General features: G+C 38.0%; 3 protein-coding genes across 4 annotated transcripts in view; all 3 read left to right on the top strand.

The window, feature by feature from the left end:
* TRIP12 (thyroid hormone receptor interactor 12) overlaps nt 1–3,436 on the top strand; it is an 88,320-nt gene extending 84,884 nt beyond the window's left edge. The window contains exons 37-39 of the mRNA XM_083363356.1: nt 67–161; nt 296–399; nt 1,358–3,436. Coding sequence (XP_083219482.1) covers nt 67–161; nt 296–399; nt 1,358–1,554 — 396 coding nt within the window. The 3' untranslated portion in view covers nt 1,555–3,436. The remainder of the gene's footprint in view (nt 1–66; nt 162–295; nt 400–1,357) is intronic.
* Nucleotides 3,437–19,685: 16,249 nt separating this feature from the next.
* Nucleotides 19,686–140,403, top strand: DNER (delta/notch like EGF repeat containing; the record flags this gene model as incomplete). Of its 2 annotated transcripts, none has more annotated exons than XM_083363165.1 (13): nt 19,686–19,943; nt 75,396–75,767; nt 84,085–84,179; nt 88,947–89,113; nt 91,989–92,134; nt 102,417–102,570; nt 107,164–107,277; nt 112,882–113,106; nt 129,208–129,330; nt 130,502–130,615; nt 134,887–135,018; nt 138,677–138,923; nt 140,292–140,403. In XM_083363165.1, 13 exons carry the CDS (start codon nt 19,686–19,688, stop codon nt 140,401–140,403), a joined length of 2,259 nt encoding a protein of 752 aa, XP_083219291.1. The 2 variants fall into 2 exon arrangements, with proteins under 2 accessions (XP_083219291.1, XP_083219292.1); XM_083363166.1 differs by having other exon boundaries at nt 75,471–75,767.
* A 17,424-nt stretch (nt 140,404–157,827) lies between these two features.
* Nucleotides 157,828–243,383, top strand: PID1 (phosphotyrosine interaction domain containing 1). The gene is made up of 3 exons (XM_083364951.1): nt 157,828–158,034; nt 196,124–196,270; nt 241,492–243,383. Exons 1-3 carry the CDS (start codon nt 158,005–158,007, stop codon nt 241,966–241,968), a joined length of 654 nt encoding a protein of 217 aa, XP_083221077.1. The 5' UTR covers nt 157,828–158,004; the 3' UTR covers nt 241,969–243,383.
* The last annotated feature ends 44,975 nt before the right edge of the window (nt 243,384–288,358 follow it).

Below are 288,358 nucleotides of genomic sequence, written 5' to 3' on the forward strand. Positions count from 1 at the left end.
TTGGCTTTTCTACTTTTCTCTCTTTGCATTTCTCATATTGCATCCTGGTCTAAAACACTGTTATAGCTGGATCAGTTGCTGTGTGGTAGCAAAACAGATACTTGGGATGCAAAGACACTAATGGAATGTTGCAGGCCAGATCATGGATATACACATGACAGGTAACATGAATTTCTTGATAAGTGGCAATAATTCATTTATGTATCAAATGGCTTTTTATATTGTATCTATATAAGGATAATAACTGTATTCTATAAGGCTATTAACTGAAGTATTCCTCTTTTTATTATTTTAGTCGTGCTGTGAAATTCCTGTTTGAAATTCTTAGTGGTTTTGATAGTGAACAGCAGAGATTATTTCTTCAGTTTGTGACTGGTAGCCCTAGACTGCCAGTAGGAGGTAGGTGTTTGGTTTGGTATCTTAATAAAAAAAGATAATGATTTATTTGTGTTGAAAGCCATCTTTGTTCCACATAACACAGCTTCAGCTCCAAAGGGTGTATTTATGAAATCATTTATGGCCTGACCCTGCTTGGATCATACCAGTAAATAAAGTCTGTCAAGTATAATAAACTTCTAGATAAGTATATATTGACTGCAACATTATCCTAGTACATAAGAAGTTATAATGAAAGTAGATCTGGCCTCTGGTTTGTTTAATTGTATGGGCGTACTCTTTATATCTTTGGACCACTCACTGTCTCTCAGGTAGGTTATTGTGGGGAAAGATGCTTCTTGAGTTCCTGAAAGGAGAAAACTGGATTTAACAAATACACATGATCAAAAAATGTATAATTTCATCACAGCACCATTTACTTGCCTTGAATAAGGAGTCAATATTTAACAAGCTTATCTTGTTCCGGTGGAGGGAGGGGGAAATGCATATAGAAAGCTCTAAATAACTAGGCTTTTTGTGGCAGTCACTCATTTAAAACTCTTACCTGCTGAGGAAGGAAAAAGTTGGCAAGAGATTTTTGAAGAAACATCATAGCTTCAAATGCTCTATTTTCCCTTCCTATTTTTTTTAAATAAATTTACTATCTGAGGCAGCTTCCAGGGAAAATATAAAGACTTGCATTTTAAATATTGCAATTCTTTGTTAGGAAAAGAGCATCATACCATCCATACAACAAAACGTTGTGGAAAACTACAAACATGTATCTTTTGTAATGGTGAATCTTATAATGGAAGAAAAGACATGAGACTTTGCTTTGGCAAATGTGAGCTGAAAGATGGTTTGATTTCATATGGATCCACTTCAATGATACAATGACAATGTAAAGCATGCTGTATTCTAGCCTGATAGCTTTATATATAATTTGTAGTGAAGATTGCTTTTTACCTCCCTTTCTTCTTAGGCTTTCGAAGTTTGAATCCTCCTCTTACGATTGTACGGAAGACATTTGAATCCACAGAAAATCCAGATGACTTCTTACCCTCAGTAATGACCTGTGTAAACTATCTCAAGTTGCCAGACTATTCAAGTATTGAGATAATGCGTGAAAAACTTTTGATAGCTGCAAAAGAAGGGCAGCAGTCATTCCACCTTTCCTGATCACAAAGAATAATGCAATGTCTGCCTGTTACAGCAAAAAGAGAATCATGATTCTTTTCTAAATGTATCATCTGAGTCGAGGAAACGTAACGCCTTGTTTAGAAAACGGCTTGCAGATTATAAGCAAAGACACTAGGTTGATATTCATTAAAGGCCCCTTGGACTTTAAAGTGATCAGGCCCTAAAGTTGTTGTGACAAAGTTTCTTTAGCAAGTTCTTGTTTTAAATTATCATTTATCAATGAGTGAAGTTTAACTTGCTTTGCTGTGTGAAATTTAAAAAGGGATGTTTTTTCAGGCTGGAACAATAAATGTTGCTGTGCAGTTTAATACTGGGCTGTGTGTATCCATCTAGCCAAGTCTGCAGTTTTTTCCTCCCAAAGACAACTTTGTACATAAGTACAGAAATTGAAAGAAGTATTGGACCCTCCAGCTAAGTAGACTAGTTCTGTATACCATGATTTGCTTCCCTTACCCTCCCTCATGTATTGTCTGATATGCAATCCACATGGCTCTATTTGTGCATCACTCGCAATTGTTACATTTTTGGACATGGACATTTACTGCTCCATGTTTTCTCAAATTAAAACATAATTTAATTTTATTAAATATATTGTCAATAATTCCACCTTTGTAAGTAGGTAGGATGTTTCCTATAGCTTAGTTTTAATGTAGTAGAGTATATTGGCTACTTACAGAAGAAACTCTAGAGCTGTTTACACACTGATTTAGGCAAATCAACTCTTACCAGGGGCTAGGAGGGATTAATGCTTTTTGTGTAGTTGAAAAACTCAACAATTGATTGGTCTGGCCAATATTTATGATGTGGCCAGAACATTTTGAATTGATGTAAAGTTTTTTATAAAGTCAAATTAATATTTTTTCTTCCCTATTCAGTCCTGTTCCCTTTAAGTTCACAGTTTTTTCTATATTACTTGCCCCTGCTGTCAGCTAGCATCTCCTCCCCCCATTTGCCCATAATACTGGTATGAATCAAGACAATTCATCCATTTTTGACACAGATAATGCACCTGTAAGAAATGCTGTCCTACTGTTTTATGTGCTGATTTCTCAAATCTGCAATAATTTACTTCATCAGGTTAATGTTTTTACCTGAATATAAATAAAGTTTGCTTCATCTTTTTGTTCATAGTTCTGTACTGTATGCATAAGTTCAAACCTGTAAATTATTCCAATGCAAGTAAATCATCTTAAATTTCGTTGGCTAAGTTGCCATCTTGTCATGGATGATTTACCATTAAACAAGAGTTTGCAAGATCTAGTTTTCTTTTATTTTCATGAGTTCAAAAATAGAATATTCCAAAACATTCCTGAGATGTACATGCTATGTAGTTCATCTCTTAATGAAAAACTGACATATGACTTTATTCAACTTTGAGAAATCAAAATAAACATTGGAGTGCTGTTAAATTTGGTTGGATGATCAGGGTAGAGTATCTATTAAACCTCAGCAAGATTGCTTTTCAGATGAAGAACTTGTAACTACATAATGTACTCAAGTACATGTAACTGATATTCTTTTAAGATAATGGGACTGGCCATATTGTGCACCACTGAACTGTGATGAGAAGCTGAACGTGAAAATCATTATGCAAAGACATTGAGCAGTCTGTCAGATTAGAACTGAATGGAAGTACTTCACAGTGGACATAACAGACATGGCTAGTATTTCTTAAAAACCGAAAGGCAGTGTTAAAATATGGACTGGTATTTAAAATTGTTCAGATAATGCTATCAAACATGGCACAAAGACTCGTGTTTATAGTATATTGATAGCAATTTGTTCTTTTTTTAAGGTTCTATATTTTAAAAAAATGACTTATGTAAAAATATTTTGTATTAAAATATCATCTGTATTGATATTTTTTTTACCCATGTTGTCTCCCTACAGAATCTGGGTTTCGTTGAATGGCAGTTCTTAAATTCAAATAGTCCTCTTGAATTCTGAAAGCCCACGTAGCTGTGGGGTGGGGTGGGATTGGAAGAGTACTGTTTGAGAAAAACTGAGCTATTGCCCCATTGGATCCATGCTACAGGGAAGTTTTATGGCTAATCTGGAAATGAGAAAGGTTTAAACAGAATAGTGCTCATTCAGCAAGCACAAGAATCATATAGAATGACACATGAGGAAGCCTGACTATTTTACCATAGCAAACTTTGGTATGCCAAAATGAAGTGAAATATAGAAAACTGCATCGTGGTTTCCTGAATAATATAAGTCTTTTGTTAATTAAAAATTGACCAATAAGATCTGTTACTTTGAAAAAATTGGTGATACTGACAAAATTCATCACTATTGTCATACCACTAATTTTGGATATATATTTGCTGCTGCTAGCAGAAACAGTGACATTGTAATCTAGTTTAACATATGAAGTATAGTGCTTTAAAGCAGCTAACAAAATGTAGATCAATTGTTTGTCTTCAGTAGTTTAGTAGACTGTCGGATGCCTCCAGCTGTGTACTTTGTAAGATGGTCTTCGAATTCTGTTCAAGCAAAATGAATTACTGAGCAAATTAAGCAGATAAACATTTTGTTAGTTTTCCTTGCTTAATGCATGCAGTTTATATGCATTGCTAAATTTTAAGAATTAGGTTGAATATATAATTATAGTTCTATTCACAGTAAGAAATGACAACATAAAATACTGCTTCCTGAAGACTTTACAATAATCTTATTTGTTTTGCTGAATAACACTCTTCAAACCAGAATGGGAAACAATCCTTTAGCAAGCATAATAAAAGATTGTGGGAATTGTAGTCCAACAACTTAGCATGGGTAAAGTGTGCCAAGAATAGCGTGGACAAAGCTATTCTTTCTTAAGTTACCCTTTCAGGACTCCTAATAGTAGTCTGAAACTCTTTTATTGCAGTACATTATGTTGCCCATAGCTATCATGGCCCAACTTACTTCCAAACTGAAAATTTCTAGTTAGTATTGTGCCATATTATTATCATATGAGGTAGTCTAAAGAGGTGGAAACTGAATAAAAGTCCTAACAAAGGACCTAAGAATTGTGGGGGTGTCCAAGGATATAGGTAGTTCCAAATAGGGTGGGTTTTTGTAAAGTGTTGGGGTCTAATAAATTCTGATATTTCATATATCAAGGGTAACCTTTAGGTATTGCTGTGGGGGCTCCAATCACAATTGGAACAAGATTTTTTTCTCCATAAGCATTGAACTTCGATCTGCCATTTCTGGGATTTTGTAATTTTTTCTAGTTGTTTTTACTCTATTATTAACTTCATTCACTGAAAACCTAGCACACCAGCTTTACAGACACATCACTATTGGAAACACTATATAACCCTGTAGTTTTAATATCTATGAAGGTGCAACAAATTTTCATTTGTACTTTCCTGTCTTTGGTCTACTGCTGCTTTCCAATACTTGGTCCTTAATTTAGCCTAAATACACATTTCTAGATATTACTTGCTGCTATTTTAATTTTTATAATAGTTCATAAGAGCACTATTTTTCATTCCATTTTTTCTGTTTATTCATTCGTGCCTTTTCATAATTACTTAAAAATCAGACAAAGTAGAAAGTGAAAATGAACCATTACTTTAATACACAATTATCACAATGAGTGACATCTTTCTGTGACTCTTCTCAAAAGAACTTCACTTAGTTTTCCTAAATGTATTCATGTTTAAGTGTCTTAAAATTGCTTTTACATCTCTGAATTTTATTCCTAATATAGGAACAGTTCTTAGCTCTATCATAAGGCACAGTTTTGACTGCATTAAAGCAATTATGGAGGAAAACAGCTGCTTAATTTTCAGATACTAAAGTGGTGTCAATGCCACTTCCTGCAATGTTATTGCCTTTGATTTATGCTATGGAAACATATTCCATGTACAAAAAGAATTGCAATATTTTCTTTTAAAACGATCTTCAGGCAAAGTTACATTGATTTGTAGTATCCTTAGAATAAGCTAGTATCTTGAGCATCTCTTCGGTACCTTAGAATTCTAAATTCTAAAGATGTATTGGTTAGAATTGATGAGAAGTTGGTAGAAAGATACAAAATCCAGATAGATAATTGAGCTAGATAGATAAATTAGTGCCATGAGTATTTCTTCCTAAATTAGGTGGCAGAGCACTTGGAAAATGTCACTGACTGGATGCATGCATTGTACATAGCTTTACCTAACCATGGTTTATTGAATAAATCACCGTCGATGGAGACAGACAGCATACTAGGCTGTTATTGTGTAAACCATATTTTAAACACTGTTGCAGAAATACGCAGTCACAAGAGGATGTTTGTTCCAATTTGACTTTAAAATCCAAAAAACCAAGCTAAAACCATTAAGCATAAAGCTCATAAAGCCTGGATTTATAAATATAAAATATAAAGATATATAATTGGCTTGTTTGAACTGAATTTATATTAATTTATTCAGTGTGATAAGCAGTCTGAGAAAATGACTTAAATCAGTAAACTATGGTTAGCCAACCATGGGTATTATGTTGTGCAAACACAGTGAAAGTGTTGCATGCAATTTCACTTTCTTTAAGATGAGCCTTAGATGAATGGGAATTTTATAAATGTCACTGACATTTATCCTTTTGAAGATAAAATTTAGGCGTCGTTTTTGTCATCTGCTTTCTAATGCTTTTAAAGCCCCACTTTGACAATTTTTACAAAGATAACATTTTAAGACAAGACGGATAAATCTCTTTTCTGCTAGTTGCTTTAGCTACTTCGGAATGGATCTAACATCTATACATATGTTTTATGTACATATAAAAATCACAATTAGTAAAGTGCTTTTGTTTATTCTTAGTGTAATCTGATTAATTGAAATGTTTTTGGCTAATACGTCTTAGAAGCTGAGTTAAATTTTCTAAAGATGAGATGTGGACCTTCCATCTACAACAGCACCTTCAGCAGTGCTTTTTCTCTGGTAGTGTTTGTTCATTAAATTTAGAGGCCTGCTGGCTCCAGAATGACACTTGTCAGTTTACACTTAAAAAGAAAAATGTGTCTGAAAAAACCACATTCTATAGTATGTACCACAACTGATAGGGGCTCCACAAATACTCTTTATCGCAAGGCCTGGGAATACTGCCAGGTTTTTAAAGACTTCCAGAACATTATCAGGGTGGGAACAACATGGATTTTGGGGGATGTCATTCCAGAGGGTAGATGTTGCAGCAAAGAAAGTACGCTTTCTGTGTTCTGATATATGGTATTTGATCGAATGGGTCCAAAGTACACTAACTTTGCCAGAGGAACAATATTGGGTTAGATACAGGTAGTCTTTGACTTACAACCATTTGAAGTTATAATGGCACTGACTAGATTTATGACTAGTCTTCACCATCATGATTGGGGCAGCATCCCCATGGTGACAGGATCAAAAATCAGCCACTTGGCAACTGGCATGTATTTAAGACAATTACAGCATACTGGAGTTACATGATTAACATTTTTGTCCTTCCGGCTTCTGACAAGTAGCTGGATTTGCTTAACAACCACCTGATTCATTTAATAACTGGAGTGATTTGTTTTAATAACTGGCAAAAAGCTCATAAAATCAGGTGTGACTCACCCAACTGCTTTGCTTAGCAATGGAAATTCTGTTTGTAAGTCAAGGACTACTGTATACAAATAGATTCCATTAAGGCATCTTCTACTGTTCAAGGGTCAGCAAAAGCGTGAGCTAATGTGTGGTCCTCCAAAACGTTTTACACCATGGTATGAAAATTCAGGAGTTGTCCTATTTTCCCTTCTAAGTTAAAAAAAACTTCATTTAATTATACAGCAGTTTTTTTCATTCTCTTAATTTTAAATCCCATTCAAAATAATAATCAGAATAGAGCTGGAAAGGACTTTGGAGGTCTTCTAATCCAATCTCTGCTCAAGCAGGAGAACCTATACCATTTCAGACAGATGGCTGTCCAGCTTTTTCTTAAAAACCACCAGTGATGAAACACCTACAACCTCTGAAGGCAAACTGTTCCATTGGTTAATTGTTCTCACTGTTAGGAAGTTGCTCCTTATTTCCATGTTGCTTCTGTCCTTGATTAGTTTCCATCCACTGATTCTTGTTTACACGTTTATTGCTATAGGCTTTTCAACAATAATTAAGTTTCTTCAGTAATATAGCTGCATATTTAAATCCTAAAATATGAGGATGTATTAACCACTTTTCCTTGAACATGGGCCAAATAATCTTACCCGTAAGATTGATATATGAATATTATTTAGGTTCTGAATTACTATTTCCTATGATAAAATGGAAAGGAAAAGCAAACAGTTATTTTGCTATATTCACAAAACATGCTAAATGTGCCTGGCAATAACATGACTGTCTAGGTTTTATTTATTAAAACAAATGTATATGACTAACCATATGTACAAAAGAACTGTAACAATCCAGTTTCTGGATTGTAGGTATCAGCTGAACTGTCTGGGGATGATGGAGTATCTGGTGAAGGACAAATCCCCTTCCATCTCTTGCTAAGAACTGGACACCTGCAATGAAAGACAAATTCTATACATTTTATATACTACATAACTTTATACATACCTGAGAGAACAATCTTAGGTAGTTTTCTGGGGAAGTAAATTCCATTTGAACCAAGCCTTCATAGTTCTGAGCAGACATGAATCAAAGGATCTGGCTGGACTGGAGAGTCTGATATTGCAGAATTCCAGTAGCAGCTGAGTTGTGACAGCTGAACCACTCTAAAACGTTTGTGGAGGTTAATGTGTTGGAGAATTAAATTGAACTGGACTTTAGAGCATGAGGATAGCGTGATCTCATTACTCTTGCTTCTGACTATAACTCAGCAAGACCTCTGCTGGAATTCAGACTGTAAAAGCATCAGAGTGTGTTATCAGTCAACTGTGGTCAGAATTGGATCAACTGTAACAAAGAATTACCAGGTCTAGGATAGATGACTGGACAATCGCTGTTGGAGGGTGAATTCAGATGAAGACCTTCCATACTAACCTACTAAGATGGAAGGCAAAGGTCTATGGACCCTGAATATTTGGAGGGAAACATTTAGACACACCCCAGCCCTATTAATTTGATCTGACTTTCTTCTGTTAAATTTAAAGACTGCCTCAAGCATAATATGTGGCAGGGATTAGAAGGCCTTGCTTGAAGTAAGAAGCTGTGGGGTTTTGGAATTATTGAGAAAGTGCTTGGGAAGGACCTGAATGCTTGCATTCTGATGATTGAACAGGTTGATTATAATCTACCTCTCTCTGGATAGGTACATAAGAATGATTGAATGTGCTTCCCAAGATGTCTAATCAACCTAAGGCAAGATGTTGAGACTCTTAAAAAAGGTGCAGAGAAGAACAACAAAGACGATTAGGAAACTGGAGGCTCAAACATATAAAGAACGGTTGCTGGAATTAGGTATGTCTCATTTAATGAAAAGAAGGACTAGGGGTGACATGATAGCAATATTCCAATATTTTAGGGGTTGCCACAAAAAAAAAGGAATCAAGATATTCTCCACAGCACCTGAAGGCAGGACAAGAAGCAATGGATGGAAAATAATCAAGGAGGGAAGCAACCTAGAACTAAGGAGAAATTTCCTGACAGAAGAAATAATCAGTGGAACAACTTGCCTTCAGAAGTTGTGAATGCTCCAGTACTGGAAATTTTTAAGAAGAGAGTAGACAACTGTGTCTGAAATGGTATAGGGTTTCCTGCCTGAGCAGGGGGTTTGGACTAAAAGACCTCCAAGGTCCCTTTCAACTCTGTTGTTCTCTTATTCTGTTGTTCTGCAAATAATTTCCCAACCATTCAGCAAGGAATTCTGTGCAATACTGTGGAGTAACTGGCAATGGGAGACAAATCAGGCCATGAACAGTATTGCTTCCTGAGTAGCCTCTTTGGGGAGCCATCCCCAGCCTGGATCTTGATTTAATGGGGATCTTCAGGACAGGATGCTGAGAAACAGTGTTTAGAGAGCCAGTGGAAAAAGATGAAAAACAAATCTAACCGAGCAATTAGGTGGCACTAAAGTTGAATTAGGGACACGGTGGCTCAGTGGGTTAGGATGCTGAGCTTGTCGATCAGATGGTTGGCAGTTTGGTGGGTTGAATCCCGAGTGCTGCATAACAGAGTGAGTGCCTGTTACTCGTCCCAGCTTCTGCCAACCTAGCAGTTCGAAAGCACGTAAAAATGCAAGTAGAAAAATAGGGACCACTACGGTGGGAAGGTAACAGCGTTCCGTGCGCCTTTGGCGTCTAGTCATGCCGGCCACATGACCACGGAGATGTCCTTGGACAAACGCTGGCTCTTCGGCTTTGAAACGGAGATAAGCACCGGCCCCTAGAATCGGAAATGACTAGCACACATGTGCGGGGGGAACCTTTACCTTTTTAAAGTTGAATTAACTGAATAAATATATGTCCATGTTTGGGCCTACTTTGTGGCAATAAGGAAGACAAAACATGTCTGTTTTTTCTCCCTTATTGTATTAGCAGCAGTCTTGTTTACAACAACCAATTTCCTAATAGGGAGATATTAACATACAGACCTCACTGGGTCAAATTGCTCAGATTTAACATAGTTTAAGCCCATATGGGCTGTCTTCATAGAGATTGGCGCACTTTCTTGCACTATTACTGTATCTGGGATTCCTTTCAGCCTGGGAACTCTGAAGAAATAGAGGGAATACTGTTTAGGTTGTTTCCTATCACCTGTTCTTTAGAACCTGGCCTTCCTGACTATTGGAGCAGGGGGAAAGTTAATTGTTTGGAGATTGTAAAAACCTCCTTGCAGGAAAGTAGTTACTACCAGCCTTGAACGAGACTGAATTGCCCCTTTTTGAAAAGGCAGCCTCAAATTCGTTGCAAGGGCCTATCAACAGATACAGAATGCCACCTGAGGGGTAAGTGGTACATGGAATATCTTGGGGATCATACTTATGATTGGACTGTATTTTTTAAAAAATAAATGAATATGTAAAGAATTGTTTCTTGTTTGCTTAGGAGTTAGGGGTGTAATACCCCATCAGAATCATGTTAGGCATTTTCCTAATTTTTAACATGCTGAACCCAACATTTGCCATCTCTGACCTATGCCAAGACCTGGATGAGGGGCAGTCTGCCCTTCATGGATCTGTTAGATCTCTCTATGGAATTTGATACCACTGTTATTTATTTCAGAGGACAGTCTCCTACTCTAGTTAAGAACTGCTTCATTAAAAAACATTATCTTTGTTTTTGTTTCCAGGGCTTTATGATGTTCTCTTTTAGCCCTATCATGGATCTTTTTTTGTTTCATATATTGATACTAGGGAAGTTGCTTAGTGTTGTTGGACTGTAGTACAGTATAAGATAAATAAACAATGTTAATCTGTATTTTTTCATTAAACATTAGACAAATTGTGTAGAACAAATATTATACTGGCAATGCACCGATAAAAGACATGCTAGTTATTCTGTTTATCAGAATTCTCTTAATATGTTTGGAAATGGTGAACAAAATGCCATTTTGTTAATGATAAAAGAAATTATTGCTAAATGGTAAAGGAAGAAATGATAAAGGAAATAGTAAAAATAAAAGAAAGGAAAAGCAATAGTAAATGAAATTATTTTGTAAGCAAATTGCAAAACAGAGATATAAGAATACCCTTCTTGGATCAGGCCAAGGCTCATCTTAGACTAACATTTTGGCTGTAAACATGAAAAAGAAACATTAAATGTCACTCTTGTTCTGCTCAAATTCGTATTTGGAAGCATATTGTCCCCAATCTGGAAATAACACTTTGCAAGATCCATAATCTTTGATATACCTGTCAGCCATGAATTTAATCAATCCCTTCTTAAAAATCCAGTTGCTCTTTAAAACTGTCCATGTAAATGCCTATCATCATGTTTTTAGGTTAATGAATCCCATGGATTAATAATTGGGTAGGTGAAGAAGTGCCTTATTTTCTTTCTTTTACATGTCCTAATCAGTTTCTGACTGATGTTTTTACAAATAGGGGGAAAGAAAATATTTCCTGCTCACTTTCTGCATACCAAGTATGATTTTATAAATTCCAATCATATCTCTTTTTAAAAAATCTAAAGAGTCCCAAACTTCAAAGCCTTTCCTCATAAATAATATGTTTGATCCTGTAATCATCTTATTTGCCATCATCTGCCTTTTTTGTAGCCTTATTATGTCTTTTTTTAAAGTGTAGCAACCAGAATTATAAACAGTATTCAAACAATGTTTTGGCACTTTTATTTTTCAATCCCTTTCTTAATTATCTCTGGCATGACATTTACTCTTTTCAGATTTGTTGAATGCTGAGCCAACATTCTCCGTGAGATACCCACCATGACCTCTTTTTCCTGGTTTTACAGACAGCTCAGAATCCATCCACCTACAAATAAAGTCACATTTTTAGAAATCAACATCTTACTAGATCTACTTGCTTAATGTCTCTTACCTGCAAATGCATTCAGTGTGAGAAAAAAGCCAACACATAGATTATATAACTTTTCTAATACTTTAATGCTATTTCTTTATTTCATTGAAGCTACTTGCTTAGGGCTCAGCTGGCCAGGATCCCACATGTTTACCCTGTTAGCTGGGAAGGTCAGAGTAGTTGAGAATCTGGGTGGGCAGATATGGGGAGTACAAGGGCTGCAGGATAGACTGGTGAATAAAAAAAATCAGCCTGGAATACCATGTTGTCAGAGACACCAGGAATCAAGTTCATGGAGACTTTACTTTTTTAAAATGAAGTTAGGCAGCATCACATTTATTAAGGATGCAGTTGACTCTTTTAATTAGGTATGGAACAATCTAATTTGTACATGTTAAAATAGGGCTTGCTTAACTGTGGTTTAGTGAATCAATTTGTAATTGGGTGGTCTTACAATAGAACATGAATAGAATGTAATCCAAAGCTAATCAAACCACATGATTTAGGCAGCGATTTGTACCTTATTTCAGCTTGAATGCTGTACTAGGGTGCATAGCACAACAAGGTCTGTACACTTTTTAAATTTATTTTTTCTTAAATATTGTCAGTGAAAAAAGTAATATTTTTATTTTATTATTTTAAAATACAACTTTATTTTGGGTAACAAATTCCCTCCTCTTGAATCCCCATGCACTGTTTTTTATTCTTTACCACTAGAGGGGGCTATGACACCAAAATGGGTGCTTTTTAAAGTCTTTTTATTTTAAGTTTTTTTTCTCCCTTTACTGATAAAGGAAAAAAAATACTGCAGTCTTCATATATTGGCTAGGAAAATTCTGGAAATTTAAGCCCACACATCTTAAAGTTGCCAAGTTTGAAAAATACTGCTTTAGAGACTTTTCATTTTCTGCTCTTAGTTTAGGATGACATGGCAGCCAAGTCACCATGCTTATGTGGACTGAGGCCACCATAACTAGATGGTGGGAAAAAATAATTTTCTCCCAGATGCTTAAAATTGCAAAATTAATTCAAGCCTCATGTAATGTCAGTTCCCTTCACAGTCGAAAGGTGCATTCTGCCAAAGAAAGCTCTTTATGCAAAAACCCAACTAGACAGGCCCTTTGCTTGCTGGGAACCATCTTCCTGTGAGCCCAGGGTGAGAGAAGAATACTCTCCCTCCCACCTTTCCCCCATGCATTCCTTTCTGCTCCTGTAGTTCTACCCAGCTTACAAGGTCATAAGTGACACAGCAGGGCATCAAGGCAACAAAGTTTAGGCATTGGGTAGTGAAACAATTGTACCTAATTTGAAGCAGAGGGTTTATGTTTTATGCAAAGCTCTCAATAGTTGAGCAAAATACATGTACATTCAATACATGTATATATGACTCCTTCCCTTAGGGAAAAGTTTGAAGGAATTTTCTCCTGTTGTTTTCATAGACTCACAAACATTTTGCCTCAGCACATTCTGCTCAAATAAAGAGCTGGACGCAAATGAGATTTTAAATATTTTAGATGCAATTGACCAAACGGTTAACATGCATGGCCTAATAATAGTGGCCTTAACTGAAAGTAAGCACTTTCCCTACCAAAGATAATTGTTCCATTTGCACTATAAATGTCTATATGATATATATTTCTGAAAAGAATTAATATTGAAATGATTTACAAATGGTGCTATTTATAATTTATAGTTATTTAGAGTTATAACTTTTTGGAGATAACAGTCTACTCTGGTTCATTACCTACCCAATTTTCTGCTATTTAAAATCCATGTTTAAGCTACAGAAGTCTAACTGCACAGTCCTAACATAAGAGTTATTGAAATACACTAAGCAACATATGATGTGTACATATGAAGAAATTAGAAGAATTTTAAAATATTGATAATCTATTCCAAGCATAACGATTGTTTTTTGAAAATCCTTTTTGCTAGTAGGATGTGAAAATCCTTTGAAATAAGGCTACAATATTGTCAGTTCTTCAATCTGTACTATATGAACAGGCCCACTAATAAATGTCCCTCCTTACTAACCATATCTAATGTATGATAATGCGACTTGGAGCTGGTTTACAGTTGATTTTAGCCAATGGTCAGGTCCCTAGGCAAAGAGTTACCAGTCAGCCCAAAATTTCACTGCGTACATGGATTTGTACTTTCTTTCTTCTTTAGAACTAAAGCAAGTATATTAGGTTTTAGAAAAGATAAAGAACAGATATTCTTCTGGTGTAGCATTTCTCAATCTCAGCAACTTCAAAATGTGTGGAATTCTGGGAGCTGAAGCACACACGTCTTAAAAGTTGCCAAGGTTGAGAAACACTGCTCTAGAGAGCTGAGCTGGATTCAATTTTCTTTTCTGCCAAAGACTTTGGCAAGTCTCTCTTGGCTTCTTTAATCAATTGATTGCTGATGGAAGCAAGTTGTAAAAGCCATGAAAATCACTTCTGCAAATCAAAAGTGGCAACCTATTTCAAAAAAAACTGTAATAAACTGTACTCATGTTAATACCTTCATATAGTGCTGGCTGGACATTATCAGATTGGTTTCATTTAGTTCATTCTACATTTAAAAGGAGTCAGCACTGAGCAGAGAGATTATAAAAATGCTATGAAAGAACACTTGGGGTCAAAGGAAATACATTATCTAATATAGCAGCCCGCACTTTAATAGCCCACCAGGTGTTTCTCATTACAATTCCTTGAATATCATACCAACACGGATATTGCACAGAAGCTGTGATCCAAAGCAGCAGGCACAAGAGTGTAAGTTCAGGAAACAATGGACCACCAGAGGGAGTGAGTGTGGCACTTTATGTAATATTAAAATTCAGCAGATAAAAAGATGCAGCCAGATGGGGAAGGGAAAATTACGGTAATTGCTTTCCCCATATTGTCAGGACATTCTCAGTTTGCCATAAAATAAACCACAGGAACTGGTGCATGTGTGTGTGTGCATGTGTGCGCCTGCACATATATCTGCGCATTCTTGGTGGCTGGTGCAACAGGTAACATTTTAGGAAGGACCAATGGCCACAGCAGATTGGACAATGATCAAGGTAAACTATGTAGTATCTTTAATCGATTGGACCAGGATTTTCCATTTTTTCCCTGGATTTGAAAAGTGTTTGAAAAATGTATTGATTTGAAAACTATGCTAAGCTTTAGACTTACATAAAATTATGTATATTTGCTGGCCCTCAATGGTAAAAAAACTAAATTGATGATTTCAGTAACATTATATGATTTCTATATTATCCTTTTTCCCAGAGAAACCCCTTCCAGAAAAGGAGGGAGAAATCTTATGTAAAATCTACAGGGTCTAAGAATATAATATTCTTCCTTCTCTTCTTCACATCTCCACCAGAAAACATAAAGTAACCTGATTCTGAAGTACTGTACCCCATAAATGCATAAGCAAGTTTCTACTGTTTTCTGAAAGAAGTCAGCATAGGGATTAGTTGGGTGTCTCTTGGAGACTGCTGTAATCAAGGCATTGTCAATAGAAAGTCCTACTTTAAGCTATTATACTGTGAATCAAACTTGCTAATGGACAACAAACTAAATGAGAGATATGATGAGTATTTAGACTTCAAGGTATCTTACAGATTAATATAACACCTTTTGTGGTTCTATTCAGCCACTCCACTAGCAGGGATAACGCAACTAAAGCATTCTGTACTAGTGGCAGCTTCTAGGTCATCTCTAGCCTCAAGTAAATGTACTGCAGTAAACAAATCAAGCAATGATTACATCATAAATCAGTCAGGCTAGATTGTGTAGGATTTTAGTTGGTGTTAGAGCCAATCTTTGCATGGAAGTTTTTTGCTATTTAGGCTAGCTGTGTCTCTATTGACAGATGAGAATCAAGAGAATTGGCTAAGCTACATACCGGTACTTATTCTGGAAGACAGCTTCAGGAACTTATGCTGCTGTCGATGGGCTTTGTTGTGGAACTATGGTCATGGCGTAGAACCAAAACACAAAAACATAAAAGGATAAGGTGTTTCTAAGACCAATATCAAGCTTTATGCAGCTAGGCATGGTCAAGAATATGCAAATTTCAGTAAGATATTTTCACTGGTAGATTGGAGTAAATTTTGGAAACTATCAGAGGAATTACCTGTCTCTCCGTATAGTGAATTAATTAAGGTAGGATCTTTTTGAATGTTTTGAAATACTTCTTCTGAGGCTTTTTTCCATCTGGGCTGAATGACAATGCATCATACAAATATCAACAAATTTGTGCTCTTTCTCTTGTTGATTAGGTCTATTGTCTTTGCCTTCCTTTCTCAGCCTCCCCATAATTTTCCTTTCCGGATTCACATGAAAATATAGAGCTGAATGTTACTGATGGCAATACTGATGAATTCCAGATTTCTTGATGATTGCCTCCAGTGGTTTCATGTAGGCAGACTCTTAACAATAGTGAAGAATAAAACTTGTGATAGCCCCAAAGCTCAAAGATCATGGGTCTAGACTAGATTAAAAACCTCCAGCTGCCATTTTTGTTGTTGTTGGTAGCACTGCAGAGAGGGAAAAAACCCCACTGCCTTTGATTTGATGCCTCTAGATCACATGGTCAGCGATGTAAAAACCAGCAGACTCAATATGTTAGAATTTTCCATGTCTCCCTCCTGAGAAGTTTAATCAGTCAGGACATTCAAGGCTGCTTTGATGCTAAACCCAGGCCCTAAGCTGTTCTGGAATGGATCTTATTATCTTCCCCAGAATCTAGCTCAAAATTTGCAGCTGAGTATTAAAAGCAGCTTTGGCATCGATGTAAATGTGACATGAGATATGTCATCATTTGGGGTTTGGTTTGGTTGCTCAGTTCTGTCTTAGGGAGAACATGTGTCACCAAAATCTAAATGACTGAATATACTACTTCCCATATGTAGGACACATGTGATAATAATAATAATAATAATAATAATAATAATAATAATAATAATAATAATAATAATAATAATAATAATAATAAAAAGTTGGAAGGGACCTTGGAGGTCATCTAGTCCAACCCCCTGCTAAGGCAGGAAACCCTATACCATTTCAGACAAATGGCTGTCCAGTCTCTTCTTAAAAACTTCCAGTGTTGGAGCATTCACCACTTCTGGAGGCAGGGTGTTCCACTGGTTAATTGTTCTAACTGTCAGGAAGTTTCTCCTTAGTTCTAGGTTGCTTCTCTCCTTGACTAGTTTCCATCCGTTGCTTCTTGTCCTGCTTTCAGGTGCTTTGGAGAATAGCTTGACTCCCTCTTCTTTGTGGTAGCCCCTGAGATATTGGAACACATATTGTACTGCTGGCTTATAGATCCTCCCTTCAGAAAGATAAATGCCATACCTTGAAGCTGGTTTCAAGAAAAGCTCCCTTTTCCCACGTTTTCCTGTTTCACTGAGATTGTTTCAACTAGGTACTCCCTGCCCCATCCTCATTTTGTCAGTTAATGAAAATAAAAAACCCCAGGACTGGATCTCTTCTGCAGAAATATGCTTACATCTTTTCAAAACAGAATAAGTGACAGATCAGAAGGTATGTGTGTGTGTGTGTGTGTGTGTACAAATGTTCTGCTGTCTACCTATCCATTACTGAGGCTACTTTCTCAAGTGAAACAACATGAAGTTTCATGCTACGCTGTTTCCTGCCAATAGCCCTACTATTTGGGAGCAGCAGATAGCTAGTGGAACTAAGTGGATGGTATGCACATCCAACTGGAAATGACTGAGGGTAGCTTCCAAAGCAGCACGCAATCCTGAAAAAAGACATGACTGGGATTCAAGTACTGTAATCACACACCAAAACCATCATGGATACAATGAGATAGTTACTATATCATCCCTTTGACATCATGAAAGGTGCTTAATTCCAGTTTTTAAATAATTATGAAGAATCTGGGATGCTTAAAACCAAGGAATCCACTGATTATATTCAATTAAAAGTTCATCTGATTTCACAGTTTAGTCCAGATACAGGAGGACATCTAAAACTCTTGAATTATTTCTGCACAAAAATGCATTTTGTGTGTTGAAATTTGTACTATTTTAAGTAGACAATTGAATGTACAGTTAATGTATCTGTGAGCCGATGTTGTGCACTGATGTCACCTAATTGGGTAATAAAATGTCTGCAAGCAAGCAATCAAGCTCAGAGAACACAAGGATTTTACAGTTGAACTCTCAGCTACCTATTATATTATATACCTATTATATTCTCTTCTATTACTTAATATGTCCATTAATTATTTAGAAAAGCTTTGGAATAAAGACTTGGAAAATCCTGTGAAAACAAAGCAAAAATTAAAGGTTTGAATGATCTCATAATGAGATTGATTCAAGAAAAGTTCCTCCCTCATTAGACATCTCATAGAACGTTTAAAAATGTCTGAGGGTTAATTTTATGTGCTAGAAATGTAAAATGATGGGCATGATTTATGAAAATGATAACCTTTTCTCACCATTGCTGGATTTTGACATAGTATCCAGAAATATGTTATTATATTCCAAAATTTTAGATTTTTGTCATCATACAATGAACTATGGATTTTCTAAGTATAGGCATAGCATATTTTCAATATGGACAGTATTACCATGCTGTACAGCCACCTAGTCAGTGGTGGGATTCAGCCAGTTTGCACCAGTTCGGCAGAACCGGTAGCTAATTTTTTGTTGCCCAGACCCAGAATGGACTTCCAGAAGCGGCATCCACACAGAGAACTGGTTGTTCACATATTTGAATCCCACCACTGCACCTAGTGTTGCTCCAGTGAGATGAGCAGTATATAAGTCTAATAAATAAATAAATAAATAAATTTACCCCAAACAATATGTGTCTGTCCGTTCTTTATCAGTGTAATATAATATTGTGAGATCAAGGTTTAATAATGATTTTTTTTAAAAAAAACACCAAATGGATTATCTATTATTACTGGTTTTGTGCTTCTCCCCTTTTATGCCAACTTTTTATTTTTTCTGTATGTTATCAGTTCTAAAAAGGTATTCATTAAGTTGATTAACTGTGTATCTTACTGTTTCAAGAATCTATCTATCTATCTATCTATCTATCTATCTATCTATCTATCTATCTATCTATCTATCTATCTATCTATCTATGCAATTTTATTTTTAGCACGGTTATTCTTTCGACCACAGACACTGACAATTTTTTTTGAAGGTATGGTAGCTATTACTTTTGCCCGGGGTCCACCCAAGAAGCTCAGGGCAGTTTAGGTGATTTAATTTGCGAGGTCGGCTAAGACCCCAGACAGTAAGGAGGCCTAGGGTCCTCCGTGAAGATGCTGGTCTACGGCGCTGTTCCCTACCCTCCACTTTCCTCTCCTCGTCCCTCCGGCTACGACCTCTCCTTTACACCTGCCCCGTTTTCCGCAGGTTGCCGAAGCGCGCACGCGCTGCCATTTCTTGCTCTCGCTCTCGCCTTCTCCTCGGCCGGGGCGTCCTTGCCCGGGCAGCTGCGCCCCTCTCCCCCCCCCCCGGTCCGTGGGCTCCCAGCGCCAAGGTCCTGACAGCGCCCTCTGCCGATCGCCGGCGCTGACGTGTGGCCATGCCGACCACTCCCTCCCCAGTCTCCGCCCGCACGTTGTCAGAGCCGGGAAGCCGCCGTAGCGCTGCCGTCTCCTCAGCCTTCGCTTCTCGCCGGTAAGCGGAGCACGAGCCGGGTGCGCTCTTTGCCTTGCTCCCCGGGCCGGCCCGTGCCATTATGTCTCGTGCCGTCCCGCTCCTCTTGCTGCTGCTCGGCTTGGCCCAGCGCCGCGTCTCCCTCGCCGGGCCCACCGCCTCGTCCCTGGAGAGCGCGGCGGACCCCTGCCTCAGCCAGCCCTGCAAGAACAACGGCACCTGCTCGCCGGTCTTAGCCAAACTGCCCGCCGCGCCCCACCGCCTGCCGTTGCTTTTTCTTTCGCCTCAGCCTGCTTACAGCTGCCAGTGTCGCCCGGGGGTCACCGGCGCCGAATGCCAGGTAAACCGGGGAGTCAGAAGCCTTTCCTTGGGGTGGGGGTGGGGGTGGGAAACCTTGTGGTCCGTCGGGTCCGAGCCTTGCGAGCGCTCGCCTGTCCTTATTCCTCTCCGCCTTCTTCCGTTTGTCTCTCGGACGTCTTTTCGGGTCCATCTCCTGCCTTCACGCCTCGGACTCCATCGGCCCGTGCTTTCGCGGATTCTTCCTCCTTCCATCCTTCCCGTCACCACCACCACCCCCGCCCCGTAGATCGCGTAGTGATTTTGGTTCGCTCCGCAACGGTGATCTTCCTTGGCGGTCGCTCTCCAGGCGGTGGCTCTGCGCCGCTTTCCACCGGTCCCTAAGTGTGATTTGAGTTCCTTGATGTAGAATCCATATCTGACCGCTCTCGTTTCGGTTTCTACCTCCGATTCCGGCACACGGCTCTTTTGGGCAACCGTCTACGGTGGCCCCTTTCTTGTGAGGGATCACTCATCTGTTACACACACCTCTATGTGGAACCGAGTCCCGTGGCCTTCACACAGAAGCACTAACAAGGGCAAATGCTTGAGTGCTGAACTTGAAGGGCATATTCTGTGCATTCACGAAAAAAGCTTTCCATTGCCACCCTTCCTATGTAAATTGTTTTGCAACAGATAAAAAAAACAAAACCACGTCGTTAATGTAACCGTGGCTATTTTTTTTATGGCTTTTCATGTTGTGCAAACCATGGACTCACTTTCTGATTCATTGTGCTGTGTGAATCAGAAAATGGGTTAATTAAGTTAATCAGGTTAAACATTTTGTGTGCAGGCAGCCATGTATTTATTTCTAAGAGATGCCACTGAAGATGCTAATTTGGGCTCTTCTTTTTGAGCCCCTGAAATGATGCTGCCTGGGGTTGTTAGAATGACAGTTGCAGAAGTGCCTTCCAGGACACCTATTGCAAATTGTTGGTTGACAGGATTCTGTTCTGCTCAAGGTTAAAAGTATTTTAAAGCTTAATGATGTTTTCCAACACAGTCTTGGTACTTTCATATATGGATTATTTTTCCCTAATGATGAATATACTAGTGGTTTTTGTCACTAATAGCCAAATGAGGACTTGTTCACAGACTTTGGGTAATCATATTGTTTCCCATTTTTATTGGAATTAAAATAGGTAAGTAAAATCAAATCTATATTTTAGTATGAAGAATACAACTGTTGCTAACTACTGTTATGAAATGGTACATCAATCCAGTTTGGTCTGGGAAAGAAAACAGCTCATTTGTTTGTGGTCTTTAAAATGGTGCATTGATATTTGTCTTTCATTCTTTCTGAGGAAAAAAGATGATGAGGAGGAGGAGGAACAGAATGATGATGGTGGTGGTGATGATGATGCATTTGGTTATAGAATAAGGCTGCAATGGACTACATTTCTGTGCATGTTTACTTGGAAATAATCTCATAAAACTAATAGCTTTTACTTCTGCATAACTATGCATAGGCAAAGGTTGCTAATCAGTGATGCTAATTTTACCACATTAAATTTACTGAATATTTTTAACATGGCAAAAAGGTTTGTAATTGTTCTCTTTCTCCCTTCCTCCAATATTATGTAAGGTGTTGCAAATATGAATACAGAGATAAAAGAACAAAAGGTTACAGTGTGAAATACTGGAAATTAAAGACTATGAAAGAACTTGGGGAAAAAAAGTTCTGCGTTTTATGTCACAGTGCCCTTCTTTCTGCAATGCAAGTTTGTGGGAGGCTGGATCAAACTAAGGAGAAATAAAGGGAACTCTTTTAACCTAGTGAATCTTGTAAATTAGGTGTGGACTGTTCCTAGGTTTTCTTCTGTGCTGGAAGAAAGAGAGTGTTGTATGAATTATGCTGCCTTCTGCAAGTTAACAAAGGTAAATTGCTATTTTAAACACCAGTAAAGTGTAATGTCTAGAAAAGAGAGAACTGCAACTGAAGATACATTTTAGCCATTTATTTCCACTTTGTTCAGTTTTCATTACTGTATAATTTTATATAATTAATCCTAAATGTTATTGCATGAAATAATTGAAAATTGCAAACCACTAATAAGTATATTTAAATTCTTTATGTTTGTTGCAAGAGTTAAGATTATGTCTATTTGATTTGATTTGATCAAATTGGGTTGATTTTCTGTACTATTGGAAAATTGAATTATCAAGTCAATTTTTTCAAAGTGACCCAGACACAATGGATGGTCAAACTTTCCAGCAAAACAAAAAGCCTGATTTTCCCAGTGAAACATTCCTGTCACCTTGATCAGGCCGTGAAGTGAAGGAGATACAGTATGCGATGCCTTTGGAAACACCACAGAGCAACCAACATAGCTATAGGTCTTCCTAGAGGAACTTTTATTTGCATCTGAGAGCTTGTTCCTCAAAGAAAACAAGAGAAGATAAAGGTACAGGTTATGGCAGCAGAAGCAGAGTTGGCTGCAGTTTGAAAGGAGTTATCAGACCAGTTGATTTGATCATTATATTTTAAAGGTATATTATTGATCTTTAAGAAAAAAATAAATTGCTTTGTAATGAAAATTAAAAACTCTATGAAAGAACTTGTGAAAAATAATTCTTGATTATAATATGTTCCCTGTCACGTTGAAATTTCTGCCCAGCCTTTTTGTCGTCCATGATTTCAGCCTTTTATTGTTTTTGGTCTTTGTAGTTTCCCAACAAAGACACAATTACAATTTTATTTATTTGTCCTACTGTAGCTCATGACAATATATACAGAGTTCCCTCTTTTCATTTTCTTCATAACAACCCTGTGAGTTTGGTAGGGCTGGGAGCGGGACTATCTCCAAAGTTAGGTGAGTTTCCTCCACCTTGATGTGTGGAAACAGTATTCAGATGGTGGAAGCTTTTCTTGCTAGATTTGGAAGTACTTATAAAAGCATTTCCTCCTGCTAGTCACTCCATGAAATTTAAAATGTATATGATTTTAGATTATATAATACAATTGTACGCATCATCAGAAATGCTTTTTGTTGCATTCCTCCTCCTTCCCCCCAATATTTGCACCTAGGCTTGTGATTTTTGAGAAAGGCTTGAAAACCACCATATTGAATCAAGACCAAGAAGAAATGATCATGGATGACAAACTAACTTTCTAACACAGGTGGATCAAATTGGTTGTAAACTGATTTTTGTTTTTCAGTGAAATGCTAAGGAAGAAAGATTTGTTTTCCACTCTTGATAGTTTGATTATAAAAATATTAAATACATTTGAATTATTTTGTGTTTTTAAAATATATGTTCACATCTTCCCATCTTTCCTTTAAATCGTAACTTAATATTTGAACTTGTAAAACAGCATGTTTACTATGTTTTCTATGTTTTGCCAATGTTAATTAACTTCTGAATGTGATTTTGAAAGGATGCTCTTAAGGGTTAGGTGTACAACTAAGCAGTTCAGATTGTCTTTATGGCAAATAAAATGTCTTTCTGTTTATGCATCGTTAGTTATATAAATGGTTAGAAAAGGTTCTTTCTTTTTAAAGTACTCAAAAAAATCTATTGAATCCACTGAAAAGGCTGCTTTGCATAAATTACAGGTCATTAGTCTGTAAATTGTTTGCTTCAAGAAATACTTCAAGAGTTTCAAACACTATGATTTGCCTTCCTGTGTTGTAGTTGTTGAAAGGCCTTGAGAAAAGCTTTGTGAGGAAATTATTACAAAAAAAATTCAATACATCCAAGTGATTTAGTGTTCTATTTTCTTATTTATTTTCCTCTAAGAAATAATTTCCCTTTTTTCTATTAAGCGTGCTACCAAATCAGTAGCATAACAAAATGCATGCTTTACAATGTATCATAAAGATCCCAGTAGATCTATTGCAATATTATATATTGAGTAATCAGTACTGCTTATACAGCTATCATATGAATCATTCTTATTATGCACTTCACCAATTCATTTAGAATTTTTAGAATGGATATTGGTCACATAAAACATGAAGTTTAAAGAGGCTGTTTTAATACACATATTATTTTCTTTAAACTAATAGATAAAGCAGATTTTTGAACAGGTAAGAATTCTATCTTGTAGAGTGGAATATATTATTGGTGATCTACTAATTGTTGGAAAAATAAAAATGGACCTCAAAAATGAGGAAAGGCCTCTAAAATTTTTTGAAATGCCAATAGAGAACCAGAACACTTATTAGGATGCATAACACTTATTAGGATGCATTTTTAAGAAGAGACTGGACAGCCATTTGTCTGAAATGGTATAGGGTTTCTTGCCTTAGCAGGGGGTTGGACTTGATGACCTCCAAGGTCCCTTCCAAATTATTATTATTATTATTATTATTATTATTATTATTATTATTATTAATAAATTGTTAATTATGGTAGTGGGGCAGAACAAATAAAAAAGTGTGATAAAATGGATGCAAAAGTGTAAATAAACAGTTACATCATAATAATGGAAGCAATTATGGAACAATTGTATAAAATTTACTCTAAGTTATAATATTAGGGAAAACTGATATAAAATATGTTATAATTGTTACATGATTCCATTAATAATCAGTAGGAGAGACATGTTGGAAATGTCATAAGACACAAGGAACATTTTATTCTATGCAGTGAACATGTAAATAAAATCTCTAAAGTACTATAAAGGAATTTATAAACTATCCAGAGAAATTTTGATATCAAATTTGAAATGAAACCAAAATTCTTCTTAGTAAGCATTACTAACAAAACATACCACTTTATTAAGATACATATACTGTATATGGTGTTAAGGATAAATTTAGCACAACATTAGAAAAGATATACATTATTAAAGAGCTCAGAATAGGAATTGAAACTTGGACAATATGCAATGATGGCAAAGTTAATTGGACCATCGTGAGTGGATTTGGAACTTTCATGCCTGACAGCAGGAGATGAGCAAAATTTGGCTTGTTTAATATTTGGATAAGAGATTACGAGAGATAGCCAGAGCTCTAGGGAATGTTAAAAATAATTCAGAAGCCAGCAGTAACCATTTTCATACTGTTATGGCTTTGTCCATAAATTTACCAAAGTTGAGCTTGAGTTGAAGAAAACTTACATTTATGCTTGATTTGTTGTCTCTGGACTTTGGTTCAAACCTATTTTGTTGTTTATAAGTTCATTAGTAGATTGTACTAGACAGCCCATGTCCCATTGGGTCATCATTTCAGAGACATTTCTTTACTGAAACAGAGAAACAGGATGAGCAAGGGTGGACCAAAAAATCAGTGGGAGCAACTTCCAACTTCCTGCTGGCTTCCCCATTGAGTTTCCTTGTAGGAATCTGGCAGGGAGCATTGGAAATCCCTTCCCCTCCTGCCCCTTCCTTTTCCAGCAGTCAGGCAAGGGGTTGTTGCTGAGTGGGAAGGAGTGAGGGATTGTGAGACTGGCTGGGAAACTGTCATGGGATGTTGAAAATGAAGATCACGTGACTGCAGTAGCAGCTCAGCAGTGTAGTAGCAGCAGCCAGTGGCATTCAAGCAGCCACATCTTCCCCAAGTTTCATTTCCACAGCAGTCATCCTGGATTTTGGACATATTCTGTAGGCCACTTAAAAGTATATTGGTTTGAAAATTGTTGTTCTATAATGCCCCATTTTGCCCAATTCAAGATCATTACAGTGAGAGTTTTAGTACTGTATAGGTTTCAATTTTCTTGTCTGATCTTAAGTAAAGCATACTATTTTATCTCCTTACTGATTCTTAAGAAGGTTTTCCTAAATGTTATTTACTCAGTTTGCCTTATTAATCCAATTAATATTTTCCATGTTTTCTGTTCCTGCATTACAGATATCTTGCAATTTAATCTAGGAATTGAATGTTCAATGTCCTATTTTAATCTCTTGTATAACTAATATTTTATGTATTTATTTCTTTACTGCAGTTAGGTCATTTCAGGAGCTTGATTATAATGATTTTGTGGAGCAGTATGTTAAAGGTGGCAATGTTTATTTCCGTGTTCATTTGTATACATGATAAAGTAGACTTGCTAAGTTTGGGGGTTCTCATGTTTCTTCAGCAGACAAGGGCTCAAGATTTCTGTCCTATATAACCTTAACAATATCATTGGTTTGTGACATTCTATTTCTTGTTGTCTGACTCTTTCCGTTCTTGTTCTTCACATTATCCTCTTTTTCTAGTTTTTTTTGTGTTGAACCACTAAGATTATTGTTTTTTACTTTCTGAACAATGAAAATTGTATGTCAGATTTTACAGTCCATTATTTAACTTCTATTATTATTCATGATCTTGTAAAAACTGTTAGTAGCACTGATATTCTTCTCATTCTCTGTATATTTACCTTGGACAAGATTACCTTTGTCCAAATTACAAGTAATGGTTCAGACAGATATAATTTTTTATTTCATGTTTCGACTGCTGTTCCTTCAAAGTTTCATTAATGTAAAAATATAACTTTACAAAAATCAAATAGATAAAATTACTAAATTATAAAACACAGATGATTAAAGATTCCATAAAAGATGTGGGTGGAGGGGCAGAGAGGGGGAGAGAGAGAGGCTGTAAGTCCATTATTCTGTCCTTCTGTGCCACAAGATACTGCATATCTTTATTTCTATTAATCTTTCTAATTCTAGATAAATCTTTAGTAATCTGTTACTAAAGGTTGCCAAGGTACTGGCTGCTTTCTTTGTGTTAAGCCTGAAATAAAAGCCTTTTAATGCATTTTTTAAAAAGTATGTTTTTTTTAACTTTCTCATTCTATCCCTTCTGCATATAGAAACGGCTCCTTCAGTATTCAGGTTTTGGTAGATAACAGATTTAATTTTGATCTTTCAAGGTCAGACTCTGTTCAGTATTTGCAGCATTTTGATATCCAAGAAGAAACTTCTCTAACTATTAAATATTAATATTTAAACAGCTAATAGAAAAAAAAATTGAGGAAAGTACACCTGGTTGCCTTTTACTTTTGAACATAGCGTATTTCTTAAAACAGAATAAGAGTGGGAAGGATTCAGTTTTCCTTATTGGAAGTTCTTGGCTATAATTCAGAGGATCATGTAATTGAGTCCATGGGATGACTTGCAGTTTAAAAAAAATATTTTTGATGCAATATACAAAGTTACTTTGCAAGGAAAAGCAGAAGTTTTTACTGGGCGTTGCACATACATAGAGGATCTTAAGATATTTTATTATTTGATAATTCTGAATATTGAAGGTTCAAATTTTGTTTCACTAAATTGGAAATGGTACGTGATTTTATAGATTGGAAAATCAAAGATAATTGACTTTGATTATTACAATACACGCTTTATATGGTGAGATACAGAAACTAATGACTAAACTAGTCAGTTGGCTCAATAGTGATTCTCATTTAAACATAGATTTTTCTGATTCTTCCTCCAAGAGAGTAAATAATTAATTGATGTAAAATATTGATTTTAATTAACTCAGGAATCTGATGGGAAAGTCCTTTCTTAAATTGGTATTACAAATGTGTTTAATTCAACATCATTCGAACAAATTAATATAATTGGTTTCTTCCCATTCTCCTATTTGCAGTTTGCCCAAATGGTCAATGGGAAGAGAATTCTGTCTGCATAAATTTATTTATTTATTTTGTAAATTTGTGCAGCTGTCCATTTCACATATGTGACTCTAAACAGTCTGTATTAGTTAAACTAACACAGTTAGCTAAGTTAAAAACATAAAAATACAATAAAATAACCAAAAATATAACAAAAATAATTAAAAACATTAAAAACAATAAATCATCTCTATTGTCTGTCTGTCTGTCTATCTATCTATCTATCTATCTATCTATCTATCTATCTATCTATTTCTTAAAATATTTGAAAAGCACGACTTAGAAAATATATGCTTTTAATATTTAAAAGCAGAACTGCCAAGAATAGTAATCAGAAAAAGAAAGGAGATTTATATGATATATAAATTCAAAACAAATTTCAGTGTAATTGAATACAAATTTCAGTGTAATCACTCCAGCATATAATCAAAACCATTATTAAAATCAAGTTTATATTCAATAATTAACAGATAGTCAATTTAATAATAATTCCAAGTCAAAATAAGCAACAAAATTTCTGTTAGAAAGTTCTATTTTTATTTAATATCAGCTAAGTATTTAATATCAGCCAGTGCTTTTTTTGTAAAAGAAAAAGGTGCTGGAACTCACACATGTCATACAACCCACCTTGCCTAGCCTACAAGGTTCCATCCAAAAAAGGTGCCGGAACTCCGTTCTGAACGTTCTATGACAAAAAAAGCCCTGATATCAGCTAAGAACTAATAGTAATTAATGATCATCATAAATCAATATTATGATAATCATTAGAAAGCAATTCATGAGGGAAATTTAACTATCTATATGGCAAGGATAGTAGGATTAAAATAAAAAGGGTACAAACAAGGAATTTTACCTATAAAGCAATAAAAAACATTAAGAATAGCAAGTTAGAATAATATAATAAAAACGAAAGTAAAAGATTAAGGTAAGTGCCACTAAATAAAGCAGTAAAATTACCTAAAAAGATTTTAAGGATTGTAGATTTCACTTAAGAATAAGCCTCTGACAAACTCCACAGAATATAATGTAATAACTAATAGGATAAATAAGAAACAAAGCACAAATATAACCTAATAGGAAATACAATTAATACAAACAAGGTTAGATTTAATATCAAGAATAAGCCATAACTACGATCAATCAGATTCAGCTGCTCTTATTTATCATATGGTTTGTATGCAACTGTATCAAAATAGTATCAGATAAGGTTGTATTCTATTTAAACTTGGGATTTATGTCATTGAGCAGGAATTGCACATATTATTAGCTAGTAAATCCTGTTACACTTTTCAAAAATGAGGTAATTAGAGTGCTGTAAGGTTCTATATGTAAATTACAATAAAAGAGAATATATTGAATAGCGGTCCCTGGTGCTCTCTGAGCTTGGTGACTTTTCTTGCAAACATTTCATTACTCACCAGCTTAGAGCACCAAAGACACCACTCTGAGCCACAAATACTCTCTTATATTGAATAGAGGCATATTCGTAGTGGGTGTGGTATCTTCTTATACTGTATCTTCCTTCTAGTAAAAAAACCCCATGGATTCATATTTTAATCAAGCTTGGGCAAATTATGTTCACACAGGTATAATTTTGCCAATTCTTAAAATTCTTAAAATATAACTTACAATTTGTTTTAGTAATGGGGGGAGGAGTGCCTTCGGGTCGGTCTTTGTCTCCCAGTGACTGTCTGGATTAGTCTCTGCAGTTTTCTTCACAAGGTTTTTATAAAGTTATCCAGGAATGACTTTGGGAGACATGAGCTGGACAACAGACATGATTTCTCAGCCTGTAAGGAGGCTAAAGAGAGGAGGTGTTGGAAACATTTCAGAAAGGACTTGCCCTTGTTTTCTGGAGAATAACTAAAGCAGGGTGAAATACTTTCAGTCTCGCAAGATACTGTTCATGTAATCTTGCAATAAATGTAGAGTTAATACTCATGGTTGTGCTTCTTGACTGGTTTACCTCAAAGAGATGATGGTTTTTCGGAACGGTTTTGCCATTGTCTCCTTCTTGGGGACGAGAAACAGAGACTGTTTTTGTGCCTAGAGCAGGACTTGAAACCACAGTCTCCTGGTTACTAGCCTAGTGCCTCAACCACTACCAAACTGGCTGTATATTTTTAAAGTAAAATTAGTGCAGTAATTTTTTTTGAAAAAAACACAAAACCCACTTGCTTCCTGCAATGCTGGTGGCTATGTGAAACTATGAAGTATAGTCTGCACCAGTGTAATAGACTATGCAAAACAGGTCCTGTTTAATTGGCATTGTTGTTTGCTTATAACCCAGACAGAGAAAAAGAAAAAGCCATAGGAACAAAAGCTTGTTGTTAACTTCCCACTTTCACCTAGTTTGGAATCTTATCTGCTAACACCAGGAGAAATAACCCTGAAAAAGAAATGTCAATCTCAGCGAATAATTTAACATACCCTGCCATATTCAGGTATCTGCTCAAGCAGTTCCAGCTTCCATGTGTAATATTGTATTAGTAACGCAGTGGGGGATTTGAAAAATTGGTCTTAGAAGTTTAGATTGGACAAGTTTTAGTGATAGAAGGTTGGAAGGTAGTCTCAGCTGTGAATCATATAATCATTGTGCTAGAGACTTGGCTTCAAAAAGCTCAAAAGCTGCAGGTTGGCCTCCCCTGGAGCTAATGTATTAACAAAGACTTACGTGATGAAAAAGACAAACTTCAGGTGCAGTGAACCCATGAGTGGTTTCCAAGTTGAATTAAATTATATATCAGATTTATTCTTCAAATTTCTTAAAAAATGACATTTGGAACATTTTATGTTGCCATTCTTCTAAACAGAGTATGATATGTGATTTCCAATAAGAGGCATAAAGCATCTTGGCAGCTATTATCATATACAGAGCCAATGTAGGAATGTACGTTTTGGTGACATTTATCAGAAAAACAGCTGGGAGGAAAGATAATTCATCTTTAAGGTTTATTTCATTCTTTAATAAATTTTCTTGCAGAATTTCTCTTTTGTATGTTGCATCAAATATGAAGAAACAATCCAATTTATTACATATCCAACCATTTTTAAAGAATGAATTACCTATTTTGGCAATCGGCACTGGAGTAACAATAAAACATTTTGTGATCTTTTCCTAAGTATGATACTTAGGAATATTTGCCTTCCATTGATCTTTTTATTATTGCATATCAGTTATCTTATTTAGGCCCTGCATCCATTTAGTCATGCAGCCTTTAGCTTGGTTAATTTTTTAGTTGTATTTCAGTAACCATTTGTAAAAAGCTACAAGAGATGTTCTGGGTTTTGTTATATATATATTTCAAATTCAGTCACGTCTCTACTGGAGTTCTTCAAGGTAAATCAGACTAGGAAACCATATGAACCAATGCTACTATTCTAAAGCTACAGTAAAAGAATCATGCAATTCTGAATATACTTTAGCTTTCCCTTTATCTTCATGGGAATTAGGGAGGGCTTGTTGAGATGTTTATTCATGTTACATTCTTGCCCTAGATTCAAGTACTTTGATCTGATTATTGTCTTGGTAACAGTTCTTCCTCCTGTCTCAAGGCATTCTTCCTGGCTCTAAGCTATCCACCTTATGAGCTCAAGCTGTAGGGGATAGATTTCAAGTCCCATGAGTTATAGAATGTCCTCTTGAAGGACCCAGGAAGTGGACCTTTTAGTCATGGTGTCTGGCCTCTGAGACACCTTATTATGAAAGATCAGATTGGCTGCAACCCTGCTTTTGTTCTGGAACAGCCGTTCCCAACCTTTCCAGCTCCACAAACCAGCCGCAGCAGTGCCACCAGTGCGGGGAGAGAGAGAATGGGTTTGTGTGTGTGCCTGTTGCTTGCATAAATGGAACTTTGTGTGGTTGTGCACTCACCTACCACTTGTGCAACCTGGTTCCCAATGGCCCAGAGACTGGCACCAGGCCGCTGGCCTGGGGGTTAGGAACTCCTGTTCTAGAAGGTGCTGAAGACCAGGCTGTCTTGTCCCTGTATGGAGGACAGAAAGTTACTGAAGTCAAAGTGATTTAGTATTAATTTCAGGTTTCTTATTTTCAGCTGCCATATTTTTTAGAGTGTTTTATTACTATATTGTTATTTTTATTTTTAAACTTAAATTTTACCAGAGTGCTTTTAGGTCAGAGGGACAGATATACATATACATACACACACACACACACACACACACACACACACACACACACACACACACACACACATATATATATATATATATATATATATATATATATATATATATATATATAGGGACGCGGTGGCTCAGTGGGTTAGAATGCTGAGCTTGTCAATCAGATGGTCTGCAGTTTGGCGGTTGAATCCCGAGTGCCGCGTAACAGAGTGAGCGCCTGTTACTCATCCCAGCTTCTGCCAACCTAGCAGTTCGAAAGCACGTAAAAATGCAAGTAGAAAAATAGGGACCACTAGGGTGGGAAGGTAACAGCGTTCTGTGCGCCTTTGGCATCTAGTCATGCCGGCCACATTTATTTATTTATTTATTTATTTATGGGACTTATATGCCACCCTATCTCCCGAAGGACTCAGGGCGGCTCACAACAATATGACCACGGAAAGGTCCTCGGACAAGCGCTGGCTCTTCAGCTTTGAAACGGAGATGAGCACCGGCCCGTAGAGTTGGAAACGACTAGCACGCATGTGCAGGGAAACCTTTACCTTTATATATATATATATATATTCCTTGATAAGATTAAAAATGCGAATCCCAGGCATGTTAAAATTAACACTGGGATGGAATAAGAAAAACTAAAACAGTTTTTATTGCTAAAAGATCAAACTTTTGTTGGCTAATGTCATCAGGATGGAAACACTGTGGTGGGGAGATTGCATCACCGATCTGTTCGTTGAGGTCAGCCGTATTTGTTTGAGTTGTTGCACATCCATTTTGGGGGGATGTAGTTGGGTATCTGTTGTCCAAAGTGAATTGCTGATAGTTCCATGTGTTGTAGCCATAGCTCTAGTCATTGCCCGTGTTCTCATACCAGAGGTCCTAAATGGTTGTTGCTCTTCTTCCCTGTGTTCTACATTGCAGGGTGGTTGTGTGTTGGTGCAATCTTGATTTTGATACAATGAGGCGCTCTGTGAATGCTTGCACTGTTTGCCTTCATATTGCGCACATCGTTCCTCTTCTCAATTCCTTAGTGCCTGGTATGCAGGGGGGGAGGTCTATGTGCCGGTTGATAGAGGACCAATACACAACCACCCTGCAATGTAGAACACAGGGAAGAAGAGCAACAACCATTTAGGACCTATGGTATGAGAACACGGGGAATGACTAGAGCTATGGCTACAACACATGGAACTATCAGCAATTCACTTTTGACAACAGATACCCAGAGACAACTACATCCCCCAAAAACGGATGTGTGACAACTCAAAGAAATATGGCTGAGCTCAACAAACACATCGGTGACTCGCTCCATGAGCAGAGTGCAGACATCAACAGTATAAACGCGATCTCCCCACCCCAGTGTTTCCATTCTGACAACGTTGGCAGTTAGCCAACGAAAGCTTGATCTTTTAGCAATAAAAACTGTTTTAGTTTTTCTTATTCCATCCCAGTGTACGTTTAGTTTGTGTATGTATGTATGTGTGTGTGTGTTTATTAAGAATTAAATCTTAGAATCTGTACAGGTTAATCTTTCTCCATTGTTTATCTGATATGGTTCCAATTTTCAAAAAGAGAAAAAAAATCCAGGAAACTACAGACCAATCAGCTTGACATCAAGTTCTGGTAAAATCCTGGAAAAGATAATCAAGCAGAGGATTTATGAACACCTAGAAATAGAAAAAGTGATTACTAGAAGCTAGCTTGGGTTTGTTAAAAACAGGTCATGCTAAACAAACCTTATTGCCTTCTTTGATAAAGTGATAAATTAGTGGACCAAGGAAATTATGTGGACATAGTATACTTAGAATTCAGTAAGGCACTTGAGAAAGTAGACCACAACATACTTTTTCAGAATATTCTGTATTGGCTTTTATTTCAGACAAATACTATGTGATCAACTGAATCTTATTAATTTACTATCATACTGTACTATACTGCTATATATATAAATTCTCAGGAATGTCTTGGGTGAGTAATTGTATGTATAGTTATCAACATACAAGCTTTATTTCTGTTCTTAATTTGCCAGTTTAATTTTTGAAATTTCATTTTCCTCTCGTATCTTCCCTGTCAGTGTTATAAATGTTCTGTGAGAATACTTGAACTTTAGTTCATCCTCTTCAAAGTTGTGAATATGAAAACAGAATCATAGCCATGTTCATGTTTTTGTATTTCATATTGACAATGGCTTTCAAAATATATGGGATATTCCTAAGACATCTTTTTGGGATAAATCCAGTTTAATTAGGATATATTAGATCGCTTAAAAGATTATTTAAGAGTTGTCGTGTAAGAGTTGTTGTACATTCAATAAAGAGATAGGCCTACATGACTTCTGATGAATTGGAATATTACCCTTTCTGTAAATTAAAGAAATGAAAACCTCTTTCATGAGGAAAAGAGTACTTGACTTTGTTGCATCTCATTCATTACTCAGGTTAATGGTTTGAACAAGATTTCTTGGAAGGCCTTATAATATATTGTAGAAAAGCCATCTGGTCCTGGGGATTTGTTCAATTTCAATTTCTGTGTTACTTCTTTTGTTTCATCTTTTGTGACTGGATTTTGTTGATCTGAAAATTTCCTGGTCTGTGTTGTTTTTAAGTACTCTTCTCCAGATTTAATGCCTGCATAATATAAAGAATTGATTTATAATTTCGTCTGTGGCTGAAACACATACTTCACATTAATAGAAATAATAATCATTATTTTCTCTTGTTCTTTTCATATTTGAACATGCCAAGTGGTTTACTACCTTTCTCAAAATATTCCCTTTAGTAAAATTCAATGTTGTGTAGTTCCATTAAGTTCAATTGATTACAGGTTGGTTTAATCTTTTGTTGTAAATCCAAGTTTAAGTTCTGCTTATATCTTCTAATTGCTTCAATTATTTTATCAATGTGTCCTTTTGTTTTTGTGCAACTTTCTATTTGATGCCATAAACAGGTTTTTAAAATAAAGGCTTTAGATTTAAGATTCTTTTTCTAACTTCTAAACCTTGTAAGCAATGCAGGAGAATATCATGCTCAAAGATATAAAAAGGTGCTGAGAGATCTAACAAGACCAAGAGAGATGCCTTCGCACAATGCGGATTCAGGCAGAAGTCATCCACTTACGTGGACATTAAAAAAGAAATCAAATACAGGAAATAATTACCATCCTTCAGGTATCAGGAAAATATTTCCTGAACTATAATAAGTAAAATCAGTGTCAGTTCCAAACAGAAATATAAGAGCTTGGAAGAAATATCATTATAGTCGTTCACAGAAATTAAATCTTATCCAGGAAAGATTTAATACAAAATCCCTTAACATTTACATTGGTTCTGTGTGCCAGAAAGTCACTATAGGATCTAAAAAAAGAAACCTCTTTGCTAATAAAACTAAAAATAGCCTATAATTTTCTAACAAATTAAAGTAATGATGTTCTCTAAGCACAGCAAGATATAAAAATAAAAGAACTGAACAAAAAGTAGCTTCAAAGCAAACAATGATTATTTAATTGCCCAAAGTGAAATAAATTATTTAATGAGATTCCAAGACAAAAGATAACGAACAAGATTTGAAAACTATGTTATATTTCTTTTGAAATAAAACAGCAAGGTTTCTTGAGTTTAGCTTTGTGACAGTTGATAATTGTGCATAAAATAGATTTTTCATCTAATTTATACCTGCTATTTCCAAAAAGTATGTATGTAAAAGCATATTAGGTGAACATGAACAAACTGAATAGAATCTGAACAAAAGCAGGACATGCCAACTATATAGAATACTATGGGAACACATGCCTAATATTTCATACAATTTGAAATGCTTCTTATATATGCATTTTGTATTCCCTGATTGTTAAATATGTGTGTGTGTGTGTGTGTGTGTGTGTGTGTGTGTATCCACCCCGACCCAACCCAGTGATGCCCTCTATGTGATGTCCCGTTGCCTGGAAGCGGTACAGATTTGGATGGGAAAGAACAGGCTTCGGCTCAACCCGGCCAAGACTGAGTGGCTTTACGTACCGTCATCTCGTTTAGTCCAAGAGGTTCCATCTTTGATTATAGGAGGAGAGATGTTACCTCCCGTTGATAGAGCACACAATCTGGGCGTCCTCCTAGATTCACGACTCAGTTTTGAAGATCATATTGGAGTCATAGCTAGGGGGGCATTTGCCCAGATTCACCTAGTATACCAATTGCGCCCCTTTCTGGACCGAAATGCCCTATGTACAGTCACCCACGCACTCGTTACCTCCCATATAGACTACTGCAATGCTCTCTACATGGGGCTGCCCTTGAAAACCACCTGGAGGCTTCAGCTGGTGCAGAATGCGGCTGCACGGGTAGTGATGGGAGCTCCCCGATACTCCCATATAACACCTCTGCTCCATGAGCTGCATTGGTTACCGGTTGCCCTCCGGGTGAGATTTAAGGTGCTGGTACTTACCTTTAAAGCCCTACATGGCTTAGGCCCGGGATACTTGCAGGACCATCTGCTACCGGGAACAAATTCCCATCGCCCAGTATGCTCACACAGAGAAGGCCTCCTCAGGGTACCGTCAGCTAGACAATGTCGGCTGGTGAACCCCAGGGGAAGGGCCTTCTCTGTGGGAACGCCAGTCCTATGGAATCAGCTCCTCCCTAAGCTTTGGATGGCCCAGGATCTCCAGTCCTTTCGCCGCGGCCTCAAAACACTCCTTTTCCACCTGGCTGACCTGGAATGACAGGCATTTTAATTATGTTTACAATTTTTAATTTATTTTAATTTTTAATTTTAATTTATTGCACAGATGACTTTAATTTTAATTTTATCTTAATCTCTGTACTTATTATATGTTATTGTTGTTAGCCGCCCTGAGTCCTTCGGGAGATAGGGCGGGATATAAGTCCCATAAATAAATAAATAAATAAATAAATAAATAAATAAATAAATAAATAAATTGTATATGTATATGTATATGTATATGTATATGTATATGTATATGTGTATATATATATATGGATCTTTGGTTATTCGGGTTTTTCCCCGCGTAGAACTAAAGGTGTAGGCGCCTACACCTTTAGTTCTACGCGGGGAAAAACCCGAATAACCAAAGATCCACATATGAACACCCGTGAAAACCTCAGAAAACATATATATATATATATATATATATATATATATATATATATATATATATATATATATATATATATATATACATAATATGTATATATATATGTATGTATAATGTATATGTATATATATGTATATGTATATGTATATATATATGTATAATATGTAAATACATTTCTTAAAACAAATATATAAAATGTTAAGACACTTCACTCAAATGTAAAGAGGTTGCTTTTTTGTTTTCTGTTTGTTCTGCAATCCCAAGAATTTGCATTATGGATTGTTGTTACATAATTAATTTTTGAAACGTTTTTAAAACTTTGTTATTCAAAAAAAGGTTGTCTTAAAATTTTTATACAAAAATGATTTGTTTTACAAAAAAAAAGAGAAGAGAAATAATAAAAAACAAAAATGGGCACAACAGTTTTGTGCCCATAACAGATATTATTGTCTTAATGAGAATTGTATAAAGCTCCCCGGCTCCTAAGGAGTCCTCGGGGATCGCTCCCCGGCTCAGACGTCGGGCGGGAGCCGGCAGGACACAAAGCTCTTCCCTCTTGAGGCAGCATCCCCGAGGACTCCTTAGGAGCCGGGGAGCGATGCTGCCTCAAGAGGGAAGAGCGTCGGGCGGGAGCCGGGAGGACCCGACGCTCTTCCCTCTTGAGGCAGCATCCCCGAGGACTCCTTAGGAGCCGGGGAGCGATGCTGCCTCAAGAGGGAAGAGCGTCGGGCGGGAGCCGGCAGGGTAGTCCTGCGCACACACGCGCTCCCCAGCTGCTAAGGAGTGCTCCTTAACAGCTGGGGAGCGTGCGCAGGACTGCCCTGCCGGCTCCCGCCAGACACCAGCCTGCCCTGCTTCCTCCACAGTGAGAGGGGAGGGCGTGCCTTCCCGGGCTCACTGATTTTCCGGCGTATAAGACGACTGGGCATATAAGACGACCCCCAACTTTTGAGATGATTTTCATGGGTTAAAAAGTCATCTTATATGCCGGAAAATACGGTATATAGTGAATTCATAGTAGATAACTGTATTTTATTTATTTATTTATTTATTTGATTTGTATACCGCCCTTCTCCCTAAGGACTCAGGGCAGTGAACAGTGACATAAATAACAGAATGCACAAATAGTTATCTTAAAACAATAATTAAAACAGAACCCGTCAGACCAGACTGGATTGCTTAAACAGATATGTTTTTAAGTCGCGTCGGAAGGAGCGAAGGTCGGGAGCCATCCGGAGCTCAACCGGTAAACGGTTCCATAGGTCAGGTGCGCTCACAGAGAACGCCCTCCCTCTGGGAGCTACCAGACGGCATTCTCCGAACGGCGGCACCCTTAGGAGGCCCTCTCTGTGGGAGCGCACTGGACGGAGGGATGTTGACGCTGGCAGTAGGTGATTCCTAAGGTACTCCGGACCCATGCCATGTAGGGCTTTGAAAACCATTACCAGCACCTTGAATCTTACCCGGAGGACAACTGGGAGCTAATGCAGTTCACGGAGTAGAGGTGTAACATGGGAGTATCGGGAGACTCCCAACAAAACTCTCGCGGCTGCATTCTGTACCAGTCGGAGCCTCCGAGTGGTCCTCAAGGGCAGCCCCATGTAAAGAGCATTGCAGTAGTCTAAATGAGAGGTCACGAGTGCATGAGTGACCGTACGTAGGGCATCTCGGTCTAGATAGGGCTGTAATTGGCGAACCAGGCGAACCTGGGCAAAGGCTCCCCTAGTCATAGCTGTTATGTGGTCTTCCAAGGAAAGCTGTGAATCTAAGAGGACTCCCAAGTTGCGAGCCCTATCTGTGGGGGGTAATAACTTACCCCCTATAGAAAGAGATGGAATGTTCTGAATATCTCGAGATGCCGGTACGTACAGCCACTCATTCTTGTCGGGGTTGAGTTGAAGCCTGTTCTTCCCCATCCAGACCCGAATCAATCCTTTAGCTTAAAAGACTGGTTTCAGTAAGAACAATTTTTTAAAGTTTTCCCAACACTATAAAATAGAACTATTTGAAACCAAAAGTGCCTTTGAAAATGGGGTGCTAGGTTTTTATCATTGTGGCTACTCTCTAATTTCTTAGAAAAGTGTAGTGAAAATATATGTTAAAATCCCCAAATGTAACTGCAGTGTGCTTCATCAGTTTCCCGTATATTTTAAATATGCATATGATTTTAATGTACTCAATAGTCATAAATAAATCATTTATGTGGGAGCTGAGGTGAGAACTAGCTGTTCCCAGGTACACAGTGATGACCACTGCATAAATGTATCATAGGTGCTCAGCTTCAGAATATCATGGGCCATACCAAGTACTTGCTAATTTGGAAAGGAATGAGGAAGAAGCCATGAGATTTTTTCCCCCCTTTCTCATTAGCAGTGGTAATTTAATGGGAGAAAATGCAATTAAGTCTAATGTAACTTATTTTTTTAGCTTAATGGAGTGGGGAGCAGTTTATGTGGCCTTGGATGCTCACGCTGTGTATCTCTTTCTTTTTTCTGCCCCTTGAAGGTGTTGCCTTTACTTTCTTGGATTATCTTCCAATCAGTAAGGCAATTTCTTTAGGTTCTCATTAGTTCATGACCCTTTATTTCTAAACCTATCAAATCTAGTAATTTGAAGTTCATTGATTTCCAGTCATATCAGTAGGGTTTAGATGAAGGCCAGGAATAATACAATGGTTGCAATGTCATAAGTTGTTTTATTCTTAATTTATTAAAACTAACAGGTCTAATATTAGACAATGGAATAAAACATTTTCCAGAATTTCATTATTTTTCCTGTTTCCTGATTCAGGCAACAGTGGTAGTATAATCTAGATGTTTTAAGTTGTATATTGTACAAATTACATCTACTTCATTCATCTACCAGATTCTTGGCTTCTCTTTTTTTCTTCAGATCGCCAGATACTAGAGTTATTTCCCTTCCCACCCCAACCCATCCCACAGGGTAAGTGGCTGCAGCCAATTGGTGGAAGGAGTGAGGGTGTTCATGAAAGTTAAAAGGATACTGGATATCTATGTATGTAAATGACACCTTCATTAAAAAAAATAAACGTAGCTGTTCATGCAGAAACCTAATGAGGCAAGAGGGAAATATGCATAAACTAGGCAAGTAGAACAGCAAAAACATGAGCTGGAGGTGACCTCCTGCTGCTATCAATTTCTCTTGCCAAATCAAATGGACCTAAACATCACAGGCAGTGAATGTTGGCCAAGGCAGCTGCTTCCATCTGGTGTATATTTACTAACATCCAATTCTTGGTCCTGACCTAAGAGCAGTTGGAAAGCTTGTATCATTCTGGAAGGAAGAGTTTTTAGGTGATATCAGCAAATGCTATGCAAAGCAAAGGCAAGTTTAACTGTTTTGTAATGTCAGGAATGTATTGGCTCAAGCAGTTGTTAGTTATTTGAGTTTGATAATGTCAAAGCAACTATATATGTTTGTTTGATAAAATACTATTATGTGTGTTCTACCAAGGCAAGTTATATATTTTCCTACAAATTTCTTCAGCCATTCAGCCTACCAATTGAGTGATTTTAATAATTTGTTTAATTTGTAACTAAGTTTGACATATGTAGCTTCTAACTGGTATAGTGTTGGGAAAGCTTTAAAATGGAAACCACTCTTTAGTTGTTTATTAATTTTAATGATCAAATGCCCCTTAAAATTGGGTATTACTGTTAATCCTGCTACAAGTATTGCTATCATGATTTTCAACAACATTTATAATTGTGAAAACAGGTTATTTATCTCTTTGTCTCATATTAATCATTGTGGCCATAAACTTAATGAAAACAATTGGGTTTCTTTGTATAATTCCCATTTTAAATTTTTCTACTTAATATGTCAGATAAATAATAGATACCTTTCATTGTTCCTTTTCATGTTTCTTTGGGGAAATTGCTAGTTTTGCAACTCAATAGCTCCTTGATTTTTTCTTTGTTTAGTAGAAAAGGAATCATTCTACAGTTTTAAGATGGCTATTATTTCAGAATTAAGGGTCTTTAGTAATTATGTACAACAGAAACATTTCTAATCCTTGCAGGGTTTTCAAAAGAGAACTTTCCTAAATAATTTCCTTTGTATAGATACGAACCACTGAACTATATTTTTAAAAGAGCCTGGAGCACTGGGAAACTACCAGAGGACTGGAAGAGAGCTGATGTAGTTCCCATCTTCAAAAAAGGGAAAAAATACATCCTGGAAACTACAGACCTATCAGCCTGACCTCAATACCTGGGAAGATTCTGGAAAAGATAATCAAACAACAAATCAGCGAACACCTAGATGCAAACAAAGTCATCACTAAAAGTCAACATGGGTTTGTCAAAAACAGATAATGCCAGACAAATCTTATCACATTCTTTGACCAAGTGACAAAATTAGTGGACCAGAGGAATGCTGTAGATATAATTTACTTGGACTTCAGTAAGGCATTTGATAAAGTAGATCACAACCTACTACTTGATAAGATAGAAAAATGTGGGTTAGATAGCATTACCACCAGATGGATTTGTAGCTGGCTGACAGGCCGTATACTCAGTGTGTGGTCCTCAATGGATCTGCATCTACATGGAAGGAAGTGTGTAGTGGGGTGCCCCACAGCTCTGTTCTGGGCCCAGTGCTCTTCAATATCTTCATTAACAATTTGGATGAGGGGATAGATGGGGAACTCATCAAATTTGCAGGTGACACCAAGCTGGCAGGAATAGCCAATACTCCAGAAGATAGGCTTAAAATACAGGAGGATCTGGACAGACTCGAACACTGGGCGCTATCTAACAAAATGAAATTCAATGGTGAAAAAAGTAAGGTTCTACATTTAGGCAGGAAAAATCAAATGCACAGGTATAGTATAGGTGGTACCTGGCTCAATAGTAGTAACTGTGAGAGGGATCTCGGAGTCCTAGTAGACAATCACTTCAATATGAGCCAGCAGTGTGCTGCAGCTGCCAAAAAAGCCAACACAGTGCTAGGCTGCATTAACAGAGGGATAGAATCAAGATCAAGTGAAGTACTAATACCACTTTACAATGCTTTGGTAAGGCCACACCTGGAATACTGCATCCAGTTTTGGTCACCACGATGTAAAAAAGATGTCGAGACTCTAGAAAGGGTACAGAGAAGAGCAACAAAGATGATTGGGGGACTGGAGGCTAAAACATATAGGGAACGGTTGCTGGAATTGGGTATGTGTAGTTTAACGAAGAGAAGAGTGAGGGGGTGACATGATAGCAGTGTTCCAATATCTCAGGGGCTGCCACAAAGAAGAGGGAGTCAAGCTATTCTCCAAAGCACCTGAAAGCAGGACAAGAAGCAATGGATGGAAACTAGTCAAGGAGAGAAGCAACCTAGAACTAAGGAGAAACTTCCTGACAGTTAGAACAATTAACCAGTGGAACAACCTGCCTCCAGAGGTGGTGAATGCTCCAACACTGGAGGTTTTTAAGAAGAGACTGGACAGCCATTTGCCTGAAATGGTATAGGGTTTCCTGCCTGAGCAGGGGGTTGGACTAGATGACCTCCAAGGTTCCTTCCAACTACTACTACTACTACTACTACTACTACTACTACTACTACTTCTTCTTCTTCTTCTTCTTCTTCTTCTTCTTCTTCTTCTTCTTCTTCTTCTTATTATTATTATTATTATTATTATTATACATATACTTAAGCTATAAGTAACATCTCTGCAAATAAATTGTTACAATTTACTGACATCAATCCTTTTTATAAGGTAAGCTTTGTGTGGTAATCAAGAATATAAATAGGATTTGGATTGCGTCCTGTCTGTTCTACTTGCTTCATGTCCTTGGAATACCCCACATTTACCACTATTCATGCATGTGTGATCAGATGGCACTTAGCATTGCTAAATGTTGGGGTATTCCATTGGTCATAAGTTATGATCTGGGATGTGGCTGATACATTTCTTACCCGTGATTATTTATTCTACCTAACTCTATTGCTTCAAAGAGGTTGTGTTGTAACGTGTTTTGTTTTTTGTTTTTAAAAAGCAGCCATTGCTTCAAAAAGGAAAGCTAGAATCTAATTCTTGTTCAGGGTATATTTTACAATTGTTTAGAAATAATTGTTTAAAGCAGATTAATATAAGTGAAACAAAAGAGGGCTTATTAAATTATTTTAGTAAATAGATATAATTTGACATTTGGGGACTGGAAAGTGATAAGGCAACCACTTAAGGTGAAACAGAACTATAATTGCCTCTGAAAAGTAAAGCTACAGTTGTCAGCCTTTCTAGGATTTGCTGTACAACTCAAATGAAGTATAACTCACACATTCATATTTAGATATAGAGGACACCACACACACACTGAGAATATATTTTGTATCCTGACTAAGCTGTATGCATTGCTTCCAGGTGCTAGAGGAAGTGATTCATGCAGGCTTTTGGTATTGGCAGCAGCCAATGAGCATTAGCCCTATTCATGCATGTATGATCAGGCGGTAAACTTAGTCAAATTGTGAACCCTTGCTGTATATTTAAAACATTTCTTATTCCTGCGCTTCTGGAGGGGAATAAACTGAGGCAAGTGAAATGAGTGATGCCGCCTGTGCTCTCAGTGTGATCTAATTAAGCCATTATCTTACTAGTTCTATTGAGAATCCCATAAATATAGTAATTATGCACAGACACACCAATATAACAAGACTCCATTGATATAATAGCTGCTTATTGGTATATATAATGAGGCAAATAGGCAAGAAGGAAAGTAAACGTTCCTTTCAGACAGCTAAAAATAGTTACACATAAAGTCTCTTTTTGTGCATGATCTAATTTTTTATTTGAAAATGTTTGAAAGATGGGTATAGATAAACTGAGACAACATTATCTTTTTCAGATCTTAAAATACTTTTCTGAACCATTTTTACTTCAGTGTGTTTGTGTGCAGAGAGAGGGAGGGAGGTGAGTCAATTTGTGATCCTGTATTTTCAAAATGATCTGTGGACTGTGTTATGCTTGCATCTAAATTCTCTGTACATTTGGGTATAATTTTCTGGAATTCTTCTAAATGTATGTGTCTTTAAGTATCTGAAACTGCTTTAAGTTTTAACCCTTGGTTATCTCTTGACTTTACAAGATTCTTCCCAAAGCTTCTTATTACAACATGTCTTCTTATCCTAGTACATGGGTGTCAAACTCGCCGCGTCACATGATGTGTCACGACGTATAATGACTTTTTTGCATTGCTGAAGCTGGGGTGGGTGCGGCCTCTGTATGATGCTTGACATGCTGTCCTAGCACAACCTTTTGATGATCCAAGATAGTTAATTCACATTGACTTTCATAGCAAACCATCTTATCAGCAGTTTCTTAAAAGTATTTTCCAGTCTTCCCAGACAGTGTTTGTCAGTCTTACTTCACAATGCACGGCCCCATTAAGCACAGTAATACAGGATAGTATTTGAGGTCTCCTTTGCACGCAGTCAATTTGTGTAAAATTTTTATGTGCTGCTGCATGAATGACACAGTCACCATTAAATACCAGTTCATTAAACTCCTGATGATTCTAGAACATGTACTGTATTGGAGTTGAGACTCCAAATATTATTAATTTGCCATATTGCCGTATTTAACACATATTTCCTTGTATTGATTCCAATTAAATTACTTTGTTTGATGGATTATTTCTGTGAATGTGTACACAAGATGCTTTCACAAACTAGCCTAGAATTAAAATATTATCAAAGGCATTAATGAAAATTTGAATTAAATTTAACTATGCCTTATTTAAGGCATTCAGATGATTCCATTTTTCTCCCTGTAGCAAGATCAAAATCCATCCCTTTGATAGTTTTGTAGCTGACAAAGTTCTATGAATTTTCTCAATCCAGTTCCATTTTTTCATGGCTACTCTATCGTCAGTTAAGTTATACCAAAACACTTTACCAGACTACAGTTATGGAATTTAAGCTGTGCATAAATATTGATTCCTTTTATAGTAGCTCTTTATTTTATTTTGATCTATTGCTAGTTGCTAGGAAACAGGAGGACTGTCTTCTTTAACTCCTTTTCCTTTCATTTCCTTTCATACTGTAACTTTTTCATGGGAGCATGAAAAACATCAAAGAGAAAACTGAACATAGTTAACATAAATTTTATGATGCCTTTAGAAATTTCTAATATATGTGCTGGGTAGCAATATTATTTTACATAATATAAATGGTAACATAAACTCAAGAGATTTTAATGTCATTGCTCAATAATCTCTGTATTTGTAAATTGGAAAAAAATCTAGTATTTAAAGCATTGTACATAAGGTTGCAGTTCTGTGTTCATATGAGAATGAACATCACTAGGTAAAGATGTGTATGAGAGCACCAAAATGATTTAGTTGGTGATTCATTATTATCTATATTCATTTATATAGAGGTCCCCATCATGTTTTGCTCTATTTAGAAGTTTAATATCCAAACTGACCTGTTTTCACTGGTCTACCTCCTACTTGTGTCCTAATTAAGCTACTTACATATTTTCCTCTTTGCTCCAGTCTTTGATGAAAATCTATTAAACCTCATCTTGATGCAATGTAGATTTTTGGGACAGCAATGGGTGTTGGAACAGGTTTCTTGTTGTGGGAAGGAGGTAACTGTCCTACAGCTGCTGTGTGATCAGTCACATGAAATAACAGCTTTTTTAGTCCTTTTTTGTCATCTTTTTTGTTGCCCTGTTTTCTGGATTTGAAGCAGTGGTGGATAGGGGTCTGTGATAAACATTAGATTGATTTGTAGCAATTTTATATCATCTGTGTGCTGAGGACCTAGTGAAGATCTGTATTTGGACTGGTGAGAGTGATAATGGTGATGTCAGGTGATTTGGGAGGAAAGTATGAGGGTCAGAGCTATAATCCTTTTCAGGTGAGAGATGGGAGACCCGAGAGCATTTCTATCTGATTTGGAAGAGTCTGTATGAGAGATTTCCTCCAGTGTGCTGGATGAGAGCAGAGAAGTGGTTGGGGGTTGTGAGAATGAGCTTTGTAGATCTTTCTCTACAATAAGGAGATGATCTGTGGCAGGCTCAGGATGGGGTAGGGTAACACAGTAATGGTGTGATATGGGTAAATTGTGAACAGATGCATTATGAACTGGCTGTACCCTTCTAAATCTTCCAACAGCAGCCCCATGTGGGGTGTATCACAGCAGAGAAGTGCCAAGAGCTTGAGTGACCACCAATAAAGCTTCCCAGTCCAGAAAAAGCTGCTACTGGTACACAGATTTGTGAGAAGTCCTCCTGGAAATAGTTCCCCCTGCTGGAGGAATGAGTCTAGAAAAATCACAGATTGTAAACCTCTCTATACAAGGGAGCAAACCTTATTTAAAGTTGTATTTTATCTGGTGTCAGAAGGTTTCCAAATAGACAGAAACATCAGATTTTATTATTTTATGCAACAGATTAAACATAAATATATTTCTCCACATCTAGATTCTAAAAACTTCCAGGTACTTTGGGAAAACAAATTTAATTTCACAGACTGCATCAGTTTAAAGATAAGGTTAAGAATCCAGGTACTGTATATGGCAGGTTTCGCAATAGTTATTAAGGCATTTCTTTAGAAAATGCAATTCCCCACTAAGCAGGGAAATAGTGTCAGCCTTCCCAGGTAAACCAGACAGAAAACACAACTAGGTGAGCTAAATTTACAGTACTTTATTGTAAGGTTACAGTAATAGAATGTTGCAAGTCTGAGGTACCAATTCCCCACTGCTACTTTTAACTTCCTGATCCATGGGTGTGTGTGTGTCCTTCATAGGTTTCCTTCTCTGACCATTAATTCATTGAGGGCTCTTCTCTGCCTTAAAATGAAATCTGTTTCATGCTTTGCCTACTAGCTCCTTGATTAGATAGAAGCAGCTGTTTGAGAAATAGGCGTTACAGCAGCTTCTGGAGTATTTATAATAAATGCAAAGTTTGGTATTTTATGAAAGCTCTATAAAGTGTCATTTGGATTATTTGCTTATGACAACATTGTCAAAACTAAAGCAATTTCTGAAAAGGAAGGTTGAATGTTGCATATTGCCTTTTAATACAAATTGTGGAATTCTTAGCAGACAGAGTGCATGTTTCAGAAAATATGTTTGTTTCTTTGTTTATTTTTGAAGAAAACATTTTAGGTAAAGAGACTATATACCAGAAATATGCTGATGAAAGAGGTCTAAGATTTAAATTATTATTATTGATCATTGCATAGTCAGCCAGATGTTCAGACTGGGTTTGGCATTTTTGTCTACCTATCGAGTCCTTACCAAGGACCTGGGAAAGGAAGATGTGGATGTTTTATTGTGTTACAGATATTGTCGCAGGATGGAAGCTGTTCCAAGTAAAGCTGCCTTTTGCAATTGACTGATCACGAATTTGTCAATGTCAATGGTGTCCAAGTAGTAATTCAGTTGTTTTGGGATTGCAGGGCATGATTCACTGTCATTATTTTTCTGCTCTACCTATCTATTGCTTTAGTTAGTCTATATTATTATTATTATTATTATTATTATTATTATTATTATTATTATTATTATTATGAAACTTTTATTCATAAAACATAAAACTCAGTCAACTGAACACTCAAATTGACTGGCACTAATGGTTGACACAGGTTGCTGCCAGCATCCTGGGTATCAACCTAGGTATCTATTATTATTATTATTATTATTATTATTATTATTATTATTATTATTATTATTATTAGTATTACTGTTATTATTATTGTTATTATATTTAATATAGCATTTTTCCAGTCAGCTAATTGTGTAGTTGGTGAGTATCACAAAATAGTTGACCAGATCTATAAGCAGTTTTCTTCTAATTATAGACAGAATTATAACATTCCCTTGCTAGTTGACTCCACAATATCCTAACACCAAATAAGTGTATTTATTTATTACACAATCATTTCATGTGAGGTAAGTAAAAATATACTAGTAAACACTTAAATCTTTTAGCCAATATGTTAGTCAACAAAGAGTGTACTACAATAATTTAGAGCCATCAGCTATAGTTTCAGTACCAAGGACAGCATTCTAGAACCAAAGATAAACACCAAATACTCCAGCATTAATTTAGCAAGTGAGTAGCAAAAGAGTCATTCCAAACACTCATTACCTTTCTAAGGTATTTCTGCACTGTTGGCTCTTAAATCTGTGTTTTAAAAAATGAGAAGATGAAGCAATATTTTTTCTGTATGGTGTAGGTTTAGCAATAAGGATTGAAATAATTATATATATATATACTAAATGATCCATGAACCCTCATTTCCAGAGATATTTCCTTACCTAAACAGAGAAACAGAACAACTATGAGCAGGCAAAACAGCACAGGGAATGCGAGCTTCCAACTTCCTACTGGTTTCCCCACTGAGTTTCCTTGTGGAAAGCTGGCAGTGAGTGCTGGAAGTCTTCCTTCTTTCCTTTCCTCCTCTTTTCTTCCTTCCCTACCCAGCAAGCAAGCAAGTGGCTACAGCCAGGTGGGAGAAGGAATGAGGCTGTGTGTGAGTGGCTGGCATAGTACAACACAATGGGACAGAAGCATTTCTCTATTGACTTTCTTCCTGAAGCTTTCTATGAGCAAAGACCTTGCTGGAGGGGAGGTGACAAAAAGCATATGAAAGCAATCACACTAGTTCATTTCAGGTTTTCCATTGACTTGTAGGAAGCTGCCAGGGACACTGAAAATGACATCCATATAACTGCAGCTGAAAATCAGAGTACAGTTAAGGATGGAACAAGCAGTAAGATGAACAGCAAGAGTGCACTGGTGCTGAAGCAACAAAATATTTCTCAGAATTCATTCCTGTGGGAGTAATGGGTCCTGACGTTCTGTAAGTTAGCCCATCTGAGATACATTTGCTGACAAAGTCTTACCCTATGATGTAGCATTTTGTCCAATTGCAGGTTGCAAAATATCAAACAGACAAGAGTTTTAGCAGTATAAGATTATTATGGATATTGTATGGATCTTTCTCTCTCCTTAGTTAATTAGCTTTCCCCCCTCTTTTTTTGCCCACGTTAAGTTTATCTTAATCACCATAGCATTATCTAGGGTTTTTTTTATGTATAATCATTTATTTGTTTCTTGTTGGTATCATAGTTTTTTTTAATTGCTATTTTAAAAAAGTGTGAAATATTGGCTCGTGTTGTAGAAAAATAAATCCTCTGATTGTAATTGAGTCTAACCACATAACTGTGAAATGCCATCTCATTTTGGGGCAGATGAACTTGAACTGTGTGAATGAGTGAGCAAATTGTGTTTGATAATCAAGCCTGTAATTTTTGGCACAGTAAAATGGAACTATTTTTAAAGAATCTGTTCCATTTGATTATATTCTTGAATGTGTATGCTGAATCATAGGTGAGTCAAATACGAATTTCATCCATGACTAGGCTTGAAAATAAGGGATATTTTCATATAAATTTTCTAGAGGGCAATTGGATGATCCTGAAGTTGTAGTGAAGCAGAAGGTAGAAGCAAACAGAGTAGAAGCTGCAGATACTGTTGCATGGGGAAATATATAAATAAATTTTAGAAAATGAATGAAGAAAACTCCTTCTGAAAGGACATTTCTGCACTGAAAATATTGTTGAAAAACATTTTAAAAATGTTATATAATGTTTTAAAACTCTTGAGTTTGAAACTATCACTGAACATTGCTTCACTTGGGTCTAGTAACCTCTTTGGTGTATGTAGCTCCTATTCATATAGTGACCATCTTATTGCTTGTTTCATCCTTAATTGTAGTGTGATTTTTCAGTTGGTATTTATAATATATCAGCAGCTATTCTGTACATACACTTAACATCTAGCCTCTCAGCAAGGGGGTTAATAAGATTGGATTTAGACAGCAGCAACACGAAAAGCTACCGGGAAGTTGAAGAAACAAAGTGGTTGAGGAATTCTTGTTTTCACCTATTCAGAAGTGCCTACTGACACTTCTGACTCGACACCATTGTTGTACCTGCTGCCGCTCACAGTTCGGAGGGAAGTTCTGGAATGCAAGAGTGCCTTCTATTGCCAGTGAGATTTTAGCCACCAAGGTTAAGTTATAAAATGTTTGTACATGGTTATAAAATGTTTGAAAAAGATAGTCTTTTTCCAAAACAAAAGAACTGAACCCAATTAGTGAACTATGAACTGTGGGTGGCCCGGAGGGGGAAAAGTGGTTTTGCCTATGTGAGTTTTTGTGGGAAAATCCCAGAACTGACTTTGTTTCTGCTGTTCCTAGATGGATCTTTCAATAAAGCTACACCCTTGGTCAATTTAAAGAGCTGGGAGTTTCTTTTGTTGAATTATGTGCCAAATGGGACGCTTGACACCTACTGCAATATTAATTGAATATTAACTCAGATATTGGGTTAGGATCATGTAATGCATCTGCCTTCTGTTTGAAGTGTCTGAGTCCAGTTTATTAACTACAATCCATCTTTGCTTAACATAAAGAATCACTTCTGAATCCGTAGAAACATAATGATCTTAGATTCCTTCTCCAAAGTGAAGGTTATTGCCAATCCTAAAGAAATTCACTCAGTTTTGATTTCTCATTTTTATGAGGATTTATACTATTGTTTAATTACATGAGATGCTGCGTTCAGGTCAGGTTGCTACTGGTCTTCCAGGCCTTGATAGTTGCCTGGTTGTTACTTATATAATATTCTTACTAAAGTTGTTAAGATGTCAGTGTTTCAAGAAAAATACCTGTATATTTTGCTTATCTAGTATCATTTTCTAATTTATATTATTCTTGAACACATTGCTAGGTTTATTAGTCTGGATATAAAGTTGGTCCTATCCTATCCTGCTGTTGCTCTCAGGAAACAGGTTTCTAAGATTCCAAAAAGACAAACCCCAAGGGATAGACCAGCATTCTGGAGAAAAATTATTCATTGATTCATTCATTTCTGGCAAATGATCTTTTCATTACATTTAATATCAGGAAGGTCAAAAGATATCATTATTTTCAAAAATATAATTACGAATGTTTCATATGGCTTGAAAAGATAGTTTTGCATGATCATTCACAATGTACATCAATTCCACCCCATCTTCTTTCTTCTTTTTCTTTTTTTCTTTACACATCACTTCATTTGTTTTTTTATAGTGGGACCTCTGTAAGAGATAGAAAAGGGTTTAGTTGAACATAGAAGTCCACTTGATTTCTGCCCAATTTTAATTAAAATCGTATTCAATCAGTAAGTATGTCTCTATAGCCCAGAATATTTAGAACATAATTTCCCATCCCTATTTATCTGATTGCATTTTGGGAAATATTGCACAAAAGCTTGCTTATTTAGAAGGCAGTTGTTTATGTTTGCAATAACAAAATTATGTTTTCATTACAACTTAGATTTTTTAAAAAAAAATAATGCTGTGCATTATCCCCTGGGGCACAATAATTATTATTCTGACCTTAGGTTTTTCTAACATCCATTGTTATTTTATAAATATCCTGCTCCTTTATTATTTTATGAATGTGTGCATCAGTGATTTTATCTTTTTCAAGTAAGCTTTGCCAGCAGAAGAATTCCTCCTTTAATATAATTTTTATAGAGGAGTTATATAACCTTAAGATGCAGCATTATTTTCTGTCGTACCTAATGAAATCCTGCTGACTAGGTATGTGGTGAGAAACATAAAGTGTGGGTTAGCTTAGCTTAAGAATAGGTACCAGGTAGGGATTCAATGAATACATGACTAGGGACACTCCTGAGTAGATTCTAAAGCTAACTATATGTTTATATATTGCACTACATAGCTGTTTTACTGTGCTTCCCTCCTATTCTGGAACTGGCAAGAAATTAAGCTGCCCTAAATCTTGCTGTCCCTGCAGTGTCTTTGCCACACATTTGGAATAGTTCGATGATGTATTGTTGTTTTAAGGGCCATACTTGGTGGTAGCCTTGGTTGAAATTCCAGCCCTGCCCAAATTCATCCATCGCATGAGAATGTTGTATTGGTTACTCCATGTGCACTGCATTCTCCCCCCCCCTTTTTTCCCTGTGGCATTGTCAAGTAATCAAACATTAAAAAAATAATCCTTGAAACTGTCAACTAGTTGTAGTTTTGATTTTTACCAATTTTGTTCAGGCCTTTTCTAGGAGGATTTCATGTTTTTACCAAATAGTCACTCCAAAGGCTTAGAAAGGACACCTCACTCTTGTCATAGCACAGAGACCACGTTTTTGATTAGCTTTGAATCTGAAGGTTACTGCTGCAGTTGTGTTTTCTGCCTATCAATTACTGTCAACTCGTGAGTGCTGCAGAATTTAGATAATGAGAAGATACCCTTTTATATAGGTCACCATAACCTTAAGAATAAAGATGAGAACTAAGATAAGAAAAATGGATTACATCTCACAAACATTCCAATACAAATTTTTTCCAGTAAAGGAAAAATAATTGGCAAATGTTTACTTTTTGTATCTAGCATGGAAACATTAGATGCTATTATTTCTCAAGTTAAATGTTATTAGTTCATTTATTTTGTTCTGTGAGGATGGAATGAATCCTTGTTGAAGTACCTAATGTTTCACACCAATGGGGAAAAAACCAATTTCAAATAGCTTGATTCAAGTTGTTTCCAAAATTTGAAAGCAAGTCAACACTGTTGGATATCTCGTAACTAATAACTAACAGCATAACTAATGCCATCATGCATTATTGGTGAGTATGCCCAGAGCATTCTAATTACAAATTCTGTAGTATCTGCTTTTCTTATTTCTCCCTACAATCCAGTTTACTCTTTATGTTTTTCTGAGCAAGGCCTTCTCTTAATTTTTTGTTCTTGTAGTGCACAGGTGTCAAACTATGACGCTTTTTGCCTTTGTGGAGCTGGTATGGGCGTGGCCTGTGTGTGATGTATCCGGCCTGCAGGCCGCCAGTTTGACACCCCTGTTGTAGTGTCTTCCAGATTCCGGTAGTGTAGTATTACTCAGATTCTGGATCCTTAAGGGCCTATTGTAGTATCACATTCTGGAATTATTTCTCTTCTTCCTTCCATCTTTCTGGAAGTGTAATGGTCTTTAAAGGATCTAAACATCTTTTTGTTTGATTAGTGGGATAATCTGTCTGTTTTATCCGATTTTTACTCAGCTGCAGTTTTAAGTAAACACTTAAGAATTACTAAGAAATGATATATGCTGGATATATCTTAAAATCTACTGATTTGTAGTGGTCATTTTAGTATTGATTTTTGCTCACTGGGCTGCTGTTAAGATTTAATTTTTATTGGATTGACTTGCAAATATTGTGGATTTCTTTGGCTAAATATATACGACTGTGGCAACACTGATCATAGCTGGAGAGTGCTAAGCTTGGCAAACACCATACTCTGTGGCTCTAAATACATCATTATCCAGAGGTCTAACAATAAATGTATTGCTGCCTTCCATTAATCTTTGTACTGCCTTATCTTTAACTTTTCCTAACCTTCTACTTTTAGGAAAGAACTTAAATCTCTATTCTGACTTCATTTTTAGACCAAGGTGGGGGGAACTGTTGGCTCTTTTGCTGCCTCTCTTCCAATTCTTGTGATTTTATGAATTACCTTCCACTTAATTACCAAGGCATCTTGAGTTTAAAACATCCAAGATGTGGAGACCCACAGTGATTCCAATGCAGACCATATGGGATCTGGTCTGATACTAAAGGACAGAATTTGCTGAACAATGTAGAGTGGTGCTTCCTGCTACGTAAACCAGGAAGTTAATCTTGCTCCCTTGTAGAGAGTAGAATTATTATACAAAGCAGTTCTAAGTCACTGAAGAATCTGGGCACTTTTATATGTGATTTAGGCTGTTTTGGAAGCACCTTCTGGAATTTAACTTTGTGGGATATTTTCTGCACTTACACAGATTCATACTTACTTAGAAGGGAAACATTAGATTTCCCTCTTTGTGTGCAGAGCCGCATAATGGTGCTGGAGGTGGTCTCTGCTCCAGTGGTTCAAGTCTTAGTATTGTGTGGCAGGGTGCGCTCCCGTCACTCACCTCAGCTACTGTCCACTCAACAGTTCAAAAGCATGTTCTATATGAGTAGATAAATAGGTACCATTTCTGTGGGGAAACAAGTTGGTGCTTGTGTCGGCAGTCAGATTCCTGCTGCCTCTGAACCAGTTGCAGTGCTTGTTTACAAGGCAACTCCAGAGAAGGGGGCCAGGATAACGCTGCAGGAAGAGCCGCTAATCATTTTTTCTGGATGCAAAGCAAGCTCATCCTTCGGTCGCATACTGTGGGAAGAGTGCAAGCGTGTCCTTCAACAGAGCTGGTAAATTGACAGCCAAACTCCTACTCTGCAATAGCATTGTGGCCTCCTGTCTAATATCAGTAATAATAGTAATAATAATGCTACAAAGGTAATTAATATTTTGGGATTTTGTGCTTATTTATTTATCTTTGGAAAGTGGAGACCTGGAGGCTTTGCATGAATAGTTTTGTTTCTTTATTTGGAAAGGGAGCCGCATGACATTCTTTATACTGACAATAGTATTTCTGGTTTCAAAAATAGCTGCATGTTCTCCTTATTGTTCCTCAAGGTTATAGATAACATTACTTAACACAAACACTATTCCTGCTTGAAAAAAGGTTAACTTTGCAAGAAATTAATGTAGTGAAGAACAGCTAGATGCTAAAACTGGAAATATATAAAAGTTGCCTGATGATCGTTTCCATTTCTTTTATCTCAAATTTTACTTGAGAAAAGACCAGATGAAATTAATAAAGATGATATATGGATATTTAAAACTTTACATTCTAAAATAAGGTTTGAGAACATGTGGCTTTTCAGATATTGTTGAATTACTACTCCAGGAGTATAATAATACAGAGTAATATAAAGATTAAGTTTTCATTGTTATCCTGTGATCATGCACTTGGCTTTGATTGGGAGACATTTAACTGGTAAAGAATATGTTTGAATTAATGCTGTATTAGTTTCAGGTACCACATTTTACAAAGATATCATATTATCCAAGATAATAAGCCTGGAAGGAAAAATCCATGAGGAAAAATTGAAGAGGGAAGATGGCACAGAGATATAAGATGATGCTGAGCAATATTTTTTGGCAGCCCCCCCACTTTCTCCTTACCAGTTACACAATAAAGTAATCAAAAGATAGGGAGATTTTTCCTTAACTCACATATCCCTATGTAAAGTGAAAGTCCCATCACCTTTATTTTATTACTATTTTTTAATTTTTGGAGATGATAAAAGTTATTGCTATCAGTGTCCTTCACTTCATGTTTGTTGATCATCTGGCTACCTCACTTCCTAGACTAAAAAAGTTCAAGGAGTTCCTGGCTGATCTCTCTTTTTGTGTTGCCCAGGAAAAATGGGGCTAGGCAATGGCAGAGAGACAAGACTGAACTGTCGGTGTAGGATTCCCTTCCAGAGAGTTCCACAAGCTGGTGCAAATGTAAGCCTAAAGTCTGAGGACAGAGCAAAAATATGGATATGAAGACCTGATGTTGGAGACTGGTTTCTGAAAAAGCAAGACTCTAGAGGCTGCTCTAAATAGATTCACTTTGAACATGCCTCAATTTGTTATCTTATTTGTTTCCCAGATAACTGAGGGGACACCTTTGTTCTGTTCTTTGAAGTTGTTGGCACATCCTAAGTTTAGGTGTCCTGCCAGGATTCGGCTTGACGGTATCTGAGTCTGCCCTCACCTGTTCCTGTTTCAGGTCATTTGTTTGCCTCTCTGTTTCGAGGCTTGACAACATCTCAGATCGCCACTGCAGTCTCTGATTGTGAGGAATTATCATAACATTTTGCCTGCTTTGACCTTGCTCATTTTATATAGGCAAGCAATAGAAGTTAGATAAAAGGAAGATTGGGCAATTATGTGGAGCTGAAATGGGAAGTGCACTTAATGACTATATTGTATGTTTTGCTTATTTTGGGACCCATGATATCCTGTTCTGAGTTAGGGATTAGGAAAGGCAGAAACAAGGCCAGAGAATTTAATTCAAAGTCAACAGTCAGATATAAGGGAGAGCAGTTAGTAAACGAAACCCACACTAATGACAGGAAGATCACACTGATGTAGATTAAATTTTATAAGTAATTGTGGAACAGTAGTTAGACCCAGGTTATACAGCCCTTCTCTCTCTGTGTTAGATCAATCATTTTGTGGTGAGAAGATTCCAGGTTCAATGCTGGGCACCTCTAGGTCGTAAAAACTGCCCGAAACTCTGGAATGCTACTGCTTGTTTAAACAAAATTAAGAGTTGCTGGACCAATGGCCTATTGGTTAATTTCACACATTGTGCTAACTTTTGTAGCATGGTTTATAAACCAAATGGTTGGATTCTTCTAACATTTTAGATCTTGGGCTAACAATTTAATCAGCAAAAATCCTGATGTCTATGAGTTAACAGTAAAGTTCACGTTCTATGTCTTTTTCCCGCTTTTAGTTCTTGTACATATTTCTTCAGACCAAATCTGGTAGGCCTTCTTAAGCTTAATACAGATTGTGAGCCCTGACTCTATAAGGCACTTTCCTATATTTTAATGTTCAATTTGGTCACAGTTGCTCATCCAATCAGGATGTTACAAATTAGCAAATAAGGTAATTTAGCATATGGATACAAATAAAATTACAGACATACTTAATAGATTAATATAATCTCCAAACTGTTTTGTAACGAAACAAAGAAATGGTACTCAATTGGCAGAGAAAAGCAGCTGATCAGCACAAAATATTGCAAGCTTAAGAATAATATTTTGGGACTTCTGGTTTGCCAAGTCAGCCAACATGGACGCCTGGAGGATGGCTCTCGTCTTCCACGTCCAGTTTTGCATCGCTGGGAGGTCCTAAAAGGGCTAAAGAGCCACCTTGGAGGGGTGACCAGATAGAAGGGGCTTTTGCAGAAACGCGGGGGAGCTGCAACCCCCAGTTAGTGCCTGCATTCCCTTTGTACCGGCGGATGAAAGACTGGCCATAGTAATATGGCCAGTTACTAGGCTGCAGACAGCCGAAGTCAAACTTACCATCAGGCAACATTAAAGCAGCGTGGAAGAGATGGGGGTAAGATTCCTCTCTTATACCTTAATCTTCTTCTTTTCACCTAAATAAGCTGCTAAGTACCTTCCCCCCTGTGGAGAGGGAGGGGGGAATTCAACCCTCCCTTCAAACAAGCGGAGAGCAAGCTCAGGGGTGTTTTTTAAAAAAAACATTGAAAAAAGAAATGGACTAAAAGAAAAGAACTTTCAAAGTACTTGGGGGACACCCAGTGGCTAAACCTGAAATTGCAATCTGACTTTCTCTTTAAAAAAAATCAAGAAAATATTTAAGAAAAACAAGATAAGATTAACCTTGAACACCAGATGTGAAATTCCACCATGGAAGAGTTTCAAAAACAAATCTATGCTATGTGGGAAATATCTTACCAAACTTATCGGTTCCTTTCTACAGCTGGCGATGAAATAAGAGCTTTTGGAAAAGAATTAGAAAGCATCTCGAAGAAACAAACTCAAACTGTGCCTACAACTAATTTTTTATCAGGACAAAACTTAACAGAAGAAATTAAACAATCAAATACATTGGCAGAAGAATTAAATATTCAACAAATACAGATTTTTGAAGATCATAAGGGGAAACAGGTGGAAAAAAAATTATTCAGACCAGGACAATTATATCAAGAGGTGAAAATAATGAGAAGATTTGGTGCTGTTAATAAACTCCTCAATCCTTCAAAAATGGAGACTGGAGGGCCACTTCAATGTGATATAACAACACAAGAATGCTTTGATGACTCTGAGGCAAAGAAGCAAAAAATGACATGGCAAAGGAAGAAAGCAAGAATAAGATTGAAGAAATATGGACATTCTTTGTTGTTGTTAGTTGCGAAGTTGTGTCCGACCCATTGCGACCCTATGGACAATGTTCCTCCAGGCTTTCCTGTCCTCTACCATCTTCTGGAGTCCATTTAAGCTCACGCCTACTGCTTCAGTAACTCCATCCAGCAGAGGCCTGAAATAGATACCAAAATAGACAGGATTGTACTTGGATTACAAGAGATTGTTTTGATGAGTAGGTAAAAATACTGACTAATTAAAAAAAATAAAACACAGATGTATGAATACTAACATTGAAATATTGAGCTCTTTAAATGACATGGATTAAGATGTATATAAGTTAAGAATGATAGAATGTAATTAATATACTTGGATGTAGTGACATGAAAGGATGTATTAAATGTTGAAACAGAAGAAATTTTAGTTAATTTTTAATATGTGGAAACTATAAATGAGAAATAAGAATATTATATTGTCCTCCTCCTCTTTCTCCTCCTTGCAATTGGTATCCTAATGACTGCCATTCTAATATTGTACTACTAAGATTGATATGGAAATGAGATAAATAAGAAGTGTATTTACATTACTAGGTATCGGAGAAAATTGTGTAAAGGGAAAGGAGGTTATTTAGCAATATGAAAATGAGAAATTTTAAATGTTTAATTTTAATATCAATGTAAAATTAAAGCTAGAAAAATATATAAAGTGTTTGTTGTTTTAAAGATGGAATGTTAAAATGTACCAAAGTATTGACAAATATAAGAAAACTATTAAATGACTGATGGATAGCAATGAGAAGTATGTTAATTTAGATGATAGTATGTATTAAAGGAAACGAGAGAAGAAGTATTGGTTACAACAATTTGGAGATTTGTAATAATATGTATTTGTCTGAAATGGAACTATTGTAACCCAGACACCACGTTGCTTTTTAAAGATACTATTGTAATATTGGAAAACTAATTTTAAAAAAAAGAATAATATTTTGGGCTTCTGATGCTTCATATTAAAGCTGTTTACTGCTGAAAATGAATGTAGAATTAGATTTAAATGTGAATTTAATGTATGCATATTCCTCAGTTGAAGGCTTAGACACTGAATTATGAATTACAGTATAGTTGGATGAGTCTACCATCCCCATTTTAGAGAATTTTACTGTCACTCAGTTTCATTTGGTTTATTAAAACTTAAACATGGATTAATCTATAAGATGTTGGATGGATTGACATATGCAGTAGTTTGAACTCCAGTGTGCACTGCAATATTTTAAAAAAGCTTGTTGTACAAGCAGTGCTTTTTTTGTAAAAGAAAAAGGTGCCAGAACTTACACATGTCATACAACCCACCTGGCCTATTCTACAAGGTTCCATCCAAAAAAGGTGCCGGAACTCTGTTCTGGGCATTCTATGAGAAAAAAAGCCCTGTGTACAAGGCTTCTGTCCCAAAGGTGCTTTTTCAAGAAACAACTGGACTTTCTTGTTTTTCTTTGAAGACGTTTCACTTCTCATCCAAGAAGCTTCTTTAGCTCTGACTGGATGGTGGGGAATGGAAATGACCATCTGTTTACATAGAATATAAATCCTTCCATTCCCCATGATCCAGTCAGAGCTGAAAAAGATTCTTGGATGAGAAGCGAAACATCTACAAAGAAAAATAAGAAAGTCCAATTGGCTCTTGAAAAAGCACCTTTGGGACAACCATGACCTGGATGACTGAGAATTTCATTAGACAAGACTTCTGTGTTTTTTTTCCTATTTCAAATTAAAGATTACTAATGAAAAATCAGTACGATTTATTCTGAAATACTGGATTTAGAATCCAGGTTTAAACTTGTCACAAAACTGTATATCTTCTACTGTATGTATGTGTCCCAAAGCTTTTCTTAGTAGCTTCTACAATACTTTGTGTTTTCCTCAAGTTTTTTTAAGGCTCCCTTTAGAACAGGGGTGTCAAACTCAATTTCATTGAGGGCCGCATCAGCATTGCGGTTGCCCTCAGGGGGCCGGGTGGGTGTGGCCTGGGTGGGCGTGGCCTACTGGGTGGGCGTGGCTAGAGTGCGTATGGCCTACTGGGTGGGCGTGGCCAGCTCTACATCGTTGGCATCAAGGGTGCCTATGGGGGCCTGGGCAGGAGTGGGGCAGATCTGGGGGTCTCTGGCAGAAGGAGTGTCCCTGGGCCAGGGCCAAGGCAGTGGGGGCCGTTCCCTTACTGTTTCCAGGATGGCTTCGTGGGCCGCATGAAACCACTTCGCGGGCCGGATCTGGCCCCCGGGCCTTGTGTTTGACATGTCTGCTTTAGAAGGCAACTTGAAGTGAGCACTTTTTAAATGTTTATCATTAACAGAAATAATTAATCTGTAGTTTAGATACTAGGAAACAATCATTTCTCAGCATTTCTCTACACTCTCCACTTAGCTTAGAAATCATTGGCATTTGCACATCTAAGTTTCCTGAATCAATGTTATTATCATTGAAGAGTTAGGAATTGTGATTATATAAACGTCGGGAAATTGTCGGTTTTTCTCAGAAATGATTTTGTAGTGCTGTGGCTTAGTCTGTCTCAGAAATGGTTTTTGTAGTCCTGTGGCTTAATCTGTCTCTACCTTTCCTATTGCAATTTTATACAGTTTGTATACATCTAAATCTCCTTTTGTGTTGGTGTGAAGGATACGAAAATACTATATTGCAGTCTTTTTCTCCCATTTATTTGACTATTATAAGTGTTAATTTATCATATGAGGATTCTGCAAGACATTCTCTTTGCCTATCATTTTATAATCATAGGTATACATATGATTATACATATACATACATACATATGATTATACATATGTGGCAATTATCCTTAGTTATATTTGAGCTCTGTTATTAGTGAATAATAATTTCTAACAAATTGTATTTCAATCCAGATGAACCATAGTTGTTGATGTCTACTTAAAAAGGAATATATAAGTATTAATATTCAGTTTTCTTTTTGAAAACTGAAAAGATACAGACATGATAAGAATTCTTTCCTGAGCTACTTGTTCTCATTGGGGAATGGTATTAGTCTGCCTAGATTAAAAATTTTAGGCAATTTTAACCTCCTGTCTCGGAGATTGGATGTAGCTCAGGAATTTTATAGTTGCCATGACAACTGCAGACTTCTCCTAGTCATAACAGATCTGACCCCTCTTAAACCTAGCTTTTACCATGGGAAAGGTCTGATAATGTCATGCTGGAGGATCTTTGCATCAGACCCTTCAGATCACTTTCTTATGATTGTGAAGGTGCTAATCTCTGCAGGGAGGATGGGCCAATTTAAATGCCTGTCCAGGGCATTAAATTGATCCAGAAAGTCTCTAGATAGTGCTTGAGAATTTTCCCTGGAAAGCAGCAGTTGGGCTCTGGAACTTGGAGATGTGCAGGTATTCAATAGAATTGCTCCTGAGTTGTTTCTTCATGCCTACCATCTGACAAACTCCAGGAAATGAGGTGAATGAAGGGATATCTGAATTGATGATGGAGGATAGCGAGACATATGACTGCACACAGATATAAGCTCCAATTCAAGTCTTTGTTCAGAGTATTAGATATATGGAAAACCTATAGATCTCCAGAATTTGGCCACACTAGCTGGGGTTGTTGAGAAGTATATTTCAACAACATCTAGAAATCTATATGTTTCCCATCTCTGAATATTCCACCAATTCTTTATCCCTGAGCTTGTAAAAAATGTTATCTTTATGATAACGTCTTTGAAAATGGTTCGATGCAGATTTTTTGTTTGTTTGTTTTCATTTGACCTGAGTCAAACTTTTGAACAGTGGTGGGATGCCTGTTATTGAACTGCCACCCAGCAACTTCATTCAACAGCCAGTTTGGAGAGAAGCTAGGAGTTTAATGCAGCAACATCTGAATGAAACATAAAGTATTGTATATGGTAACCTCTCTGGCTGCTGATTGTGAACAGTAGTTTGCTGCTTCTTGTCTTGGGTCCTGCTTGCCTCAAAAAATCTACCTCAACCACTACTGTCCCTTCGTCATCTGTTTCTCTTTGCTCACAGACATGATCCTTATAAGCCTCTTCACTGTTCAGTACATACTTTGATAGAGAGGATTTTAAAGATCAATATTCAATTGAAGCCAGAACTTTTGCTTTTAGGGTTAGTGGATAAAAAGTTATAAAAATCTATGGAAGGCTATTTCAGTATATGATTACTGCAGTGAGATTATATATGCACAAAGTTGAAATATTTGACATTACCCAATATGGAGACACCAGAAAGAATGGTTTGCCACAGTAGGTTAGACCTGATGTACAGAATATGCAGAGAGATCTTTGAGACAATCCAATACATAGTCGCAGGGTTTAAGATTCAGGCAGGAACAGAATACACTGAATAGTACAACCAAGTAGCTGGCATCGTATACAGGAACATCTGTATGGCATATGAGCTAGAATCTCCCAAATCCATATGGGAGATTCCATGGAAGGTTGTGAAGAATAACTGGGCTAAAGTCCTGTGGAACTTCCATATCTAGACAGATAGGCAGGTATTGGCCGATCAACCAGATATCGTGATAGTAGACAAAACCCAGAAGATAGCAGTAGTGATAGATCAGACATGTCAAACACAAGGCCCGGGGGCCGGATCCGGCCCGCGAAGTGGCTTCATGTGGCCCGCGAAGCCATCCTGGAAACAGTGAGGGAACGGCCCCCACTGCCTTGGCCCTGGCCCAGAGACCCTCCTTCTGCCAGAGACCCTCAGATCTGTCCCACTCCTGCCCAGGCCCCCATAGGCAGCCTTGATGCGAACCATGTAGAGCTGGCCATGCCCACCCAGTAGGCCATACGCACTCTAGCCACGCCCACCCAGTAGGCCACGCCCACCCTGGCCATACCCACCCGGCCCCCTGAGGGCAACTGCAATGCTGATGCGGCCCTCAATGAAATTGAGTTTGACACCCCTGTGATAGATGTAGCAGTGTTAAGTAACAAGAACATTAAGAAGTATGAAAAACTGGAAAAGTACCAGGGCCTGAAGTAATAATTAGAGAGGATGTAGAAAATAAAGGCCAAAGTGATACCAGTAGTGATAGGAGCATTCCTAATCTGGGAGAGTGACTCCAACAGACCCCAGGAATGACATTAGAGTTCTCTTTCCAGAAGAATGCAGTGCTAAGATTTTTTGCAGAACCCTCAAACTCCCAGGCTTCTGATAGAGGATATGAGATTGAGAAACATACATACCACCCATAGGGTTGAGGAGGGATTTCTTTTTAACAAGCCTGTTTATTATTCCTTCATTCACTATTCTATGACAGGAGAGAGTGCAGAATAAAGCTGCCTGTGGCATTGCATCAGTGCTCAACGGTGAAAAATGGTTTAGGTTCTTACTTTTCCACTAAATTGTTTTTTCTGTCTTAAACCATTTTCTAATAAAGACAAATTATACTTGTTTGATTATTGCTTTACTGCCAGGAAGCTATATAGTTTGTTTTCCTGTAGCCTGGCTTTTAATTTGCATTTATATTTGGTTTTAATCCTGTTGCACATCATATTGAGTACTTGCTTCTAAGCAGAAGGTATTTTCAATTAAGAATGAAACTATATAAAAAGTGCTACATAGAACAGAGATGATTTTGGAATGTAAAGGCATATCACCAAAGAAATCCCAATTTTTAGGAGAGTTACGCATCTTGGCTCTGTGACTGTATTATTTATGCATTACTCATTTAACTAATTTAGAGTATTGCCCATTAAAACAGGTAAATATATATCTTGGGGTACTCCTTTGCATAGATGGGGTGATAATTTTCTCTCAAACCCCATTGGGTTAAAGAAGAGCATTATATTCTCTTCCTTGCTATTATGAGAACCAATGTTTAGAGATTATGACAAATCCAAAACAATTGTGTCCAATAAAAGGCTGAGCATACTAAATTGGTCACTAAGTAGGCATAGTCTAAAACAGGGGTGTCAAACTGTCGGACCAGGGGCCGGATGCATCATGCGCAGGCCATGCCCACCCTGGCTCTGCAAAGGCAAAACACTTCACGATACATCACATGACACAATTGAGTTTGACATCCGTGGTCTAGAGTAAATAAGTTGCTTTATATTCCTTGGAGGAAGGTGAGTCTATAACAGTGTTTGTCAACCTTGCCAGATTTAAGGTGTGTGGATTTCAACTCCCAGAATTCCTCAGCCAGCATAGCTGAAATCCATACATGTTCAAGTTGCCAAGCTTGAAAAACACTGGTCTGTAGAGATTATGTGGCAGAAAATATATCTAAAGTCACATCAGCTATCCAGGATTTTATTGGATAGTGCTCAGTTCATACCTGCTACAATAAGATGCTTTTCAGCAAAGGCTTGTGGACAGTTCCTTCATGGAGGATAACTTGCCATTTATGGATGATCCTTTTTTAAATGTTAGTCAAACCTTGTTATTTTCCCATAGACTCTCCATATGTGTTCGCTGATCCCTATATCTCAAAATGGAAAAAAAGACTTGAAAGGTAAATTGTTAAGTCTTACATTTATCTATTTCTAGCTATATTTACAATGGTAGTGTATTTTCACTGAAAGCTTTGTGGCTCAGTATTCAAAGTGCTTTATGTGAATGAAAAAGATTTCACCTGTGCTAGTTGTGCTCAGTGTGTATTTTATTCTGTTTTGTTTTATTTCTCTTATTTTATGTTTTTTAAAAAGTTAAACATATGGAAAGAATATAAATCAAGAAAGGTAAAGGAGATTAAAAAGAAAAAAAAGTAAAGTAAGGTACAAATAAGTAAGCCTGGGATCTAAAATTTTGGGGTAATTGCAGTATTTCACTATATCATGAATTATTTATGAAGTTACAAAAGTAATATATTACTTTTTAAAGGAAAATCTGGTGACTCATTTTAACATATAAATTTGCTCAGTAATGACCATTTTCTGTTAAACATGAAATTATCTGATGGTAATTAAGTAATTATTTATACCAAAAATTAGTGTTCAAAGATTAGATGGTCTGGTGAGTTGGAAATTGTAGTTCTTTAATTTTTCAGCTTTCCTGGAAATACCAGTCTGCACCAGGCCATCTGTGCTGGGAAAGATGTGCATGAAGTATTAAATATTTTCCAACAGATAATCACTATGATCCAGGAAATATTAGAAACTAATATACCATTGAATAATTCTGTTCTGTCTTGCTCAGACATACACACACCACAAGGGTTTGAAATCTTCACTGAGGCTTCACCAACCTTGAATATTCCCCACACAGAAATCAGGGCAAGACCCAATGAGTCCAGTTTCCCAAGTCAGGAAAACTACAGAGCAAGTCCAATAAAGACAAATCCACAGTCCAAAACACAAAACCCACAAGCCAAAATCCAATTCCAAGGTCCACAAGGCAAAGTCCAGAAACAGAATCAAAGGTGAAGTTCCAAGGCAAGATAAACAATGGCTGAACAAATACATGATCTGAAATGGAAGACTTGTTCTCAGTCTAGCTCTGTTCCACTTGCAGGAATAAATAGCAACTGATTAGGAGGGGTGAGGCTGCCACCTCGCAAGTAGCCTTGCCATCTCTCTTCTTTCAGTCCTGTGCACCTTAGGGCCTGGTGGAGGAGGCCTGATCCCTGCTCATTGATTGCAGCTATGCCCTTCTCCCCTGTCTGTTTCTGGCTGGCCTTCAGAGCTTTTTGGCTGCAACTGCATTTCTTCTTTCCCATTGTTAACTAGCCACTCGTCTGATCTCTTCTCCAGCCCTTCTGAGGTTCCTGGTCTTTTCCCTTCTTCTTGCCCATCCCCTCCTGGTTCAGAGTCCCCTGCATCTTCCAGATGCTCTGCCATGCCCCACTCCCAAATTCCTGAGGCAGGCTCTTCCTCATTAGCTAAGCCTGCTTTGGGGGAATCCATGACAAATTCCAGATTCAGGCTCAAGTCAAACCCTGGTTTAACCAAGGAAACTAAATTGCTTAAAGTTTATAAGGCTTACATAGCCAATAGTGGTCTGCAATTGTGGGAATTAGCTTTCAAGTATAGATAGTCTTTGAGTTACAACTGGTCAAAGTTACAACAGACCCTCAATTTTGAATTTATGGATGCTGCAGTGACCCCTGATCATGTGAACAAATTTGTGTAAATTTTCCCTTACAGCTGCAAGAATGCTGCAGTGCCCTCCCCCCATTTATTTATTTCCCATTTCACCCCCTGGATCCCTGCAGTTCTTGGGCCTGCTTCCCCATTGGATTCCTGCAGGCCTTGGCCTGCTTCCACATGGGTACCTCATCTTACTTCCCATCCCTCATCATTATTTGCACACTTAACAAATTCATTTGATAGCACAACCCCTCTCTCCGAAAATCAAGTGGGTTTCAGCTGCAGCCTTCAGATCTTTGCAAGTTTATTACAAAAACATATGAGATGATTATGAACTATTCTAAGAGAAATTGCTAATCTTCATCAAATGGCTTTCCAGTTATACTTATCACTATTACATAAATAATATCAGAACAGAACAAACCAAAGCCTTTAAATATTTAGGAATTATTGTACCTTTCAGCCATTTCTTTCTGGACAGAACAATCAAAAGTGCTGTGGATAAGGCTCATAGGATTATTGACAGAATTGTGTATTTTCCAGGCAGTAGAGATAATAGCAATATCTCTATTGCTATAAACATATGTTATCTAAAGTGTTTTATGGTTCCCATGTTTGCTTTTATAAAAGCCCAAGATCCCTTGAAGCAGTCCAATCAATTTTTTAAAAATAAACAATATATCCTGAATTCCTTGGGTTATATCTAATTCTATGTTATGACTGGAAATAGGGCATACTTTTATAAAGGTTCACATTCTACAATATGGCAAAATTTTGTGGCAAAAGTGAAATTGAATGATGGTTTTTTGACCTCCCTGACTACTTTGGAATTTTCTCTTCCTCTTGTAAATAAAGCATCGAGCATAAGGCTAGATAAGTGAGATATCTTCCAACAGATTGGAGATTGAGAGGGCCAATTTACTTGAAACAATAGTCCTTGAGATGACCTTCACACCAACCTGATCACAATCTCTTTGTATTTTGGGGATGGTTTGGGTAAAATACTGTTCATTTCCCCTGATTATATGATCAAATCTCTTATCTGTTGCACTAGGTACTTCCCCCACTCCTGGTGAAATTTAATATATAGCCATCTATATTAGCAGAAGGAAGATATAACAATTTTCCAATCCAAGAGAGATTATGTCCTTGCTAGTTGAAAGATATTGAATCTGTTTTGCATGTCTTATTGCTCTACCAATTTACACAGCTTGGTGCTCAAACTTAATATCCCCCTTGCTGTTAAACTACCTTGGCTGGTTGGATGTGGAGAAACCTTGCTTCCTTTTGGCTGAATAATCTAGAAAATAGATAAGGTTTGTGCAGTTGTTGCTATGGAGAGACAACTGTTCAAATATTAATCATTTACACTTGCCTGTTTCTTTTAGTCAATGTATAAAATTAGCAAATTTTCTTCTTTATAGGCAAACTTCTATATTTAAAAAACCCTAGTGATTCATTTTTTTAAAAAAATAGACTTTACTCTTTGCCCTTTCTCTTGCTTTAGTTTTATATTCTGGCGAAAGCTGGTTCAATACAACTAAATTAAACTAAGCAAAACTGTTCCTTTCAGTGATAATTGCCCTGAGCTTGGGCTTCTTCCCATTGACTACAGTGACATTCGCCCTTTCAAGTGAAACCTGGAAGTAGAGCACATGTCAAATCTTGTTTTATTACTTAAGTGAGATGGATGGTGTAGACCAGGGTTGTCAAACTCACAAGTCATGTGTCGTGTCATGACGTATCGCAACTTTTTTCCATTGCTGGCAATGGGGTGGGCGCAGTTTAGGCATGATGCATCCGGCCCACGGGCTGGCAGTTTGACACCCCTGGTGTAGACATTTAATAAATAAATGAATAAAAATGTTGCATTTTGCACCTTGTGTTGCACGTTTTTGAATTTAACTGAACTTGATTATGAGCTTCAATAAGAATTTATGTATTTGTTTTTTAAAAAAACAATAAATTAAAAAGACATCTAGGGATCAGACATTTCGTCCAACCTTTGAGCTTGTGAATATACAAGTGTTTTGACAACTTGCTGCTGCATTCAAATATCTACTAAAGATTACTTATTACTTAATTTATATATAAGTTTTTTTATCCTGCCTTCTTATTTTTGCCTAAAAAATATTTCAAGGTGGTGAACATACATAATACTCTTTCTTCCTCCTGTGGATTGGGCTGGAAAAGAGAGCTTAGCCAGCTTTCATGCCTAAAGTGGGGCTAGAACTCACAATCTCCTGGTTTCTAGGACAGCACCTTAACCACAAAACTTGCTTTTTTCCTGGTTGGGTAAAGAGAATGAATTGAAGTATTCGTATGCCATGTTCCGTAATTACTTTTCTTTCAAAGTTCTGGTTGGAAATGATGTATCATATATATCACATATGTATGACATAATTGGAGTAATTTTCTAACCTCTAGCTTTCCTCACCTGGGAATTCTCAGTCAATGTACCATGATAAGAAAATCTAGCATAGTGAGAGCATTTTTGGAAGAAAGCAAATGGAGAGGTTTTAGAGAAAAAGTTGTTTGTTTTTTTTAAAGCCAAGGATTATTTCAGATTTGGGCAAAGTAATTGGCAATGTGGGATGGCAAAGCAGAAAAAAAACTAGCTTAGCAGGATTGTAGAGTACAGCCTGATAGAAGAGCCAGCTGTAGAGTTGCCTGCAGAGAAAACTAGTAATTTAGCAATCTTACTGTGTGTAAAGAACTACAGAGGATAAAAAACAGAGCGTAACGTACAGAGAGGTCTTTTAATTTTTGCATGCAAGTGCTGCTTTAAAATATTAGGGAAAATAAAGAGTGAGAGAAGATTGTTAATTTATTTTTTATTTTTTATTTTAATTCCATTTATATCCCGCCCTTCTCCGAAGACTCAGGGTGGCTTACAAGCTTAGCAGTAGCCTTCATTCTATGTATATGCCTGCTTATTAGGGCTTTCACACAAACCCCAAGCGGCATTTTTACAAAGTCAGCTTATTGCCCCCAACAATCTGGGTCCTCATTTTACCTACCTCGAAAGGATGGAAGGCTGAGTCAACCTTGAGCCTGGTGGGATGTGAACCTGCACTAATTGCAGGCAGCTGGTGTTACTTAAGGAGGCATTGCCCACTGCTCCACCAATTTAAAAACCTCTTTGAAACAAATGAAGAGAATAAAAACTTTTCTACTTAGCTGTCTGCTGAAACTGAACGCACTGAAAGCTCTCCAGAGGAGAGATAATGCCAAGAAAAGAAAGGAGGATTCTTTCAGTAGTATCCCTTTATTCCTAGAATTTGATCATTAAAATAAAACAAGAGGTGACTTCAAAATATGTTTAGACGGAAAGCAGAGGAGAGAAAGGAATGTACACTGGCTCATGATTTATTTTGATGCCAAGTGTTCCTTTGATTATAACTGTTGAAAATCGATGACACATTTCCTTCCATTTTGAGGTGAGACGTAGAAGAAAACTGTACTGTGCAGTCTGACTAGGCAATGAAAAAGAAAGGACCTCTCCCAAACTTCCTCCAGGTCTAGTTCATCCTATATTAATTAGCACAGTGTTGGTCACATGCTGTGGGTCAATTTAAGGAAATGCTTGCTGATACAACAGAGGAGATTGTTTAGAATGGCAGTGGAATAACAGATATTTATTTATTTATTTTATTTAATTTCTATACCGCCCTTCTCCCGAAGGACTCAGGGTGGAGTACAGGGCAATAAAAAAAACAATAAAAATACAATATACAAAAGTTAAAAATAAGATTAAATAGAACTAGCCCATTACAATAAATAATTAAAAATACTAAATAAAATACCCCAAACCCATTAGACCAGGCCGGCTTGTTCAAATAGGTAGGTTTTCAGATCACGGAGGAAAGAGCGAAGGTAAAAGAGCCAGATACGAACAATGGGCAACTGAAATGTTGTTGGAAAAAGTTTACTGTTCTGAAAGAGATAATTAGTTTCATGCTCCTGATGTGAAAATTGCCAGGATGTGTTGATATTGTTGCCAGAAGTCAAGCTCATTACAGCGATAGCTTTACTCTACTGATCCTTACCGTACACTTGTGGTCCTTCAAAAGGAAGAAGAGCAATTTACAACGCATTGCCCCCAACAATCTGGGTCCTCATTTTATGGACCTTGGAAAGAAGAAAGGCTGAGTCAGTCTTGACTCAGGATCGAACTCCAGACTGTGGGCAGAGCTAGCCTACAATACTGCATTCTAACCATTGTGCTAAACCCTTTTTTTTTAACGAGACATGGTTTTATTTTTGAAAAATGTAGTTTTTATAAAAATAAAATAAACCATATTAATATAATATGATTTCTATTCTCTCTTAATTTATTTTTTCCAATAAAGAAACTTAAGCTAATAAAAAACAAACAAAAAATAATAGTGTATCCCACTTCTCTCTTTCTGTTCGCAAGGAGGATTTTATGAAGGATTGCTCTTTTTAAGGGACTTGGCTGAACTTATGTTTCTTCTGTTTCAACATTCTTGAGTCAGATGGTAGATTTTCATAGTCAAGGGAGCATTTCTTCCTATTCCTGGATCCCAAAATATCTCCTCTTCAGGGTCACTAGTATTAAATTTAGTTTCTAGAAAAAAATATAATGGAAGGAATATTATTGTACTTTGCATGTCCACAACAGCTGACCTGAGTGTTGTGGTATGTGCTTAAATAGATTGTAAAATAGAATGAAACCAGCAAGTGAGGATTGGAAAAATTATCACCACCTCTTCCATTCTGATTATGGAAGGGGCTGGCCTTTGAAATAGAAAGGCAATTTTGTAAGAACCTGGTGGGAGTAGTTATAGAAAACTGTTATAGACATATATCTTCTTTTGCATTTTCTCTGTGTGTTGTGAGGAGAAAAATTTTAAATTGCATTGTTAAAGTCACCTTGGCTTGCATCTGTGTGCAAATCTCATGCTAATTGAGGTGATGCATGTGATTCCCACCTTCCAATTCTTGTAGCTAGATTCTGCAGCTACTATCTCCTACCAATATTTCTGTGGAGTAACAAGCTGAAACTCAAAATTATTCAAAATACAGTATTAGATAAAAATAGAGTACATCTTATATTAATTTATGTTTGAGAGTTCTGTACCTCAGCACTTACAATATTTTTGCTCTACCAAAAATTGATAATAATTGATTATCATAATGCTAAACCCAAAGGGCATTGCCGATTTTTAAATGTTAGGAATGAGACGGCTGAAGATTATAATTAAATCCAAATATATTAAAGCCATGAGCATCTACAGGATCTTGCAGCTATTCTTAAAATGATGAAAGGAGCATCATGCCACATGATACAACTCCTGTCCTTTTCATATGGGTGAGATACATTGTTGTCTCACAAAAGGCAATCACAACAATGCAGTGCTGCTTTTGTCACTCTGTTCTCCCCTTTTGTGGATGCCACTGTTAAAAGTCCAAACCAACCATTTAAGTAGGTTACCTATATTTATGTGCACTTGTAATTTCTCAATCGCTTCTAAAAATAGGTAGCTGTCCTTTGAATTTAGAATATTTTGCATATGACAAATTATCTCAATCATTAATCCATGGAGAAAATTTTCTCTGCTCATGGTTGCTAAAGTAGCATGATGGGACATAAATAGTAAATAACTTACTATTGTAATAGCCACAGCCAGAGAAAGTCTCCAGCCGACCTATAATTTGACTAGGGGTGCTAGGGATTGAACTGCAGACTTGATGAGATCTTTAATCTTTAAGTGGATGATGACACTGCAGATGATTGGTGAAGTACTGTGTGACCTCTTTTTCTCTTTGCACAGACAGGAAACACTTGTACAGAAATGTAGCTAAATGTCTATGGAGATGCTCATGGTTGTCCAAAATGTGCTTTTTCAGGAGGCTACTGGCACCTTTGGAACAAAATGTAGCTAGTTGAAGCAATTTGTGTCATAGCAAACTTGGCAAGCTTTGCATTGCAAATTCTTCCACACATGCATCTAGGATTTGTGGATTGTATCATTGTTAGTGTTTAATCAATATTGTCTGCCTTTTCTCTGTGTTCCTACTTTAACCTTTAAGATAAAAAGGACAGTTTTATCTCCCTACTCTTATATTGCTAGTTGTAATGAACAAACAGTCATTTATCTGGGTTCCCAAGATATTGACCAGTTATATTAACAGACTATTTACAGGTGCTGTCTGTGAGAGACCAGGATTGTCCTAAAAATACTCTTGGCAGAACTTCCACTGTCTAAGGTTATGATCACGTTCCTGATAAACCACCTCTGGGTGTTATTATTTATACTCTCTCTGTGTTAGGAAAAGTATAAAAAATGGGAGAATAATCAGACACTTTGAAACTTAGCTTAACCCCAAAATCTCAGGAGGGTAATGCACAAGTGCCATTAATAGGTCCACTTCTACCATTCCTAGGGTTCATGGCATGCTGAAGTATATTTTCCCATGATAACCCTCTTGGTATATTTTCCCCTCTTAACCCTTTTAATATTTATTCAATAGAATTCTTTTTAGCCATTATACCTTGCTTTGAGCCTTTTGCCTTCAAATTTTAAAGAACCTGTTGGCTCCTGATTGGCCACCTGGTACCAACACAAAATGAGAACCAAGAATTATATCATGCAAGTAAATGGCTTCTTTGCTTGCCCCATTATTCTTAACACACATGTATGCAAATTAATGAGTTCTTATGGGCTAGTACAGACATGTTAAACACAAGGCCTGGGGGCCAGATCCAGCCCACGAAGTGGTTTCATGTGGCCCACGAAGCCATCCTGGAAACAGTGAGGGAACGGCCCCCGCTGTCTTGGCTCCAGCCCAGACCATCAGGAGCCAATCTACAATTTTGTGGTGGTCATCTATGCTGAAATACATTCAGTCTTAGCTCCACAAGGCCATCTGGAAAAAGTGAGGGACCGGCCCCTGCCGCATTGGCCCTGCCCCCTGGGTGCATGCTAGGGAGATATCACCCTTTGTGAGGAATGAAGAAATGCACCATCGCCTGGAAGTGGCCAGCACATGGCCCTGCCTACTTCGGGCAGGCTAGGGGCTGGGCAGCGTTGTGCTTCTCTTCAGATTTGTGCCACCCGGCTCAGCCTCTCGGCACTGTGAGGAGAGGGCCATGTGCTGGCCACTTCCAGGTGATGGTGCATTTCTTCATTCCTCATGAAGGATGACACTTCCCCAGCTGCGTTTCTTGCCTGTTTTTCTCCCTCCCTCATCTCAAATATTTTCCCATCACTCTGTTTTTAGGAAGGAAGGAAGGAAGGAAGGAAGGAAGGAAGGAAGGAAGGAAGGAAGGAAGGAGAAGGAGGAGAGGGAGGGTCTGAGGGAAGTCCTGCCTTAGTCCTTCCCTGCTGCCCTTTCACCATCCCCTTGCCCCCTCCTCCTGGCCTAACCTGGGTGGTCTCCCATCCTATTGCTAAGGAAGCTTTGGATACAAAGCCAGGTATCCTCACATGGAGAGGAAGTGGGCCTCCCTCTTGACGTTGCCCTCATACCCATCATAAGCAACCTGGCTAAGGAGAGCAGGCACAGCAGCTGGGCACCCCCTTGGGGAAGTGGGGGTGAGCTTAGTGCTGCAGGTGCTTGAGGGCTAGGCTGGGCATTTGACCTCTGCACCACTGTGCAGCCTCCCCCCCACATGGCCTGAGAGGAACAGTGAGGCTCCTCCAGTGGACCATGCCTTGGCACTTGCCCCAGTCCCATCTTCTGCCAGAGACCCTCAGAATTTGTCCCACTCCTGCCCAGGCCCCCATAGGCACCATTGACGCGAACAATGTAGAGCTGACCATGCCCACCCAGTAGGTCACACACACTCCAGCCACGCCCACCCAGTAGGCCACACCCACCCGGCCCCTCAAGGGTAACCGCAATGCTGATGCGGCCCTCAATGAAATTGAGTTTGACACCCCTGGGCTAGTATTTTAATATTTTTACGGTGTTAAAACAGGTGTCAATACCAAAAATAAAAAGTGTGATAGCATTTGGGACATTTCATGTGGCTGAAAAAATGCAACAACAGGTAATTGTTGTTCTCCTTCAACCATAATGGGGGGGAGGAGGTGGGGCAACAGCTGGTCTTAATGGTGACTGTTGCTCTCATTTTAGGAGACTGCAGTGGAAGATTGGGTGGATTTATCTGAGGGATTTTGGGAGTTTTAATTCCACTGTTACTGGGTTTATAATTCTAATGATGGGGAATGGTCCTACGTATTTGGTCCTAGTTTCTTTGCTGGTTGTAGGGACTTTAAGTATTTTGTTATGACCATTCATTTAGTGACCATTCAAATTACAACAGTACTGAAAGAAGTGACTTATGATACTTACGACCTTGCCACATTCCCACGGTCTTGTGATCAAAATTCAGAAGCTTGACAACTGGCTTATATTTATGATGGTTGCAGTGTCCCAGGGTCAGGTGATCACCTTTTGGAACCTTCTGACAAGCAAAATCAATTGGAAAGTTAAATTCACATAACAGGCATGTTACTAACTTAACAACTGCAATGATTCACATAAAACGGGGCAAAACTCACTTAACAATTGTCTTGCTTAGCAAGGGGAATTTGGGACTCAGTTGTGAAGACTACCTGTAATGCAGGAAGGTGAAGACTACCTACAGTATAGTGCAGGAAAGAATTGGAAATAGCATTGGCTGAAAAATTAATACAATAGTAAAGAGTCTAGATCAGACATGTCAAACACAAGGCCCGGGGGCCAGATCCGGCCCGCGAAGTGGTTTCATGTGGCCCGCGAAGCCATCCTGGAAACAGTGAGGGAACGGCCCCCGCTGCCTTGGCCCTGGCCCTGAGACCCTCCTTCTGCCAGAGACCCTCAGATATGCCCCACTCCTGCCCAGGCCCCCATAGGCACCCTTGATGCAAACGATGTAGAGCTGGCCACGCCCACCCAGTAGGCCATACGCACTCTAGCCATGCCCACCCAGTAGGCCACGCCCACCCTGGCCACAGCCACCCAGCCCCCTGAGGGCAACCGCAATGCTGATTCGGCCCTCAATGAAATTGAGTTTGACACCCCTGGTCTAGATGAACTTTTTGGAAAAAGGTTGTTTCATTATACGGCTTATGTTAAAAAATGTGCCTGTTTTTAAGGTATTACTAGTCTATTAAACTGATTTTGGGATGTGTTAAAAACAAACTCGTTATTGCATTAAGATTCGGGGAATTGTAGTCTATTAGACAGAGAGCTGATTCCAACATGAGTCTGATTTTCCGTATGCATACACACACGTTGTACATACACACAAAACTATTTTTGGTCATTGTTCAAGATTGATTTTAGAATGTAAAGACTTTTACCACAATTTAGATGATGATTACAAATAGTACATATGTCTTCCTGGTGTCTTCAATACACCAACGTTTCTCAATATTCTCATAAATAGCATACTAATAATAATAATTGTTCTATTTCATACCTATGTGTTCTTTGTTCTATTTGCTGCAAAAGACTAATTATTATTCATCTGGAAACTGTTCCAATATTACATTTCTATGCCATTCAACTTTGTCAACATAACCAGTTTTGTTTGTTAATTTTTTCTATTTCTCCAGCTTAATGTTGTTGTTTTTTTGGAAATGTGAATAATGAATCTCCTTCTTCACCTGGTTGCCTTTCAGCTACGTTCTTTCTCAGCTTTCATTGTTAAGTTATTATATCAACTATTGACCATAGAGGTCCAGCACACTTGAAAGATGCTTGGTTGGGAAATGACGTTCTAAGTAAAGCTTTTGTTGTCAAGTGAATGCCACCCAAATATTTTAGCAGATTAACGTTTGTGACAAGACTGACACATCTTATTCTGTGGTACTAAGAAGTCTATTATTGTTTGTGTTTCAGTTTGTTTCAGATCCATGTGCCAGCAACCCTTGTCACCATGGCAACTGCACTAGTAATGGGGATGGATATCTCTGTGTTTGTAATACTGGCTATGAAGGTACAAACTGTGAATATTCATTTTATGGTTCCCCAGTGTCTGGGTGGACAGAATCAGAGTTGCCAAGTGAAAATAGGCCAGGAGCAGCCACCATGGAACCGGACGTTATCCTCCCACGAGCCCAAGCAACAGTGACACTACCGACATGGGAGCCCAAGGAGGGGCAGAAACTTGTGGATCTGAAATGGGATGAAGTAGAAGTAAGGTTTTTTTTTTAAAAGTACCATAAATTATTTCTGAATGAAATCCAGTAGAAGCTTTAGGAAGAGGTTGTCTGTACTGTATGTGACCTTGTGTGGAAAGCTGGAAGGATCAAGAAAAATAACTCTGAATTCTGTTTGCAAAATTTATAGCGGGAAAGTGTTAATTACAAAATTATCATAGAACTCAGTATAAATTTTTAAATTTGTAATATTTTTCTGAGAAGTAATTAATTTTAATGAATGCCACCAGCATTGTTGTTGATGTCAGACTATATTTATTACTGAATACATAAATTATTTAATACTACCAAATGAACATTTGGGGTATAGAGAAATACATTTGGAATATTAAAAGAACCATTTTTTGGTTTATTTTCCTCTTTTAGTTCTGTAATTTTTAAAAATTACTTGCAAGCGGTGAGGCACTCCGACCCTCTGCTTCTTCCCCGAGGTTCCGGGAGCGAGGATGTGCAGCCTCCTGAGCTCCGGCTGGTGTATCTGAATGCCAGGTCCGTGGTTAACAAAGCTCCCCTCGTTAGGGATTTAGTTGAGGGTGAGCATGCGGACCTGGCCTGCATCACGGAGACCTGGTTGGGCCCAGAGGGTGGGGTCCCTTTGGTTGACATCTGCCCACCAGGCTTCCGGGTGCTGCACCGGCCTAGAGCTCAAGGTAGGGGTGGGGGAGTGGCGGTTATTATTAGGGAGACCTTATGTCCGCGGGAGACCACCGTTTCTCAGATAGTCGGGTGTGAGTCTCTCTTTGTGAGATTTGGTTCTGGGGCGCAGTTGGGTTTGCTGCTGACGTACATTTCGCCTAGTCGTACAGCGGCAGCCCTGCCCGAGCTGCTTGATATCCTCTCAGGGTTGGTGGTTGAGTTTCCCAAACTTATAGTTTTGGGAGACTTCAATCTACCATCCCTGGGAGGCTCATCTGAGCTAGCTCGGGAGTTCATGGCTTCCATGACGGCCATGGACCTGACGCAAGTAATTTCTGAACCAACTCATGAGGGAGGCCACACTCTTGACCTGATTTTTTTATCTAGACGGTGGTTGGATGATCTAGGTGGGGGCTCTCCATTTATTATGCCCCTGTCATGGACCGATCATCATCTCCTGCGGATGGTCTTCCATTTTGCCACCCCCCGCCGTGGGGATACGGAACCAATTAGATGGTACCGCCCCAGACGCTTAATGGATCCTGATAGATTCCAAGCGGCGCTGGGGTCCCCACCTGCCTCCATTGCTCACAGCTCGGCGGATGCCTTAGTGGAAACCTGGGAAAGGGCAGCCACTGAGGCACTTGACCGGGTTGTACCCTTGCGGCCCCTGACCCGGCGCAGATCCCAGCGAGCTCCATGGTTCTCCGCGGAGCTCCGGGAGATGAAGCGTCGGAAACGGGGCCTAGAGAGCTGTTGGAGGTCGAGCCGATCCGAACCCGACCGGTTGCGGTTAAGAACCTATATTAGGTCTTATCTCGCTGCGATGAGGGTGGCGAGGTGTAATTACTTCTCTACCCTCATTGCGTCCGCAGATAATCGCCCGGCCGCCCTGTTTAGGGTGACTCGCTCACTTCTTAATCAGGAGGTGAGGGAGGATCCCTTGCAGGGTCGTGCCGAGGAATTTAGTCAACATCTGTCGGATAAAATCGCTCGGATTCGGACCGGTTTGGACTCCAGCTGGGCAGAGTCAGGCGATCAGGACACGGACGGTCTTGTCAATGTTATCTGGGAAGAGTTTGATTCTGTGACCCCTGATGAAGTGGACAGGATTATGGGGAGGCTGAGCTCCTCCACATGTTTGTTGGACCCGTGCCCTTCCTGGCTGGTTTATGTAGCCAGGGAGAGGACACGAGGCTGGCTCCAGGCGGTTATATCTGCTTCTTTGAGTGAGGGTTATTTCCCCACCGTCTTGAAGGAGGCGGTGGTGAGACCTCTCCTCAAGAAGCCTGCCTTGGACCCAGCTGTATTGAACAACTTTCGTCCAGTCTCCAACCTTCGCTTTCTTGCGAAGGTTGTTGAGAGTGTGGTGGCGCATCAGCTCCCTCTGGTCCTGGATGAAGCGGATTATCTGGACCCCTACCAATCGGGTTTCAGGCCCGGGTACAGCACGGAGACGGCATTGGTCGCTCTGGTGAATGATCTCTGGAGGGCTCGGGACAGGGGATATTCCTCTGTCCTAGTCCTATTAGACCTCTCGGCGGCTTTTGATACCATCGACCATGGTATCTTGCTGCGGCGTCTCAGGGGATTGGGAGTGGGAGGCACGGTTCTTCGGTGGTTCTCCTCCTATCTCCTGGGACGTTCGCAGTCGGTGTTGGCAGGGGGGCAGAGATCGACCCCGAGGTCTCTCGTTTGTGGAGTTCCTCAGGGGTCGGTTCTCTCGCCTCTCCTGTTCAACATCTACATGAAACCGCTGGGTGAGATCATTCGTGGTTTTGGAGTTGGGTATCATCAATATGCCGATGATACCCAACTTTTCTTTTCGACCCCAAACCACCCCAGTGATGCCCTCGCTGTGATGTCCCGTTGCCTGGAGGCGGTTCGGGTCTGGATGGGGAGGAACAGACTTCAGCTCAACCCTGACAAGACTGAGTGGCTGTGCATTCCGGCATCCCGGGACATTCAAAATGTTCCATCTCTTTCCATGGGGGGTGAGCTCTTACCCCCCGTGGATAGGGCTCGCAACTTGGGAGTCCTCCTAGATTCACGGCTTACCCTAGAAGATCATGTAGTGGCCGTGACTAGGGGGGCTTTTGCCCAGGTTCGCCTGGTGCGCCAGTTGCGGCCCTATCTGGACCGGGATGCCCTGTGCACGGTCACTCATGCGCTCGTGACCTCTCGCCTTGACTACTGTAATGCTCTCTACATGGGGCTTCCCTTGAAGACCACTCGGAGGCTCCAACTGGTACAGAATGCGGCCGCGAGAGTTGTCTTGGGAGTTTCCCGGTACTCCCATGTTACACCTTTGCTCCGCGAGCTGCATTGGTTACCAGTTGTCTTCCAGGTGAGGTTGAAGGTTTTAGTTATGATCTTTAAGTCCCTATATAGCATGGGTCCGGGGTACCTCGGGGACCACCTGCTGCCGGCTTCAACTCCCCTCCGCCCTGTGCGTTCCCACAGAGAGGGCCTCCTCAGGGTGCCTCCGGTCAGGGAATGCCGACTGGCGGCCCCCAGGGGGAGAGCCTTCTCTGTGGGTGGCCCGGCTTTGTGGAACCAACTGCCGGTGGAGCTCCGGACGGCATCGGACCTCCGAACTTTCCGTCGTGGTCTGAAGACCCATTTGTTTGAATTGGCCGGTCTGGCCTGATGGGGAGCTGGGTTTTAAATTGTCATTTTAGATTGTATTATTGTTTTTTAATTGGGCACTGATTTAATCTTTGTTTTAACTTTTGTATAGTATTGTATTTTATTTATATGCCCTGTGAACCGCCCTGAGTCCCCAGGGAGAAGGGCGGTATATAAATTAAATAAAACATAAAACATAAACATAAAAGTTTTCTCTTGAAAAAATAAAATATCACAGAAGAAAATGGGCTTGGAGTTAAGTAAGTTTGAAATGCATACTGCCTGCATAATTACTACTTTTTGTATGCATTATAATATGTAGCATTATATTCAGTTCATGATTTAATTTCATTGAATGGTAAAATACGGTACTGGATCTTCATCAGATTTCAGTTTAAGAGTTTAAGGGAGTTTTCAAAAGCAAACTGAATCTTTTTTAAAAAATTTAGATACCTTATAACTGACCTTATAAGCATTACATTAAGGAAAAATACTTTAATTTCATCATATAAATAGATTGTAAGATAGATTGATTTTTACACTCTTTAAAATCTATTGAAAATATTAATTAACTGATGCTGTTTTATTTCTTATGTCCTACACTGAGAGAAAAGAAAGTTATATTTTATATAAAGAAAGAGTAATTTAGTATTTCAAATGTTTCCTCTCATTTCTAAGAATTTGCTTTGTATTATCAATTTGTATGTAAAAAGGTTTCTAGGAGAATGTGAATGTTTTGTATTTTTTTGTAAGAAGAGAATTGGGCTGAACAGCCTAAAATCCGGGAGTCAAAAAGAAAAGAAAAAAATGTTGAGAGCATTTGTAAAATTTGTTGTTGTTGTTAGTTGCGAAGTCGTGTCCGACCCATCGCGACCCTATGGACAATGTTCCTCCAGGCCTTCCTGTCCTCTACCATCTTCTGGAGTCCATTTAAGCTCACGCCTGCTGCTTCAGTGACTCCATCCAGCCACCTCATTCTCTGTCGTCCCCTTCTTCTATTGCCCTCAATCTTTCCCAGCATTAGGCTCTTCTCCAGTGAGTCCTTCCTTCTCATTAGGTGGCCAAAGTATTTGAGTTTTAGTTTCAGGATCTGGCCTTCTAAAGAGCAGTCAGGGTTGATCTCCTCTAGGACTGACCGGTTTGATCGCCTTGCAGTCCAAGGAACTCGCAGGAGTCTTCTCCAGCACCATAGTTCAAAGGCTTCAATTCTTTGGTGCTCAGCCTTTCTTATGGTCCAGCTTTCACTGCCATACATTGCAACTGGGAAGACCATAGCCTTGACTATGCACACTTTTGTTGACAGGGTGATGTCTCTGCTTTTTAGTGTGCTGTCTAGATTTGCCATGGCTTTCCTCCCCAGGAGCAAGCGTCTTTTAATTTCTTGGCTACACTCCCCATCTGCAGTGATCTTGGAGCCCAGGAAAATAAAATCTGTCACTACCTCCATTTCTTCCCCATCTATTTGCCAGGAATTGAGAGGGCCAGATGCCATGATCTTGGTTTTCTTAATGTTTAGTTTCAACCCATGTTTTGCACTCTCCTTCTTCACTCGCAACAAGAGGCTCTTTAGTTCCTCTTCACTTTCTGCCATTAGAGTGGTATCATCTGCATATCTTAGGTTGTTGATGTTTCTTATTGTTTTTATTTTAATTCCATTTATATCCCGCCCTTCTCCGAAGACTCAGGGCGGCTTTACAAACTTAGCAGTAGCCTTCATTCTATGTATATGCCTGCTTATTAGGGCTTTCACACACCCCAAGCGGCATTATTACAAAGTCAGCTTATTGCCCCCAACAATCTGGGTCCTCATTTTACCTACCTCGGAAGGATGGAAGTCTGAGTCAACCTTGAGCCTGGTGGGATGCGAACCTGCACTAATTGCAGGCAGCTGGTGTTACTTAAGGAGGTATTAGCCCACTGCTCCACCAAGGCTCTTCCGGCAATCTTAATTCCAACTTTTGATTCATCTAGCCCTGCCTTTCTCATGATGTGCTCTGCATATAAGTTAAATAGGCAAGGCGACAGTATACAGCCTTGCCGGACTCCTTTCCCAATTTTGAACCAATCAGTGGTTCCGGGTCCAGTTCTCACTGTTGCCTCTTGGCCTGCATATAGGTTTCTCAAGAGACAAATAAGATGGTCTGGTATGCCCATCTCTTTAAGGACTTGCCACAGTTTGTTATGATCCACACAATCAAAGGCTTTAGCATAGTCAATGAAGCAGAAGTAGATGTTTTTCTGGAACTCTCTAGCTTTCTCCATGATCCAGCGTATGTTAGCAATTTGATCTCTAGTTCCTCTGCCTCTTCGAAATCCTGCCTGAACTTCTGGTAGTTCTCGATCCACATACTGCTGGAGTCTAGCTTGTAGAATTTTAAGCATAACTTTACTAGCATGAGAAATGAGTGCAATGGTGCGATAGTTTGAACATTCTTTGGCACTGCCTTTCTTTGGAATTGGAATGTAAACTGATCTTTTCCAATCCTGTGGCCACTGTTGAGTTTTCCAAATTTGCTGGCAAATTGAGTGTAGCACTTTTACTGCATCGTCTTTTAAGATTTTGAATAGCTCAGCTGGAATACTGTCACCTCCACTAGCTTTGTTGTTGCTCAGCTTTTCTAAGGCCCACTTCACTTCACATTCTAGGATGTCTGGCTCGAGGTCAGTGACCAACTCATTGTGATTATCAGGGACATTAAGCTCATTCTTGTATAGTTCTTCTGTGTAATTTTGCCACCTCTTCTTAATCTCTTCTGCCTCTGTTAGGTCCCTGCCATTTTGGTCCTTTATCATGCCCATTTTTGCATGAAATGTTCCCTTCATCTCTCCAATTTTCTTGAAAAGATCTCTGGTCCTCCCTATTCTATTGTTTTCTTCTATTTCTTTGCACTGTTCATTTAAGAAGGCATTCTTATCTCTTCTAGCTATTCTCTGGAATTCTGCATTCAATTGGGCGTATCTTTCTTTTTCTCCCTTGCCTTTTGCTTCCCTCCTTTCCTCAGCTATTTGCAAAGCTTCTTCAGACAGCCATTTTGCTTTCTTGCATTTCTTTTTCTTTGGGATGGTTTTGGTTGCTACCTGTTGTACAATGTTGCGAACCTCTGTCCATAGTTCTTCAGGCACTCTGTCTATCAGATCTAATTCCTTAAATCTCTTTGTCACCTCTACTGTATATTGAACAGGGATATGATTTAATTCATACCTGACTGGCCTAGCGCTTTTCCCTACTTTCTTTAATTTAAGCCTAAACTTTGCAACAAGAAGCTCATGGTCTGAGCCACAGTCAGCTCCTGGTCTTGTTTTTACTGACTGTATAGAGCTTCTCCATCTTTGGCTGCAGAGCATATAGTCAATCTGATTTCTGTGTTGACCGTCTGGTGATGTCCATGTGTAAAGCCTTCTCTTGGGTTGTTGGAAAAGAGTGTTTGCTATGACCATCGTATTCTCTTGACAAAATTCTATCAGCCTGTGCCCTGCTTCATTTTGTACTCCAAGGCCAAACTTGCCTGTTATTCCAGTTATCTTTTGGCTTCCTACTTTAGCATTCCAATCTCCCATGATGATAAGGACATCATTTTTGGGTGTTAGTTCTATAAGGTGCTGTAGGGCTTCATAGAACCGGTCAATTTCATCCTCTTCAGCACTGGTGGTTGGGGCATAGACTTGGACTACTGTGATATTGAATGGTTTGCCTTGGATTCGAACTGAGATCATTCTGTCATTTTGAGGATTGTATCCCAGTATTGCTTTTCCTACTCTTTTATTGACTATGAAGGCTACTCCATTTCTTCTGAGGGATTCTTGCCCGCAGTAGTATACCTGATGGTCATCTGAATTAAATTCACCCATTCCTGTTCATTTTAGTTTGCTGATACCTAAGATGTCGATGTTCAGTCTTGTCATCTCTTGTTTGACCACGTCCAGCTTTCCTTGATTCATGGATCTTACATTCCAGGTTCCTATGGAGAAAGAATCTTTACAGCATCGGACTTTCCTTTCACCACCAGACATATCCACCGCTGAGCGTCCTTTCGGCTTTGGCCCAGTCGCTTCATTCTTTCTGGCGCTACTAGTACTAGCCCTCTGCTCTTCCCCAGTAGCATATTGGACGCCTTCCGACCTGAGGGGCTCATCTTCCAGCGTCATATCGTTTTGCCTTTTGGTACTGTCCATAGGGTTTTCATGGCAAAGATACTGAAGTGGTTTGCCATTTCCTTCTCCAGTGGATCACGTTTTGTCAGAACTCTCTGCTATGACCTTTCCGTCTTGGGTGGCCCTGCACGGCATAGCTCATAGCTTCATTGAATTACGCAAGCCCCTTCGCCACGACAAGGCAGTAATCCATGAAGGGGATTTGTAAAATAGGCAAGAAATATTCCCAAGGAAAACTTAGGTAGCAGCTCACACATCTCACTGAGGTGCTGCTGAATTTGGAATCTAAATCAATGCAGAAGACATATTAATACATACTTCATTAATGCTTTTTAAAGAAACACTGCCTGAAAATGAAAGATTTTATCCACAAAAATAAACAAACACCTTACAGTATAATAATAACCCTAGTTTATATTCTGAAAAGTCTTTCCTCACAGGAAAAAAATTAATAATTGTTCTTGCTGGGATCAGGTGGCAAAGCACCGCTACCTATGATTTCTTTATATTCTACACTATACAACAGTAAGATGCTGAGAGATGCTATCAGCTATCTTGCTGTGTGTTCCTGAAAGCCAATGAATTTTCATTACCTGCTTTTTTAAAGGATTTCTTGCAGTTTATTAGGAATCTAGGTTGCTACAATATGAAAAGCCGTTTGTGTTTTTCTTAAGAAAACCAAATCCACACCAATACCTTTTCAAGGTGAGCCTTTTTGTTTGTGCATCTGTTGCTCAATAAAGGTGCAGAATGTAATTTTTCGAAATAGATCCATCACATACGTTTCAGTTTTATCACATTTTTAAACTAGTCTTTTATTCTGTTTAAAAACTATTAAGTTATATAGGATGTCTCATATTTATGCACACTCTTTTTAGATAACCCCTGATGTAGCCTGTGGAAATACCAGCTCCAATAATTCTGGTGGGGGTCGCCTAATATCTTTTGAAGTTCCACAAAATGCTTCAATAAAGTAAGAAACTGCTGTTTTGCATTATTACAGAAAGGTTTTAAATAATGTTGGTTGTTGAATCCATCATTTGAAATCTTGGGTATAAATGGAAAGAAGACGACAGGAACATAGTGTAAAAACCTTATGATATCTTATGTCACAATTGCTTCGCTGATTTCCTTTTCCCACAAAATAGCTTGTCAGTTTTCCAGTTGTGCTGTCCAAATGTTTGAATTTTTATTCTTTCATTGGGATACATGAAAAACTTATATTTGCCATTGTTTTCTCGTCCATGCAGATAGGGTAATGCAAGGTCTTTGAAAGAGATGCTTTGGAGCATGCAAGGGCCCGTATGATTCCCCCCCCAGATCATTAAAGCAGTTGTGCTCCCCCCCAAGTTCACATGCTGCTTTCAGTGTTGACTCTGCAGTCTCTGAATGCAAATGGATGTACAACTTTTTTGCTTTGCCTTTTCCCACAGTCCTGAAGGGAAAAGTCAACAGACAGCAGATGCTTTTCTAGGAATGGATTAGCTTTTTAGATATCAGTGCTTCTTAATTAGTTGGAAAGTATGATAGTTTATATCCAACACAAAGAGAGCGCACTAGACCAGGAAATATTATAATAGATTAAATATAGAGCTTTCCCTCCTCTGCAGATATTTATTGTTAGGAATTGTAGAGTTTTCAAGCAAAAGAAGTAGAGTCAAGTTCCACAATATCTTATGGAAGAGGACACATTTATTTTATTATTTCCCATCAAAAGGAAATATATGTCTGGAAGGGAAGATTTTGTAACCTTATTATCCCAAAGAGGTAACTTTGGAAGAGGCAACTTATATTAGAAAGAATGGTGGAAGTGGACATAATGTTGAACTCAACCTGAACATTGGTATCTAACATAAAATGGACATAATATATTTAAGAAGTTTAAATTCTTGTTTTGAGCTCCCAACTCTTGCATATAGTATTCCCACATTTGGAACACAATATTTAAAAATATTTGGCTATTCAACTGAAGATGCAATGAAAGAGTAATTCATTATTCATTAGAAAGAACTATTCTTCATTTACAATGCTTCATTTAGGCTAAAAAAGCAAATTCTTCCCAATAATTATTCGGGAAGTGATGTGAAACCCAAACCCGGTGTCATTAGTAGAAATATGACATTGACCTTGGCAAAATTAAAATTTACAACATAGAGAAACAAAGCCAACTCGTAATTGCTCTTTTTAGATTTATATAAATGCTAAATATTTAATAGTTGTACTTGAGCCAAAATAATGTGATTAATTAGAGCTGCAATTTTAATCTACTGTGACTGATTGACTGGAGGTGCCTTCCAAGGTTACTGCTTTAGAAATGTGGGACTATTAAATTTTTGCTGCTGAGAAAGCAGTTAATGGATTGGATGTGTATGCAGACATTTGTAAGATTTATAATCTTTTTCCCTTGGAGTTAGTGTCTGCAAAGTTACTTATTGATGAAATATATATCTTTTTCTAAGCTTGGCATCTCTCCCCCCCCCCAGTATTTATAATTACTCAGCTACTAGTTGCCTCTTCACTCATGTTTTTCAGCCTGGCCTTTCCTCTTTCTTTCTTTCAGTTTCCTGAGGCTAGTCTCTTCTTGGTCTATATTTTAAAAATATTCAAGGTGGCTCTCTGGTTCTCAGCCACATTTTGATTGTTTCTTCTATTATTGTCATATTCTTGAGCTCATTGTTAACTCATGTGTCCCTGACTCCTTTGCCAGAGCCTTTCCGGCCATTGTGTGTTAAACTTTGTTGTTTATTAGTTGATATTTATAGGTAGGAATAGATTGGCCTTCCCCATCCTAGTGCTTCAGGAATTCCTATCCAATATGGGCAATGGCAGCTAACCCAATATGTATGGAAATTGAGGACACGTACTGAAGAGGAATATTTGTACATATAGTGTTACTGATTTAAAACTGTGTGATGGCTACAATTCTCCTGTCCATATAGTTCTTCCCTAGTTAAGAAGTTCTAAGAACTCCCTAGTCCAAGGAGGTCCCATTATCAATGTATTGTTGTTTGTATGCATATTTTAACTGTTTTTATTATTTTGTATTTCCAAGCTGCCCAGAGTCTATGACAAGGGCCAGCTATAATACATTTATAATGATGATAATAAATTGACACAACAATGTAATATAATTACATTAAAATATTAATGGCCAATATCATTATTATTAAAAGAGACATGGCAAGGCAAAGTATTACATGGCCAGTACATTAAAAAAATAGCAGGCAAAGCAAATAACAATATCTGTCAATGGCTAAGAGACAGAGGGCTGAATTCTGGCTGCACAAGACCAAACTTTATGAACAAAGCCAGAATTGAGAAGACAGCAGCAAACGGCAAGTGGCACTTTGCAAAGAAGCCGAAGAAACGATCACCAGGTAAGCTGAAGCAAGAAGATTGCACAAACTGACTGCAAACAATGGCATGACAAAGTAGCAACATTGGTGCACTAAAAGATCTGCAAGAAATACCATTTTCCTGCAAGCAAGAACTGGTGGGACCACAGAACAAAGTAATAGAAAATAAAGTGCTCTGGGACTTTAAAATTCAAAAGATAAGCACGTTCCACATGAAATCCCAGACTTAACAATTGTCAGTAAGAAAGACAAAAAAACCTGTATAGTGGATGTTTCAGTACCTGAAGAAAGCAGAATAGAAAAAAAACTAGAGAAAAAACACAAAATGCAAAGACCTGCAAACAGAGATAGAATAACTATGACAAAAGAAAGCAAAGATAGCACTAATAATTAATGGTGCCTTGGGTGCAATCCCAAAACAACTGGAACACCATGTGAACACCATTGGCATTGACAAAATCATCACCAGTCAATTGCAAAAGATAGCTTTATTTGGTGCGGCATACATCCTACGATAGAAGGGACGTGGTGGCTCAGTGGGTTAGGACGCTGAGCTTGTCGATCAGAAGGTCGGCAGGTTGGTGGGTCGAATCCCGAGTGCCACGTAACAGAGTGAGCGCCTGTTACTCGTCCCAGCTTCTGCCAACCTAGCAGTTTGAAAGCACGTAAAAATGCAAGTAGAAAAATAGGGACCACTACGGTGGGAAGGTAACAGCGTTCCGTGCGCCTTTGGCATCCAGTCATGCCGGCCACATGACCACGGAGACATCCTCGGACAAGCGCTGGCTCTTCGGCTTTGAAACGGAGATGAGCACCGGCCCCTAGAGTCGGAAATGACTAGCACACATGTGCGTGGGAACCTTTACCTTTACCTTACACCCTACGATAGTATTTTTAACACCTTCAAACAACATCTGCCTATCTCAGGTCCTTGAGAAGGGTTCTGTAGGTAGGAAAAAATGCCAAATTCAGTCTGAACATCTGTCTGACTATGTGACCAACCATAACAAGTTGACTAAAAATCAGTTGGACAAAAATCAGTGGTGGGATTCAGCCGGTTTGCACCACTTTGGCAGAACCGGTAGCTAATTTTTTGTTGCCCAGGCCCAGAATGGACTTACAGAAGCAGCATCCACACAGAGAACTGGTTGTTCACATATTTGAATCCCACCACTGACCAGAAAATTGATGACGATTCACTCTGCATTATATCCCTATAGCGATAGAGTGATAGACTATATTACCCTATGAAAATGAAGGCAGAGATTTACTTCAAGTCAAACAAACTGTCAAAAAGAAAAGCATGTGATGGCTGATTATGTAAAAGACACCAAAGAACAAGAATTGATGCAAGTTAAAAAATGGAACTTACTAAATGCACAGAAAACAAAACATGAATACTGAAATAGTGTATTAGAAACATGAACCAAATGCTGGCAAGGAAAAGTATTAATGATCAGTTTCTATTAAAGATCAGGAGAAAGTGGATAAAGATAAAACCTGACAATGCATTACAACTGGAATATTTTTAAAAAAAATCAACTCTGAAGCTTGATTTTGGCTGCTCATGAGCAAGTTGTTTGAACAAATGCAATCAAGGCCAGAGTTGAAAAATCAAATGATTCAAAGTGCAGATTGTTTAAAGAAGCAAAAGAAACAGTAGATCATACACTCAACTCATTCAAAGTCAAACAAACTGTATAAAAATGATGACATAACATAGTCACTCTGATTACTCATTGAAACATCTTTAAAAATTATGATATGCCAATAATGAAAAAATAATGGGAACATAACATTGGAGTATAAAATGAGCAGATGAAAATATTGAGGAATTTCCTAATAAAAACTGATAAAAGGAATAGTAGAATAGAAGACAAAGAATTAGTGAAGATCACAAAAATCAAGATCTGAAATTTGAACTTGAAAGATTATAGCATAAACCAGCTGTGGTGCCATATAAATTTTTTTTTGATGGCATTTAGGAAACCTGTACATTTACATCTTTCAATTACAAAAGACCATGTTGCTTGCATCCACACATATACTACATTAATACATTACAAAATTCTAGGTTGAGAAGAACTCAATGTGAATGAAAGCCAACACATGCTAAAGAATTGCCAGCTGGGCTTTAAAATTGCTGTTGATAAAATTTGATAACAACAGCACAAGAATATTTTCTGGTAAGTCTAATATTGTAGAATTAACATGTCCTCACTTTTGACATCTTTCATAAGCGTTGGAATTAATGAGAAATTTTGTACCAATTAAGTTATAGAAATATGTTTTTAATGTCATGAGTGATGATACATTCTTATAGAAAATGTTTAAAACACTTGATTTCATCATGATCTGCTTAATATTTTTATTTTTGTCTTTAGTATAAGGCACGATGCCACTGCTTCCCTTATCCTACTATGGAAGGTGACCACAGAAAGGTTTAAAGAATGCTCACTTATAGATGCCACAAGCATTACTCTTCTCCAAACAATGGGTGGACTTGTCCTAGCAGAGGAGATGCTGGAATTGGGAAACAACTATTTCATTGGTGAGGTTTACTAAAGCTGTTGATTTTTATACTCATAAAATATTTTTCTAATGTATTGAACAAATCATAAGTGTATATTTTATATTAAATCAGAGTTGCTATAGCAAGTCATAATAAGAATAGGAATCAAAAATCTGATAATTTGTCTTTTTATTACAGTAATGCACTATAGATAAAACTACTGTGAGATATGATTTGTTTCTTGTAATGGAATATGTCTATAAGGCTTCCTTTAAAGATTATCTAGGAAAATGTAAAATGCTGATAACAACCATCAGCAACATATGGTCTTGATTCTTTGGGCATTGCATTGATTTCTAGGAGGCTTCAAAGAACAAGAGATCAGGAAACTACTTTAAAACAACAGGGTCCAGGATCTTCAGATTTTCACTAGCTCTTTTACTATAAGAATATTTCATCTTCTTTGATGAAAATGACATTAGGATTAAAGTTCAGAAAGCAATATTAAGTTTCTTCACCTCAGTCTATTGCTTCATGAGAAAAAGAGATCAGTTGATGTAATTTTCTGTCTTCATAATCTCATTCTTCTCTATAACAGAAATAATTTACATAAAAATTGCATGTTTTCTAAAACCTTGGCTGTTTGTTATGATTGAAAACATTACCTGATACGTATCTCAGTTATATTCAGTGATGCCAAATGCTGTGGATAGGTTAGTTGGGTTCTCAGTCTGATATTCTTTAGATGTGGTAGACATACATTATTATACTGGTTATGAGATTATGGTAAATGAAAATCCAATACATTTATGAAACCCTGGATTAAAGACATGAGGTTTTATGACTTCAGATGAGGGTAACAAAAGATGTGAGGAACAGAAAATGGCATTTGTTTTGTTGTGTTTATATGCATTAAATAATTGAGACAGGGAAGTAAATATAGTTCTTATTAGCAGTATTTTTGCTTTTTAGCATGCTCAGTAGCATCATAATATCTTTGTTCATTTTTAGAGTTATGCTGCTGCAGTAATTGATATACTGAATTCTTACCAATTTCAAACTGTAGTGTTAAAATGGCAGACATTTCAGTATAAAGCATCCTCTTCTCTTAGTTCTGAGTTGGAATGTAAGTTTGAAAGTTAGTCCATCTGCCTCCACTTTAGATCATTACTAACTAGAAGGAATAAACTATTGAGGTTGCTATTTATTGTTGTAGCATAATTTTTAGGAAAAACTTATAACAATTAGTCTCAGGAAACCAATAAAGAAAAGATCATTCTCATTGGGTCCTGCCAGTTTTGGAATAATAATATTTAATTTATTCTCTCTACTATGAAGGATAATTTGTATTTGTATTTGTATTTATTGGATTTTTATACCGCCCTTGATTTTTTTTACTTCTTACCCAAGATATCTTCTCCACCTTAAATATTAATGCACTGCAATTATACATTTTAAAACCTCTCCCATTTCATCATAAGTATATGATAGAAAGTGTTTTGCATACATAATTGTGAAATGTTTGGTTGATGGATCAAAAAATCCACCATTATTTCAAGGTCTTAGAGATTTTCCAGTCATTAGAGTACAACACTCATTCTTAAAATAGGACTTACACTATTTACTTCTTGTCATTTTATTTAGCATGGAGTTCAAAAGTATTTTTTAGGAAATGTTATTAGATAACAATGGTCTTAAGTAATTCTGTTATTAGAAAGGGCTATCTTGCTAACTACTTCAGATAGTAATGACTACAAATTCATGGCTGCCTCTACTTACTTCTTCAAAGTGTTCTATTTCATGATTATTCTTAAAATAAATTTTGCATAAGGATGATGGTGTCTTCATTTGGTTTCTGAGTATCCTCCTATATGGTAATTATACATTAATCAACTCAATTTACTAATAATGAATTTCTCTAAACATTTGCTTGCTGACATAAGAGGTTAAGAGAGAGAGCATCAAAATTAAGTAAAACAACATTGTAATGCAGTCATTTGTAAATGTTCTAATGCTCTGACCTTGATATATGATCAAAGTGGGTATAGATATGGATGCTGGAACTATTTAAATTATAAGGGCATTTGCACATCACTGTACATTTTATGTCCAGTGATGTGCAAATGAATTATATATCTTTGTCCTATATCTCAAGCTGCTTTGAATCTCTGTTTATTTTTCAGAAGCATTTGACTGTAGAGTATGTAAAAGTTGAGTTTCCTTTGAGTTCAGACAAGTTCTTAGTGACTCTGTGGATGTATCTGTTATTTCTGTACTGGGTGGTTAGCCATTTCCTTATTCCAGGATGTTTCCCAGTTTCTCACTCTATCCTGCATTTCTTGTATTCTTGTAATATCCCTTTCCATAACTTACCAAACCTGAACTTGCTTAGCTTATAGTCTGCCTAGTGCTGCTGAGGGATGCATAGGAAGTAAGAAAACAATCTGAACCACATAAAGCCAGAGACCCACTTTTTCCAGATGGTATAATTAGTTTTCATAGATAAATGAAATTTTACAAAGAAATAGTATTTCTCTGCTTTTCAACTTCTCATAAGGAATTTATTTTTGCTTTGATATGGTTCATTTGGATTAATTGTAAGTGCATCTGTACCACATTTCATCTCTGCTTTTAGAGAAATTAGCACAGATACACATAGAGACACATACACATACACAACTTTGGATGACCCTCTTGTCCTAAAGCTGTTGTGAATTACAGAGGCAATATAAGCAAAAAATTTTTTTAAAAAACCCCTTTATAATACGGCTGATTTTCATATACCCCTATCTATGACCAGTAGCAGTTTAAATGGGATTTAGGTGAGAAGTATTAACTGCCTTCCTATCTCTGCCATTTTAAATTCCCTTTTAAGGCATATTTTTAACAGTAATATATTTGTTCTTTTTTCCAGGTTTTGTGAATGATTCTGTTTCCAAATGCATTGTGCCATTACGCTTGACAGTCATAGTAAAAGTCAGCATGTGTTTGCCTGGAGGAATCCAGTCTGATGGCTTTCAGTGTTCTGGGAAAGGCAAATGTATTACAAGAGCATCTGAGGTAAGAAAAAAGATAGTAATAGCAGAAGGAATGTGGAGAAAGGGTGGAGGGATATCAATATCCCATTCTTGACTTGTTCATCTAAGGCTGATTGAGACAAAACAAAAAATTGCAAGGATCAATTGCTAGAGAAGAAGCATGATTTGGGAAAAACCAGTGAAGGACAAGTGTTAAGAGTAGGTGTATGGAGAAAATTGGTAGTTGGTAAGAAATATGACACATTCATGAGACATTGATTGATGAGCTGAAAAGCTGCATATCTCCTCTGTGGGAGGTGTCTCATTAGAAGAGCTTTGCTCTATCTTCAAAGCCAGCATTTGATTAGCGCTCTGCAGCTTTTTAGAGATATTCTGGCATCCAATTCAGATTCCTGAAAAAACCAATATGGTACCAGAGATGTCCAAAAGTTGTATTAAAGTATAAATATAAATCAAATCAGATATAATATTTGTCCTGGCTCTACCCACTATTCTTTAGAGCAGGGCTCTTGGTGAATCAGCTCTCACCTTAGTAAATTCTGCATCCCAAGTTGTTGCATGAAATTTCTCTCAACTGCTTTCCAATATTTTCCCTTCTGATTTGCATGAGCTTTGGAAGTGGCTGATTAGTTGTTGCTTTGCAGCCCTCCCATTTCTATTTGGATTACATTGCTAATTATTATTTAATAACATTATATTCCATGAAGCAGAAAGAATTAAGTATTTGCCTTATATGATATTATCCATACTGATGTGGAAACTGTCTATACCCTTAGAAAATGAAAGTGTTTGCCAGGAGAAATTGTAGCATTTGATTTGCCAAAAAACAGTCAACAAAAGAAATAATTATGTCTTCAAGAAGAATAATGAATCTCTCTACTTTAGGACGTGTACCACATGATTAAGAACTGTAGTTCTCTATTTCTATAGTTTCAGTATTGTTTATGAGTGTTCTCTTTTCTTGCACTTCCTATTTTTATTGAAAGCTTGCTGAAAAAAAAACGTTTTGTCCTTTCATAGCTTATTCACCAGATGCATAAAAGATGGTGAATAATCAAACCTTGCTATTTTGATTCTTGGAAGGTGTTTTATGTGTGACGTGTTGCAATTATTGTTTGGCATGTTTCAGCCAAATACATTTAATCTCCCAGACAGCTTGAGGCATTGAACTGGGAAAGAGTGTAGTAAAGTCTGAGCTTTTCTTAATTGTGAGTTAGTTTGCTTCAGGTAGAATTCCTAACGCAGAAAGAGAATACAGTTTTTGAGGTTCTTTCAATGACCTCATCAATTTTGAAATGAGATATTTAGCAATTGCTTAGCTTTTAATGTCAACATATATAGAGGAGCTCCAAATCTATGAAATCTGCAACAGTTGAGTAGTAAGTGCAGAAGATAGTGCCAGATTCATTGTATGGACCTTTGCTATTCTTCCAGTTCCCCTTCTGTGAATACTTTATTTCATATTATAAATCAGTGTTGATCTGTTCTGTTATTTGTGATTCTGGATGTTGTTCTCTCCAGAGAACAGCATTTGTTTCAAATATCCTGTTCTTGTTGGACTTGATCTGTAATAACAGATCATTATTTTTTTTGTCTTCAATCTCTGCACACTTGCCACAAGTAAAACCCCCTTCCTTCCAGTAGTTTCTGCAGCTGCTGGCCCTGGTTGCTCAGCCAACAGTCCTGAGTTTTGTAGCCCATTTTTCATTAGATGTCCAGTAACTCAAACACCTAGTGCAATCCTTATTGACCCAGGCAATAACTGAGCCAGAATGGGTTTCTGTAATTTATATCTGACCATACTTTTTATGGGAGAGACACTCTTTGTCTGATTCCTCTGGTGAAGCCTGTCCAGTATGGTTGAACCTCTGACATAGCTCTCATCTTCCTCAAAATACATAAGCCCCATAACCATGTCAAGGTAGTGCCTCTTATTTTATCTTTTAGTGCATCTTGTTTTTCTGAAATTAATATTTATAATAAAAAGTAAGAGGTTATGTGAATATATAGGATGCTATGTTTTTCATAATGTTTCCCTAGATAGCAGTCTAATTATTGATCTAAGATAACCTGAATTCAAAAATCAATTGATAATTTGTCAGGAGAATGTTTTAAGGGAAAGTGACAGTGTGCGTTCTTCTGGACTTGCGTACACTGTTTTGTCTCTAGCAGATATCTGTGCTCTTGAAAATATATATGTCAAATGTCTCCTAAAGCCTGTTCTACCAAATTTACATCCTAAAAATAGATCAGCCAAGGTATTGCTAGCAAAAGCTGTTATAAATATGCACTTGGAAATTCCATGCAACTGTTTTGAATCAACAGGTTGAGCTTGCAAATAAGCATATGTGTTTACAGATGATCTACTCTTTCACTAGCAAAAGCTTCTGCTGAATGTTTACTAAAACGAGGCTATCCTTTTGAGTTTTGTACTTTTGTATTTTTTTCTGCAAAAGTTTATTTTTTTTATATTCCTTAAATGGCCAATTGGAATTTAAGCCAAGAAAATTTGATTCAAAGCTAGAATGAATAGTAGTTTAATCAGCTTAATTAGACATGAATGTTTTATGACACTCTTTTTTCACCTACAATGAGACAGGCCCACAATGCCTTGGTAATTTTCCTACTCATAATCAGTTAGCAATATTGAATATCCTATCTAAATTAGCTATTAGTATTAGGATTCCTTTTTCCAGTTCTTTTTAGATAATTCTTTAATGGCGTGGTCTTTGAAGTTTTCCTTAGGTCGTTCATAAATGTCTCTGCTTATAACACATATGTTTTAGTGTGTAAAGCACATTATCAAAAAGGATAATTTAGAAGACATTTTGCGATAAATAGGCATAAAAGTTTAAACAAAAGTGCCAGGACAAGGATAATGCTAATGCAGCTCAAGGTTTTTTGAATACATAGTCATATATTTTGTCATACAAATTAATCATTCAATATAAATAATTGGGCATTCTGAGTTAATAAAGAGTTGAAAATAGTAAAGCAAAGAAGAGTCAAATTACTTTCTTTAATCAAAATTGCATTATGAAGGAAATCACGTGTATTATACTGCTTGGTTTGTAACGTCTAAAAGAAAATGGAACCACTTACAAGAATGCTTTTAAAAGTTGCAAGAAATATATTTAATCTTGAACATTACCCTATGCCTTGTTATAAATATCTCTTAATATACTACTCATTAGATTGATTCCCACTTTTTGGAAAACCATTTTGCTTGTATGTTTGCAACACTGATGTAGCAGATGTGTATTTAATATAACATGAGATTCCCGAGAAATAAAGGTTAGCATAATTAAGCATTTTGGCTAAAGAGATGCCTGAACACTCCAGCTTTCATTATGGTTATTTTTAACAGTAAGATATCAGTTGAACTGAATATTAAGGCAACTTTCTCCATTAGGAAGTTACATACTTTCTCTGCACACCTAGCGGACCCTAGAATAAGTAACATTATCATAAGGGCTTGAACTTGACAAAGCTTTTAATCTGACAGTTTCTTTTCAGGATCTTGAATTGCTGGATTTCTTCAGTATCAGACAGTTTTACAGGAAGCATTAGAGAACATAAAAATGGAAAGGTGAATGTTTCAAACGACTGGCATAAGTAATGTAGAGCAATGTTGGGCATGCTAAAGGAGGCCTAATGAGCATAATCACAGATCATCTTGATTTCAGAAGAGAAGAAATTAATCAGGGATATTATGATATAAATGAAATTCAAATATTGAGGCTGAGTATAAAGGGAGAATGTTAATATGTGTTAACATTTATGTGTCATTCTGACAACAGGACAATTGGGATAACTTGAGAGTTTTTTAGCTGATTACAAGTTTAGCTTAGGTACATCAGCCCACAAGTATACATTAATTATTTGTGGGAATCTTAATGCTAGAATCAGCCCATGTTTGAAACTATTGCACTTAAAGGATAAAAAAATTTTTTAAAAAATGAATGTCATTTTCCTTTTGGGCCATATGTCTCATGATAAGACACAGAATAAGTGCACACTAGAAGTATTTAAATTAATGTACCAATTACAAATGTCAGTTTACATGGATCACAATGGGATCAATCTGTGGGTTCTTATATATCAATCAGCCATGGAGATAGAGCTGTTGTTGATTATATATTCATAAATATTCACACATTGATCCCATTAGTGTACTGCTTAATATTATAGATACACTAGAGAGTGTTAAATTATCACTTGTCTTGGACTTATGTGTATATGTGAAAATAATGTAGCACAAGAGAGTCATAATATAGAAAGCATAACAAAGAATCAGAAACAATTAAAGTGGACATTCCCCTTGGCAGAAGCTGAAAGATCAATCCTGTACAGTCGAACAGCACTACAGCACATGGTTACACTTATTCAAAAACCAGAAAATCCAAATGTCATTTACAAGGATGTGGTTGGTAATGACTGAAACCAGAATCTTGTGCTTTAACCACAAATGTATATGTGAAGACAAAAGAAACTGGCTAGACTATTAAGATAAACAGAGGAAGATAAATCATTAGACAGGGTACAGGCAATGACAGATAAACTCTGAAAATATCAAGCACTAAAAAGTAGGAACAAATAAGATTACTATAAAAGCCAGTGGTGAGAAGTAAGGCTGTCATGTTTACAAAATAATGCTATAAAATTTTATAAACTAGTTTCCCAAGGGCAAAGAAAAATAAATGTAGTAATAGAAACACATATTTCACCTGAGGTTTGGATAGCTTATTTTAAAAAGAAATTTGAGGATATTAAAATAATACTTAATGGGTACAATTTATTACAATTGTCATTAAGATGTCCCCAAGTAACTGCTACAGAAATTAAGAGAATAATTTCACAACAGATAGTTGTCAATGTCCCAGGAGACTATATGTTATCACAAAATTTTTTAAAGGCATTCCCTCCTATGCATACTCCCTTGTTTATTTATATCAATGGTCCTGGGCAAATCCCTTGGAAAAATAGTGCAGTAATTCCAATATTAAAAAAGGAGATTCCACAAATCCTGCTAACTTTCACTCCAAAATAGAGTGTAAATAGAGTGTAAGCTATATGCAACATATATTTTAAACAAATTCGTTGTGCAGATACAACATAAATTAGAACAGAGGAACAGCAGGCTTCAGAAAGGTCCGTATATTACTGTATGCAGATGACATGGTACTCATATCAACAACATTAATTGGAATGAGAAGAATCCTGGCAGAATTTCAAATTTATTTTTAGGAAAGAATGCCTAACGGATAAATTATTCTAAAACCAATATAGTAGTATTTACTAAAAGATCCAAGAGACATAATGAACACTAGATGATAAGGAGATAGAACAACTGAGATCATTGAAGTATTTGAGTATCCAGATTACTGAAACACTATCGTGGAAAATAGAGCATCAACAAAAACAATGGCCATGAGATTAATGAAAGTACAGAACACAGAATGGCCATTGTTTTTGTTGATGCTCTATTTTCCATGACAGTGTTTCAGTAAACCGGATACCCTAATTAATGTGGTGTGTGAAGACTAGTTTCCTATAATGTAAGATTATTGTTTTACCCTTATTGATGGAAGACCAACATCTAATCTCAACATTGCTGCTGTATACATGAGGAAATGCTAAGACTGATTTCATTAATTTATTTTGGAACACTTCTAATTCTTCTAATTTAAAATGGTATAGGGTCTCCTGCTTAAACAGGGGACTGGACTAGAAAATCTCCAAGGTCCCTTCCAACTGCTTAAACAGGAGACCCTATACCATTTTAGATAAATGTTTGTTCAATCCCTTTTTAAAAGCCTCCAGATTTCTGATTTCAGTAAACTAGAAGAATTAGAAGTGTTCCTAAATAAATTAATGAGATCAATCTTAGCATCCCCTCATGTATACAGCAGCAATGTTGAGATTAGATGTGGGCCTTCGATCAATTAGGGTAAAACAATAATTTTGTATTATAGGAGACTAGTCTTCATGCACAACACTTATTTGGCAAAAAAATACCTCCATGATCAATTTAACAATAATAGATGGGTGAATTTGTTTCTAAAACCATTCTCACAATTATTGCTACACCGTGAACTGTTGAATGACATAAGTTATCATACACTATTGAGGGACTGCGTGTTTCTTTAAAGATTTTAGACAAGATGGATAGCTTAAGTTAGTTAAGTGATATCAATTTTTTAAAGAGGCACAAAGAATGTCGTATTATTTACAGTCTTTTACATCCCATTCCCTGAAACAAGTTTTCACAGAACTTTGCTTTCAAACAATACAACAGCCTATTGGATGGAAAGCCAGAATATTTGACCTATTATTATAATGTAAACTATATCAGGAACCTAGATCTAGATTCATTGGAAGTTTGTTTATCCAACTGAATCAATCTACTTTAGTATTAAAAAAATCTTTTCCTTGTCTGATGTAAATGAACATGGAACAAAGCCAATTTATTGCTTGTAATTTAATGCTGTTAATATTAGAAGAGATGTATTGAACTGATATGGATTGTTGTAATTTTATTTAAACTTTTCTAAAACCTGTTGTTCGAAAGCATGCAAATGTGAGTAGATAAATAGATACCATTTCTGTGGGAAGATAACACCACTCTGTGATATCACGCTGGCCACATGACTGCAGAAATGTCTTTAGATAGCACTGGTTCAATGGCCTTGAAACGTAAATGAGTACTGCCCCCTATAGTCGGCAACGACAAGTGGAGGGACTCCTTTTTTTAATAGTTGCAAATAAATAAAAATAATATAGAGCAGTGTTGGACAATTTCTTTTCTCTGCTATTCCTGGAAGGAACAGAATGCAAATATTAAGCAAAACATTTCCTAAGCAGTAAAAGATTAATAGCTTCTGAAGCATCTGCACTTTGTTTGGACAAATTAAAGAGGGTAATCATTTGCATTAATAGAAATTAATTGTGGGTCTTCTGAGGAGCTACTTTGTTGAAGGCTTATCCAAAAGGTTTGCCTTGAATTAGGTGCATTTCAAGAGATTTTTAGCTCTCTCCTTTTCTAGGCATCTTCTCATTATTTCTACACAGACAAATAATAGCAAGTTAAATAGCTTTAGAAGCAATATTTAGTTATTGTTAGAAACTGCTTGTAAAGATTTAAATAATGATTATGACAATTTCTAGCAATTTTACTTCTGTGTTATTCAGATAAATGAGTACATGTAGCCAAAAATGTAACTCCATGATGAAAGAAAAATGGCCATGGAATACTTAATAACAGCTAATGAGACCTAATCATCTTTGCATAACAACTTGTCAAAATCCCAGTGCTATTATCTATCTGCACTTCTTATCTTCAAGCACTGAGACATTTTTCATTGCCAATATTTTCTCAAGAATAAATTGTTCTTTTGATTTTAAAACAAATGGTTATTATATATTATCTTTTAGCATAGTCATCAGCCTCCCCTTACTGCTACTAGTACAACTATAGAACTGCAAGCCAGAATAAATTATTGAACTTTAATTTCTTCATTGCTGTTCTCTGATATTTATGACACTTTAATTGATGTATTTCTATGCCATATAATAAAAGTAGCAAAGAAACAGTAGCAAAATATAGTTTAGTCACAAAAAAGTCCTTTTGGGTATATTTATTCTCAGTGCTTTTTTTGTAAAAGGTGCCAGAACTCACACATGTCATACAACCCGCCTTGCCTACCCTACAAGGTTCCATCCAAAAAAGGTGCCGGAACTCCGTTCTGAGCATTCTAAATTCAGGATTAGTCCCGTTAATAGTTGTTTAGAGATCTACATTACTTTTTGATTACTGTTTTCTATCATTTTTGTTTTTTAAAAACATGCTGGGGAAAAAGTCTGTATTTATAACTTGCTAAAATATTCATGATTTCATAATGTTTATCCTTCATGCATGCTTTTAAAAATGCATATGCACCTTATGTATACTTTTCTTTGGAGGGGCAGGAAAAAGAACAAGGAACGATGCAATCAGATTTTCTGAGGTAATGGACTCAAGTGACAAAAAAAGCCCTGTTTATTCTTATTTAGGATAAGCTTTCATTCTAAGCATATAAGACCAGAAGATGAACTAATGTTTACTTAGTCACTGACCATGATGCGGTGCAGTTAAAATAATTAGGCAGTGGATAAACAATAGTTTAGTATCAGTCTAAGCTACTTTGTGAACATTTATAACATTTATGTACCATCAATTCTTACCTTTGAGTATAAAGGAATGGAATTAGTTCCTGTTCTAGGCTATAATTACTTGGTGTTTTTACATATGAACCCCACATACACTACATATTTTATTTGTATTATTGGGATAATAATGATATCTTAAGAAAAATAATAATTATTTATATGATCTAAAGAAAAAACAGTATATTTACGTAGAACATTTGTGTTTACTATTAACAAAAACTACTGGAAATGAAGAGGTCAAGATCCTGTGGGACTGTAAAATAAAAAGTAATAGAACACACCATATGATGATAATGATGATTTATAATTACAGAAAGAAAAATTTGGTTAATAGATATAGAAATACCATGAAATAGTATTTGAAAAACAAATAACAAAACCATAACAATATATTATGATTTACAAACGAGTTGAAAGATTCTGGAAGAAAAAGTCAACTATAATAGTAATAGTAGATGGAGCTATTGGAGCCATACTAAAGGTATTGATCAATATTTGGATGTTTTTAATGTATTGTACCTTCCACCACAAGTTTTCAAAAACCCATTTTTTTGCAAGAAAATTCCAACATACCACAATGATAATTCCTTGGCCTCTGGTTAGAATTCAAATTTAAAAAAATCCCACTCTATGATATAAAAATAATAATTTCTTATAGTGGAATCTTTGAAAAATTATGTGGTGAAGATCCTGATAGATGATAACCCTATGTAAATGTGCAAAAGTTACAGTACAATTTTAAGAGGTTAAATTCAGGATTAGTCCCGTTAATAGTTGTTTAGAGATCTACATTACTTTTTGATTACTGTTTTCTATCATTTTTGTTTTTTAAAAACATGCTGGGAAAAAAGTCTGTATTTATAACTTGCTAAAATATTCATGATTTCATAATGTTTATCCTTCATGCATGCTTTTAAAAATGCATATGCACCTGACGTATACTTTTCTTTGGAGGGGGAGGAAAAAGAACAAGGAACGATGCAATCAGATTTTCTGAGGTAATGGACTCCGTTCTGTTGGATTGTGTTATTATATCAATACCAGTCAGTCATTGTGTCTCAGCCCTGGGAAGCAGAAAAGGGCAAACCATTTCTGAAACCTTGCCAAAAAAACCTTGCCAAGGACTTCTCCAGTGAGTCTCCAGGAGTCAACATTGACTTGAAGGGACAAAAATGAATAAGAAAAATGAAATGATTTTGTAGTAGTAGAATTTGCTAGCTTTTACAACTAGTCAGCCTGACAGTGCATATAATGAAGGCATTCACAGTTTCATTAGTTTGGATTACAGTAGCTATATGCTGTAATTATTACCAGGATTCTACAAATTTTCAAGAAAGGTGCAATATCTGGGAGTACAAATAGCCACCCCTCTGTTCAATTTAAGCAGCTACTTATTTTTCAAACATGCTCTTTCCAAAGCTACTCCAGTGGGACTCTCCGCATGTATGAAATCTATTAATCATAAAGCTCTATGGATATAAGTGTATGGAATTAGATCGAAGATAGATGATGGATGGATGGATGGATGGATGGATGGATAGATAGAGATAGATAGATAGATAGATAGATAGATAGATAGATAGATAGATAGAAAGATGATACTGTTTACTACGCATGTATACATAAACGAATTCAGCATATATATTCACACGTGTTCAAGTGATATCCAGATGCATTCAGACATTTACAAAGAAAAAATGCATGTCACTTTGTTAAAACTGTACTGATTAAATATGTAACATAAACTATTGTATGCTACCTAAATGTTTACACTATATCTACAATAATACTTGTGCTGTGTGGTTGCAAATTCAGATTTTAAAAAAGCAAATTGAGACAAATGTTCCAGTCAGAGGAGGGATAAAAAATTTCTGACTCTCAAAGGGGTGCTTACTGTATATGTAAACAACTTTTTCTTGCAAAAATGTGTGTCCTTTATTTCTTGTCCTTACCCTTCTTGCTCTTGTTCCTTAATCTTATTTCGTTGTTTGCCATAATTATGCTTTGCTTTAAGAATATTTTACATAATCAGGAACGTGCTTTAAAAAGAAGCTTGGAGATTTCATTGTAAAGTAGTATGGATTTTTTTGTTCTAGGCAACATTTTTCTGTGACTGTGACAATGAATACCTGGGTGTTTTCTGTGAAGAATTTAATGCCTGTCAAAGCAACCCTTGTCAGAATAATGGAACTTGCATGGATATGGCAGAAAAACATGTTGGAAAAAATGTCTCCTGTACTTGTCTTCCTGGTACGTTTTGAATCATGTATCATTTGTATAGTGCCTCTGCTTTGCTTAGGAGAGCAGAGCATCTCTTGATACTGAAGGGATAAGGAAGCTAACAGAAGAACTAGATATACGTTTATATGAGGATCCCTGATACAAAAAAAGACAAATGTATGTGTGTGTGTGTGTGTGTTTGTGTGTGTGTACATATACATACATACAAAACACACAAAATTCTGTCAAAACCCAACTCGTCCACATTTTTAACCTAGGGGCCAACTCCAGCTAAAACTAATCTCAGAAACTGATTACGTTGTGTATGTGCACATGACATATTGAATCCTGGCAAGTCAGTCTCAAAGATGCTTTTTCAAGCATTACTGTTTATACAGAGGCTCTCTGGCACAAGGGAGACACTTCCACTCAAGAAGGCGTCATGGATTCTCTTGGAGTCCGTTCCTGCTAGAATTGCAAATGTTTGATACATGCTGTAATTATAGGAACCAGTGGGTTCTGCACACATTCTCCTGTTATACCTTAATTATTTGTCAATCACATTCTGCTTATTTTCTGTAGATAGGTAGACATTCTATCCATTTAATATAATACAAAAGGGAAACTGACATTAAATTAGTCACTTGGTAGTAATCTTAAGAGTGGGGGTACTTGCAGGCCTCATCCAAGCTTGATAGGAAGACTATATGTTAGTCTTGGTGTAATTTGTGCACTGTTTCATGCGCTAGTATATTTCTGTGACAGGTCTGGATGTGCCATTCAACTAAAAGTTTTTGTGAAAAAAGTAATAAAAGCACTTCATTTGTACAAGTTCGCTTAGTTCCTCTATCCATAGAAAGTATCAACTACAATAATTTACATCTATGCAATATACCGTAATACAGCGCTGGATGGGGCATGCAGATGTTTTGAGTAGCTGGAAGGGTGATTTCAGGCAATAGATTCCAGCCTCTCCAGAGTGTTTTAATATGTTTCAGTTTAAGTGTTAGAAAAACTGCAAGAGTGTTTGATGGAGCTGCACAAAACATGGCCTGCAGAGCCAAATAGTAGGATTGTATAAGCTGTCATTAATTTGATGGATGAGACATTACACAACACATCTTAGGGTGTATTCTATATTTTATATTGATTCTGATTATGTTTATTATGTGTTTAATGGCAATTGTACATTGTTTGCTTCTATTTGGGGGGGAAGGTTTATAATTAAATCACATACAACATTGTAATTACTGGAAATAGAAAGTAACAGATACAGTACATATCACTGATGCATGTTGTTTAGCAGTTTCAATTAATTCCTAGTTTCTTGGGAAAATAAGTACGTAGTTCCAGAAGCACAGTTTCCTTACAAAAGCTTGAATGTGTATTACATCTGCATTAGCCTACATAACAGAATGAGATCAGCAGGCAAGAAAATGGGGTCAGGTGGAACTGCATAGATACTGTAAAACCGATGATCTATTCAGTTCATGTCTGTCTCAGTCTCTCCTCTTTTCTTTTTAAAGGGAGAGAAAGAGACTTCAGATTTGCCCACATATAGCAAAATTGAGTTATATAGCAAACTGTGACTTTCAGTGCTATAGAATTTCTGACACTCTGGCCAGTATAATAACTTGGTAGGAATGATGAATTTTGAAGTCCATCAACATACCGAGGTTGACAATTTTATATCCCTATATGAAAATAATTGAAGAAACTCCCATGTCTTTTCTCATAATACACCAATTCTTCTGTTATGCTAGAAGTATTGAATTGCGTTTTTATATATTTGATGGATAAATTGGAATAAATTGGTCTGCTTAAGTTGAAAATTGTATAGTACAGTACCCTCTTCTTTTTTTATACAACATATAAATTTTTCAAATCTGAATTCTGTTTAAGTACTGCAAACAGGAAGATGTTATCTTTTAATGTATACATATTTCTTGTATTCAGTACAAATACAACATTTAGAAATATTCTTATCAAGAAATAGAAAAATACACGCATACACACACACACACAAATAGACACACATGCACAGAATTTAATAATGCCAGAAATTATATTAGCTAGAAAGCCTGTTTGATTAAAAAAATGTCCTGCAATTAATTGTAAAGTAGAATTACGTGAATAACATGTACTGTCAAGGTCAAAGCAAGTGAAAAACCATATTAACTTAGCAAGAAGAAGTAACAGTTTGGCCAACACATTGTATGAGTCTTAAAAATGGAAAAGAACTGTTAGCTGTACTGCAAACATTGTTATAAAGAAATTATATCTTTAATTGGAATGCTGATGGTACTAGGTTTGTTATCAGCCAGGCTTGGATTAGAACCCTGGCTTTAAAAGAAACAAAAGACAACTACTATTCTAAGCAACATTTCCAGGCCTGGATGTTCTCACTACTTGAAAACTTTAACCTCATTATATATTACAAGTATCCAGGGCTTTTTTTCTAAAAAAAAAAAAAAGGTGCCGGAACTCAGAGGTGCTGTCACTGGGAACTATGCTGGTGTCTGTAAGAACCCCCTCTTGCTACAGCATCGCCACCTGTCCTTTGCACCCCCGCCCCTGCGGCTTGGAGCCACAGGCCACAGGGATTCTCCTCCCCACAGCCACCGTGGGGATTCCCCTCCCTGCAGTTGCCATGCCACAGCCCATGCTGAGCCCCCACCCGGAGTTGCTCCGAACCCCGACCCAGAGCTGTGTTCCTTGTGGCAGTGGTCTCCAGCACTGAACAGCTGACAGCTTCCGGCACCGTCCCTGACACCAGCTGAAGATGCCCCAGCCACGGAGCGCTGCATCGGGCCGCTCGGCGTCTCCAGCACCAAACAGCTGATGGCCTCTGGCCCCGGCACTCGTTCACTTACTGCCCCGTCGCTTCCAAACGCAGTAAGTGAGCGAGCAAGTGGCATTTGGAAGCATTTAGAAGCGACGGTGCAGTGAGTGAATGAGCAAATGGCATTTGGAAGCAATGGGGCAGTAAGTGAGCAAGTGAGCAAGAGGCCTTTGAAAGAGACGGAGTGAGTGGGGGAGAGACGGAACGAGGTGCCTTTGAAAGAGACGAAGGAATGTGACTGCAGGCTTTTGTGAGCAAAGTGTGAGTGAGTGGGGGGGGCTTTTGCGAGCGAAGGGTGAGAGAAAAAGAGAAAAGTGAGGGGAGAAGGGAAAAAGAAGAGGCACTGACTTCTGACTTCCTCTGTTGCAGGAGTAGAAGGAAGCATTAACATTGAACCTCAACTTTTTACTTTTCTGTAACATTATAAACTAGCCATTTCTATAATAGCATTTTCAAAATTGAAGACATTATGGGTGAGTGAGTGAGAGAGAGAAAGAGATGAGATTCTTAACTAAAATGTACAGTTAACTTTATCAGGAAGTACACAGAAGATTTATCCCTTTTCTCCCCAGTTGTGATGCAGACTAAAAAAAATCCTGTGTGTCGCTAAGAGGCTTATATAAAAAAAAGTTTCCATCGGAGCCTATAGGAAGTTTAAAAGAACATGTTAAGGTATTTTTATACAGTTCATAGCTGCAGAGAAGGCTTTCCAGCACAGTGATTTTAGGAAAATTAAGACATCCTGCTTACATAAACCTGTAATTAACAAACAAAGAGCTAAAGATACAGCTGTTTGGACTCATTTACAAGTAGTCCTTCATTTACGACCACAACTGAACCCAAAATTTCTGTTGCTAAGTGAAACATTTGTTAAGTGAGTTTTGCCCCATTTTACGACCTTTCTTGCCACATTTATTAAGTGAATCACTGCAGGTGTTAAGTTAGTAACATGGTTGTTAAATCAGTCTGGCTTCCCCATTGGCTGTGCTTGTCAGAAGGTCACAAAAGATGATCACATGACTCAGGACACTGCAACGTCATAAATATGAGTCAGTTGCCAAGCATCTGAATTTTGATCAAGTAATCATAGGGCTATTTCAATGGTCATAAGTGTGAAAAACGGTCATAAGTCACTTTTTCAGTGCTATTGGAACTTTGAATGGTCACTAAATGAATGGTTGTAAGTTAAAAAAAGGTGCCGGGATGCCGTTCTGAGCGTTCTATGAGAAAAAAAGCCCTGCAAGTATCACTTTTCACCCAGCGTCAGTGTTGAAGCATGTTGTAGATTGTGTTTGATTATTTGAAAGAAAGGTAATATACATAGAACTAGACCTTAGGGTAAATTATACTTGATTTCAAAGTAAAGAACTATGAAAATGAAGTGGCAACATATATGTTAGGAAATTTAATTAGTTAGCACTTTCTATACCATTGCCATTGTTATACCAGTGTTATTTACGTTTTCACTGATTAGGAATTATATTTGTACAGACTTTAGTATCAAGGTAAGTGCTTCAGTTTAAGATTAGATATATAATCTACTAACGTATCATATTTTTTACATTAGCAATTGTCACATGCAATATGCACTACATATCATAGTTACATATTGACTTAATTTTAATTTGAATGGAAGTATGGTCAATTCTTTGTGATTACAACAAACTCTCTAATATAGGAACACTGTTTTGGATGCTATTATAATATGCAAGTGACCCATCTATTAATACAATGTATTTTCTTTCCCATATGTTTTTTTAAATGATTTTATTATGCTGAAGGATATACTGGGAGAATGTGTCAGTCAGAGATTGACTATTGCACTCAGCAGCCTTGCCAGAATGGAGGGACTTGCTATTCCAGTACCAGTGGATTCAATTGTCAATGTTCAGCAGGTAAGCAGTAAGTTTCAGTAATACTTAAGAAAGTACATATTTTTATAAGGATGTTTCTCTCTTGCCAATATAAGTAGATAAAGCAATAGCACTTAGGCTTGTATGCCATTCACAGTGCTTTACAGCCCTCTCTAAGTGGTTTACAGAATCAGCATATTGCCCCCAACAATCTGGGTCCTCATTTTACCGACTTTAGAAGGCTGAGTCAACCTTGAGCCAGTAAGAATTGAACTGCTAAACTCCAGGCAGCCAACAATCAGCAGAAGTAGCCTGCAGTACTGCATTCTGACCACTGCGCCACCCTGGCTCACATACTGTATACGCATATGTGTGAATACAGATCAGAATCCTCTATACAATTATAAGGAATTCTTGTCGTCTTGCTGATGCCCCAGCTCGTGGATCATTTGGCAAAAATCTTTATGTCGCCTTCAGTATGGAGAAAGGCATTCCTTCTCCCTGCACAAAAAAAGATACTGTCAATTACCAAGTGGGAACATTGTGAGAATAATAATCACTCCACAGTGGTGGATTCAGCCAGTTCACACCAGTTCGGCAGAACCAATACCTAATTTTATATTGGGTTCAGTGAACCATTTATGATTAATCTGCGCAAGCCGCCCCTGCTGCCTCCTTCTGCCACCCTGGTATCTCTCCACCAGCCCTCCTTTGCCGCCACTGCACTTTTTTGCACACTTTTTTGCACTTTGCTGCCCTGCATCGGCTGTCTTCCTTCCCCGTTCTGGAAATGGCAGCCCCGTTTTCTGCTGCTTTCCTGCTGACAGAAGAGAGGAAAGGAAGGATGCTTCATACGGAAGGATGCTAAGCTCTGGGAAAACTACGCCAGCTGAAGCTGGGCGAGAAAGGCCAGGCTCCCCTCCCCCGATGGTTCTGCACAGCCCTTGAGAAGTGGATCCGCTTCCTGCAGGGTTGGCCTCCGCACCCACTTCGGATGGCAAACAGAAGAGCTTTGCTCTTTTTCTCCAGGAGGCCCTTTGAAATCGTCCCTTCCCCCCTCATTTTCTGCCTTAAAATCCAGAGCAGACACGTTTTCCTCCTGATCATCTGAGGATAAGGTAGCTACCGGTATGATTTTTTTTTCTGTTCTGGATTTTAAGGCAGAAAAGCGAAGGGGTGGGATGGGGGCAATGTCAAAGGGCTTCGAGGAAAAGAGCAAAGCTCTTCTGTTTGCCATCCAAAGTGGGTGCTGAAGCCAACCATACAGGAAGTAGATCCACTTCTCAAGGGCTTTGCTGAGCCATCAGGGAAGGGAAGTCTGGCTTTTCTCACCCAGCTCCAGCTGGAGAAGTTTTCCTGGAGCTTAGCATTCTTCCGTACGAAGCATCCTTCCTTTCTTCCCTTCTACTGGAAGGAAAGTGGCAGAAAACAGGGCTGCCATTTCCAGAACGGAGAAAGGAGAGGCTGGCCGATGCAGGGCAGCAAGAAAGTGTAGACCAGCAGAAGGAAGGAAGGAAGGAAGGAAGACTTAAGGAGGCCTGGGGAGGCAAAGGAAGCTACTGTAAGGCACCTTTCTCCCTATCTCCCTTTCTTGGCTGGGGAGAAGGCAGCCCACAAGCAGGTGCATGGTGACAGAGGGATACCAGGGATGGCCGAGGGAGCTGGCAGGGGAGGCTTATGCCTCCCAGTCACGGCGCAAGCAATGGAAGAATCGGAGGAGGAGTTGGTGGCTGCCACCAGGAAGGTAATCTGCGGGGTGAAGCAGGGGTGGCAGGGGTGGCTGGAACTGAAGAAAGCCCCTCCAGCAGCAGATATGGCTGATGCGCAGTGGTGGTAGAGCCTTTCGCTGTCACTCTCCCTGGCTCCAAAACAGTGGAGGGAGACTGTTTAAGGTCCATCCTCCATAGCATGGCCATCCAGCTCAGGAGGAGAGTGAAAGGGAAGAGGCGGGTGGGCAGCTGGGTTATTGAATCGGCCAGGGGGAGATCACCGAGCAGCGAGTGGTCTGGATGCAGGGGCCCTGAAGTAAGCAGGTACGGGACCCGTGGGGCAGTTCCCACCTCCCTAGCTTGGTTTTTGTGCATGCACCTCTTAAAGGGTTCTGTGATTTCAGAGAGAACCGATTGTTAAATTATTTAAATTCCACCACTGGTTTCATCTACAGACAAAAAGTCGTTAGGCAGAGGCAAATACAGCATAGCTCTTGTTATCATGTAGCTATGGGAATATCATGGGAGCTAATTTGGCATTTGATGTGAATGCTCCAACACTGGAAGTTGGACAGCCATTTGTCCAAAATGGTATAGGGTTTCCTGCCTGAGCAGGGGGTTGTTTTTATGTGTTGCTGTGTAAGCAGTTATTTAGGTAGTGTGCTGCAATAAATAATGAGTGAGTGTTCTCATGGCTAAAAGGGACTGTATAAGTGTATCTATTAAAATTCTTCCATTGACTTTTGTTTATAGAGCTATCAATGTTTCAGAAAATGTTGTATATTGATTTTTATTTGTTGTAGCTTGCATCTGGTTTGAAATAGCTTTTATATAAATTGATTTACTCCTAAATATAGATACATCTACTAAATAACAATTTTATATTAGGATTCTGTAGGCTGAGAATTCTGGAAGTTTAAATCCAGCATATCTAAAAAGGTCTTGTTGAGGAAAACTGCTGAATGCTGACAAAGTATATTTGCAATAGCATACTGTAACACTAGTGTTCTACCTGTCTTTAGACTGAACCCAGTGGTGGGATTCAAATATGTTAACAACCGGTTCTCTGTGTGGATGCCGCTTCCAGAAGCTCATTCTGGGCCTGGGCAACAAAAAATTAGCTACCAGTTCAGCAGAACTGGTGCAAACTGGCTGAATCCGATCACTGACAGAACCTCTATACTATAATCAGTAACCCATTTACCAATTGTGCTACAGTTTATGAATGGAACAACCCCAGTAACTCAAATAGAGAATTTTAGGTATTTTTTGGCTCTTCCCAAGAAATATATAAACAGTAACAATGAATAGTGAGACACTAAAACTGAACCTAAACTAACTGGTTTTCTTAAAGCATCCTATCAAAATCTGTGTCTAAAATATATGAAAAAAAGGATGGATGAGTTCTCATAATGAATTGGGATTTTTATCCTAGATTTGATAGGCGATATGATATGATATGATATTTAGACATTAAATATCTTTGTACTTAGCCAAAGTTGAACTGGATGACTGATACTCAGAATAAATACATGAATTTGTGCATTTTATTTACAGTGCTTATATCCTGCCCATTTCCATGGATTCTAAGCATCTTATAGTATAAGCATGAAATATTTCAGGGGACCCCCAATTCCTGCAATATAATCATATATAAAAATACACATCAACAGAAACTATAGAGGGGATCAGAAATACCATTGACTAAAACAAGAAAGGAACACAACTCCCCTAAAACAAAAATTTCTTGCATGTATTTGGACTTGAAGCTCTTCATGTAAATGTCACTTAAAATATTAGAGAATTGTATTTGTTGCCAGTTATTTGCTGTACCAAAATGGAATGCCTAGTAGGTTATTTGACAACTAGTAGTCATCTTCAGAGTCATTAACAATGTACATGTTTTCTAGAAAAAATGAAGCATGTGAGTTTGCATGAAAATAACATATTCACTGATCAGATTAATCAGGCCCCTCTTTTTTTCCTTCTTTTAATCAAGATATACGGGTCAAACATAGTACTTTCCCTCTCTACCAGTATGAATTTTAGATCTTTTGACTCTTTCATCCACTTCTGTTATCCAAAAAAACAGCATGGTGGCTAGTGGTGAAAATGCTCATCTCCCTTTGGAAGGTTAAGAGTTGAATCCTAGGTTGTGGCAGATGTTTCTCTTCCAGGGCACAAAGAAAGAATATCTGCTGTGAACTCTGCGTGTTGTCAGGAAACACATCTGGCTAGTAAATGTGCATCCCAACTCTACCCTGAATTAAGGGGTTACAGGGTCATAAAAAGAGAGTTTTTATTGTGTTATCCAGAAAAAAAACCTAAGTTCTACTGAGATTTTCATGTTTGGGGCAATTGCTTAATTGGAACATAAAATTCATGACCAGAAACAATAATAAACAAGAGCATTCTTAGAGCATGAAAAATGTATATCATAAACCTAAGATCATTAGGTTATAAGCCACTATTTTGAGCCAGAGGAAAAGTGGAAAGTAAAATTTTGAAGCAATTAAATTAGAAAAGATACAGAGGGATACTAAAATAGTATGATAAATAATCCATGTTTCATATTAAGCAACTCCTGCTTACAGATTTCTGTAATTCCTGTTGAGTACTTTTTTCAACTGTATAACATATTGATGAGAATAGCTGGATTTCATTCAGCTTTCTTTTTTGACTTTCATCATTCTGTGTCACTTTCCAGCTGACTGAGACTGAAGCTTTGAACCTAACTTATGTTTTAAAATTGTTTTCGGCCTATCATACAACTGATGGCACAAACCATAATAAATATGGTTGAGGCACTGTATGGAACAATTAATAGATTAAAAGGGAGTTAGAAGGAAGAAATATATCTGGGACTATCACTGGTTTTGATTCTTTGCAGAATGTTGTTTGTGGTAGCAGACGTATGCTGCTATAAAGGATAACTTGAGGATTTCCCTAGAATTTATAATACTCCTATATAATTTTATATAGAGAAGGTGGGGATGTGTTCTACCTATGTGCATGTTATTCTTCATGTCACTCCAGTCCTTTTAATCTATTTTCCCATATCAAGATGGCTAATCATCCACTTCATATTTCCCTAACTTCTAAAATCCTCTGGTGCTTAATCAAACCAGGTCCAAAAATTTCCCAGAATTCCCTGCAGGAATTAAATATGTAAAGGATATTCCATTTAGATGATGTAGTAACTACGAATTTATAACCTGTTAAGGCAGCTGAATATTACAATTTATTTTTGCTTATTACTGTTTGACCATCTCATTATTTCAAACAACTAGCATCTGGTTTAAATGAAAAAATTCTTCGTTACCATTTCTACTATAACTTGTGTCAACTACTCTTAGCTCGTCTTGATATGAAATGGTAAACTTATTTTATAACATTAAGAAACAGTGGAATGGTATGAATTTAACTGATTGTTGCTTTCATGTATGTATTTCTCATGACCATAGAACAATATGGTATGACATATTTCCAAAAAAATCTTTCTTTACCAGAGGTACAAAATATTTTGGGTGTTCAGCAATATAATATCAATCCATAGTGCCAAATATTAGTATCGCAATGTGTATCAGTTTGTGTTTTAAGATAAATTTTATTCAGAACATTCTGCTTAAATATCTGTAAGACAAATGACGTAGGAGATGAGCAGGTTTAGCTGGAGAGTGGGGTTAAACTTGTAATTAGTTTGGCATCATTGCACAGCCACAAGAGTTCTGAATTCCCCCCCCCCCGAATTCTATTGACTCTTATCTAACACTAATTTAGCTTGGGCTGCTAGTTGCTCAGGTTCTTGTGTATAGATGGCAAGAATAAACATTTAGTGCTTTGAATTCAACTGCTGTTCCTGATTATTTGCACCTGACAAATAATTGCTTGGAATTTGGAGACCGCCTACAAATCAGGTCCATTTGTATCTTTTTAGGATTCCTGGGACCAACTTGTGCAGACAAAGTCGATTATTGTGCTTCATTTCCTTGTCAGAACAATGGGACCTGTTATCCAGATCGATTCTCCTATTCTTGCAGCTGCAGTCCAGGTTTTACAGGACCTACCTGTGCCCACCTGATTGACTTCTGTGCTCTGAATCCTTGTGCTCATGGCAGTTGTCGCAGTGTTGGAACAAGTTATAAATGTCTCTGTATTCCGGGTATGTAAGTCCTTGTCATTTTCTTTCATATCTTCTTTGCTGTTAGCAATATCTAATTAAAAATATTTTTATTTTCCTGTTTTAATATATGCGTGCTGACAAGCTGTTATTGTCTATTAACTTCGATAACATTTATTCAGTCTGGGTTTAATGAAAGAAATAGATTGAGCACTTGGACATGCAAATTACTCTCAGTATGGTATATTCTTTGTCTGAAAGATTTATTTATAACTGTAGGCAAGCTTTATTTGTCAAAGGAGTTAAAAACACCTGAATCAAGTGATCACAGATGTACATTAAATTATGTTCACAGAAAATTTAATCACATTTTGTATTATCTTTGCCTTACATAAAATCCATGGACCTGTAGGTTTTATGAACAAGTAATTTAGCATGATAGTTGGATCCTGATATAACTAGTTGAACCTCATTGAATTTTAGTGCAAGCTAACTTTATTTAGCTTTTTATCTAATTTCTGATAACTTAGGCTACATTCAAACATAAAATTCCTCTCATCTTGTAGCATTCTCTTTAGCATTTACTCAGCATCCCCCTTAATTTGTCCTACCTTTCTCAATTTCTCTTCTATTGCCAGCCTCTGCATTCAGTTTTCTAAACAGATTATTGCAAGCAAGGCCATGAGCATTCTGTACACTTAGACACGTCCCTTTAAAGACAGAATTAGATTTGAAATCTAGAAACATCAAAATGTTCCTATTCATTGGCTTTGTTCAGAACTGCAACCAGAAATTCTATAAATATTGTGCTGACATTGAGAAAAGGAGGAGTATATCTGGACTCAAACAATTAACAGAAGAAATCATTGCTGGTTTATAAAAGAAATAGACTCATAGCCCCTTGTGCCAGCAGACTGGGAGAAAGAAATTCAGAAGCTTTAGAAGAGGCCTTGCTTTAATGAACTCACTAACTGGAGGGTTCTATTTCAACCCTCAAGATTCTGTCTTTCACCCCTACTTCTTGTCATTAAACTCATAAAAGTCTGTGTGAGGTTTGCTCCCTTGTAAGGCACTTGACACTGTAATTTACAATAAAAGCTGTTATAGCTTGATTCATAAGGACAGTTAAAGCAGATTAATGTGTAAAGGAATTACTACCCCTACAAAGTAATTGTTTGGACATTATCTGCAAGCAAGCTGCCAATTGTTTCATGAGGCTCTTTTTCTTTCTCAGAATAGTGATGTGAACTAGTGAAATAGAGTAAAATATATGTTTGCAGACTGTTACATACTACATACCAAGGGAAAGCCTTCTTCTATTCCAGATGGGAAAAATGAGCAGATAGGTAGAGGAAAGCATTTTAAACAATGTTTAACTATAGAACATTGTTGGATACTTGCTACCAATAATGTGTTTGCATCATTGTATGTTATCTACATTTTTTGCTGAATTACTGATCTTTTTCTCCCTATTATGTCACTCGGAAAAACCAAACAAAAGAGAAATTTAAAATGGGCTGATTATAGTGATGAAGTGTTCATAATAATCATCAATGGGCCCATCTGGAAGAGCTTTATATTCATCCTGTCCATTATGTGATGTCTAATTGTTAAGTATTGTAATGAGCTGTAATGTAGGATTGTCTTTGGAAATAATCTGGACATTTCAGTTACTTCAAAATAGGCTGTTATCAGGGACCATGAACTGGTACCATTTCTCACTTACTATTAAAATATCCCTAATTATGTTTTAAGTTCAGTTTAGAATATTGCTATTTACCTTACCTTTGCCTCTTAAGGCAAAGAGTTTCAAAATTTTGAATATTTTGTTTCCTTTTTAAAAATTTATTCTTAAGTTTGTTCATATGGCAAAAAAGTCTTTGGTGAAAGATTACCACTGAAATTTCAGAGGTGTCCTTATTTCAGAATATATAAAAGAATTATGAGGCTAATTCATCCTCTTTTGTTCATCTGTTAGGGAAAAGTACTATACATTCTTACAGGCAGTGCTTTTTTTGTAAAAGAAAAAGGTGCCGGAACTCACACGTCATATAACCCGCCTTGCCTACCCTACAAGGTTCCATCCAAAAAAGGTGCCGGAACTCCGTTCTGAGCGTTCTATGAGAAAAAAGCCCTGCTTACAGGCCTTCAAATATTGAAGAATTTCATTGATATTTTTTAAAGTTTTTAAATGTGAATCTTTTTTTTAAAAAAAGTTTTATTGATTTTCTAATTTTGCATTTAAATATTTAAAAAGCAACATGGCAGCTGAGTAGTACAAGTCTCAAACTACTACATTGAGTATTTCCTCTGTTTTCCTGTCTCATGTTTAAACTAATACAATTCTTATTTTATCAATTATATAGAAATAACTTTTTTACATTTATCAATAATTTTTAGTTTATACATATCCTGGTTATTTTAACATCCAATCTTTATAGACAATCAATGTCCTAATTTTTCCCAATTTTTAGTTTCCCATTAATATTTAAGTTTAACATTTAATATTTGTAATTTCCAAGTTTTAAGTGACCACAATTCCCTTTTTTGCAATTCATCACAAAATCTAATATTCAAAATACACTTCTTATCTATTTAAATATATTCTATTTCTCACCATCTTACATCTACTAATTACTACAGTATAATGTTCTTATTTTCTATTAATTTCCAAATGTCTTAAATTTAGTAACCAAATTTTTCACTTATTTCAACATTAAATACTTCCTTTATAAGCAAATCAATATTCAAGTTTAACTTTTAATATTTATACTTCCAAGTTTTAAAAGATCTTTATCTCAGCTCATAACAAAATCTAGTATTCAAAGTACTCATCTTGGCTGTTTGAGTATGTTCTATTTTAATTCTCACTAATAAGTCAAAACCCCAATTTTCTTCAGCCTTATTCTAGCTTTCTTTCTTTGCCAACTTGCCTTCCATGTCCGTACTTTTAAGTCATCCAATAGATCTCCTGTGTTATATATATTGTTTGAAGTAGAAGTAGAAAAGGCCATCTGGTTGCCACTTTTTTTGGAAGGACTATTACTTTTCCATTTCAGCGTAGTTATCCTGAAATATTTATCTTCCCTTCAGTCTGTTCTTCTTCTTGTTTATATAGGTTTCTTCTGGTTTATATAGAAAAACTTTTCCTTTTTTCATGTTGTCATCTCTTTTCTGGGTTTTCCATTAACTGTGTTTGTTGACCAATTGAATCTTCTATCATAGTATTTAATTGTTCCACTTCTTCTATTAAATTCTGTGTAGTTGATTCTTTTAGTTGTAATCAAAGTTTGGGTTCGTATATCTGGGCTGACATCTTGTTCTTTACTGTAGCTTCTTGTTTTATCAGTAGCTGTAAGAATAGTTTCATAAATAGCTTTCAACTTAAACAGAATCTGTTCCTGATCTTCATCCATGTTCTCTTAGTAAAGTGTTAAATTAAAAGCTTTACAATCAGAGAATGAAAATAATTTTGTCACTGAGTATAGAACACAGCTGTGCTTCTCTCAGCTGATATCTGTCAAGGTTGCAAAAGTCTTATCTATAGTCTGGGCATCGAGCCAGGTCTCTTTTAGACAGTAACAAACTGCAATATCAGGTTTAGCCACAAGATGTCACCCATACCATTTAGGGTTTGTTTTTTTAAGTCCGAAATTTTTATAATCCTTTTTGCAATTTTACTTCTTTTTTGTAGGTAGAAACCCAAATCTTCAATAAGAATAAAAAATATTCTAGTCCACAGAATTTAGAAGGATAAAGCTCCAGTTAGAATCAGGTTATTTTTGAATTATTTTAAACTCCCCTGGATAGTCAGTTGCTGCTGTTTTTAGAGGGTGGGATAGAATCTCCCTTCCTTCTCTTACAGGGAAAAATATTTTGGGCAGCTTATACAGGTGGAAAAAATAAGTAGGATTGAAGAGAGGTAAATCTCACCCAGTCTCATTCATGCTGCTTTGTAGGTGCCTGATGGTAAATTTGACCGGCTGTCAGCAGCCTATTGATGAGCCATATTGCTATGGCTAGTCTTCCATCCACCAGCTTGGAGGGCTGCCCCGGATTGAGCAGAAGGGCTACCGCCCTCCTGCAATCAACCAGGGATCCCTTCCTTGCTGGTCGCCCCTACAGGGCAACTTTCAACCCCTTCCAGGATCCCCCAGTGATGCAGAATCGGATGTGGAAGATGGAGCTCGCCTTCCAGATATTTGTAGTGGCTGCGGCAGCAAACCAGAAGTCTCTTAAATGTGAATCTTGTTTTCAGTGTTTTCATGACTTAAAACATCTTCCCCCACAAATGAGAGGGAGACAACATACTTCCTTATCTAGCCTATAAGAACTCTGCTCGCAGGGATAGGAATGTCAACAAACCAATGAATAGCTACTATTTAGAAACATGCTATATGAAAACTGGTGTTGGGACCGGTTGATTGCTCAACAGCCCAGCAGAGTTTTTGATATTTCACTAAATACATAATTTTTCCATAGGCATAATAGAGAAGGAAGAGAAGGATTACATTTTATTTTGCCATCTTTCTTTTTATTCCCCTTACACTTTGAACTTTGAATAAGGGGCCTTTTGGGAAACCACTGCAGTGTATGCTTTTGACCAAACAATGTTAAATTTAGATGTTTTACTGCTATAGCTCTCAACTATCTCTTATCCATATAGCATAACTCAAAACACCAGAGAATTGTGATGTTTTGTGAATAATGCTATGCTGTCATTTCATTTGTTTGTTTTTAACATAGCATGATGTGTGAGCCCATTCATTATGACTTAGTTTTATGTGCAAACTAGTCTCTTATAACTTATTGGGTAAAAATACCATTAGATTATTTTTCTAAGGATGTGGTGTCAAGTGAATAACAAATATTACATTAATATACATTAACATGTATGTCAATGTAAGCTCAGGAGCAGTTTCCAATTTTATATTTATAGGTTAGGTATTTTTAACCATTTTACAGCTGAACTTATTTCACAAAGAAGTACATTGAAGGTAAAGTAATCTTAGCAATAAATCATTGTTTAGTAACAATTAAACTGATACACGTAGTTTGCAGTAGGAATGTTTTTTCCTGCTGTATATTGAGTCAGAAGTTGTAGTTTAAAGCTTTCTAGTTATTTTGCATAACGTGAAAACCCTATTTTCTGAATTGACATTGGACTTTCCATTTTCCTTTCAGGCTTTACAAAGTGCAAAAAACCCAAAAGAGTTCTAACCAAATGTTTCCCATGCACTCTCATAGCTTTAGTGATTCATTGTACTTTTAATCTTGGATCATTGAAAGCAAATATAGTAGGGGGATAAAACCTATTTATTGAAATATATTTTGAGAACAGTGCAAAATTTTACTGTGTTTGAACTGGCCTTATAAAGCAAGTTAAGTGATATTGGATTTAAGTAAACTAATGTATTGAGGCAGTCTTCTGGTATCCCCCAAATGTGTTGAATATAAATGGTTATAATCCCTTAGCCAACATTAATCGAGACGTGAAGGTTGCCATGTTGAAGAAGAGTGACTAGAGCAAGGTCTAAGCCATTCGAGAACCCCTGTAAGCCCCCTATAAATTACTTTCCAGCTGAATTATTTTTAATTATTTTTCTTTCAGACTATTGAATTACTGTGCCTCACCACCTGTAAAAATAAAGCACCCACGTTCATTGTCTATCTTTTAAAGTGCCTCTTTGAGACAGTAATTTATGCACAGGAATGTATATGAGGTTTTAAGACAAAAATATTTGCTGATCACTGTGTTCCTCTGATTAATAATGAATTTACAAACCCCCTGGATTGTATGAGTAATAATTATGAATATCGAGAGGTATAGTTCAGCAACATCTGGAAAGGCAGAAGTTCTTCTTACCTTGGTCCTAAGCACTAGGTAAGATCCAGCCAGACTATCATGTTCTGATCCCATCTACATTGTAAATAGCTAGATACCACCAATCTTAAATTTAAAGAAATTATAGTTGAGCAATACAAGCAGTTCTAAAGACACAATAAGCAACCTAAGAGCTTAGCCTTGTTTTATGAATCACACAGCAGAGGCCAATATCTTCCAAATGCTGAAAAAGTCCAGGAAAGGAGGAACAATTCTGTCCGCACTTTGTCCATCTATCTGTATTAACACAGCAGCCAAGCCTTGTCACTAGGGCCTATTTGATATGTCATGAATTAAAATAATTATAAAAAGCTATTGTGATTTGATTTTTTTTATAGTTCTCACCTGAATATATGGATATGCAGTATCTTCCATGATTCTACTAGATTAGAACTAAGATTACTTTGCATTTCTATTAAAATGGCATGTTAGTTATATTCACAATATAGGCATGAAAAAGAATCTGGTTTTGTGTATATCTGCTTGTGAACAGTGGCGTTTTTGAAGATATTTGTTATGGGACAAAAAATTACTATTATTCTGAATTTCCTAAGCTTTTGGACATGGAAGAATAAAAATAGTGTAAAACATTTAGATAGTATTTAACTATAGTTAGCCTGCTTATCCATCTCCTTTCCCCTTAAGAGCCAACAAGTGCACAGGTATAATAAGCAGTTAGATTACAGTGATGGAGAGCCCATCAGCAAACACTGAGAGAAAATTCATACTGTATTGTTATGTTTTGAAAGCAGAGGAGAAACTTCTAAGCTTTTTGTATTTTCAAAGACTTTGGGTATTTTGAAAAACCTTTTGATCTGTGAACAACCCTTCATGTATAACAGAACTGTCACCCGTATCATAGCCTAAAGATAATTTTCATCTAGTGATATGAAGACCTATACGGTACCTGCTCACTGTTACATACACAGATGGCTTGATTTTGAGCTGTAAGAAGCAGAAGCACTATTTCTGCTATTTGAAGGCAAAAGTAAATGGCATCTCAGAAATGGAAACCGATGAGAATATTTGACCTTTTTTTTCAGAAGTAAAAATCAAATATTTTTTTTAAAAAAATGCTGTCATGCAGAGCTACAATGCTTATATTATTTTTTCTGCAAGTTTAATGCTGCGTAGATGCATAAGAAACAAAACACTGTGATTAGAACGGAGCACAAACTACATACAGTATCTTATTTGCAGAATAAAGAGATTTAAAAATGGCTGTGATGGCCAATATTGCTGAAGCTGTAGATTCATGTTAATATTTTTTTTCTCTGCAAATATATACAGGTTCAGATATTGATTATACCTTTTGATGGCATTTTAAAAACAGATATTTTTTTCTTGCTAATCCACCATTAAAGAATATCAGAGATGGGGGAGCTCCTATTGTCTCCTTGAAGCTTTGCCTTTGTTTCACAATCAGATTTATCAGTACTGGATATCATCAATTTTATAATCCTTTTTATAATCCCTTTAAATTCATTGTGTTAATTAAACAACCCCCCCACACACTAATTTTCCTTGCTTACAGAAAGAAGATGCACCTTTCCCTAATAGCATGCCATTACATATTTTATTCCTTTGCTTGCAGAAGCTATGATTGCTCAAAAAGCATTTAGGAAATGGATTTTTGGGGGAAAAGTAGGATAATCTGAACCATCCATCATATGCACCGTGACTGATACTGTCATCATACTGGTAGAATATCAAACTTATGATATCTTTGGTTTCAGCTGTCACAGGTGTGAACAGAAATATAAACTATATAGTATATAATAGTTATATAACATATAACGAATATATAGATATAGATATAGATAGATAGATATAGACAGGGTTTTTTCTCATAGAACGCTCAGAACGGCATTCCGGCACCTTTTTTTGACCGATTTTTTTCAACTTTTGCACAAGCTGTGCTACTCCCTCTATTGGCTTTCGAAAGCCAATAGGGTCTTTCTTTGTTCTCCTTCCGGAAAGGCAGCTGCTGCTGCGGTGTCAGCTGCGAGCAAAGTTCAGAGGAGGCAGGCAAGACCGCCTGAACCACGGCTTAGCAGCAGGTGTGAAGGAAGAGGGCCTGAGGGGAGGGGGAGGCCCATTAAAGGTTCTGTGAATTATGACATTGGCCGTGCCTGTCCGTTGCCGGATCCCTGCATTTAGGTGGGTTGCAGGCTGGTGCTGGCTGTTAGTTTGCGCCAGGGCATGATTACATTGGCCCGATCTAACTTTAGAACATGCAGGATTAGCAAGGGTAAACTTTTCTTCAGTTAAAGTCCTCTCTTGTTCATTTCATGGAGATATCTGGGTAGCCTTTATTTTTGCAACAGTATATAACTGGTTTGCATTGTCTCCTTTATGGTGTCCTTACATCCCCACCCCCCACCCCCAACTTCCCAATCTAACCTACATCTCTGAGATTTCCTGACAGTCAGCCATCCAAGCACTAACTAGATTTGACCCTACTTAGCTCCAAGCTCAGGAGGTGGTCCTCAATGGCCCCTGAGCGTGAAAGTTAGCTTTCTAAAAGATAGTTTCCTTTATTCCCTCAGCCTGGAACTGTGTCTCATGGCTACTATTTTAGTGGTTATCTGGATTCTTGCAGATTTTGTACATCTCTCTGAAGTGGTAATCTTAAGCATTTTTCATAAATTACTTAAGGATATGCAACTATATTTTCTCATATTTATCTAATGTTACTTTTGCATCTACTTTTTTCAATCCATTTTCTTTCTGTCATTAATTCCCCAAGAATAAGAAATGTAAATTGTAAGCTCCTCATAGCACAGTTCTCTATCATTGTTAAAATACACTGGGCAATTATGGACATATTCATTCATATTCATAAATAGATTGAATTGTAACACTTTCCCTCTCACCTAAGCCTGTTCTCTTGTGTGTATAATTTGAACATAGCCAGGCCATTTTTTATCAGCAGTTGTAAAGAAATAGAAACAAAATGTGTTAATAACAATTTCTTTGCAATTCATTATCTTGTCAGTAACATGACTCCATCAATTAAGCACATATATGTTGAAGGCAGCATATGCATTTGTATTAGACATCTGTTATTTCCCACTGCTAGTCCTTCCAAAAGGAACTCAATATATATCATATTATATATGCAAAAGTTGTCTCCTCCTCTATTAAAGCGCAACACATCATTTTCCAAGTAGACAAAAAAAATCCATCTTTATTGTACCCACCTGCAGTATATAAACATGGGGAAGCTATTCCACAATTTTTCACCCCTATTAATTTGATAAAACAGAACTTAGTGTTCTAAGTTCATCATGAACTAAGTCTGATAAAAATAACTATTTTGGCATGGATGAATTAATAGCATGCATTTTGGGTTATAGGAGCATCTCATTCACTTGAACCAATGTGATCATATCTTTAAAATGGTATGTACAAGCCGTCAATAATGTGGTTGCTAATATAGGTAGGTCTGGCTTATGAGCTGTTTGTATTTAAGGAGATGCTCACAACAAATTCTACTTTATTTGGTGAATGCCTGAAAGATGCATTAAGAATTAAATATATAATTTTAAATTATATAAATAAATATATAAATAAAATTATATAAATAAAAGATTTAATGAGATGAGACTTCCAGCACCTTTTTTTTAGAAAAAAAGCACTGGATATAGATATAGATATATAGATATAGATAGATAATAGATAATAATAGATAACAGAATAACTATGTAATAGTTTGTTATTACACATTTATGTCATTTGTAATATCCATGTCTACGTCACACTTCTACAAATAGAAGGACCTATACAAAAGTTACTAAAATGGATATGTCTTTTGAGGGTTTTTTAAATCACATATTGCAAAGTGGGTAGTATGAAAAAGCTGGTATGTGAATTGAAACAAATTTGTTACCTGCTGCATGGAAAAGATGTTAACTAGGCTTCAAGCCCAATTTGGTCACTAATGTTGCTTGACAGATGGATTGCCTGACAATGTAAGATTATTTAATGCTTGCTAAAGGGAAGTTATGAAAAACGATTCAGAAGCTTTTTTGAAGATGTAAGACATATTGACAAATCTGTAATGTGTGTAGCAGGCAAAATATTTGTTGCATGTCATGTAAAAGAAGAAAGCCTTGATAGGAAGAAGACAATAGAATGTATAGAATTGTGTTAGGATGTAACTACTTGGCTATTATTTACCATGATTTCACTGAAGGATTTTCATATACATACTGTATATGTATGCATACATCTACTTACACACGTACAATGACAGTTTGAAGCTGCTGCTTAAAAAACCCCATAAAGAACCATACTAATGAATATTCACTGATGAACCAGCAGTTTAGAAATTAAATATTGTGACTAAAAGCTTTTTCTGGTCTTTCCTTCCACAACATATTTATTGCTGAATGAGCACCAAAGCTGGAAAAGATTTGCTTTTCAATGATTTTGGCTACTAAGCATAGCAGAATTTCAGTAATGCTAGAAAGAAATGAAATAATTGCACTTATATTGATTGTACTGTTACATGTGGAGTAGGTCCCATTGGATTCAATGAGAGTTATTTTTGAATTGATACAGCATGATGAGACCACAGCAATAAACTGTGATATATATTTTCCTACAGTTACAATTCAATGATTTCTTAAAAGGGACAGAAGGGAGTGTTAAAATACTTCCATTTTTATTTTATTTAGTCATTTTATATATTTCTTCAATCTAAAAAGGCTCTTAAGTTGGGTACATAAGAACAACAACAATACCACCAAAGCAAAATCCTAACAGGATAAATCCAATTATCCCTAATTATCACAATCATCAAAACATTAACGTATTGAACTGTGTTGAAAAATCATAATTAATTAGCCACTAACTGCCTTCCACAACAGTTTTAACTAATTTAACTAATTTCCATCTAAAAATGGAAATGAAAATTGGAAAATATATATGCCTCACAGAGGAGGCTGTTTCAAAGGAGTGAGCAGAGCACCCTATTCCATATATTTACTATTGCACTTTGTGGCATTTGAGAATCCTCATTAGGCATTCTCTGTTCACTTTGACTGAATGGGCAGAATTTATTTGGGAAAGGTGTTCTGGTAGACACCCACCCCCTGAACCATATTACCTCCACAATATTATATGGCAATAATGGCAATGAAAGTACCCTGTACAGTAAATACAAAACTATTGGACTTCGTACCAACAGAAGTTTCTGGGTGGTCTGTAGGGCATTGCTTGTAAACTGATCCAGGTGAGAGATGAATTTGGCACATCTTCTAGGTAAAATCATAACTTGCGTTCCAGTCAAGCTGGGCAAGGCCCTTCTGCCCATAGTCTCTACGACACTTCTGAAAGGAGCCATGAATCCAAATTGCAACATGTTCTCCAGTTCACCTTCCCTACTTTAGGGTTCAAGATGTGTAAAACCAAGCTACATGGATCTTAGGATTAGCTCTCCTTCAGGTTTCCATATTGCACACCAAGTCAGCTTCTTGTCCACAGTTTTGTGATGGATGGTGCTACATTTATTGAAAATGTATTTGGATGCATACTGAACTTAGAGTTTATGTTTTTTCAAACTCTCTATCCTTGGAATGGCTATCTCCTGCCATATATCTTTCCGTCCACAGCTAATATTATCTTGCCTTCTATCTTTGTCCCCTTAGCAAATTGCAAATCAACTCCCTTTTCCCAGGAAATGAAGCAGCAGACAATTATGCAGAGTGAATTCCACTTTATACTTCCACATGGCAGCTATTCTCAGTTGCAAAACTCCAATCCACTTCTAAATTCTTCAATAGCTTGTTAGAACCCCTGCTTCCTTGCATAGGACCTGCAGTTCTCAGCCCCAAACCTCTTTCTTTCTTTCTTCTGTGTGGGGCAACTTCATTCTATGTTCTCCCAACAAGCTACAGCCTCTTCAGATCTTGCCTGCCTTCTCAAGTACAGCTCTTTAGTTTTTCCAACTGTCTACCCCGAGCTCAGCTTTCTTCACTAATTGCCTTTTTAGTTGTTTCAACATTACAATGGTTCACTTTAATAGACACTCAAATAATTGTAGCACCATTTAGGAAAATTACGAACACCTATTTGCTACACTTCTAGAGTAAAAGATAGAAGGTATAATAATAGGACTAAACGATAAGTTAGAGGTCTTCTTGTCCAACCCCTTGCTCAAGGCAGAAGGTCTTATACCATCCTGGTCAAATGATTGTCCAGTCTAGTTTTGAAAACCTCCAGGGAGCATCCACAACTCTAGAAGACAAGCTATTCCAATGATTAATTGTTCTCTACTTCTAGTTTGACTTTCTCTTTAACAAGCTTCCACTCATTACTTCTTGTCCTCAATTTAAGTCAATCCCCTCTTCTCTTTGACAGCCCTCAAGTTGTTAGCTGTTGTTAGCTGCGAAGTCATGTCCGTCCCATCGCGACCCTATGGACAACATTCCTCCAGGCCTTCCTGTCTTCTACCATCTTCTGGAGTCCATTTAAGCTCACGTCTACTGCTTCAGTGACTCCATCCAGCCACCTCGTTCTCTGTCATCCCCTTCTTCTCTTGCCCTCAATCTTTCCCAGCATTAGGCTCTTCTCCAGTGAGTCCTGGAGTCCTGGAGACAATTATCATGTTCCCCTAGTCCTTCTCTTCAAACAGCTAGAGTGATTAAACAAACACACCTTAGCCGCTCTGTTGCCATCTTGTTGTCAACCAAGTTTTCCTGCAATAGTTATTGTGTACCCAGTAAAAAAAGAACAGCAAAATGTGAATGAACTTATAGTTCTAGCCATACAATCAGTCAAAGGCATGCTGTGTGTGATCAGGGACATGCATATTCTGTGAACAGCCTGTTCTTTCATTTCTTCAGGGTCTCTAAGCTCTTTTATATAAATCTGTGCTTGAAGGTGAGGAGAAATTTTGGGTCCTTTCTGTCATGTGTGCAAATACTTCTGTTTTTCCTCCCAAAGGCAGAATTGTACTGTTGTAATTGAAAGCAGAGGTCTATGCGAACATTATTGTACAAAGGAAAGGGTTAGGACAGCTCTTGCAAGATCTCTGTTAAAACTCTTCTTAAAAACAACACCAGTACTATAAAGTTTTATGGAGGAAAAACGTCCTTTGCATTTCATCTGTGGTTACATTTCATATTGGTTTTGCAATTGGGTTCAAAAGATCAGGATTCAGTTTGTTTGTGGCAGAGGAATATACTTTTGTGACCTTCTTTCTTGAAAAAAAAATGAGATAGGGTGAAGCCGCCCTCTGGTGGAGAGAAAAAGGCATTTCTATTGATGTAACATGTGATCTATGTCCAATTGCTCTATAAAACCGACTTGCTTGTATTCAAAATTAGTATTTGTTAAATAAGTAGCAGTTTTCTAAGAGCAAAATCTTGATCCAATCAAAATAATTCAGCTAGATATAATATGAACTACATTAAGAATATAAGGGACGCGGTGGCTCAGTGGGTTAGGGACCACGCCGGTGGGAAGGTAACAATAATAATAATAATAATAATAATAATAATAATAATAATAATAATAATAATAATAATAATAATAAACCTTTATTGTCAAAGTACAACATGTGTACATTGAGATTAGCTGAGCCTCCCCCTGTGCTCTCTCCCCCCAACACACAGTGACAACAAACCCTCCATCCCACCACACTATGTGAACCAACTACACCACACACCGGCCTCCCAAGTCAACTCTGCATAAGATTACATCCCATTCAAAAGCCTAACAGCCCACGGATAAAAGCTGTTCTTCAGCCTGTTGGTACGGCTGGCTATATTCCTATATCTCCTACCGGATGGTAGGAGAGTAAAGAGATACCGTCCAGGGTGTGAGTCATCCCTGAGAATCTTCCTCACTCTTCCAAGGCAACGAGCCCTGGCGATGTCATCCAGTGGTGTCAGGGAACAGCCCACAATGTCTTGTGCTGTGTTCCGTGCGCCTTTGGCGTCTAGTCATGCCGGCCATATGACCATGGAGACGTCCTCGGACAAGCACTGGCTCTTCAGCTTTGAAACGGAGATGAGCCCCGGCCCCTAGAGTTGGAAACGACTAGCACACCTGTGTGGGGGAACCTTTACCTTTACCTTTTACATTAAGAATATTTTGTAGTGTTTAATCCATAAATAGGAAATCAAGATAGAATTAAATAGTTATTCTCTGCTTCCTCTTCTCCAGAATTACATAGTTTCTATTAAAGGGCCCAGAGTGCAGCTTTTTATATATTTGTATATATAAGGCTGGAAGTGCCTTCTGCCCCAATCACCATCATATTACTAGATTTATACTGTATCTGTACTATAAAAATAAATACTTGGATGTTTGCTGATTTTTAAGACAAGGAACTCCATTTACTTTTCTCCCCAAGATTTCTCTTGCTCTCCAGAATTTCACTTGAAATTAATAAGATAATGATCATGAAAAGTATAAATTATTCTGTTCTGCAATGCATACCCATAGTCCAACATTCCACTCATAGATTGAGGGTTCAGGTGGCTTAAAAGGGCTGCTAATTATTTTTTTTCTTCAGATAAGATGTTAGTGGTAGAGAATAATAAGTATAAAGATTTTACTGTATATCTATTGTAACAGGACAGTCTAATTAATATTGAATTAATTATACAAAAAGGTTTTATGTCAAGTCTGTGTTAAGAGGACAAGAGTACAAAAAAAAGAAATCTAATATATTCGACTTCTCTTCCTCCTCCATCCTTATCATATTTATATTGGTACCCAGAGAGTCTACTTTTATTATAGGAGCTACTAATTTCTCTCCCAGTTTCTCTAGGGAATATTCTAATATAAAGAAATTGCTTTGTGGAATAGAATTTATAGGATTGTGTATCTATTTTTAGGTGTAATTGGGAGAATGGAGTGGATTGGTGATATTTATGCACATCTGTGTACAATTGCATTGGGGGGGTCATTTTAATTCAGTCCATGTTTACTGAAGAAAAATACATTATACCACTGTATTTATTGATAGTGGTGGTTTCACATTTTAGTTGCAAAATATCTTGCATGAATGATATGTGTGGAGAAATGAAAGATCTACTCATTTAAATATACACAATGACCAGGAACTGAAATCTAATTAAGTGCAATGACAGCCACAATTCATCTGTAATGTCAGCTGCACAAACAGAACTAGCAAGAAAATCCTGAACTAAACTAATAAAGATATGATTGTGCTACTATAATGGTTAGTCAGTGTTGCTCCAATATATGAAGAGAGAATATTAGGTCAGTGTTGATAGGAATAAAAACATATCTTATGAATGATATTAGGTTAAGCAATTATTACCTTCACTCTATTACTCTGGATAAATTATACTTATCTCACAAACCACAGCTGAGTTCACATGCTTTGGGTGATGTGTAAACATAGCCAATATGTGGTGGAAAATAAAAATAGTTTCTAGTATTAAAAAAATAATTTGACCTACTTCAGACATCATGCTAGTGAAGCTTCCTTAGCTATGATTTCTTGAATAAATCATGATTGTCTGGGTTCACACAATGCTTGCCACAAATCATGTTTCATTAATTACAGTGCCTAGCTTCATAAAGCATGTTAACCCATAGGCAGAAAAACCACAATGTGGTTTAATGTGATATATGAACTCAGTCTATGAATATGCAATCAGCATAGTTTACTGAGCTGTGCATATTATATGCTAACTGAAATTTGGTAAAACACATTAGTAACACTTTCTGAACTGTTAAATAGCTTTCCTGCTTGTTCTATTGACCATTGACCTATCGTACAATGGTACAATGGAAACTTTACATTCATAGTTCCCTGCCCTTATCTGCCTTAAGGATGAGAATACTTGACTATAAATCTTTATGTACATTTAAACATTCTCTATTGAATTATATGTTGATATGAGAACTAATTTCAATATAAAACGATGCTGCTATGATTTCTGCATACTTCACATTATGCCAATTGCAATGAAAGAATGATTTCTGCAAAAATATTATTTCACAAGAAACTGAACAGTCTCTGATTTCTAATAAAGCTTGTGAGGTTTTTCTTCAAGGGATAAATATATTTATGGCTATTTAACATATAAAATGATCAAGAATATCTATTTAAGGTCCAAAACTTTTAATGTCCATTCAGAAGTATTTAAAGCTATATCTGGGCATTTTCATAAATAGAATTTTCATCTCATTTATGAGAAGAACTCTACCATTTTCTGGCAAACACATTTGTACCATATATTTTTTTCTTCTTCTTTCTGTTCTGCTTTTAGGTTATCATGGTCTTTACTGTGAGGAGGAATATAATGAGTGTCTTTCAGCCCCTTGTCAGAATGGAGCTACCTGCCGAGACCTTGTCAATAGCTATGACTGTGTATGTCTTCCTGAGTATGAAGGTGAGCAATATTATATTTTAGTAGAAATAAATTTATAGATTACTGTAAACCCGCCTAATAAATATATGTGCATAATTTAAATTTCACCATTTGCCAGATAAATCTTTTTGTGAATATTTCAGACTCTAGTGCTAAACAAATTTGGATGGAACAGCATTTTCCCCTTAGACTATTATACTAGTGGCCTAAATTAACAATTGTAAATTGATAATTGCCTCGACTTTGGAACACAATTAATGAATTTTTCTGATTAGGATGAAAGATTGTTCTTTGACCTAAAAAGAAAATTATATGAAATGGAGAGTAGCAATTAAATGTGCAAATAGAAGCAGTTTGTCATTCAGTATACATCTGCTTTTGAAACTTAACATTAAGAAAACCAAGATCATGGCATTTGGCTCTCTCAATTCCTGGCAAATAGATGGGGAAGAAATGGAGGTAGTGACAGATTTTATTTTCCTGGGCTCCAAGATCACCACAGATGGGGACTGCAGCCAAGAAATTAAAATATGCTTGCTCCTGGAGAGGTAAGCCATGGCAAATCTAGACAGCACACTAAAAAGCAGAAACATCACTCTGTCAACAAAAGTCCGTATAGTCAAGGCTGTGGTCTTCCCAGTTGCAATATATGGCAGTGAAAGTTGGACCATAAGAAAGGCTGAGCACCAGAGAATTGAGGTCTTTGAACTATGGTGCTGGAAAGACTCCTGCGAGTCCCTTGGACTGCAAGGTGATCAAACTGGTCAGTCCTAGAGGAGATCAACCCTGACTGCTCTTTAGAAGGCCAGATCCTGAAATTGAAACTCAAATACTTTGGCCACCTAATGAGAAGGAAGGACTCACTGGAGAAGAGCCTAATGCTGGGAAAGAAGGAGGGCAAGAAAAGAAGGGGATGACAGAGAATGAGGTGGCTGGATGGAGTCACTGAAGCAGTAGGCGTGAGCTTAAATGGACTCCAGAAGATAGTACAGGAAGGCCTGGAGAAATGTTGTCCATGGGGTCTCAATAGGTTGGATATGACTTTGCAACTAACAACAACATACATCTACTTAAGCAGCCTATGTGCATATATTATGTTTGACACAAAAAATAAAGGGAAAAACAAAGACTTTTGAATGTTGATCAAAAAGAGCAAGGAAATACTAAATAATTTTTCATCTATTATTCTCAGGAAAACACTGTGAATTATACAAAGATCCTTGTGTAAACATCAGCTGTCAGAATGGTGGGACTTGTGACAGTGAAGGGCTTAACACTACTTGTATCTGTGCACCTGGATTTACAGGTACGTTTTTTGAAAATTGCACAATATGCAGAGATAATTATAAAAATGCAGGACTAAAGTAAATGTAAAATGTATTACCGTATTTCTCGGACCATAAGACGCACCTGACCATAAGACGCACCCAGTTTTTAGAGCAGGAAAACAAGAAAAAAAATATATTCTGAACCAAATAGTACCAGTATACTAAAATATTTATTATAATAAAGCAAAATACTGTAATGTTTAACAGCGTAAACTCAACAGTGGTGTTAAGAACCATCCTCATTTCCATTAACAAATGAGGAAAGACTTAGAGGCTCAAGCACTTTTCTAGTTTCCTGGAAACCCTAAAAACTCATCCTCACTAGTGTCAGAATTTAGGAAGCTCTGTTGCTCACAATCACCTATATCGCTTTCTTCACTATCTTCATATATGACATTATCTTCAGTTCCATCTAAGGCATTGCTAATGCCACATTTTTTGAGAGAGAGAGTGAAAGGAAGGAAGGAAAAAAGGAAGGAAGGAAGAGAGAAAGAGAGAGTGAAAGGAAGGAAGGAAGGGAGAGAGAGAGAGAGAGAGAGAGAGAGTGAAAGGAAGAAAGAAAGAAAGAAAGAAAGAATCCGTCTTGCTCTTTTCTGCTGGGAGCTCGCAAACGTGTGAATTACCGGTAGCTCTCCTCAAACGCACATTTCTCCCGCGGCATGAGAACAACCCTCACGATTCTTTCTCTACGCACCCTGCCCTCGCCGCGTCAGGAACCTGCATTTCTATTGGCTGGTCAGCAGCTCAGCGTGCTGGCTTCCCCACCCACACCCTCCACCCAGTGGGTTGCGTGTCTTGGTGCACGTGTATACGCAGCAGGGCTGCATTGAGAGCCGAGGAAGGAGGAGAGGCGAGGAATGTGGGGGGGGATGAAGTGCTCGGGGGGGAAAGGAAGAAAAGATGCATTAGAAACAAAGAACATATTTGCCGCCCTTCCCCCACCCCGCCAGGATGAGAAGCTGCTTTCTTGCAGGGGTTTTGAACGCACTTCAGCTGCTGGCCAAAACTTAAGGTATCAATAGTTTCTTTTCCCTGAATAGGTTTTCTAAGATGCCAAAGCAATTTCAAACAATTATTACTCTTGCAAATGGGAAATCACTTCTGAGAAACTTCGCCGAGAAACCTGCAGGGACAACTCCTCACGACTTTGCTGGGGCAAGTCACCAGCAATACGAAACCGGAGAATTATTGGCATTTGGCCTATGAGGTTTAGTTTAGCAAAAACTATTTCTTTAGCGGCGAAGTAAAAGGAAGAAAATGGGCGCGCGTGGGGAGGGGCAGAGAATTCCACATCTTCATTCAATCACATCTCTCCAATGGAGCTGATGGACGGCATTGACTGAATGGGAGACAAGAGTTTTCGCTTACCTTCGGACCATAAGACACACCTCGTTTTCCCCCCCACTTTTTTGGGGAAAAAGTGTGTCTTATGGTCCGAAAAATACGGTAATTTGCACCTGCACTATTTATTATTCCAACAAATTGGTAGGCAGTTTAGATAACTACCTTTTTCTGAACTAAAAGAAACATAGCAACAACCATATTCATGAAGTTTTTATTCATATGGTAAAAAGTATATGAAAGTGACAATATCTTCCATAAAGGGAACTCAATTAAGGTTGCCATTTACAACTGTATCCTTCTTTTTATTTATGCTTTTTATTTATTTATGATTCTTTAATCTCTTTCTGACTGATTGGCATATTTACTGCTTCAAGACCGGCATGTCAAACTGCCGGCCTGCAGGCCAGATGCGTCATACTAAAACCACGCCCACCCCATTGCCAGCAATGGGGAAAAAGTCACAATATGTTGCGTGATGTCATGTGATGTGAGTTTGACATGCCTGCTTCAAGAGAACCTTTTCACAATTCTGGGTTGATTCAGATTTGGGTAAGGTTTTTTGGGGGGGCGGGAAAGGATAGTACTTTGGCACATGTTTCAAAGTACAGGTAGTCTTCAATTTACAAGCATTTGTTTAGTGACTGCTCAAAGTTACAATGTCACTGAAGAAAGTGACTTACAACTTAACATCAGAAATTCTGGCCCCAGTTTCAGTTGTAAGTTGAGGACTACCTGTATCAAAAATATAAGGAATCCAACCACAAGATTTCTACTGCCACATCTGTTCTGGTCCTTTAAAACACCATTCTTGAAACTTACTAAACCTAACTAATCCTGTGGTGACTAGACGTTATAGGAAATGCAACCAATACAACTGAACAACACCAATTTGGGAAAAATGTTTTAGAAATTAATTTCCTAGAATAAATCTTCCTACTTCAGAATTCTTTAGAGCAAATTCTGTTGAAACAGACACTTTCAAAAGAAACTTTGTTCTGATTACAGTAATCTTAATTCATTCCAGCTTTTTTCTAGAAGCTTGATTTGAGGGTGCGGTATGGGGTTAATGGGGCCCTGACTAACAGGATTCACACAAATAAAGGGATAAGGCAAGGGTGTATCCTGGCTCCATTATTATTTAATTTATACATCAATGACTTGCCTGGGTTAATGAAGGATACCATGGTACACATGCCGATGATCCTAAATACTTACTGTAACAGCTTTATGCTGATGATATGATTTTATTATCATACTCACAAGTAGGATTATGTAGGCTATTAAGAAGATTCAGCTCTTATTGCCAGGATAACTCCCTAATCATTAGCAAATCTAAATAAAAATAATGGTGTTTGGAAGAAACCATCAGAGACATAAGTGGCAATTAGATGGCAAACCAATTGAACAAGTTAACACCTTTGTATATTTGAGTGTAACTTTTTTCCAAGACTGGATCTTGGGCCTGCCATCATCAACAGAATACATTTAGAGCAAAAGCCCATTTGAATTTACTGCTCAAACTAAAGAACCATAGTTACCCATGGTCCCTAGCCCCATTAATCAAAGTTTATAAGGCTAAGGTTACCACAATGCTCTTATATGGAGCAGAAATTTGGGGTCTTTACTCAACCACAGTCCTAGAACAAACACAGTCCCAGCATTTGAGATGTATTTTGGGTGTAGATCCAAGAACATCTGCTGCTGCAGTTAGAGCTGAATTGGGAATTCATACAATGCATGTATTATCTAAAATTAGAGTTTATAACTACTGGTGCAAAGTTAATGAAATGGAGACTGATAGACTCCCCAAGTTATGCCTACCAGAGCAAATAAAACTACAATCACAAATCTCCTGGATCACCAAACTAACAAATTTCATAAGAAGCTGTGGCCTTCCCGTCTCTTGCGTAACAGGAGAACAATCCAAAAAAAGATTTGCCCAAAGAATTAAGGATATAGAAGCACAAACTGATACAGCTATCCTTGGTAAGGTGGGTAACTTGAAATGGCTGAGTAAATACAAATGTACTTTTCAAGTAGACAGTTATTTGAAGTCACAACTCCCAAAACATCTCAGGGAGATATTTACACGAGCGAGATTCAAACAGCTTGACACAATGGTCAGATATGGGAGATTTCATGCTATACCCTATAATGAACGTCTCTGCATTTGCGGAGCAGCAGAAGTAGAAGACCTGGCTCACATCCTATTTGACTGTTGCCTGTATAAGAGGGTGAGAGACAGGTATCTTGGTCTATATACCAAATGAATGACCCATTGGGATCCCCATATCAAAACAACTTACCTTATGTCTGGCCAGAACTTGAAAATAACATTTAACGTAGCATAGTACCTAAACAAAATGGTCCACTTGAGATCCAAAATATAATTTTATCATATTTTATTTATATCTTAAATTATTGTACATAATTACAATTTCATTTTAGATTGTATTTTATTACCATTTCGTTTTAAATCGTATTTTATTCTAATTCCATTTTAAATTGTATTTTATCAAATTCCATTTTAAATTGCTTGTATCAAATTTTAGTAACAATTTGTGCTGGAAATTTGCACTTTGATATGGTCCAAGGGCTAATCAATAAAGTTGTTGTTGTAGAAGTTTGATAGCTTTGCTTTGCAGATTTTTGGCTTTCTTGTCATTGTTATTGTTTTAATCCCTTACGCAACCCTGGGGATATCTTGGGCTGATGTTTTAGAAGCTAATAATATGAAATGAAAGTGATAGCTGACAAAAAGAAGAATACAGGTGAAATTGCTTCCAACAAGAAATAGATATACAAATTGAAATGATATAGAAAGATATAAATATAGAAGGAGATCGTGTATACTATTTTGCTTCTACAGTTGCAATAGAAAACTGTCTTTCTTACCTGTTTTAAGGGGAAGAATGTGACATCAACATAAATGACTGTGAGAGTAACCCTTGTCGCCATGGAGGACTGTGCATAGACCAATCTAATGGATATAGTTGTCATTGTCCACGTGGATGGGTTGGTGCAAACTGTGAAATACGTAAGTGTATTTATTACTACTAATAGTACATTGAACCACAGAAGTATTGTTTGTATGCAACATATTTATTTTAGTATTTAATCAAATAGAGTTAGCAGGAGTATGTAATGTCATAGCAAGAAACTCTGCACAGTATGTCTTCCATAATACTACAACTAGTTCTTTACAGACTTCATGTCTGAATATAGTTGAAATTCCTGAAGATTTGGAAAAGGCTTTCCTACAAAATTATAGTCCCAGACATTTAATGCAGTTTTGTTTTAAAATAATAGTAAGTAGCAAATACTTACAAGAAAGCATGTGTGGATCAAGACAATGTTAGAATAGTCTGTCTAATCTAATCTATGTTAAGCTTCCAGGAACCACTGTTAGAAATATCCTGGGAATGCATATGTTATTGTCTGCCCAGATTTTTAATAGCTGAGATTGGTTTTTTTATTCCATGCATATGGAAAAACTATAAAGTGATACCCTTTTAGAGTTGTCTCTGATTTTATGGATTGTTTTTTAATTTTATTTATTTCATAGGATATTATAAATGGCAGACATAGTGTTGGTATATAAACTATAGGTAGTTTGCAAGTGACTTCAATTAAATCAGTTAATCAATTAACAAAGCAAAATTGTCCTGTAAATTGCGTAGACATTTTAATATGTGTTGAAAAGCACCCACTCCTGCTGAAATTTAAAAGAACCACATAACTTTTTATGAGATGATATTAAACTAAAAAAATAGAATCTTTTCTAGTTTGCTTATTACTTATATAAAGAAGCGAATCCATTTGTAATTTTCATCACACAATTATGGCACATATTCTCAGATCTATATGCTATTAAAATTCTAATACCTATTTGTTTGTAACCTTCAGTTGGGTAAATTTGGGTATGGGGCATGGGTCCTGGCATTCTGCAAGTTAGCCTTGAGTCCTGGTTCTATAACTGTTGCCCTCAGAAATCCTTCCTCTTTTTTCTTGACTGACCTGCCACTTTGCTGAGGGGAGGGGGAACAAAGAGAGCCATATATTGCAAGGAAAAATGCATCCCTGCTCCTCATCCCAGCATGTCCCAAGGGACCCCTCCCTCCAGTGATGAAAAGGGCTCACCTTTTCCAGCTTCTCCAGCCAGATCTACCTCACCAGCAGACATCCAAATCATTCAATCTTCCTTCCCTGGCCTTGGCTTGTCCCCATAAAGAGCCAGGTTTCAAGTGCTCTCTGGAAGGATGAAAGGGAAAGGGCTTTGAGGGGACTGTAGGGGCCACATATATATATATATATATATATATATATATATATATATATATATATATATATATATATATATATATATATATATATTAATCCCATTTATATCCCGCCCTTCTCTGAAGACTCAGGGCGGCTTACAATTTAAAGCACAAATCAATGTGCTTAGCAATAGCCTTCATTCTATATGTATATGCCTGCTTGTTAGGGCTTTCGCCCCCCCCCCAAGTGGCATTATTACAAAGTCAGCTTATTGCCCCCAACAATCTGGGTCCTCATTTTACCTACCTCGGAAGGATGGAAGGCTGAGTCAACCTTGAGCCTGGTGGGACTCGAACCTGCACTAATTGCAGGCAGCTGGTGTTACTTAAGGGAATAACTTATTTTACCATTGACCGTGACTTTCAACTAAGCCATAATTTTAAGACTTCTTAACAAAAGAAGTCATGATCTTTCTGCTGTTCTGTTTTTCTTGTCACATAAGTACTACATGGGTTAGTTTTATATTACTTCTAGTTCACTGCTCTGGTATTTTCTATTAATTATTGCTTGAAAACCAACACTGGTATTAAAATTTCCACAGATCATGTATGGTGCATTTGGACATTATCTTATGCATGTCTCCTTTACAACAATGCTTTCTACCATTTTGGAGTGATGTCTAGTTTTCAAGAGAAGGGAGAACATAAAAGTTAGTGTAAATAAAAAGAGATAAGAATTGTGCTGCTGGCTGTAGATTTTATAATGAATACCTGAATGTTCAGATTGATTGAATAGAAATAGCTCATCTTTTCCCATTTTACCCTGTTGATAAATAGAACAAATGAATTAAGTCCTAGAGATACAGTACTTCATCCTCAATCCATGTTTACTACTGGGTAGTGGTATGAAAAGCTTGAGGAAATAACTCTTGTTCATAAAATTCATTCTTCCAAGCTGCTGTGTTCTAAGAAATGACATGCAGTAGTCGTTCATCTTCACATCCTCAGTTTTCATGGTATTATTTATTTTTGAGTATGTTTGAACCAAAGAATAAACCAATATTCTACATAGGTTTTTTCCTAACTCACATAGATATAACAGGTAAAAGGCCATTAATTCCTACATAGTGTGATTAATATGGGAAGGCTCAGAAAAATTATATTTGTAGTGGTGTAGTATTTATATTAGGTTTTGTTAGCATCCTGGGGCGTAATTAAGGTTGTTTTTTTTTCATTTCTAATGTGTGTTTTGTTATCAGCCTGGAAAATATCCAAAGGTGAATGACAATTTATTTCACCGATAGACAATAGGCTGACTGACAGCTGGATTTAATATCCTGAGTCATAAAATAATCCTTGAAAAATGCATTCTAAGCAGCGCTTCAGTATTATGTATTGTAATGACAATATTATGCAATTTCTAATAAAGGGATAGATTGCTGGGACCATATGCCTTTATTGCCTATTGAAGCTGATCTTCTCTGATAGCAAACAGTTCAAAACCTTAGTTTAATCCAATATTTAAAAAACTTCACAGGTTTAATATAGATAACAAATAACGGTGAGATGTAGCCCAAAAGGGAACATTACTTTATTTGAGCTACTCTTCCACCTATCGGATTCATTCCTGGCAGATAAGAAAGAACAAGAAATGCAAATACAGTATTAATTGGAGTGTAGTCTGAATGGATACCAAATCCAATAACGTGGGCCAAAGGTCACTTTTAGACTTGTGTGGAGAAACCATACAAGTAAATGTGTACAGGAGAAGAAGTGGTCTAGAAGCTGTTTCAGTGATACTGAAATCATGATGTGAGGAATTGTCCATTTTATTTAGGAATAACCAAGTAAATGTGGACAAAGTCGGTGTTTCAGTGGCAGAGGAGGCAAAAGAATATGCAGTTTGTAATACAAATAGTCCTTGACTTTAGCAACCATTCAGAGTTACAATGGCACTGAAAATATGACTTACAACCAGTCCTGTAATGGGTATTGTAGCATCCCCACGGACAGGTGTTCCTAGTTCAGGCACTTGGCAACCAGTATGTATTTACAATGGTTGCAGCATCCCAGGATCATGAGATCTCCATATGCGACATTCTTAGCCAGTTTCCAACAAGCAAAGTCAATGGGGGAAGCTGGATTAACTTGATGACTGGGCTTCACTTAACAACTGCAGTGCTTTGCTTAGCAATTGTGGCAAAAGAGGTCATAAAATTGGTTGTGATTCACTTAGCAATTGCTTAGCAATTCTGATCCTAATTGTGGTCATAAGTTAAGGTCTAGCTGTAGTTCTTGCTAGTTTTGTAGACCTGTATGCAGATTAGAAGGCCTTCAAAAGAAGGAGCAGAGAATAAAGTGGGATGTGCTTTTTGTGCCACAAGGAAGTGGGAGTGCTGTTAATGCCACAATTGTTCCTTTTCACTCTTCTAGATCTACAGTGGAAATCAGGGCATGTGGCTGAGAGTCTGACAAATATGCCTCGGCATTCTCTGTATATCATTATTGGAGCCCTGTGTGTAGCGTTTGTCCTGATGTTGATCATTCTCATTGTGGGGATCTGTCGCATCAGTCGTATTGAATACCAAGGTTCATCTAGGCCGGCTTATGAAGAATTCTACAACTGCAGGAGCATTGACAGTGATTTCAGTAGTGCGATTGCTTCTATCCGACATGCCAGGTATGCTTGGGGGAAACAGAATCCCCTTTTTGACAGGGAAACCAATTCATGCTGTAAGAAACAGCCTCCGTGACAGAGTGCTTCTGCATGCAAACATTTTGAAGGATGAAAAAATAAATATGTTAGCGAATAAGCCTATACTACTGTCTGTAGTCTTGAGTTCTATCTATCTGCCTTTGGCTTATACAAGCTTTTTAATATGTAATTTGTCTTCTGCAATTTTGTAGCCACATTACACGATAGGCAGGTCATTTGTGACTGGTTAATATTATTTTCCTAATGTATACACACTCAGGAACAAAATATTATTTTTCTAATGTATACATATTCAGGCACAAACATATTCATGTGGCCAAGCAGTAGTTAAATAAAAAAAAATATAATCATTAAATCACTATAGAGTAACATTTTATTCCTATATATCTTTAATATACAAGCCTAGGTTATAAACCTGAAAGACCCTAATGAAATCAGTCTGTTCCCAGCTTGGTTGACTCTACTTGAGATTACTCACTTTCAAGCTGGTAGGTGGGCAGGATCTGGAGCAAATGACAGGAGCTTATCCCATCACATAGCAGCACTTGAGTCTTGAATATAGGTTTGCTGATTGTCAGTTCTAACCACATGAGCCCCCACATTCCACTTGCCTAAGGTAGAACTAGAATTTATGGTTGCTTAACCTTTGCTTAGTGCCTTAACTACTAAGCAAAACTGGCTATCCTTGAATTCCGGGATGAATACAAAACAGCTGTTTACTGTTAAAATAATAAAAACAATAAAAACAACTATTTACAACCTAAAATAACCTTAGCTTTAGCTGGTCCACTGCCAGCGTCATCAGAGTGAGTGTTTGGTGTGGGGAGATGCAAGGAGATGCGGGACAACTAAAGCAATTACAGTTAGCTAGGACAGGTGGCCCCGTTATGCAATCCATGGCTAGAGCACTGAGTCAACAAGATTTATAAAAAAACTCCCCACTCACTCTGAGTTTGAGGACTTTATACTACTGTACAGATATGCCCGGGATTCGTATTTTCATAGTTATTATATATATAAATGGAGGTGGTTTTTTTCCAAAGTGTGATTTTTAGAATCTCACCCACATTTGTAGCTAGCAACAGTACAATTTAGGATTAACTACGGTATATTGCATAATTTATCACATAAGCTTTCACAATTTCAATATAAGCACTTTAACTTATATGGAATTACACCATAAAAGTTTGATAATGAAGTAGAGTTTTAGAATTAGAAGTTTTAAGTGTTGAAAATAATGATCTTCTAGATCAGTGCCAGGAGGATAGATGTTTTTACCATAGTGTTACTCCACTATGACTTCTGTCTCCACTTACTTTTTTTGAATTTTAGATTTGGAAAGAAATCTCGCCCTGCAATGTATGATGCAACCCCAATTGCTTATGAAGATTACAGCCCTGATGACAAGCCTTTGGTTACACTGATTAAAACAAAAGATTTGTAATCTATTTAACAGTTGTTTTGGGGGAGGGGATTATTTTTCAAAAGGATGAGCTACTGAATTAATTCAATATTTTTAAGATGAAGCAAGTGTATGAAAATTAAAATGTTTAGCTGCTCCAGAATTTTCTGTAGATTATTTAAGAACAGGTTTTTCTGCAGCTTTTTGTTTGAAGGGAATATTTTAAACTGAATTTGTGAAATTTATTCTTTCTCTTTTACTGTACTTCAGCATTAGAAACTCTCATCTTAACAGTAGTGTGTTGTTGCTTTTACCAATCTCAGATGAGTACAGGCAGAGTATGATATGTTAAGCAATGAAAATTTCTCCTTAATGTAACAGTGGCAGCATTCTTAGTAGACTTAGAAAAATGTAAAACTTGATATATTCATTATTGAAAAATGAAGTCCGAAATGTTTGTGTTTGTGAAAAGGAATTTAGTAAAAATTATTATTCTTAAACTGAATGAATTAGCTTTCTCCCTCTTTTGTGCATGGATAATCTTTCTGTATTACGGTATGTTCCTGAAACCTGCTATAATTTGGCCTTGAGTTGGTGTTTGTCATTTTTGTAATGGTATTCAAGGTAAGCTTTGTAAAAATAACCTATCATTGAAGTGCCTATTAAGGCAAAAAAGGGGTGGTTCCTGTTGCTTTGAAATTAATTTTGGTTGATTTCTTAATGCTGAGGATTAGATCTTTGTATTGGAATTATATTTTCTTTAAAAAGTCCAGTTTTTTTTAATAGTGCAAGCAAACAAAAAATATAATTTGAACAGCTTGTCTCTCAAATGTTAACGTAAAGTATTACTTTTGTTTACAATATTGTGTAATTCTCATAGTGCATCTTAATTTACACATGTGGGATTTTTGTGGCTCTATTTGACTGCTTATCTGTTTCAAGATTTTTGCTCATTTCAAAGAATATTGAATAAATGTGACCAATTCAAGTGGCAGCTCATTTTGTTTTACTGTTACGATTAGTGAGTGCCCTTGAATGTAAGCCATATGCCTTATAATTATAATGTAAACCAGTCACGATGTCTTCAGAACCAGTACTATTTTATTTATATATTTTGAACATTTTCATATGTAATATATTTTTGGTTTGTATAGTGTGGCGTTGGCTCATATTGTTTGCAATATGAGAAACTGCCATTTAGCACAAGTGTAGATGTTGAACACAATATAATCATGTGATAGGGACTGTTTTCCTTCATGTCAACACAAGACCTTCAGATGCACAACTTTCATTTTCTGTTATATTTTTCTTCTCTTTCTTTCTACATATATATTTCCTGCTGAATTGTGTTTTTTTCTGTGCTTCAAAATATTTAAAATATAATAATTAAGTATGCCCAAGGTAGTTACATTTTATTAAGGCAGGAAGAGAGTAGCTGTCATCTACCCATTATTTTTGGGTATCTAAAGTAGTCAGGATGAATGGACCAGATGCCCAGAATGTAGTGGTTGCTATAGAGAGCAGTACCTCTTTGGTATGTTTAATTTTATAGATAAGATGAGTTGAAAGCACTTGGAGGGTATTGCATTAGGGATAGAACAGTGGGAAAAGACAAAAGTTTACATCTCGTAGGAAGATCAAGAGCAGTAGGGAGGGGAGGTAAGGCCAGCAGGAAGGAGAGAGATAATAATTGAATATAAATAATCAAAGGTTCTCATCTCTATGTATTGATTAATACAGGATAACCCATAGGATGTTGTGTCACTAGCATCCTCACCTTATTTCTCAGTTAGAGCTGAAGTGGTACTATAAGTTGAATACAAATATATTGTATTTTTAGTAAAATAATTGCAGAGAGTCATGGTCAGAGACATCTGCTGGAATCCTAAGTAGACAACTGCCAACTGAAGTAGGCAGCCTGGATCAGATGGAACAGTTTTAGGACATAATTATACCAATATATCATTCCTAGAAGCTGCATAACAATTCCAAATGTCATTTCTGTATCATTATCACTCTATTGTGGAGGTGAAGAAAACTGCCACTCAGTATGTTCATGGCTGTGATTTGTGTGGCTCAAATGATGCAATGTATATATGTATATCAATGGCTACGCAGGAGGCATTGGCTTACTTTATTAGTACGTAAAATTTAAATTTCTGAGAATATCAAAGTAATTTTCCCATGTTTTGTTTGTGCAATATTTTTGTTTGTTAATTGTTAGATTTTAATATACACAAAATACCATGATTTTTATGGTTTATAATTTACAAATGGTTTATAGAACTGAATATGGGGTTTGGAACACAAATAAATATCTCATGATCCATGTTCAGTAGAGAAGAGATTTTAATTCTTAATTCCTTTCCTTGCAAGGAATCTTTGCTTTTTAATTAAGTATAATTTATAATTTTAAATATAATTTTCATTTATTACTTAATCCCCAAGCCGACACAGGACAAATCTTATTTCCTGTTTTCAGCCTAACCCAAGGCCATCTACAGGCAGTAGCCACAGCAGTGGCAGCTCATATTTGTGTAAATTTTTTTTTGGCTTGCTAACAAAGAATAAAGGGAGACAGATAGTTTTCAGTTCTCATTTAATTCTTCTTCCTAATATAAGGGAACCTTTCTTCATGCTACATTTAGAACATTGACTTTTGCTTGTATGGCTACCTTAATGCTTCATTAACAGACTTTGGACATTTGCAAAGAGGATAAGCACACGAGACATCCGTCTTTGAAAATTTAGAAACATAGAAGCACATACTATCTATTCTACAACTGGTCTAAAAGTATCAGAAGATGTCTTTATATATTCATTCTCTTGTCTGGGATGGTCAACAACCATATTATCACCTGATAAATACACTTTCTATTCCTTTGAATTTCATTCATGTTGTTAAAATCTTTGCAGAAAATCCAGAACTTTTCTTTAACATTTCTGTTATATCTGGTAAAATGAAGCTGTCTATTGTTTGGTTTGGTTTAGCTTAAGTTTTTCTTTTAATTCACTTGCATACTGGATCAAATGTGAGAAATATTAAAATGTTATGGGAACACCTACAAGGGATTAAATTTAGCTCCAAAGACTCATTAATGTAAAGCTAACTTTACTCAATTTAGATTTATTTTTGATAGGGTTCCAAGAAAAAGTTCTAGAGAAAGAAGAAGCAAGCCTCTCTATGCTAGAGCTCATAGTTGAGTCCTGACTATCCAAAGCATGTCTCTGAAATATGATTGGCTGCCCTGGTACAACCAAGTCTGACATGAAGAATACGTACACACAAATCAATATTATTTAGAAATATTTTCAAAACTAGCAGTTAAAAATAAGTTCTGACTGATTTGTGTATAGTAAGAATATATAAGGGAGGTAGCTAAAAATCCTGAAGCCAGATCCTGAAGCTAAAACTCAAATACTTTGGCCACCTAATGAGAAGGAAGGACTCACTGGAGAAGAGCCTAATGCTGGGAAAGATCGAGGGCAATAGAAGAAGGGGACGACAGAGAATGAGGTGGCTGGATGGAGTCATTGAAGCAGTAGGCGTGAGCTTAAATGGACTCCAGAAGATGGTAGAGGACAGGAAGGCCAGGAGGAATGTTGTCCATAGGGTCGCGATGGGTCGGCCTCGACTTCGCAGCTAACAACAACAAGCTAAAAATACATAATTGAAAAATTAGTCTTAAAGTATACTGGAAAAAGAGATGAGATAGAACAAAGCAATATAAATACAACAACCCTGAATATACAGTATATCGACTTCTTTCTTCAGCTTCCCCAATTTATTCCCCCATCCAAAAGTCTCTAATTTGAGGAAGGACCCATTAATTTCTTAATGCAATAAAAGTAGTCTTTGCTTAAAGATCATTCATTCAACAACCATTCAATGTTATGATGGCACTGAGCAAATAGTACTTAAGCCTTGTGCCTGAAGTTACAGCTGCTGCAGTGTCACTGTGGTTATGTGATTAAAATTCAGTTGCTTGGCAGCCCGCCCACACTTATGACCACAGGGGTGCTTTAGCTTCTGTCACCTACTTTGTTCCCCCATCTCTTCCCTTTTGGCCACCCTTCACAGTGGCTCTCCTTTGGGGTAAGGGCGATGCTGGGGCCAACACAGAGGTTCTGAAGCCTTCTAAAATTTTGTGAGAAGGACTCCTCCTCAATTCTCCAAATCACACATATAGTTCTTGTTTTCTGAAGGTCTTTCTCAAGGACACCATATGCAATTTGGGGGAGGCCTTCTTGCTTGGTTTCAGAATATAATTTTATCCCTTGCCCCAAGAGGAAGGGTGGCTAAGAAATGCTATTGTTTCTCAGCTCCTTCACCTACTTTTACACTTAGAGTAGGATATGTGGACAACTCTGCAGATTCAACAAGCTTCAGTTAAACACATTAAGGCTTCATGCAATGTGTAAATCTATCCACAGAAGAGATTGAGCATAACTCTAGGAAAATGAGTTACCAAATGTAGTAAAATCTATTTGCCTGTTGACACTGCCATCTGCGCGCTTCTAATATTCATACCACATGACAGCTTTTCAATTTCCCTTCTGTTATATGTGAGATGCAGCCAATAAGCACTAATCATATAACAGAAGCATTTCTCCCAAAATTGTTTTACTCATATGGTGCAGCATCCTCTATCTTTAGCACCTTTATTTATACATTTTAATATTTGAATGGAAAATATTTAAACTGTACATGCAAAATTAGCTATACCTTGTGGACTCTATGTCATGAAAAGTAAAGAGCAAGTAAAATGCTTTATTAGAAACTTATAATTTGATTAAAATACAATTCTAATTGTCAGGAAGACTACAGGTTGACATTCTTTTCAGCTTTCCCAATATGCATTCTAAATTTAATTTATTGATATTAGCAGTAATGAAGAAATTATAAAAGATTAGCGAATATATTTCAGTAGAATAGTATCTCTGCTGCACAAGTCCTCACAAAACCTGGATGATGAATTGCAATGCTTGCCGGTTTTGTTTCCATCATCAAATATATTAATTTTTTAGCAAAGAACATTATTACATTATTTGGTACCTGCATCTGGATGATGTACACCCAATGGTTTGAAAAGGTTCTTATTCTTTTAGTAAGTGCAAAATTTAAACTGTAGTGAGTTAGCTGTTATGAGATGCAGATTATCTTTTAGTCAGAAATGCCTTTCAGCTGTTGCAGCCACTTTGCTTACAATAAGATTTCATTGGCCACTAAGTTTTAAAACGTATTGCAATGATTTAAAGGAAACTTCATGTAATTTTCTGCTTCAAATTGGTAAAGGTGTCAGCTATTGAAATCTCAATTATTATGAAAAAAATATTTTTCAGTTATGATTGAGTTCAGAGATGGATAGTGCCTACCAGCTAAGGATCTACCTTATTAACAATTAATACTTAATTATATAGCTCTGTTCAAAGTATTCTGGAGCAACAAAATTGCTTTCTCTGGGTGAAATTAGCTCTGATGATGGAGGCAGCATATCAAATAATCATACAATAGTTAAATAATAGTAATTAAACCAATCACTGAATTGGATTCAGTGGGCTTATATTCAAATAAAAGAGGATAAGATTGTGATTAAATAATTAACATAATCATATTTATGGGAAACAGGGTAGCTTGCCACATATATCTCAGTGAAGCACAGTAGAGATTAATGTTTGCCAAATTAGTGGCAACATGGCTTTCTGGAAAACAATTTGCACTGCTGAAAAATGTCTAGAGATGAGTTGAAAGCATCACAAAAGAAAGCAAGAAATTATCTAGGACTAAGGTTTGAGAAAGTGGACTGATGTAGGAAAAGAGTGGATGGCCATGGGAGAGCTAAGGAGACCTATGAAACAAATCAGAGCAGAGTAAAAAGTGGAAAGGATGTGCATGAATACATATACTCTGCATGAGGGAATGAGAGTGAGTGAGGAATAATGAAGGTTGATGAGAGATGCTGAAAGAAAATGAATGATTGGCTTGAATGAAACTTGTATGCTGGCAGTATGGAATGAGAGGATTAGAAATATTCCAAATGAAAGATATAATTATGCAATCACAGGAGTGGCTTGTAATTTGAAACTCATGTTTTTTTAGACTTATCATTTTTGCCTTCTAAGCAATGGCCCCTCTAATCATGGGGACTATGCTGTTTCTAAAAATTCTGTGGCCCAGCCCCCCAAATTAGAGTCTTTCATCACAGCCTTCTTGGAATGATATTATATCTCACAAGAAAGTGAAATTTGGTTATATGAAGAAAGCAGAGTTTCCTTCCTAAGGCTTTTATTTACACACACACACACAGACACACACAAAAATATATACGTATACATACCCATACACACATATACATACACATATACATACATACATACATACATAGATACATATTACACATGGATACAGGTTTTATCATTGTTAAGGTCTAAAATATGTAAGCCTGATCATATGCATCTACTTGTAGAGACATCTTGTTGTCTTCAATGGACTTGTTTCCAAGTTTCATAGAATTTAAGCCTTAGTCGCTTTATTTGCATTAACACAGTAGCCAGCTTTGAAACTAGTTCAGAAGGTGAAAGAAAAAGTGGTTGAACTCTATGGTGTTCTTGAATACTACAAACACCTGGTTGAATAGTGCAAATATAAATTCTTCTGATACCTAGACAGGTCATTGAGAGATGCCTGGTTGCCATAGTAACCAACCTATAATGAAAGTAGTAAAACAAGCACTAGGGCTCCGATAATTATCTTCTGAAACCAAAACCAGAAAGCTGTTTTCTAAGAACTTGGTGATATCCACATCTGCTTAGTTTCATATCTCATCTGCAATGTGTCTTCCATACCTGTGCAAATTTTCAATCTTAAAGATTCTGCATAGATTTAAATATAGTAATGCACAGTTAGAAAAAAATGTATTCATGAGAGATGACTGGGAAATGTTGGTATGAAATTGATCTATAATGTGTGACAGATACAGCACCTGCATTATATTAGTGTAAAAAGCTAGCAATGCAGTGGCCAAATAATCTGGTAGGAAAACCTGAGGAGCCTTTTCTTTTTTTGACCTTTGCAGTTGAATCTCTTTAGAAGACTGATTTATTTTAAATTCATGTCATGATTTGGAAGACACATAAACAATGGCCATTACAGTCTGGTCTGTTCTCTCATAAGAAATGATAATTTCAGTTTGGTCTTTGGAAAACTAATTTTGAGCAGAAATGCAGTGAAAATATGTTGTGTGGCATTGGGAGGATTAAGAATCGCTCTAGAACTTTATTCCAATGAATAAACTGTAGATTATATTTGCATACACAGCCAATACACCAATCCATTTCAGAGCAAGCAATGCTATTTAGAGCTCAGAATATGAAATAGTAAGATAAAGAAATTAAAGGCATAAGATAAGGAAAGGAAAACAGCTAAGAATGGTTTACAATAATGCTTCTGATATGTTTCTGTCCTTTCAAACCATCCTTGCTTCTAATGCATCCATATGTGCTTTGTGTATTGTATTGTTTTTTCTCAAACTTCTGTGTCTCATTGTGAAATTTTCATCAATTCAATTTAACACAATTATTTTGGTTTTCCTCTTTCGCTCAATCATGAACTCTTTCTTCAGATATTGATTTTGATATTTAATCCTCTCCAATGGATCTCTGAGTTGGAAAACCTCTTGGATGCATGACTACTACTTAAATAGCAGGGTTATGGTGGTAGCCAAGATGGTCTGCCCAGCTCTGACTAATGCATCAGTTACAATGTTTCTTAGTGACATAATTCATTCTTCAATCATCCCTTAGTTTGATTGCTCTAAATCAGATACGTCAAACTCACAACGTCATGTGACATCATGCAACGTATTGGGACAGTTTTGCCATTGCCGGCAATGGGGTGGGCGCAGCTTTCACATGACGCATCCGGCCCATGGGCCGGCAGTTTGACACCCCTGCTCCAAATGTACTTAATGAAGACAGCATTTGGAGAACACCCAGAAACTCTGGCTAATCTAGTATGCAGCAGTTAAGCCAGAATGCAGCTAATCAGGACAGTGATTAATATTTATATGTTACTTATATGTAAGGGTGTAGGTTATACATATGTTGTATATAGTATATTTAAATGTGTGTTATGTAGGTGTGCACTTTGAGAGCAAGCAATGTGTGCCATTGTGCCCACAGTAAAAAATGACAATAAAGGTTATCTATAGTCTGTCTATAGTCTATCTATCAATCCCATTGCTGTAGAGTACTAAAGGTGCATTGGTTGCTACAACCCAGTTTATGGATCCGGGTCCAAATGCTTACTATTACCTACAAAGTCCTACACAGAGAAGCACAGGCTGACATCGAGCATCACTTTGCCAAGGTTGCCCATCTATCCATCCAGTAAGTACATTGTGAGAAGACCTACTTACAATCTTCACTCTTTGCTGTAGTCCCATAATTTTGGAATTCCTTGGCATAAAGGGTCATAAATCCCCATCCTTCTAGGCATTTCATAAAGCCACAAAAACTTCTATTGTTCTTTTAATGAGAACTGATTGTCTATGGCGGTCATCGGGGGGGGGGATTTATTAATAGCACGCTTTGTTTCTTTTTCTATTTTTACTCTGTTGTATATGACCTAGAATCTTCAGACTGAGTTGGGCTATAAAAACTGAAATAATAAATAAATGAAATCTATTCACTTTACGGTCTGCTTTCTCAAATCAACAAAGCACCCTCATATTTTTTTCTTTCTTCTATTAACATGTTTCCTCTAGCAATAACCAGGACTGCAAATTGTCAGCCCAAGGATATGTTTTGCCGAGCCTAGATTAGTAGTATTTATTAGGAAAAAGGCTAAAATTTACATTTTATTTTCCAAATAAATAGACAGACAAAGGTACAGATGACATTAACAAACTAATTTGTCTATAATTCTTTCATTTACTCTGACTACGTTATGTTAGAGAGAAAAATACACATTCTTTCCATTCTGTTCCAAGCAGTTTCCACATACTCTTTCCTTTCATCCATTTTATATTCATCTTCTGGTATATCTGTCTTCTAACATTTTACAGAAAGTCATGCTTTCTGTTCCTGATCCCCCCCCCCTATTTTCACTATTGTTTCTTCCATTGTCCACACATCCACAAGATTGGGTCACTTTCATCCTCCTCTTAATGGGATGAAAATAACAGCATACTCAGTTTTTCTTTATTTTATATTTTTATATTTGTTAATTCATGAACTTTACTCCTTTTACATTGCAAATTGCAATCTTCTTCATCACTATATGCAGCCATAAATATTGACCTGTCTCTGTCTCACATCATGACTTTGCTCAATTGAGATTGTCACATAATGCTTTTTTGGTCAGAATGAAAAAAAATGTACACGTTGTTGTTAACTTTAATACCATATGCAGCACTCCCTGACAATAGTAAAGACAATATACCCGTCAGTTTTTGCCTATTTTGGTTCAAAGGCAAGATTCAGGGTTATCCTAATAATACAAGTTAGGACTTCTAAGCTAGAAATCACTTTGCTTGGCACTATTTTATTGTCCATATTCCACTAGCAAGGTGACATGCAATATACTAACATTATACAAGCAATTGTTGGAAAATTTTGGATGAAATGTGAAATAGTGCAATTAACTATGAAACTTGTTTCTAATTGGATGAAAGTAACAAATGGTGCAGGTATTCAAACCAGTAACAGATCCTGTTTTTTGTGGCTATTATTATAAACTCTTAATATCTACAAATTAGTTTGAAGCAACAGGACAGTAATTGCTCTGGCAATAATTAAAAACAAAACCATACCGGGATCCTAGGAGGTTCTCCCCCCCCCTGCCAATCACTGCAATTGCAGTCTAAATTATTTCCTGTTGGCTTTGAGGTTGTTTTATAGTCTCTAATTCAGCACTTGGCTGTATTGGAGACTGGGTTCACACATTGTATGATGCCATAAAGTGGTTGGTTGACTGTGTCTTGGATTATAATGATATGTGAAGCCAGACAAAGGTTGAAAGCAAAGGCATTGAGAGAGAAATGTTTTGAGCTGAATTTATAAAAATATTAACCTTAATAAGATGAGTTTCTTATACAATCCATCCATTTTTCATGCATTTTAACTGTTACTTCTTTTCCCTTTTACCACTGACATCTTTTATATTATATATCCAAGATTCCTTTATCCATAGGATTCAACCTTTGGTTTGAGAATCACTATTATTTTCTTTGACCATTGGTGTATTTGGCTTACAGTTCACCCTTCTTCTTTTATACTTTCAGTTATCCTGTTGAGATACTTTCTTCCTTATAATAGCATTTCATACTAACTACATAAATTGCATACTCTGCACACTTTCAGGGTAAACAGCTACTGCAGAGATGCTTTAAGTAGGATTGTAAGACCATGAATCCATTGTTTAAAAGAGAATTTCCCAACCTTTCTGGGTTGGTGGCCCGGAGGTGGGAGGGGGGAAAGAGTGGATGGTTTTGTGGGAGGGGCAGGCATGTGTGCGTGTGTCTATGCGCACATGAGCACCTGTTGCTTGCGCAAGTGAGGTTGAGAGCACCTGTGACACTCATATGAGTGAGGCCCTGAGCACTCATGTAAATGGGGCTGCTGGCCCAGCGTTTGTGCAAGTGGGGCCCTGTGTGCCCATGACACTCATGTGAGTGGAGCCACGAGTGCCCTTGATTCTTGCACGAGTGGGGCCCCGAGTGCCTGCGATGCTTGCATGAGTGGGGCTGTGTGCATGTGTGCACACCAGTCAGCCAATTATGTAGCCTGATTGCAAATAGGCCACAGACCAGTAGTGGGCCATGGCCCTTAGGTTGGGGACCTGATTTAAAGTAACAAATCTCATGAAAATTGCCAGTAGTAGTGCCTTATGATTTCCTTGCAGTACTAGTTGTGGAAAACAAGCCTTTGTTTGGCAGTGGACAAATATAATATCAATATATTATCCATTTGGGAACCAATTTGGTAAGTGGTTAAAACAAAAGGCTAGAAACTGAGACACTGTGGGTTCTTGATCTTGGACCAGCCACTCTCTCTCAGCCCTAGGAAGGAGGCTAAGAAAGAGGCAATGGCAAATCACTTACCTAAAACCTTGCCAAGAAAACTGTAGGAACTAGTCCAGGCAATCGCCAGGAATCAAAAACTGACTTGAAGACATAAATAATTATTATCCATCTGGTTCAATATTATTTGCTAGCCAACTCTGAGCCACAGTTTCACACCATAGCTTTGTTAATAGAAAAGGACCACAATTTGCTAGCCAGATAGGACTAATGGATACATGCAAGCCAGAAATTAGCTAAACAAATCATGATATATCATTACTTCTAAATCTGGCCATTCATAGGCAGACTTCTCCAAGATTTCAGATAAGCCTTCCTCAGCCTTGTTTAGAGATAACAAGAACAAAATCAACTATCTATTCACCATCATTTTATAATTAAAGAAGTGTGATAATTCGACTTCCGGTGGCTCCGCGGCGACGGAGGGAGCCTTCCCGGGCTGCCCGCGGCTCAGCTGGTGTTTTTTCGCCCGAAACAGCGCCGATCAGCTGTTCGGGCGAATCTGAAGCCCCCTCCTCGGGAGAAGAGGAGGAGGTGAGCCCCCAGGTGGGGGTTGAGTTCTCCGGGGCCGCCTGAGCTTGGAGCTTGGGCGGCTGAAGGATTGAACTCCCCCGTAGCCTGGGCTGCTCCCAGCTGGCTAGCGTCTCTGCTCCGGACTTCATGGAGCAGAGCCAGGCGTCTGCGACCATCCCTGCTTGAAGGAGAGACTATGAAAGGGAAAGAGCAGGCAGAGCAGTACAAGAGGGAAAGATGAAGAGATGAAGAAGATTTTATTTTACTCTCAAGCTTGATGGACTTTGCTTAAAACTTAAAGTGAAAGTGCGTCACAATTGTAAGTAAAAGATGGCGGCTAAACCTCCCCCTAGAACTTTTCGGAGTGCTGGAAATTCTCCGGTGCAACAACAATCATTGCTGCAGGCGTTGCATTCTCCTGATGTATTGACATCGAAGGATCTTGAAAAACATACCCAGTTAATTTTGGAGTCAATGGGTGTTAAATTTCTACAGATGGAGGAGAAATTGGAGAAATTGGAGCAGAGAATGGAAGAAAGGATGGAACAGAAACTTAGAGAAATGAAGGTAGACATTTTGTCCTCAGTGCAAAAAGTTGCTAAATGTGTGGAGGTGCTGGATGATCAAGTGCAAGATTTGATTCAAAAGAATGCTTTATTAGAAGCAAAAGTATTGGAAATTGAAGATTTAAAAGACAAAATCGACAGTGAACAGAGCTTGGCTCAATTTTACCAGATGCAGTTTGCTGTGAGAATTAGAGGCCTAAAAGAGAATATTAAGGAAGATTTAAAGCAGCTGGTTTCTGAGGCTTTTGAGGGAGTATTGAACCATCCAGCATCTGAATTAAAACAAGGTATGGACAAAGTGTTTCGTGTGAATTCGTGGATTGCTAAACAGAGAAAGTTGCCTAGAGATGTGGTGGTTTATTTTGTAAAAAGGGAAATTAGAGATGAAGTTATACAAGCTGCCTACGATACCAAAGTTGTGATTGCTGGTCAACAAGTTTTGGTTCTAAAAGAAATTCCTCCAAAGATTTTAAAGAGAAGGAAGGATTTTATATTTCTTGTGCAAGAGCTCAAGCAAAGAGATATAAGGTTCAGATGGGAGATCCCAGCTGGGTTGAGCTTCATGTATGATGGCAAAAGGTACTGTTTGAGTAATGTGAAGCAAGCGCATGATTTTTATAATAATGTCTTGAAAGTAACCCCATCAACACTTCTGGAAGCTGCAGAGGGATCTGGAGAAGGAGAACATCAAGAGGATGAAGATGCACAGATAGACGAGAAGGGTACAGGAGGAGTTCAAGCTGCAACTCTTTTGGATGATCTTAGAGAACAGAGGGTGACGCGTGCTGCCTTAAAACGCTCAAAAAAGGAAAAAAAATAAGATCAGTAGAAATCTATGGAACTTCCACAAAATATTTATAGTTAAGTGGTAGTTGTGTTTTTTTTTTAAAAAAAAAAAGTTTTGGGATGCTATGTATGGTAATAGATTTTTTTTTTTAATTTGGAATTAATGGACAACTTACTACAGAGGAAGAGGAAGAAAGTTTTGTGGGTTAATGTGGGTTAATTTGTGTAAGAACTATTTATTAATGTGCAAATGAGAATATGTTAAGGTAATAGTGAATTGTGGAAGAATATAGATGGGAATGATGCTAGTTTTCTTTTATTTTAGTTTTTTATATATATTTAGTATTATTAAGGATTGGTTTACTATATACAAGCTAGAGAGTGATGGATTTTAGAGTTTATAATTGTTAGTATATGATTGTTTATGATTGCCTTTTAGATATATACCTTGTATTTTGCTCTGGGAAGTCGGGGGGGGGGAGGGGGGAGGAGGGGAAGTGGAGGGGGGGAGGTAGGGGAGGGAGGAGGGGGAGGGGGAGGGGGGGAGATAGGGGGGAGGTAGGGAGGGGAGGAGGGAGGGGGAAGGTGGGTTTTTTTAAAGGAAAATTGTATTTTATAAAACTTTTCAATAAAAAAAAAAAAAAAAAAAAAGAAGTGTGATAATTCATGCCTTGAAATTTTAATGGTGATTATGAATAATTACCATGCAAAAACAATGTAAAAACCATTAAAATGTTGTGCAATAGTAGGCATAATATACATTTAAAAAAAGGTTCCACTTCACATAATTTGAAATTTCTCAATATGGATTAGTTGGTTCCAGTCGCCGCGATTGTTAGCCATGGCTATTCCACAGTGTGATTCTGAAAGTTGATCTACAGATTTAGAAGAGCATCAAGGAAGATTGGTGCGTGTTAATAATTTAGTCTGTTTTCTTAGTGAAAATGGGAAAAGGCAGCATCCTGCAGTCCCTGTACAAGCATTTAGGCATTTGGAGAAACAGCTTCTCTTTCCACTACAAAAGCCTAACGGGGTTTGCTGGACTTCTTCCAGTGCTTTAAGCAATAAGATTGACTTTTACAAATATCTGCTGCTTCCAGTTCTGCAAACAGCTGTTAACTTATTGAAAATGATATTCTGCAGTACTGATATCATCCTACACAGCACGCTAAACCATGACTGACCAGATACACATCTTATTAATAAAAATTAAATAACTACATTAAATAACGTATGTAGGTTTAAACCTATGAATAAAACTACTTTGTCCGGTATCCTGAGATTGTTTTTTAACTGTTTGGAAGACTATTTAATGAGCACTATGAAAGCCAGAATGTGTTCACTTTGCTCCAGAGTATTATTGTTGTTATCATGGTCCTCCACCCGAAGATATCAATTTCCAATAGGTTTCTTCCAAAAATGAAAATGAGATACAAGTGTTTGATTATTGCACTGTCCAAAAGATTATTTATTTCTCTGCAGATTTTAAGAACTTATTCTGCAAAAAATGAGTTCGTAGTCTACACAATGTGCTTTTATAGAATTTTATTGTGAACAAAATCTAAAACCAAACTACCTCTAACAACATAACAGTTGCATGGTTAATTTCAAACTATGTTGCCCTTGCCATATTGTTGCTTGTTTCCATGGGTGACCTAGGTAGAAAATGCATTTTTAGTAAGTTCCATCAAATAAGGAGATGAGATGCATTGCTCACCAGCAGATGTCTCTTTACTCTGTCCAATCAACATAGATTGCATAATGGAGGAGACAAAGTTTTTTTTGCAAAGGAGTATCAGAAAGTCTTTTCCTTCTCCATCGTATAATGTTGCCGATGGAATGGCAGATATAAATGATGCTAGACTTGGAACACTGCTGAGACCTGATTTCTAGATACAAATGTATTTTATAGTCTCAGGTCTTGTTATGAGCTTAACTGGCAAATTCCTTAGTGGAAACATTATGCATGCTACATGCAGAAAAAATATGGAATTAAAATATTTTCCTAAATTAATTTGATTCTCTTTATATTCTTAAAATAATACTTCAGCACAATTTCAACATAACATCTTGCTACTCCTAATTAAAAGGTGTGAGGTGTCAGACTGGTGACATTCTGAGGACGCTTTGTTGGGTATGAATAGCCAATGGATTGTATTTCTACGCAGATTTTGCCTCAGGGACGTATCAATGACCAAAATTGGACTGTTCTCTTCACTTCACTTCACTTCACCAATAAGGTGAGGTAGACAAAAAAATTAAAACTTACATGTTTGTTTGACTTGTGATGGAAATGAAGAAAAAAATCATTATTTTCTGAAATGTGAAAGTCTGGTGTAAGACTAATTAAACCAAGATCAGACTAACTGTGATAAAGGGAAAAGCATAGCCCTCTCCTGCTGATGAAAAGTGTAAACAAAAAGATCTCAGCCTATCAATTCAGTATTCCCTTCACTGCTGGCAATTGCTGATCCATGCCAGATAAATGTTTTAAATGTGATTGAACATTTAAAGTTTATATTTATTTACCAATCAAATTTATAAACATACATTCTACTGCTGAACCAATTCCCAAACAGGAAGGTAGTCAAGTTAATAGCATAGTGGTCAATAAAATCTTTTATAAAACGTTGGATGTCACAATGCTAAAGAATTAAGGATAATTAATCTCAAAGCAAAGCTGTGATCTAAACTTGTCCTTCCCTTTCAACTCATACTGGATTTGGAAGTGCTTAATAAAGCCATATTGACAACTCACAGTAGGGAAAGTTTACTTTTGAAAAAACAGGGATAAAGTCTACCCCAACAGCACACAAATATAACAAACAAAACACGACAAACAAGGGAAGTTGGTTGAAATCCAATCCCACACTTCCTTGATGATGATAATGATTACAAAGGTAAGATATAAGATAAGATAACCTTTATTGTCATTTTTTTTACTGTGGGCCCATTAAAAATGAAATTCTGTTGCCTGCTCTCAAACGAAAGTATATACATAACCATACCCATAAATCACACACATATGCTATATACATACATATATACCTACACCCATACTTAAATATTAAACACTGTCCATTTAGAATACACAGCAGAAAGAGGAAACTTGAAAATTTACAAGGCTGGTGCTATATGGAACAAAACTATGACTGAATCTGCTTTGGGTACCAGAAAGCCTCCTCCAAAGAAGGTAACAAGGAAAAGAGGTCACGAAGAGGATGTGTAGCATCCCAGGCAATATTGCGGACCCTGCTCAAGCACAGCTTATATGCCATGCCCTGAACAGAAGAAAGTGAATTACCAATAATCTTTTCTGCCGTCCTCACCACTCTGGGCACCACCTTCCTGTCTGAGACAGTGATGCTTCCAAACCACACTGTAATGCAATAAGACAGGATGCTCTGGATGGTCCCTCAGTAGAACGTGGTAAGCACAGGGGAAGGAAGAGGTACTTTTCTCATGCAATGCAGACAATGCAGGCGCTGCTGTGCCCAAGTGTCTTGCTGTAATGCCATCAAGTCTGTGTTTGCTCTTACTGAGCACACAGACTTCCTTCTCTATGATGATCTATTCTATCAGAAACTAAAAACGCTGGGTCACACAAATCCCGAGTCCGAAGGGGAAAAAACACAACCCTAGCGAGGAACTATTTGTTGGAATTGTCACATTTTATTTTATTTATTTTTATTACATTTATATCCCGCCCTTCTCCGAAAACTCAGGGCAGCTTACAAGCTTAGCAGTAGCCTTCATCCTATGTATATGCCTGCTTGTTAGGGCTTTCACACACCACCCCCCCAAGCGGCATTATTACAAAGTCAGCGTATTGCCCCCAACAATCTGGGTCCTCATTTTACCTACCTCGGAAGGATGGAAGGCTGAGTCAACCTTGAGCCTGGCGGGATGCGAACCTGCACTAATTGCAGGCAGCTGGTATTACTTAAGGAGGCATTAGCCCACTGCTCCACCACGGCTCTTTTAACAGAAAGGAAAAGAGGTTAATTCCCAACATCGCCTAACTGCAGATGGTACTTCGCTTTTGCTTCTGAAATCGCGCTGCCGAACCCCCCCCCCCCCCCGCGAATCCTTGACCCTAGGCCGGATAGCAGAGCAGCGGCAACCCCGCAGCACACCACCACCACCCGTAGCGGGGAGGCATATATTGCAGGGGGGGGAGGGGGGCAGCAGTTGGACGGGGAAGCTCCTGACTGGAGGGAGCACGGCGCTCGGTTGGGGTGGGGGGGGAGAGGAGGAGGGAGACCGAGAAGAGGCGGAACTTAGAGGAGTGGCTTGGGCGGGGCTTCGTGGGGGGTGGGATTTAGCGTCCGCTATCCCCGTCGCTCGCTGCTGCTGCTGCTGCTGCTGCTGCTGCGCTGAGGGGCGGAGGGGGGAACTAAGGCAATAGGACGGCGCATCTCGCCGCGGTGAGGAGCTGGCGCCGAGCTCTTGCTGCGCGCAGCCCAAGTTCAACCGGGGCTTCTCGTCTCCGACGCACACGCCTCCTTTCCCCCCCTCGCCTGGGCGGCGTTCGATCCCTCCCCCCCCCCGTTGTCCTCTGGCGGCTGGCCCCGAACTGACACACGCCGAGCAGATGTGAACGAGCCTGGCTGGAGACCCGCCGCAGCCGCTCCACAGCCAGCTCGTTAGCAACCCTGTCCCGCCGCTCCGCCCCGCCAGGTCCCAGCGGGAGAAATATGTGGCAGCCGGCAACGGAGAGATTGCAGGTAACGGAAGAAGCAAAGGAGGCCGTTGGACGAGAGGGTGGGTTTGGCTGGGTGGGCGATGCTGTTGTCATGTGACTGCAATGCAATATTTTGCGTGGCCCCTGACTAGAGAAAGGGACAAACGGCAGCAACGACTCGGCGCCAGTCCTTTGCCTGGTCTTGATGGTAGGATTCCGCGCTTTGCAACTTTCCCCTTTGCCGGTGCCTTGCGCTCTCCATGGACGGAGGGATCTGGACCATCCGCCGCCCCCTCGGATGACTTGCGGGTCACGATAAGGGGCAGTGTCCCTTCAGTGTGGTTCTAGAGACTTCCATCTCAATTGCTTCCATCCCATTTCGAAACACTTTCGTGTATGCGCGTCTAACGACGGCCAGTGCATGTGGAAAGCTAAAACCCCGAAGAGCGTCTAGTCAAGAGTTTCATTGAGGGTGAGTTGGTGAGCTCTGTTCAGGACTAGAGACGGGTAGATTTGCTGTACTCGGCTCCAGTCGCTTCCCAGACGGCGCTGGCAGAGTGCGGTGCTTTTATAGAGAAGTCCTTGGCCAAAAACGAATCAGGAATCTCTTGACTTGGAGCGGCGGGGGTGCGGGGTGGGGGGAGAGAAGAGCTGACTGTTTTTGTTGCAGGTCTCTCCCTCTGAATTTCTCTTTTTCAGTTTAAAATATTCTCCAGATGGTCAGCTATAAAGGCTGCCAGATAAATTCACAGAAACCAACTTTTTTTGGCAGGCCAGCGCAGCATTAAATCCCCAAGTAAGCCTTGAAGAAATTCTAAAGTGGCAAAGGCAAAATAGTTGGGAAGGCTGTTTTGAATGCCTGGAGAGAGAAAAAAAAACACAATTGCAGAACAACAAGAAAGAAGACAAAGGCTAGGGAATGCTGAGTAACCTCTGTATGGGTAGGATCTGGGAGATTCATATTCTTAAATTCTTTTGCATGATCAGGTGTATGACGAGTGCTGCATTTCTGGAGTGTTTTGCCTTAAACAATATGGGGACACATTTGTGAAAGTTGCTATATATTTTGGCCTTGATTCATCCAGCACAATCTAAAATGATCTTGACTATTCTTCGAAGATATTTGGGAATAAAGACTTTCGTATCACTCCGATATTTTTCTGGTAGCAGTTACAGTTCGGTAGTGTGCTTTGTCTTCTGGGATGATTGCTCCAAGACATAATAATTAAGCCTGCTCAAGTTATTTGGTCACATCATGCTTTACTTAAAGTAACGTGTAGGCTCCAAAGCACAGGGCCTTTGGCAAGCAGATGATTCTGGCTTTTGTTCTACTTCTTCACACACGAACTTTTGATATACTGTTTATTTGGCTATACTAAGGTTAGCTTCAGTCCCTTCTGCAGTGCATACTGCCATTTTAGCAGGATTGCTTTCTGACTGTTATATAAAAGTGTTGGCACACTGAAGACATTAGCAATAGTTGTGCAAATGCTGACCAAAGTAATGCATTTTCTACTGTTATGAAACACACTGTTAAAATGATACTTTTACTTCAACTCTTCAGCCTGAAGTCCACAAGCCATTTCAAACTGGGTTTTCCTTGGCAGCAGTAAAATGTGGATATAAATATGCCTTGCTAACTTCGATAAGCTGTTACAACTTACTGTATTATTGGATCCCCTGGATATATCCATGGTTCAAACATTTCAAAGTTCAAAACCTCAGTTAGCTTTGATGGTATCTTTTTAAAACCAGCATTGTTTGCTTTTTTTGAGGCACTCTTCCCTCCAGAGTTCTTAAGGGACATTTCAGGATATCTGTATTTGCACGTACTGACTAAAAGACAACTTTCCCCATACTCACTTGTCTTTTCCCATATCTCTGTGTGCAAAGTACAGTTCTGAATGCGTCACAAAGTTGTTGCTGATAGTCTCTTGGTAGCAAAAAAGAAGAACTCTAAAATAACAAGTTTTTTTTTTAGCAGTCTTAATAATCAAGCAGAAATGACTCATAAAAGTTCTTATGTGAGATAGATATTATGTTTGATTTTATTTAGGGCCTTTGGTATATATTTTGGCCTTGCTCTTGCAAATATATTTCATCTTATATTTTTAAAAATTATTATTTACTTATTATTAGAGTTTTATCCTATCTGTATTACTTTATAAGTAACTCAAGGTGGCGATGATGCATAATACTCCTTCCACTTCTTACTTTCCCCACAACAACAAACCTGTGAGGTGGGTTGGGCTAAGAGAGAGTCATTGGACCAAAGTCACCCAGCCGCCTTCATGCCTAAGACAGGACTAGAACTCATGGTCTCTTCATCTTAACCACTATACTAAACTGGTGCACAGCAACCAAATTTGTAGATCCTTCTTATCTTTGAAATACACAGTCCATAAAAACAGGCCATTAACTTAAACTGTAGGGCATTGACAGCCGAGTATACTATGAGGGCAATTCGGAAATAAACCTGTTTGGTTATCAATGACAGACACTCGCAGATACACAACTTTTATTACACACATTAGAAAACTACATTACATCACTTTTTGACATAATCGATGATCAAAAACATCCCAATGGAACTGCTTCAAAAATTCTTGGGTGCATCTAGCGGTGTGCGGGCGAGCATTATCGTGAACCAACACCGCACCAGAAGTGGTGCCATAGAAAATCCCACCAAATGTGAAGATGCCAAAAGTATTGTTAGTGAAGTTCATGGAGCGTGGTTCGACCATCAGTTCAAGAGTCTACTGTGAAACATTACAAAAACTCAGACTAGCCATCTATAACAAGCATCTGGGCATGCTGACTTCAGGTGTGGTGTTGGTTCACAGTAATGCTCGCCCACACACTGCTAGACACACCCAAGAACTTTTGAAGCAGTTCAAAACATTGGGATGTTTTTGATCACCGCACCCCCATATCCCAGATTTGGCGCCAAGTGACTACTACTAAGGAATTTCAAACCATGTAAGACGTTATGACAAGTGCCTCAATTTGAGTGGTGATTATGTCAAAAAGTAATGTAATGTAGTTTTCTAATGTGTATATTAAAAGTTCAGTACTACAAGTGTCTGCCATTGATAACCAAACGGAGGTTTATTTCCGAATTGCTCTCATACATGCTGCATTACTCTCAATATTTTTCTAGGGATCAACTCATCCCTCTCCCTTGATAAAGTGACACATATGGATCTTCTCTGCCTTAAAACAGCTGGGTTTTTTATGTGGCTATACTTGTTCCTTGAAGGCTCTGTTCAATACAATTGCTTTAGCGAAGAGATACAACTAAAACTTGTCTATTTTACCAGAGAGAGATACAGTACACACTTTCTGCAAAAACGCCTCCTTATAAAACTTTTAATGCTTTTGATTATGAATACTCTGTTATTTTGTTTAATGAGTTAAAAGGTACTTCAGCAGTGCAGGAATAGGTAAGAAAAACAGTAATTTAGTGCACTTGAAAAACTGGGATAGTAGGGACAGGGCATTTTGGCAGACAAAAAAATCCTTTTTGTGAAATCCTTTATGTGAAAAAACAATATTTTTGAAAGAGTGAGATTGGCTTGTAATTTATGATTTGGAGAAATATTCAATTTTGCTTTCAAAATTGGATCATCCTTCCAATTTACTTTGAATGTTTCAAAGTTCTTCAATCCATCTAAAGATAAAAAAGAGCCTTGGTGGAGCAGTGGGCTAGTGCCTCCGTAAGTAACACCAGCTGCCTGCAATTAGTGCAGGTTCGCATCCCACCAGGCTCAAGGTTGACTCAGCCTTCCATCCTTCCGAGGTAGGTAAAATGAGGACCCAGATTGTTGGGGGCAATAAGCTGACTTTGTAATAATGCTGCTTGGGGGGGCGAAAGCCCTAATAAGCAGGCATATACATAGAATGAAGGCTACTGCTAAGCTTGTAAGCCGCCCTGAGTCTTCGGAGAAGGGCGGGATATAAATGGAATTAAAATAAAAAATAAAATAAAAAAAATAAAAACACATTTGGGCTTCCAGACTAGAATAACTGGATACATGCTATGCTTTGTATAGCTTTGCATGCTATGCTTCTGCAGTGATTTGTACCACCCTCCCATAGACTTATGTTCAAACTATTAGAATTGTAATGCTTCTGATTCAGTTGAAAGCTGTCAGGGTAACTTTGGACCAACTCCTTTTTTTCACCCCAGCCCACCTCACATGATGGTGGCTATGGGGAAAATAGGGAATGGGTACTTTATATATACCACCTTAAATTGTACAAAATGAAGGATATTTGGGGTTAGACAATGGCATGTTAGTACTGATGGGCACCAGGGCTTGTGTTGATTTTAATGTTTTATGTTTTAATGGTTATGTTCTATAGTTTTAAAAATGATTTTTGATTGGGAATTGCTCAGAGTTGTTTGAAAGATGGGTAGCTATACAAATGTTATGCACATAATCCTTGACTTACAACAGTTCATTTAGTGACTGTTCAAAGTTACACCAACACTGAAAAAAGTGACTTATGACTGTTTTACGACCATTGCAGCTTGCCCAGGATCAGAATTCAGACACTAGGCATTTGATATGTATTTATGACAGTTGCAGTGTCCCAGGATCATGTGATCAGCTTTTGCAAAATTTGGACAAGCAAAGTCAAAGGGGAAGCCAGTTTCACTAAACATCCATGTTACTAACTTAACAATTGCAGTGATTCACCTAACAACTGTGTCAAGGAAGGTCATAAAATGGGGCAAAATTCACTTAACAAATATCTCACTTAGCAACAGAAATTTTGGGCTTGTGATCGTAAATCGGCAACTACCTGTATTCCACTATATTGTCATTCCTTATACTGATTGTTGTAAAAAATAAGCCAATTGATATTTTTGCAAATCAAATTGGGGATAATAGACAATTTAATAACATTTTATTTTACCTTACAAGCTTATAACTGTTAATATTCCTTCAATCTTTTCTAAAAGTTTCAACATATTTCTTTCCAAATATTTAGAAATATTTTGGCGTATGTAAAGTTCCACGTATTTAATATAACAAGTAGAAATCACAAAATCCATCTTATTAAATAAGAATACATTGGGACCTAAGGGAAGTAAACAAAATTTATCCCGATTAATTTTACAACCAAAATACTTTATGAAATATTATAGTACTTTTATAAAATTAGGCAGAGATGTGAGGTGCTGCAAATATATTTCCAGCATATAAAAATAATTTTAGTTGCATTCTGTTGATATAATGTATTTAATATCTAAAGACTGTCTTATAGTAATGACCAAAGGATAAATTATAAGGGAAAAGTGAACAGCCTATTGAGTACCACATTGTAATTCAGAAAGAGCCTGAAGTCATTCAATTCATTTTAATTCTAGAATAGGGCTGAAAATAATAACTTTCAATGTACTGATCACCAGATATAATGATCAGTTGCTTTAAAAAAATAATCAAAATGAAATGCACAAAATGTAGAATCTACCTGGTTTGAAAACTAACCTTATTATGACTCATAAAATGATGGCAATTTAGCATCCTTAAAAGATTCATAATACACATCCAAAATGTAGAATCTAACAAACTGGCAAATAGCTTACACCATTGCACTTAAAAGCCATCAGAGCCTGGAGTTTTACTAGTTGATAACAGCTGCATAGAATCTGATGTTTTCGGGGTGACAAGGAAGACTTCAGCAAACTTATGCTGCTTTCCGTTCAGTTGTGTCTGTTTCTTGGATCTCTTTCTATCTTTTTTTAATGCTGCCTTGTATTTGCTTATAAATAAACTATAGCTCAGTAATCTCAGAATGGGACATATAGGTTGCACTCCCTCTAATTATTTACTGCAAAGCAGTCTTAATTGGCTTCAAACTTATTCTAGTGTTAGTTATCAGATCTATTCAGCTGTGGCAAAAATTTGAGGTCAATTAACTTCATGCTAATCCTCAGATTTACTCATCCAGAGCAAAATCATTAGTACAGTATTATTTGAGAAGTCTGTCAAAAGGGCATTTATAAAACAGTTTTCTGCCATTCATTGTGTATACGAAGATATTAAAATTATATTCATAAAAATTAGATTAGACATTGATATGGGGAGTGACTCTCTCCCACCATTATTTTCTTGGTTTCCCAATGTACCAGTGATATATGTATTCTTTTAGAAATAGACACAGCTAAAAAGAGTTTGGCTATGAGCCAGCAGGAAAAAGATCCATTTACATTTCAATTTGATTTGATTTTCTGTTATGATCCACTAATTAAGCCTCTAGATTTTATTTATTTAAATAATATGTTTCTATTTCTAATTTACTGAGTTCAATTAAAAACAACAATAATAAATAATCAGGACAACTAATACAATTTAATATTGTTTTGGTGGACTGAAAAGTTTCATACAGTGAATTTGCAGTCCAAAGCGGAAAAACAAGCAAAACCATAAGGCTGGATCATAGCTTTCCTTCCGTCTAGTGTAGGAATGTAGTAGATTTATAAACGAAAAGCACCACTGAAATTAGAAATTCATTCAGGGTTGATATTATGATAAAACCAGCTGTTAAAGCACTGGAGCTTCTATAAGGAAATGATAATTTCCCCTATCTTGGCCATAATTAGATTTGGACCTGGGCATGAAATGCACATACTTACCCAGTGCTTTTTTTGCTTTTCTTTTTCATGAATGTTGACTTTAGACAAGGTGAGAAAGCCACAGATCCCTGAATTGTGTTTTGAGGTTCTTTATAACTTCCTGGATTATTGCATACTTCTAGAGTGTTTTTCACAGAACAGTCAATGTTTGGATGAAAAGATCAACGATCATCTCAAATCTTTTACTTTTCCAAGACTGTATCTCTGATTTTCATTGGTGGAGACTCCGGTGCTTTGAAAACTGTTTTGTAACTCTTTTCTAGACTGAAAGGCATCTTTTAAAGGATACCTTTATTTATTTTTTACAGAATCTTTTTGCAGATTTCTTCTAAGAATGGTATTTACTGTTAGACTATCAAAGTTTACAGAATACAGATCTGATTTATTTAAATTAGGAACTTATACAATTGTCCTAGCTATGTCTTTAATTGAATTGATTGAATGGGAGTGATCACACTGTGACAGAAACATTGTGTTAGATGACTTTGTAATATTAGTAGATTAGATACATTAAATGAACACCAATTTCAGGGTTATTTGTTTGTAATACCTAAAGGAGGCACATAAAGTTTTATAACATTCAGAAAATCTGAAAAGGACAAATAGTTTTTTACAGAACTGCAGTGTTATACTTTGAATATATGCCTTCTCTATAGTAGAATTTATAAAAACTATACTAACTTAGTGTTCTGTTTAGCTATTTTTAATATAATATGTATCTTATGATCATAAAGCACTAATCTTATTTTCTAGAGTTTTTTTTTGAAATCAAGCAACCACATTGGTTTTTCTAAGCAAGTGAATGCAAGATTTTTCTTCCCTTCAGTGATCCTTGATATTGGAAAACTATAATGAGCTGTTCCTTAGTTGAATGAAAATACTGCCTTATAATGTATTATTCTGAAAGGCTATTTGGATTAAAATAATTGGTTAAACCTGATATACAAAATATATCATGTAATTTTTACACACCCAAAATTACCCACAAGTTTATCTACTACTATTATGGTCACTGTATTATTGACCTAACCCCTGCGTAAACTTGCTTGTGATTGGTCTGTACCATTAATGAATACGGTATATTTTCTTTTCCTTCAAAAGTCTCCTAAAACATGAGTGCTTGAGTGCTAATTAGGTAGACTAAATGCTGTCTAATTTCCCAGGGTGGCTGATTAGAAGCCTTCATGTAACATTTATGAGCTTCTTATGGGGAATGATTTTCCCCACCTTTATTTTTGGTGAGACATTCTAATCCAGTAGCCATATTGATACTTTAGAAAGTAGTCACAGCAAAAAATTAATAATCTTTAAGTCACAGTGGATGGCTTGACTTAATATGTATCTGTTACAAAAATGGAAACTTTTATAATGGGAATTCATAATAAAAAATAAAAATAAAACTGTAGGTATGCAAATCTATGATGTAATTATACTTAAAAAATAGTGACATCTGTTCTTGGACCAGTTGGTTAAAAAAAAATCACAAAATTGCCTAACAATTCTATTAAGTATGCAATATTCAGATTCAAAGAGTTTTGCTGTTTTGGGTTCTTCTTACAGAAACAACATCTTTCCTGTTCTCACATAGTACTGTAACCATACAAATCCAGGACTATATGTGCGTGAATTAAGGATGTCCTTTAGTTTTTGTGATAATTGAGAGGGAAGACATTTTATCTTCTAAGTCTTGTCCATAAACTTACCTTCTCTTTAGCTCTTCCATCTTACCTGCCTTAATGTCAAGGGAGCAGATTGATATTCAGGTCCAGGAGTCATTTCATGGAACACATACAGTATTCTCATGACACTATACAACGTATGTTCTATTGCCTTATAATTATTGTTATTGGGATTTTTTGTTTATTTGTGGGGGTTATTTTTGGTCTTATGTTTTGAGCTCTGAAGACCTTCCTTATCTTGTAGAATCTTGGGTCACCAATCCATTTAGTCACTTTATTATTGGAACTGATATGCTTCATCATTTGGACTTCCTTGTAAACTTACCTTGTTTTGCTATCCTTGGCTATTTTCTTCCAATTTCTGCTAGGGCTAATTGAATTAGGGGGTCTTATTCAATGCTTTGAATCTTATAAAGAAGTTACTGTAATTTTCTAGACTTCTTGCTATTTGAGTTAATATCAAACAAGATGTCTGAAAACAAAACAGATCTGGAGATTCAGAAAAACTCATCTGGCACTACTTAGGTCAGGGCAGCTCCCATTTTCTAAGTTGTTTATACTTTGCAGAAAATGAGCTGCTCTGAAAAAAATGTTAATTCTGGGGGAAGCTTGGTATAACTAAGAGAAATAAAAGTAAGGGTTTTTTTTTTAAAAAGACTGTTGTGGATTACATCCTGAAAATTCATTACAATATACTACCTTTTTAGAAACCACATACCTCCTTTAATTATTCAAATCAATAGTTTTATTGAAAGCAGCTAATTAAAATTCTGTAGGCTTTATTAGGCTATGTTTATCTAGACTCACAAATTTGCTGGTAAGTAGATGTGGTTTGCACTGGACTGATAATTAAATATTTGTTTATTTCTTCATTCATCTGTCCAAAAGAGAGCATGCTAAAATGATGGAATATGCTTTTTTAGTTAACATTTATTTTTATGATTATTCCAATGTTGTTTCAAGTGAAAGAATAATTTGTCTTCCATATGGTGCAAAACAAGTCTCTTTATTGCCATGCTGAATGTTGATTTGCAGCCAGTCTCAATATAAGTTTAGTCTTTTAAAGAACCAGCTTTCAAAAGACTACAATTATTTTCCATTCCAGAATCATTTTAGTCTCATACAGCAAATCATAATAGAGCGCTACTTTAAAAAGTAGCAAATTTGTAATGGCAAGAGCTTTTATACATAAAACTTACTTCATAAAAGGCACATATAAGCCTATTTGAAACTGATGTCACATATAACTTAAAAGGTTCTTCTATTGTCCACAAAATTATCCTTGATCTTTCTTTTCAGTATATAGTTTGAATTCTAACTTCACACAAATGGATAAAGTCATTTATAATAATTGTTCTATGACTGTGAAATGGGTCATTTTGATGTCTGCATTTGAAAAGTGATAAATGAGATTTTTCAAATTGTGTTTTCAGTTCTCTGCTTCTAAGCTTTACAAGTAGTTCTTACTTAACAATGATAAAACACAACATCATGTGTCTACACTTATGCTAGGAATTGTGCAATTCCAGTTGCCATTGTTAAGTGAATTCTGTGTGGTCATAATGACCTACAGTCATAAAATTGTCATTTGTGACAGCCTGATGACTTTCTCATTGACTTTGCTTGCTGAAAGCTGTCAATGAAGGTCACCCATGATGCCATGAGATGCTGTGACATTGTAATTGTGAGCTGGTTGCCAAGCATGAAATAACAATCATGTGACTGTGGGGATGCTCCAACAGCTACAGCTATAAAAGCAAGTCCCACTTGTTCAGTGCTGTCATCATTTTGAACGGTGGCTAAATGAGTGGTCATTCAATGACTGTGTGTAAAAAGTTAGCTAGCAAATAGCAATAATAAACCATACTCAGTTTGACACTTTCCGAAAGCAACATTTAGAATATACAGTTAACATTGGAATCATATAGGCCTTAGGATGAATGCTGTCACTAAAACAGTGCTTTTCATCTGGAACCTAGGATGGGTCACTCATCTAGATCTCTTTAGGCAAAAATGACAAGAGAAAGATCATGTTATGGGTCACTATGTTTTAAGACTTGAAGGGCTTTAAAAGAATCATCAGCAATGTAAATTGCACCTAGAAACATACTGGTAACCAGTGCAGCAGCAAAACAGTGGTGTCACATGATGAAACAAGCACAAATCACTACTCCTAATCACATTTTGGGCCATTATGGCTTCTGAATGGTCTTCAGGGGCAGCTTCATTAAAATTTTGTAGTAAGCTGATCGCACGATAGCTTACAATTCTGTAAAGAAGTGCTGTTTGATAGGATCTCTCCCCACCTACCAATACCAACTGGAACTGGCACCAGATAAAGAAGAATCACTGCAATGTATTCCTAACCTATGGAGATGAACAGAAGGATATCATTTTCCATGGTACTAGATACCAATGAGGCAACAAGCAGGATGAGCAGCACTGTACCACCTCTACCTCCCTTCTACTAGAGTTTATTTACATGTGTGATCAGTGCTGTTTCTATTGTGTACCCTGATGTAAAATCCAGCTGAAAGGTCCAGTTACAGTTGCAAGACAGATAATGTTGATTGTAGCATATCGGCAAAACATCCATTAAAAACAAGTGATTCATAGAAAGTTTGAGAGAATAATCTATTTTGTTGGACATCTCATACACAAAAACATATCTTTTATTACAGAGCCGTTTTTAAACATGGTTAAAAATGTAAATTCTCCAGATTCAGGACTGTCATGAATATTGAGATTTCCCTGAATTGTACCAATTATGAAATATTTTGTTTTGGTTTTTGAGTTTTGATCTCATTCTAATGCTGACATACGGATATTTATATTGTCCAGTTCTACAGTTTAGAGATTTCTAGTTATAACATAGATTAGAAATTACAATGGCTGGATTCACATATTATAGCATTTCAGTAACCAGTAACTAGTGTGTTTTAATGTGAAGTATGAATCTAGCTAATCAGACAATCCATTCAGACAGATGGGATGATAATATTCTTTTTTTCTTATCAAATTGTTGGATTGAAATTTTGTTTTACAGAGATTTCCATGTTACTACTCCTAATGGTTTGGAGTATTGTTCAAATTCAAAATTGCTTTGTTGACAGAGCTGAATCTGGAGAATTTATATTTTTAACCCTGTTTAAAAACAGCCCTGTAATAAAACACATGTTTTTGTGTATGAGATGATAGCAAATTTATTCCCCACAAAAGATGAGAAGATTTTTGTTGCATAAACTTGCAATATAGTTTACTGAATGGAATAATGATCAACAGAAAACCAGTAGAACTAAGAATCTTATGAAATTCAAGGATAAAAATGACTAAAGGCTGAGAAATGCAAACAATGTACTATGACTGCAATTCTGCCAGTACTTGGGAATAAGTCACAATAAATTGTATAAATCATGCTTGTAAGATGTATAATTTTGAACATTGGGTCAAGTGGTTATTAAACTGCATAAAGAATATAGTGATCTCTGATAGGAATACAACATCAAATATCACTTATTACTATCAAACTGGTAGGTGTTTGAATAAAATCTTTAATAGACAAAGTTAGTCATGGAAACCTCTACTTTGCTGCTGTGAGGTTTATTCTATTTGTTTGTAGAATAATGACTGAACCATTTGTTTCTTTGTTATTATTTGAGGCTGTTGGAAGATGTGACTCTTTCCAAGATAAACTGCATATGTGTGGTTTGGCATTGGAATAACTAATGTTGAATAAACCTGGAGTTTCAGAGCAATTATGACTAAATTAAAATGGTATCAACTGAATTATGAATGTGGTTGTGGTTATGTGGGGATAAGCTTTGGCCTTGCATATATTTATGATTCAAATGTTAATTTTAGTTACGGTTGAGTAAAATCAACCTCAGTGAAGTAAATGTAGTTATCCACAATTTGTGTTATCATTATACAAGCTTCAATTTATTCATTGCACTACAAAAATATTACTTCCAGTTCAGCAATTAGCCTCTTCACGTCACGAAATACAGATATCTTTTTTCAAGGGAAATAGAGAATGTTTCAGAAAAAGAATTCTTACAGATTGCTTCATTTTTTTCACTGTAAAATTTCTTAACTATTATTTTTTAAAAAGAAACCCATAGTGATTATATATTCAAATGAAGAATTTAGCAGCCTCAAAAGTGATGCAATAGAACTTCTAGAATTCTCAATTCAGAATAACAGAATTGGAAGGGATCTTGGAGGTCTTCTAGTCCAACCCCCTGGTCAAGCAGGAAACCCTAAACCATTTCAGACAAATGGTTGTCCAATTTCTTTTTAATAACCTCCAGTGTTGGAGCACCCACAACTTCTGAAGGGAAGTTGTTCCACTGATTAATTATTCTGTCAGGAAATTTCTCCTTAGTTGTAGGTTGATTCTCTCCTTGATTAGTTTCCATTCATTGCTTCTTGTTCTGCTGTTACGTGCTTTGGAGAATAGATTGATCTCTCTTCTTTGTGGCAACCCCTGAGATATTGGAACCCTGCTATCATATCACCCCTCGCCCTTCTCTTCATTAATCTAGACATACCCTATTTCAGCAACTGTTCCTTATATGTTTTAGCCTCCAGCCCTCTAATCATCTTTGTTGTTTTTCTCTGCACTCTTTCTAAAGTCTTTTTTATATTGAGGCAACCAAAACTGGGTGCAATATTCCAAATGTGGTATTATAAATTCATTATAAAGTGATACTATCACTTCATGTGACTATTCAACAATGCTATCAATATTATTGGAAAAATGCAGTCATTAAAATAAGTTGGCTCAGCTTTCTTTGAAATTAGATGCTTCACCTTGAACTGGCCCTGAGTGCACAGTGCGTCTTAGCTAAAACCAGAATAACAATGATACTAGAATCACTGGAATAACAATTCCACAATGATGCTGCCTAATTTAGCCATTATATATCCCAGAAGCTAGTGCTTCTGAATCCTGCATGTTAGAAAAAAATGCAATAAGTGCAGCTTTTTTAACAGTGGAGATTGCAGAGATGTTAAAATATTCCATGCCAAAATTTTTCTAGAAGGTATAGAAACATGAGAAAAAATATGTAAATTTTATTTCTGTGGTCTGAGACATAAATATTGAGGAGTTAGTGTAGGACTACTGCTGAGAATGTTTTATTTGCATATTTGGCTAATATCTATAGACACTACCTGGGGATGTGTAAGTTGGCTTATCCTGATATGTTCTCATTGCGATCAAGAGATAATGTCTCTTTCAAAGGAAAAACTGAACTTCATTGACTAAGTGATTCTGCCCCAGAGCTGTCTTCAGTTTCTGTTGATTTTAGTATCATGATGAAAAGCCCATGCTTTATAAATATGCATACAACTCATTATGTACCGTATTTTCCGGCGTATAAGATGACTTTTTAACCCATAAAAATCACCTCAAAAGTTGGGGGGTCGTCTTATACGCCCAGTCGTCTTATACGCTGGAAAATCAGTGGGTGGCATCTGGCGGGAGCCGGCAGGGTAGTCCTGCGCATGCGCGCACTCCCCGGCTGCTCCTTAGCAGCTGGGGAGTGTGCGCGTGTGCAGGACTGCCCTGCAGCCTCCCGTCCAACGCTCTTCCCTCTTGAGGTAGCAGCTGCCACAAGAGGGAAGAGCGTCGCACGGGAGGCGGCAGGGAAGTCCTGCGCGCGTGTGCAGGACTTCCCTGCCGGCTCCTTTCCGACGCTCTTCCCTCTTGAGGCAGCTGCTACCTCAAGAGGGAAGAGCCGGCTCAGGTCCGATGCTCTTCCCTCTTGAGGCAGCAGCTGCCTCAAGAGGGAAGAGCCACCTCCCATCTGACGCTCTTCCCTTTTGAGGCAGCAGCTGCCTCAAGAGGGAAGAGCCGCCTCCCGTCCGATGCTCTTCCCTCTTGCGGCAGCAGCTGCCTCAAGTGGGAAGAGCGTCGGACGGGAGCCGGCAGGGAAGTCCTGCTCCCGTCTGATGCTGCACTTCCGCCGGGCGGTGCTGGCCAAGACGAGCCAGCAGGCAGCCGCCGTGAGCGTGGTGCTGAGGGGCAGCAGCAGGACGGCCCTGCGCCTGCAGGACGGCCAGCAGCTGCACGCGCAGCAGCAGCCGCCGGCTCAGCAACAGGTCCGAGCGCAGGAGCCGCACCGCCAGGCTGCCCAGGAAAAGCAGCCACACCGAGAGGCTGCACGCCCAGTCCAGCTCCATGAGGGGCAGGGCGGGATGCCGGCCAGGAAGAGGGACCGGGAGCCCAGGCCGAGCGCGCCTCGGCCGACGTTGAGAGGGAAGCGGCACATGAAAAAGAGGCTGTGGGCGGAGCTGCCCCGCGCCGAATGGGAGAAGTTCAAGGCCTGGGGGGGAAGCAGGAGGGGGCACCAGCCGTGGCGGGGTGGCGGCTGCCCTCCGGCGCTGCCTGCCGCCCAGGAAACGCTGCGCCTCGGGGGCCGGCAGAAGCGCAGGAGAAGCGGGAGGGCCGGCGGGGCCAGTCGGGCCTTCGCCTCCTCTGCTACGGACAGGGAGGGTAGGGCATGTAAGTATTTTCCGGCGTATAAGACAAAAAACCTTGAAAAACTTCTTAAAAGTAGGGGGTCGTCTTATACACCGGGTCGTCTTATATGCCGGAAAATACGGTATGTACAAAAGAATCAGTGTTGTGGTTTTCATTTTGCCATTTGCCTCGGTTTTCATCTGTCCTCGGGATGGCCATTAGAGTAACTTTCAAGATTTTGTTAATACAAATCAGTTCAAGCACCATCTATTGTAGAAAGTATCTTCCATTTAAGCTATAATGTTAAATATTCTGAAAAACTGCACATTAACAACTACACGTTAAAAATACACACTTCTGTAACAGTTGTGATAATGATTGTGACTTCTGGGATTCATTTTTCATTTTGCTTATTGAACTCATTAACTGCTAGGAGAAATATCCAATGAGTGTAATTTCAGATAATAACTTTCAGTTAATACATTTATTTAGAGTAAATGATGTCTAACTTTCAAATATTCTTACCTAGCTTTTAATGTATGAAGTTTTATTCAGAGGATAGCCTGAATACTTATTATAGTGCATTGAAAGAATACCTTATAATCAGCAAATGAAAATTGCTAAGGAATGTCTGTGACTCCAGTGCACCAAGACTGGCAGTTTAGTATGGACGCTGAAGGGAGGTAGTGTTTATTCTCTGTATGTTGCACTTTCTTAATAAAAATATGTAATAGGTACCAGATGTCAAGAGAGAGGATTGAAACTGAACATAATAGATCTGCCTTTATTTATTTTCTTAAAAAAGCTGAAGATGTTCTTTGTAGTTGCATGGCATGATGGATTTTGTCTCAGTGTAACATAACAGTGTTCACTCTGTAGTTATGTTGAAAATTTTAGATTTAGATTTTATTAGATTTATATACCGCCCTTTCCCGAAGGACTCATGGCGGTTTACAGGGCATTTTAAAATCACATCAATATAAAATACAAAGTTAAAAGAGAATTGAAGCATTCTTACAGTGCATAAAACAAATAATTAGTTATGAAAATATTTTTCAATATGGAATAGGAAAATGCTCAATGGTTGCTGTTGCATTCTTTCTTAATCTGTTGCATCCTATACTGTTTTACTATCTTCCATGGGTTGCAAACACATAGTTTGAGCTGGTACCGATTACCATCAGAGTAAGAAACTGGGTTAGGCAAATAAAAGTGAGGCAAGGTGAAAATGTATGCATTTTCAGACTGTTTAAATGAGGCATCCTTCTGATATCAGATAATAATGAAGGAAAGAGGTTGGCTGAAGAAGTCTGCTGAATAATACATGTGAGATAGTGGTTAGCATTAGATTAGGCCTGGGAGATCTAGATTCAAATTACCCTGCAGCTTCAAACCTTCGTGAATGATCTAAGGCTGATGTGAAGATAAATTAGTTGAGGCGAGCTGTATATGCTAATCTCAGCTCTTATAAGTGTGGGATACATTTTTCATATGAAAGAGAATTAGGGAGGTTGTTTAATCTTAATAATCAAATCACAGAACCAGTCATTGCAATTTTCTTAACAATGGTATGGAAATAGTGTCACCGACAAACCTTTTTCTGGGATCTTTTTCAACTACCAAATTTTGCTTCTCTCAGTAGACCTCCGTCCAAGAACTAATCAGGGTCAACCTGCTTAGTTTCTGAATCCAGACAAGGTTAGCCAGGTGTCACCATGTGCTGAGATGTTTAATCTTAAAACTAGAACACAAATTTCAATCCCATCAAACAAGACAAAGGAATATTTATTAAAACTCTGACAAAAAAAATTGGGCGAAATTTTTTTGCATAAAAAAATCATCAATCCAAACTCGCATAAGTTATTGTAGTTTGAAGACAACAAAAAATCTGTTTCTCATTTTTTCTTTTTTGAGGTTTATTAAATGGCTTAGAATTATATATGAATTGAAGCAAATGAAAGTAAGCAGAGTACTTTGCTTTTTTATTCCAAATAAAGCAGGGTCCCTATTTTGCTCAACTTCAGTTTTAGTTTGTTCACTCCCATCCTGTTCATTAATTAATTTAGCAACATTCAAGTGTCTGGATTGTTTGTTTGGAGCTGCAGGTTTTGAAACATTAAGAAGCCATGCCCCCAATACGAAATCCAGTCAAATGGTCTAGAACAGTGGTGGCCAACCTTTATGAGACCGAGTGCCCAAACTGCAACCCGAAACCCACTTATGCATCACTGGGTGCCGGGGGCATGCCCACCGAGTGGGTGTGGCTATGGTAGTCATGGCAGCATGGTTGGGTGTGGCCACCTTGATGTCGCTCCTGGGGAGGGATGCCTGTGGGGGCCGGGCATGGTTGGGGGAGATCCAGGGGGTCTCTGGTGGGTGGGACAGTGGGCAGGAGGCTTATCATCTTGTTTTGGCAATGAGCCAATCAGATCTCAGTAGGATTCAATTATTGTTGTCATGTATGGAAGTTGAGAGGAAGACATTTGTCAGTGTGTTATGTGATTGCTATCAAGTTGTTTTGGTTTTTTGTGTTCTTTCATTTAGTGAGCTTGTAAAACATAATAAAATTAAAGTAATGGTGCAAAGAGTTGACTGGTTGCCCAGAAAGCGATGTAAAATAGAATTATTAAGTGAACAAGGCTACAGTTATAAAGAAATTAGAAGGAAAATTGGTGTAAACGTAATCAAAGGTGGCATTTCTACTGTACACTTTTCCCAAAAGGTTTCCACAATTTTGGCCACTACTGCATGAGGGGGGAATTAAACAATGAAAGCACAGTGTCTTGGGTTTTACAGGTTGTTGGAAAAGTACTCATTCATTTTACCAGATGCTGAAAATAACAGAAATCTGAAGCAGAATGGCTGTACTAGCAGATGAAACTGATATAAAATCTGGATGAAGAATGGTCAATAAAGCATTCTTGGTTGTATTTTATCTTTCCTAATAAGCTGTACCCCTTCATGGATTACTGCCTTGTGGCGAAGGGGCTTGCATAATTCAATGAAGCTATGAGCTATGCCGTGCAGGGCCACCCAAGATGGACAGGTCATAGCAGAGAGTTCTGACAAAACGTGATCCACTGGAGAAGGAAATGGCAACCCACTCCAGTATCTTTGCCATGAAAACCCTATGGACAGTACCAAAAGGCAAAACAATATGACGCTGGAAGATGAGCCCCTCAGGTCGGAAGGCGTCCAATATGCTACTGGGGAAGAGCAGAGGGTTAGTACTAGTAGCACCAGAAAGAATGAAGCGACTCGGCCAAAGCCAAAAGGATGCTCAGCTGTGGATGTGTCTGGTGGTGAAATGAAAGATTTTTTCTCCATAGGAACCTGGAATGTAAAATCCATGAATCAAGGAAAGCTGGACGTGGTCAAATAAGAGATGACAAGACTGAACATCGACATCTTAGGTATCAGCGAACTAAAATGGACAGGAATGGGTGAATTTAATTCAGATGACCATCAGGTATACTACTGTGGGCAAGAATCCCTCAGAAGAAATGGAGTAGCCTTCATAGTCAATAAAAGAGTAGGAAAAGCAATACTGGGATACAATCCCCAAAATGACAGAATGATCTCAGTTCGAATCCAAGGCAAACCATTCAATATCACAGTAGTCCAGGTCTATGCCCCAACCACCAGTGCTGAAGAGGATGAAATTGACCAGTTCTATGAAGCCCTACAGCACCTTATAGAACTAACACCCAAAAATGATGTCCTTATCATCATGGGGGATTGGAATGCTAAAGTAGGAAGCCAAAAGATAACTGGAATAACAGGCAAGTTTAGCCTTGGAGTACAAAATGAAGCAGGGCACAGGCTGATAGAATTTTGTCAAGAGAATACGATGGTCATAGCAAACACTCTTTTCCAACAACCCAAGAGATGGCTCTACACATGGACATCACCAGACGGTCAATACAGAAATCAGATTGACTATGTGCTCTGCTGCTGAAGATGGAGAAGCTCTACACAGTCAGTAAAAACAAGACCAGGAGCTGACTGTGGCTCAGACCATGAGCTTCTCATTGCAAAGTTTAGGCTTAAACTGAAGAAAGTAGGGAAAAGCACTAGGTCACTCAGGTATGAATTAAATCATATCCCTGTTGAATATACAGTAGAGGTGACAAATAGATTTAAGGAATTAGATCTGATAGAGAGAATGCCTGAAGAACTATGGACAGAGGTTCGCAACATTGTACAACAGGTAGCAACCAAAACCATCCCAAAGAAAAAGAAATGCAAGAAAGCAAAATGGCTGTCTGAGGAAGCTTTGCAAATAGCTGAGGAAAGGAGGGAAGCGAAAGGCAAGGGAGAAAAAGAAAGATACGCCCAATTAAATGCAGAATTCCAGAGAATAGCTAGAAGAGATAAGAATGCCTTCTTAAATGAACAGTGCAAAGAAATAGAAGAAAACAATAGAATAGGGAAGACCAGAGATCTTTTCAAGACAATTGGAGAGATGAAAGGAATGTTTCATGGCATCTGGCCCTCTCAATTCCTGGCAAATAGATGGGGAAGAAATGGAGGTAGTGACAGATTTTATTTTCCTGGGCTCCAAGATCACTGCAGATGGGGACTGTAGCCAAGAAATTAAAAGACGTTTGCTCCTCAGGAGGAAAGCCATGACAAATCTAGACAGCACACTAAAAAGCAGAGACATCACCCTTTCAAAAAAAAGTGTGTATAGTCAAGGCTATGGTCTTCCCAGTTGCAATGTATGGCAGTGAAAGTTGGACCATAAGAAAGGCTGAGCGCCAAAGAATTGAGGCCTTTGAGCTATGGTGCTGTGTTCTGTTCCAGCCTACGACCGGCCCTGTTGGAATGTCAGGGACAACCCTTTTTTTATATTCAATAGGCTGGAATTAAGCCAACCAAATTTATTTGCAAAAACTAAACGAAACAGTTCAAAACAGAGTTAAACAAATATAGACCGAGACTATATCAGAAGCACTTCAAACGGTTGCCTTCAGCAACCAGCACCTCCCGCACATTCCCCTTTTAAACAGCAGTCTCAAGGCATGGCTTCTCTTTGCCTTCTCCCGAGGTGCCTCATTGCTTTTCTTTGTTCACTTCTGCTTGTCTGCCTCCTGCTTCGAGCGTCCCTGAACAAAGCCAGCTGTGGATCATCTTCTTCCAATCTTTCAGGCTCACACAGCTTGGTCTGAGGAGGACCAAGACGGGAGGGTCCTGGCTGAGAGTTCTGTGGTGCTTTAGAACTTTCCTCTGCAACCAAAGGCTCTCCAACGCCCCCTCCTCCTCTTCAGAATTGTCCGACTCAGCTGCCGAAACCACAGGCTGACGCTGAATCACAGCATGCTGGAGAAGACTCCTGCGAGTCCCTTGGACTGCAAGGCGGTCAAACCGGTCAGTCCTAGAGGAGATCAACCCTGACTGCTCTTTAGAAGGCCAGATCCTGAAGCCTTCTAACAACAACAAGCTAACAACAACAAAATAAGCTGTAACCAACTTCCTCATTTAACTTTGCACAACCTGTGGGTCCAATGCCACATACCTGCAAAAAAGCAGCTGCAATCTGAGTACGCTAGCTTGGGGCTTTTCCAGTCGCCTAGCAATGGATCAAAAACTTGATGACCACTCCCTCCCAAAAAAAGAAAAAAGTGATAATGTACAGTAGTCCTCGATTTACAACAGTTACCTTAGTGGCTGTTCTAAGTTACAAAGGCACTGAATAATGTGGCTTATGATCATTTTTCATTGTTGCAGCATCACCAGGGTCATGTGCTTCCCCCTCTTTCTCTGACTTCCGGCTGTTGTCTCAGGACTCAGCTTGGAATGAGGCAGCAGTGCTGGATGCTTTCTAAGACGGGCTTTCAGATGAGCTTCAGGACAAACTGGTCCGTGTAGAGGCTCCCCCGACCCTCGATGCCCTGGTGGTCCAGTGCCTTCACATTGATGCTTGCCTCCAACGTCGAAAGGCCCGTCGGACCATCCAAGAGTTGCCCACGCTGCTGTCTGCACTTGCACATCCACGTCCTGCACCAACCACGTCCCGGGTCGTCCCACGTTTTGTGGCATCTACTGAGGAGCCAATGGAGCTGGGAGCGGCCAGACCTCACCTGACAGCCCAGGAGAGGACTTGGAGATGCCAAGGGGGGTTGTGTTTGTATTGTGGGGAGCCCGGACATTTCGCCGCCTCCTGTCCCAGGAAGCATGGTGGGGCGCCAAAGTCTGGCCCTGGGTCTCGGGCTCAGACTGACCAGTCAGGAAATGGGGCAGGCCCGGTTTAGAGGAAACCCTAGGCTGGGCACGCACTACACCCCCGCCAGGAACAGCAGATGTGGACTCTGGACCCCCTCGACATCTGATTTTGGACACTCAGGTCTTTTTGTCTGACCGACCGGGGGGATCTAGGCGCATGCACTGGTGGATTCAGGGGCCACGACCAATTTTATGGACCAGGCCTTTGCGGCCCATTTTGGCATTCCCTTGACTCCGGTGGACCCTCTGTTGGGGGTAGAGACCATTGATGGGTGGGAGCTTGTATCGGGCCCCATTAAGTCCGCCACCCAACCTTTGTGCCTAGCCATTGGGGCACATGAGGCGATTCAGTTTTATATCACGGCAAACCTCCATCTCCCTTTGGTCCTGGGTATGGCCTGGCTTCAGACCCACGCCCCTCAGGAGGTGTGGTCACGGAATGCCATCTCTTTTCCGAGCCTGCAGTGCATAGACCACGTCCGTCACACATGTACTGGCCAGGAAGTCTCCGCCCCTGCCGTCTCCTTGCCTCCTGACCTGGTGGACTTCACGGATGTGTTCAGTGAGAAGGAGGCGGACCATTTGCCCCCACACCGGTCCTACGATTGCCCCATGGACCTTCTGCCCAATGCGCTGCTGCCAGTGGGACGCCTGTACCCAATGCCCGAGTTGGTCACTTTGCAGGACTTTTTGGACAAGAACCTGGCCAGGGGGTTCATTCGGCCTTCGTCGTCCCCTCTCTTGGCCCCAGTCCTCTTCGTCAAGAAGAAGATGGGGGATCTACGTTTGTGTTGCGATTACCGCCGACTGAACACCATCACGGTGCGGAATTGGTACCTCCTGCTGCTCATCCCGGAGCTGATGGAGAGGCTGCATGAGGCGACCATCTTCTCGAAGCTCAATCTCCAAGGGGCCTATAATGTGGTATGGATGCGAAAGGGGGATGAATGGAAGATAGTGTTTGGTACCCGATGCGGTCATTTTGAATATACCATTGTGCCGTTCGGGCTGACCAACACCCCCACAGTCTGATGAACGATGTTTTTCAAGACATGTTGGACAGGTTTGTGGTCGTCTACCTGGATGACATCTTGATATACTCCCGGTCCAGGAAAAGCCATCTGCAGCATGTCCGCCTTGTCTTGCAGCGCCTTCAGGAGCATCAACTCTATGCGAAGCTGAAGAAATGCCTTTTCTTCCAGACTTCCATAGAGTTCCTTGGCCACATCATCTCTCCCGAAGGCATCGCCATGGACCTGCGTAAGGTGGAGGCCTTGTGTAGTTGGGAACCCCCGTGTCAAGTGAAGGATATCCAGCGCCTTCTGGGGTTCGCCAACTATTACCGGACCTTCATCCCGGGCTTCGCTATGCTGACAGTTCTGCTAACCCATCTCCTGAAGAAGGTCCCGTGCTGGTGGGGTCCCCCACAGCAACAGGCGTTCGAGGCCCTCAAGAAGGCTTTCATCACGGAACCCATCCTTAGGCACCCTGATCCGAATCGTCCCTTCGTCGTGGAGATGGACGCGTTTGATGTGTTTCTTGGGGCAGTGTTGTTGCAGGCCCCGGTGGATGGCGGCACTCTTTTTCCCTGCGCTTACTATTCGCGGAAACTCAATCCTTCCGGGTGCAATTACACCATCTAGGAAAAAGAGTTGCTGGCTATCAAGGCCGCGTTTGAGGCTTGGCGTCATCATCTCGAGGGGGCCTGACACCAGGTGGAGCTCTGGACGGACCATCGGAACCTAGAATACCTGAAGATGGCCAGGAAGTTGAACCAGTGGCAGATCCGGTGGTCTTTGTTTTTCGCCTGGTTCAACTTTCGTGTGACCTACATTCCCAGCGGTCACAAACTCCTGTCAGAGTTGCATGCAGTCCAACAATTGGTACGTTGCCAATTGATCCGGGCCAAGGAGGACTATAAGTCGACCGCTCCCAACAGGCAACGCCACTGCCTGTGGTCGGAGATCGAGTGTGGTTATCCACGAGTCATCTCCTGACCGACCAGTAAAGAAACTGGGTCATTGATATGTCAGCCCATTTCCGATCGAAGCGGTCATCAACCCTGTGGCCTACCGGTTGACCCTGCTGCGCTCCATGCAGATCCACTCAGTCTTCCACCGATCCCTGCTGGTCCCCGAAGCCCCTTCGTGTTCCCTTCGATGCCCGACGATTCCTGCTCCACCGCCTACATGCAACCAGGACGGCTCAGCAGAGTATGAGGTGGCCAGTATTTGAGACTCCCATTGGCTTAAGGGGCGTTTTAAATATTTGGTTGAGTGGAAGGGGTACGGGCCTGAGGACTTCTCCTGGGTTGACGCTTCTGCAGTTCGTGCCCCCGACCTCGTGCTGGCGTTTCACAAACAATTCTCATCTCGACCACATCCCTACCGTTCAAACCCGGGGGAAGGGCCCTGCGGTGGGGGATAGTGTTGTGGCCCCGACCTCCGCGCCTGTCCTAACCAAGGAAGAGGACTCTGAGGATGATGAGGAGGAACTGGCAAGGCCTCCCTCTCTGGGGCCTTCCTCTCTGGCAAGGCCTCTGTCTCCATCTGGAGGCCGAGAGGAACAGCCGGGGAGCAGCCAGGTTGGGAGGGTGCTCGAACAGCTGCAGCAGTCTAGCGAAGATGAGTCATGGCTAGACCCTTGAGAAGGACGCAGGGCCAAGTGTCTGCAGCAACCTAGGTTGGGTAGGAGGGCCAGGGAGTAGCTGAGTCATTGAGCCACACCCCATAAGGTATAAAGGGGGTGTGGCTGCTCTCAAAACGTTGTGACAAACAATAGTTTAAACAACTTCTGGTCACATCTTTGGAACTCTGCTTCGTGTTTGAAGCCCTGGTCTGCATACTTGGCAACGCTTCTGTACATCTGCTACTGGACTGTTTACTTGGACGTTATCTCATTCCAGCTGAAGTTTTAGGTAATGAGCCTATTTTGCTGCCAAGGCCTTATCAGAAGGCAATTAACTAAAGTCTGTAGAATTAACTCTTGTCTGTTTGTACTCTGGGAGGGGGGAACAGAACAAGCCACCTTTCGTGAAGCAAGCTTGCTACAGCACATTCGCTTCTCCTTCCTGCCTTCCGCCAAGTTGGAGCTTTTTCTTTCTTTTTTTCCCTATGGAGGCACAGATTTTCCCCTCCCAGTAAGGCATGGATGTAGCAGATAAATCCAACCACTTCCTTGACTCTAACCTTCTTTTCAACACATGGTCTTTGACCTGCAGCCTTGTTCTGCGCGGAGGACGGAACCCCAACCGTCCTGACCAAGGCTTCCTGACCGAGGTTGTGGAGGCTTCCTGACCGAGGTTGTGGAGCGGTGCCCAGCAGGGCAGGACAGCTGCCCATGCCCAGAACCCAGATGGCCATGGGTGGTGGCAAGGAGACAGCCTGGTTTCTCCTTGTTGCTGCTGGCTGTCCAGGCTCTGTGGTCCAGAGCCCCCCTACAGCTCGTAAGGATGGGGTTGCGGCTGGAGATCCATGCCTCTTTTCGGCCTCAGCCCTGGCGGTGTTCTCGCCTCCCGCCGAAGCGCTGCCCACCTTTCCTAGAGCCGCCCCAGCCAGAGGCAAAGATCTGCACCACAACAAAACTGGCCATTAACTGGGACACACAAGCTGCGGAGGGAGGGGAGGCAGTGGGCCACAGAGCCCGGATGGCCACAACGACAAGGGGAAGCTGGGCCTTGACGCCACCTGGTGGCCATCCACGTGGTGGCCTCCGGGCAAGGCGGGCTGCGTTTCAGTGGGAGGCAAGCGCGCTGCCAGGGCTAAGGCTGAGAGGAGGTAAAGATCCGCACCACACCAAAACAATCCATTTCCCCCCCACACAGTTCTCCTCCTGCTGCCATTCCCCCCACCTGCCGCACAGATCCCCTTTCTCCTGCCGCTGTTCCCACCCACCCACCCACTGCACAGACCCCCTTTCTCCCACCGCTGTTCCCACCCACCTGCCGCACACTCTCCTTTCTCCCTCTGCCATTCCCCCCACCCGCTGCAAAGATCCCTTTTCTCCTGCCTCCGTTCCCCCCCACCACACAGATCCCCTTTCTCCCCCCGCCGTTTCCCCACCACACAGATACCCTTTCTCCTGCCGCCTCCCCCCCACACGCATCGCCCTTCCTTCTGGAGCTTGAATCCATGGCCATGGGGATATTTTGCAGCACCCCAGCGGCCTGATCCGAGCTCCAGAGGCTTGGAAAAGGCCTCTGCTGCCTGGATTGGCCATGCCCCCCCCTGCAAAATCGCTCTACAGGCTTTCCTGGACTCATGCTGCTCCGACTCAGAGTACAGAGAGAGAGAAAAGGAGCGTAGACGCATGAGGAGAGGTGGAGGGGAGGAACTTGGCCCCGCCTCCTTCTGGGGTGATGGTGCGCATGCTCACAGGGTTTACTACCCCTGCCATAATGTCTCATCTGAAAGTGTATCTGAAATATATTGAATTGAAAATAATATTTCAGTCTCTCTCTTTCTCTGTGTGTATGTTTATAAATTTCTAACTGCTTCTACTAAATTGGAAGGAATACTTTCATAAAGAGTAAATGAAAATTATGTTAAATGTACTTGAAACAAGAAATATAGGAAGCTCTAGCATCCTGACTGCATCTAGTCTCTTCTTTCTCTAATTCCAATTTTCTGTAAAAGACAGGAAGTTCATAATATTGTTGTCCATTCTTAAATAATTTTTGTCAACTTTTAAAATCAGCTTTGTGATGATTATCTATATAACGTAAATAGTAATTTCTAGAATAAAAATATTAGTTTAATCTTTTTGGCACTTATCTGCTCCTCTTCACAAGACTCTCTTGAAGCAAATTAAAGTTTAACTTTAAAAAACTTTTCCAATAAATCTGACAAGATGGCAACTCACTTTATTTTGAAATTGACAAAAATACTGTCAAGTGACTACTTCTATTTAAGTCACATCAGAAACACTAGTACTAAGAATTGTAGAAAGACTGATTTTTGATGAAACTAATAATTGCGATTAAATTGAATATTTAAAGTTCAAATAAGGAATGTGTCTTGGCTTAGTTTAGGTTTGGGCACTGGATCCCTATTCATCATGAATATATGTTGGTGGATAATTGATGGGATATGTGGTACTTTTTCTTCCCAGTTGCAATTTATGGCAGTGAAAGCTGGACCATAAAAAAGGCTGAGCGCCGAAGAATTGAGGCCTTTGAACTATGGTGCTGGAAAAGACTCCTGCAAGGAGATCAAACTGGTTGGTCCTAGAGATCAACCCTGACTGCTCTTAAGAAGGCCAGATCCTGAAGCTAAAACTCAAATACTTTGGCCACCTAATCAGAAGGAAGGACTCACTGAGAAGAGCCTAATGCTGGGAAAGGTTGAGGGCAATAGAAGAAGGGGACGACAGAGAATGAGGTGGCTGGATGGAGTCACTGAAGCAGTAGGCATGAGCTTAAATGGACCCCAGAAGATGGTAGAGGACAGGAAGGCCTGGAGGAACACTGTCCATAGGGTCGCGATGGGTCGGACACAACTTCGCAGCTAACAACAACAACAACATGGTACTTATTTATATAAGACTTCTGTATTTTGGAGGCAGTAGACAGTATATAACTCAATGAATAAAAGATATGGAAACTGAAGAAACTGCTTCTAAAGTTTTTCATTTGACTCGAAGTCAATCAATATCTTTATAAAGTAACTTGAGCTGGAATTGGACCATATCATTTCTTTTTACTTTTCTTGTATTCAGTACAAATATGAGAAGAATAAATATTTACACTGTTTTCTTTTCACACTTTATGAAACAAGGGAATAGAGGAAAAGGAAGCATGAGAGATTTTGGCAGTTCCTGAAGCAGAAGTTAGAGAAAATAGAATAGCTAAGCTCTGCTGTGCCTCTTTTTAATTATATCCCAAGAGAAAATTATACACTTTTGTAATTTAACATTGCACTGTAATCTCAAAGATCCCACTGTTAATTTATATGTGAAGTCTATGATCTGAAGTCTATAAAGAAAGATGTTTTGTTGCAATGCTTGGTCCCAGCGGATACTTTAAATCAATTGATTTCTAATGTTTGTTTTAAGGAAGGAGTTCATGATGTTGCTTTTTGAATACACACACACACACACACACACACACAGAGAGAGAGAGAGAGAGAGACAGACAGACAGACAGACAGACAGACAGACAGACAGACAGACAGAGACTGAGACAGACAGACAGAGAGAAAGATTTAGCTGCTGATCTCAAAATTATGACTTTGGATGTCCAAAAATAGTAACAGCATAAGCAATTACATAATAATAAATATATAATTTGCAGCCAAGATAACCTTCTTAAACTAGCATCAAAGTAATAATTTCACATGCTCAGCCACACATTCTGACCCATATGCTTAATGACATAGCCATGACTTCAACGACTTTCAGGGTTTAGCTAATGTAATCTTTGTGAGAATGATGGCACTTTTTAAAAGGGGGGACCTGGAACATGCTTTTCCTTCTGGATATGCTGAAATTGGATTTTACATCAATGAAAATAAACTTATCCTTTTTAAAATATAGATATGAGTAAGTTATCTATTTTTGAAATGTTTCTTAGTTCTAAGAATCAGAAGATGAAATATTTTTCTGTATGAGGCAGATATAATAAGCCCGAGGACTGAATTAATTTTACATCAATACCCATGGACATATAGATTTTTAAAATCTTTTTTATTTTTTCTGTTCTTTGTCATATTTAGTTGATCAAAATCACCATTTTATATCTAGGATTATTTTTTTCCTTCATTATAACCTTTTTTCTGTTGATTTTTTGTACTTAACTATTAAAAATTTGAAAAATAAGCCTTTTCGGGGAGGTAGGTTGAACTGAGGATGGCTCTGCAGAAGCAGTGCCAGCAACCCATAGTAATAGTAATAATAATAATAATAATAATAATAATAATAATAATAATAATAATAATAATAATAATAATAATTTAATTTAATTTAATTTAATAACATTTATATACCGCCCTTCTCCCTGAGGACTCAGGGCGGTTCACAGGGCAGAATAAAATAGTGAATACAAACATTAAAAAAGAGATTAAACAAATTGCCCTAGTTAAAAACAATATAAATACAACACTAAAAACCCCAAGAAAAGTTAAAAAACAAAAAATAAAATAACCCCAACACTCCCCCTCAGGCTAGGCCGGCTTGTACAAACAGAAATGTCTTAAGATCGCGACGAAAGGAGCGAAGATCGGGCGCCATCCGGAGCTCAACCGGTAGCTGATTCCACAGCTCCGGAGCGCCCACAGAGAAGGATCTCCCCCTGGGGGCCACCAATCGACATTCTCTGATCGGTGGCACCCTGAGGAGACCCTCTCTGTGGGAACGCACAGGGCGCAGGGAGCTTGATGCCGGCAGCAGATGTTCCCTGAGGTACTCCGGCCCCATGCCATGGAGTGCTTTAAATACCGTTACCAGTACCTTGAATCTTACCCGGAAGACAACTGGCAACCAATGCAGCTCACGGAGCAGAGGCGTAACGTGGGAGTATCGGGAGACTCCCAACACCACTCTCGCGGCTGCATTCTGTACCAGTTGGAGCTTCCGAGTAGTCCTCAAGGGCAGCCCCATGTAGAGAGGGTTGCAGTAGTCCAGACGAGAGGACACGAGCGCATGAGTGACCGTGCATAAATCGTCCCGGCTAAGATAGGGCCGCAACTGACGCACCAGGCGAACCTGTGCGAAGGCCCCCCTAGTCACGGCTCCTATATGGTCTTCCAAAGTGAGCCGTGAATCTAGGAGGACCCCCAAGTTGCGAGCCCTATCTACGGGGGGTAATAGTTCACCCCCCATAACTAGAGGTGGAATGTCCGAATAAACCCGGGACGAAGGTATGCAAAGCCACTCAGTCTTGTCGGGGTTGAGCTGGAGTCTGTTCCTCCCCATCCAGACCCGAACCGCCTCCAGGCAACGGGACATCACGTTGAGGGCATCACTGGGGTGGTTTGGGGTCGAAAAGAAAAGTTGGGTATCATCAGCGTATTGATGATACCCAACTCCAAAGCCACGAATGATCTCACCCAGCGGCTTCATGTAGATGTTGAACAGGAGAGGCGAGAGGACCGACCCCTGAGGAACTCCACAAATGAGAGACCTCGCGGTCGACCTCTGCCCCCCTGCCAACACCGACTGCGAACGTCCCAAGAGATAGGAGGAGAACCACTGTAAAACTGTGCCTCCCACTCCCAATCCCCTGAGACGCCGCAGCAAGATACCATGGTCGATGGTATCGAAAGCCGCCGAGAGGTCTAATAGGACTAGGACAGAGGAATGCCCCCTGTCCCGAGCCCTCCAGAGATCATTCACCAGCGCGACCAATGCCGTCTCCGTGCTGTGCCCGGGCCTGAAACCCGATTGGTACGGGTCTAGATAATCCGCTTCATCCAGGACCAAAGGGAGCTGATGCGCCACCACACTCTCAACAACCTTCGCAAGAAAGCGAAGGTTGGAGACAGGACGAAAGTTGTTCAATACAGCCGGGTCCAGGACAGGCTTCTTGAGGAGAGGCCTCACCACCGCCTCCTTCAAGACGGCGGGGAAGATACCCTCACTCAAAGAGGCCGATATAACTGCCTGGAACCAGCTGCGTGTCCTCTCCCGGGCTGCATAAACCAGCCAGGAAGGGCACGGGTCCAGTAAACATGTGGTGGTGCTCAGCCTCCCCATGATCCTGTCCACTTCCTCCGGAGTTACAGAATCAAACTCCTCCCAGATGGTATCGACAAGACCACCCGCGTCCTGATCGTCAGACTCTGCCCAGTCAGAGTCCAAACCGGTCCGAATCCGAGCGATTTTGTCCGACAGATGTTGGTTAAACTCCTCGGCACGTCCCTGCAAGGGATCCTCCCTCACCTCCTGATTTAGGAGGGAGCGAGTCACCCTAAACAGGGCGGCCGGGCGATTATCTGCGGACGCAATAAGGGTGGCGAAGTGGTTAGACCTCGCCTCCCTAATAATAATAATAATAATAATAATAATAATAATAATAATAATAATAATAATAATAATAATAATAATAATAATACGTTTGCAGGGCAGCAGTTTTTGCAATATTGAGTACTGGGAGATGACAGGAGTAACCTTCTTGTTTGCAACCAGGCAGAGACTTTTAAAGGACATTAGCTTCTCTCTTTCTTACATTGTTCATTAACTACTTTTTAACTGTTAGCAGCCTTCAAACTGACAATATGCCTTCATGAGGCATATTGAGGATAATAGCATTTGTTTTCACACTGATTTGAATGTTGTTTCTGACACAGCCCATACTGAAGTATCCTTTGTGCTGTTTTGTCTAATTATATAATATCACCTTGACTTTTTGAGCCTAAGGATATTTCCCATCAAATGTTCTCCTAATCCCCATTCATCTGATCTTAATTGAAGTTAGTCAAAAGGGTCAGCTAGGTGGATCCAGCATGAACACATTTTTGGGAGATAAAGTGATATTGTAAAGTTTAAGAAGCAATAGTCTGCCCATTCCTAAGAAACACTGCATGGAACCACTGGCTACTATCCAATTGTAGGTATATACTTTGAGGGCAAAGTACTTTAACATGTGATAACCTGTGTAATTGCATATATTCTTGGATGATACTGGACTGATTTTACGGTGGATGGATAGTTGCTCTGGTAGATGACCATTTGCAGGGGAGAAACTGACAAATCCTACTTGATAGATTAGCAATTCTGTGGGTTGCAGAATTTTGCTAGACAAAGAGTTCAAGATTGGAGTCAGTGTTACAAATATTCCATTCTATTTGTAGAGGCACTCCCAGAGAGTGGTATTAGGAAATTATACCTCTGCAAACAAGATACATATATTTTGTGATGTCACGTATACCGTATATACTTGAGTATAAGCCGAATTTTTCAGCCCACTTTTTTGGGCTGAAAACTCCACTTCGGCTTATACTCCAGTCAACAAAAAAAAAAGAACTGTCCCTTTGTTCGGAACAGGCTGCTGAGAGAAGGGAGGGCTGGGCTCCGCACGGGCCGCGGGTCCGGCGTTCGCCCGCCGAACAGCTGATGGGCGCGGGTGTGGCCGGGCTGTCTCCGGAGCCGGGCGGGTTCCACCGGCGTTCAGCGTTCGCCCGCCAAACAGCTGATGGGCGCAGGCATGGCCGGGCTGTCTCCGGAGCCGGGCAGGTTCCACCGGCTGGGCTTCCCACGGCTGCCTCAGCAGTTGGCGCGGCCGCGGGTCCGGCGTTTGCCCGCCAAACAGCTGATGGGTGCGGGCGTGGCCGGGCTGTCCCCAGAGCCGGGCGCCTTCCACCGGCGTTCGGCGTTTGCCCACCGAACAGCTGATGGGCGCGGGCGTGGCCGGGCTGTCTCCGGAGCCGGGCGGGTTCCATCGGCGTTGTTCGCCCGCCGAACAGCTGACGGGCGCGGGCGTGGCCGGGCTGTCTCCAGAGCCGGGCGGGTTCCACCTGCGTTGTTCGCCCGCCGAACAGCTGATGGGCGCGGGCGTGGCTGGGCTGTCCCCAGAGCCGGGCGGGATCCACCGGCGTTGGGTGTTTGCCCGCCGAACAGCTGATGGCCGCGGGCGTGGCCGGGCTGTCTCCGGAGCCGGGCGGGTTCCACCGGCTGGGCTTCCCACGGCTGCCTCAGCAGTTGGCGCGGCCGCCGGCGTTTGCCCGCCAAACAGCTGATGGGCGCGGGCGTGGCCGGGCTGTCTCCGGAGCCGGGCGGGTTCCACCTGCGTTGTTCGCCCGCCGAACAGCTGACGGGCGCGGGCGTGGCTGGGCTGTCCCCAGAGCCGGGCGGGATCCACCGGCGTTGGGTGTTCGCCCGCCGAACAGCTGATGGCCGTGGGCGTGGCCGGGCTGTCTCCGGAGCCGGGCGGGTTCCACCGGCTGGGCTTCCCACGGCTGCCTCAGCAGTTGGCGCAGCCGCCGGCGTTTGCCCGCCAAACAGCTGATGGGCGCGGGCGTGGCCGGGCTGTCCCCAGAGCCAGGCGGGATCCACCGGTGTTCGGCGTTCGCCCGCCGAACAGCTGATGGGTGCGGGCGTGGCCGGGCTGTCCCCAGAGCCGGGCGGGATCCACCGGCGTTTGGCGTTCGCCCGCCGAACAGCTGATGGGCGTGGGCGTGGCCGGGCTGTCCCCAGAGCCGGGCGGGATCCACCGGCGTTCGGCGTTCGCCCGCCAAACAGCTGATGGGCGCGGGCGTGGCCGGGCTGTCCCCAGAGGTAAACTTCGTGACCCACCCAGCCCATGCATAAAACAGAAATGAAAAGTCTTTAAAAAGTTTTGCGCGGTTAAATAAACAGCATTTGCATATTGTTTCTCCACGGAGCACCGACAAAATTCGCTCGAATTAAGGAACGTGGGGAGCTAAAGAATCGGGCTATAGGGAATGTCTGGCATGACGGGCAACCCTGGGAAACACGAGGACTGTAGTGCAGTGGCGTAGCGTGGGGGGTGCAGGGGGGGCCGGCCGCACCGGGTGCAACATCTGGGGGGGCACGACCGGCGGGCTAGGGCAAGGCTGCTCGCGAGCGAGGGGTATCTGTGCCTGCGCCGACACAGAAATGCTTCTCTCTCCGGGTGGGGGAAGGCTCAGCGGCTCCCTGGGTCTATATACGCCTCTGTATGCGCACGCCGCCTCACGCTCCCGCAAACGAGAAAGAAAGAACGGCAGCGTCTGCGAGCCTCGCCAACGGCGGCGTTCCTCGGTGTGGGCGTGCCTGCGTCTTTGGGTGTGAGGCTTTCGGAGAGGCTGCCTTTGGCTCCTGGTACTTGCAGCCGCCCGGCTCTGGAGACAGCCCGGCCACGCCCGCGCCCATCAGCTGTTCGGCGGCGAACGCCGGACCCGTGGCCGCACTTACAGCTGATCGGCGGCCGGAGGAGATTGCGAGCGGCTGCGGAGGTTCCGCGCCGGCACAAACAGCTAAGGGGCAGCCAGGGACGTCTACCGGTGGTCACGCAGCGCGATCAAATGAGCGGCAGCTAGAAACAGCCGCCGACGGTCGCACGGGCCTCACGGGACTTTTCGGGTCCGATGGCGGCTTGGAGAGTGTGGGTGGCTGCTTCGCAGACCTATTAATGCAATTAGAACTTTTGCAAGGTTTTTACAGCTGTTTTGAAAGCATTTCTTTGTTGTGTGTTTGTGTATGCACACATGTACATATACATGTGCACAGCAGTTCATTTAGCCATGATTTGAAATGGAATGTTTCATTCATGCTTCAGTGCAGTGTAAAACACTAGTTAAATGCTTTTCATAGCCTTATTACAGATACTTTTACATCAATTTTATTTATCAGATATGTTTCCTTCCAGGATAGTGTGTAATGTGGTAGATTTTCTTTTTTTTAATAGCCAAAGAACATCATTTCAAAAGAACTAATTGAATTTGGAATTATTTTTATTTTTATTTTAATTCCATTTATATCCCGCCCTTCTCCGAAGACTCAGGGCGGCTTACAAGCTTAGCAGTAGCCTTCATTCTATGTATATGCCTGCTTATTAGGGCTTTCACACACACCCCAAGCGGCATTATTACAAAGTCAGCTTAATTGCCCCCAACAATCATTTAGTAATAGATATTAACTCTGACCTATTGTTTTTTGTCAGTGGAAAGATAATCACAACATTATCTTTTAATTTTTGAATTTTTATATTTCAAAACTTGAAATTCCTACCATTTCTGGTTATCAAGACCCAAGCCTAGCAAGCAAAGAAAGAGAAAAGGATAGGCATAAAAAGTGGGAGAGGTGATGGCAAAATTAGAACAAATATCAAGATTTGTAGTATTAAGAGATATTTAGCTCTTATGACTGTCTAGTATTTATTTATTTTATTTATATGCTGCCTAACTCCCAGATGACTCTGGAGACTAGAATTAAATACAAGCTTATTAAAAGAAAATATAAAAGACCAGAATACTAAAGTGACAAACAAAGCATATTATAACCAAAAGAAAACAAAACAAATAGATGTTTAACTCTTGACATGATGTAAATTTTCACTCAGGTATTATGTGCCTCTTGCCCCAAATATCAAAAATAAAGTTAATACGTGTTTCTAATACCAGATTGTATAATAGCAATAGCACTTAGACTTATATACTGCTCCATAGTCCTTTGCAGCATTCTCTGACTGGTTTACAGCATTAGCATATGGCCCCCAACAATTTGGGTCCTCATTTTACTGACCTGGGAGGGCTGGAAGACTGATTCAACCTTGAGCTGGTCACTATCGAACTCATGACTGTGGCAGAGTTAGCCTGCAATACTGCATTCTAATCACTGCACCATCCTAGCTGTATACATGTGATGCCAAAACCTCTAGAATCTGGTCCACTACTTATGTGTTGAAACTCTTTGTTGTTGTTAACTGCGAAGTCATGTCTGACCCATCACGACCCTATGGACAACATTCCTCCAGGCCTTCCTGTCCTTGAAACTTGAAACTCTATATATGTTGAATTAACAGCTAGCTTGACTGAAGGAAGTTTAATTTAATTTTAATTTAATTTATTAATATTTCTATACCGCCCTTCTCCCGAAGGACTCAGGGCGGTGTACAGGGCAAGAATAAAACACAGAGATTTACAAAAGATAAAAGATAATTAAATACATGCCCAATTAAAAATACAGTTAATACATACTAAAAAACCCCAATAAAAATAGTAAAAAACCCCACCAATCCCCCCTCAGGCCAGGCCGGCTTGCTCGAACAAGTATGTTTTCAGATCGCGGCGAAAGGAGCGAAGATCGGGCGCCGTCCGGAGCTCAACCGGTAACTGGTTCCATAGCTCCGGGGCGCCCACAGAGAAGGATCTCCCCCTGGGGGCCACCAGTCGACATTCTCTGACCGGTGGCACCCTGAGGAGGCCCTCTCTGTGGGAACGCACAGGGCGGAGGGAAGTAGACGCCAGCAGCAGGTGTTCTCTAAGGTACTCCGGACCCCTGCCATGTAGGGCTTTAAACACCATTAATAGCACCTTGAATCTCACCCGGAAGACAACTGGTAACTTGTAACTTGGAAGACTTGTACAGTCAAGATGCCTCTAGGAAGTTCTGTGTATATGATTTTTGTTTCTTTGCATTCTGTCCAAAGTTACTTGCCATGACCATATTATAGATAAATAAATAAAATAAAAATATCAAAGATCAGGAAAGGATGGTTTAAACAGAAGAGCTTCTCAGAAGATGATGTACTCAGCAATGAGACTCTATGTACTTCCTCATATTACCCATTTTCTCACAATGCATAATTTGCAGTTTTGTTTTTAAAGCTAGTTTATAAGAAACAAAATAATTTTTAATGGACCAACCAAGATAGTAAAACATGATTATAATAGAGTTGTTGCAAAGTACAAATTTATGTCAAGAATGTTAATCATTTGTTTATGAATATGTGAAACAATATATAACAATTGCTGAATAAGCAATTTCTGACAATCCATTAATGATGATGATAACTTTATTGTCACTTTGAATGTACACCAATTGGCATACATCAAAATGAAATTTCGTTGCATACAGCTCTCAAATTAAATCTGTACATTGGTTATAAACTCAGCTGAAGATGTTACCTACCCTCACACACACAGCTTTTACTCAATCTGTGTAGAGTAAGTAGCTGTAGGTCATATATGTGTGTGTGTGTATTTTATAGCTTTTTCTCTCAAACTAGAAGGAATAACTATTAACATCTACATAATTGCAAGAAAAATAATCATTAAAAATCTGATAATTTTTTAAAGGCTTTAATAGCTTTTGCTCATAAAAACAGCATTTCAGATACATAGCAAAATTATCTGCTTTGAAGTTTATTAACTATAAATGATTATAAACCTTTAAGACTACAAACTGCAAATTTCATTAAAGCAACTTGGAACTTTTCCAGAACAGAGCTATTCTCTTCTATACCAGGAACCTGCCTGCCAGAATCAATGAGCAACAGGAGAGGCATATTCCAGGAAATTGGTCATTTCAGCAAAACCCTCATGTGGTTGGCTTAATCATGAAATGGGGCTGCAATTGTAACTCTATATTCAAGCCCTAATTATTAAGGAAATACTTGGATATTTTAGAGTTTTGTAACTCTTGTCAGTATGTGGGTATACTGATATCCATTCTTTGAAATGTAAGATTATGTATAAACAAGAAAACTAGAGGCATCTTTGATTTTACAGTCTATATAGTTATCCTGTGTAAACTGAGTCTGTGCTTCTAGTTCCTGGACTATTTCAAGATTTGAATGACTTCCAGATAAGTATATTGCATACTGTCTGGATATCCATTCTGCAGTTGAATTGAGTTAGAAGCATATCCCATATATTATGGTACTGTTGAAATAATTTGATCAACTCAGAAATACTGCTTTGTTCCAATGCCAAACATGAGACATTCTGGAGTCAGTTTACATTCACTGCATTTGAAGAGGCCAGTAACTGGAGACATCAAGTTGTCTCCTCAGTTCTCCAGTATTAGATCTTAATTTTAGGTTATGCTGAATGAAATGCAAGTTTGTTCATTGATGTTATCAGACTTTTAAAACTAGTCCAATGTAACACTTATAGGTGAGAAAAATATATAAAGTTGCTATTGGCTTGGCATTTTCTAAAGGCCATACGATTCATGGCTACAGAAAACAACTCTGTAAATTACGGTAATCTTAAAAGAAAAAGATGTACGTTGTTGGGAAACAGTTTTAGTTAAACATTTTCCTGGAATATACTTTTGTTTAGATATTTGAGCAGTGTGGGATGGACTTTCTGTGGACACCTGCTTCTATATATTCAGCGGCTAAACTTATAGGATAAAAGTAGTGGTGTATACGTGCTATTGAGCTCACCTTTCCTTGATTTTTGAGGTAAATGGATAGATTGGGCTTAGACATAACTAAACTTTCAAAAGCATTTCAGTGTTATAACTTATTTACTATATTCTGCCAACAGCTGTTTTGTGTGAAATTCTTCTCCGTCCTTTCTCTTCTATATCACTGAAAATTATTTCAATATTTATTTCCCAAAAGTGTACATAGAAAATGCACTCCCAGAGATTTAAGTATAATGGCTTGTCTGTTTCTGGCAGTAAGTCCTCCTCAGGCATGGGATGAGATAAATCCAGGCAGGTCATTGCATTTCACAAAGTTAATGTTTATGGCAAATGAAAAGATAAAAAGCAACTGTAGAAAAAGTGGTATTTTTGTGGAATATTTTTAGTTAGACAGTAGTGAGCCAGAACATAAATATTACTTCAGTATACAAAAAAAGCACAAAATAATCAGGAAAACATGTTATTCGATGGTAGTATATTCATCATTTTCCTCAGTAAGTGAGGGAAAGTTTATACTTGGTGGCACCTGTCTTTTTTCAACTGTGTCTTGCTGTGAAAGAAACTAATCCATTATATCACTTCAGTCCTGAGCTTTTCAAACTTCTCGATGAATATAATAACTTGCTTGAAAAGAGACATGTTTGGATCACAATTCTTATTAGTTTTCATATCAGGTTCAGCTATAAATCTCAACACTTCAGATACTTGACCTCTTAGTATGTATTTGTTTACTTAGCACAAGCTTTTAGACATGACTCAATCAATTCATTCATTTTTTTAGGGACAAAAATGAGGCCATAAGATACAGAAAATATTTGCCCCTCAGAGTATACAAAAAGCCTTTTATAGATTTACATCCCAAGATTTAAATTCTAGATTTTTTCTTCCTGCCCTTTTGAGGCAAAATACAGGCTTTGTTTTAATAACAAGTTATATTACACAGGGAACTACTGGGGGATTTTATTGCCATTCAGCAGAGTTGGCTTTTTACAATGATTTTAAGAAATGAATTGGAGATTGTTAGATACCAATGCTTACATTCTTTTCTTTCTTTCATCTGTATCATTTATAATTTTAAAGAAGGAAAAAAGAAATCATAGATGACATTATCTTCCTCTCTTGCTTGTTTACATGAACTTAAGCAATTTTCATTCCTTCCAGCAATGTTTCCATTTCACTGCACAGATCATTAGAACAAGTCAGGTAGAAATATTGACCTTCATATATTTTTATTTTATTCAAGCACGTAAATTCTATAAAACCCAAAAAAAATCCTCCATACTATCTTTGTTTTTATTTCATTTAGCATTTTCAGACCATGTTGAAGACTAAGCTAAATGTCTTAACTCTTCGGAAGGAACCACTTCCCACTGTAATCTTCCATGAGCCAGAAGCCATTGAGTTGTGCACCACAACTCCATTAATGAAGACTCGGACACATGCTGGATGCAAGGTATGTAATAACTGAAGCAACATATCTTCTCTGGCAATGTTCCACTTGAATAAAAGATAAATGAAAAGATGACTCCAAACATTTATGCTTTCACAATATATGAGCATCAATTGATAAAACTGGCATGTTATTAATATCCAAGGGAAAAACATTTTAGGAAAATATTTCGTTAGACTCCATTACATGTTTTCTGGACTTGTTAAAAACATATTCCATATATACATATTGCTCATTCTTTGTTTAGAATTCTGTTTGGTCAAATTAAAATTTTATTACTGATATTTTTTTGCCTTGAAGTCAGTTTTTTGACTCCTGGCAATTTGTCTGTTCAAGTTGCTGCAGTTTTCTTGGAACATTTTTTGAAAATGATTTGCCATTGCCTTCTTCCTAGGGCTGAGAGAGAGAGTGACTATCCTAAAGTAACCCAGCTTGTTTGTGCCTAAGGCAGGACTAGAATCCATGGCCTCCCAGTTTCTAGTCTGATGCCTTAACCACTACACCAGACTGCCTTTCATTGACACATTAGGCAGCTGCAATTTTGAATATGTTGGTCCCTTAAATAGCATACAATGACTTAGTTTCCAACTGATGTTGTAGCCCAACTCCCATCATCCTTCAGTCAGCACGGTTGTTGACTGAAGGAACTGAAGAACAAAATGTCTGATGAACACCAGATTATGGGAGACTTGTCTCAAAACATTCTTAAACAAATAAAAATAAGAATCGAATAGACATTCCATACAAATAAAGTCTCAAAAAATGAAATCTAAACTATTTAACAAATATATATAGAAGGAAGGAAGGAAGGAAGGGCTTTTAAACATCCACAGGATATATCCTCAGTCTTATATAATTTTCTTCTGTTTATTATATTTAATGTATCTCTTAGCAAATTCTGGCACAATTTTCATATCATAGAATTCTTTGGACAGGCCAAGTCTGGGTTTGCTGCCTCAAGTGGCAGCACCTACTGAACATAGATGGGTAAGTTTATCCTTTTACATTTAGTAATCTGAATACAAAAATAATTTATTTTGATGATGGCAACAGTTGATTATACAAAAATGGGTACTTGCTAGAATATGAAAGGAAAAGATAGGATGGTGAAAGTAAATAGAGGATGTGGTGTTAAGGCAAGAGGAAGAAGAGGTTTGGAGAGAAATTGAGTTTAGTTCTTTGCTGATGTAGTTTGATAGTAACTTTCAGTTTTTGGAAGCACCCCATGTATAAAGGGTCACAATGTTACATGGTTTCACTTCTGCTTTGAAAGAGTCTTAAAAGTTCTCCCATAATACATTTACTGAGGTGGTAGTCATTTACCTCTAACACTTAAGGTTGCATTCACAAGCATTTGAATGATTACTTATTTATTGTGCATTTTCTGTTTTGTGGTTTTGTTTATGGACCTGTATTATGCTGTTTTCTTTTACTGTGGATATTTTATGATATGTTAGTATGCTGTTTATCACTGCAAGTCCACAAGGATTTGGCAGCATACAAAGTTAATTAATAATTTTATCTATTTGTGTATGGTCTTTAATGTGTAAATCATCATAATACTCATATTCTGAAGAAGATAAAGGGAGCAACATTTATGTGAAAATCTCTAATTTAGCTGAAGTTATTTTACTGAAAATAATAGGATGAACATGATAACATGAAGCTGTGAACTGTAAATTATTGTGGTAAATAAAAATTCAAATCATTTTTCCCTGCCAGGTTTTCTTTTTTTAACATGTAATAAAAATTATAATAATTTTGTATAATAGAAAATAAATAGTTTATTAATTATTCAGTAAAACATTTCATCTATAATCAGATGTTTGTAGATTGGTAATTTGGAATATATATATATATATATATATACACACACACACACAAACATATATATATATATATATATATATATATATATATATATATATATATATATATACATACATACAGTATATACTGTGTGTATGTGTATGTGTGTGTGTGTGTGTATATATATATATATATATATATATATATATATATATATATATCCAGCTTCTGCCATCCTAGAAGTTCGAAAGCACTTAAAAATGCAAGTAGAAAAATAGGGACCACTACGGTGGGAAGGTAACAGCATTCCGTGAGCCTTTGGTGTCTAGTCATGCTGGCCACATGACCACGGAGACGTCCTTGGACAAGTGCTGGCTCTTCAGCTTTGAAACGGAGATGAGCGCCGGCCCCTGGAGTTGGAAACGGCTCTAGATGGGACCACAAAAATGTAACTTGTGTAATTTGTATGAGTAATATCTGGACTGGGTTGCCATGGTTACTAGCCTATCCAACAGCTAGTTGACTTTCTGTGATGATTAATGTCGACACTGCAAATCAACTTCAATTGGCTTTGCTAGATGGACCATTCTTTCTTTCTAAAATTTGACAACATAAACTGTATTAGGATGACTATACTTGTTCCATGAAGCTTGAAAAACATTGCTCCCTTGTGAAATAGTTATATATGTTATTCATCTTTTTCCCAACAGTTTTCAGAAATCAGTGCCTTTAATCATATTATTTATAAGAAAATGTATTTTGATATTCTTAATTTTTTAGGAAGCATTAAGAATCAGTTTGGCTGATAACAAATTTAAGAACTTATTAAAGAACTGATCAGAGTTGTCAATACCTTGAACTAAGAAACAGACTTATGAAATGAAATGACTTACATGGATCCATAGTAAGCCTTCATAAAGCCAACAAATGTCTATATTTTTTCTCAGAGTATTTTTTATGAAAGAATTGATGTCAAATTTATTTAGAATATTTCATTATGACTGGAAAAATGGTTCAGTACAGGGACCCATTCTTATGCAGCACTATTCCTTGAATTATAGTTTTAGAGACTCAGTCAGTAGCCCTTTCCCCTTTGCCTCACTTTTCTGATATCCTGTTTTCCTGAGCCATGACTTTAGCATGTTTGTAATTCTAATTAACATTTTGCATTTCTCTCTTTCTTTCCCTCCTCCCTCTTCTTTATTTCCCTCTCCTTCCTGCTGTGCTTCAATCCTGGAATAAAGTATAGTGATACTGCTAGGCATAGGATTCTTCACAATAGTATGCATTATCATATAATAGGTAATTTATATATGATATATTATTATTTATAATAATCATGCCCTCACTTTTTTTGCTTAACATTCAGGATTTGTAACTCATATAACAGCAAAATACTCTTGACAGCTGTTTAATTTTATTTTGTAGAAAAAACAATATATTGCAGAAACAATTTGTGGAATTTCTACAAAGTCTACAAAGAATATATATGGTTTAGGTTTTATCCTTGTCAAATAATATTTGCATTTAGGTATCCATCTTTTGTACTTTTTTGCTATAGATTTGGGATCTAATAAATAAATGAATTGTGAGTAGTCCAAAATCACAAGTAAACTTCATAGTCATTTGAGATTTGAACCTGGGTGCCCTCCTTCTACGTGGAGCTAACACAACTATTAATCGCATAAATGGATTAGAATAGAGAAAAAGAGGCAAAGAAGTGTGATCCATTCTCATAACACCATCAGAGAAGTTGTAAGAATTGGTTAATATGGATTAACCTAATGCCAACTCTGGGGATTTCTGAGTTCCATTATCCTAATGAAGATTTGGTGAATGCATCTGTTTGTGACAGAACACTTCCTTTAGGATATTCTTAAAATAGTTAAGCTAGTTCTCTGTTTTGTATTTTACTTCCTTGCCTGCCTTCAAATAAAATAATTCTTGCTTTGTGCAGTTTTGAATTGCAGGCTTTTTCAATTTAATTGTATAGGCTGCTCTTTCTTTCACTACATTATGATATTATAAGTCTCATGGATAAGAAATAGGAAATATAAAACCACAACATTTGCTGTTCCATGTAGTATTTGACTCAGCATAATATGTTAGGTTGTTCTGCATTACACTTCTGCTTTTAGAGAATTTCTATTTATTTATTTATATATTTTGTTGGAACTTGCATGCACACATATATATGTTTCCCTCATGCTGTTGCTGTTCAGGGTAAATGCAATACATTTGTGCAAAGGGCAGAAAAGGAGTAAAAATAGTAAGCCAAATAAATTAAACACAAGATAAGAGAAAGGAACAGCTAAATCTAATTTATATCAGTACCATTCACTGAACCTCTCCATGCATTTTGATCTTCATACGGTGCCTTTAAAACACTCATTTTGAGGATTTCAAAAACTCCATTTAATCCAAGTGATATTCTTTTTCACCCATTTGCTTTTACTTTAAATATTTGTTTTGCAGTTGGATCCTTATTTGTTCTCTTTGAATGACCAAACTATCTCAAAGTCACAGACATTTCTGTATTCAATCATTCAGCACCCATTTATTATTGATACCACCTCTGTTTTTGCCACACACATATCTTACAAAGATGTTATGGTAAAATTTTTCTGTAGAAGTGGGTGGCAAATGTACAGAATAAATTTAAAACAAATAATTCTCATTTATATTACATTCAAATTTCTTTTATGTTTCTCCTAACATATTTAAACTCATATATCATGTTGGGTAGAAGTTTGCATATATGTGCATTTATTTACACTCATGTCAACAGACTTCTGTAATTTTCAACAGAACACTTGTTTCTCAGGACCTTTGTACCAGTATTAGCAGATTTAAACTATTTCCATCCAATTTTGCACCATTAGCAAACATTCCACCAAGTGCACACTACTTGCTCTAGTTATTTGCCATTTATCTATAAATTAGTAATTATTCACAGTTTAATTATTCACAATTGGTCCTGTGAAAAGGACTATGACATCAAATGACACCAACAATCAAGTATACAATACCCCTATCAAGAAACTGCCAAACAAACAAACAAACAAACAAACAAACAAACAACAGCCCAACCAAAGAACCTCTAAGACCACCCTCACCAACATGACAGGGCAAGCCAGTAGAATATAAACTGAGGGCAAACCGCATTCCTTAGCACTGATGATACTTAGTTTGGGAAATAAAATGTTTGCAAGAAAACAACCAAGCTCAGAGAGCACCAAGGACCCCTCAAAATCTTGCAAGTCTGAAGGTACATGTCTCTCTCCTCCATCCCCTTTACAGTCCAAGAAACTTTTAACAGTGCTTTATTTCCACAAAAATCGCTCTAAATATTTTCTTTCTGTTTTAATTTTATTTTTTGTCATCCACAGCATCTGTCACTTCATCCTTCCACTAAGCGCCTTTTCTGCTACTTCCCATTAACAGAAGTGATACCTCCATACGATTCTCTGTAGCATAATCCTTTACATTTCTTGTAAACATTTCCCATATCCTGTTTCTTTGTATCCAACTTCGTATTCGTGATGTTTGAAGATTACCCCTTTTTATATATAGGATTCATACTTGTGACCCTTAAGTCTAGGTGGCTAACAATAGTAAAAACACAAGCAACAAAAACAGTAGCCCTCTTCCCCTCTCCTAAGTGAAGGAAACATACCATCACTAAATATGAAGGCTTTAAAGGTAGTAATCAGTACCTTGAGTTGTGCCCAGAAAGAAGCTGGGTGCCAATGCAGCTTATGCAGCAGTGAGAGAACATGGGCAAACTAAAGAGTGCCCAATACTGTGTGAGTTGCTATATTTTGAATGAGTTGTAATGTCTGGATGGTCTTCAAAGGGCAGCAAGAGTATGTTGCAAGAGCCCAACCAGGCAATTATTGCAACCTTCTCCTTTCTCCTAGCTTCTCAATCACATTACATGTCTCTTTTTCATTTGTTCAGTCATTCAGACATTCATTTATTTATTAATACCATTTAGTATTTAGGCTTCTTGTCATATCATATTCTGTGGTTTCCCTTTTGGTATGCCAGGAGCCATAAACACTGAATACAGTGCATGTTTTTATTTTCCCCTCTCTTTTGTGGCTAAATCAAAGAACTAAAGGCTGATCTTGTATAAGAGAAACAAGAAGACTTAAATGCTCCTGATTGTATGTTCTAAAAGTTTCCAATTTTATATAAAATTCAATAACATTTCTTCTATTCATTTCCCCCCCAGTATAAGTACTGTCAGAACTTTTTCTAAAGTATTTTCTAAAATGTTTTCCCCGAAATAAAGTTTTAGGCAAGAAAGCCTCCTGCAGAATTGTAATATTTTTTTATATCTGTGTTTATGTGTAAAAGAAAAGTTTATAATCATTCAAAGAAATAACGAGCCAGGTTATTTTGCAATAAAGTAGATGTTCTACTTCAATAATTCTAATTTTTTTCTTGAAATATTTTGGAAATCTTTTTGGAAACATAATTGAAGTGCATTAAACTACACAGCAGCTGTACAATGTCTGTTTTTATTTCTCCTTTAATGTGTCCCTGTTCCAATTCCTGTTTTTACTTTATATTTAACAATTTTAACATTTTTTTATTGAAAAGTTTTTCAATACATTTTATCTTTAACAAAACCCCACCCCCACCCCCCCTTCCCAGCCCAGCCCAACCCTCCCCCATCCCCTTCCCCCCTCCCCGACTTCCCAGAGCTAAATACAAGGTATAAAAGTAAAAAAAATCATAAACTACCATATGCTAATAACAATAAACTATTAAGTCTATCGCACTTTAGCTCTTATAAAATGACTACAAGCAATATAAATATCACATCGGTACTTATTCAAATGCTAAATGAAACTTTTTAGTCCCATATTTATTCTGGATGTAATCAATCCATTTAACAATATTAACATTTTTAATGAGTAAAATACAAGTCTAATAAAAATAATAAGAAAAAAAGAAAAAAAAGTTCAAAGAGAAGGAAGGAAGGAAAAGTTAATTAAACAAGAATCAGGAAAAAAGCAACTTCTGATCTTTCAAAGATGCAACAATGGCAAAACTGGTAATGTATATGTGTATGTATACTTGTATGTATATATGTGTGTGTGTATATGTGTGTGTGTGTGTGTGTGTGTGTGTGTGTGTGTGTATGTAAATTTTTTGGCTTGCTAACAAAGAATAAAGGGAGACAGATAAGATCTTTTCAAACTTATTTGTTCTCATCAGTCAGCCATCTCAGAAGGGTATGGCTGACTGATGAGAACAAATAAGTTTGAAATGATCATATCTGTCTCCCTTTATTCTTTGTTAGCAAGCCAAAGAATTTACACAAATATGAGCTGCTACTGCTGTGGCTACTGCCTGTAGATGGCCTTGGATTAGGCTGAAACAGGAAATAAGATTTGTCCCGTGTTTGGGACTTAAGCAAGTGCATTCTAAATACTTAACAAACATTTAACACACACACACACACACACACGTGTGAATCATTCTTTTGTACTATACATCACGCAGAAGTGAAATCCATAGATATGCAATATGGTTTCTAAGAAAAGAGATATGTAGCCAGTTAAATAGATACTAGCAATAAACTTCATTGTTCACTGTACAGTACAAATATTTAGATTAGCAGTTGAAACAAATAAAAGAGAAAAGAACATGGCATCACTAAAAAGTTTTTTACTTGTGCTTTATCTGTATCTTTTTGTTATTCTGTGATTTGTATGTTTTAGCTTTCCAAAAACCTGTTGAAAAGCTTAAATAATAATTATCTTTGTTATAGAGTGACATTTATTGAAAACTATAAACATAAAACTTACTCTGGGTGAAACTATAGACTACTAAAAACTTACTTTGTGCTAAGTTTTAATAGAGATTAAGAAGAGTTCTATTTAGTCTTAACATAATGTATCATTGTTCCAACAAAATGTTCAAGCTTTATTAGAAGATTTATTTATTATTGCAGCATTTTTGTACTGTTCTTCTCCACATTTAACATAGTAATGACTTGCTGCCAATATGATTGTGTAGCATGTGATGCTAGACAATGGCTACCTATACAATTGCACACATCTGCAGAAGCCACACATTTCTGCATAGTCCATAGGAACCCCATAGCTCCCTGAACTGCATAGGGTTACATTTTTTCAGCCTGTTGGTTTTGTATTTTGAGAAGATTGGGGCTTTTAAACTCCAATTTCATGTCTGAAAAATCTTAAATTCTATTCTATTCTATTCTATTCTATTCTATTCTATTCTATTCTATTCTATTCTATTCTATTCTATTCTATTCTATTCTATTCTATTCTATTCTATTCTTACTCTATTCTACTCCACTCTACATGAAAGATCTTAGGCAAAGCTGTGCTATACTTCCTATATAATTTATACTTATTCTATCCATAAGTAAATTAGTTAACCCTAATGAATCTGAATCTGCCTTACAATTTTTCAAACAATTTTTCAAATTCTCTTTATTGGTAGCTATGGGAGAATTGCTACTGTGATGCTGTATTGTATTTTGCATTATTTTTCTTATTCTGAAGACTCCCTGGATAGCCACAAAACCCAGTCTGCAGAACCTCAGGGAGAAAATTTCTTTCAGTTCCTTTGAAATGTAATTGAAATGTGGGAAGTTGGGGAAAATACAGATCAGTAAAGAGGTGAAATTTTGGTGAAAGAAAGCACACTCCTTATATTGGTAAGAGAATCACATTCTATTCATGAGGATTTCACTAACACTGTTGTTCAATTAGATTGCATGAGACCTGAAAGAAAAATTCAATGGAAATTACATTACAGTATTAACTTTAAAGGGACGTGGTGGCTCAGTGGGTTAGGACGCTGAGCTTGTCAATCAGAAGGTCGGCAGTTTGGCGGATTGAATCCCGAGTGCCACGTAGCAGAGTGAGCGCCTGTTACTCGTCCCAGCTTCTGCCAACCTAGCAATTCGAAAGCACGTAAAAATGCAAGTAGAAAAATAGGGACCACTACGGTGGGAAGGTAACAGCGTTCCGTGCGCCTTTGGTGTCTAGTCATGCCGGCCACATGACCACGGAGACGTCCTCGGACAAGCGCTGGCTCTTCGGCTTTGAAACGGAGATGAGCACCGGCCCCTAGAGTTGGAAACGACTAGCACGCGTGTGCGGGGGAACCTTTACCTTTACCTATTAACTTTAAAATTATCACAGAAATGACAATGAATCTTCTGTAGAGATGATGGAAGACAAATTGGGACAGGAGAATATAGAGAGCAAAAGGATTACCTAAGCTTCTTGTAGTAATGACATAGTTTTAGTTCTCAGTGTGGGAAATGACTGAAAATTCAGTTTCTTTGCTGCCTTCAAAAAAGTCCAATTCTTGAATGAACGTGATAGACTATATGGTTGCAAATACTCTGAAGTTATGGTGTGTTTTCCTAAGCACATTTTTTCAGCCTACAAACATTTCTGTAGTCTGTTTATGGATAATATAAAGGATATTGGAAAGAATGCAGTGAAAAGTTCCAGACATACTCTAGTTTTCCATTATTTCCTCTAGACAGACTGATTATGTGCTTTTTCTCCACTTACAGACTTCCCAAGCATTTAATAGTTTAGATGCCTGCTAAATGTTTTGAAGATATTTTTATATGAAATCTTATCTTCCAGAAAGCTGATCTGAGCATCTGTTAAGCAGATGGAGGTAAAAACGTATCCAGTTTATAATGGCAAACACAAGTAAGGGAAACTATCCAAATGTTGAGCAACTCATTGGAGCCTTAAGTTCCCTAGTATTCTAAGGGCAAGATCTAAATCTTTACAGCTAAATGGCTGTAGAAAAAGCAGTTGTTTGCAGCATACATTGCCAACTAGTTTAAACTGCACACTAAACATTTTTGTTAGCAAAAAGCTAGGCCAGACTTCAGCTGTTTTAGTATTTGTTCAATGAAAAGGTCAAATAACTAGTTGGAATCAACTTATTTTTAAGCAATATTTCATATGTGCTTATTTTTCAAAGAAAAGTTTGATGGATTATGGGGTATAATTAGCTAATGCTTATGGCTACAATTGTATGACATTTGAACCAGAACTAGAAATAAGTCCTAACACACAATAGTTGGGTATGTATTACTACATAATAATATTTCCTTCAGTTCTTTATTTCAACTTAAGTGTACTATTAATAGGATCCATTAAAGAGAAGGTTTGTGGTTCCCAATCTGTGGCCTACAGACTACTCCTGAATTATGGGAGAGTTGTCATCATCATCATCATCATCATCATCAATCATCATCGTCATCATCATCATTTTACCCCAATGCATCTACTGCAGCAAATGTGTCAACTCCAATTTTCTGAGTGGACTTAATAAATTATAAAAAATAGCTGTATTTTATATTCCTCTTAATATATAATCTTGAATTCTGCAGCCATAGCTATGTTGAAAAGGTTGTTTTCCAAAGCACTCAGTGCAGTGGTCTGAATAAATGAAAGGGTTAGAAGCCACTACAACCACTGCTAGAAATTTTTGTCAGGTTTTGAAACTAGAATCTCTTATAAAATGCATTCATTTAGATGTTTATGCACATGCAAGAATACTTAAACATAATGAGAACTTTAGTTCTTCTTAATGAAGGGAAATTTTGCACTCTACTTGGTCTCTTCCATCTTAATAAACTAATTTTCACCAAACTGTAATTTTAAACATTTTAAGTGGCACGTTATAGTAATCTATTTTCAAGGTTATGATATTACTATGATAAACACAGATTTGATACAAAAATTATTTATAAATTGTAAAGTGCATGCAGCATTTTAGAATGTTAATGTGTAAATACTTTGTGTAGTAGTAGTATTAACTATATATGAAAGTAAATAAATAAACCAACCGCAATAAATAAAAAGGTCACAAACCTTGAGCAACTGCCAAAAAAAAGTAGAGGAAAAGAAAATATGAGTTCTCTTTTGGAAAAGTATTAGATAATAGATCTGGCAATAGACAAAATGTAAATTAGATGTGAGGAAAGGTGAAAAACAATGAAAAAATGATGTTATGAATTTCACAGAACTATGTAGGGTAATGCTAATAGAAAATATGAAAAGAATGCTTAGTATAATGATAAAATGTGAAAGGCTTATGAATGAGGAAAAAATTAAGATAAAGCCAAAACATTAAGATAAAGCCAAAAATAAGAACAAAAAACATTTAATACATATAGAGAATGAAAGATAGTTGTAAACTATGCAATCAAACCAGGGCAAGGAATGGTTCAAATTATAATAAATGCTAAGAATATACTGACTAATTTTGCTGAAATAAAAACATGTTTTGGAAATGGATAAAAAAACTACCAAACAAGGAACCTTCACATAGAAAATGGAATTAAGAATAAAAATGATGAAATAGGGAGACGGTCATTCCTATTAAGTTCAGAAGCTAATCTAAGGCTGGTTATAGGTTTTGTAGGTGCAAAATCCAAGAAATAAAATGGAGCTGTTCTCACCCTTGGTTTTGAATATAATACAACCACGTGGCTTGTCTAATAATGTTGCTTGTCTGTAACTAAAAATGTCTTCACTCTTGTTAGACCTGGAATATATCAGGCAACAGTATTTAGAGTTCCTCTGTGAGAAGGTTTCTTGACTAAATTCATGAGAATAAATTTTATAGGAACCAGAATATATTTTGCTTAGAGCATCTCTGGAGAATGTCAGCTCTGAAATCCAGGACCAGTTTTTATGTAGCAGCAGAAGCTGGTAAATTACAGGTGCTTTTGTATTAAGAAGTACTTGGACAGTTGTTTGAGGAATACTGTTGTATGATAGATATGTGAATAGTATATATAGAATGCTTAGTGAAAGGTTTTATTACTGAAAAATAAGGCAAGATAAAAGATAATAATAAGGTAAGATAAAAAAATAACGTTTTTGGTAATGTTAAAGACATATTTGTCAAAGATGCTAATGGGAGTGCACTTTTGTTTTCAGATTTTGCTGGCTGAGAACTCGAAGCAAATATTTGATAAAAGGATGCTGCAATGAGTAGTATCAATCTGAAAATCACTGTATCAAACACAAAAATGATTATCTAGCCTTCGCAATAGTTGTGTTTGACAGAACAGAAAATGAAGTAAATAATTGCAAATTATGTATAAATTAGAAATAATTTGAGCAAGTAAACGCTAATAGTGGAAAAATGGGCGAGAAATCTTAAATTTTAAAATGTACAAATTCTATTAGAAATGCAAAAGCAAAAGCACCTGTAATTTACCAGCTTCTGCTGCTACATAAAAACTATATAGTATAAAGTCTGTTGCAAAAAACAGTGAATTGTTTCTTTTTTTAAAAAAAGTGAAAATGGCTACGTATACACTAAGTGTGTGCTTTTACCCATTGTGTTATGTGGAAGAAATAATCTGAACTTACTGAGAACAGGTTGCTGAGAAATGTAAAGTAAGAAGGGAAAATCCAAGAATGAATGGGGTGTGTGAATTAATATGTATTGAATGCAAAACTGATGATAAATACAAAGAAGTGATTTGGACTAACAGGCTTCAGCCAGTTTAAAGGACTATCTTGTTTTTTAACAACTTTATTATTTAATTGGTAAGCAGAAACTGCATCTATCTTCATTTAAATTACTGCTCTCTATTGATAATTTGTGGGTTGAATGTTGACAAGACAGAGAAATCATTCATACAGTATAAGGAAGCACAGCCAAAAGCTGAATTTATTTCTGACCACAAGAGGATGTAGTAGGGAAAATAACACAGGAAGAAATTATGTGTAATTCCTTACCTTTTTGAAAGCTACTTCTCATGGTGTACAATAATTTAATGAAACTGAATTCGTGAAGATAATAACTACAGTGGATGAAAAGAAACAGAGCTTTTGGAAATGATTCTTTAGATCGGAAAATAGCCATAAATCACTAAGTTTTAAGCCATAGTAATTGATCACCCTGTCAACAAAAGTGTGTATAGTCAAGGCTATGGTCTTCCCAGTTGCAATGTATGGCAGTGAAAGTTGGACCATAAGAAAGGCTGAGCACCAAAGAATTGAGGCCTTTGAACTATGGTGCTGGAAAAGACTCCTGTGAGTCCCTTGGACTGCAAGGCGATCAAACCGGTCAGTCCTAGAGGAGATCAACCCTGACTGCTCTTTAGAAGGCCAGATCCTGAAGCTAAAACTCAAATACTTTGGCCACCTAATGAGAAGGAAGGACTCACTGGAGAAGAGCCTAATGCTGGGAAAGATTGAGGGCAATAGAAGAAGGGGACGACAGAGAATGAGGTGGCTGGATGGAGTCACTGAAGCAGTAGGCGTGAGCTTAAATGGACTCCAGAAGATGGTAGAGGACAGGAAGGCCTGGAGGAACGTTGTCCATAGGGTCGCGATGGGTCGGACACGACTTAGCAACTAACAACAACAACAACAATTGATCCTGTGGAGATTTGGAATAAGGATCCTGGTTGAATGTGTAGTTCCATATATATGTTTTTGTCTATAGAAATGTCCTTTGTTGTATCTCTTATGTAGCACCCTTAATAATGGAATTTTATTATAGTGCTAGGCTGTGCTTAATTAGTAACTAATTGATAATACAATTTATACCTTGAAAGAAGGCATGATTCAAGAATGCAGTGCCTCCTTGTCTCTTTCTTTCTCTTTCTCTTGCGTAAGTGCAGGACAGTCTATTAGAACAAGGATTTTCAACCTTTTCATCCACTGTACCACTTTTAGGATATGGCAACATCTGACTACCACCAGTCGCCTAGCAAGGTGTCAAAAACTTGATGACCCCCCCCCAAAAGGAAAAAAGTGATGAAGTACAGGTAGTCTTTGACTTACAACAGTTCACTTAGTGACTGTTCGAAGTTACAATGGCACTGAAAAAAATGCCCCCCAAGCCACAGCCGATCAAGACACCTGCCCGCCCGGTTGCGCTCTTCCTCCTGCCCGAGGTTTTCATTGCTGTGAGCATTTCAGTTGAGGATTGGCAGCGGGGGTGGGGTGGGGGAATTGATTTGATTTGATTAAATTTATATGCCGCCCTTGTCCCTGAGGACTCAGGGCGGCTCATAACCATAAAAATTAAAAAACATAAAGTATTTTTTTTAAAAAGAATTAAACAATAGATGCAATAAATACAAGACAATTTAACCCAGTAAAAAGCCTAATTAAAAGTCCAGGCCCGCTTGTTGGAACAACCAGGTCTTCAGGTCACGGCAGAAGGACCGAAGGTCAGGGGCCGTCCGCAGCTCCGGGGGTAGTTCATTCCAGAGGGTCGGTGCACCCACAGAGAAGGCTCTCCCCCTGGGGGTTGCCAGCTGGCATTGTCTGGCCAACGGCACCCTGAGAAGGCTGACTCTGTGGGAGCGAACCGGGTGATGGGAGGTTGACAATGGCAGCAGGTGGTCTCGCAAGTAAGCCATGTAGGGCTTTAAAGGTTATTACCAGCACCTTGAATCACACTCGGAGGGTAACCGGAAACCAATGCAGCTCACGCAGGACTGGTGTAACATGGGAGTACCGAGATACTCCCATAAGCACCTGCGTGGCCGCATTTTGCACCAGTTGAAGCCTCCGGGTGCTCTTCAAGGGCAGCCCCATGTAAAGAGCATTGCAGTAATCCAGGCGAGAAGTGACGAGGGCGTGGGTAACCGTGCATAGGGCATCTTGGTCCAAAAAGGTGCACAACTGGCGCACTAGGCGAACCTGTGTGAAGGTTCCCCTGGTCACAGCCATTAGATGATCTTCCAAATTAAGCCGTGAATCCAGGAGGACACCCAAGTTGCAAGCCCTTTCTGAGGGGGGCAATACCTCCCCCCCATCAAAAGAGATGGAACTTGTTGGGCAATACAAGATGCCGGTGTCCCCAGCCACTCGGTCTTGGAGGGGTTAAGCCTGAGCCTGTTCCTTCCCATCCAGACCCGCACTGCCTCCAGGCACTGGGACATCATGTCAAAGGCATCACTGGGTTGGCTCGGGGTGGAGATAAACAACTGGGTATCATCTGCATATTGGTGATACCTCACCCCAAAGCCATGGATGATCTCACCCAGTGGATTCATATAGATGTTAAACAGGAGGGGGGAGAGAACCGACCCCTGAGGCACCCCACAAGTGAGGGGCCTCGGGGTAGATCTCTGTCCCCCTGCCAATACAAACTGCAAGTGGCCCGAGAAGTAGGAGGAGAACCACCGTAAAACAGTGCCTCCCACTGTTTGGGTTTATTCCCCCCATCTGCTGGGTGGTTGCAGCAGGTTTTGGTCACTTCAGATGACCCTGGGACACCGTGACCGTCAGAAATATGAATCAGTTGCCAAGCATTTGAATGTAAATCACAAGACCCTGGAGATGCTGCAACATTCCAGCTGATCAGCGCTTCCTCTGGACTCAGCAGAAGCACCAGGATCAGCGCCGAGCTCCAGCTGGAGCCTGGTGCTGATCCTGGTGCTTCTACTGAGTCCTGACAGCCCCAAAGAAGCGCTGATCCTGGCGCTTCCGCTGAGCCCTGACAGCCCTGCAGCTCCAGCCATCTCTCGCTCAGGCTTGTGTGGTGCTACCACTGGTTCAGCTCATTCCCTTCCCCCGCTACCACTTTTCTAGGATGGTCAGGTACCACCTGCCAGGTGCTAATGTACCATAGGTGGTACCCGTAGCACTGGTTGAAAAGCCCTGTATTAGAATAATCATTTGTCTGAAATGGTATAGTGTTTCCTACCTGAGCAGGGGGTTGGACTAAAAGACCTCCAAGGTCCCTTCCAACTCTATTATTATTATTATTATTATTATTATTATTATTATTATTATTATTATTATTATTATTATTATTATTATTATTATTATAGAACCTTGGCTCAAGTCACCTATCATGCCTATTATGTTTCCTGTCTAGAATTGTGGATCTAGTGGTTATGCCATGAAGGTTATCCATGTCTCCATATGTTGATATCTTGCAGTTCTTTCTATATTTGTGATCTACTAATGTATATTCATGCTTAGCTGTCATTGTTTAATATTCAGTATAAGATCTGCAACCTTATGGCTCTTGCTCTTGGCATATCTGGTTGTAAGAGACTAGTAACTTACTATAAGCCTGCTAACTTTAGAATTAATAAAATGATCATTTGGGACCTTTTCCAGTTGTTGGTGTGTTTGAATATTCTGATAAAAAAGTTAAATATTCCTTATAATACTGAGCAAGCGCTGCCTACAGCAACATAAAAATTTTTTATACATAAGTTCCATTCGCTACAACTGGAATGCAAACTGGAAAGTGAAACTGTTATCATGTGGATTTCCATTTCTGTTTGATATAAAAACAATTTTTAAAAACCTATTACAAGTAGTCTTTGACTTACAGCCCTCTGTTTTGAAGTTATAATGGTACCAAAAAAGTGACCTTTTTCACACTTACCACCATTGCATCATTCCCATGGTCACGTAATCAAAATTTGGCTGCTTGCCTACCGATTCAAATTTATGGGGAGGGGGTTGCAGCGTCTTGGAATGACATGATTATCTTTTGCGACCTCTTAGTAACTTAACAACTGCAGTGATTTACAACAGTTGTGGCAAGAAAGGTCATAAAATGGGCCAAAACCTAACAACTGTCTTGCTTAGCATCAGAAATTTTGGAGTTTAGGATCTACACTTTAGAACACTGTTCTGCATTTCTCCTGTCAAATGGAATATTGGGAATGAAATTCAAAAATAATTATTTCCCCAGATCTGCCTTCACAAGTGGTTCAGAACTGCAAGTTTTTAATTACAGTAAGTCTCTATTGCAGAGGTAAACAGAAGGGATTAAACACGTTTCTTCTTTTCCATGTTTTTGTTTTGATTTGTTTTCCCATGACTCTGGTATAAAGATCTATACTGCTCAAAAAAATAAAGGGAACACTTAAACAACACAATGTACTGTATTTAATAGTAGGATGTCTTATCTTATGTTCCCTTTATTTTTTGAGCAGTATATTTTATACCAGAGGCTACAGAAAAATATATTGATCTGAGATACTTGAACATTTTTTTATGTTTATTATTTAAAAAATGAAGGACAATGGGCCATTTTAACTTGGAAAGAAGTTCCCAGACACTATTTCCATTATCTCTTCCAAAAATTCCAGTTTTCAGGAAAGTGTATTCTGTTTACACTCATACATACACTCATGTACATACAGATGTGTCCACATGCACACATTTATGGGAAGGGTTTGATTTCAGCTAGAATTAGCAACTCTAGGATGGATGGATAGATAGATAGATAGATAGATAGATAGATAGATAGATAGATGATAGATAGATAGATAGATAGATAGATAGATAGATAGATAGATAGATAGATAGATAGATAGATAGATGGATAAATAGATAGAATAATAACTCTGGTATTCTTTCTACTCTATCTTTGGAAGAGGTGTTAGTTTAAATTCAGGTTTGCTCTTCTTTTTAATAAATATATTATTCCTACTATAAACAATCAGGATAAATATGTTATTTTAGTTTAAAATAATTCTGATTCTTAATTCTATCGTAACTGGAAAAAAAGAATTTAGGTGATAGAAGTTGTATGCATTTAATTGTTTGGCTGAAAGCCAGTAATTTTACTGTTACATCCGGGTATTTTCTGACAACAAGCACAAATTCAAAGAAAGCAGCAGTTAAAAGAGTACTTACTAGGCAGAGAACAGTATATTGGCAGAATTGCTGAATTAACACCATTCATTTTCTATTGATAGCCACAGGATATTAGGGAATGGGGAGCAGGAATTATATTTGGGTTATAACATGGTATCTTAATTCGGCATCAATACCAGTCACAATGCTGTAACACAAGGAAATAACCGATGTGCATTAAGCATTCACTGGGGATACTTGCTAGCCAAAGGTGGTCTCTTCTTACAAACTGCTCTAACTTTCTTTGTTTCAGCCCCTCTTTAACTTATAATCTCCAGTCTCTCTGGGCAGATCTCTTCCCTTGTCATTATTCTTCTGCATCCAGACAAGGAACCTGCTTTTAATTTTAATCTGTTATGCCTGTCTCATAAAACATTCACTGTATCATTTGACTTAATGAATATCTCCACATCAGAAAAACGTACAGAGTTAAAAGTAGGAATGGGAGGGTGGAGTGGTATTTTTTCTTTACATTAATGTAAAAAATCAGTTAGGAAATAGAGTAGGCTGGCTTATTTAGGATCCTGATCAATTGTATTTTTGAATGAGAGAAATGTTCCAATTTCTTTGGGATTCAATTCTCTTATTTATTGGTCTATTTTCAGTGTTGCATTGTGACATGTTCATAAGCAGCAAGAAAAGTTCTGGAAGGGGTAGAAAGGCTGCTTAGCAGATTGCATGCAAAAAATTCATCCACAGCTTGCTCGGAATCCTATCCTCGTTGTGTGCCAAGATTTCTGTTTGCTTATTTTCCTGTACTGAAAGTGAGTATAGTTGCCAGATTTAAAACAGAGGCAAGAATTTAGTAGAGGCAAGGACCAAAGAAGCAACAGTCCAGTTGCAGGGAGGAAATAGTAAATGAGAATAGAAAAAGAATATTGTATATTGTATATTCATGCTTAGCTGTCACTGTTTAATATTCAGTATAAGATCTGCTGCAACCTTATGGCTCTTGTTTGATTTGTGTGCAAAATGCTGTGTTATACATGAATAAGACAATAAACATGTATGGCACTGCATTATTTGGGCTTTCTACCCCACTACATTAATTGGGCTTTCATAAAAGATTCATGTATTAGGAAATATTGATCATGTGCAAGACCATCCCTAGTCAATCAATGTTCTTATTGTATTGAGAATGATTTTGGTTATTTCAGTAGAGGTGGAAATACGGAACACTGTTTTATCAATACTATATCGCACTATATAGAATTACCCACCAAAGCATACATGAGGCTTCTGTTTTTTTATTTTCCCATCTCTATTGTATATGAACGTATATGAATGTATATGTATATGTATATGTATATAATGTATATGAATCATATACTTCTGGAAGGTATTTTCAATGTGTAGTATACTATACTGCTTGTGGTAGAGTTTTCTGCTTTCTGTATTTGAATTACAGCACGTTTACTTGGACATTCTTTTCTGTATTATGTTCAGTTGACCTGCTACTGTATATGGATATGTTTAGTGACTGTAGATTGGCAAGCATGTGCAATAACTGAAAATGGGCAAAAAAAATATCCTGTATGGGATCAAGTACTATATGTGGCTGGAGCCAAAAGCTGTGTAGATACATCCATGAATTCTCTTACACATGCATTTGTTAAGAGATGGGGAAGGGACAGATTGCTCTTACCCTAATCTGAATTTACCTTTTGCATGGAGCTTTCAAAATTATGCTGAGAGTTGAGTAAAGTCCTAGAGACATAGTTTTGATAACAGAAAAAGTAATTTTATTTTAAAAAGAATCTTTATAAGCGTAGTTCTAACAATAGAATAGCATTTCTTTCAGTATACCAGGGTATCTGTCAGTTTGTTTTATGAGGCTTTGCATAGATATAGATTGTTTTGTTTCAAAATATCACAATTTTATTTATTTACAATTTTGCCTATACCATGAAACTGCATTCCCAAAGGACTGTATTTATCAAGACTACTTCCCAAAGGACCTCCTTTAGAAAAGAGAAACCAGTTTAAAAGTTTATCACCCTTCCTCTAGAATTAAAAAAAAATGTGCTGGGAAGTTTATGCTGTGTTCTGTATTTTTCCATTTTCCAGGTCATGAGCGTTCATTAGGGTCACACTTCATAGAATCATAGGGCCAGAAGAGACCTTGAAGGTCTTCTAGCCAAACCCCTCCCCAAAGCAGAACTCCTTATACCATCCTGGACAAATGGTTGTCCATTCTTTTCTTGAATACCTCCAGTGATGAAACTGCACCCTTTCTAGGGGCGTCAGAATTTTTTTTGTATCATAATGACCAGAACTGGACACAGTATTTTAATTGTGGCCTCACTAGTATAATATAGAATGGTACTATAACTTCTCATGATCTTGATGCTTTTCCTCTGTTGATGCAGCTAGGACTGTATTGGCTTTTTTTGGCAGCGGCAGCACACTGTTGGCTCATACTTAAGTGATCATCCATGAGGTCACCTAGATGCCTCTTCTACAAGAAGGTTACAAGAATCTAAATATATGTTTAATATTGTGTTAATTTACAGATGTACAGAAAGAGAATAGTCAAAAAGGCACAAGTTAATGCTTTAGCAAACAAAATGAATTCTTTGTGCCTCTTTGTGTCCTGGTATGATTTTAGAGGCACCAGTCTCTATGAAGTATGAATAGTCTCAAACATGTCTCACATAGAAACAAATATAAAACATGCCCACAGTTATAATATCAGCCATAACTAAGAACATAGCAAACAAGAGAAAACAATGTAACTAAATTGATTGCTTACTGTGGTCTCTTTAGTTAAATAACCTTGATTGTGGAGCCAAAGGATATTATATAATTGTAGAGCAAAGGATATTATTTTTATGGATATTATTGTATTGTTGTAGAGCAAAGGATATTGTTGTTGTTGTTGTTAGCCGCAAAGTCGTGTCCAACCCATCGCGACCCCATGGACAATGTTCCTCCAGACCTTCCTGTCCTCTACCATCTTCTGGAGTCCATTTAAGCTCACGCCTACTGCTTCAGTGACTCCATCCAGCCACCTCATTCTCTGTCGTCCCCTTCTTCTCTTGCCCTCGATCTTTCCCAGAATTAGGCTCTTCTCCAGTGAGTCCTTCCTTCTCATTAGGTGGCCAAAGTATTTGAGTTTCAACTACATGATCTGGCCTTCTAAAGAGCAGTCAGGGTTGATCTCCTCTAGGACTGACCAGTTTGATCGCCTTGCAGTCCAAGGGACTCACAGCAGTCTTCTCCAGCACCATAGTTCAAAGGCCTCAATTCTTTTGTGCTCAGCCTTTCTTATGGTCCAACTTTCACTGCCATACATTGCAACTGGGAAGACCATAGCCTTGACTATATGCACTTTTGTGGACAGGGTGATGTCTCTGCTTTTTAATGTGCTGTCTAGATTTGCCATTGCTTTCCTCCCCAGGTGCAAGCATCTTTTAATTTCTTAGCTACAGTCCCCATCTGCAGTGATGTTGGAGCCAAGGAAAATAAAATCTGTCACTACCTCCATTTCTTCTCCATCTATTTGCCAGGAATTGAGAGGGCCGGATGCCATGATCTTGGTTTTCTTAATGTTAAGTTTCAACCCAACTTTTGCACTCTCCTTCTTCACTCGCAACAAGAGGCTTTTTAGGTCTTCTTCACTTTCTGCCATTAGAGTGGTATCATCTGCATATCTTAGGTTGTTGATATTTCTTCCGGCAATCTTAATTCCAACTTTTGATTCATCTAGCCCTGCCTTTCTCATGATGTGCTCTGCATATAAGTTAAATAGGCAGGGTGACAGTATACAGCCTTGCCGGACTCCTTTCCCAATTTTGAACCAATCAGTGGTTCCGTGTCCAGTTCTCACTGTTGCTTCTTGGCCCACATATAGGTTTCTCAAGAGACAAATAAGATGGTCTGGTACGCCCATCTCTTTAAGAACTTGCCAGAGTTTGTTATGATCCACACAATCAAAGGCTTTAGCATAGTCAATGAAGCAGAAGTAGATGTTTTTCTGGAACTCTCTAGCTTTCTCCATGATCCAGCGTATGTTGGCAATTTGATCTCTAGTTCCTCTGCCTCTTCGAAATCCTGCCTGTACTTCTGGTAGTTCTCGATCCACATACTGCTGGAGTCTAGCTTGTAGGATTTTAAGCATAACTTTATTAACATGTGAAACAAGTGCAATGGTGCGATACTTTGAACATTCTTTGGCACTGCCTTTCTTTGGAATTGGAATGTAAACTGATCTTTTCCAATCCTGTGGCCATTGTTGAGTTTTCCAAATTTGCAAATTGAGTGTAGCACTTTTACTGCATCATCTTTTAAGATTTTGAATAGCTCAGCTGGAATACTGTCACCTCCACTAGCTTTGTTGATGCTCAGTTTTTTTAAGGCCCACTTCACATTCTAGGATGTCTGGCTCGAGGTCTGTGACCACCTCATCATGGTTATCAGGGACGTTAAGCTCATTCTTGTATAGTTCTGTGTAATTTTGCCACCTCTTCTTAATCTCTTCTGCCTCTGTTAGGTCCCTGCTATTTTGGTCCTTTATCATGCCCATTTTTACATGAAACGTTCCCTTCATCTCTCCAATTTTCTTGAAGAGATCTCTGGTCCTCCCTATTCTATTGTTTTCTTCTATTTCTTTGCACTGTTCATTTAAGAAGGCATTCTTATCTCTTCTAGCTATTCTCTGGAATTCTGCATTTAATTGGGCATATCTTTCTTTTTCTCCCTTGCCTTTCGCTTCCCTCCTTTCCTCAGCTATTTGCAAAGCTTCCTCAGCATTTTGCTTTCTTGCATTTCTTTTTCTTTGGGATGGTTTTAGTTCAGGGGTGTCAAACTCAATTTCATTGAGGGCTGCATCAGCATTGCGGTTGCCCTCAGGGGGCCGGGTGGGTATGGCTGGGGGGCATGGCCTACTGGGTGGGCATGGCTAGAGTGCGTATGGCCTACTGGGTGGGCGTGGCCAGCTCTACCTCGTTTGCATCAAGGGTGCCTATGGGGGCCTGGGCAGGAGTGGGATAGATCTGAGGGTCTCTGGCAGAAGGAGAGTCTCTGGGCCAGGGCCAAGGCAGTGGGGGCCGTTCCCTCACTGTTTCCAGGATGGCTTTGCGGGCCACATGAATCCACTTCGTGGGCCGGATCTGGCCCCCGGGCCTTGTGTTTGACATGTCTGTTTTAGTTGCTACCTCTTGTACAATGTTGTGAAACTCCATCCATAGTTCTTCAGGCACTCTATCAGATCTAATTCCTTAAATCTATTTGTCACCTCTACTGTATATTCAACAGGGATATGATTTAATTCATACCTGAGTGGCCTAGTGCTTTTCCCTACTTTCTTCAGTTTAAGCCTAAACTTTGCAATGAGAAGCTCATGGTCTGAGCCACAGTCAGCTCCTGGTCTTGTTTTCACTGACTGTATAGAGCTTCTCCATCTTTGGCTGCAGAGTATAGTCAATCTGATTTCTGTGTTGACCGTCTGGTGATGTCCATGTGTAGAACTGTCTCTTTGGTTGTTGGAATGGAAAAGAGTGTTTGCTATGACCATCGTATTCTCTTGACAAAATTCTATCAGCCTGTGCCCTGCTTCCTTTTGTACTCCAAGGCCAAACTTGCCTGTTATTCCAGTTATCTTTTGGCTTCCTACTTTAGCATTCCAATCCCCCATGATGATAAGGACATCATTTTTGGGTGTTAGTTCTATAAGGTGCTGAAGGGCTTCATAGAACCAGTCAATTTCATCCTCTTCAGCACCAGTGGTTGGGGCATAGACTTGGACTACTGTGATATTGAATGGTTTGCCTTGGATTCGAACTGAGATCATTCTGTCATTTTGGGGATTGTATCCCAGTATTGCTTTTCCTACTCTTTTATTGACTATGAAGGCTACTCCATTTCTTCTGAGGGATTCTTGTCCGCAGTAGTATACCTGATGGTCATTTAATTAAATTCACCCATTCCTGTCCATTTTAGTTTGCTGATTCCTAAGTTGTCGATGTTCAGTCTTGTCATCTCTTGTTTGACCACGTCCAGCTTTCCTTGATTCATGGATCTTACATTCCAGGTTCCTATGGAGAAAAAAATCTTTACAGCATCAGACTTTCCTTTCACCACCAGATACATTCACAGCTGAGCATCCTTTCAGCTTTGGCCCAGTCGCTTCATTCTTTCTGGCGCTACTAGTACTAGCCCTCTGCTCTTCCCCAGTAGCATATTGGACGCCTTCTGACCTGAGGGGCTCATCTTCCAGCGTGATATCATTTTGCCTTTTGGTACTGTCCTTAGGGTTTTCATGGCAAAGATACAGGAGTGGTTTGCCATTTCCTTCTCCAGTGGATCACGTTTTGTCCGAACTCTGCTATGACCTGTCCATCTTGGGTGGCCCTGCATGGCATAGCTCATAGCTTCATTGAATTATGCAAGCCCCTTCACCACGACAAGGCAGTAATCCATGAAGGGGCAAAGGATGTTATATAATTAAGAAATAAAAAGATACGAGGAATTAATCTAGACTAGGATTTCAGAAAGGAACACTGAGTTTAAGATTCATCTGTAGGAGTATTCAACATAATAATTTACTTTTAAAAAAGGTATGAATAGCATATGTATCATTTTATTCAAATGTTCTGCTTGACTCCATTCTCATTTTTTGTAACATGGCAATATGACTGTGAACTAAAACATGCCTTAGAAATGGTGTGTTGTAAAGATGTACAAAGTGGTCAGAAAGATGCTTTCCAAAGTGCATTAGTTTGAATTAAGTACCCCATTCTTAAAAAACTGAGGCAGTTCCAGATTTCAGGAGGATATAGCTGCTTCACCTTACTTCAAGGAGACATGTGTTTTCTTGTCCCAGTTCCCTTTGTAAAACACTCTTTTGAATGTTTTGCACAGTCCCACTATATACAGTAGGCCTTAAAATGCAGTTTAGAGCTTATTGCAGCTTTTAAATAAGTTACTAAACGTTTTAAGTTGTAACATTATAATGCAGTCTTGAAAGAATAGAAAACGCAGGTTCTATCTAAAGACTATAATAATTCTGACAATTGTTAATCAAAAAGTGCTTTTACAAAAGGCAAATGGACTTTCTTGGGGTTTTTTCCTTGAAAAAAAATCCTTCTTCAGTCCTAATTGTATGATGGGGAATGGAAGGATTTATATTCTTTGTGGTCAACTAGTTTTTAGCATTTTGAAGATCGGTCATTAGTCTCTGAGAGTCATTGAGGCCACTTGAGAATTTATCTGTATTCTTAGTGTCACCTGACTGAAAGTGCAAATGGATATGGTACCTTCTTGGGATTTCTGTCAACTCTCAGAGAGCTAACAACTGATCTTCAGAGTGCTAAAGACTGGATGACTGCAAAGAATACAAATCCTTCCATTCCATACAATTCAGTTAGAACTGAAGAAACCTCTTGAGTGAGAAGAGAATGTTTTCAAGGAAAAAAACCCAAGAAAATCCAGTTGCATTTTAAAAAAGCACCTTTGGGGCAACCATAACCTGGATGATTGAGAACCTCCATAGACATTTTGATATGAGTTAAGTTTTATTAAGATGTTTCAGGGCTGTCAGTTGTTCTAAGGCCAGTGAAAATAAAGATGCATCTCAGTGGTCCCATTGCAAGCTCTGCTTATTTTGTTCCAGACAAATTCTCAACTGTTTTCAATTGGGTGAAATAAAATTTGATTTTGACATTTTTTCCACTTCAAGAATTTTGGGTTCTTGAGGTTTTTTATTTATTTAATTATGTTGTGGTAAGGAATATGTGCTACTGTCCTACATTTCTTGAAAGAAGTTATCTTCTGGGCTTTACAATAGCAGTTTTATTTCTATGGCTGGTACTTGAGAAATTATTAATTTCTTCTTCCTTTGATGAAAAAGGTTGAAAAGCCAAGCTCAAGTGTTTATATATCAAGAAGTATAGGAAAACTGCCTTCAAGTCAGTTTTAACTCTTACAACTATATGAACAAGTTCTTGCACTATTCTTGGCAAGGTTTTTTCATAAGTGGTTTGCCATTGTTTCTTCCTAGGGCTGAGAGAGTGACTAGGCCACAGGTCTGCAACCTGCGGCTCCAGAGCCGCATGCGGCTCTTTCAGCCGTCTCCTGCGGCTCCCAGTCCTCTGCCATGTGCAGTCCATAAAAAAAAAAGTGGGACTAAAAAAGTTCAACCAATCAATTCAAATATGCAGGGTAGGTGCATATCTTGCCTTGGCTCCACTCTTCAGTCAAACCCTGTTCTGCGCATGCATGCATGTACGCACATGCACACACAATTTTTGCGGCTCCCAGTTTTTCCTTTTGTGAGGGAACCGGTTCCGAGTGGCTCTTTCACTGTTTCAGGTTGCTGACCCCTGGACTAGGCCAAGATCACTCAGCTGGCAGAATTAGAACTCACAGTCTCCTGGTTTCTAGCTGAGAACCTTTACCCTTATGCCAAATTGGCTTTCTTAAACAAGACTAGATAATGTTAATTGCTAAATAATGAAGTGAGAACCCTTATCTTTACTTTATGTATTCCAATGTAGGTTAGCAATGCCAAATGTCTTTCCCCACTTAATTTTAAATAATCAGAATGCAACGAAGCATAAAGGCAGCAAGAAAGTAAATTGCATTGAAAGAGCCAGAGAAGTGTGCACACACATACATTAGAAATGCATGACATTTTAGTAGCACAGCAGGAAATCTTGCCAAGGAAAGCAGTTGTTTGAACCTCCCATGCATGCAGTCTGAAAGAAGTGTGTCTGTGGAAGGGGTTTGGGGAAAAAGAAACACAGAAGAAAATATTTTTTTAAAAAAATCTCAGTATTATACCAAACATAGTTATCTACTATACTTTGGGGATTGCTCTTTGGTAATGCTTTCTGAGGACACTGTTCTATCTTACAAAGAAAATATAGTAGTGGAAAAATTGCTGTTTTATTCTGTCACTATTTTGATTCTTTTTAGCCTTTATATTTTTCAGTTACAGTGTCATATTAATCATTTTTGCCCACTTTTATTTATTGTTTTGCTGTGGATTCTACCATCCCTGAAACCACCCCCCAAATGGAATTGGAAATGGAATTCTACTTCATTTTGATTAAATTCTTTGTTATACAGCTTCTCAGTGTATTCTATATTTCTAGGGCAAGGAGTGACGCTATTATCTGGATTGTTTAATTATATTTGCTTTCTTTTTTTCTTTTTAGTTTACTTTTTTCTTTTTAGTTTTTAGTCTCATTTTCAGAGTATTAACTGCAAACCGTTTTGTCTTTTGTCTATAATTACCTCTGTGATTTTTGGCCCATGCCAATAAGAAAAAAAAAGGGAAAAAATACTTTTCACTGTTGATTTTTGTCAGTTTTATTAGTAACCATTTCTCTTCACTTTATTTTCAGTTACAAAACTGATTTAATCCCATTTGAATTAGGTTTGAAATTCAGTGGGATTTTTTTTGTTGCCTATGAAATGATTTGTATGAATGTATGCCAATTAGTGTACATTCAAAGTGACAATAAAGTATTCTATTCTATTCTATTCTATTCTATTCTATTCTATTCTATTCTATTCTATTCTATTCTAATTCTATTTCTATTTCTATTTCTATTTCTATTTCTATTTCTATTTCTATTTCTATTCTATTCATGGTTTCCAGTAATAGACTCTTACGTGTCATGGGGCCATTTGTTATTTTAATGTGATGCATTCCAGAGAATTTTAAGGGTAGATTAATGTAGCTTTTAATATTATGATAATCAGTAAAAATGAACTATTTGTCATACACATGGAATTAGGTTCTGAGAAAGATTCTGAAGACAAATGGGCATTATTGGTCTGGCTGTTTGATAATTTAGATAGCAGAAAGAAAAAGAATGAACTTCATTAAAAACAAGTGCATAATATGTAGCTGCTCAGAAATGTAAGAAATCACTTTCAAGGAAGAAGATGTGACTTTGAGATGAAGTTTGAGAGAAATTATATAGTAGATCTATGAGTAATCTAGTATAAATAATCATACGGTTGGAGTGTTCATTACAGATTAGCTGCTTTGATGACTGGTATAAATGTGGCATTGTTACTGCTTTGCTAACTTCAATTTTTCATAATATAAATTTCCTTATTTATGTATCAATATTATCATTTATTTGAGTTTGGGAAGCATGTTATTGACTCTTCCAAATGGAGATGGGTGCTGTGTAGCTTTTATGGAATGCTTCATACAATATGCTGTCTTTGCCGTTATGATATGGAATGTATCAGAATCAGCCAACGTACAAATGTAGTAATATATAAATAACTAGTATTTATCAACCAAATGGATTTTTGGTAGAGAAATTAGATCTTGCAACTAGAATCTATATTTTATGGATATTAAAATGCACTTTAGACGGAAGGTCCAGATATATTTTTCACTGAAACAAATACATGCTTCTTTTGTAAAATGAAAGTGGGCAATACTTCCTTATGTTATTCAAAGTAGCTGTTCTGTTCTCCCCCCGGGGTACAAACAGACAGACAAGCAGGCACGACTAGCAAGGGTTAATTCCTCAGGCTTTAGTAATTGATAAGGCCTTGGCAGCAAAATACAAACAGTCAGCCAAAATAGGCTCGTTACCTCAAGCATCCGCTGGAATGAGATAACTTCCAAACAATTACTCAAAATGAGTCCAAGCAAACAAGCAAACAGTCCAGAAACAAAAGTAGAGAAGCATTGTCAAGAATTCAGGCCAGGGTTTCAAACAGGTAGTAAATCTGACAGAATTCCAAAGATGTGACCAGAAGTTGATTAAATTATTGTTCATCACAAAGTCCTGAGAGCAGCCACACCCCCTTTTGTACCTTGTGGGGTATGGCTCAGTGACTCAGCTAATCCCTTACCCTCCTACTCTTCCTATGCTGCTGTAAATGCTTGGCTCTGCACCGTTCTTGGGGATCTAGCCATGATTCATCTCCGCTACTCTCAATCTGCTGCAGCTGCTCTGGCTCACTCCCAGCCTGGCTAATCACAGGCTGCTCCTGTCGGCCTTCAGATGGAGACGGAGGCCTTGCCAGAGGGGAGGGTCCCAGAGAGGGAGGCCTTGCCAGTTCCTCCCCATCATCCTCAGAGTTCTCTTCCTCAGGTAGGACAGGCTCGGGGGTCGGGGCCAAAACAGTAGCAGAGTACTTTTACTTGCCAGATTGCCTATATTACTGTCTTTCATATATGAACATTTAATACTAATACTAATAATAATAACAATAATAATAATAATATAAAAATAAGGTTGGAAGGGACCTTGGAGGTCATCTAGTCCAACCCCCTGCTCAGGCAGGAAACCCTATACCATTTCAGACAAATGGCTGTCCAGTCTTTTCTTAAAAACTTCCAGTGTTGGAGCATTCACAATTTCTGGAGGCAGTTTATTCCACTGATTAATTGTTCTAACTGTCAGGAAATTTCTCTTTAGTTTTAGGTTGCTTCTCTCATTGGTTAGTTTCCATCCATTGCTTCTTGTCCTGCCTTCAGGTGCTTTGGAGAATAGTTTGACTCCGTCTTCTTGGTGGCAGCCCCTGAGATATTGGATCACTGCCATCATGTCACCCCTTGCCTTCTCTTCATTAAACTAGACATACCCAATTCCTACAACCATTCTTTATATGTTTTAGCTTCTAGTCCCCTAGTCTTTGTTGCTCTTCTCTGAACTCTTTCTAGAGTCTCAACATCTTTTTTTCATTGTGGTGACCAAAACTGGATGCAGTATCAAGGCATTGTAAAGTAGTATTAACACTTCACATGATCTTGATTCTATCTCTCTGTTAATGCAGCCTAGCACTGTGTTGGCTTTTTTGAAGCTGCAGCACACTGCTGGCTCATATTTAAGTGATTGTCCACTAGGACTCTGAGATCCCTCTCACAGTTTCTGCTATTGAGCAAAGTGTCACCTATACTATACCTGTGGATTTAGTTTTTCTTGCCTGAATGTCGAACCTTACTTTTTTCACCATTGAATTTCATTCTGTTAGATAGCGCCCAGTGTTCAAGGTTGATTAAAGGTTTTAAGTATGCTGTTCCAGGAATTCAAAGAGCATTTTTAAAAACCACATGTAATATACAGAATGTTACTTGAAAATTCACTCCAAGAATGCCATTGTTTTGAGAATGAATATAACCACATTGATGAATCAGATATAAAGTGAAAACATGGTTCGGTATTTGCATAAAGAGGAATGAAAAGTAATTTCCCTCATCTGTTCTCATTGTTTTAGAGAAGGTATGACTTGTGGTAGCCTTCCAAAGTAGGATAGAGGTCAATATTTGATCTGAATTTAGGATCTCTGTTTGCTGTCAACTTGAACAATTGCAAACAATGCTGCATGTAAGGCAAAGAGGAGCTTTTGAATCCAAGAGTATCAACTAAATATTTATTTAACCTCCAACTATCTCTAAAAAACATCATGATTTATAGGCCAAAAATACAGGTCAGCTTTGATTTAGAACTAATTGTCTGCTTTCTTTGTCCATCAATTTTTTATTTGAATATTTATAGTACATTAAGAGAAGAAAAAAACCTATTCAGACATAACACTAGATCATTGTTAGACAGCCATGGCTTGGCTTGATGTCTAAACTGAGCCTGTGTATTAAAAATGTTCTTGCTCATAAATTATGAAATAGCAAGAGGAGGAATACTGTAAGTCTTTAGTATCAGAATCCTTATTGTTTATTGTTATATGTGAGCTATGGCTTATCATTTGTGCAAGAACTTTCTGTTTCTTCACATAATGCTTAATAATAATAATAAAGTTGGAAGCAGAATATATTTATTTATTTATTTATTTATAAATGGATTTGCGTTCACTGAACTGATAGATATCAAACTATTTATGTTCAATTTTCTAGAAATGTATAGAATTGTCAGAATAGAGTTACTGTCTAACTTAGATAAAATATAGAAAAGTAATTATTTTCTTCTAATATTGAAGAAGCACCATGCTGTCAAGGGACAAGAAATGAGAAATATTGTTTGCTTGTAAATTGGAGAAAATTTCTTTTTTATCCAGTCCTATCTTATCTTGATCATTGACTGGAGAATTGACTGTCTCCAAGTTTCCTTGATTTCTATTTTTTAAATAGATAGTTGATTTTGCTATTATTTTGTTCCAAAAGGGAAAAGTGTTAATCTGCCAAAATGATTTTAAGTGTAACATTGTTTTAGCTTCACTGTGTAAATATGGCTGTTGTAGTGAATATGTTACATGAAATATCCGTAACAAATTTGCTTTTACATGAAGCAAATTTTGTGTTGGGCATCAGAATTTTTTACATTTTTTCTACCTATCTCAGCCAATTTCAAAAATAAAGTTTGGAATCTCAAAGTATTGTGAATTACTATTACACTTGCCAGAGGATTTATTACATATCTGCAATATGAACTAAAATAAAAAAAATAAGAGTCCATTTGAGGAAACTAAAGTATTTTGTCTTCTTAAAGTCATCTACTCCTAATTTCCAATAACAAGCCCAGCTAAATGAGACCCTTTGGTACTGTTATGCGTATTTCAGTTTTCTAAGTAATGAAAGATGCAGTTATTCATATTTAGTTTTCTTTCTAAAGAAGTCACTGGAGATATTCTGTAATAAACTCTACTAGCTGGGCATTAATGAAGCCTCTTAAACTTATTCTAACAGTCACTGTTCTTTCATTGAAGGAAAACTGCTAACTTTTTATTTCTTTCTAAATTAATTCCAAAAACTGCATGCTGGTCCTTTCAGTTTTTTAATGGATCCCTAGACACTAGCACTCTTTAGTAGAAGAAACAATCTGTTCGTAAATTTACTTGAGATAGAGAGCAATTAGCTAACCTCATTATTAGACAGGCTTAATACTTTCCCGAAATTAACTAAATTTGAATGTACAAATGCTTCCATTGTTGAAAGACATCCTGGAATTTTCAAGTATATTTTACATTTCATTTTTTCCCATGTTAGGTGGTAATGCATTTCTTATATAGTGGTTTTGAAAATACTTATGAATTTTTTTCGTATACCAAGTTGTAAATCATGTCCCTCCAAACATAACAACCTTTTATTTCTAAGAGTTATCCATTCTTTTACCCATGTTAGTACAGATGCTTGATAATATAAAACCCACTCTGGCAAGCCAAAACTTCTATTTTCCTTAGCTTCTTGTAGCATTTTCAATTTAATTCTAGCTTTCTTTCCTTGCCAAATAAATTTCAAAATTAGTGATTTAAATCTTAAAAAAATTATCTCTAATTTTATAGATATCATTTGAAATAGAAACAATATTTTTGGTAATATATTCATTTTCACTGTAGCAATTCTTCTTTATATCAACAATTTTAAGTTTTTCCATTTTTTTTCAAATCCAATCTTATTTGGTTCAGTAATTTTATATAGTTATCTTCTTTTATATAGTTATCTGTTGAGTCTTAAATTTCCAGGAAACGTTGTCAAACGCCTTTTGAGTAAGAATACTAGTGCATTTCATAATATTCCAATATGTCCATTATAACTCTTAAGGGATTTTCATGTGCCATTTCATATGTCTAAGGTTCTGATCAGGTTTACTATGTCAAGCAAATCTAATGGCAAAGATGCCTTTGGGTGATATTGACCCTCTGATTATGACAATCTGCACAATATTGCCATGTAGTTTTGGCAGCAGCATGGGTGAGATTTACTCTTGTCCTTTTTTGGGATGATTTTTTGATCTCCCTTTCTATTTTACATTCCTGATAATTCCCATTCAAATTACACAACTTAATTTAATTAATTTAATATTTGCATTTGTATACCGCCCTTTCCCTGAGGACTCAGGGCGGTTTACAGGGAATTAAAATCGAAACATACAAAAGTTAAAACCAATTAAAAAAGCATTAAATTCACCCTGTAGATTAAAACCCCAGTTAAAATTTTCTCCTCAGCCTGGGCCCGAGAGCTCAAAGAGCCAGGTCTTCAGGCCCCGGCGGAATGATCGGAGGTCGGGAGCAGTCCTCAGCTCTACCGGCAGCTGGTTCCAGAGGGCAGGCGCTCCCACCGAGAAGGCCCTATCCCTGGGTGTCACCCGCCGGCAATCTCTCACCGGCGGAACCCTGAGCAGACCCTCCCTGTGGGAGCGCACTGGGCGAAGGGCGTTTGATGCCGGCAGCAGGTGTTCCCTCAAATAACCCGGACCCAGGCCATGTAGGGCTTTATAGGTGATAACCAGCACCTTGAATTTCACCCGGAGGGCAACCGGAAGCCAATGCAGCTCGCGGAGTAGAGGTGTTACATGGGAGTATCGGGAAACCCCCATTACAACTCGCGCGGCCGCATTCTGCACCAGTTGAAGCCTCCGAGTGGTCTTCAAGGGCAGCCCCATGTAGAGAGCGTTGCAGTAGTCCAAACGGGAGGTCACAAGCGCATGAGTGACTGTGCGTAGGGCGTCTCGGTCCAGATAGGGACGCAACTGGCGCACCAGGCGAACCTGTGCAAAAGCCCCCCTGGTCACGGCTCCTATGTGATCTTCAAAATTGAGCCGTGAATCCAGGAGGACGCCCAAGTTGCGAGCCCTATCAACGGGGGGTAACACCTCACCCCCCATCGTTAGAGGTGGAATAACTTGGTTAACCCGAGACGCCGATACGCACAGCCACTCAGTCTTGGCGGGATTGAGACGAAGCCTGTTTCTCCCCATCCAGACCTGAACCGCCTCCAGGCACCGGGACATCACGGAGAGGGCATCACTGGGTTGGTTCGGGGTGGAAAGAAAAAGTTGGGTATCATCAGCGTACTGGTGATACCCCACCCCAAAACCACGAATGATCTCGCCCAGCGGCTTCATGTAGATGTTGAACAGGAGGGGCGAGAGAACCGACCCCTGAGGGACTCCACAAATGAGAGACCTCGGGGCGGATCTCTGCCCTCCTGTCAACACCGACTGCGAGCGGCCCTGGAGGTAGGAGGAGAACCACCGTAAAACGGTGCCTCCCACTCCCAGCCCCCTGAGACGCCGCAGCAGGATACCATGGTCGATGGTATCGAAAGCCGCTGAGAGATCTAATAGGACCAGGACAGAGGAGCAACCCCTGTCCCTAGCCCTCCAGAGATCATTCACCAGCGCGACCAATGCCGTCTCCGTGCTGTGTCCAGGCCTGAAGCCCGATTGGTACGGGTCCAGATAATCAGTTTCCTCCAGGAACAGAGGGAGCTGATGCGCCACCACACTCTCAACAACCTTCGCCAGCTGATACAACTGATATAATAATTCATGGGAAGATTGTTAATTCTTAGTTATTTATATTACTACAAAAACAGTATACATGTTAAATGCATGTTTATATTATAGGTCTGAACTTACTATATTCTTTTGTTAAAATTAAACATTTACGATTCAATAGATCCATTGTACATAGAAATGTTTCATATTCTGTCTCAATGTTATATGCATCTCTTCTTACATTGTACTGTTATTTTAGCAATGTTTCAACTAATGCAATAAGTTTTGAATACAGGCTCTACTAATAGCAGTAACTGACCTACAAACCTTATCCAAGTTGCACTGTAATGGTAATGTTGAGTAGTTTTGTAACTATAAATTTTTATTAATGAATTTTTTTAGAATTCTGAGCTGTTTAAAAGTGTTTATTCATTTAGTCATGTCCAACTCTTGGCGATTCTATGAGTCAGATCTCTCCACATCTTCCGATCTTGCACTACTTCTTTCAGTTGTTCTATACTCTCACTGGTGTCAGCTTTGATGGTGCCTGAGCTGTTTAGTGTAATTAATTTAATGTTTTGTCTGATTTCTGGTTTTGGGAAAACTGAATGGAAATGGAAATTGTAAGCAATCTACTGATTCATATAAAATGTTGGGGTGCTGCCCAAAATATTCATCTGAAAAGTTGCTGTCCTGATGTTCTTACCATTTGAAATCAATGGCATTATCTTTTTATTTAGATAATGGGTTAAGCAGCCCATTTCATGGGACTTTAAAAATGTTATAATATTTGTACGTTCATCTAGCACACATTCAATTGTTCTAACATCCCTACTGATGTTTTTCTAATGTATATTAAAATGTGTTCTTTTGCAATAGATGTGAAGGATTTGTATCTCTGTGTGTATGTGCTTATAATTAAAGATTCTAATTTTCCATTGTCTCAATGTTTTTAAATATTTGTTTTTGTATTTCCTGAAATGTCCACTATTGAGCCATCTGTAGAATCATTCAGTAAATCTGTTTGTAGCTCAGATTGTCATTGTCATGGTTCCGACAGATGAAACTCTTCAAAAAAACTTTGAGGTATTGTTTACCTTAAAGAATCTTTTATTCGAGAAACATAGTATCAGCACTACATAGTTGAAACCAAAAACTAAATTCCCCTCCCCTGGGTACAATGTAACAAAGCACAATTCCCTCCTCCAAAAAACAGCCATAAATCATATTTCCCAATTAGTTTGAAGTGCAGGCTTTGTCCCCAGCTCTCCGGCTCACCAAAACTATCAACTTAGTGCCCAATGACCTTGGGTTCTCATGGCTGAGTTATTATTGTTATGACTAGCTGGATTCTCATCCACATTCCCCCTCTCAGCATCACTTGCTGTAACTCTAAAAGAAATAGAAGAAAAATGGCTGCATTTCTCTCTGTTGTCAAAGCAAGAACATAGCAGCGTTGACAGTCATATAAAAATGAGTTTTTCATCTCTTACTTTGTTAATAATCTCCACAATTTTTTTAATTGGGTAGAAATAAAGGCTGAAATCATGCTGGTAGATTAGACAGTGTTTACATTTGAAAGAGAAGATTTTGACTGAGAGTATGGGAATGTTACTGTAATGGGTGACCTGAGTTCCATAGCATTTCATCTATATTTGGAAATGTTGATGAGATAAAAACATTGTTTTCTTGGGCAGACCTTTTGTTTTGGACATTTACTTGCTGATCTTTGATAGTTTATTCTCTTTTACATATTAAAGCAGGAAATTCTCATACATAGTTTCTTAACCGCATTGAACAATTTAAGCAGAGTTGAATAATGGTCTGAGCTGGACTGAACAATAAAGTATTTTCCCAGCTGATCTTTTTTTAAAAAAGCCCCAATATTCATTCATTCATTCATTCATTTTTCATAGCCACGCATCTCAAACACATGATTATGAGCACTGAACAATCATAAAATCAATTAAAACACAACAAAAAAGTAAATGTATAAAGCAAATGAGAAAAATATAAACCATAGATTATAATCTTGATTTATCCTGATTCATTTTCCCACATTTTATTTTATTTTATTTTATTTAAAAAATTATTGGTTTCCCCTCCCATACATTCAGTAGTATTTATTCAACAAATGTGCTGTCTGAGTTTACATACATATTTAGTTCCTAATCCTTTATTTTTTCCTCTAGCCATCGATAAAATAAGTCCCAAGTTTGGTAATATTCTGTTTCTTCTTTTTCTTTCAGTCTCATAGTCAGTCTATCCATCTCTGCACATTCTATTTTTTAATTATTTCTTTATCTGATGGTATTGCTTAATTTTTCCAATGTTGCACAAATATAATTCTTGACATTATTGTAACATGCAAAATCAAATATATACTTTATCAGTCTTTTCTGGCATTATACCTAATAAAAAAAGTTCAGGTTTAAACATCTTTTCTAGCCAAGCATGTATCTTTTTCCAATAACTCTATACCTTGTCACATGTCTACCAAACATGGTAATAACATGGTAATAAGTACATTTCCAACATTTATCTGGCATGTTTTAAACATTTTTGCTACTCTTGCTGGTGGCAAGTGCCATCTATAAAACATTTTATATAAATTTTATTTGTAGGAAGTGCACATTTTAATAGATCACAAGCCATTTCAAAGTCTGTTAGTGTCAGCCACAATGGTTAGTGTCTTTGCATATTAAGAATCCCGTTGAAACATCAAATTATGTGCTGGCTGCATTTGATAAGCAAAAAATGAGAATGTATACGCCAACTAGAGTAGTCTTTTCAATGAAAAGGTCAGAATTTTTTTTAAATAAATAACTAAATAAATGAAATATTTTTGTTCTTGTGTCCAAGTGCACTTTTGCCATGGACATCTTCAATCCAGAGTAGTAAATGTGTGTGCTGCAGTAGATGCACACACAGAACAATCAAATTAAGAGCAATTGTTACAATGTAACAGTCCTAATCACCAGAGTTATTGGCAGACATTTGGGTTATGGAGTACTAAAGGAATTCTGCCCAAACTACAAGTGGGAGCAAGTTATATTTCACTTTCAAGGGTTATGACTGTGATAGACACTAACCAGAATGAATGCCAACTTTGATTTGTATGCTATGTGGGATCTTGTAATTTGTTTATTTGAATTTTGACTTAGAATTGCTCAGTGACTTTGGATGGAATATAAATGAAGCAAAGTGGAAATTAACTAAATTAAATTAAAAAATTGGCCTACATCATGGGTTCTTGTATCTCCGTTGTTGTAAGTAACAATGAAAGGAAAATTAAAACTAGTTACATGTATTAAATGTAATATTTTTGTCATCTAGAAATAAAATGGACCTCCTAAAACAGGGCTTTTTTCAACCTTTTCACCCACTGTACCACTTTTAGGATATGGCAATATCCAAGTACCACCAGTCGCCTAGCAAGGTGTCAAAAATATGATGACCAAAAAAAGGGAAAAAAGTGATGAAGTACAGGTAGTCCTTGTCTTACAACAGTTCACTTAGTGACTGTTTGAAGTTACAGTGGCACTGAAAAAAGTGCCCCCCAAGCAACAGCCGAGCAAGATGCCTGCCTGCCCGCCCAGCAGCACTCTTCCTCCTGTCCGAGGTTTTCATTGTTGTGAGCATTTCTGTTGAGGATTGGCAGCGGGGGTGGGGCGGGGGTGTTTGGTTTTTATTCCCCCCATCTGCTGGGGGGTTGCAGCAGGTTTTGGTCACTTCACATGACCCTGGGACACTGTGACTGTCATAAATATGAATCAGTTGCCAAGCATCTGAATGTAAATCACAAGACCCTGGAGATGCTGCAACATTCCAGCTGATCGATGCTTCTTCTGGGCTCAGCAGAAGCACCAGGATCAGTGCCGAGCTCCAGCTGGAGCCTGGTGCTGATCCCGGCACTTCTGTTGAGCCCTGACAGCCCCAAAGAAGTGCTGATCCTGGCACTTCCACTGAGCCCTGACAGCCCTGCAGCTCCAGCCATCTCTCGCTCAGGCTTGTGCGGTGCTGCCACCAGTTCAGCTCATTCCCCTCCCCTGCTACCACTTTTGTAGGATACCACGTGACAGGTGCTAATGTACCACAGGTGGTACCCATACCACTGGTTGAAAAGCCCTGTCCTAAAACATTTTCTATTTTTTTCAACCAAATTGACTTGCTTTGTTTTTAGAGCTTGTTTAATTTTGATTGACATAGTATATTTAACAGAGTATATTTAACAGTGGAGGATGACTTCATCAACTTTAATCTATTTAAAATTATCTATATGAATGTTTACATTAATTTTTCACCCACTAAGATTGGCTGGCAGATGTGTCAGTGATAATAATAAGAAACCACATTTTGCTTCCAATTTTTATATAGTCTAAGTAAGTATCAATGAGTTAATCTGCATATAGTCTATTTTAATTTTGCATGCATTAATCCACTTAGTTAATTTTCTAAATTACAGTACTGTATGTTTTTAAAACAATATGAATATTCATTTACATTTTCATGTGTAATTTTTTCTGATACACATTATTATATTTAGTTTTCTCTATTGGTTGCATTCTCAATTAAATTAAAAATTTTGTTAAGAAAATTTAGAAAAATACATAATCTGAGGGATAGTTGTATTCCAAACGGCCTGGTAGTACATGATGTAAAATTAGATGAATTAAAAATGCACTCGTACATATTTATCCAGTATCATGAACATAAAGCTATATATATTTAATTGATTTGTTTGTTTGTTTATATTTTTATTTACGGTATTTGTTCAATTTCTATTGCCAACCAGCTCAATCAAGTGACTCGTATTCATTTGGTCCAGTTATTTTTATTCCCTTTTCTCCCTGTGCCAAAACATGCTCTCCAAGTCCAGCTTAGGGGCAGCCTTCTTGTTGCACATTGGACTTCAGTTTATGCCAATCTATGTCAGTATGTTGTTGCTGTGCAATGCATTATGATTTTAGTCCAGTTTACCTGGAGATTACAAGTTAGTGAGGATTTAAAATGAGATTTTTCTAACTTTTAAAAAAGCTGTTTGATTTCATTGCAGCCTGAACCATGAAATTATTTAGATGGGCTTACTAGAGTGAATCTTTTTAAAAATAATATTATTGTTATAAGCTAGCAACTTTGAAGATAATTTGTTTTGATTTGCTTTTTTTTTTGTAAGTTTGTTGGTACTTCAGAGAGACTGTTGGGAATATATCACTAAAAGAAGCATTGTGATAGCAATGGACAAACTGTGTTCTCTCTGAAATAGGAGTGTTTGCAGGACCCTTGTCTTTTGGGATGATTAACTTTAGAAATATATATTAACCTGGAACTTCTGAAATTTGTCTGGAAGGCGGTGGAATCTCCAAAGTGTTCCCTGTCCCTGAGTTAAGACTGAATGTGTCATCAAATCTGGAGATAACTTGAGAAGTTACATAAATAAAGTCAATTGGAGTTTATGGTCTGGACTGAAACAGCAATATGAACCAAGCCAGTCTGCAGATGGATAAATTTTCCACATGTCACTGCAACTCTGCAGAGCATAACCCATAAATTAACATTTTTTGGCCTTCAAATAGTATTCTAGAATCATGTTGTTGAAAAGACTTGGCTCCAAGTATGATTGCTCAGGCATTTTGTTTAAACTCTTATGAGGCAACTGCATTTGTGTAATGTAATAAGTACATCCCTTCACAATTGCTTAGATGCATTTCCTGATTTAAGGCAACCAGTATTTTCTTTAATGATAGTTCAGCTAATTAGTCCGCAAAGGCAACCAACATTTAAAGCTGTGGAGTGAATAAGAGCTTGCTTTAAAAAATTGCATCTTTTGTTCTCTCTTTAAAAGTTTTTTTCACTGTGATTATAGGGCAAGTCCTATCTTCTTGAGCACTATCAGAAAGCCAACCATGCATTATTCTTATAATAGGTTAAGAAATTATCATGTCTAAAATCCATTAAAAATCCAAACCTGTAAGAAATTAACTAGTAAAAATAAAAAGTAAATTGATACAGCCATGATCCTTAAATATATATCCATACATTTAAAATCCTGATAAAATATATTAAAGTAAAATATTGAAAGTTAAGAATAAAAAATGCCTGCTTTTACATCTGACTTATTTGATGAAATAGGACTCCTGAAATGCCCAAAATAAACATTTATATAATTTAACCAGTCTTTTTCTATACATAACAACTGTGTCTAAAAGCTCCTTGCTGTGCATTGTTTGGAAAAGAGATAAATAAGAACTTTGGGTATAAACAGGAAGGCAATGATTGATAGACTTTGTGATTTCATTTATTTAAAAGTTTTTTCATTCTCTATTTTCAAAAGTATTGAAAAGAGCCTATCACAAACAAATTAATCAATAAAATAGCATTAGAGTTTAAAACAATGTCCAGAGTTTAGCAAGCTTTTCTGGGACTGGATACCTTGCAAAAACTTTCATGTTGGCCTGGTGTCCCCAAAATCTTATAATTATTTATTTATTTATTTATTTATTTATTTATTTAATTAATTAAATTTTTACACCGCCCTTCTCCCGAAGGACTCAGGGCGGTGAACAGGGCATATCTTAAAACTACAAAAGTACAAAAGTTAAAAAAGAATTAAATTATTTCCCACAATAAAAACAATAAAAATATATATAAATATTAAAACCCTAAGTATTTCCCCATCAGGCCAGGCCAGCTTGTTCAAATAAATGGGTCTTTAACCCGCGCCGGAAGGAGCGGAGATCCGGTGCCATCCGGTGCTCAACCGGCAGCTGATTCCACAAAGCCGGAGCGCCCACAGAGAAATCTCATGAGTTTGGCATTATTGTGTGAGATCTAATGCAATTAAAAATAAAAAATGGAGGCTGCTCTGGGTGCGATGGTTGGGTTGGAGAGTCGTTCTGACTCTTGCTATAATCAATGTGCTTCCAACAAACATACATTTTAATTTAAATGTAAATTTAAAAAGGATCTCTGTATTTAATAAAAGGTTATTGCAGAGCTTTTTAGCTTCTAAAAATAAATTCTAAATCCTAGGCCACCAAAGAAATTGTCTTCCATACTGCAGTCGAGGCGTACAGTTCCAGTAATGTCACTGATTTATATATTGTTGTGTATTGCCTGGAAATCGGAAATCAGGCCTGAGGGTCAGAAGGTGTGGCTTAGGCATACAATGGTTATGTCGATTTTGATTTTGATTGATAAAGGTGTTTTTATCCTGGCTGCTGTTTTTGTGTCTTGTTTTTCTATTCTTTCTGGTTTTTAAATTTCTTTTGATATTGCTATCTGCCCAAATCATGAATTTAAATAATAATAAACAGGCAATATAAAAAGGGTTTTTTAAAAAATAAATGAATAAATCAGATGTAGTTTAATGTTCTGGGCATAGAAGATAATTTCTTTGACTATATTAATCATTGGACTTTTGACCACATTCTAAGCTTAATGCATAATTTGTCAGTTGTACATTCTCAACCAGGCTTTACCAATGTAAATAATAATATACAATGTTCAGACTGCAAACTGGCTGAGATTCATACAGGTTGATGTCTAATATAGTTTGATGGTGCCACTATTGGATAACTATTCATGCCTTATTTTCATTGGTGCATAGGTAGTCCTCAACTTAGGAGTACAATTGGGACTGGAAGTTTTGTTGCTAAGTGATGTTGTTATTAAGTGAGTCTCAATCAATTTTATGAGCTTTTTCATCGCAATCACTATGCAAATCATCCCAGTCATTAAGCTGTTTGCACAGCTGTTAAGTAAATTTGGATTCCCCAAAATGACATGACTTGGCTTGTCATAAGGCCTTGGGAGGGTTGCAAATGGTGATAGGTGTGATGCTGCTGTCATCATAAATACAGGCCAGTTGTCAAGAGTCTACATTTTGATTATGTGACCACAGGGTCATATGAGGACTGTTCATGAATCACTTTTTTCAGTGCCATTGTAACTTCAGTTAAATGAATAGTCATAAGTTGAGGACCACCTGTATTGCTTCCTTTTTCCAAAGAAAGTAGATGGACTTAAAACCCCACTTATTTGCATATAATGTAGAAAGGACTATTCTTCATCCTCTTCTTGTAGCACTTTTGTCCTGAAATCTGATCAAAACTATTTCAAACTAATTTTTCTAAAAGCAAACAATAAACAGTGCATAAAGCAAACTGGACAGATTCCCTTTTATTTTATGAAAGATAGCATTGATCATCATAATATCTTTTAAGTCTAATACCTTTTTCATCTAATCCAATGGAAAATGCACAGAAATGCTGCTGTGCATATTAAGGTTTGAGAAATACTGATGTGCATTTGTAGTATTTCAGGTGAGAAATAAAATGTTTTTTGAAACAGATTGACCTGTCCCCCTTTAGTTTAGCATAGAGGTCCGCAATCTTTTGGGCACCAGGGGCCGGTTCCATGGAGAAAGGTTTTTCCATGGAACAGAGAGTGTGGTTTTGTGTGCTACCTGCATCCCATGGATGGAACTTTGCTTGTTTGCGTGGATCAGTTGCTGGCAGAACTGGTCCATGGACCAGGGGTTGGGGACCCCTGGTTTAGCATGTTTTGCCAGTAACTGTGTACTTGTCTTTCATGTAGTGTATAGTTTTAAAAGATTAAAAATATTGTGTGTTTGGGGGGAGGGTTACATCAAAGCATTTTTCTTTCATTGAGATCTTGACTGTCAAACACTACTGTGCTCAGTAGGCGTTTTAAAAAAAAGTGTTTTCAACTTCAAATATTTCTAAAAACATCCATATGCAGTTCCAGAATTATATATTATTTTTTCCTTTTTATAACATGCATATTTTGTTAATTAGCTACATAATATGGGACTTTAATTGTTTGGCTCTGTAGCGAATATAGTGAAGTTTTTGTGCTGCTTCTTTTTTTCTTTAGTAAACCGTAACATGTATGGCATCTTAGATTGTGAGACTGTTTGGAGGAAACAGCTGAAAGTTGTTAGATACGTGTTTCCTGCAGAAGATCAAGACTATGAATATCTTTGAAGGTAGCTAAATTCTGTGACATAGCAGTATCTGAAGATGATATGCAGCTGTGCTTAGTTCCTACTATGCATAAATTGCACATATTGCAATAAATTTCTAGAATTAAAAACTACAGATAATCCTTGCTTAACAACCACACGTGGCACTAGCAACTAGTTCCAATGGCTAAGCACTGCAGTCACTAACTGAAAAATCAGTGACCATGCTAGGCTTACAGTGTTACTTTCCATTTTCATTGTTAAGCAAATAATTGAAATTGTTATATGAGATATCATATGACTGCAACATGCATTTTACTTCCACAATTTCCACTAATTGTGCTTGTTGGAAGCTCGTTGGTAAACTCACAAATGCTCATCACATTACCATTGGATGCCGCAATCCCTATAAATGTAAGTATTGGGTCACAAAGTTGTTTTTTTTCCCAACCATCAAAACTTTGAATGATGATTAAACAAGGCAAGAGAGGACCACCTGTATGATAGCTGAGGAATTCTGGGAGTTGCTGTAGCCTCAACAACTTGAGAATTCTTTTTTTCATTTTTTCCATATGAAATAAAGTTATCTTGCTTTCCTCATATGAAATAATGGTGGCTAATGGTTTTAAACATTGCAATTTCCAAGTTGCCTCCCACCCACCATCCTAAAAATGCATAGTGATGGTGATGATAAATAATAATAATAATAATAATAATAATAATAATAATAATAATAATAATAATAATAATAATAATAATAATAATAATAATAATATCAACTGGACTTTGGCTGAATTGGAACACTTAGACCAGAAAACGCATAAACTTTTGAATATGCACCACGCTCTACATCCACGAAGTGACATTGACAGGTTGTACCTGCCAAGAAGAATAGGGGGCACAGGGCTACTACAAATCCACCAAACTGTAGAGGAATTAAAATGAAGTTTGAATAACTATGTAAATCAAAGTACAGAAAAATTGCTTCAGGCTGTGAAAACAGAGAGCATTATAAAAATAACAGAAACAAAGGCAGAATATAAGGAAAAACGGCTGGATGACAGATTAAATAGACAGAAAACCAAAGCTTTGCATGGACAGCATTTGAAAAACATTGAATGAAAATGTGATAACAACTTGACATGGGCATGGCTTAAGATGGGAACCATCAAGAAAGAAACAGAAGGCTTAATACTGGCTGCTCAAGAACAAGCGCTACAAACTAATGCCATGAAAGTGAAGATACAAAAATCTTCTGACAACCCAATTTGCCAACTTTGCAGCGACAAACTTGAAACTGTCGTTTCAATCATGCAAACTGATTACAAAGCTAGACATGGCCGAGTTGCTAAACTAATCCATTGGGCATTGTGTAAAAAATATGATTTGCCTGTGTCCGAAAAGTCATGGGAACATAGGGTGGAAAAAGTTGTCAAGAATGAGAGAGTGAAGATCTTGTGGGACTTCTGAATACAGACAGATCGCCATTTGGAACACAAAACGCCAGATATTGCAGTTGTAGAGAACCGAAGTGTACAGCTGATTGATATTATCAAAGGAACATGGAACGCTGTTACCTTCCCACTGTAGTGGTCCCTATTTTTCTACTTGCATTTTTTAGGTGCTTTCAAACTGCTAGGTTGGCAGAAGTTGGGACGAGTAACAGGCGCTCACTCTGTTACGCGGCACTCGGGATTCAACCCGCCAAACTGCCGACCTTCTGATTGACAAGCTCAGTGTCCTAACCCACTGAGCCACCGCGTCCCTTCCAGCCACTCTGCACCATCACATATTCTCCCCAGTCCACATAACGCTTTTCATGAACACTTGCACACTGACCAGTGGCTCATCTACCCTTCTTGACCTGCGTGGCACGTCTCATACACCCTTGCCTTCTTTTGCAGCCTCCCCAATCCATGCTGCATTTTTGTGCACCCTTCACATCTTCTTGCACCTGACCCATGCTGCACCTCTCATATACTCTTGTTCCTTGTGCATCCCCCCAACCTATGCTGCATTTTTGTGCACCCTTCACATCCACATGCATCCTTTCCTGACTCTCCCTCATCCCCTCACTCACCCTCACATGCCCTCCCTGCACTACTTTGTGCCTCTTGGGTACTGTAACTCCTTGTACCCTCCCCAATCCAGCAGCAGCCACTTAACCTGCCTGCAGATCTGCTTGCAACGTCTTGCTGACATCCCCACTGATTTTGGCTGTGGGAAAGGGGGAAGAAGTTGCCACACCTAATGACTCAGATTCAGTTAATGACAGCATCCAGGACTGCACATAGTGCTGTATTTTGTATTACAATTGCATCAATTAGTGATAAAAATTCAGGTTCCAATTGTTGTAATGAGTTGAGGACTACCTGCACATTTGAGAACTGCAAAGCTAGTAGTAGTTTCTCTGTTTTCTTTTCTTTTTGTAAAATTGTGATGTGATATTTGACTCCTGAATGTGTAGCATTTTGAAGGAATATTGACTTTTAGAGGTGATTAAGTTCTGCAGAAATTTTCAGTAATAATGATGAATTTGGTGGAACAATTACTGGGCATTATAATGTTAGCATTTGGATGACTAACTTTTTTCTTTTTCTCTTGTACCAGGTTACATACTTGGGAAAAGTTTCTACAACAGGGATGCAGTTTTTGTCCGGTTGCACAGAAAAGCCAGTAATTGAATTGTGGAAGAAGCACACCCTTGCTAGAGAGGACATCTTCCCAGCTAATGCCCTCCTAGAAATCCGCCCTTTCCAGGTTTGGCTTCATCATCTGGACCTCAAAGGAGAGGCCACTATCCACATGGATACCTTTCAGGTTGCTCGTATTGCTTACTGCACTGCTGATCACCATGTGAGCCCAAATATTTTTGCTTGGGTATATCGGGAAATCAATGATGATTTGTCCTATCAGATGGACTGTCATGCTGTAGAATGTGAGAGCAAGCTAGAGGCCAAGAAGTTAGCTCATGCTATGATGGAGGCCTTTAAGAAAACTTTCCATAGCATGAAGAGTGATGGCCGGATCCACAGGAATAGCTCGTCTGAAGAAATGTCTCAAGAATTAGAATCTGATGATGGCTGAATTTCAGTTTTTTTGATGGTTAAGCAACAGAAAAAATGGCCCTGGGAACATAAACATATATATAAAATAAATGAACAACCATTCAATTTGGGAATGATGAATTTCCAAAATTTCTCTAATCACCTTTTTCATTGTTTTTTAAAAGCAATTCAGAAAATTTCCTGAAAACATGCTTCTTTATTATAATTACATAACATTGAAATCTGCTGCTGGATTTTGTTTTTGTTTTTGTTTTAATGTGATAAAATTTCTTGTTTAGTCATTTGTCCATTTGATGTTTCAAACTTATTTTAAGCTTTGGAATTCAAGTTCTTGTCTTATGGTTTGTAATTATTTCAATCTCCTTGTTGAAATTCACTGAGCAGATTTAACAATGAGATCTTTCAGAATTTGTTGTTAGCATGTAGTACATCTTCTACAGACAAAGAGAATACAATTTGAGGATCATCTGCTCTCTTTTTATCACTTCCCGGGCTGAAATTTCTACCTGCAGTTTGACAGCCTAACAATTAATCCACATTTCATGGTTTGAGTATTAACATACGCTTAACATTTACAAGTTATAATCATATGTTATATTTTCTTTTATTCATTTAAGCTTTTAAAATGTACTTTCAGTCACATATTTCCCCCTTAGTGCCATTGTTTAAAAGATGAATTGCAGGGATGCCAAGTGAATGGTGGGACACCTGAATGTAAATTTCCTCTTTTATATCATGTCCATTAAATCAGACCACTGTCTAAGGATGAACATCCTGAATATATATTAGTTGGGCTGTAAGGCAGAGTCTACCTTGCTTCAGGCACAAACTTTCATTTTGCAATAGTCTTGCCATGAACAGAATCTACATCAGCTTATTTACTTGTGCTCCAGCGTTCAGTTTAAACTAGCATATTAATCGTTAGCATCTGATAATGATAAGTATAAGATTCTTTAAGATCAGGTTTAGTGGCAGAAAGTTTGTTAATATTCTGCTAATATTTCCTGAAATATTAACTTCCTGTTAATATTTCCTGAAATGTTTTCAGTTCACAGATGTAAGGGTTCATAAATATTTTTAACATTTTTGAGACAAAGTGCTGATTACTAATATATAGGTAATGCTGCACTTCATACAGACTTGTTCATAAGTTGTGGTAATGTTAGGAGCACTGGGCACCTTACAGAAGCCTTAAAAGAAAGCAAATCAGAGCAGATAGCTATGGAAACTTTTTCATTGTGTCTGAATATGCACGTGTGTGTGTGTGTGTGTGTCTGTCTGTCTGTCTGTCTGTGTGTGTATGCAGTGACTATTAGAGCATATAGATTTATCATGCAAACATACTGAGGAGGAATTGCACCTTTAATAAATATGCTTATTGCTTTCCAATGTATGTAAAGTATTATGCAGCTTAAAGGCATTCATACTTTAATAAAAAAAGGTGGAATTAAAAATTAATAATTTCAGACTTCATGATTTTACATGTACACTCCTAATCTACCAATTCTGGCATTAACTACAATCTGCATAATGATATATAATACCTGGCATTAAACCTTGAATTATGGCTTCAGTACTAAATTTTATTTTACTTAATACTAAATTGTACTTTTGTTCTGATGTATGTAGGCATTTTGCTTTTTCTGAAGGGCTTTTCCATCTTTGCTTCTCCACCCTTTCTAGCAACTAGGTATACCAATCTCTGTGAATTGAAAAGTTCTATGCTTTTTTCTAAACTGGAGATTAGAAATATATAGCTGTAAAACTCAACTTAGTTTCCCCTAAGAGTTCAGTTGTATAGGCTTTATATTCATTGTTGCTGAGAGTTATAAGAACGTCACATTTGCCCTTCTCTCTCCTAGAGTGAATTTTGGATTTGTAATGGAAAACATAGAAATTATTTATTTGTAAGCTGCCTTGGCTTGGAGGACACAGTCTTCCTCCAACGTTTGGCTTCTTGTAAGAGAGAACTAAAACACACATACCCATGAAAAGTTCCTTTGTTCCAAGCTTCTAAGGCATACAGATAGTGCAAAAAATAAACTGCCACCCTGGCTTAGAGATTGATTGATGGGATAGGAATGAGAAAAATATTTTGTCCTCTTCATCTTCCCTGTCCTTGGATCATTCAAAAGAAGAACAGCAGCTTTCCTCTTTTGAAATTATAGACATTTAGGACTCCTATATGACAAATCATTTCTTCTTGAATAAAGTTTACTCTAAATCAGGTCACTATTAAAAGAGGTTAGGGTTTATTTATAATTCATAAAGAAGAAGGATTCATATAAAATGCACAAAAAAGCAAAATAAATAAAGAAAGAAAGCACTGCTGTCTTAGTAATAATTAACTTGTTAAAAATGGTTACTCTACTTTCTTATTGAAAGTGTTTCCATCAGCCTTCATGCATTGTTATTAAGATATTCTAAAATCTCATCAAATCAGGCCACGGGTGAAATTATCTAATCCTTTTGATTCAAGTACTAACTTGAAAATGGTACTCAAATATGTCCTTTGTTTTTGGTATTAGTAATGTGGGATTTTTATACTATCACCATTCTTGTTTCTCTTCTCCAAGAACTTTATTATACATAGAATTATGGATAGATTTTGTGGATGACCTCACACTGCTTGATGAAACAAAGGGGTTCTTGCAAGAAATGACCACCAGTTTAGATAATGAGGCCAACAAGATTGGCCTACTTATAGATTTTGAGAAGACTAAGTGTAAGCAAGTTGGAGGTGCTCAGGATAATATGCCTCTTACGGTCCACAGTCGGACTATAGAACAAGTCCAACAATTTACTTATCTTGGCAGCATTGTATCTATTGATAGAGATACTGATAAGGGCATTACTGGATTCAAATGGCAGTAGCTGTGTTCCAAGCATACACCCAATTTGGTCTATGGCAGCCAAGTATTACCACAAACTCTTCAAGACTGTTATACCAACTGCAATATATGCTTGTGAAACCTATAAGTGTACAACCAAGATGATTAAATGGGTAAATATTTTCCAACAACATTGCCTGAGAGGAATCCTCCACATCTCATATTGTGACTACATCACTACGAAGAGGTATTACAAAGATCTGATTTGGGGCATCTGTTGGGAACTGTGAATGAATGTTGAATGTGGCTTGTTGGCCATATTTTATGTATGTATGCCTAAAGATCAGCATCCAAAAATTTCACTACATTGGATACCTCCTGGAGGAAAGAGGAAATGGGGCTGGCCTTGGAAAACTTGGAGCCAAACACTTAAGGAAGATCTTAAGGTTATTGATGTCCCTTGGAATAATACCGAAGATGCTACAAATGATCAAAGCCACTGGAATGCCCTGGGCAGGACCTAATGATGATAATGAATGTGGAATTTAACTGTGATATTGAGAACTTTTAGCTCTTTCTCCAGCCAATATGGGCTATGGTTACAGTTCCTGAAAACTGTAATTCAGCAACATTTTGATTCCCTTATCTCTAATGGTGTGTCCCACTCTTTACCTATTATAAGTAATACAATGGCATATGAGCATTATTAAAGTCTTCTGCTGTATCCAAGCAGTGTGCAGAGTTATGTAAGCAATCCTCCAAGTTATAAAGTTATCTGTACAGTGGGCCAAAAAAGTATTTAGTCAGCCACCAATTGTGCAAGTTCTCCCACTTAAAAAGATGAGAGAGGCCTGTAATTTTCATCATAGGTTTACCTCAACTATGAGAGACAAAATGGGGGGAAAGAATCCAGGAAATCACATTGTAGGATTTCTAATGAATTTATTTGCAAATTATGGTGGAAAATAAATATTTGGTCAATAACAAAAGTTCATCTCAATACTTTGTTATATACCCTTTGTTGGCAATGACAAGAGGTCAAACGTTTTCTGTAAGTCTTCGCAAGGTTTGCATACACAGTTGCTGGTATTTTGGCCCATTCCTCCATACAGATCCTCTAGAGCAGTGATGTTTGGGGGCTGTCGCTGGGCAACACGGACTTTCAACTCCCTCCAAAGGTTTTCTATGGGGTTGAGATCTGGAGACTGGCTAGGCCACTCCAGGACCTTGAAATGCTTCTTATGAAGCCACTCCTTTGTTGCCTGGGCGGTGTGTTTGGGATCATTGTCATGCTGAAAGACCCAGCCACGTTTCATCTTCAATGCCCTTGCTGATGGAAGGAGGTTTTCACTCAAAATCTCACGATACATGGCCCCATTCATCCTTTCCTTTACACAGATCAGTCGTCCTGGTCCCTTTGCAGAAAAACAGCCCCAAAGCATGATGTTTCCACCCCCATGCTTCACAGTAGGTATGGTGTTCTTTGGATGCAACTCAGCATTCTTTCTCCTCCAAACACGACGAGTTGAGTTTTTACCAAAAAGTTCTATTTTGGTTTCATCTGACCATATGACATTCTCCCAGTCCTGTTCTGGATCATTCAAATGCTCTCTAGCAAACTTCAGACGGGCCCGGACATGTACTGGCTTAAGCAGGGGGACACGTCTGGCACTGCAGGATTTGAGTCCCTGGTGGCGTAGTGTGTTACTGATGGTAGCCTTTGTTACTTTGTTCCCAGCTCTCTGCAGGTCATTCACTAGGTCCCCCCGTGTGGTTCTGGGATTTTTGCTCACCGTTCTTGTGATCATTTTGACCCCACGGGGTGAGATCTTGTGTGGAGCCCCAGAACGAGGGAGATTATCAGTGGTCTTGTATGTCTTCCATTTTCTAATAATTGCTCCCACAGTTGATTTCTTCACACCAAGCTGTTTGCCTATTGCAAATTCAGTCTTCCCAACATGGTGCAGGTCTACAATTTTGTTTCTGGTGTCGTTCGACAGCTCTTTGGTCTTGGCCATAGTGGAGTTTGGAGTGTGACTGTTTGAGGTTGTGGACTGGTGTCTTTTATACTGATAACAAGTTCAACCAGGTGCCATTCATACAGGTAATGAGTGGAGGACAGAGGAGCCTCTTAAAAAAGAAGTTACAGGTCTGTGAGAGCCAGAAATCTTGCTTGTTTGTAGGTGACCAAATACTTATTTTACCGAGGAATGTATGAATTAATTCATTAGAAATCCTACAATGTGATTTCCTGGATTCTTTCCCCCCATTTTGTCTCTCATTGTTGAGGTATACCTATGATGAAAATTACAGGCCTCTCTCATCTTTTTAAGTGGGAGAACTTGCACAATTGGTGGCTGACTAAATACTTTTTTGTCCCACTGTATTTGTTCATGAAATGGCATAGCATGTATAAACCACAATATGAACAGGATTAATAGCCAAGGACTATGCTGCAAAACAGCAAACATGTAAAAGCTATCTTAGCCAGAATTGTTAGATCTGTTTCCAATGAATCTGAATTTCATTGTACATTTCAAAATCAGTACAAGAAAAAAAAAGTTAAACGGTATCAGCTTTATAATCTTCCTGTTTTTGAAATCAGAAGTGTCCAGGCCCCAAGGCTACTTGCATTATTATTTCACAGATGTTTTCACCCAAAGTTATATCTATAAATGATACAATTCTTATTCCTGAAGCTGTATACTAGTTCTAATTTTTCAATTTTTTAAAAAAAAATGTTTCAGCTAAGCCACTCAGAAAAAAACCAATTGTAACTGCTCCCTGGCTATAATCTAATCTTTATCTTTCCTCTCAGAAATGGCATTATTTATTCTACTTTGAATATAATATTACAGTCTATAAACTGTACACAGATCTGTTTTTACTTAATGTCCCATCTTTGTCTGAGAAACCATGGCCAGAGTTCCTTGGAATTGGGTGACCTAAAAATTATTATTCATAATAATGATGTCTGGGTGATGGAAGTTACAATCCTACAGAGAGAATTGGGTTAACACTACTGGGTTAACTAATATTGGAATGAAGTACATCTCTTGTTACCTCAAGTACCGTATATATTTAAAAAGGAAATAGTGATCTATATAAATTTTAATAACTTTGTTCTTATGTACGTCAACTGAATCAAATGTTTCTGTGTTCATTTGAGCTCAACAGATGTAAAAATGCTACATATTTACCTGAAATATCTTAAACTATACTGCTCAAAAAATAAAGGGAACACTTAAACAACATAATTATTATTATTATTATTATTATTATTATTATTATTATTATTATTATTATTATTATTATTATTAATTTTATTTGTATACCACCCTTTTCCCGAAGGACTCAGGGCGGTGAACAGGGCAATACATATTAAAAAACAAGATACAAAAATTAAAAACGATTAAACAAAATGCCCATGAATAAGTTAAAACACATTAAAAAATAGGTTAAAACAGATTAATAAAACCCAACCCCATCCCATCAGGCCAGGCCAGCTTGTTCGAAAAGGTAGGTTTTGAGATCGCGCCGGAAGGAGCGGAGGTCAGGCGCCATCCGGAGCTCGACCGGAAGATGGTTCCATAAATCCGGCGCGCCCACAGAGAACGCCCTCCCCCTGGGGGCCACCAGTCGACATTCTTTGACCGGTGGCACCCTGAGGAGGCCCTCTCTGTGGGAGCGTACTGGGCGGAGGGAAGTTGACGCCGGCCGCAGGTGCTCCCCAAGGTATTCCGGACCCATGCCATGTAGGGCTTTGTAGGTCATTACCAACACCTTGAATCTCACCCGGAAGACAACTGGAAGCCAATGCAGCTCACGGAGCAGAGGTGTAACATGGGAGTGTCGGGAAACTCCCAACACAACTCTTGCGGCTGCATTCTGTACCAGCTGGAGCCTCCGAGTGGTCTTCAAGGGTAACCCCATGTACATTAAAATACTGTATTTAATAGTAGGATGTCTTATCTTGTGTTCCCTTTATTTTTTTGAGCAGTATATATCTGGATACAGGAGATATTTCCCGTTTGCACATTTATTGTATTTATTTGAATTACTACACCAACATACATTTTCATAGCAGTTTAAAAATTTATGTAAGTATTTCAATACAATCCAAAAATGGAAAACAGGAGCTAAAACAGTCCAAAAAGCAGACCAAAGCCCATGTTCCTAGAATAATACAAAGACAGATAAAACCATTCACAGTTTCGCCCAAGTTTCTAGCATGTGTATTTGTTTTCAAAAAGTAATACCAAATAGAGATTTGTTTTGAAGTAAAAACACCTGAATTTAGAATAACTTTTGTTTAATGTTTAAATGGATCTTACCTGTTTTAACTTAAGTGAATGGTATAATTCCAAGTGTGAGCAGATATACTCAGTAAAATGTTCCACTGGATTACAAAACAAATTTGCTTGTCTACGAATTAACTTCTTCAGAATTAGAATAGTACATTACATTTAAATAAGGCTGATGGACATGCATAATATCTATGAAACACTTAAAAAGGCCTGTTCCTGTTACACTCAGATAGTTTCTCTCATATTTCTTTAATAAATATTTCTTACAAAAATGCCAGCCACATTTATAAAGCCGTCTTACTTTCACAAAAGTTCATTGACTGTCTCTTCTACCAAAAACATTCTAGATAGATGTAAAACAGCAAGGCTCCAAATGGATATGAGAAAAAAGGTAAACTTTGGTAAATATTAACATAAGCACTTTCACTAATTTCCCAATGTAAAAGTGTAATTGTTAATAGCTCTTCAAGTTTTTTAGATGATCTAATTCTGTTGGGGATAATGTTAAGTACAATCATGATGTGGCTACTTAAAAGCCACTTTTATTTTTTTGCTCACAATTTTATAAAATTAAGGGGGAAAAATCACCATAAATTACAATTTTTCATAACCTTTTGCAAATTCTATACAATAATTCATAATATACTTCAGTCAACATATTTTAAACACAAAGTTGAGATGCAGCTCTGATTTCATGGTTAGTTGTTGATTCCAGATTTTGTCCAGCCACCATAATATATCACATTCCCCAAAGTTTTAGAATAACAATCTTTTGGCATGGCCACAGCTTATTTTCTTTCAAATGTACTTTAGTATGGAAGCATGGTTCCATAAATCCGGCGCGCCCACAGAGAACGCTCTCCCCCTGGGGGTCACCAATTGGCATTCTTTGATCGGCGGCACCCTGAGGATGCCCTCTCTGTGGGAGCGCACTGGACGGAGGGAAGTTGACGCCGGTCGCAGGTGTTGCCGTAGGTAATCCGGACCCATGCCATGAAGGGCTTTGTAAGTCATAACTAACACCTTGAACCTCACCCAGAGAGCAACCGGTAGCCAATGCAGCTCGCGGAGCAAAGGTGTAACATGGGAGTATCGGGAAGCTCCCAAGACAACTCGCGCGGCTGCATTCTGCACCAGCTGGAGTCTCCGGGTGGACCTCAACGGCAGCCCCATGTAGAGAGCATTACAGTAGTCTAGACAAGAGGTCATGAGCACATGAGTGATTGTGCGCAAGGCATCCCGGTCTAGATAAAGGATTAGACTCAAATTGGATGTTCCTGTGATTTTTTGTGGCTAAACCTGATAGTATATCTTCCTTGTTTAGGAGAAGGTAATGTTCAAAATCTTTTTGTAAATATTTTTCTTTTTATGTTAATGTTGATATCAATATTTGATGCCAAAAATGGAAATGCTAAATTATTTGAATTGACTTAATTTTTTTCCCCTCAAATTTTTTTTTCATGGGCTTTGTAACCCATGAAGTTCTGGAATTCAGAAGGAACAACCATTCTGAAGACAATGAATTGCAGAAATAATACATCTTTCTATTGACCATCTGATCTAAATTTCTTGAAATACAGGAGGATGACCTATGAATTAGGGTTACAAGTGGATCTATTATTAAAAAAAATTGTACAATTCCCTTTTCACTTACATTTTTAAAAATTATCTTTGGGTTTTTTATTTCTTCAAAATTAGAATCTCATCATTTGGAAGTCTGAATTGTGGCACTTTGGTAATTTTTGAAGAGTAAATTACTTTAATTTGTTGCTCAAGGCATAAATCCATAGGTACATGCAATCTCTATTTCCTTTGTTTATATTGTGACAATACTATTTTATTGGAGTGACTACTGAATTATATAGTAACTTTTTAAAATTGCTGGGCCATATTGCTGTACTTGGCTTATTGTCTAATCAGAAAGACCTATATTTGGCAGTCAATAAACATTTCATTTATAATTAGTTTCATGGAAGTATGCCCTTTTAATATATTAGCTTTTAGTTACATGCTGTACATACCTGGTACCTGGAAAATATGGTAGTTGATTGCGGGGTGTCATTGGAGGACGTTATGATACTTGACAAAAATCAAGGATGCCGAGAGAAGATAAGGTAGAAGACAAGGTGTAAGTTACAACCAGTGATGTCAGCAAGCTTAAAAGAACTCAAACTGAATTATAAAATATTACAGCTCTAATGAAATAATACATATCAATCCAAAGAGTATTCAGTAGAACATATGAAGATGCATTTTTCTCCTGAAGTATGATGCAATTGTTTATCCAAAGTTTCAGGGCTACAGTTTTCTAATCTAGTTTCTGGTAATTCATCATTCAATATATGGTTTGCATATTATAAAAATTAACAAGTAAATCCACTGTTCTACAACATAAATATTTAAAACTATAGATTCACAAAATTGTTTAATGCTTTACAAACCTAATTTTGTTATTTAATTTTGTTTCTGATTGCTAATAGGTTCACATTACTAATACAAACCAGATGATTCAAACTTTCCTTATTCTTTTACAGCTTCCTATTTTCATACATAATTTTCAATCTGATTCAAGTAAAAGAAGGAATTATCAGTTTTCTAATAAATAAATGCAGTAAATAATGTTTATGTTTGACTAGGATGGTTGTTCTGCTTTTTAAATTTGGCATGTATTGTTTAATGAAGGTACATTGATTAGATACTTAAGTATTATGTTTTATTCAATTTCAATATTGTTTAATTTATTTTTAAAAGATATTTTGAAATAATGATTATGTGTTAAAATTGTATGATTGAATGACAAAATAATTTTGTGTGATCTATTTCAATTTTCTATTTTCTTTTGTTTCCTTTTGTTGGTATATACTTTTAGAATATTAATATTAGTTTAGAATATTAGTACTATGATTTAGAATATTGTTATATTAAAATATTATTATAGCCAACTTTTGAATAGATTTTGACTATGTGTTGTTAATGGAAACAAAGTCCATAATAAAGATAGAAATAAAATTAGACAGAATACTTAATAATAATAATAATAAGTTGGAAGGGACCTTGGAGGTCATCTAGTCCAAATGAGGGGCATTTTCTGCATATATTATAATGTATGCTCAGCACTAGTATTACTAATATTTTATTGATTAGCCATAGGCCGTATCAGAATGCAAACAGAACAATAGTAAGAACATATGCTACAAATAAAGTAAAAGGGAGACTAAAAGGAAATGCAATCATATTTCTGTGTCACCCTCATAATTTACGCCAATCAGATCCACATATTCAGTTCTCAACTGTACTGTGTTCAGAAAAAAAGTTCATGTATATATAATATATATGTTCTGACAGCACATGTAGAATGTTATTTAAGGAACCCAATAGGCTATTAACCTTACGTATGGTCTGAGATACCGATACCTCTCTTCTAAAACCAGTTCACATTCAAATAATTATATGTGCTGTTTTCTATCCTTCAAACCTTGCTTAAGTTAATACCTCTAAGAAGCTTAACCATTTTATTCTGTTCTATTACATTCAATTTTGAAAATCAGTTTCCACAGCATTGTACTGGATGCCTAAGTTTAGGCAAAGAACAAAGGGGATAAATTTCCCAATTTGGCTCTAAATTTACCTACAATCAAATTACTTCTCAGATGCTGGAATTGTATTTGCTTTAGTAATGATACATATGAATTCCATTTAGGAGCAGAGGGGTAACTTTTATTTTACATACCTTAATAATTGGGGCTAAGGAATCTAGATAACAGTGATTTGTTAATTTTAGAAATAAATTCATATGTGCCTTTGCTTGGAGTGAGCTCATCTAATAATGAGGGAGCCCATATTCAGTATCAGGGAAGCCTCCTGCTAAATAAAAGAAAATGTTAACTTGTTATATTGGCTATGTAATAACCACTTATAGCTGTGATGTCATTTTTTAAAAAGAAAACATGATCATTGACTTTCATTTATTAATGATCAGGGAATAATTGTGATAATAGGAGCCAAGACTTCTGAACAACCTACACAACCCAATATGTGATTATGGCAATTGAATAAAAAATGCCAGCAAATAGCAAGTTGTTGCAATGTGTGTTGAGCACCTTATCCATGTGTACTTCAGGATCCCTCATCAGCCCTGCCCTGTCATTAATATATAAATTGAATAGAATGCAATATTCACCTTTCTCTTTCTCCTTTGTATTGATCTTGCTCATTATAGCTTCATTCTTTCCAAACTGCACCCCAAAAAGGTATTTGTAGAAAGAATTTTGATCACTGCAACAATATGTGTTCCATATTTAGGACAATCAATTTTTTCTACAATATTTATTTGTTAAGGGTTTCAAATGTTGCACTAAGGTCTATAAAGGCAGGAAACTGTTGACTCTCTTTACTGACATAATTTAGTAATACAATGGTTCAAGACACAGCAATTGTTCATAGTAGATTGACTCTGTCTAAAGCTAGATTGTTCTTCCGCAAGAATGCACTTCTCAGTATTTCATATATTTTTCTAATCCATTGATGTCTATATACAGCCTTTCCTATGATTTTATTCTTTATATTATTTTCTCTAGTGAAGAATGAAAATAGTTTTTTCAATCAGTTCCTTTCTGCTTGCATGTTTAAATATTAATGATAAAAGAACAAAAATATATTTACTAGTCTTGCTTGGAGGAATTCCTCCAGATTAATCTGAAGATTCATAATGGTTAGCTATTTTACGGTCTTCTACAGTTGCTACGCAATTGTCAGTTCTTTGGTTTAAATTCCTGGTCTTACTGGAAAGAAATGTCATTCATCATCATATGGAATCCTTTTAAACATGTTGAAGGATATGACAAGATGTTTCCAAATCATTTAAAGCTGAATGTTAAGGGTTGGCAGAAAGCATACATCAGTGCATTTATATATTTATAAAATCTCTAAGGCACTTGACTCCATAGTGTATAATGTTAATATTACAATATTAAAAACAGAAACAATATAACAAAAATGATAAACAACTGATAATAGGAATAAAATGCACAGCCTCATTCCTATTCTGTTGTATAGATGAAATTTGTTCAGTCAGCTGAATTCATCTATTCCTTAAATATTTTTTCTGTATTCTTATTTCCACACTTTGTTCTCTGTCTCCCCCCCACACACACACATTTTCCCATTATCTAGCAGGGTAATGATTATGTTTTAATATATTATGTGAGTCCTATATTTGGGTTAAATAAGTTATCAGGTTAAGTGTGTTGTATGATTTCACTTCTAGGTTTTTCCCCCCTCTGAAGCAAACAAATAACATGATCTGGACTAATGAGGTGTTTTACTCTTGATACTATGTCTGCAATTTGTGCCTAAAAATGTTCCTATTGAAAAACACAGGCTTGACATCTTCATTCTTATCTAGACACAGCAAAAATGGATCCTTGTCAGGATTATGACAAAAAAAATATAACCTTTCTATTTCCTGGAAAAGACATAAATAATTACACTTTTGGCCTAGATACAATCTACTTGCCTGCCTCAAACAGGTTATCATGATACACTTCAGATATCTTAGAAAGATACATCCACTTCCCCAACAAGATCTTGGCACTTGAAACAGCATCCAAACAAATCAGTATTCCAAGAAGTCATGAGACTTGGGTGAAATTCAATAATTACTTTTTATAAAGGAAGTGGATTTCAACAATATTTGGGTCCATTTTGAAAATAATAGCTTTCAAATTTATGTCACTGTAATTGATTACAGTTCTGTAGGCTCAGGAAAAGAAATGTAATTTAAAGTAAAGATGATTTAATGATGCTTTATGTATTTTTCCCCTTCCCCAAATGCTTATCAGCCTCTATTTTAAATCGCTGAAAATAAAATGTTTCATATGTCAGTGTCTTGTGTATCATCTTAGGCTTTTTGATCAAGAGCTTAGCCAAAATTACTTCAATATTTTGAGGATGATTGGATTTAAGAAGAAAAGAAAATTGCCAATGCAAGGAAATAACAACAACAACATAGTTGGAAGGGACCTAGAGGTCATCTAGTCCAACCCCCTGCTCAGGCAGGAAACCCTATACCATTTTAATTATTCTAACTGTCAGGAAGTTTCTGCTTAGTTCTAGGTTGCTTCTCTCCTTGATTAGTTTCCATCCCTTGCTTCTTGACTTGCCTTTAGGCACTTTGGAGAATAGCTTGATTCCCTCTTCTTGGTGGCAGCCCCTGAGATATTGGAACACTGCTATCATGTCACCCTTCACACTTCTCTTCATACCCAATTCGAGCAACCATTCCTTATATGTTTTAGCCTCCATTCCCCTAATCATCTTTGTTGCTCTTCTCTGTACTCTTTCTAGAGTCTCAACATCTTTTTTACATTGTGGTGACCAAGATAAGTAATTAATTCTATTCCAAAGATAGACAAATGGTATTTGGGCATATTGAGTTTTAAAATGTTTAACTCCCAAAGAAGCCATAATTAACTAAGAAACTATAAGAAATTCTAAATTAAATTAAATTATATTAAAGTATATAAATTAAACATAATTAAATTATATTAAACATTTATATTATATTAAACAGGGATCACCTGCTCCCGACATCAACTTCCCTCCGCCCTGTGCGTTCCCACAGAGAGGGCCTCCTCAGGGTGCCACTGGTCAGAGAATGTTGGCTGGTGGCCCCCAGGGGGAGGGCCTTCTCTGTGGGCGCTTTATGGAATCAGCTGCCGGTTGAGCTCCGGATGGCACCTGACCTTTGCTCCTTCCGACGCGGTCTGAAGACCTATCTATTTGAACAAGCCGGCCTGGCCTGATGGGGGATGTGTTGGGGTTTTATTGTTGGATTTTATATTATTTTATTGTTCTAGCTTGGGCTCTTATTTAATTCTTTTTTAATTTTTGTAATCTGTATTTTTATATATGCGCCCTGTTCACCGCCCTGAGTCCTTCGGGAGAAGGGCGGTATACAAATATAATAATTAAATTAAATTAAATAATTACAGAATAATTATAAAGGTTATATTTTTATGCAGTCTATCATAATGTTTTACAAGAAAGAATAGATTTTGTGAATTTGTATCCCTAATAGCATCTTTATATTGACTCTGCTATGCTGGCTGAGGAATTCTTGGAACTGAAGTCCACAAGTCTTAATGTTGTCTAGGTTGCAGACCCCTGAGTTAGTGGACTATAATAAAGCAGAGCTATGCTTGTGGTTTACTATATTCATCTCATTTTGTAGAACTGAAAAACTAGCTTTAAAAACAGCATAATAAACAATATCAATTTATGCAATACATTATATAGACTAATTACTTTGAAGTCTCACAATAGTAAAACTGTTGGTTTCTTTTTTCTAAACACTTTGATTACTTGACAATCTTTTCAGGAGAAAGTTCTGAAATTTCAAAGCCATTATCAGAATGAGTCATGTAGAAAATCTTATTCTTGTCATAACTTTTGGTGCCTTCCCACAGATGGATTTTGACTTTAAGCCTAAGCCTCCTTTCAGCTGCCCTGACTCTACCCAAAATCAAGGGATTACAGGATTGTAAAAAGAAAAAAATGTATGTAGCTAAATCAATAAAAAATAAAAATTTATTAAAATAAAAATTAGAAACAATATATTGTTGTTGTTAGTTGCGAAGTCGTGTCCGACCCATCACAACCCCATGGACAACGTTCCTCCAGGCCTTCATGTCCTCTACCATCTTCTGGAGTCCATTTAGGCTCAGGCCTACTGCTTCAGTGACTTCATCCAGCCACCTCATTCTCTGTCATCCCCTTCTTCTCTTGCCTTCAACCTTTCCCAGTATTAAGCTCTTCTCCAGTGAGTCCTTCCTTCTCATTAGGTGGCCAAAGTATTTGAGTTTCAACTTCATAATCTGGCCTTCTAAAGAGCAGTCAGGGTTGATCTCCTCTAGGACTGACCAGTTTGATCGCCTTGCAGTCCAAGGGACTCGTAGGAGTCTTCTCCAGCACCATAGTTCAAAGGCTTCAATTCTTTGGTGCTCAGCCTTTCTTATGGTCCAACTTTCACAGCCATACATTGCAACTGGGAAGACCATAGAAACAATATATAGAGAGTTAATAACAACAACAACAACAACAATAATAATAATGTTGGAAGGGACCTTGGAGGTCATCTAGTCCAACCCCCTGCTCACGCAGGAAACCCTATACCAGTGATGGCGAACCTTTTAGAGGCAGAGTGCAACCTAAAACCCACTTATTTATTGGCGAGTGCCAGGTGGGATGTGGCCCACTGGGTGGGCGTGGCTGTGGTGGTCATGGTAGACTGAGTGGGTGTGGCCAAGGTGGATGTGGTCACCTCAATGTTGCTCATGAGGAGGGATGCCTGTGGAGGCTGGGCAGGGCTGGGGGAGATCCAGGGGGTCTCTGGCAGGTGGAGTGGTGGGCAGGAGGCTTGTTCTGCGGGGTGAGGTGAGGCAAGGTGGGGATGCAATTGCCGCATGGCAAGGTGAGGCAGGGGCCAGGGTAGCTGCTGCCTGACACCATCGACCACTGCACATAGAGGCCAGTGAGTGCATGGGGGCTGACGGTGTTCATCAGCAGCCACAGCCTGCCGGCTCCTTGACTGGTGCAATCTGAGGCTCCACAGCCCGCTGGCAGCAGTTCAGAGAAGCTGCCTCTGAGCTGGACACCTGGCCAACAGCTGAGGAGGTGATGCAGTGGGTCGTGCTTGGGAAAAGGAGAATATGCGAGGCCAGGAGGGACAGGATGGGGGTGAAGGGAAACCAGCCATGCCGGGATGCATCTGGCCACATGGGCCCTGGAGCGGCTGGTTGAAGAGGGACGGCTGCCATCTCCGGGGCATAGCACGCGTGCCACAAAGAGGGCTCTGAGTGCCGCCTCTGGCCCATGTGCCAAAGGTTTGCCACCACTGCCCTATACCATTTCAGACAAATGGCTGTCCCGTCTCTTCTTAAAAAGTGTTGGAGCAGTCACAGCTTCTGGAGGCAGGTTGTTCCACTGATTGATTGTTCTAACTGTCAGGAAGTTTCTCCTTAGTTCTAGGTTGCTTCTCTCTTTGGTTAGTTTTCATCTGTTGCTTCTTGTCTTGCCTTCAGGTGCTTTTGAGAATAGCTTAACTCCCTCTTCTATGTGGCATCCCCTAAGATATTGGAACACTGCTATCATGTCCCCCCTAATCCTTCTCTTCATTAAACTAGACCAGGGATAGGCAACCTTGGCTCTTTTATAATTCGTGGACTTCAATTCCCAGAATTCCTGAGCCAGCATGACTGGCTCAGGAATTCTGGGAACTGAAGTCCATGACTCATAAAAGAACCAAGATTGCCTACCCCTGAACTAGACATACCCAATTCCAGCAACCATTCGTTATATGTTTTAGCCTCCAATCCCTTAATCATCATTGTTGCTCTTCTCTGTACTCTTTCTAGAGTCTCAATATCTTTTTTACATAGTGGGGACCAAATATAGATATATAAATGTATAATGTAGGTGTAACGATTAAGATGCTGGTCTAGAAACTGGCAGATTGTGAGTTTATTAATACCTTGGGCAGAAAGCTAACTGAGTGACCTTAGGCTAGGCACATTCTCTTAACCCAAGAAAGGAGGCAGTGGCAAACTACTCCTGAAATGTTTCCAAGAAAAATGCAGCGACCTGTCTAGGCAGTCTCCAAGAATCAGTTCTGACTAGAAGGGACAAAAGAAAAAGCCTATATAAGCCAATAACAAAATTGTTTATAATGAAGTTAGTATTGCATCAATCTGCATACTAGTTATCTGCATATATTATTTAGTTTATGATGATGTTATTCAATGTGACAGATGTTGAGTGTTCATTTTAGGCATCTAATCCATCATCAGAACAAATGTTAGATCTTTTTATATTAGATTCTAGTGAGTTTCTTTTGTGTTTGACGCAATTACAAAACTATTTGTGGCAACATATACTGAACCCCAGCTTTATTCATTAATGTGCTAAAAACGTACATGGAGAATTATAGGCTCTTCTATTTATTCTTTATCCCTTGACATGCTTGTTTTAATTTTACTTTCAGTTAAGGTATTTTTAAGAGAATACAGAGATATTAAGTTTACAAATAATTAAGCTTTACAAGTTATGTTGTCCCACACAGGAGGTTCTGTTCTAGGGGATCACAAATTACTGCTTCCTTTATAAAAGGACCAAAGAACTGGTCTCCTGGGTTTAACATAATATGGAAAACAATTGACATGTTTGGCATCACACCATACACATGGAAACAATATTGCATACTATAATGAGAATTTAAACTATGCTGCTATTTAACCAGTGTATTAAAACATCTGAAAATCTTGAACTTTTTGAATATATGTAAAAAAAAAAACTATGCACGGATTGCTCGACCTTATGTCCAGTTAGAGGTAAAAGTACCTTATCCCATCTTGTTCCTAATGCTACAGCATAAAAAGGGAAAACTTGGTCATTATTCTCATTATTTAGCATAGGTAAAATATAAGTGCACAATGATATTTATATCTTTTTTGTTTTTGTTAGTCTTATTTGGTTCAGAATAGGACAAACTTATCAAGATCATTAGACATTTTTAGAGCATGAAACATAGCAAATTTTGTAGAATTGGAACATTCTCTTTTTGACCATAGTACTGCTTGCTCAGGCACGTCTACAGTGTTTCTGAAGTAGCCTTCTACAACAAAATTTCACTTTTATATCTTCAATTTTTTGCTAACATTACTTAATATCCTAATATTGGGGGGTGTATGAAAGCCCTAATAAGCAGGCATATACATAGAATGAAGGCTACTGCTAAGCTTGTAAGCCGCCCTGAGTCTTCGGAGAAGGGCGGGATATAAATGGAATTTTTTAAAAAAATCTCTCACCAGGATCACAATGGAAAGGAAATGAGGAGTATTTGCTTACATAATTTGCTTACATAGTCAAAACATACTAATGAAATTAGTGTAAACACCTATATTTGTAAGTTTAAAAATAGCTAATTAATTGATAACTTACAGGATAAACAGAGGAAGTTCAATTAGTTGAACTGAAAAATGTTCTCCTTAACCAAAGTATGTTATGCAAGGGCAAGGGTCCCCAACCTGTGGGCTGCCGCCCACTACAAGCCATGGCCTATTTGCAACAAGGGTGATGTTCCAAAAGGGGAGTGGTCAGAGCAGAGGCTGACTGGGACAAGCACACCCCTGCTCAGCTTTGCTGACCGAGGCTGCATGCACAAGACACCTGATCCACTTTTAGAGCATCAGGCAGTCTCGGTGAGTCTGAAGGAGCACAAGTCTGCACCCCAAAGGCTTCTCTGTGCCAAAAGCTTGCAAATGGACGAAAGGCTTCAGGGAAGTGATCTCATGCTGCTTCAGGCCTTCCATCATGCCTGGCCTCTGTTTGTCACATCTGGCCTCAGCTCGCCTTGCCTTGCCTTGCCTTGCCTCGCCTCACCTCATCACACCCACCCAGCCTTTCCTCACCCAGTCCTGCTTTGCCAGACCTTGCCTCACCACACCTGGCCTTACCTTGTCTGGCCTCACCCCCGTATGCCTGTCTTTCATCTCACAGGCCAGGTTCTGTCCACCACCCAGGGGGAGGACCAGCCTCCCTTTCGGCATCACATCTGGGGGACAGCGAGGCTCCTCTAGTGGATGAGGTTTTGATGCTTGCCTTGATCTCACCTTCGTCCACTGGAGACCACTGGATTCCCCCTCCCAACCTGGCCTGCCCCTCCACAGGCGCTCCTCAATGTGAGCGATGAGCCAGCCATGTTGAGCTGGCCATGCCCACTCAACCACACACACCCAGCTACACCTACGAAGTCATGCTTACCCAGCCACATCCATCTAGCCCTTTACATATCCTACAGAGATATGTAAAGTTAATAGTGTTCCCTATTAATAGCTAATAATTTGAAGAAACTCTTTTCTCTACAAACTCAAATTTTTATCCTAAGTATTATGAAGCAGTGAAGTTCAATTACCTTCATTGACATATATGGACTAATAATTAATCAAAGAAACTAGGCTTGCTTTTTCATTAAGGCTCTAAAGAAGTTGATATCTCCATGTATTTCAGCATTTTACAGTTCCTTAGAAAAAGGGCTGATTTGTTTTTGTCAACAAACAGATAGTAAAAATTAAAAACAAATTTCTAATTTGCTCTTCTAATTATGATAATAGCTAAAACAGAAATAAAATTAGACAGGTAATGGGGTGACTAAAACACCCCAGTCCAAGTAGTCCAGTCCAAGTAGTCAATGTGAGCTGATAAATTGATTCAATATGATAAAAAGTCTACTGAATGATCAAATCAATTGAAGCTCCAAGGAATTGAGCTAAACTGACAAGTGAGTTCAAAGCTTCAGTTCAAAGGAATCATTCTATTAAATCAGCTTAGAATCAAGGCTTTAATTAGAATTCTTTTCATAGCTCTAATAGCTCTTATTTAAACATCTATCTAAAATGTCTGAAATGTTAACAAACTGTAGCCTCAATATTATAACTTTCACATTTTATCATACAGTATCAATCCTGCTAACAGCTTGCCATTTCTGCTTAAGGGAAATGAGATGTAATCTCTAGAAATAATTATACTGAATTCATTAATTCATTCTTTGTAATATGACTGAATAACTCAAGTTTCCAAATGATTAGCAACAAGAAAGATACACCAAGGAAATTTAAAATCCTTTTGATAAAATCTAAAAATATACTGATCAATATTGAACAAAAACATTCTACATTTTACTACTGATGCTCCAGCTTATTCTCTTGTACTGGCTGTTTCAACCTAAACTGATGTCAGATAGTTTTTAACACAATTAGTCAATAATGTTAAAGATGCTATTTGTTCATTTAGATCAAGAATATAAATTTATGGGATTAAGAGCTGAACTTGCTCTTGAGTAATATAGCAGATGCTGTACTCTTAAGATAAAATTTCAGTAAGTATATCAAATCATTTAATTGTTTTAATTATAATTAAATTAAATACAAAGCATATGATTATTTCCCATGTAGCTAATTATTTTTTATGTTATATCATTAGAAATAGTAAAAAAATATTGGACGGCCACTTACAATCTTGAACCACAGCTGTGGACTTATGTTATAGAGAAAAGCAAGATATATGACTTTCTATAATTTAGAGCAGAGTAGATTCTTGTTCAACATAATGTCGGTTGAGCAAGGCATGTCTGAAAGTTTAAGGTAGTTCAGAAAATGTAAAGATGAAGCTTGGGAGAATCAGTAGGTTAATGATGGTAAGAATTTAATTTGGATGTCCTCAGAACAGCCCAAATATTTTTCCTCATGAACGTGTATTACTCTGAATAGCTCAGATATGTAAGAGCTTTTTCTGAGTATTTTGTCATTTATTATTCTTGGTAATTCTCCTTCATTCAGTTATTTACTTGGTGGTATGGATAACTCATACAACAGAGAACAGAACCAAACAATCAGAAGGACTGAAAGGGAATTCACATTGGCTTGACTATGAATTTCACCTGTGATTCAGGATGGAAATAAAGCAAAATTATAGATTGCACTGGCTGTCCTATTTATATTTAAATAAATAAGAATATAACTTCTTCAGATTTCCCATCAATACATGATGGTCTGCCCAGTAGCACTGTATGGCAATGAGTTCTGGGTGCCCTTTATATGCCATGGAGATATGCATGTTATTAGACATTTTCCATCTTAATCACATCAGCTGTGATACAGTCTGACAGCAGATGAGCATGCACCAATAACAGAGAAAATGTGGGAAAATTTTCTCAAATGAAATAGCCATGTTCTACGGGTAGCATCCTGCACAATTGCTTGTACTAGCTATTATTTTATCACTGATGGCAAATGCACATGTGGGAGAATAAATCAAAGGTCGCAGGACACAATTAATGAAGACATGAAAATCATTCAATTGGACCTTGTTGCTGAGTTTCTGGGTTGCTGGCAGAATATTTATAGAAATTCTTTTCATGCATTTCAGTCTGCACAGGATCCTGGCTCAAATCTAAGTATGAACCATTTACATATAGTTGAAGTGAAAGGAATATATAAAAATGAGCAAAGTATTCATTTAACAAGTGTATATTTGATATTTATTTGATATTTGGAGGTCTATGAAGTTCTTCATCATGTTTCTGTGATTTCCCCCCCCCCCCTACAATATGACCGAGAAAGCTTATCAGCCTGAATCAGTCACTTAAAACTTATGGCCTAAACATCTTTAAGCATTTGGCTGCAGGCTTTCAACTGCTATCATTATCACAAGCAACAAGAATCAATCAAGTTAGTGTCTGGCCTGAGAGAGCTAGAGGCAACAATCTCCCAGATCTGTGGTTCAGCATTTTAATTTTTGATGAGTTGCTTTTTCCTGAACCCCTTGACAAGGATTTTGCCAACAATAAATTGTTTGTTGTATAATTCCAGCAAAAGTATCAAGCCCAAAGCAAGCTCTCTGTTCATACAAAGGTGAGGGTGAATGGTCCAACAGTCTTGCCTTCAGGTGAAGCATTGAAAAACTAGTGTTATGGCTGCCCTTTGAGAATAACATGTGAGACAAGGAAATTAAATTCAACTCTTACAGAAGCAGAGTTTCACTCCCTTGTGCTCCCTTGTACTTTGAGTTGGCCCAACCCTGGAGGAGATGGGAATTTGCTGAGCATGATCCCCTCCCATTTTTTCTTTAAACAAGCAGACCATGAATCCAATTCTCAGGCTACCTTCCTCTGTTCTTCATCCAATACTAAGCTGGTTCCATAAAATCACTCGAAATATATTCTTTCAAGCCATCCAAGGTAATATTAACAAGGCAATTGATTTTTCTCTTCTTAGTACCCACTCCCTTATCAATCCTGTTTGGTAAAACTGTTTTAATTGTCAAAGAATGATGAGATCTCACCAGTGTAAGTTTCCTGAAAACTGTAAATAACTATGTTTTAATTTTGCTTCATTTTTTTTAAAAAAAACACTAAAGCATTTCTGCTTTTTTTCTGCATAACATTTTAATAAGGGAATGGAACTGCAACTAAATTAGTCTTCTTACCTATTCTGAGATGTGACTTATTTATGGCCCAGATAGGATATACTTGCCTACCTAATTGTCAAGGAATTAAAATAAAGTTTTGGAAAAGAGGTCTATACTTGCTATGGATGCACCCTCAGGCCTAGAACTGATATGCCAAATTAAAGATTAACAAAGTATTTGTCAGCTGTATACAGTTAAGATTAAAGACTAAAAAATAATCCTCATATGAGTCTGAAATCACTTTTATTAGATCAGGTATAATAACTATTTCTAGACGGTATTTTTTCAGTGTTATGAGAGCCAGTTTGGAAAAATAGTTAAGCCATCAGGCTAGAAACTATGGGAATGTGAGTTTAAGCACAAAATCAGCTGAGTGACCTTGGGCCAGTTGTTTTCTCTCAGTTCTAGGAAGGAAGCAATGATAAACCACTTCTGAAAAACCTTGCCAAGAAAACTGCAGGGACTTGTCCAGGTGGTCTCTAAGAATTGTACATGGCTGAACAGGGAAAAAAAAAATCAAAGTATTGCTTTAAAGCCATCAGCTAATATGGTTTACAATCTTCTGTGCTATCACTGGTAGACAAGTACTTAATCTGGAGAATACATTCCAGAGGATTGCACACTGATGCTTAATTTCCTTTCTCCATATCTCTTACATATATCTAAAGGTCTGGGAATAAATGCACATCCTGTAGTTTCTTGCAAAAAGCAATATTTCTCCTCCGTCAATTTCTCATTATTAGGGCTGATCTTCACAATCAGCTCACCCTAGCAAGAGTGCAGGCAATGGAACATTTCTCAAGGGCAGGAAAGCTTAATGTCATCCTCTACCTGCAAATACCTCCCTGGAAAGGAATATTTTTTCTGCTGCACATTAAAAGTAGCATTTTCTAATTTGGCCTATCCTAAATGGTGCTATGAAGCTTGCTTGTATCCTACACGGCCATTTGTTTTATAACTTCACCAGTAGAGCAGTGAAAAGCTAAGGACAATAAAAAGATGGACATTCAAATAAAAAACAAAACAAAAAGAAGACCAGACACAGTTGAGAAGAATTTTGCCATATCAACCTTTCTAGGCCAAATTTTAAGAAAAACAATAAACCTGCCCTTCCTTCCTTCCTTCCTTCCTTCCTTCCTTCCTTCCTTCCTTCCTTCCTTCCTTCCTTCCTTCCTTCCTTCCTTCCTTCTTTCCTTGGAAGGGTCAGAGGAATGGAAATAAAATCCTACAATCAGAGACAGAGGGAACTGGATATGTTTGGCCATGAGAAATGAAGACTAAACAGAGAAATAATAGTATTCTTCAAATTCCTGAAGAAATTTATATAGAAGAAATGTGCAGAGTTGTGTCAGAGTTCTTGGTAAAGAACTATGTCTTAATTCAGATTCTGAACTGAATGAAGTTCAGATTCATTCAGATTTGGCCTGAATGTTAAGGAAAAAAACAATGAAAGTAGCGAACAATGGAGTCAATTGCAGATTTTTTTGAAGCAGTAGCTGGATTTCCCATAGATGGTTTAGTTAAGCAGGGGCTTCAGCTTGACCTAAATGGACCTTATTTACTTAAAAAAAACTATGCCAAGTAATCTTTCAAGTCTCTCTGATAAAAAGAAGCCAGAAGTTTGAAGCTTAAATAGTTTTGAGGACGGACCATTGTCTGACTCTGATGGTGCCACAAAGACTGCATGTATGGAAATCAGAAGAGAGTCTTTCACCAATCCAAGATTCTTCTTCTATCATTAACACAAAGCACATGCAAATTTTAGTTACTATAATTACCTGACTTAATTTAATTTGGATATGACTCATTCTGAATGCTTATAAGTCACAGATCTTAACCTCAAAAATGCTACCCCAGAACTAACAACTTCTATTCTAAATCTTGAGTCTTTGTTTTCTAAATCATAATATGTTTGCATTATCCTGTCTTGCCTTTGGAAAGAGGGAAATACACACCAGTTCGGAACTGACATATTTATTTCCACTCCAGCTGACACAAAGGTGATTTTTCAAAAGGCAACTGGGCTGTTTTTCCTTAAGGAAGAAGAAAATGTTTTGCTTCTCATCAAAGAAGCTTCATCAGTTGTGACTGGATGGTGGAGGGATGAAAGAATAGGTTCTGACAGGATGGTGAGGGGGATGGAAGGATCGTATTCTCCTTCCAATCTGTCTGAACCTATCCTCCCATCCCCCCCACCATCCAATCATAACTGATGATGCTTCTTTGATGAGAAGTGAAATGTCTTCTTTGTCTCCTCAAGGAAAAACAGTCCAGTTGCTTTTGGGAAAAGCACCTTTGAGACAACTATGATCTGAATGATTGAGAATGTCCATAGACATTTCTCCAGTTGCCACTTTTCTGCCAAATTTGACAACTTTGGAGATATAGCAGTTCCTGAGCTGATAGCAGTGTCCTGGAAGTGAAATAATGCACAGCCATCTAGAAATGAATAATATCTTATTGCACTTTTCAAATCAGATATGCCGTGCCATATTGAAAATTGGTTTGCTGCTTTTCTTCTCCTCCACAGAAATTTGTTTGACTAAGTTAGTGAGAAGAAAGGCAGATCTTGGAAACTGAACACACAGTGGAATTAATCTTAATTGCTTTATGTAATTCATTAAAGCTATAGATATAATCTAGGAATGACCACTATTTGCAGATTTGTTAGAAATAGTTTTATTTACTTCCAAATGTTAAATCACTGGCATCACTGAGCAATGCTCCTCAACAATGCTAACTGGAATGTACAAAATATTTGGCATGATTTTCTTCAAAGCAGGAAATGGCATTCAATGAGTGTATGCATGAAGTAATTGTAGTTTTGCTGTCCTGAGGATTCAGGTTTAATGGATATCATGTGGCTGAAAAATGTGATTTAAAACTGGCCTCATTTGCTTGCTTAATAACTAATAACTCTTGATGATCACCCAAGCTATGTATACAAAATATATTTTGAGTGCCAGGATTTTTAACTGCTTAAAGATTTTCAAAACCCTTACATGCAACTAGTAGCAAGTGGACATATCTGGTAAGCTTCAGTATTTTGAAAAGTTGACATAAAAGGCTGAGGTCCAAAGAACTACCCAGATTTATAAGCGAGTTTCAGTTATCCCTGCAGAATTTTTGACTACTTTTCTATGGTCAAGTACTTTCAAGCTGGTGTGAAAAATGTTTAGCTTGGTTAGGCTGCTATTAGAAAAATGTTTGTTCTAAAGTACGTTTCATTCAAGTCATTGCATGAAGTACATCTTCACAAAAAAAAAAATTCAAGGCTAGAGATGAGATACATCTTGTAAAATCTGGAAGGGAATTGTTTGGCAGGCGAGTGGCCAGTCTCATTAGGAGGGCGTTAAACTGGAACAAAAGGGGGAAGGTGGCAAAAGCCCAGAACCAAATATGCAGCCAAGAAAGCAGAGTACAAAGAGAGAAGCAGGAGGCCAGGATAAGGATTCAAATTATTGGAAGATACTAAACAGAGACACCAGTAGGAGGTACTCAGAACCTCAACTATTTCTACAACATCATGCATAATATATAAAATAAACGTTAGTGATGCCAACTTAGGAAGCCAAATGTAATGTGATAGGTGGCATTATAAGTTGGTGGGATGGTACTCATGGTAGGCAAACAGCCCTGGAAGGTTATAATTTGTGCAAAAGAAATAGATCAACAGAGAGGATTGGGGCATTGCCTTGTATGCAAAAAATATTCTTGCACAGAAATTCAGGAAACATGGAAATCCTGTTCAGTGTATCTGGGAAAGAACAAAAGGAAAGATAAACAAAAGTGATACCCTTGTGGGAGTTTATTATAGACATTTGGTATTTGTGATAATGGGGGAATCTCCCTTATCCTGATATCTTCTGGGAATCTAAGCCAAGATTCAGACACCCAACAAATTCTTGTCCTCTCTCGCTAACCACGTATCAGAAGAGAGAAGAAAGAACAAGGAGGTCAGAAATGGAAGCTGCAAGAAACAACAGATATGCTCAATTTGCCCTTATTAGGGATGTTAGAAATCTTTCATATGTCGGCAATAGAAATAGTTATATTCCTGGTTAAAGATAGAACAAATTAGAGAAAACTTGTTGACTATACAGCTAAACTGAAAGTTTTGACCGCTCTATCATTCATACAGTACTTAAGCTGAAGTGAGATTTGGTTGTGTCTTTCCACTGATTAGGCAAAGTGATAGATTATTTTCCTGCTTGCTTTTTGAAATTTTCAGCAAAATCTTAGTTAGTCTGCAAGAATTAAAACATCTGAAACAGCTTGAGCTAATTAAGTAACTTTACAAGATCATAGGCTTACTTAATCCATTGCTGATAACAACAGAGAACACAAAAGGCTTTATATTTTGAATTTCTTACCCCTCCTTTCTATTTGGTAAGCTCATCTTCTGGCACTGATGGATGGTCTAGTTAAGGATCCATGTCAGAGATATTGCTTCACAAGCCACCCCTTCCCAATAGCTAATGTTTATGAAACAGAGGAGAGGATAAATCCTTAGCAGGACTTTATTCACAATGATTTTTATATTTTGAGCAATCTGTTAGGCATGGTTTTGTTTTGTTTTGGTGGCTAATCATTGGCTGTTTAAGAATAGTGTTGAATATTTTACAGACAGAAAGGATTCCACAGAAATATCATTAACAGAGCAATAAGTAAAGGTTACAAGATGAATGGGATTTTTTTAAAATACTGTATAATCTTTCATTCCTTCATGTTTGGATTTCAAACTGGAAATTCTTTAATTTATTGCTTAGTGTTGTGAGTGTAACGAAAGTTTCTTTTGCAATCTAAAAGGTAAATAGGCAGATAGTATTCTGTTAAAATGATTGAGGGTTCTGGTTATGATATTTCTCCCCCCCCCCCGCAAAGGACTGCAGAGCACCCAGGGATGACCCAAGTATTAGCTGTCTGGAGGATAACATGGATTTCTTCACGCAGAAACAAAAGTAATTTGTTGGTTTCAGTGGGTCAGCATTCTTTTCAACTGCAGGGCTAGAATGAAGGAAAGGAGATTAAAAAAAAAAATCTAGGGTTCACCACCAACATCTATGACTATCCATCAGGATCTGCCACATGAAACAAGTAACTCACACTTTGCATAATTTTAACACCAACCTTGAGAAAATGGGAAATTAGAAAATGGGAAATTTAGCATTCTATGAGAAAATGACTTTTCATCATAATAACAGGGTTAGGAATATGATTTTCTGACTTTTTTTGCAATGTGTAATAACTCGAACTTTTTTCTTGTTTATTGAAGTTGATGTGACTACTACATTCCTTCTGATTTCTGATCCTTTTAATTGTTTATTCTTATTTTGTTTTCTTCTTTTATCTATTTACTTCCTAATTTCAAATCCTTAGCCATTATTTTTTACTTTCCTGACTTGTATAAGTACACCAGACATATAACTCTGACATTACAAGTCCATGGAAAACCCTAAAGTAGCTAGGAATGAAAGATTTGGGCCCTGAATCTGATGTTGTGTCAAGAGGCACAAATTACTTTTTTAAGTAATCAGTTTGAACCCCTGGCAGCCATACAAGCAGAGATGGTGCGAAGGCATTAATTATGAATACTGAATGTGCCAGCTTCTCTTCCATTGCAAGAAACTCCTCTGATAAACTAGCCAACAAAAAGCCTTAAAAATAATAGCAGGTTGAGTTTCCCAAACTTATAGTTTTGGGCGACTTTAACCTTCCTTCCCTGGGGGGATCGTCAGAGTTAGCTCGGGAGTTCATGGCCTCCATGACGGCCATGGACCTGACCCAAATAATTCAGGGTCCGACTCATGAGGGGGGTCACACTCTCGACCTAGTCTTTCTATCTGGACAATGGTTTGATGATCTGGGAGGGGGCTTGCCAAATGTTGTCCCCCTGTCATGGTCCGATCATCACCTCCTGCGGTTGGTCTTCCACCTTGCCACTCCTCGCTGCTGGGCTGCGGAACCGACCAGGTGGTTCTGCCCCAGGCGCCTAATGGATCCGGTTCAGTTCCAGATGGCGCTTGGGTCTATACCTACCTCCCTCACCCACAGCTCGGCCGACGTCTTGGTGGAGGCCTGGGAGAGGGCTGCCACTGAGGCGCTCGACCGTGTTGTACCCTTGCGACCCCTGATCCGGCGCAGATCCCGGTGGGCTCCGTGGTTTTCTGTGGAGCTCTGGGAGATGAAGCGTCGGAGATGGGGTCTGGAGAGCTGTTGGATGTCCAGCCAATCTGAATCTGACAGATTGTGGTTGAGAGCCGCTACGAGGTCTTACCTCGTGGCGATGAGGATGGCGAAGTCTAATTACTTCGCTGCCCTCATCGCCTCCGCAGATAATTGCCCAGCCGCCCTGTTTAGGGTGACTCGCTCCCTCCTTAATCAGGAGGTGAGAGAGGAGCCCTTGCAGGGATGGGCCGAGGAGTTTAGCCATCATCTTGCAGATAAAATCGCTCAGATTCGGGCCGGTCTGGACTCTGACTGGGCAGAGACTGACGGGGAGGAAACGAGCGGTCTTGAGAATGTCATTTGGAGTGAATTTGATCCTGTGTCCCCGGATGAGGTGGACAGGACCATGAGGAGACTGAGCTCCACTATGTGTTTATTGGACCCGTGCCCCTCCTGGCTGGTGTATTCAGCTCGGGAGGAGACACAAGGCTGGTTCCAGGCAGTAATAACTGCTTCTTTGAGAGAGGGTACCTTCCCTACTGCCTTGAAAGAGGCGGTGGTGAGGCCCCTTCTCAAGAAGCCTGCTCTGGACCCAGCTATTTTAAATAACTATCGTCCGGTCTCCAACCTTCGCTTTTTAGCGAAGGTTGTTGAGAGTGTGGTGGCGCATCAGCTTCCTTTGTTCCTGGAGGAAACTGATTATCTAGACCCGTACCAATCGGGTTTCAGGCCCGGGTACAGCACGGAGACGGCATTGGTCACGCTGGTGAATTATCTCTGGCAGGCTCGGGACAGGGGATGTTCCTCAGTCCTAGTCCTGTTAGATCTCTCAGCGGCTTTTGATACCATCGACCATGGTATCCTACTGCAGCATTTCAGGGGGTTGGGAGTGGGGGGCACTGTTTTACAGTGGTTCTCCTCCTACCTCCTGGGCCACTCGCAGTCGGTGTTGACGGGAGGGCAGAGGTCCGCCCCAAGGCCTCTCATTTGTGGAGTCTCTCAGGGGTCGGTTCTCTCTCCCCTCTTGTTCAACATCTATATGAAGCCGCTGGGTGAGCTCATTCGTGGTTTCTGTGTGGGGTATCATCAGTATGCTGATGATACCCAGCTTTTTCTTTCCACCCCAAACCAACCCAGTGATGCCCTCGCCATGATGTCCTGTTACCTGGAGGTGGTCTGGGTTTGGATGGGGAGAAACAGGCTTCGACTCAATCCTGCCAAGACTGAGTGGCTGTGCATACCAGCATCTCAGGAGAACCAGTTTTGTCCATCGTTAACTATGGGGGGTAAGGTGTTACCCCCCCCCCGTTGATAGGGCTCGCAACTTGGGTGTTCTCCTGGATTCACGGCTCAGTTTGGAAGATCATATAGGAGCCGTGACCAGGGGGGCTTTTGCCCAGGTTTGCCTGGTGCGCCAGTTGCATCCCTATTTGGACCAAGATGCCCTACGCACAGTCACTCATGTGTGCGTGACCTCCCGTTTAGACTACTGCAACGCTCTCTATATGGGGCTGCCCTTGAGGACCACACGGAGGCTTCAGCTGGTGCAGAATGCGGCCACGCGAGTTGTGATGGGAGTCTCCCGATACTCCCATGTAACACCTCTTCTCCGCGAGCTGCATTGGCTTCCAGTTGCCCTCCGGGTGAGATTCAAGGTGCTGGTGATTACCTATAAAGCCCTAAATGGCTTGGGTCTGGGTTATTTATGGGAACACCTGCTGCCGGCATCAACTTCCCATCATCCTGTGCACTCCCATAGGGAGGGCCTCCTTAGGGTTCTGCCGGTCAGGGAATGCCGGCGGGTGATCCCCAGAGGGAGGGCATTCTATGTGGGCACGCCTGCCCTTTGGAATGATTTACCTGTGGAACTCCGGACTGCCCCCGACCTGCGCTTGTTTCGCCGGGACCTGAAAACCTGGCTTTTCGATCTGTCCGGCCTGGACTGAGGGGGGGTTTTAGTTTTAAATTTTAACATTGTTTTATTGTTGGGCTATTATTAATTTAATTCTTTTTAATTCTATTTTTATCTTAATTTATATTGTCTTTTAAATATTGCCCTGTAAACCGCCCTGAGTCCTTCGAGAATAGGGTGGTATAGAAAACCAATTAAATAAATAAAATAAATAAATTCTTTCCATAGCAGGTTCTTTCCAGACTGATCTCGTGGTAAATCAATGTTTAATTATAGTAGACACTGTCTTGCTAGTTTTACTTGACTTCATGGATCAACAGTGAAAAACTGGTGTCCATTTTATGGTTATGAAGAAAGCCATTTTATTAGACAAAAGACATCACATAAAGTCTTCTAATAAAAATGTCATTATATATCACAATCAACTTGAATAATGCTTGCTATTTGAAACAAGTCTCTGAATATTCTTAAATGGTACTTAAAACAAGTAGTGTTTTCCATGAACCTGTTGCTAACAAATCCCAAGAGGAATCTCCCAAGTGGAACTAATGATCGCTTTACAGTATTGAGAAATATATCCTGAAAGAATCAGCATGGATTTGTAACAAGACCTGTATTTCAGTGGTCTGTGGATCCAATAATTAATTATATTGCATTCTGTCAATTTCCCCAGATTGCAGAAGTTCCATGTTCTTCATACTAGGATTTAGATTTTAGATTTAGATTTTATTAGATTTATATACCGCCCTTTCCCGAAGGACTCAGGGCAGTTTACAGGGCATTTTAAAATCATACCAATACAAAATACAAAGTTAAAAGACAAATAAAAGATTAAATTATCCCTGAAAATAAAACCCAGTTAAAATTCTCAGCCTGGGTCAGAGAGCTCAAAGGGCCAAGTCTTCAGGTCTCGATTTATTGACTTACTGATTTATTGATTTACTAATTTACTGATTTATTGATTTATTTTAGCATATGGCATACAGTGTCAGGCAAATCTACACATGCTAGACATACAATGCAGTCCTGATAAACTAGAATGCTAGTTCATTCTGTTCAGTGTTTATCCACTTATCCATGGGGGAACAACTAGCTTTACACCAGCTGACTAGCAGCGCTCAGGTTGCTGGCTCTTTTGGGCTCCTTCAACGCTTTCACCTCACTTTGCCTCTTATCATGATACCTCATTTCCAGGCAGGTCCAGCACTGCCTTACGCTCTCAGCACACACAAACACAGCCAGATTTTCCCCACTGAATTAGTACCCATTGATCTACTCACAATATTGCATGCTTTCGAACTGTTGGATGGGCAGGAGCTGGGGAGCAAACAACTGGAGCTCACTTCATTTCACACGGCCAAGCTCAGATTGCCAGGACACAGACCATTTCTGGCTGGGATCATTCCAGCATCATTAAGCCTCTGCACCATCATGCCCTCCCATGCTTCGATAAGAAATTTAGATATGTAGAGCTTGGGTGATAAAGGTAAATGCAGAGCAAGATAAGGAAATGCTATGCTGCTTTACACCTTCAGGGGATTGTCAGGTTAAGGTCTCTTCTCAATGATTGTCAAGGTCCAGAGTATTTCATAGATAAGTCACACAGAAAACAAAATGCTTCAGGGTAGAAGCTTTTTGTAGCAACTGATGGGTTTTGTTATCTTACTTGCTTCAATACTTCTAATATAGATTAAAATCTTCCTTTTCAAGCACAAATAAAAAGAACTGTCACATGGTTCTTCCTAAATTTTGATCGAGGATTTGAAAGGTGAAATCCCATTTTAATCAAAGTAGAAGAAACCTCAAAATAAGACGAAGGATGTGTTACTGGATTTAGTGCTGAATTACAGTATAGGAAACCAATGATTTTTATACTAAAAGTTGTTACTTATGAATGCTGAAGTACATTTTTGCTATTCTTTCTGTAAACAGTGGAATGAATGATTCAAAACCACCTATTAAATCTGGAGTTATTTCTAGGAGTAGGGGGATAGATCAAAGTTCCTTAATGCTTCTGAGGAAAAAGAAATGAAGTAAATCAGAAATTCTGTAACGGATGGATAAGGAAATTAAAATGCAAAGCAAAGGAAGCAGAGCTTTGGAGGAAAGTATCAATTCTTTTTATGAGAAAGGATTGATGAACAAAGTATTTCTACTACTATTAAAAGGCTGAAACAATTAGTAGCTAGGAGAAAAATGGCTGGTCTTTTTCTCACATTTGCAAGTAAAATTTAAAGTGAGATATTGCTAGTAATTCTAGCAAAGTAAGCATGACTTTTACAACTTACACCTATTGGATTATGTCAATATATTTTCTGAATGAACATAAAACCATGATTAACACTGAAAATGTAAAGTACTTATAATAAAACTCTTATTTATTTTGTTTTTTAAAAAATGTTCACATCCTCTGAATTTTTAATATTAGAAGCTTATAGTTATGGACCAAGCAAGTTTACTACTAGAATATATTGTACAAAAGGTATAATAATAAGGAGTCTGTAGGTTTGTCTATGCCTATTCTTGCTGATCTTCATTAACTAAGATCTGAGTCAAGTTCCAAACTTTCCCCACAGGATTACAATTAAAAATATATTTAATGATTCCACTCTTTGCAAAATCAACCCAAAGATTTTGGACTTCACAGAAGTTGCTGTCTAAGATCATAAAATCTGGGTTGCAAAAATCCATATAACAAGTAGACGGTGGCAAATGGATTATTCTTACGGTATCTCTTTGGTACTATCTGGATTTTTGCAGTCCAGATATAATATCCCCAATTTTAAAGATTCTTCTTTAGAAGAGAATATAGAGTTATCTAGAGGATAATCAAGTTCCTGGAAGTTGCTGTTTTCCAGTTATTTCTGAATTTTTAATTACCTACTGGACTTACTTTTTATATTCAAGTGGCTCAGGCACCATCTGGCTGAGCTGCTTCTGAATGTTACCTTGTTTGTAAATTTAAAGAATGTTTCAGCCCCTTTGCTTAATAATGCTATAAAGATATTTTTAGAAAGCCATTGTATCACATGGTATAGTCAAATGACCATTAACATTAATATATGTCTTCTGGGTTGTGTAAATCAACTTAATTCTTGTAAATAGTGCAACTCAAAGTCTTCCTATTCCAGAACAATAGTATAGTTATAGTATAGTATAGATGGTAACTTGCTCAATAGTAGTAACTGTGAGAAGGATCTCGGAGTCCTAGTGGACAATCACTTAAATATGAGCCAGCAGTCTGCTGCAGCTGCCAAGAAAGCCAACACAGTGCTAGGCTGCATTAACAGAGGGATAGAATCAAGATCATATGAACAGGGGGTTGGACTAGACAACTTCCAAGGTCCCTTCCAACTTTGTTGTTGTTGTTGTTGTTGTTGTTGTTATTATTATTATTGTTGTTGTTGTTGTTGTTGATAACTTGTATATATGTATATATTTCTAATGCATTTATGCATCCATCATATATTTTAATTTACTGTATGCTGTACAAATGAGTTCCATACTTCCTTATATTTCTAATGCAAATATGTCTACAAATATCTCCACTCATAGTTGGCAAGTGCAATCAGGTTTTCAATCCATTCAGTGAAATGAGCTGTGTTTGATTCACTTTTTAATGCTGCTAAAACTTTATCCCGGAATTCTTCAGGCATTTGATTTATTGTATCTAACCTTTTAAATCTATCCTTTACCTTTGTTGCATAATGAAATATTGCTGAAGTGATATCTTGTTAGTGTGATGAGTCTATAAAATGTCTTTAAATTGTAATTTTATAAGAAAGGCTTCATGATCTGAGCCAGTCAGCCACAAATTTGGTTTTTGCTGATGGAATGAAACTTCTCCATTTTTGCTTGCAGAATATATACCTAGCTTAATTTCAGTGTTGTCCACTTAGTTCTGTCAATAAGTAGAGACCTCTTTAAGGTGTTGGAAGAAGGCATTGACTGTAAACATTGCACTTTTTCTTTAGGAGACTGTTTCTGGTCTAGTTTTATGCACCAAAGCCAGATTTTCTTGTTATTCCAGATGCTATTTTACTTTCACCTTTAGTATTTCAGTCTCTAATAATTAGTATGATGTCTTTTGCAGCATTGTATTGACAAGGGGCTTCACGTTGTCATAGAACTACAGATATTCAACTTCTCTATGTCAGTAGGTGGTCACACACTTGAATCATAATGCTATTGACTAGCTTGCCTGAGATCATTCTGTAATTTTGGACAGTATTGACTGATACTGACCATTTTTTGTTAATAATGATAGCTACTCCAGTTCTTTTATGATTTTTATTATTTTATTTTTATCCTTACTTTTTTTATAAATAACTCAAGGTGGTGAATACTTCTTCAACTTCCTGTTTTCTTCACAATGACAACCTTATGAGGTGGCTTGGGCTGAGAGAGAGTGGCCGGCCTGAAGACGCCCAGCTAGCTCCCATGCCTAAGGCAGGATTGGAACTCAGAGCCTCCTGGTTTCTAGCCTGGTGCCTCAACCACTAGACCACACACCAGCTCTTTCATTTGCAATGGAAGATTTGGTGTTCCTGTGATGTGAACTGATCTATTCCAGTTTATTTCAATTTGTCATAATATCTTTGCTCTTCTTTGTCTACTCTGGAAACACCAGATTTGTCTTTGCTTGGGGTTTTGATGTTTCAAAAATCAAGGGTCTACATATGTTGGCTAGGAGTGTGTAAGCCAAATATGAAAATAAATAAGTGGACTTTTCCTTTCCTTTCCTTTCCTTTCCTTTCCTTTCCTTTCCTTTCCTTTCCTTTCCTTTCCTTTCCTTTCCTTTCCTTTCCTTTCCTTTCCTTTCCTTTCCTTTCCTTTCCATTACTTTTCCATGTATAACTTCTTTTGACTGTGACCAATATTTCAGATTATTTGATTTGTGCTGTGTTATAATTTAAAAAAAATGCATGAAGGTTTTTTTTTCCCACCTGAATTTCATGCTTGAAAAAGCTGAGGATGCTCAATTTGCATTTTTCAATCATCACTTGAATGTATTTTGTACTGGTTAATTTTAAATTCTGGCCACTTTAGAAGTTTCTATTTTGTTGCCTCAGAACTTTGCTTTAAGAAGATGGCTTTACACATTACAGTTTGTATCATTTCATCTCTAGGCCAAGAAAAAACCTCAGTAATCAACAAGACCACCATAATTCAGATAAACTTTAGCAACTGTAACAACAGCAACAATAGAATAATGATACAATATGCTAGATCCAAACACATTTTATGTTATTTGGAAGATGAGATGGTAGCCGTTTTGGACATCTGTAGAGAAAATATTTTCTAAACATTAGTACTTGGTGCTGCCAAAATTGTGAAAGAAAGTATGTTATTCAGTGTAAGGAAATGAAAGAATCCAAATCCATGTGAGCCATTACCAGAAATATGATAAACTCAATAGGAATTTTAATAGGATAATTATTGTGTTGCAATCAGTTCTTCAGTTGCTGCAAAGAGATTTAAATAATTTTTAAAGGCTAAAGCAATAGTCCCAGTTTATTATTTTCCTTTTTTTTCCTGCAGAGGAATAAACAATGTGGCTAAATAAATATGCCAAAAAACACCTTTAAAAAGACCATTAATTTTTATGCATAATAAAGACAAACCACAATTTATTTGAAAAGATTTAAAGTGATTTTCCTTCTAACAAGAACTTCTAGGGTAAAATCTTACATATTTATTTATGTCTGAATTAGTCTTTTGATCTCAGTAGTCCTACTCCCGAATATATTTGTATAGGGTGTTACAGATAGTCCTCGAATTATGACTGTAATGTAGCCTTTATGGTCAGAAGTTGGGATGACTGTTAAATGAACCACATCATTTAAAGATCACCCATCCTTGTTCTCCCCAATGCAATTGTTAAACAAACATGCGGTCATTAAATGGACCATGGGGTGTCTCAGGAGGGAATAGACAGGGGGCATACTTTAGTGTCTCTGTGGTCAGTTGTAAGGGCAAATGACTGAGGAGATGCTGTAGTAGCAATTACTTTGAAACTGGGTAATAAATATCTTTTGGGGGGATCTGTCATAACTTTGAATAGTCAGTAAGTGACTTCTTGTAGGTTGAGGACTACCTATATTTAAAAAAATCAGATATGGAGGAAAAATTCCAAATATAGATACAATGTACTGGACGTTCAGTTATCTTTATAGAAGTCATACAACTGAAATAGCATATTATAAGAGGTCCATTATTCTTGCTTAGATACATCTTACATGAAAGCATTCTGGCTGGCTGTAGGAGAAAAAAATGTCAGAATCTGAGGATGGAGTGAAAAGAGGGTTCAGCCTAGAATCCCTATGTAGCCACAAATGAAACAAGTAACCCCGCCCCCCAAGTGCTATTGACCCTTATCTAACTTATCTAACTCTAACCAGGTGCCAGATTCCTGTGCATATAGCAATAAATCAGCTCAATTAAACCTTCATGTGTGAACCTGATCTTTTGTGCCTGACGTTACTTTTGCATGTATAGAACAGAAAGGGCTTGTAAAGGAAAAGTGCCTACCCAACTTATAGAATTCTGTTTTGTAATTCAGCTAATTCTGCAACTGATTTATTTCTTCATAGTTTGGCAGTAAGTCTAATGTCGGTTTTAGATATTAACTGACTGACCAGTTTTAGGAGCCTATAACTGCTGTGCGCTGCACAGAGTCACTTGTTTGTGAGATGTGCAGATCTATAAATTTGATAGACAGACAGGCATAGATAAAATACATTTAATAATAATAATAATAATAATAATAATAATAATAATAATAATAATAATAATAATAATAATAATAATAATAATAATAATAATTTTATTTGTATACCACCCTTCTCCCGAAGGACTCAGGGCGGTGAACAGGGCAAACATATAAAAATACAAAGATACAAAAGTTAAAAGAGAATTAAACAACTGCCCAGGCTAAAACAATAGATAAAAATATTTACAACAACAATAAAATCCCAACCCATCCCCCATCAGGCCAGGCCGGCTTGTTTGAACAAATGAGTCTTCAGATCGCGCCGGAAGGAGCGAAGGTCGGGCGCTATCCTTGGGGATTTTTTTTGCAGATGTTTCATTGTTTAACATGGTGAGTGTGATGATATGAAAATGCACATCGGGTATATGCATGAATATTTTCCAGGTAGTAAAACTAGACTAAAATCAATACATACATTTTTAATAGTCAATTGCTATTATATCCACTGGGAAGTGGATATAATGATAGAAGTATCAGTAATACTTTCTGATCCAATTTAAATATTGTTTGGGACTTTTGTCCATTATTTTATTTTCCTTATAAAGTTGATATTTTCTAAGTATGCAGAGATCTGAGGGCAGAAATACTAGCTTACAAAACCCTATCAGAGGAGTAGTAGTAGGATTTTTATTTCTTATTTTTCTTTTCATGTACCTTTTATTTGCATGATTTGCCTATTACTGGTTGCAATGAAATAAGAATATAATTATTCATGCCATACTCTGATTGTGTTTTGGAGGAATGGAAAGCTATGGGTCCTAAGGAAAAGCAAAAGATGTGGAAATCTATTTGGCAGCTATAAGTGGGATTTAAGAAATTGGACCTCTCTTTCAAAAGTTGGATCTTTGTCTCTCCTTTTGGTAAAAGAAGATCTAAAACATCTTATGATCTTTGGACAGCCTTGCAATGAACATGGGATTGAGCCAAAAAACACTGTAGTCAAATAGGAAAAGCATGTACTTTTCAATCCAAGTTCAGAAAATTGGACAAAATTTGGAGCACATATTTCATATTAAATCATAAAGTATGATAACTACAATAATTCCCACAAAATATTATTTAATTCTTCAATTACATTTAATAATCAGGTTACTACAAAAACAATATGTAATATTTAATGTCAGAAGCCTGTACTCTCCAAGTATTGTATTGTGGCCTTTTTGATGCTTTCCAGCTATTTGAGGTCAATTTGTGGTAAACAATTTTTTTCCATTGTCATGGGCCTTGCAGATGCTCATTTTCTTTTTTTTTAAATTTAAAAAGTTTTACAATACATTTTGACTTTAATCCCCCCCTCCCCCACCCCTATCCAACCCTCCCTATCCCTCTCCCCCATTCCCTCCTCCCCCCCCAACTTCCCAGAGCTAAATACAGGGTATAAAATCGAAAAACAAAGGTAAACACCCCTATGTTATCAACAATAAACTATAAATTCTATCTCCCTCTAGCTCACATAAAATGAATACAAAGAATATTAATATTACAAATAAAGTAAAAAAGAAAAAAAGGAAAACAGAAAAAGAACTTTACTCAGAATAAATTTTCTTAATCCCAGTCCTTATTCATATTAATTTCAAAAGAAAAGAAAAGAAAAAAAAACTTTCACCTGCTATTTGCATTCTCCCACCTTTCTCTAATTTCCAAACAAATTCTCCGTTACGCGCCAAAAGCGCCTATCTCTGTTAACCTAATAATCTCCGACCAAACTAAACTATGATCAAAAATAGTTCTTGCATGTATCACGCCAAATGTCTCGCAGTTCCTAATCATCCTTGAGTTCAAATAAAAAGAGTATAAAAAGAAGGTTTAGGCAGTCTCTAAGACAACTTATTGTTAATTAGGAGCTTGCGTACCCATTCTTAGTTCAACACATACTTTAAGTCCATAACCCTAATATACTTTTCTAGCAAGCAAATAACATCAATCTTAAATTGTGTAAAATATAAAAAAAAACTTTCTTTCTCCTCTATAATAATTTTACTCCATTGACATTCTAATCTAAAAATTTAATCAGCAATCTTAACGCCCCAAAACTTTTGGAGCACATCTGTCATGACCCCCAAAACTTCTTTAGACCGCTCCCCTCCCCCATCTTCACTATAAGCACGCTTTGGAGATTCCATAACTTTCTGCTGGTCTTGCTCTTGCTCTCGTCTCGCTCTTCTTAGGGCGGCAAGCGTCTTCTTCTGGCCTCCTGCAGCATCCAATGAGACTGTGACTTGATCCCCTCCAACACCATTGTCCTCTGTCTGTCTATCTGCAACATCTTGAAACTTTCCCACTCCGTATCCTTTTGCAGCTTCCAAAAATGATAGGGGGGTTGCTTTTAACACATTACTATAAAAATCACGTGCCTGAGCCACAGTAACCAAACGATATCTTTTACCTTTGTGCGTCGCCACCAATCCAACTGGAATCTCCCATCTAAACTTAATATCACGTTTCTTAAGTTCCTGTACTAGAAATGCAAAATCTTTCCTTCTCCTTAAGATCTTCGGAGGGATCTCTTTTAAAACCAAAACTTCTTGCTCAGCCACTATCAATTTAGTATCATAAGCAGCTTGAATGACTTCATCTCTAATTACTCTCTTTGTAAAGTAGACCACCACATCTCTGGGTAACTTCCTCTGTCTTGCAATCCATGAATTTACACGAAAAACTTTGTCCATATTTCCCTCAATTTCAGATGCTGGCTGGCCCAGTACCCCTTCCAGAGCCTCAGAAATCAGCTGCTTTAAATCTTCTTTACCATTCTCCTTTAACCCCCTGATTCTAATAGCATATTGCATCTGATGATACTGAACAAGGCTCAATTCTCCGTCCATTTTATCCCTTATATTTTCATTTTCTAATACCTTTGCTTCTAATATAGAGTTCTTTTGACTGAGATCCTCCACTTTTACATCCAGCTGTTGCACACATTCAGCTACGGATTCAACCATAGACAAGATGTCCACCCTCATTGCTCTCAACTTCTCTTCCATCTTCTTCTCCAATTTCTCCATTTTCTCCTCCATTTTCTCCTCCAGCTTTTTCAACTTTTCATCCATCATATCAGACATCAATTGTGCATGCTTTCCAAGAGCATCTTGTAAATCCTTAAGTGTCAATACCGGGGGAGATGCAGGAGGAAGCAAAGCTTGCAATGAGGTCTCTTGCACCAGGGAAGACCCCGCATTCCGAAGAGCTTTAAAAGTTTTAGCCGCCATCTTCCCCCACTTTCACTTATTACTCACTTTCACTTTGAAGCTATAAAATCCATTGAGCTAGAGAGTAAAAATAAAGAGTCCACTTCACCTTGCCCTCCTGTACCGCTCTGCCTGCATCTTGATAATCAAAAGTATTTCCTTTTGGCAGGGGTGGTTGCTAACGCCTGGCTCTGCTCCAAAAATCCCAGAGCAGAGGCGCTACGCAGCTCGGAGCAACCCAGGCTTCGGGGGGGCTCATCCTTCAGCCGCCCAAGCTCTCAGCTCAGGCGGCCCCGGAGAGCTCAACCCCTACCTGGGGCCTCACCCCCTCCTCTTCTCCCGAGGAGGGGGCTTCAAATCCATCTAAACAGCTGATCGGCGCTGTTTACGATGGAAAAACACAGCTGCGGAGCGGGCAGCCCGAAAACGGCTGTCTTCGGCGTCGCGTCGCCACCGGAAGTCCAGATGCTCATTTTCTGGGTTGGATGTATTCTGAGCATGAAGAGGACCTATGTAACTGACTTATGCATCCCATAATATGCAGCAGCAAATGGATGGACACATGGTAAGATTGCACTGAAGTGCTCTGCGAAATGTAAGGAAGCAGCCATAAATGGCCAATATGTTGCAAAGATCACATACAATATAAGACTGAATTATTATTTTTTTGGCCAAGCTCACAGGCACTATGGTTCTTAGAGCTTAGTCAAGATTGTCAATTACATGGCACCTCCCTGAGTAGCAATCCTGTGGAGGGCAATAAGGGCAGCAGTTGTGAACAGAGTTAGCAAGTTCACCCTTACACACAGATTGTGCTTTGCAAAGTGCCAAATAGGGTTTTTGTTGCTGGTGGACTAGCCTCTACCATCACATATTGTTAAAAATCATTCAGCCACACAGATTGAAAAAGCCCTTGGGGACAATCTTACAGCTGCAGAAAGTATTATTTCCCACACTGTCAGAGCTCTCTGCTCTTCACATAAGGGAATAGTGAGTTGTTGTTGTTTTTAACAATGAACTGTCCTGGTGGTTATATACTGAAGTCTAAGCAATCTTATATACCTGGGGGTTCTGCATCTTACTTGATATGTGTTGTAGAAGTCCTCATTTCAGTAGAAAATATTCCAAGATGTTCCTCAATGAATTCTTCTTAGAGTAGTGGCTGGTTGCCAATTGTGTAATTACTGCAGCTGCACAAACATTTGGGGTCAAAATAATTCATTTTGAACACAAACGTTGGTTTATTCAAGTTTTTGATGAAAAAGTCAACAGTTCAGTATCTTCTCTCATCTCTTATCTTGGGTTTTGTCCAGAATAAATCACGGTTCTAATATGAAAGTAATTGTTTCAGTGTTTCAAGTAATTGTTTCAGGGGAGGGTGACCAATCTTTAGGATCTTTAGGAACTAATGTCAAGTATAACCCCCATAACATCCAATCCAATAAGGAGGTAGAGAGTGATAGAAATGGAGAAAAACTCAGATACAAGGTAGGAGATGTAGGAAGCATATCCAGGGTCAGCCATAAAGGACTCAGATGCCTTTACACTAATGCACGAAGCTTGGGGAATAAACAGGTTGAACTTGAAGTACTAGTATACAAGGGCAGGTATGATCTAGTTGCCATTACTGAAACTTGGTGGGGTAAAACTCATGTCTGGAATGTACTGATAGAAGCATATAAACTGTTCAAAAGAAACAGCTCTAACAAAAGAGGAAGTGCACTTGCATTATATGTATGAGATCACTAAATCTCTATACAAAATGCATAAACCAAGGACAAAAGTTTCCTAGAATGCATATGGGTTAATATAAAAAGAAAATAAGAATGACATTGCCATAAGTGTAGGCCATCCAACCAAGCAGAAGAAATAGATGCATTTTTTGCTAATCAGTTAACAAATGTATGTAGGAAACACACAACAGTAGTAATGGAGGAGTTTAACTACCCTGACATCAACTGGGAGACACACTCTGCATCAAGTGGGAGATTGAACAGGTTCCTGACCAACCTAGCTGACAAAGTTTAGGTGAGATCTAGAATAACATCTATAATGGACCTAATTGTTACTAACAGAGAAAAAATGATAGAGGTGGTTGAAGTTGCAGGAACTTTGAGGGAGAGTGACCAAGTCACATTAGAATTAATATAATGCAGATACAAGCAATAAAATGTAATCTAATCACTGTCTTAGACTTTAAAAGAGCTGATATCAACAGACTTAAAGAGAGCTTGGTAAGGATTCCATGGATGAAAATCTTAAAGGGGAAGACAACTCAGGAAGCTTGGGAACCTCTCAAAACTATGATTATAAAAGCCCAGTCCAGCACAATACCACTGGAGAAAAAAAAATCCAAGAAGAAATCAGCAGGGTTGCATAAAGAACTGATAAACTGAAAGACAAAAAGGGTAAGTACAAAAAATGGAAAGACAGACAGCTAACTAAGGCAGAATACCAGCATATAGCCCAAATCTGCAAAGATGAAGTCAGGAAACCTAAGGCTAAGAATGAACTAAGACTTGCAACAAATGTCAAAAATAATAAAAGTTTTTTTCAACATATAAACAATCATAAAAACATCAAAGGAACAAGATGGCAGGGAAGTGACAAATAACAGAGAGAAAGCAGAGCTGCTTGATTCTTTCTTTCTTTCTTTCTTTCTTTCTTTCTTTCTTTCTTTCTTTCTTTCTTTCTTTCTTTCTTTCTTTCTTTCTTTGCATCTGTCTTCACACAAACACACACACACAAAATAGCCCAACCTACCAAAAACAGAACTGTAAAAAACAAACTAGGAATTCAAATTAAAACAAACAAGATTGGTAAGAGAACACCTGTCCAGTCTAGGTGAGTTCAAATCACCAGGATCTATGGATTACATCCCAGAGTTCTGAAGGACCTGGCAGACATGATCTTGGAACTACTGAATCATATCGTTCAAAGATCCTGGAGCATTGGGGAACTTCCAGAGGACTAAAAAAGAGCTGATGTAGTTCCCTTCTTCAAAAAAAAAAAAAAAAAAAAAAACAAACAGGTTCAGGAAACTCCAGACCAATGAGTCTTACATCAATATCTGGGAAGATCTTGGAAAAAATAATCAAGCAACAGATCTGCAAACACCTAGAAGCAAGCAAAATTATAACCAGCAGCCAACATGAGTTTATCAAAAACAGATCATGCCAAACAAATCATATTTCATTCTTTGACAAGGTGACTAAATTAGTGGACTAGTGAAATGATGCGGACATAGTACACTTGGATTTCAGTAAGGCATTTGACAAAGTATGCTACAACCTACTTCTTGGTAAACTAAAAAAATGTAGGATAGATGGCATCACCACGAGATGGATTTATAACTAGCTGACAAACCACATTCAATGTGCAATCCTTCATGGAACATCTACATGGAGGGAAATAAGCATGGGGTACCCTAAGGTTCTGCCTTAAGCACAGTATTTTTCAATATCTTAATAAAGGATTTAGATGAAGGAATAGATGGGGAACTCATCAAATTTGCAGATGACACTAAGCAGGCAGGAATAGCCAACACCGCATAAAATAGGCTTAAGATCCATATGGCTCTCGACAGACTTGAACACTGGCCCCTATCTAACAAAGTGAAATTCAATGTAGAGAAAAGTAAGGTTTTACACTTAGGCAAGAAAAACCAAATGTACAGGTACAGATTAGGTGAAACCTGGCTCAAATAACAGTAACTGGAAGAGAGATTTTATTTATTTTTATTTTAATTCCATTTATATCCCGCCCTTCTCCGGAGACTCAGGGCAGCTTACAAGCTTAGCAGTAGATCTTGGAGTCCTAGTGATTAATCACTTAAATATGAGCCAGCAGTATGCTTCAGCCACCAAAAAGCCAATGCAATCCTAGGTTGCTTTATCAGAGGGATAGAATCAAGATCATGTGAACTGTTAGTACCACTTCATAAGGCCTTGGTAAGACCACACTTGGAATAGTACATCAGTTTTGGTCACCACTATGTAAAAAAAGATGTTTAGACTCTGGAAAGGGTGGAAAAAAGAGCAACAAAGATGATTAGGAGGGGCGGGTGGTGGTGGAAGCTAAAGTATATGAAAAACAGTTGCAGGAATTGGGTATATCTAGTTTAGTGAAAAGAAGGAATAGGGGTGACATGATAGCAGTGTTCCAATATTTGAGAGTCTGCCACAAAGAAGAGGGGCTCAACCTATTTCCCAAAGCACAGAAGACAAGACAAGAAGCAATGGTTAGAAGCTAACCAAGGAGAGAAGCAACCCAGAACTGAGGAGAAATTTCCTGACAGTGAGAACAATAAACCAGTGGACTTGTGGGTTCTCCATCACTGGAGGCTTTTAAAAATAGATTGGACAGCCATTTGTCTGAAATGGTATAAGGTCTCCTGCTTGAGCAGGAGGGTTGGACTAGAAGACCTCCAAGGTCCCTTCCAACACTGTTATTCTGTGTTCATTTAAAAGCTCAATTTAACCATGTATAAATAATGAAAAATACACTTTCAGAGTTATTTAATTTCCATTATGGTAACAAAATGAGGATCATATGGTTCAGAAAGACTGTGGGAATTCACAAGTAGCCCTGTGTTTTCTTGGAACCAGATTCTTAACACTGGGTAAAAATAAGCTTGAATATTCAAATGATTCTTAGTTGCGGGTGCTAAATATTTTTGAGAACCAAATTCCAGATTTACAAATTGAAACATGAAATAGAAATATCTCCTCAGTATATGTGATCTGAGCTTCTCAAAGATGTGAACATCTGATATTCCATCTTGAATTAATTGAAATATAACGGTTTTTTAAATGGCTTTTAAATGGGAGGTTTTAAATTAGATTGAAAGCAATCCTCCCCACTTCTTAAAAAAGACTATATATCCAATTTCAGTTCTATTGTCTTCAGACAGCAGCAGGCTCCAACACTTCATTTCTAATTAAGTAATTTGTCCTTGCATCCCTTTGTCCCCACACAAAATGAAGAATCTGTTTAGATTCTGCTCTTAAATAATGTTTAGATCATCCACCTCTAACCTTATGTCCCCCAGATGTGTTGGATGATAAATTCCAGCCACAGCAGTAAAGTCAGGATGCCCTCTCTACATTGGGAATTATAGTCTAAGATAAAACACCACATAACCAAGCTTGGCTGATCTCAAGAAACTGAGTAGGGTTGGATCTCACTGATACTTGGATAGGCTACTACCAAAAAATATCAAGATTGTAGGGTAGACTGGAAAGTTAAAAAAATAAATATTCATAAATAAGGTAGTGGCCATGACTTCTACACTGCTGGGAAGAAAATGATACAAATGACCCATGAATTCCTATTGATAAACTGTGGTATTTTTGCATTTAAATAATTATGAGGTAACCAATTGTGTATGAATGCTTACCTTTCATTCTACAATATTTTAATTAGTCTTCTGACTCCCTGCACTGTTATTAGAATTTAATTGTAAGGAATGTAAATGTAAGGAAAACAGCCTAGTTTTAAATACTTGGAAAACTAAAGGGATCATTGTCGATCATAAATGATTCACCTGTGGAGATGGTTACCAGCATCAAATTCCTGGATGTGCAGCTAACGAGTAGGCTGGCTTGGTCTCTCAACAGTGAGAAACTGGTGAAGCAGGCACAGCAGCGCCTGCATTTTCTGCATCGCATGAGAAAACCACATCTTCCTTCTCCTATCCTTATCACTTTCTACAGGGGGATAATCGAGAGCATCCTGTCATACAGCATCACAGTCTGGTTTGGAAGCATCACTGCCTCAGACAGGAAGGCAGTGCAGAGAGTGGTGAGGATGGCTGAAAAGATCATTGGCAGTTCCCTCCCTCCCATCCAGGACATAGTAAATAATAATAATAATAATAATAATAATAATAATAATAATAATAATAATAATAATAATAATAATAAAGTTAGAAGGGACCTTGGAGGTCATCTAGTCCAACCCCCTGCTCAGGCAGGAAACCCTATACCATTTCAGACAAATGGCTGTCCAGTCTCTTCTTAAAAACTTCCAGTGTTGGACCATTCACAGCTTCCGGAAGTAGGTTGTTCCACTGGTTAATTGTTCTAACTGTCAGGAAGTTTCTCCTTAGTTCTAGGTTGCTTCTCTCCTTGACTAGTTTCCATCTATTGCTTCTTGTCCTGCTTTCAGGTGCTTTGGAGAATAGCTTGACTCCCTCTTCTTTGTGGCAAC

Source organism: Vipera ursinii (assembly GCF_947247035.1).
Source record: "Vipera ursinii genome assembly, chromosome: 5".
Taxonomy (NCBI): domain Eukaryota; kingdom Metazoa; phylum Chordata; class Lepidosauria; order Squamata; family Viperidae; genus Vipera; species Vipera ursinii.

Excerpts from the sequence above, each read along its gene's own strand:
- PID1 (XM_083364951.1), top strand. The coding sequence starts at position 158,005 with ATGTGGCAGCCGGCAACGGAGAGATTGCAG. Across the intron at positions 158,035-196,123 it reads CGGCAACGGAGAGATTGCAG|CATTTTCAGACCATGTTGAA; the intron begins GTAACGGAAGAA and ends TATTTCATTTAG. Across the intron at positions 196,271-241,491 it reads GGACACATGCTGGATGCAAG|GTTACATACTTGGGAAAAGT; the intron begins GTATGTAATAAC and ends CTCTTGTACCAG.